Here is a 278,611-nt window from a genome sequence, read left to right on the forward strand (position 1 = left end):
TAAGGAGACACTCCAAGTTCCAGAACCCTCTTGGGGGGGGGGGTGGTGTTTGAGTTACAGCTTCTGGGCTGCAGAAAGATGAACTCCATCAGAATCCCATGGCTAAATGGCTCCCACCTCCACCCCCTAAGTTGAGTAACTGTCTTAGCGACACTGGGAGCAAGAACCAGAGGCACAGCTGAGCTACAACCGCCTGTGACCCGCGGGGGCATCGCCTATTCGATCACAGAGGTGGGGGGTGAGGGTCGAGAGCTGGGTGCGGGCTCCCGGGAACTGTGGATTGGGGCCGCAGAGCCGGGAAGGACAAGGCCCTAACTACCGCACGGGAACAGGAGGCGTGGAGCCTCCAGAGAGAACGCAGTCGCCTGGCAGCAGGATGCTGTCCGGGTTCCCGCCGAACTCCGGCAACCGCGACGAGAAATGTCTGCCGCTGGGGGCGGAGCGCGGCTGAAGGGGTGGGGCTACAACGTGGGGGCGGAGCGAGGGTGAAGGGGCGGGGTACAGATGAAGGGGGAGGGGCGGAGAGAGGACGACGGGGCGGAGCAAGACGGTAGGCGGAGCGAGAACAATGGGGTGGAGCGCTGGCGGTCGGCGGGGGGCGGGGCTGGGATGAGGAGGCGGAGCGAGCCCGGGGGCGTGTCCGGCCGTCGGGCCGCCCCCCGCCGCGCCCGCCCCGCCTTCTCGCTCCCCCCGGCGGCCGCGGCGGTCGAGTGCGGGGAGGGAGGGGAGAGCGGGTCACGACGTTGCCGGGGCGGGGATAACCCCTCACGTGGAGCAGATGAAAGGGCCGCGGCGCGACGGCCGGGGAAGCCGAGCTGAGCCTGCGACCCACAAAGCCGCCGCCGCCGCCGCCGCGATGGGGCTGTGAGGCGTCCGCCCGCGCTCGGTCCTCCGCCGGCCCGCGACTATGCCCGGCCGCGCCCGCCCTCCGCGCCCTCCCGCCGCAGGACCATGAGGCCGCGCTCGGGCGGGCGCCCAGGGGCCCCGGGCCGCCGCCGCCGCCGCCTCCGCCGCCGCCCCCGCGGCCCCCGCGGCCGCCGCCTGCCGCCGCCGCCGCCGCTGCCGCTGCTGCTCGGGCTGCTGCTGGCGGCCGCGGGGCCCGGCGCGGCGCGGGCCAAGGAGACGGCGTTTGTGGAGGTGGTGCTGTTCGAGTCGAGCCCGAGCGGCGACTACACCACCTACACCACCGGCCTCACGGGCCGCTTCTCGCGGGCCGGGGCCACGCTCAGCGCGGAGGGCGAGATCGTGCAGGTAGCTGCCCGCCGCCCGGGCCCCGCGCCGCCGCAGCCACAAGATGGCTCCGGGGGCTGCGCCCGCCGACCCCGCCGCGGGCTGGCGGGCGGGCTGGCGGGAGGGGCGGCGAGGAGGTCGGCGGCATCCCTCCCCGGCCGGCGGGCGGGACGTGGCCTCCAGGGCGCCGCAGCGGGGGGCGAGTGCACGTGGAGGCTCTGTCTCCTGTGGGTCCGGGGGGCGGGAGAGGGACCCCGGGTCCGGATACCCACGTTGGGTCGGCCCCCTTGGGCCGGTTGGGCATTTCGGTTTGCCTCAGGTGGAAGTCCTGGAACTACCTGTTGAATGGCAACTTTGGAAAGAAGAGTGATGAAGGATGGGGTGGCTTGTTTCAGGTCACAGGCTTTGCTTTCCATCCTTGCGTGTTCTTTTTGAGAGTAGTAGCCAGGTTTGTCCGCGGGCTGCACGTTAGGTTCTTTCCTGGAACCTGCCGCCAGCTTCACCTGGGCGCTGACCCCCCTGCAGGGCTCTGGACAAGCAGCAGCAGGCAGGGAAGCAGGGGGAGCTGGCCGAGGAGTGGGGATCGCTAGTGCCCTGGAGTGGCCGGAGAAGGCAGCCTTCGCTGCGTGCCTCAGATTACAGAGGGTGGGAGGGAGACTGCCTGCCCGCTCCTGGGCCAAGGACTTCTGCGGAGGGCCTGGAAATCGGGAGACAGGGTCGCTCACTGACGGGGCCTCCCCACCTTGCTCCCAAAGAGAGAGGTCTGCATTCCAAAGGGAGCTGGCGAGGCAGAGCTTTTAAGCCGTGCCTACACTTTGGAGGAGGGACTGAGTTGAAGCCTCTTGCGGTTGCTGAGCTGGGTAGATGCCTTCCCGCTTCCTTGGCTATGATTTTATCAACTTGGTAGTAGACTGCCAGCGCACTTATGGCGGTTAATATGCATGCCTCGGATGCGGGCGATTTGAAATGGTTGGCTTGATTTGGAGCCTTTTTGGAGGTGATGGGATGGCTGCAGGGCTTTGAGCTTGGGGCCTTCTGTGCTTTACTCTTGGATGACTTATGAATGAAGAGAAGGGAACTGTACGGTTGATTGCATGGCAGCCTCTTCCTTTCCCCTCCTGTGGTGCATACTCAGCCCTGCGTGGATAGGACGGGGAGCTGTGCAGCTTGGCTCCTTAGAGGTGTGTCCTTACAAAGATGGGGGAGGCACCCCTGCCAGGCATTAATCAGCAGCATTGCCTCACAGGGCTCTTAGCCCCATCTTAAACTTCTGCAGGGTAAATACAAGGGGAAACACATGTTTGAGTCCTGTGACTACATCTGTTCAAGGCTTTGGACTTTTTTCCTTGCTCATGTTATAACTATGGTCTTTAATTTATAAGCTTTAGAGAAGATGGTCTACTGAAGATTCCTACATATTTTAGTGGCGGTCTTCAAGAATAGTTTGAATCTTAAAGCTTGCTCCTTGTAGCTCCTTGTTTCTCTTTGAGGCTTTCACTGTGCCCTGATGGCTTTAGAAATGTTTGATTTACAGCTTTCTAAGAGAAAAGATGTTTTAACATGGCACTTCACTTTTTGAAGGAGACTTTTGAAGTTTGCGATTTTTATCTGCAGTGTTTTAACTTGTACTCTTTCTCCACCGTAGTTTGTCTGGCGGGCTATCCATTATGGGTAGTGCTGGGCTTTGAGATAATCCTGGGTTCACCGTTTAATACAAAATTAGCAGTTTAAACACACCATTTGTAGCTATTTTATCCTTGTGAGTAGAGCGGGAATGTATGAATTTGGCGGAAGGAATCTGTTCTCTTTTGAATCTTTTTGAAGTGCTTATCTAACTCTTTTGCAGTCCATTAGCTTAGTGCCCCCCCAAATTAAGTCAACAATTGCTAAGTAAAGAAGAATGACTTAAATGGTATTTAATAAGTTGAACTGTTAAGCAATCACTAATAGGTGTCCTTAATTCCTTTATAACTGCACATTGTGTTGGTGAGTTTATCTGAGCTGTCTGAATAGTCATTTCTTGCTGTTCTCACTCTATATCTTTAATAACTTTATTGTGGGGGCCTACTTGCTGAACCTCTTGAGTGCAGAAACGGAGCTCAGTGTGGCTCTCAGGGCCATGTGCGTACAGAGGCTGGCATGCTTTTATTAGTTCTTCGAATACTGCCCAGACTGAAGTAACTGGTGTAGCCCCTGTCAGCCCTGAAAAATGTTTGTGTAAGGGAAGCTGGTGTTTCAGGATTGCTGGGAGGGAATGTAACATTTTGTATGAAAAATGACAAAGTAGAAGAAACAAATTGATATTCAGCTTCAGATTAATCATGTTTTTTTCTAAGCACTTTATTGAACTTCTCAAACCTTTTATTTACTATCTTAAAATAGTCGTGCGTGATTTGCTGTTTAATCTTTTATGATCTTCAGAGCAGGGTTCATTTTCCGATAACTAAACCTAAACAGTGGCACTGAAGCATTGCTTGTGTTATTTCCAGCGGGGTTCGGTAGTGCTGTTGTTCCTGGTTAAGGGAAGAAAAAGACCCATTTGGCAGTTTCTTTACTTTAAGCGTTCTAAGATAGGAAATTGGTTTGCATGACTGTTTTTTTCCTCCCTCCCCATTATATACAGTGACAGAAGATACCTTATCACAGTCTGGTTTGTCCCAGATACTTCTAATTAGAGTACCTGTTGGTCATTTGCATGGATTAGGGGAAGGGAGGCCTGGTTGAGAGAGACAGAGAGAGAGCGAGCGGGCACGCAAGAGCGGGAGCGATAGTAATTCAAACCTTGGGATTAGTCACCAGGATTCTTGGTTCTCTCCTTGTGCATTTTAGGCTTAAATAACTTTTCCAAGGTCACCAGTGTGCTCTGTTAAGACGAGTGTTTTTTTTTTTTTCTTTTTTGACATCTTCATCTGTGAAAGTAGTGGAAACAGTGTGTGGATATGAAATGCTGTTAATTATCTTATCTTATTTATTCATCCAGCACTGAAGTCCATTTGCTCCTAAGTGTCAGGCATAGAGTGGGATTGCTGGAGGAATTAATTACAGCTCTGTCATTCTGAAGTGTGGAACTTTAAAGGGCTTTTAGACGTATTGATACATATTTCAGCTTTGAACCAATTTGTTGCTATTATGAGATCATTATCTGAAACTTGCAGACTTGGCTGCGCAACTCACATGGTTAGTGATGTTAAATAAAGGCCCGATTAAGCACTGGCCAGTGGTATGTGGATTGGTTAAACAAACAAAGAAAATTTGCATCGCTAGAGATGAAAGATTGTTTTAAAGTGGAAAAGCATTTTTTCCCCCTTGAAGTCAAATATTTAGAAATGCTTAAGAAATTCATTTGTAGAAGGATGCTGAATGATAGGTTTTGTGTAACTTTAAAATTGGCCTTTCTATATCCTGGGATAAGTGTTGAATGGTCTTGAAAGCAGAGGAAAGTTGAGAACATTTAAGAACTAAGCCAGTGCCTTTAGCTGTGAGGGGTTGGGGGAAGCCGGGTGGCGGGTTAGAAGGGCTGAGGGCATCCTTAAATATCCAATATTAACTAAGGGCATCACAGGGAATAATTTTAGGAAACTAATTCCTCTGCCTTGTTTTCCTGTCAGTGTGTTTTGCAGTTCAGTATTTGATCAAACACTTTTCTTTTCATCTCCGTTTTAAGTTAAGGGGCCTGCCTCTAAAAATTGACTTGGCCTCATAGAACAATGTGTGCCGGCAGCTGACCTGGATTTACACAGAAAGAGATTGCCGACTGTCTTGTCAGAAGGGCCTTCACAGGTTAAAACCAAGCGTTTGATTTGGGAGAAAACATTACGGCTGTGTTTTGTGACCTTATGAAATCTTAGGGTCTCTTATTTTCTGCCTTGTTCTCTAAGATCCCACGGGAGCTGTTAATGCAGTGCTGAATGGAGATGCAGATGGGAGTGGGAGGTTTAAGCGTGGAATCTGCAGACCGGAGGGGAGGTGGTGATGGCCTCCATTTATGGTGTACAGGGCACTGTGCCAAGCACATGTGTTTACTCATCGCCTCCTGACTTTAAATGGAATTAGCAACTACTGTTAACCCATTTTACAGATGAGGAAACTGAGGCCGAGAAAGGCAATTTGACTTATTCGAACCTCACCGAGCTAGCAAACAATAAAACCTAGGTCAAAACCCAAGTCTGTCTGCCCCCTTTGCTCCTGTTTTTACCAAATAAATAGAACTCAGCTGGTTAGGTTTGGGCATTAATTTGAGTCTAATTTCTTTTCTTTTTTTTTTTCTTTTTTTTTTTTAAAGATTATTTATTTGTCAGAGAGAGAGAAAGAGCGAGCACAGGCAGACAGAGTGGCAGAGGGAGAAGCAGGCTCCCCGCGGAGCAAGGAGCCCAACGCGGGACTCGATCCCAGGACGCCGGGACCATGACCCGAGCCGAAGGCAGCCGCCCAACCAACTGAGCCACCCAGGCGCCCCCTTTTCTTTTTTTTTTTTTTAGGATTTTATTTATTTATTTGACAGAGAGAGACACAGCTAGGGAGGGAACACAAGCAGGGGGAGTGGGAGAGGGAGATGCAGGCTTCCTGCTGAGCAGGGAGCTCGATGCCGGCCCGATCCCAGGGCCCTGGGATCATGACCTGAGCCGAAGGCAGATGCTTAACGACTGAGCCACCCAGGCGCCCGAGTCTAATTTCTAAGAATCGAGTATAGGGGTTCTTAACCTGAGGGTCACAGACTTCCAGAGAGGGCCTGTGAACCCTTGAAACTGTATACACAGTTATACACACAATGCACTTGTGAATGTGCTCTTCTGTTTTCCTGAGAAGATACACAGTTTTGCCTCTTGGGAGTTCTCTGATGCCCCTTCTCCCCAAGAGGAAAAAGAGAAGCACTGATCTAATACCCGTCATCAAAGAGTCCATAACTAAGAATCTGGAGTCACGTGGGGCTCCGGCTGGCGAGAGTTGTAGAGAAGTCTACAAGTTTGTTTGTCTCCATTGGGCATATTTATCTGATAAATGTTTACCAAAACCCTATTTCAGACACTTTATTGCTGTTTTTTAGAGTCCGCAGTCTCTTACAGAGACAGACATGTGTATGGATAAATGATAATTCTTCCCAAGAGGGTTTCTCCGTCGAACTGAGCTCTTAGTTCCCAAGACATCCATTGACTATAATGGATTAACTTCTCTCCTGGGCATCCATCTGGTACTAGTTAAATGCATTATCCTTGGGTGAAGTGAGAAGATAGCCTCTCAAAGAATTTTTGCATTTAGTGCAAGAAGGTGGCGATCTGAAGGCAGCATCTGGGAGAACAGACTGTAAATGTATTCCTTTTCATCATTTCCTGGAAAATGAAATGGAGCATCTTTGCATGTCGAAATGCCTTAAAAACAACTCCTCACACTTTCTTTTGTGGACGGTGGCCCCATGGTCATGGTCTGTTTGTTTTTGCTTTTCCCAGGATCCATCCCTGGGTCCCCAGTGTCTGCCACTTATCAGACACTTAATAGTTGGTGAATGAATGATGGATTTAGAATGGACCATCAGGCAGGCAAGGGGATTGGAGTAACTTCCTTTGACGTGGCTGATACAGTCTTTGATGATCTTTCCTTTTTGGTTGATATTTCCAGAAAGTTGCTTCGTTAGAATGGACCTCTATCTGGTTGTGGTGGCCCCATTGGAACCATAACTGCAGGCTATGTGAGAGCGACCTCTGTGTGTATATGCCAAGGGGCAGGACACCTGGCATTAATAAGGGTCTGTAGATGTCCTTTGCTTGATGAAACACGGAGTATGGGAAAGCTGTAACGTGGACAGCCATTAACAGATGGACAGAAATGCACGAAGAACAGTTTACAGCCCAGCCCCAGTGTCCGTAGAAATGACAGTCAAGGCTTGGTATTCAGAACCCTCCTTAATCTGAGTCTATGCCATATGTGAAGACTCCGCTTCCTGTTGGCGTTTCCCAAGTCTGGAGAATGTGGCTTTACAGTTCATGACCAAAATGACATTTCAGTCGATCTTGATAATCAGAAGAACAGATTCAGCCCTTTAATGTGTGAGATAAGGAGATCCAGAGAAGTGAAGTGCCTTGCCCAGGGCATGTGGTGAGTAGAGATGACCCTGATAACGGTTTGGGTCTCCAGACTCCCAGGCTTGGAGCCTTTCTGTCCTTTTCAGCGGCACTTCAGCTGAGCGCAGAGATGCAGACATGCTTCAGAATCAGGTGTATTGTTGGGGAAACCCAGGCCTTCTTACGCTGTACTTTGGGTTTAAATGGTTGCTTTTATTTTCTCCTTTTTCTTTTAAATTTTATTTATTTGAGAGTGAACACAGAAGCTGGGGGAGGGGAAAGGCAGAGGGAGAGGGAGCTGGGCTGAGCAGGGAGCTTGACCAGGACCCCGGAATCAGGACCCGAGCCGAAGGCAGACGCTTAACTGACTGGGCCACCCAGGTGCCCCTAAATGGTTGCTTTTCTCCTCTGATTTAGATGTCGTGACTTGCTCAGTCTTTCCCTCTGTCAGAGCTTTAGAAGATAGCTACTGCTATATATCTGTGCCACTCTGCTTCCCGTGTGTCAGGCTCTGGGCTCAGGGCTGTGCTCACACTTAGTGGGCGAGCTAGACAGCCTACTCCAGGTTTTCAGATGAGGAAACTAAGCTCCGGGAGTGAAGTTACTTCCGACGTCACTGAGCGCGGCTGGGGTAGGGCTGAGATGCAAACCCGAGTCTGGGTGATTCTAAGCCATTTCTGTTTTTTACAAGACTGCTTCACCTGGCACTTGCTTCTGCTTGGGATGAGGTGATGGGAACTGATGGTGCAATTTGGAGTTGGGAATACCCAGGAACACTGACCAAGAAGCGAGTCTGTAACTTCAACTGAGAAGATGCTCTACGCTTACAGAGATTTATTGCCTGCCTTCCTTCTCTTGTTCTAACTCGTTTTTCCCGTGAAGGGCCAATCTGCCAAGTTTGGGAAGAGGGACCAGTGACTTGAAGTATACAGCTGTCACTTGATGGCTCGTCCATTGTTTTTTGGGCTCTGGAGAAAGTTGGAGTGGCCGTAAATGTTTTGGCCTTTAAGGGATTTCTGGGGTGAGACACACCTCCTCCCTGTGCGGTTTTAGAGCGGTTCTGAAGTCTGTGTCGGTTTCTCCCACGTTCTGCACCTTTCTGACTTCGCACAGACTGCGCGCTCCCTGTTTGATGTGAAAGACTGCAAGAACCTAAAGGTGCGGATTCTCCCTACTCATCCCGTCCTCCTCGCTGTGAAAACTCACTGCAGGTGCTGTGCTCCTTCTGTCGACAGACATTCACTGCTGCCTTCTGTCCACCAGACCCTGGGTGAGGTGAGGTGGCAGGTGGGGGATGAGCAGGATCCGGTCCCCACCCACAGGCAGCTGAGTGTCAGGGGCAAGCCACCCAAACCACAGGTCTTCCATGGTAGGACGCATCTACAGGAGACTGAGGGAGCAGCTGGAGTGGGGGGCAAAGTTTAGGTCTGGGCAGCCCATTCTGAAGAAACGTGGATAGAAGGACAGAGTATGTGGGTTTGAGCCTTCTGGCCTTTTCCTAGGCGTTGTTACCTACCTTTGAGGTTAAAGCTGATAACCTCTTTGTGGAGACGTGCCTTTTTATACCTGTCAAACAGGATAGGGAAGAGGTAAAGAGTAGAGGTTCTTTGTTCCATTTGTAGCCTGAATGAGATGTTTTAAAGTCTGACTTCTAGCAGCTCTGTTGACTCATGATAGTACGAAGAGAATGAGGTCAGCTGCCCTATTGTGGTTCAAGGGAGAGCATTTTATTTTTATTACCCTTAAGATGTGTTTTAAGACTTGGTATTTAAAAAAAAAAAAAAAAGACTTGGTATTAATCCCCTTCTCTCTCCGGCAGCCAGTGTGATATGGTTGTTCAGAAACTCAATGTGTAGACTTAATTTGGTGGAAATAGACTTGGAGGATCCTACCAGTTTCATACAAAAGTGTATGCGGGAATGGGGATTTCTGTGGCGAGGCTGCTGCATTTTAAAAATAAGAGGGGGGGCAACCTGGGTGGCTCATTCAGTTGAACTTGGGTGGCTTTTGATTTTGTCTCTGGTCACAACCTCAGGGTTGTGAGATAAAGCCCCACCTCGGGCTTGCCCTGGGCACAGAGCCTGCTTAAGATCCGCCCCCCCCACTCTCTACGAATAAATAAATAAAAAAACAAGTAAATAAAATAAAGGGGATGCCTGGGTGGCTCAGTCAGTTAAGTGTCTGACTCTTGATCTCAGCTCAGGTCTTGCTCTTAGGGTCATGAGTTCAAGCCTGGTGCCTACTTAATAATAAATAAATAAACAAACTAAAAGTCACGCTCAGTTGGGTGTGTGTAAGGTCCTATCCAGTGCTGTAAGAATTTGATTAAAATTTGATTTTTTACTTGAATTTGAATACGGTAACTTGTCAGCAGACATTTATTGAGTTTCTCCTGTGGATGCAATGTAGAGAAGAACATAGCCTTTTTTCCACCCATGATATAGCATGTGCTTTTCAGATGTTTCTGAGATTTCTCCCTTACAAATTTGGACAGTTGAAATTTGCCCCAGAGGAAACTGAGGCTGAGAGGCAAAGTAAGCATCTTGAGGCCACAGAGCTGGAATTGAACTTGGGTCACCTAGAGCCAAAGCTCACTGACCTGCTTGCCTGAGGACTTGATGTATTCTGGTAGATAAGGCAAAGATGTTAGAATCGATTCATTTTTACATTGCTTCCAGCCAGGGCCAAATCTTCCTTAAAAAAAAAAAAAAAAGAAAGAAATCTGTAACTTATTATTTTTTTTTTTTTTTTAAGATTTTATTTTTATTTATTTGACAGAGAGAGATCACAAGTAGGCAGAGAGGCAGGCAGAGCGAGTGAGAGGGAAGCAGGTTCCCCGCTGAGCAGAGAGCCCGATGCGGGACTCGATCCCAGGACCCTGAGATCATGACCCGAGCCGAAGGCAGTGGCTTAAACCACTGAGCCACCCAGGCGCCCCAACTTATTATTTTTTTAAGGTTTTATTTTTAAGTAATCTCTCCACCCAGTATGGGGCTTGAACTCACAACTCCGAGATCAAGAGTCGCATGCTCTACCGACAGAGCCAGCCAGGTGCCCCAGTAACTTACTTTTTAGTGGTAAAAATCATACACACTTAGGGCGCCTGGGTGGCTTAGTGGGTTAGAGCCTCTGCCTTCGGCTCAGGTCATGATCCCAGGGTCCTGGGATCGAGCCCCACATCGGGCTCTCTGCTTGGCAGGGAGCCTGCTTCCTCCTTTCTCTCTCTGTCTGCTTCTCTGCCTGCTTGTGATCTCTGTCTGTCAAATAGATAAATAAAATCTTTAAAAAAAATCATACACACTTATTGCACAATACTTGGAAGATATGGAATAGTATGAATGCAAAAAATGAATCCCACTACCTAAAGATAGCCTCTGTTAACCTTGTGTGTTCTGGTGAAGCTTTCCTTTCATTTTCCTACAGTCTTGGAGGTATTCTAAAGAAAACGTGAGAGAGTATTATGTGGTGCTCATAACCCTTCATCTGCCTTGAGTATTTTCCTGTGGCTAAATGCTCTGAAACCTTTTTAGTGTCTGCTAACGTACTCCTTGTTTTCCATTACTCTAAGGAGTGGCTGTTCTCCATTTCTTGATAATTTTCTTAGGGCGAAGTTCTAGAATTAGAACTGTGGGGTCAAGCGGTATAAACATTTTGAATGCTCTGCAGAGGAGTGGTTTTAGTTTAGTTTCCGCTGCCGACTTGGCATACAAGTTTGCACCTATTCCTGCTCATAACAGGTGTAGTATCTGTTTCTAACAAAAAAATCCAGAAGGGCAACTTCATCCACATGAAAATCTGCGCATTTCTGTTAGTAAGTAGTAAAATACCGGCATTTTGCCTCTGCCACGAGGATCTGAGTTATGACGAGTGTCTGTATCAAAGGGAAGTTCCCTGGTGTGGTCTCTGGGTCCTCCCTTGTAGGTGCATCTGAGCGTGATTCAGGAGCACCAGGCTGCCCTTGTGCTCTGGGCAGGGAGGGGTGGCTGTCCTCGCAGATGGCTGTGCTCAGAGGCGGTGAGAAGCGCTCATTGTCGGCGTACCCTGCGGCCCCAGATTGTGGCCCAGGAGGGTGCTGCTCCTGCAGCCACTGTTTCGGGCCCCGCCGCTTTCCTGTGGAGCAGGCTTTCTGCTTCTGAACAGGCTAGGTTCCCTATGAATCCATCCTCTCACTCGGAGTGACGCTGTCGGTTTGCGGTAGGCAGAGATGCAAGTAGAGCCAAGAGTCAGGTCCTCAGGCATGCATTCAGACGGCAGGACCAAGGCTGAAAACGGCTTCCTGGTATTTTCTTTGATCCCTGTTAAAAATCTAGACATTTTAAATAAAAATCCAGGGCTGTGGCTCTTCTTGCAAAAGGAGAAGATCAGACAACATTGGGTCTCCTTTTCTGCACAGCAGCCGCCCAGCGTGCCCCCGTGGAGTAGCAGCCTTGCCCTTCAGATGGGACATGGGCCCTCCCGTTCACCGGGCTCTGTCGCGTTGCTTTGGTTTCCTTCACTCACTGGGAATTACATCTACCCACGCCTGGCCCCAGTGGGCCCTGGAGTTTGCCACCCTTTCTCTGAAAGTTCTGAAACTGAATTTTTTTCTTCTTAAAGATGTTATTTATTTATTTGATGGTTGGGGGGTGTAGCATGAGCATGGGGAAGGGCAGCGGGAGAAGCCGAGTCCCTGCTGAGCTGGGAGTAGATGTGGGGCTCAGTCCCAGGACCCGGCGATCATGACCTGAGCTGAAGGCAGATGTTCAACCGACTGAACCACCTAGTTGCCCCAAAGCTGAAAGCATCTATGTGGTGCTCTGAGTCTCCTTTCTCTCCCTCCTCAACCAGGCACTGTGTCTGATGCCCGTTTGAGGCAGTATGATGATGCCTCAGGGGACCCCGTGAGCCTCTAGTTACATTGCTGGGGAAGGCTCAATGGCCCTGTGTGACCAGAGTGCTCTTTTTGCCTTGGGACAGGGGCTTTCATTTTTTTCTTGTTCTTCTCCAAGGCTGATTGTTTGACCTGTGTCTGCATGAAGATCTTTGTTCCTCTTCTCTTTTTGCTCCTTGGTTTCTTTTGATCTCTAGAGTTCCTGTTTTAGCTGGAAATGCTGTGGCTCAGCTGTCCTTTTACAGTGAGGGGACTGTGGGGTTTCCAGCCTTCAGTCACAAGAGAAGCTGTGATTAGAAGTGTGGTCTTGGGGCTCCCCAGTGCTGGTCTTTCTCGGACAGCGTCCCACTCTGCTGGTTGAGTTCCAGAAAATCTTCCATGTGCCTGGTGGGTTAAGGTCTGCAGTGTACTTTGACCTGTATTATTATTTTATTTCATCTCTCAGCTGGAAGTGGCCTTCCCTGGATTCTGCCCCAGAAGGCCAACTGCCGTTCAGGTTGTCCCCGTTGCCAAGGTTTGTCCCATACTTGGACATAGACTGCATTTCTTTGTACCTAATTGTACACTTTTACTTAAGTGCCTATGACACGTGTTCAGTGCTTTTATGCAATTTTAAGAAATGACACGGGGTACCCAGAGATTTGTCATCTTTTCAGAAAGTGCCTCAGTGTTGGAGTTGGTGGTAAGTAAGACAGCCAATGGCATGTAAAAAATGTTGCAATCTTGACTTGCAAAGCCTTTTCAAAATCGTAATCAAGGTAGCCTGTGGCCAGGTCAAAGGGAAATGGTGCGCTCCAGACGATGCTTGATTTCCTCTTTCCTTGCTGACCTTCCCTCTTCATGCCTCACATTCTCGCTCTTCAAGTCAGTTCTTCCTCTCTCTACCAGATTCATTTCTCGATGGCAACCTTGGATCTCATCATAGCCTTGATCCAGATCTTTCAGTTCCGTCCCAGTGTTGACTACCTAGCTGAGCACGAAGGTGACCTGGGCCTGAAGTCTCCCTCTCATTGTTGCCTCTGGGCTGCAGACCTGGGTCCTTTGCGTTCCACCTTTGTTCCCTGAGTGGGTGCTGGGTTTTCCTTTGTGCCTCTCATCCCGAGTGCCCCTCTACTATAATACATTTTTACGCCCCCACATGCCCGACCCCGCCTTTCCCTCTCCCAGAGCTCTCACCTGCACTGGGGTCACATGTCCAGTCCTTCCTATCACACGTTTCCTGTTCCACCAGTGTGTTCCTTTGAACCAAAGTGCTCTGTCCTTCGCTTGGCAGCAGTCTTAAATTCCTCATTGTAGTTATTCTCTTGTTCATGTTTTCTTTTCCCCACGAGATCCCAGCTCCAGTAGCTAGGGATTGTATCTTACTCATCCCTTGCAATACAATTCAAATATTTACCGAATTGAAATCCTTCTTCTAGATCATAATACTTAGTGATGGGGATATCAGTGTGGCCAGAAAAAGACTGGGCTTGTTTGAGGGAGAACTTTCTATGATTATAGAAACAATTCACAAGCCACTTGCAGACATGGGTGTGTCCTAGGGCTATTCCAAATAGTTGGGATGGACCAGACTGGCACAGTAATTTCACCTTGCCCTTGCTCTCCGGGTCCGGAAAAGGAGGTGTGGGGCTGGGGATTATGCCATCCTTAATTCCTTCCAGCCTGGTGTGTGACTGCCTGGGTATGGTGTCCAAAGCGTGCTGGAGAAGAGACTGTCTCAGCCTGATGGCAGACTTCGAGGGAGTGTGTTTTATTTAAGTTTGATTAATATCTTGGTGACACTTAGAAAACGGGTACTTTTGAGGAACAGCAAAACTTATATGTAGCTCCAGTATGACCCGTCGGAAGCAGTGGTACATAGGTCTTTACTTAAATTTGTACCGTCTCGTTAAACCTCATTTCTGCCTGCTTTGGGAGGCTCTGGCATGGGCCTTAATCCTGTGTTTTAAGCGCTAGGTGGGAGGCAGAGTTTTCAAGGACTACAGTAGTATTTCTAAAGAGGCCAGCAGGCTTCGTGTGGAAGAAATTTCAATTTTAATTTCACAAACATTGGATTTGCTGCTCTTTGTGGGGCCCACTCTGAACATCTGGGAATTATTCAGTTATTGCTTGGTTATGGGCATATTGGCATGTGGAGATTATTTTTTGGTTATCGTTGCTGTTTTTGTGGGATAGTGGCTATCATCCGGGCCCTAGGACCTTCCGGAAGATTCTGGGGTCTATCTATGACGTGTTACAGTTCACTTATACGAGAGGGTTTCTTTCCATGCCTCTTCAGGGCATATTCAGGGCACGTTCCAGTGTCCATCAGTAAATGCCATCCAGGGAATTAAACAAACAGCTGATGTGTAGTTGTGGACTTTGGGTGTTATTAGGTTTACATCTCTAGGACATATATACACTCGCTTGTGGCATTAAATGTGCCGTGTGAGTGATTTCAGGTTCCAGTGGCAGTGGGAATTTTTGCATTTCCTGACTCTTGTGTTTAAATCTGCCGTCTCAACATTGCATCACCATAGGTTTTCCCATTTAATGAATATTTATGTTGAACCGAGTTCTATATGAATGCTCTGGTTTCTGCCTTGATTATAGCTTGCCGTGCACTGTGGCCAGGAGTGCCCTACAGACAACAGAGTTGGCACACGCCTCAGCATGCCAAGCCCTGGCGGATGTGGTTAGGGACCACGGTAACTGGTGCTTGGGTTGCCATGCCAGCCTTGTTTTTGGAAGGGGGAGGCTCTAAAACAGCAGTGGGATGGGGGCAGAATGGTTTTGAATGCTCTAAGGAAAATGATTCCCCGTGGGTGCCCCTGCAGGATGAGGTCATAGAAAACTCTAGAATTCTTACTACATGCTTAGAGAACCTAATTAATTTTCTTAATTTACTTTTGCCAGGCTGTTTGCATCCTCCTCTTGCGAACTTGTGGATGTTATATGACATGTATGCGTATGTATGTATATATCTATCCTATTTATAAATCTCATTGGCACATGTGCTCCCTACTTGCTGCGGGGTGAATAGGGAATCTCCTATCTCCTAATATTACCAGTCCCCTCCTCTCATGCCCTACCAACATCCCCTGCCCTCTCTGATAACTCTAACCTAGTGATAGCTGATTGGAGGAGGGGGAGGAAAAGAAGAATGAGGCAGGGAGGATGGTTGGGGGACTGTCCCTCTCCCGACTCTTTATCTTCATTCCCCTCTTTTCCCCATCCCAAGAAGGCCTATCCTCTCCCCTACTCATTCTCCTTATTCAGTCAAGACCCTGGTTGTGGGTGCCGTCACCCAGGGGTGGGACCTAGAGCTGGATGCCTCGCTCTCAAGCCTTGGCAGGCGGAGCTGGGGACAGGAGGAGGAGGAGGGTTGTGTCCCGGGCACCCCACACTAGAACGCTATTTGCCCCTTTGCAGATGGTGCCCTCCATGACTAATTCTGCGGTGCTTGGTGTTAACACAGTGACATGTCAGGAAGGGTCTAGTAAGCCAGATGGGGGCCCAGACTGGCAGAGCAGGATGGGACTGGCGGGCGCCATCAGCTGTCTTAGCATTTCCTGACAGGAGGAGGGCTGAGCTACAGGAGGCTGGGACCTTCACAGGCTCAGCAGCTCAAGCAGTCTTATGTTGGCCTTGCCTTCAAGGCTCAAAACAGAAAAACAACCCTCCTACCCCCACCCCTTTGAAAGGAAACTTACCATTTTGGAAGGGGAGGCTGATCCGCACATTGCTTGCTGACTTGGGATGAGCTGTGTGACTTCTATTAGATTGGATCCTCCTTCAGGGCAGGTCTGGTGTATATATCATGTGACATTTCCCCCTGACTCCAGCCTGAGGGGTCTTATTGTGTGAATTAGGAAGAACTTTACTTCCTCAAGATACCTGATTTCTGTTTGCTGTAAATTGGTAGTAACATGCGTCCAGCGTGACCATGGCTATGAAGGCACCCCCTGGGGTTCAGTGCACGAGGCCCTCTTGTGGGAGCTGATGTGGCACCTTTGTATAGGTCCTTCCTTCTTCTTTCTTCCTTGCTTCTTTCTCAGTAATTCTTTTTTTTAATTTAATGTTTTTATAAACATATAATGTATTTTTATCCCCAGGGGTACAGGTCTGTGAACTGCCAGGTTTACACACTTCACAGCACTCACCATAGCACATACCCTCCCCAATGTCCATAACCCCATCCCCCTCTCCCAACCCCCCCCCCCCCCAGCAACCCTCAGTTTGTTTTGTGAGATTAAGAGTCACTTATGGTTTGTCTCCCTCCCAATCTCATCTTGTTCATTTATTCTTTTCCTACCCCCCAAACCCCCCATGTTGCATCTCCACTTCCTCATATCAGGGAGATCATATGATAGTTGTCTTTCTCCGATTGACTTATTTCACTAAGCATGATACCCTCTAGTTCTATCCATGTCGTCGCCAATGGCAAGATTTCATTTCTTTTGATGGTTGCATAGTATTCCATTGTGTATATATACCACATCTTCTTTATCCATTCTTTCTCAGTCGTTCTTATATGCTGCTTCTGATTTCTGTCGTTTGTTCCTACAAAACGAGGGAACCATGTTTGTTAGAGCTGTGTGCAACATCAGGAAACAAGATACCAAGGGGACATAAGAAGTTTAGTATGCAGATTCTTTTTTATTTTTTTTTTAAGATTTTATTTATTTATTTGACAGAGGGAGAGAGATCACAAGTAGGCAGAGCAGCAGGCAGAGAGAGAGGGGGAAGCAGGCTCCCCGCTGAGCAGAGAGCCCGATGTGGGGCTCGATCCCAGGACCCTGAGATCATGACCTGGGCTGAAGGCAGAGTCATAACCCACTGAGCCACCCAGATGCCCCTAGTATGCAGATTCTTGACCTCTGCTCTGGCTTCTTTTCTGCTCTGCATTAGTTCTTAAGAGATGAGCTGACCCGAGTGGGGTCCCTAAACCTTGGGTGCCTTAGTAATTACATGGGTAGGCTTTTTGTGGAGCAGAAACGATACCACTGTTTTATGGGCAAAGATATACATGTATTCCCAGAACCAACTTATGAGTTAATTTTTGAACTCTAACCTGCTTTGGGTGTAAGTTCCCCTTAGTTCTGTGTTACAGGGACGTCCTTGGGCCAGCTGCATTTGGGAGGAGTGGAGAGGACACTTCTGTGTCATTGACCATTGACGGGGGTGTTAGGAGCAGCCGTTTTCTGCTCTGCTACCTAGGGTTCACCAGGTTCCTTAAAGCAAGTTACAGATTTTGCAGGAGTGGTCCTGGATTTCCTTTCCTGGTAGGAGAGACTGCCTTGGGTTTGAACCTAGTCACCTGCTGTGGAAATGTAACTTTGCCTCTCTGGGTCTCAGTTTCTTCATCTGTCAAATGGAGAGAACTATTTCTTCGAGTTGTGAGTATTAAATGAGCTACTCACATCATGTAGTTTTAGTGGTGGTGAGGCTGCTGACGAAGAAGTTGTTAAACATTGTTTCAGGACGTTCCTTGTGCCTAACCTGCTGTAGTTCCCAAGTGGTTGAACATTTTTATTCTAAAGTGGTAGTTTATCAAGGTTAAAAAATCCAGAGGTGCTGCTTCATTGAGGAGAAGTCATAGCACGGCTATCTTTTCTTAACATGCTCTGTGTCTCACCACTTCGACGGTAGCCCTGCTCCCCAGGTGGGGGCCCATGGGCTCCCCAGATTGGCACAGGTCAGCACTGTGCAAGAGGCTCAGGAAGCTCGTTCCTCCCTGGTCCCCACTTCCCAGTTTCACCTCTGTTTCCTGGGAGGTGCGCTTTGCTGCAGCTTCATCTCCTAAACCCCGCGCCCTATACCTAGATCATGGTCCTGACCCTGAGCTCTGTTGGTTTGGGGCCTGTGGGCGCGCACGCGTATGTGGGAGCTGCAAGGTCCATGTATAGGAGGCTGGGTTTCTAGGCTAGCCTGCCTGTTGTTCGCAGGCCACATGGCTTGCATACGGGCACGACTACTCCGAAGGAACGCTGGGTGGTTGATTGCCCCTCTGGATCCGGCCAGGGCACATGGAATGTTGTGATACGCTAAGGCTGTGCTCTGGGGGCCTAATTATGTGGGGCCTGTGGCAAGCACAAGTGACTTCAGCACTTGGTTTGATCCAGTGTGCAATTTTGCCAAAGAAAATACTTTATTAATCTTAACCCTCAAATTAGACACATTGACTTTTTCTAAAAATGGGAATGATAGGAGTGCATTGTGGGGTTTTGTGTGTGTATGTGTTTTAAACTACTCCCCCCCCCCCACCGCCCGCCAAGACTGGGCTGTGCATTCCTCTCCTTGAATGGAGAAGGTAGTTTCCATCTCTGCCTACCCCCTTCTCTCACATTCCTGAGACTGGGTGCTGGAAAGATGCCCCTTCTCCTTTTGTGCAGGTGAGCTTTTCTCTTGAGGTTCCACATTTTTCTAGGTCAAGACCCAAGAATCTTGCTCCTGAAAGGATCTGCTGTCCTGATGGAACTTTCCTAACTGAGGACTCTTCCTGGTTTCCTGAGGCTTCTGATCCAGCATGCGTGCAGGGAAATCTCTGGGTGACTTCCTGGAGTGACCTTGAGCATGTCTCAGGAGGCTCAGCCGTAAAGTCTGGTGTGGCACGCGAGCGAAGGAGCACAGCCCATAGATGAAGGGCTTCCCGCTCAACACTCTCCGAGTGTCGTGGCTAAAGGGCACACTCATAGGGTAGGATGAGTCAGGTGGTATTAAAAAGTGAGCCTGCTCTTATCTAGTCCAAGTAGGAAAAAAATTGCCTCTAAATAAGCAAGCAACCTAACCCCATCTCAGAAAACAATTCGGGATTAGCCTTCTCTTTTCTCTCCACTCAGCCTCTGCCAGCGATCTGAGGGGACCTGGTGGGACTTACTGGCTTTGAAGTCCCAAGGTGCTATTTTAATACTTTTCTTTCACATTGCAGGTTTTGAGGCCGATTTAACTAGATTCTGGAGGGAGTTTACTTTACACCGTTCTTAAGAGCCCGGACAATCTTGAAAGAGTTAAATCCTAATTAGTTCATTCCTCAGGTATTTAATGCCCTTATTAAAACTCAACTGCTCGCTCACTTTTTTCTTTAGTGAATCAGATTTCTTGAGGAGCTGAGCCCTCACTCCTCAGATCACAGGCTCACATGTTGAAGCTGGCAGTGCTAGAGGCTAGTTCCTATCTGTGTGACAGCATTTTTAATTTAACAGGACCGCCTTTGATGTTCCCAAATATTTATAGGCAGCTTTAGATCATTTCAGTGTGTGCTTTCTTTTTCTTCTCTCTCTCTCTCTCTGTCTTTTTTTTTTAAACTGGAGCAAAAGTTCTTCCTCATGCAACAGCCTTCCTTTTATCCTGTTGGTTTATTTTTGTTTCCTTTGCAGCTTTGGCGAAAGCTCTCTGGCTGCATTCACACAAGGCTGACCCTTCCTTTAGCTTCTTTGGTAAAGGCCACCTCTCTGTATCATCCTGCCTGCTTGAGATTGCTTAAGGCACTTCTGTTCGCCCCTTGACTTTCTAGAGGCTGAGTTTTTTCAGATTTGGCTCAGGAATCTGCTCTCTGGCTGACCCAAGAGCTTTCAGATCAGTGTGGAGACCCAGGCAATGTGTGTGGAGGTGTCTCTTAACGGATGACCAGGCTGCGATGTCCTACCCTGCCCGTGCGTTTTGACCGGGCCTCCACAAGTTATGATTTATAATAGAACTTCAGCAGATTTCTGTCGTCGCTGGGCAGGGACCACGGCGAGGCAGAACTCTCTCCCACTCTTTGCAGGCTTGCTTCAGTTGGCTCTGCGTGACCTGTGGGCTGAATGTAATAGAGAATCCTAGCCTTCAGTCTCGGGGATGGGAAAAACAGAGTCGCAATGCAGGTCTGTCAGACCATTAAGAAAAAGGAAAAGAAAACTTTGTACCAATCAAAACAAATTACAGAACAGAGGACGGTGGATTCTCCAGCCTGGGCTCTGGGTAAACATTCTGCTTGTGAAACAATCCAAGTTATTGAACTCTCGGCTGCTGTTACTTACCTGGGCCTGTCTGACAGAAGCCTGGAACTTTCCATGGCTGCTGCCATCGTTGCTGGCTCTGCCTCCTACTACACAGGAGCCTTTTAGGGCTGAAGGTCACGTAGGTGGTTGGTGGAACGTTCGAACGAACGAATGCGTTGTTAGACGCTGCCCTTGGGGCCTTGCACTGTGTGTCTCACTAGATCCTCAGGAGGATTCTGAGTTTCACCCCTCTTCCTTGAAACGAGGACACCAAGGAGCAGAGAGGTTTTAGCACCGCTAGCGAATGGAGGGCTGGCCCAGAGCTCAGGAGTGTGTTTATAAGCTCACTGTAAGGCATTTTGAGCCTGGCAGATCCGATGGCGTCCTGCTAACCTCTTACAGCTAAGAAAACCTCTCGAGGCTGAAATCTACAGTGTGTTGCATTCTGAGAGTTTAGAGCTGACCTGGCTGTTGCCAAGCAAGGGACACGGAGGTGGAGAGCCCTAGAGCCAGACAGGCCTACTGCCTTTGATCTTGGAGGTCACCCAACCTCCCTGAACCTGGTTCCTCATCTCTAACATGGGACATTATAGCTTGTACCTCTCCCTCCAAAGGAGTGCGAGGATCCAGTGAGATAATATATGTGAGTTACACAGTAAATGCTTCACACACGTTGGTGCTAGAGGATCGCCACCCTCGAGGACTTCCCAGTCCTGCAGGAAAGAGAGTCCAGGAAACCAGCTGCTAGACGGTCAGGTTTGGCAGGTAAACTTGGCAGCTATGGTGGAGAGCCGTGCTGCTGCTTAGCAGGGGCTCAGGGTAGAGCCACCGGCTCGGGTTTTGACTCTTTCATCTTTTCATCCACGTACTGAGGGCTTACTCAGTTTTCGGCAGTCTTGGAGTCACCCCATTGCCTTCCTATCCCCTCCCCAAAGTTCCCTTTCCCTTGGGGGAATTTGAGTTAAAATGTTAATTGCCACCTGGAGAAGGATTTCCTGAAGTCATTTTCACATAAAACCCCCCAGATGCCAAATGGCACAGCCACACTCCATTTGACAGTTTATCTTGCCTGGCTTTGTACTGTCCTTCAGCTATTATTTTAATCTTATCTAATTTTCCCCTAATTTTTCTGGTCTCTCGTACATGAGAACTTGACGGTCCTTGAGAATGTGTGAGCGACTTGCTGTGGGAGCAGGTGGTGATCTTTTGTTCTCCACAGTGCCCAGATGGTGTCCGTGCCTTCCCGTGGTCTGGTTCCATGGGGATTTGTTGATAAGATTTTGCTTTGATTTGGTTTTCAAACCCAGCGCCATGTTCAGATTTGGTTACGGACGCCGTAGGGTTTTTTGCTCTGCGGGGAAGTTTCGTTGCTCTGTCATTGGCTGTCTTGAAACATAAGTCCCATTCTCCATACCCCCCCACTCCTTTGCAAGCTGTGGGGACGATTGTATAGGACACTTTTTAACTGTCCCTAGCACATGGTCCAGAGTGGACGTTAGCATACTTGAACTTGTTGAAATGGTTGATAGGATATTTAACAAAATATGTTATTTTAACAAAAATGACATGTGAACAGAAGATCCAATGAAAGCCTGTTGGCTGCTGTCTGTCCTTATAGACTTAAGAACGCAGGTAAACTTTTCTCTCAGGTAGATTTCAGGTCCTTTTTGTGTCTCTCTTGTTGAGTTAGTGGGTATTTGGTGGAAGTGGGTATTTTTTCAATACACTGTTGATCGGAAGCTAAGACGTTGCCTTAACTACTTTTGGACCTTGAAAATAATGTTAATTTTTTTTTTATTTGGCTCTGAGGACACCATGAGAGTGGGTCATTTTATATTCAGCTTCGGTACCCACACTTTCTTTAAGCAGCATGTTTAACTTCACATTAAAAGTAGCTTATATTCAAGCCTCTGCCTTCGGCTCAGGTCATGGTTTCAGGGTCCTGGGATCGAGCCCCACATTGGGCTTTCTGCTCAGCAGGGAGCCTGCTTTCCCCTCTCTCTCTGCCTGCCTGTCTGCCTACTTGTGATCTCTGTTTATCAAATAAATAAATAAAATCTTAAAAAAAAAAAAAAAAGCTTATATTCAGGGGCACCTGGGTGGCTCAGTGGGTTAAGCCTCTGCCTTTGGCTCAGGTCATGATCTCAAAGTCCTGGGATGGAGCCCTGCATCGGGCTTGCTGCTCAGCAGGGAGCCTGCTTCTCCCCCCCCCCCCCCCCCCCCCACTTGTGATCTCTCTCTCTCTGTCAAATAAATAAATAAAATCTTAAAAAAAGGGTAGCTTATATTAAACTAAAACAATTGATTGAAAGGATAGTTCAGAAGAAGGGTAAATGAGAGAGAGAGAGAGAGAGAGAAGGCAACATGTCATTGCATTTGGCTGTAGGTCAGCTCCATAGAGTTAACTGAGAATTAATTGAAGCCCAGATTTCTTTCCTGAGACCCCTGGACAAGCTTATGTTTATTTGCCTTCTTTGGTCATCTTGGTGGCATCCTTCTGTCCCTGGGTCCACGGTGCACGCCGGCCGTACTGTGGATAAGGCAGTTGTGCCTGGGAGCACATCTTGAAATAGTATTAGGTACTGTGCAAATCACCTTTGGAGAGGGTAAGTGGGCTGTCGTTAGCTAGTGAAATTTAAATTTGGGCAGAAAGAAGTCTGAGACAGTTGAATTAGGATGCCCAAGGCCTGCACGGGGGTGATGTTTGCATTTTCCAACAATACTTATGGGGCATCAGTTTGCCCCATAAGTATGGGATGTGTCTGCCCCGCCCTCGATCAGAAGTAGGAATGGGAGCAAATCCGTTCTGCTTTCATACTTCTTCCCCAGGCTTAGCTGGATTGCTAGATGAGTGGTCAGTCGCATGCAATTTGTTTTGCTCGAGAAAGGGAAAGCCTGCATTGATAATACAGTGATAGGACCCGTGATTGCAGTTTGGGTTTTTAAAATTGGTGATTAGATCTGTCTGGGCAGGGAGCAGAGATGAAGTTAATGGTCTAGTGGAGATCACTGGTTCCCAGGCAAGGGCCTAGTGACTCCAATGGTTTCTTAGGCACACTTTGTCTGAAGAACACTTTCTGGTTTTGAATCACTTTCCAAAACTCTAAAGTTCTCCCTGATCTTAACTCTTTGTGGAAACTTGCCCTCTGGGAATGGACAGCGACCAGGAGCCAACTGCCTTTAAGTATCGGCCTGTCCCGGGGGCTTCCTGTTGGGTTTGCTAACCAACCCTACCACCGACTCTGCCATCAGACCAAGATGGTTTTCGCTGTACTAATTTTCTCAGAAAACAGTCAAACTACAATTTGCCCTTGCTGGTATAGAATGATTGTGCAAAGCAGGTCTATGTGCTTAGGTTCCTAGAAATGTAGTTTAGTGAAAAAGAGAAGCCACCTTCTTTTTGGCTCATGTACTTTCCTCATTTACGCAACAAATTTGGTGAAATCTGGTTTGTATCTGGGAGCCTCAGTTTCTCCATTACACTTTGGATCTGCAAGGTCCTGAGGAAACACAGTGAAATAACTTTGTGCTTTCTTCTCCCCTGTGGATTTGAGCTGTCCCAGTCTCTTCTTTGTGGTCCGTCATGTTCCTGAATTCTTGGTATGAAGGCTGCAATAGGCTTTGGTTGCTTAAAGGTGTGTTTGGTCAGGCTTAATGCCCTCTTTAGGTTTTGATGGATGTGGAGCATGACATCTTCTGCGTAGTGTTCACAGAATCACTGCTGGCTCTTTCCTGTAGAGGTGGGCTCAAGGGCCGCTGGGAGAGAGGGAATTTGTCCCAGAGCTGGTGGCATTGTAATGTGTATGGGCTGAGTACCCTTGTGCAGGGGCTGAGGGAAAGCGCCTCAGAATGTTAGGCAGCAGCAGCCTGGGGGTGGGCCTCCTTCTGGATTTAAAGAAGGTTGGGCTGGGATTTGCCCCTGTCTGCACTTGGGGGGAAAGCACTCCTTGCCAAGACCCAGCCTATGATGGTATCTGATGGAGCTTCCTCTAGTGGATCTGGAGGCGGCCTGGTGGGGAGTGCGCCTGTGGCACTCTGAGGAGTAAGGTGAGGCCGAAGGAGGCTGAGGCTGCAACATAGGGGACCTGACCCACTCCCTGATCTGTCTGCCACTGCAGTGGGACCAGAAGGAGCCAGCCTCTCCAGCCTCAGCCCCACATCTGTAAACTGGGTGTGGGGGCTGGGTGAGATTCCTGGAGGCCGAGGGGAGGATCGAGGGGGAGGGGAGGATCGAGGGGAGGGTCGGTATGCCTGGGGGCTTCCTGCAGGTCAGGAACAGCATGGGGGGAATCACTCAAACTGGAGAATTGGGAGGGAAGCGAACTTTAGAGGCCACTAGGGGTTGGGCTTGGGGAGGGGCCCTGCATGCCAGGCAAAGGTGTTTGCCTTTTATTATAGACACCTGGGGGCCTTACAGCCACCCGTGGTAGATGATGTCCATGTGGACGGCCAGATTTTTTTTGATGACAGAACCTCCTTGGCCCCTTGTTCCCCAGCAACATGGTTTGTAATCACAGTAGCCCAGGGGCTCAGTTGGGGGTTGTGCTCTCCTATCCCTAGAGCAGCCTGGAATGTAAGGGAGTAAGTAACGTTCTAGTGACAACCTTGAATTCACTTTATTAAAGATAAATAAATTACATGCCAACTTTGGCCTTTCACTGTTATTAGTACAAATTGCTCTCCACCCATACATTCAACCATTCATGACACCTTGGGGAAATGTGCTGCTGTGGCCTCCTCCCGCCCCCCCCCCACCCCGGATTTTTATATATCATGAGTGTGTAGAAATTTGGGGAGTGATTCCCCAGCCGCTTTTCAGGTTCTGGCCATGACCCTTCAGCTGGGGCTCCATCTGTTGACAGTCGTGGGTTTCAGAAGGGAGATTTCGAGGTCTGTTAGGATTAGGCAACAGAGTGACTGGCCGGTTTGGGCATTTTTCTGGTTATTGACAGGGCTAACTGTGGCTTCTCCTGATGAATGAGGAATATATTTTTCTAAATGCAGCCATTGAGCCAAATGAGCCACACTGGGATAAACTCTGTTTGTTTACAAATTATGTAAGAGAAAGGCCTGGCCATTAAATTCTTCTGGGCCAGACTTCTTACCCCTCTTCAAAGTTGTAATCAAACTTAACAAACCCTTTCCACAGGAACCGACTCCCTCCGGAGAAACAGGAGCAGATGCTCCTGGGAGGCCTTTAGCAACTTTGGAATGTTTAATGTAGAGATATGTAACCAAGGTGAAGTGGTTCCAGAAACATTTGCTTACTCTAGCCAGGACCAAAGCACGAGTCAGCTTTTTTATTTAGGGCAAGAGGTGCAAAACGAACTGGGCCAGGCGGGATTTTCTTTAGAATGTTCAGTTTTCTGTTTTCATCTTCCCTGCCTCTCCTACTTTCAGCCCCTTGTGACCTTTATTCCTTTCTGCTCAGTAACTTTTTTTTTTTTAAAGGCTTGATTCTTATCTCTCAGCTCTGCCAGATTACATCTGGGGATCAAGGAGCCCTCCTCTTAACCAAAGCATTCAATTACTGCTTCTCTGTCTCTAGGAAAGATGTCAGGTGCAGAGCAAACACTCCAGGGGAGGGAGGCTGAGGCTGCCTTGCCTTTGTTGTTGTTCCAGTAAGACAGTTCTTTTGGGGATTGACAAAGACGATCTAGGCTCAGAGACACAGTTTCCTAGCTCTTGCTGACTTGTCTTCACTGGTGGTTTGATTTATTTTGGCTTGGGAATGTTGTGAATTTTTAGGACCCCGGGCACCCTTGTATTACAGTTTCTAAGACCAAGTGCAGATTTCTCTGGATTTTGCCTCAAGATGAGCTTTTCTCAAGGTGTCTTCTGAAGAACTCTCACCCTACAGAATGCTTTAGAGAGGGTTCTGTGGTGAGCTGACTTTGAGAATGCTGCTTATTCCCTCTTGGAGATGTAGATGGCACAGTAGTGAATTAATGGCTCTGAGAAATCCTGCTGAAAGGAAATCCACATGAACTACTTTCCATCTGGCATTTCTCAAATATACTTGATCACAGGACCCCTTTTTTTCAAATACCTTCGAGCTGGGGAAATTCCACTCTGGCTAGCTGGTATTAGGTTGGTTAGGGTCCGTGCTGGTCCAGTTGGTGTCCTGTTGGATGATGAGCTCGGAAGGCTAAGGGTATGTTAATTCATGACTTCCCACAGGGTCCTAGCACATGGTCCTCACCACCATGGCCTGAAGGCCTTTCACTGTGATAGGGCTGCTGCTTCTGTTTTAGCTCAGCAGGTTTGTAGTCTTCTCTGTACCTGGGTAAAGGGTAGGGAGTTGTATAATAGTCTAAAAGAACCAAGGAACATTGACTTTTTACAAAAATATATATTTTATTTATTTATTTGAGAGCAAGAGAGAGTAGGAGGTTGGGGGCAGAGGGAGAAGCAGACTCCCCGCTGAGCAGGGAGCCTGACTCGGGGCTTGATCCTAGGACCTTGAGATCATGACCCGAGCCAAAGGCAGATGCTTAATCAGCTGAGCCACCCAGGATCCCAGTAACAGTGCCTTTTTTCTTTTTTTTTCCCCAAGGAATTTAGTCTACTGTGTTAGGGAGATTCATGGAGTTAAGCAGAAATACCTTGCAAGCCCAACACCTGTTCTCTGGGCATTTGTGGAGGGTCCGGGGAGGCATTTGGCAAGCTCTGGGGACCTTTTGCCATTTAGGAAGCCATGGGACCTGATGAGCAGCGGGGAGACAATATAGAGGTGTGCCCCGGCAGTCGGGAAGTCTCAAATGACTTTTCATTAAGCTTGCTCCTGTTTTTAACGCATGTTCACAAGTAACAGTCTCTTCAGCGCCCCCCACAGAGTTGGATGAAATGTGTTTTTAGACCTCTGGAAGAACTCTCTCTGGCTCATCTGCCAGTGTTGTTAAAATCCTGGGTTTGGGGACCGCTGTCCTCCCCAGCTCTGACCCTGAGGCTGTGAGGTTTGGCTGCCAGGTTTAGGGTACCTTCTGCCTTGGGGGTGTTGGGCTGAGTTGAATGGATGTGGATTTTTCAGATTTGTCTGCCTTGGTTAATGCACAAAAGACGGAATATGCTCTTCAGGCTCTAGTTGCCTGTGGGAAGAATGGGACATGACCAGGCCTGAGATAGTACCCCTGTGCGGGGCTAAGGGGAGGCTCCGAGATGTGGAGTTTACATTTTTTTCCAAATATGTGTCTTATTTTATGGAGTGTTACTTAGGGCTTTTCTTCCTTTCCTTTTTCTTTCCATTCCTTTCTTTCCTTCCCTTCCTTTCCTTCTTTCCTCCTTCCTTCCTTCCTTCTCTTTTTAAATTGGGGTTGACCCACCTGATGGCTGTTGGCAGCTGCTAAGATCTCCCTAGCCTGGGGCACCCAGTGTTTTGCCTCAGTACCTTTTTTTTTTTTTTTTAAAGATTCTATTTATTTACTTGATAGAGATCACAAGTAGGCAGAGAGGCAGGCAGAGAGAGAGAGGAGGAGGAAGCAGGCTCCCTGCTGAGCAGAGAGCCCTGTGGGGCTCGATCCCAGGACCCTGGAACCTGGGACCATGACCCGAGCCAAAGGCAGAGGCCTTAACCCACTGAGCCACTCAGGTGCCCCATCCTCAGTACCTTTTGATGAGACCCCAGGCTGTGTTGTGGGAAGTGTGGTGCTCAGCCTCTTCTCAGCCCAGTCCCCACCTCTCTTTAAAGATTTTATTTATTTATTTGATAGAGAGAGATCACAAGTATAGAGAGGCAGGCAGAGAGAGAGAGAGAGAGGGAAGCAGGCTCCCTGCCGAGCAGAGAGCCCGATGCGGGACTCAATCCCAGGACCCCGAGATCATGACCCGAGCCTAAGGCAGCGGCTTAACCCACTGAGCCACCCAGGTGCCCCAGTCCCCACCTCTCTTAAGGAGCCATCCTCTTCTTGGCATGGTGCTGTTGTCAGAAGACTCTTCCTTACACTGAACTAGACTGATGCTTCTTGCTTCCAGTTCTGCCTTCTAGAGCCTATTAGTGTCCTAGGGCTGCCAGAACAAAGTACCACCAACCAGCTGGTTTAAACAACAGGAATTTATTTCTCACAAGTCTAAGGCTAGAAGTCCGAGATCAAGGTGTCAGCAGGGTGGTTTCTTCTGAGGCCTCTCTCTTTGGCTTGTAGATGGCCATCTTCTCTGTGTATGGTCTTTCCTTTGTAACTGTCTGTGTTCAAATTGTCTCCTTATAAGGAGACATGTCAGATTAGGGCCCATCCTAATGACCTTGTTAACTTAATCACCTCTATTTTTTTTTCTTTCTTTCTTTTAAAATTAACATATATGTATCGTTAGTTTCAGAGGTAGAGGTCTGGTTCATCAGTCTTATGTAACACCCAGTGCCCATCACATCACGTGCCCTCCTTAATGTCTGTCACCCAGTTACCCCACCCTCTCCCCTCCAGCAACCCTCAGTTTGTTTCCTATGATTAAGGGTCTCTTATGGTTTGTCTCCCTTTCTGCTTTCGTCTTGTTTTATTTTCCTTCCCTTCCCCCATGATCCCCAGCTTTGTTTCTTAAATTCCACATATGTGTGAGGTCATATGATAATTGTCTTTCTCTGACTTATTTCTCTCAGCATAATCCCCTGTAGTTTGATCCACGTCATTGCAAATGGCAAGATTTCATTTTTTTTTAAAGATTTTACTTAAATCTTTAAATAAAGGGGGAAGGACAAGCAAGCACAGAAAGGAGAGCAGCAGGCAGAGAGGGAGGGAGAAGCAGACTAACTGAGCAGGGAGCCTGATGTGGGGCTCAATCCCAGGGTCCTGGGATCATGACCTGAGCCAAAGGCAGATGCTTAACGACTGAGCCACCCAGGCGCCCGAGATCATTTTTTTGATGGCTGAGTAGTATTCCATTGGTTCTCAATCCCCTCTTTAAGCCCCATCCCCAAATAGCCACACTCTGAGGTCCTGGAGGCTAGGACTTCAACATACGAATTTTGGGGTGACACCTGCCAGTCTGTAACATAGAGTCCCCACCTGAGATAGGATAGCCTTTCACATCTGTGAAGCTGGTTATCCTCTGTCACCTTCTACCTACACCAGGAAAACCAATAAAATTTGTTTTCTCCTTGCTGAGTACTCTGAGTTCTTTCTGTTCATTGTATGAGGTGGTTTTGGGGTCCCTTGTCCTCTTGTAGCCTTCTGAACATACTTTAGCTCAGGTGAGACAAAGCAGAGTATCCAGACTGCTTCTGATATTCCCAGATAGAATTCATTCTAGTATCTCTCCCAGAAAATGGTTTTGGTGATTTTCTGAAAAATTTTAAGAGGCTAAAAATAGGCCTGTAAAGTTTTAGTAGCAACTTTTATAAATCCATCTTTAACTGTGACCGTAGACATGTGCGCATGTACACGAACATGAACACTCACGTGCAACCCTTCCCCTGCCCGCCCCCCATGAAAGTGGTGCTAACCATAAGTCTTCTCTGACTCAGGCATTTTGGTTTAGAGTTAAGTGCCCAGGGTCTAAATTTATTTACCACTCTTTGCCCTTCCTCATACTTGCCCAGTTTTAGGAAAGCCAGCGGGGATAGTTATTTCAAAAGAACAAATGAACGTAGAGATGTATTTATTCTTTTGAAGTGTAATTACTGTCTGGAGAGCCTAGAAGTAACTCAGTCACTTGAATATAATTCCTTTTAGGTACACGCTCTCAAGCTGTAGTGTAATTAGATTTAAAATTATAAGGCACCCTCTTCACTTTTGGAAATTGTTTTCCTTTTTATTGTCTATCTCCTGTGCTAGAAATTGCCGAAAAGTCTTATCTGTTTTGTTCTCTGTATTTTCAGCACTTAGGAGAGCAAAGTTTAAAAAAAAATATCTGTTGAACAAGTAAACAAATCCTCCAGGTCGGTCATCTCCTGCTTAATCAGGAGGGTCCTGTTGGGTCTCAGAGGCCTAAATGTGGCAGAAATGGCATCTTGGGGTTTGGGGGTGACTCTGGTCACTTCCCCTTCTGTTGCTGAATTATGGAGCTTCGCATGAAGAGACCCCTCAGTGCTGTTCACTTTTCTGCTAATCTGTGGTGTGTGAATCCTGATGGATCGTTTTGACAGACTTTCTCCTCTCTAGATAGAGGGAGCCCCTCTCAGAGTCCTTTTGAAGATGCTTTGCCCACACCACCCAGGATTTCCAAACTGTAGCCCCGAGATGGCTTGAGCCCTGGCCCCACACAGCTGTTATGCCCCCTCTGTTCTGGAGGCCCGACATTGAAAACACCAACTATTTATAGCATACTTTTCGGTGTCTGTAAATTACAGGATGCTCTTGCCAGTGGGACGGGGCGGACACCCACCTGCCTGCCACACACTCATTGCCCAGAAGCTTGCAGCCAGGTGGTAGGAGCTGAGCCCCACCTGAGTGTTTCAGGGGCCTCACGCGGTGGAGGCCGGCTGGGACGCCGCAGTGTTTCCAGGAGAGCCTGTCTGTGGAGGACTCCAGTAGAGTCCTCTGAGGTGGAGTGGCTCAGGATTTAAAAAAAAAAAAAAACAAAAAAAACCAAAGACACGACATCTGTGTGTTCTTGAGAGAAGCCCATGCTGCTCTGACTGCCAGGTCCCCAGGTGGCTGTGCTGTCAGTGGTCTGTGCAAGGACACCTGTTGGGTTAGATCACTTGGCTGGTGGTGGTGGGGGGGCGGCAGGAGTGTCCCATGCAGTGCGCATTTCCTCTTACCTGGAAGGATCCCTCACATTTCAACAAGGTAACTGAAGAATGGTGACTCTCAATTTGGGATCCAGTTAATCTCTGCAGAGGGAAGAATTTTAGGAGTGTGGAGAAGCTCATAAAAAGCCCTAATAGAGGGGCGCCTGGGTGGCTCAGTTGGTTAAAGCCTCTGCCTTCGGCTCAGGTCATGATCCCAGGGTCCTGGGATCGAGCCCCGCATCCGGCTCTCTGCTCCGCAGGGAGCCTGCTTCCTCCTCTCTCTCTCTGCCTCTCTGCCCTTGTGGTCTCTGTCTGTCACATAGATAAATAAAATATTTAAAAAAAAAAAAAAAAAGCCCTAATAGAGTCTTGGGACTTCATTCTTCCCTCCGCCGCCCCTTGGGGGAAGATTTCCTTGTCTGCCATGCAGGCAGGGTGCGTGGGAAGGGCCCCCCTCACCCGCAGGGCGCTGTGTAGAAAGGGCTCAGCGGCTAGAATGCCCCCCCCATCGTCACCCCCCACTCTTGCCCTGGCTGCTAAGCCTGAAGGAGCTGGACTTTTGGGGGGCAGGGTTTGTTGTGTTAGCCTTTGGGCCCTCCAGTTCCTCGCTTGGTTCAGGGAGGGACAGGGAGAAAGAGGCCTGTTCTGTTAGCTGGAGTTTCCATTGAAGTGCTAAGTGCTGGATCCTTTGAACCTCCAGCCGGGGAGGTATTTATAACTGGCTGTTTGCGTGCTTAGAGGAACTGAGGCCCTGCCTTTCTGTAGTGGTTTAAGAGCCGTGCCCTTGGTGTGGGCTGAAAGGGCAGGCCTGGCTGAGTGTGGGGACTCATGCTCAGCTCCCCACGACCTTGTTCTCCTCCACCCCCCCACCCCCCCATGAGGCCAGCGGCCCTTTCAGGGTTAACGTCTCTGCTTTGGAAGCAGCTGGCCAGTTTACACTCCTCCCTGAGCTGTACAAAAATACTTCCTTTGAAGTGTTGGGAGAAGCGGTGAAGGGTAAAACCTGGTGAAGAAGGAAACCTGGAGTGGGGCTCGAATGCACGTCCCTTCTCGGAGTCTCTTCCAGGGAGCCTGCCGTGGGCCCGAGGCCCCCCCACCTCCTCTGTAAGCCACTGGGCTGGTTGGTTCTCCTCTCAGATCTCCCAGCTTCCAGCCTGGGTCGCAGCTGGCTTTCTCTGTGGATATTCAAGCCTCCACAAGAGGAGTATTTCTCAACAAGAGAGAGCTAGGATGCCGCTGCCTAGCTTGGCAGCTGGAATCCCTCCGACCACACGGCTCCCTGGGGCTGCTCTGGGGTGGGGGTGGTGGTACCCCCAGGGTACGTGTGAAGCTGAAGTGTTTCCACTTGGTCCTAAGGTGCCCAGCCCTGCTCCTTGCCCCCTGCTGGCCTAGGGAGGCTGCCACTGATCCAGTTTCTGATTCCAGATCAGAGCATTCCCGCTTTCCAGCGGAAAGTTCTGAGTTCTGACACTTGCCACTTACCGAGACCCAGCATGATGCTCTGACTTCTCTTAACCTCGGTTCCCTGGGAAAGCAGGGCTGGCTGTTCCTGCCACAAATCTGCCGTAAGGATCAGTGGAAAGAAAGGGTTGGGGGCACCTTGAGAAAGTGCAAGACACTTCTCTAATGTAGGGCTTGCTGTTGAGTAGAAATGGCATTTGGGATAAAGGGGCCAAAGAGAAGAATGCCAGAGCAGAAATGAGACGGAACAAAGCTTGAATGTCTCCTTAATCCTTGAGTATTTGCAGCCGAGGAGGGGTCGGGGTGAGATGGGAGGAGAGGCAGCTGTTAGATTCTGGAGAAGAATGCCAACCTGTTTCTCCCCACAGATGGGGCCACACAAGTTCTTTCTGAACTGAGGTTTGCAGTCCCTCTTCACTTGGAATGCCCTTATCATACGGATTTCTGACATCCTGTTCCACTCCTCCCTAGCTCTCTTCAACAAGGGTTGAGGGTCATACCGTAAAAAAATCACATACATGGTTAGCATTTCTTGCTGACTTGTGCCAGGCGTTATGTTAAGCACACAACGTGAACGATCTCCTTTATTCCTCATCACAGCCCTGTGCTGTGAAGTGCTGCGGCCCCCATTGTATTTGCTCGAAGACGTGAAATGACTTACCCAGGGTCTCACTACTTGCTGATAACAGGTATGGACATACAGACCCAGTCAGGCTGATTTTAGACCACTTACCCTTAAAGGCTGTATGTTATAGTAAGTGATGGAAGATGACATTTACCTCTCTGCCTCAACCCTGGTGAGAAACTTTTTAAGGAAGGAAGTGGATCATGGAACGAAGTTTGTTGTGAGAGTATGTTCATGAGTTGACTCTTAGCTTATCGGTTATATCTGAATAGACATCAGTGGTTTTAGCCTTGCAGTTTCTGACGAGGAACTTTTCTAATTTTGAGCTCTCTGTGTTGTCTTTATAACATAAAGCCTTTTTTCTTTCACTGGGAAGGAGGGAAGATGGTTGCAGAGCTCTGTAATCGTGGCTTTCTTGTAGTCGAAGATCTATATGTTGTTGATCAGTGGGCAGCCCGCGCCTCTAGGAATCCTTAGTTGTAGCCTTCAGTCTTTCCCCCGCCTGGATCCACACTTGGCACTTACTTCAAGGGACTTGACATCCCATCCTTGACCTTCCTCAGCCAGCAGGGGAGGGAGGGAGCAAGCTGGGAGAGCCTGAGTGGTCCCCGCCTCCCCCCTTGCACATGGGGCCAGACCCCAGGGCCACACTGGCGGTCCACTGGCCACATGCCTCTCCTTTTCACCTGAATTTCAAACAGGAGGGTAGATGAAAGGGATAGAAATGACAAGTCAGAGGAGTAGGAGGGTTCTCATTTGCAAACAGTTTCTTTTGATCTTCACCCCTTTGTTAAAACACACACACACACACACACACACACACCCCAAAAAACCCCACAACTGGTAGCCTGAGCACATGGTTTGCTCTAGTTCATCGAGGGGTAGTCATTTATCTCTTAGCAGGGAAGCGCCCCCCCACCCCCGCGCCCCCAGCAATCTGTTTCACTTAGGGCCCCACACCCTCTCTCCCATTGCTGCTCGGCTACCAGATGTCACGCTCCTCTTCACAAATCCTTAAGAGCTTTTTTTTTTTTTTAATTCTTTATAGGATGGAGTCTAAACCCTGTATGTATGTATGCAGATATGTATTTAAACCCTGTTTATCCTCATATTCTACAACCCTTGGCATTTTGCTCACGGTCCATCTTTGTAATTTGGTATCCTGCTGTACGAGCCCTCACTTCCCAGTTCCATGGCTCCTTCAAACAGGCTTTGGTCTTTATTTGCATCTTTGCCTATATTCTGTCCACCTATCAAGGCTGCCGCCTCCAGGAAGCTCTCCTGGACTGTTGAAGTGCATAGTTAACTCTGCTGCCTCTGAACTTGAAACAGCCTGGTCTGGTCACTACTCATTTGGCTCTCATAATATGTCTTTTGTTGTTGTTGTTGTTGAATCTGTAGGTGTGTCTGTCTCCTCACTAGATTGTGAGTCGACTGAGGTCAAAGGCATGCCTTCTGAACTGCTTTATATCTCACCAGCACTCCATAGGGCCCAAGTCCTGCACTATGTAAAGGATTTCGGACTGAAATCCTCCCATTTTTCTGTAAGTAGGAACGAAAGACTTGATAAATGAGTTTCCAAAATGAAATGATTAATAGGTCTGTATAGGGTCTGTTGCTATTGCTAGAATTAATGTACTTTTAAATCAGGAGTTGAATGAATCAGGAAATTTGTGTACTTTTTTTTTTAAACTATGTGTGATCTTACAGGGAAATTGTCTCTAGTCGTGATTTCTGACTTAGATCCCTTTCAAGAGGAAAGTTAACACATACATGGCTTTTAAACCTGCTATTCTTGATATTTTGTTTCCTAGTGAGCTGCCCTTTATTCTCAGGTTTTTATTTCAGTATTTAAAAACTCGCAGCTCGTTTCTCGAATCTCTACTCACATTGTTACAGCTGTTATTCTTAAGAACATCTCCAATCTTGTGAGCTATTATGATTTTGTTTCCTTGACCTCTTTTATGGTTTTGTGGTCATGCCCTCAACTCTGCTGGGTTTAGGTAGGTTGATGGTCTTCACTGGAATTTTTAGTCCTTCCCCCCTCCCCCGCCAAGGTGGATCTACCTGCACAGGAAGGATTTTTTTTCCCCTCTCTACCCTCTCCCTGTCCTTTCTTCTGCCTTCTGGCCTTGAACACACCTAGCAGTCCTGGACCATGTCTCTTTCCCAGTTAACTCTTTGGTGCCCAATTGGTGTGTGGTGTGCTAAGCTGCCTCTGGGTGGAATCATGTTTGTGTCCCCATATACCATTTCCTCCTTGGCTATTTTTCCATTTCTTGCTCCCCTGTTAAGTGTGCGGCAGAAGAGAGGTGGTGACATCACAAGGTCGCCGTTAGTAACTCTTTGTTTTTTTAAATATAGGGACAGGTGACTTATCCAAGGTCACTGGGCCCTTATGGAGCTAAATTGGCCTTGTGAGGCTGCCCAGCGATGTGCCACACGGTGGCATTGGGAGTCTAGTGGCTGTTTAGGTGCGTCTAGTAATGAGGGAATGAGTTGTTCAAATGAAGCAAGCTGGAATGCTTTTTACTCTAGCAGCCATTTCTAATCTGATTTCTGAGAGCAACAGCTTTTGAGGGTGGGATATTTCCTCCAAGCTCTGCTGTGTGTGTATTTTTCTGGAGAGATGGGCTCTCTAATATTCATCTCTCTCTTAAAGGGGTCTGAGGTCCCCAGATGATGAAGCAGCTCCTGCCGGGGGTAACACTGGATGCCCCTGCAGGGTTTGCCCTGAAGAAGCTGGCTCTTTGGGCCACAGGCCTTCTTGGTAGGTCCAGTGACAGCTCGGCGGTGGCACAGTAGGAAAGTGAGCGTGCCCTTCCTTCACCTCATCCAGTGCCAGACTTTTTTTCCTTCATAAATTAAAAGTCTTTGAGGAGTATAACCTTTAAAAATAGCAAAGGGTTCGTTTCTTTTTCAAGTTCTTCTTATAGAAAATGTTACATGTGTTCACAAGTAGAGAGAACCGCGCCGGCGGTGTGCCTCTGCAGTCCCTGTCACCCAGTCACCGTCACTCTGAAAGTTGTCAACTCCTGGCCCCTCATTTCATCTGTGCCCTCACCCCCGCCCCCCCCCATGGTATTTTGAAGGAAAGGCAGCCATATCATCCTTTTTTCCTCTGAAGATTTCAGTACCTCTAAAAGACAGATTTTTCTTTCAAAACAATTCCAGGGCTCTTCCCACAAGAGGTTAATGCGAAGTTAAGGATGTCCCCTCCAAAGGGACAACATAAGCGATGGAGTGTGTACTTGAGCACCAGGCAGGGGTAGGGGGGCAGCCTGGGCCGGGGGTTGGGTACTGGTGGAGCCGGAGCTGGTGGGGGACCCAGCGGGCCCCGGCGGGGCGATCCAGCAGTGGATGGTGGATCCCTGCGTGGGCGCCGCGCTGGTTTCGGCTTTGCCCGGGGCGGGAACCGCAGGATCAAAGGGCGCCGCACACTCGGCGCTTCAAAGCGCCCGAGCCGCCCGGATTGATGCAGAGAATGAGAGCGCTCTGCTGATGTAATCGTAGCTTGTGAGACAGGTTCTTTTTTTTTTTAATTTAAACAAAGACACCCCTGTTTGTTTAGAGAGGTGAAGCGTATGCTGCGGAGGGCACGCGGCATCTGGAGGGTTCCACTCTGGGCTGATGGGTCTTGGTAGGGCAGGAATGCTGCAAGTGGCCGGTGTTTTCCTAGATGGCCTTGCAGAGTTTCCTGGGAAAGACAGGCTGCTTCTGTTCAGAGCAGCTGATTTTCTTAGGCTGGTGGGGTGATTTTGAAAGCAGCATCCCCAGGTGGGGAGTCAGGCTGTGGAGCACATCTGGGTGAGCCAGGTGAGGAGACAAACTAAAAAGTAGACAAGGGGTCTGTAGGCTGGCTTTCGTCATTTCTGTCTCTGACTCTAGGAAGGAAGCTCATCCATCCCTTCCTCAATGGATGAGAGGGGCTTGGCTGAGGCTGGAGAGTAGGGCCGGCCCAGCTGCGGTCTCCCCAAGAGTATGGTTGAATGTGCTGCACCTCGCCTGAAGATTCCTCAGCTTTTGTAAACATCACAGACAACGGGGCACTTGCCTGCCTCAGTCAGTAGAGCATGCAAGTCTTGATCTCAGGGTTAGAAGTTCAAGCCCTATGTCGGGTATAGAGATTACTTAAAAAAAAAAAAAAATCACAGACACGTGGGAACATTCAGAAAATCGGCCAACTTAAGCCGGTGCCCTTGCCTTTAGTAGTTTTTTGTATACACATTGGTGAAATATACACCATATACGCCTCCATGAGTAAAATCGTAGCCACATTCCATTTTCTTACTTAGAACTATAGACAAACAGCTACAGACAAAACCCCCCAACCTGAGCCAGCTTGTTAGCCCCACACCAGAGTTTAGCATCAGTGGGATCTGAGGCACTTAACCAGACTAAGTCATGGTAACTAAAGTTTATTTTGGCATCTTAGGGCCATCCCAGCCAAATCCAACATGTGTAAAACCTGGTTTTTCTTTGTTCCCCAAAACCATTTCTTTTGGTTTGTCTGTTACCTGCTGTCATTCTAAACTACCTGGCCTGGCCCCATGATGCCTCTGTCCATGCACATTGAATTGTCTGCAAGTTCCTTGAGGGCAAGACTGGGAGATTTTTCCTTTTAAAAAAATTACATAATCGGGGCGCCTGGGTGGCTCAGCGGGTTAAAGCCTCTGCCTTCAGCTCGGGTCATGATCCCAGGGTCCTGGGATCGAGCCCCGCATCGGGCTCTCTGCTTGGCTGGGAGCCTGCTTCCTCCTCTCTCTCTGCCTGCCTCTCTGCCTACTTGTAATCTCTATCTGTCAAATAAATAAATCTTTAAAAAAAAAAAATTACATAATCGATTGCCCCCATTTTCTACAAAAATGCTTCCCCTGTATTTTTTTTTTTTCAAGATTTTATTTATTTATTTGACAGACAGAGATCACAGGCAGGCAGAGAGGCAGGCAGAGAGAGGGGAGAGGAAGCAGGCTCCCTGCCGAGCAGAGAGCCCCATGTAGGGCTCGATCCCAGGATGCTGGGATCATGACCTGAGCCGAAGGCCGAGGCCCCAACCTACTGAGCCACCCAGGCGCCCCTCCCCTGTATTTTTTTAAGAAAAATTTCAGACATGCAGGAGAAGTGAAGGGATTTTACAGTGAATACCTATATTCTGCCATTAATATTTTACTAACTGTATCACATATCTGTCCTCGGTGCATGTGATTGATGTGTCTTTAATATTTGAAAACCGAGCACATGTATTTCCTGCACACGATAGGCACTCAAGATGTTTCGATGGATGTGGCAGTTTTTTGAGAATCCCTTTTTATTCTGTTTCTATCACTTTTCCATCCAGCTCACTCACTGGGCTCCCTCCTGTGCTCTTGGGATCTTGTGTCTTTATTCAGGCACTCAAGGGAGAACTCAGGGGATTGCATGGCTGCTGGACCACCTGGGGCACAGAGTTTGCTTTAGAGACCCTGTTGTGTTTCAATGACTTCCTCCCTTTTATTTCCTGGAGCAGAGCCCATTGCCCTTCCTTCATCTTGTCCCTCCTTGCCTTCTGGCTGTGTGACCTGGCTGCCGTGAACGCGGCCCATTTTTGTTCACAGGCTGTAGGATTTTGTATAGTAAGGAACTGCTGATGTGTTTTAAACAAACTTGTCTGGAAGATCTGTAGTTTGAACAGTATTATGTTGTTTTTTTTTTTCCTTTTTTCCCCAATTGAATAAAACTATTAAGTCATCTTTCTTTCTTTCTTTCTTTCTTTCTTTTGAAGATTTTATTTATTTTGGAAAGAGAGAGCTGGAGGGGTAGGAGCAGAGGGAGAGGGAGAGACAGAATGTCAAGTAGACTCTGCTCAGCACCAGGCCAGACACAAGACTTGATTCTCCAACCCTGTGATCATGACCTGAGCTAAAATCAAGAGTCAGATGGTTAACTGACTGAGCCACCCAAGCATCTCAACAAGTCATCTTTCTTGAAATATCAGCAGTGAACTTGTGATTTGGGGGTTGTTTCACTGGATTTGGCGAAGTCAGCTTGTCCTCTGACCCTTTCATAGACAGGCTTTAGCTCTCTCTTGCGCATCTGCTCAAAGGATCCCAGAAACCTGTATTTTGACTTCTGTGTAAAACAAATGGGTTTTGCAAAGTTGAGATGAACCACAAATTGTTGCACTTAAGCCGGCTTCCCATGGACGACTCTTTTGCTTTGCTTTGTATATCCCCTTGTTAAGTTCATGTGTGTGTGTAAAGGCTTTTTGTTTTTAATTAGGGGTGTGTGTGTGTGTGTGTGTACACACACATATGTGTATATATGTATATTTGCATATACCTGTATACGTAAACTCTATGCTCAGTGCCCCTGAGATCAAGAGTCACATGCTCTACCTGCTGAGCCAGGCAGGCGCCCCTGTGTATAAAAACTTTTCAGAGTAGAAGCATTTTCTTCATTGTTGTAAACAGGAAATGGACAAGGCCTACAAACTTACCTGATTCTTATCTGAGTCTTTCTCTTCATAGAATAGGTGAGCTCTTCCTTCCTCAGGTGACAGTCATTCCTTCCCTGCTTAAGGGGTTTGGGCTCAGACAGGTAGGGGTGTGTGTGTGTGTGTGTGTGTGTGTGTGTGTGTGTGTGTCCCTGCTTAAGGGGTTTGGGCTCAGACAGGTGTGTGTGTGTGTGTGTGTGTGTGTGTGTCCCTGCTTAAGGGGTTTGGGCTCAGACAGGTGTGTGTGTGTGTGTGTGTGTGTGTGTGTGTGTGTGTGTGTGTATTTGCAAGAGTGATCTGTCTCTGCAGTGCTCCCGTGGTCTCCACGGTGCCAGGAGGCCTGTGATGTGAGTTGTATAGTGGGCCTGCTGACTGACTGTGCCTTTGATGCTGCTGTCCTACCTGTTTTATTTTGCTGTCGCTGTAGAAGACAGTGACATGGTTAACAGTGAAGCTAAGACTGCCATCTCCAGCCTGATTCCGTTTAGAGACCTTTTTTTTTTTTTTTTGTATAGTCTACCTTCATGACCAAATGACAATTTGACAATTGTCAGTTGGTTTGTGTCTCCCTACCCCCTTATCTTGGTCTGTATTTCGTTTCTACAGCTCTTTTATTTTGAAGTCTTTAAGCCCATAGAAAAGTTGAATGAATAGGTCGGTGTGTGGCAATATGTTAACAATTGCTCAATTTGTCCTCTCTCACACATTGTGTGTGTGTGTGTGTGTGTGTGTGTGTATTTCTCTGTTTTGGCTGACCCTTTTTTTTTTTTTAAGATTTATTTATTTGATAGAGAGAAACACTGCAAGAGAGAGAGCACAAGCAGGGGGAGTGAAAGAGGGAGAAGCAGACTTCCCACTGAGCAGGGAGCCCGATGATTCGGGGCTTGACCCCAGGACCCTGGGATCATGACCTGAGCTGAAGGCAGATGCTTAACAACTAAGCCACCCAGGTGTCCCTTGGCTGACCATTTTAAAATTGCCAGATCATGACATTCTATCCCTCAGTGCACCAGCATACATCTGCTAAGACTGAGGACATGCTTCTGACCACTATATTGTCATATCTATGAACTTGACACATTTAAATTTCACATTTTGATTGTCTCAGAAATGTCTTTTATAGCTGGCTTTTAAAAATCCAGGATCTGGGGTGTCTGGGTGGCTCAGTTGGTTAAGTGTCTGCCTTCGGCTTGGGTCACGATCCCAGGTCCTGGGATTGAGCCCCGCATCAAGCTCCCTTCTCAGAGGGGAGTCTGCTTTTCCCTCATCCTCTGCCTGCCATTTCCCTTGCTTGTGCTCTCTCTGTGTCAAATAAATAAATAAAATATTTTTTAAAATCCAAGATTTATTCTAAATTCTTCTATAGTATTTAACTTTTTTTTTTAGAAAAAAGATTTAATTTATTTGTTTTAGGGAGAGAGCATGTATGCAAGTGGGGGGAGGGGCAGAAGGAGAGGGAGAGGCAGAGAATCTCAAGCAGGCTCCCCACTGAGCACAGAGCCCAGTGTGTGGCTCAATTTCATGACCCTGAGATCATGACCTGAGCTGAAACCAAGAGTTGGACACTTAACTGACCAAGCCACCCAGGCTCCCCGATACAGTATTTAACTTTTAAAATAGTTATGTTGTGTAGATGCACAGAATGTGGTGCTTAACCAGAAGCAAAAGAAAAAAAGTCTTTTACCACAATCCTACTACCACAACAAACCAGTCTCACTCTTCCATCCCTTCTGGTGTTCTTTAAAAATGAAGCTTTGGACAAATTTTTTAGTTCATTTTTATAACCATCCATGAGGTAGTTGGAGGTATCATGAGAATGTGAAAGAAAAAAAAAACACACAAAAAACAAACCCTGACCAAGACCGTTGTGCTGTTTTACTCCATAAGCAAAAATTGTGGTCTTTGAAAATTCTTGCTTAGAGATTTGGAGTTTTATTAAGAATACCAGGAAGCCAGTGGCCTTTGAGTAATGTTTGAATCAAGAGGGAAGAAATCAGCTCTTCCTTTTGTTTGTTCAAAGGCCGACTTTTTTGAGGATGGAACAGCATCTGTAGGTCTCGGGACTCCTTTTTCCCAGGTGGTTTCTCCATCTTGGCACTATTTTCACTTGCAGCTGGGTCATTCTGGGTTGTGGGGGGCTGTCCTATGTACTGGGCGATGTAAGCAGCAGCCTAGGCCCCTGCCCACTAGATGCCAGGAGCAAATTTCCTCTCAGTTATGACAACCAGAAATGTGTCCAAACATTGTCAAATGTCCACGGGTTGAATGAGGTAAGGCAGGCTCAAAATTGCCCTTAGTTAAGAACCATTGCTCTAGAAACTCTTCAGGGTTAATTATTGAGTTGAGGTTGAATGTGCTTTCTCTGGAGGGATGGTTCCTATTCTGACAGTTAAATTATTTTAAGTCCTGGCCCAGTTTGAGAGCTCAGAAGTTTCTAGATGTTCTTGGCCAAGGGATTGAAAATCAGTTGGCAGATGACAGTTGTCAGGGTGTATGTGCCTTTCATGATTTTCACACTTTAGTGGGGGCCTTGTTATCTGATATTGTTGGGACCTGCAGGTGGTTGGGTAATTGAAAAAGGTCAGTTAAGTTGAAGCAGGGAATGATTAAAAAGGAAAGATAGTTTAAAATTATGTTTTAGTTACAGCCCGTAAATGGACATTCAAGCCCAGGCTTTTGTGAATGGGACCACTTATTTGTGCTCCATAGAGTCTTGCTGTAGCCATACCCTTGATCTATCACTTAAAAATTTGCAGTTCTCCTCCTCCTTCTTTCTCTTCTTCCCCTTCTCCTCCTTCTCCTTCTAAAGATTTTATATATTATTTGACAGAGAGAAGCACATCGAGAGAGGGAACACAAGCAGGGGGAGTGGGAGAGGGAAAAGCAGGCTTCCTGCTGAGCAGAGAGCCTGATGTGGGGTTCGAACCCAAGACTCTGGGATCATGACCTGAGCTGAAGGCAGACACTTAATCAACTGAGCCACCCAGGTGCCCCATAATTCATTGTCGTCGTCGGTTTTTGTTTTTTTTTTTTTTTTTTTTGGCAGTTCTTCTTTCTTAAGTGATGTGAAAAACTTGTATAGCTATCAGTTCTAGAATTTTGCTTCTGTCCCCCCTCATCTAGTCTTCGAAAGTTGCATTTAGTTCTTAGCCATTTTTAAAAGTCATTTGCCTTCATTGACTCTTTCTTTCCACAGCATTTGACTTAGTTTCCTAGGATAAAACTCTGTGTACTTATTTATTTATTTTTGCATCATTTTAGATTTAGTCCAGTCACATGCTTAGAGCAGATGGAGTTGGCATACACAGATCTAGAAACAGGCAGAGCTTAGCCAGTCAGAGCAGGGCTGTGTGGAGGTCCTGGACAGTGTTTTCCTGGCCAGGAGCCTTCAGTGGAAGCAGGCACCAGTTAGTGGTTCATTGGGCAGGTCTGTTCAGAACCCCAACTTTATTCTAAAGTGCACGCAGAAGCTCCCAGAGGAGAGTGGTGGGCTTTCTGAGTGTGTGCTGTGTTAGGAGTTGGAGGATCCGGGGACAGACTCCTCAATGGCCACAAACCTCAGGTTGCTCATCTGTCAAGTGGAAAATGATAGTCTTAAGTACCGGGCGGGTTATCCTGCAGGTCACACCCAGTCACATAACAGGACATGCCTATGTAAGTGTTCTACGTGACGCTGGTATGTTATTAATGAGCCAGTTACTGCTGACCCCGAGAACGGATCTCCGCTCTCTCTTGCTCTTTGATTGCAGAGCACTTGGATCTCTACCGTGAGAACTTTTGGTCAAATCAGGAAACGGTGCATTTTGCTTAGTGCAGATTCACACTCATTCCCAGGGAAATGGCTTTGGGATTCTGCTGATGGGGAAGGCAGGTGGCATGGCTAGGTGTTTGTCATGGGTCTTGTTTGAATGCAGGTTACTGGCTTCTTGGTGATGAACCCACAGAGCAGGCCAGGCTGAGGGTGGGAGGACCAGGGACTTGGCTGAAGTATTGGGGGCAGCCTGGGTTCTCAGCACTGTGTGTTTGCCCTCACTTCAGTGTGTTATGCAGAGTAAGTGATTTGTGGACTGTACCACCCTGGAGGGAGAGAAGTAATGTGCCACATGGTAGTGTCTTCTGGAAAGTAAGGCATTTTCTTTATTTTTGCCAGGATGCTCCTTTTAGTCTTTCATCAGCAGGTGGTGGAACTGTCTGCCAGGGTCTTGTGCCATCGAATGGTTAGAAATATCTAGCACCGATGTTTTTACCTTGAAGGACCCTTTGTGGTCAGACTGCCCAGACAGACTGGGCCTGTGTGACGTGGAGCTAATCCGGTTGCTTTTTCCCCTATTCCCTTGCCGCTCCTGAGGAAGCCAGAATTGGCCCAGTAGGGGAAGGTGTTTCTTTGTGAGTTCTTGTGTAACTTGAAGAAGACTGACGTGAAGGAGCAGTTTGCATCAGGGAAACCCTGGGGATCACTGCACACATTCTCTTCTTGGGCCAGCATTAATGTTTCGGCATGGGAATTGACAAGGGGGAAACAATCAGGGAGGCCACCGCTTTGTTAGGGAACCTCATCAATCCGTCCATGCCCTGCACTCTGTTAGGCAGTAGGGATACCGCAGTGGAAAAGTCAAAAATTCGTGCCCTCACGGAACCCGCACTGTACTCTGAAACCTAGCTCCCAGCACATTGCCATTCTGGAATCGGGGGGACTCTTCCTGCCCAGTTCTACAGTGCTAGACATGGGAATGTGTGGTTGAGGAACAGCTAAGCTTTGGTCAAACGGCAAAATACGGGTGAGGCTTCTGTGGTCAGAGAAAGCAGAAGGTGTGAAGGGAACACACCGAGCTTGGTGGCACATCACCGCAGACAGCCTGGGAAAACTAGGGTAAGGACAGTGCAGGTCGGTGGCCAGGCATGGGACTAGAACAAGGACCGTGAGAGGGATAGGTGTGGTGTGTGGTACCTATCGCTGGGACTCAGCTAAGAACCTTACCCTGCTTGCTTGAAATCCAGGATGAAAGCAAAGAGACCCGGATATGTGCCTGGGGCAGTGGGAGGTGGACGAGCTGATGCTTATCTTAGCTGGGAGAGGCCTGGCCCTTCTCCTGGGCTTGGTTTCCTCACCTGTAGAATGAAGCCTGCATCTTAGTGGTCTCTCCTGGTTTGAATTAAGTGTCCGCGCGTGCACATACACACACACACACCATTGTTGAGTAAGAATGTAGCCAGTTGCCTCTTTGATCAGTGAATGTCTGAGACCTGGCTCTTCCTGGTTCCTGCCACCTTTGGAGTGAATGAAGAATGTCTGTGCTGCAGATGACTGGGTCTCTACTGGCCCATGCAGACTCTCAGGCAGGGTGAGAGTGTAGTAGCCACTTGGTGACCCCGGGTCGTCGTGTGAGCACACTTGTAATTGTCTCCAGGCTGCTCTGTCCTGCTGCCACTCCAGCTGAGAGGCAGGACTGAACAGAGAAAAAGGGCTCTCGCATCTGGAACCCCTAAAGCCTGGGCAGGGCTGATGCTGTGTTTCCTTCGATCCTTGTCTTGGGTGTCGCTGGCTATGATTGGTTCTCCTTACAGAACCCTCATGGAAGAAATTCACCAGCTATCTATCTGCTCATCAGGAGCTCTGCCGCCTTCTTTTTACCTATCATAAACTTCAATATACATCCTCTCTGAGTTATGTTGTTCCTTCACCCCCCTTTCCCCCAACCTCTTTCCTGTCTCTCCCTCTGCCTTAAAGAAAGAGGCCAAAACTTTTAATTATATGGAGACAAAGATTGCCACGGTTTATTAGAATGAAGTGTGGTGGGTGTGTGTTCCACTGGTAATAGTGGCTAAATCTTCCAAAGTACGTCATCGGACAGTTTAGAATATAGACTTCCTCTTCAAAGCAAAGCTGTTTTCTCGTGGCTTGCTGCTTAAAAAATATTACTTAGTGCCCCCAAATAAATGCATTTTTCTCACCTATGCCCTAAATCTACCCTGACCTTCCCTTTCTTCCCCTTAATTTCTGAAATTTGGAACCCACTTATAAAAAAACTGGGGAGTTGTATATTATAGTTGTTCAAAAATGAATCCATTCCAGTTCAAGCAGTGGTACAATAAGTAAAAGGAGTTTTAGGTGTCTTTCAGAGTTTTTAAAAAGAGCATTCCTGAGCCTGAATGAGGCAGTCAGCATTCCGGGCAAGCTGTGGGTCCATGAGCAAATGTCCGAGGCATCTGGTGGGCATGTAACTCCGAAGGAGTTAATGTTACCCCTGCCATGTTTAAATATTAACCAGAGGGCTTCCTCTCCCCTTGTCTGTTATCAACAATTACTTGGAACATTTTCTGGCAGTTGGGCTTTGTTTTTCCTCTGAGGAGATGCTCAAACAGGATGAGAATAGACATTAGGCCTCAACAAAGGAAGATTCTTGATTATGTCCAAAGAAACTCTGGCCTTGTGGGCACATAGGGTTTGCCTTCTTAATATTAGGTAACCTCCTGTCAACAACCCCCCCCACCCGAACACACATGCACGTGTGCACGCACACACACACACAGTTACCTGGACTGGGGGAGAGAGCAGTAGTAATGAATTTATTGTGTAACAATGAATGGTACCTCTTCTGTTTGGGACACTCATTAAAGTCGCTTTGTGGAGACAGAGTAATGGCGAGGTGCAATTAAACACAGTCGAGTGCTTTCTGCCTAAGAAAACAGAGGTATTAACGCTCTCCAGGTCACTCATATTTGGGGGGACCAATAAGGAGGGTACGCTGTACTGCAGATGTGTTCCTTTGGTTATTAACAAAAGGCCGGGTGACCCAGAAACTTAAACCCCGAGAAGAACAAAAGTACTTTCAAACTTACAAATGGGAAGATCTTGGAGGCTCTTGAATAGTTTCCCTGGAGGGCTTTCTTTGCTACCTCGCCGCTTGGGAGCTGTGGCGTCTAATAGCTTCTCAGCCTAGAGGGCCCCATAAAATTTTAGCCTGTTTCTATATAGAGTGCTTTGGAGTGGCCATTTCTCTCTGCCTCTTACTTACTCTCAAATACCCTTTGGAAAAAGAGCTGATGAGATGCATTGAGACTTGGCATCAAAAGCCATTCATTGATAGCTATCACTCACCCGTTCTGTACTGTTGGCCTTAAATGTTGTTTTAAAAAAAAAAAAAATTCGTTTCTAGGAATTAGTCCTATAATGCAAGAAGACCCACAAATGAAAGTCTGACCAGTGAAAAAGTATATAAATGAAAAAAGCCCTCCCACCCTCCTCTTCTTCCTGTAGATTCCCCTGTGGCGAGCTGGGGGTCTGGCTTGTCTTTTCTGTGCATTCATCTGTGCCCACTGTTCTGGATGGGCTGATCTGGGGCTTCTCGGAGTGGAGCAGAGGACACTAGGTGCACCATAACCAAACCTCAGTACGGCTCATGATGCCGATTAGGCAGAACAGGACACACTCCTGGGTGTGAGTAGACGTGTTCAGCCCCTGGGTTTCAGGCCTAGTGCAAACTCCAGATTTTGCCCCACTTTCTGGATACGGCTGCCACGATTCTTGATTCTTCCCGTGTTGTTCTAACCGGGCTCTTCTAGAATGGGATTTGGGAATCTCTCCGTTCCTTTGGCCTTGGACATGAGCGTGCCGCCCTTGCCCACGTGCCTGCCCTTGATCCCTAGAGGAGCCGCTGTGAGAGCCCTAGTCCCATGACCTGCTCTGGCCACTCAGACGATGCCCACCTCTGCGACCTCCCATGTAACAAGGCCCTGTCATTTCCGTTTCCAATCACTATGCTTCAATCTTAGCTTTGCTTTTCCGTGGCTTTGGGTTTTGGGTGCTCTGCCTGAGTCCTTGGTTCATCTCTTTTCATTCTGAGTTCTTCCCTTGGAGTATACTCACCAGGCGCCCCTTCTTGAGGTCAAGACTGCTGTCTTCATACCGTTGGAGGCCGGCCCTGTTGAACCCCAGGATGGCTGAGGTGCTCACACCAACACCCCTAACACAGGGGTGCCTCAGGTTGGCCTGTCATTTCTGCCCATCTCCTCCAGGGTTTGTTGGATTCCAGTCTTCGCTGGCTACAGAAAATGATTTTCTCCAGTTCCACCACTATAGCTTAGGATAGAATCTGTTTTCCTGAACTTAATATAGGGTTACTTCCATCAGCAGCAAAGTATTCTCTTAGGGTCTCCAAAGAGGCCATCCTACCTGAATTCCCAGCCACCTCACCAGGGGGGTTAGAGGGAAAGGGCCATTTGATCTTTTTTGCTTCAAGAAGCACTGCTCATGGGCCCAGTTGGTTGGACGTCTGACTCTTGATTTTGGCCCAGGTCATGATCTCAGGGTCCTGGGATCCTGAGGTGGTGGGCTCCCCCCCACTCAGCAGGGAGTCTGCTTCTCTTCCTCTCCCTCTGAACCGCCCCCAACTTGTGCTCACGTGCACTTTCTCAAATAAATAAATAAAATCTTTAAAATTTTTTTTTTTTTTAAAAGCACCGCTTATACTTTTCGTCCTTCACCATTCCTGTGCATAGAACCCCTTGGTATGAGGGGAGTTGGGGGGAGGGGGCACACCAAAAGCACAGAGGTGATTTGGAAAGCCAGACTCTGTTGTCTTCGGCACAGGTGTCTGTGCATCAGGCTGTCATTCTGAAGCACTTCTTCCATTCACCATGCTGCCTTTATTGCCACTCCCTGATCACTGCTGCTCCCGAACTCACGTGGAAGTCTTTGAACCACAGGTCCCCAATCTGGGAGAATGGTCTCATGTCTGCGCTCCAGTTTCATTCTTCTTGTCCTCCAGCTGCCAAGTCCTGACCTGGCAAAGCCATGACTCAGACTGAGACCCCCAGTGATCTTTCTGGCCAGTCCGTCTCTTGTCTCTAACTGTCCATCCTGGGTTCCTGCGGCTGTCATGTTCCCCCACCTGCATGGTCTCTGCCTTAATGACATGCTGTCCCCTAGCCCAGGGGTATGTCAGCAGCGGGCCCTGATGCCTCGTCCCCTTTCTTGGGATCCTGAGGTCCATTCACCAGCCGCCCAGGCAGAGCAGTGGGCTTAGCACCTGGGAATGTGGCTCCCACTCCCTGGGCCCTGGGGGTGCTTGGAGGAGCCCCTTGGTTATGTGTGGCTGACTTCTGATTGGTTTAGTTTTGCTCCTCCTCCCCCCCTTGGCTCTAGGAGGTAGTAATTTTTTTTTTAAGATTTATTTATTTATTTGACAGTGAGAGAGAGAGAGATCACAAGTAGGCAGAGAGGCAGGCAGAGAGAGAGGAGGAAGCAGGCTCCCCGCTGAGCAGAGAGCCCCATGTAGGGCTCGATCCCAGGACCCTGAGATCATACCTGAGCTGAAGGCAGACACTTAACGACTGAGCTACCCAGGCGCCCCAAAGGTAGTAATTTTTTTTTTTAAGATTTATTTATTTATTTATTTGACAGAGATCACAAGTAGGCAGAGAGGCAGGCAGAGAGTCAGGGGGAAGCAGGCTCCCTGCCAATTAGAGAGCCCAATGTGGGTCTCGATCCCAGGACCCTGAGATCATACCTGAGCTGAAGGCAGACACTTAACGACTGAGCTACCCAGGCGCCCCAAAGGTAGTAATTTTTTTTTTAAGATTTATTTATTTATTTATTTATTTGACAGACAGATCACAAGTAGGCAGAGAGGCAGGCAGAGAGAGAGGGGGAAGCAGGCTCCCTGCCAATCAGAGAGCCGGATGTGGGTCTCGATCCCAGGACCCTGGGATCATGACCTGAGCCGAAGGCAGAGGCCTTAACCCACTGAGCCAGCCAGGCGCCCCAAAGGTAGTAATTTTTAAGGTGACTTGGGTCTCCTTGCTTTTCTTTACTGCGGTGTTCACAGAGCTCACTCAGCCGACAGGCAGCCCCTTGAGAGCTTCTGAAAGTAGAGCTGAAATGCAGACCTCATGGGTCTTCTACATGAGGTCAAAGTCCTGCCCTTGGAAGGGAGGAAGCCAGCTGGGGATTATAAATACTCCTGGACCAAGGAAGAGGATCAAAGGAAGACGCGAGGGGCCATTCCAGAGGCAGGACTGGTGACCTAGTGTGGATCTTACTCATCTGAGCTGCTACCACATACAGATTTAACCTTTTTTCTTTAATTGTGAAGATGAGTCTTTACCTCTTCGACTATTAGTTTTCATGCCCTGGCTGGTGCTATTAATGTAAAATTGAGACCGGAGGCCATAAACTTGGAAGATGAAGATGATAAACTGCTCCAACAAACTTTTCCCTTCCAATAAAATGGTGGGTTTTTTTGTTTTTTCGGTTTTTTTTTCTTTTAAAGAAAACTTGCCATGTCAGGCTTGTTTGTCTGAAGTTTGTCTCTGAAGGTATCCCAGAGGCCCCCACGGAAGCCGACTTGGGGAGCTGGGGGATGGACGGAATAGGTCAGCTTGGGCTGGGACTGGCCGGTGCCTGCATCCCAGTGCATGTACTGTGCGAGGGCTTGGGTCAGGTCCAAAAATCCTTTTCGTCCATCAGCCCGACCCCTTTCCAAGTTCCATCGTTCTGTTGTTCTGACTGTAAAAGTGACACCTGTTACAAAACCAGTTTCTGTGATCTAGAACAGTGTTCTTGAACTTGTGTGTGCATCAGCAGCATCTGACCCCACCTCTGGAGTTTCTGATTCAGAGGCTCTGGGGTGGGGCCTGAGAATTTACATTTCCAGCAAGTTCTCAGATGCTGTGGCTGCTGCTGCTGTTGATCTCGTAACCATCCTTTGAGAACCACTGATCTAGAAGGTATAAAGAAATGAGCATCAGCTTCAGTCTTTCCTGTGGGAGCCACTGTTAACCCTCTAGAGTGTAAGGAATATATAATTATATATATGGACATACCCTTTTCTTTTCGTTTTCTTTCTTTCTTTTTTTTTTTTTAAGTAGGCTCCATGCCCGGCCTGGAGCCCAACATGATGCTTGAACTCCCAACCAGGAGAGCAAGACCTGAACCAAGACCAAGAGTCAGTTGTTCAACCGACTGAGCCACCCAGGCACATGCAGATGGATATATTCTTAAGAGCAGGATCATTCTGTGCTACACATTGCTTTAAAAAAATAACCTTTTTATTTTAGAACCATTCTAGATTTATAGACAAGTTGCAAAGGCAGAACAGAGAGTTCCCTGTATATCCTGCACCCACTTTCTCTAATAGTTAATCTCTTACTTAATAAGGTACACTTGTCACAACTCAGGAACGCACACTGGTGTATTATATGAATGAAACTATATACTGTTATTACTTCTAATGAAAATGTATATTTTCATAAGAAGATTCAAGTATCAGAACTGCACAGTGGCAGAAGAGAAAGACCTTATCCCCTCCCGCCCCACTCCTTCTATATTTCGCGTATTTTTCTAGACACTTGTATAAATGTAATTATATACACATGCACACAGACACACACACACATCTTACTCCAGAACATGCTTTTTCATTTAAAAATGATGTCTTGGAAAGTTTTCCTGTGTCAGTGTATCTAGACCTGCCCCACTGTGTTTTAATGGATAGCACACGTCGTTTTGTGCCCTTCTAAAATTTAGTAATGTCTTATCAGTTTCCAGATTTTAAATCTAGTACATTAGAGGTGAAGTCTGGCATCCCTCCCTTTTATCTTCTGTTTGAGGTTAGAGACGATTTGCCCGACTTTGTGGAGGACTTAGCATGTTCCAGGTGCTGGCGTGCATTTAGCACTTATCATCTGACACAGTTATCAAAACAACCTTAGGAAATAGGTATCCTTATTATCCCTATGAACAGGTGCGGAAGCTGAGGGTCAGCTAGGTTAAGCGAGCAAAACCCCTATGATGACTTCCTGGCTGACGCAGGCTCTCTGCGGTTCTGGGGGCCGCGAGACACGCACTCAGGGTGAACATTGCTTGTTTGTTCAGCTCTCCTGGGTGCCACACCCCGTGCTAGAATCTGAAGGTGAGGATGTTCTTAAGGAACTCGATCTAGATGGGGAGACATGCATTTAAACCAATAAGTATATAAGTATTACACTGGAGGTTTTAAGTTACTGGCGGGTTTTTGATGCCTTAAAAAAAAATGCACGGGAGGAGGGGACGTGTGCCTGGAACTTCTGCAATGTGGATAGAAGTATAGCGTCAGACTTGACAATCGGACCCAAGTTCACGTTCTATGTCTTACGTGTTAGCTGAGTGACCCTCTAACCTCTCTGAGTTTTCATATTGAGTATCTTAAAAAAAAAATCCTCTTCATGGCTGTTGTTAAGGCTAAACAAATACACGTTAAGAACTAGCTATTTTTATGGCTCACAAATACATAAATATACATACGAAGTATTTTATAGATTTAATGAGCTTGATAAAAACAGATGTGGTCACGCCCACCACATGAGTTGCTGGGTGGAAGCTCAGCTTTCATAGTCCTTGGACAGTTTCTGGTAGAAATGAGGAAGGAACCAAAGCCCACAGGCTTCTTTATCTTTTTTTTTTTTTTTTTTTTTTTTTTAAAGATTTTATTTATTTATTTGACAGAGAGAGATCATAAGTAGGCAGAGAGGCAGACAGAGAGAGCGAGAGGGAAGCAGGCTCCCTGCTGAGCAGAGAGCCCGATGTGGGACTCGATCCCAGGACTCTGAGATCATGACCCGAGCTGAAGGCAGCAGCTTAAACCACTGAGCCACCCAGGCGCCCCGCTTCTTTATCTTTTAAGACCAAGTCCTCCTGGATTCCCTGAGAGCCGCCATCTTTGCCGCTCGCTCAGATTCTCTTGATGGGCTTCGCTCTTGGCACTTAACCCTCCCTACCGTCTACACTTTATTCTGTTCGCGCCTTCTGTCTTCTGTGTAGCTACAGTCTCAAGTCCTCCTGGATTCCCTGAGAGCCGCCATCTTTGCCGCTCGCTCAGATTCTCTTGATGGGCTTCGCTCTTGGCACTTAACCCTCCCTACCGTCTACACTTTATTCTGTTCGCGCCTTCTGTCTTCTGTGTAGCTACAGTCTCTCTGGAGGGCAGAATCTGTGCTTTTCATCCTCGTGTCCCCTGCGGTTTAATGGAAACACATTAAATATGAGTTGCAGAACCAGATGCTAGAGAAGGGGCTCACATGCTACGTGCCAAGACGGGCTGAGCTTGAACATTATGGTTTTGGAAGAATTTTTTTACCCTCCCAGCCACCTCCCCCCACAAGGTTTTTAAAACCTTAGTCTTTTACACCCAAACTTGAATTTTTAACATAGAAGGGTCACTGAACATTTTGTTCAATGAGATTTTTAATGAGTTGTATCATGATATATGAGTAGTCTGCTTTATGAATTAACTTAATCCTCTGCTCTTTGACTTGGAGGAAAGATTTATGTTGATATTTCCCCCCACTTAGAAGAGCAGAACAAAACCTCAGCAGGCCTACAGCTTGTGTAGCCAGAACAATCCTGACCAGGCTGCCACAGGTTGGATAAAACGCTGTTTGCTCTTTTCCTTCCCTCCATATGCTTGGGGTGGAGAGCATCCTGGCAAGGATTCTGGGCCAGTGAAGCTGGAATAATACCGTAAAGAAGATTCGGTTGAGGATGAGACTAAGTGAGTTCAAGGAAAGACCCGTTTCTCTGCTGTGTAATGGCTTGGAGAAGTTTCTAAGTTTGTCCCGGGGGACTCGTAGTTAAAAAATGTTCCATGTCAACCTGAGCTGTCTAAGTAGTCTGGAAAAGACGTATGGCAGTGTAATTTTTTTCTCTCCTTTCCCTGGAACATCAGCTGAATGCCACACATTGGTCAGAAAGTAGGCTTGACCTGTCGAGTATGTGAAACTCCACTCTCTTAGATCCAAATAGCAGGATTCCCGTTTCTGAGGGGCAGTAACAGCCACACTAGGTCTCTGCCCATCTTTTTCTCCTTCCCTCCCTCTGTTTCTTTCTTTCTCTTTCTTTCGGAGTTTGCTCCCCCTAAGAGAGCCAACTATTCAGAAAACTTAATCATAGGTTCTTCTCCATTCAGACTTAATCTGGTCATTCAGAGGCCCTTGCCCTCCCCTTCAGAGGCTGCTGGCCATCTGACCTGGGGCCATGGAGGCCTTCCTCTCAGCCTTAGGACGGCTCAGAGGGCAGGAGCGAGTCTGAGTCGATGGGAAGGGGGTTGGATTGGGTCTCTTAAACTTAATCTCTGGTTGTGAACTGGAAAGGACGCCATCCAGTAGCCACTGTACTGTCCTCCTTCATTCACCATGGCCGCCAGAAGCTTCTAATGGTTTCAGCCAAAACAAATTTATAAATGATGATATACAACAGAAATTTATTTCACAGAGGTTGTTCATTTTATGGGTAGTTGTTCCTTTCCAGGCATTTGAATCACCCTCGTGAATTCCCACCCCCTTTTTTTGGTCTTCAGTTCCCTCACGTGTTTTAGTGACAGAAGTGTCTTCAAGTAAATAAGTGCCTACATCGGTCCTCGCACTTTTGTTCTTCCTGTGACACTAATGGAACAAGTGGAGGTTGGGTTCTCAGAAACCTTGTCACCTCAAAAAAGCTTAGTTTGAGGTGGTGGCGGTGGGATGAGGAGGCCCTGGCCCGCGGCTTCGGTGTACCCTCTTGTCTATTAGCTATGTGGCAAAAACATGTCTGGAGGAGAGCAAGTGTGTATTTTATTTATTTATTTATTTATTTTATTTTATTTATTTGACAGAGAGAAATCACAACTAGGCAGAGAGGCAGGCAGAGAGAGAGGAGGAAGCAGGCTCCCTATGGAGCAGAGAGCCCGATGTGGGGCTCGATCCCAGGACCCTGGGATCATGACCTGAGCCGAAGGCAGAGGCTTTAACCCACTGAGCCACCCAGGTGCCCCAAGTGTGTATTTTATTGATTTGAATTTAGGAGACTTTTTTATTTTTATTGTTTCAGTTTCATGTTTACTCTTTCCCCCTTGGCTGTGGACGTGTGCCGAGACAGTCTTGGCGTAGCGAAAGCGCCATTTAAATCTTGTTTGATTTTTGGTTTTCACCTGGTGCATTTTACAGCTGCAAAATATGGTGAGGACAGATCCATTGAGAAAAACAGATTGCGCAAGTCAGCAAACTTGTGCGAGTGTTTAAGTGGGAAGAAATCACCCGTCCCGTTTTCAGCTTTGCCTTTCCCGTGAGATATGGTTCTGCTACACAGCTTCATGCCTGAGCCTTTCGTGTGTGTACACCAAGCCCCACAGGACCTCTCACCTGTTTCAGGAAGTCATTTTGAGGGAACCGTACCTTCTTTGACGGCCTGAGCACTTTCTCACCAGTGATACAGAGCTAGCAAGCTGGGGAGGAAATACTGGTGTGTCCACCTGCTTGGGGGCCTGACTCCTGTGATGAAGATCCACAGACACCGACAGACAGACAGCTCATTGGAAGAGAATAGAGACCCAGCGCTTTGATGGAGTGTGCCAAGCCATTTGGTAGCAGCCAGAACCTAAGTTAGGAATGAAGACCAAGCTTTTAGCCTCCTCCTTCCTGGCCCTGGACCATGATGGTTGTCGCCCATCAGAGGAAGGAGCCTCAGGCTGGGATTTGGGCCACGGGGCTCTAGATAAGCTAGGTGACTTGGGCAAGTCTCTTAATGTCCCAAGTTCTTTCTTCAGAGTGAGGGAATGGGACTTGATTCTCTAGCCATCTCTTTCCTCTGAGTCCTATGTGATTCCCAGGGCCAGTGCTTCCCGTGGGGTTGGAGATCACAGATATGAAAGGGACTATTTGAGATGTCCGTTAGAGGCTGTGAAGTCTGTTAGCTCTCGTGTCTTTCACCTGGAAAAATGAGGGCAGCTTCTACCCAAATTAAGGGGTGCCCTCAGGTTCTTCTGTTCAGATTCCATGGACAAATGGTAAGTTCTCTCTCCTGTATGGTCGCTGTTGCCCTGTTGGGAAAGAGGCATTTTAGACTAAATATTTAGAGATTTTTCTACCAGGAGGTGATCATATTTGTATTGAGATGGTGCTTCCTGCTGGTACTTGCCATTTTACTACTAATGGCTAGGTTTCTCTTTCCATAGATGTGGCCTTTATCTGGCCATCTCTCAGGCATGCCAGGAGATTTGACTAGTGCTTAAAAAGGCAAGTTCAAGAAATGCTATTTTCTGTATCATTTCTGTATCTTTCTCCCCCCTGCTTTTCTCCTTGGTGAACAACAGAAAACTACCAGATTTTCTGTTCCACTGGGCAGCTGCCGCCGGTCTGATGTTTTTCTCTTCCCGTCCTCCTCCTCCTGTCCCCCCTCTCCCGGAGGCCCCCCTCCCGGCCATTCTTGCTCGGCTCGGAGGGGAGCTGTACCTTTGTGGTTCTTCTGCAGCTGCTGAACTTTGATGGGGACATGCTTGCTGCCTCTACACTTGCTTCCCGTAGCAACCGGTTCTTTGAAGATGACCTCTTGCTGTTTGCCTGTTGTCTCTCATGTTGGATTATAGATGAGAGATTTACCAGGCTGGGGGTAGGGGCCTGCTGTTAGCACATTTCTTTTAGGGGTCCCAGCATCCCTCAGCCTGTGTTTTTCCCTTTCCAGGATATGAGGTTGGGGGGATGGTTTGTATGTGAAGGGGATACTTGTGCTGAATCAAAGCAGTTTTAAGTTTGTAGGATGGTGCTGTTTGTGGGATAATTTGGAAATACATGCTGAAGTGATTCCTTACTGAAGCGGTGTGATGTATCTCTCCTTTTTAGTCTAATGTGATTATACACATAGGAGGGGGAGAAGGACCATTTGTTCCTCTCTGTGCCCCCCAAGTGTTTGTGTGTTGGCATTAAACTTGCTTCCTGACGTAATCTGAGCTCTGGGAATTGCCAGATTGCCTAAATCTCCGCATATTTGCACACCCCAATTATCCCCCAAAGCATCAAGTTTTCTTTCTCTTTAAAGTAGCAAAATCCCCCCGATGTGTGGCTCATACCCTGCGGGACAGTTCCTGGGGCGCCGTGCACAGCTAGCATGTGGATTTTCGTTTCCCTCAGTGCACTTGCCTTGGACAGGATGGGGACAAGGAGGGAATGAACGTTGTGGGACAGCAAGGATTCTGAAAGAACCCTTAATCAGAACAAAAACTAGCTATTTTTTTTAACCTATCCCAAGTGGCAAAGGCTAAAATAATACCAGCAACCTTTGTAATAAAAAGGTAAAAGAAAATAGACACTTTTATGGACTGTTGGTGGAAGTGTTATTTGTAGTCATACATGTGTCAAGGGCTTTAAAATATTTATGTGTTTAAAAGAATTTTTTTAAAGTTTTTTTTTTTTAAGATTTTATTTGTTTATTTGACAGACAGAGATCACAAGTAGGCAGAGAGGCAGGCAGAGAGAGAGGGGAAAGCAGGCCCCCTGCTGAGCAACGAGCCCGATGTGGGGCTTGATCCCAGGACCCTGAGATCATGACCTGAGCTGAAGACAGAGGCTTAACCCACTGAGCCACCCAGGCACCCCAAGATTTTGTTTATTTGTTTTAGAGAGCATAGCAGGAGGGGCAGAGGGAGAGAGAGAGAGAATCTCAAGCAGACTCTGTGCTGAGTGCAGATTCTGACACAGGGCTCGATCCCACAACCCCAAGGTTATGACTTGAGCCAAAACCAAGAGTCAGATGCTCAACCAGCTGTGCCATCTAGGCACCCCAAGAGCCTTAAAATATTTATACTGCTTGACTCAACAGTATTTCTTCTGGAATTTATCCTAAAAAAATATTTAGAGGTACATATCAAGATTCATGTGTGAAGATATTCACTAACAAGTTACTTATGATAGAAAATTGCCAACAGGGCACCTGGGTGGCTCAGTCAATAAGTGTCTGCCTCCATCTCGGGCTGTGATCGATCGGTCATGGGATCGAGCCCTGTGTTGGGCTCCCTGCTCGGCAGGGAGTCTGCTTCTCCCTGTCCCGCTCCCCCTGCTTGTGCTCTCTCTCTCTCGCTCTCTCTTGCTGTGTCTCTATCAAATAAATAAATAAATAAATAAATAAATAAATAAATAAATCTTTAGGGGGAAAAAAAGAAAATTGCCAACAATGAGAATATTTAACAATTAAAGGCTGACTGAGCAACAGTACTTTGGTCATATAACTAAGTACTATGCAAACATTAATATTGTTTGAGAGTATTTAATGTCAAGGAAAAATGGTCATAAGTGAAAAAAGCAGAATATAAGGTAATATGTCATATTCTACTTTTGTTTAATTAGAAAAATTAAGAAAAGTTGTATGGCATGCATTGGAAAAAGACTATAATGAAATCCGCCCCTCCCTGCCATTTTTTTCTCTAGTAATGAGATATTGGGGTATGTTATATTCCAAATTCTTCAATGATCAGGTACTACTTTTATCAGCTGGGAAATTTTTTAAAAATGGATTCTTCACCCCCTCAAAGTACATTGAGAATATTTCACTTCCTTTATTTATTTTAAAAAGATTTTATGAGTGAGAGAGATCACGAGCAGGGGGAAGGGTAGAGGAAGAAGCAGACTTCTGCTGAGCAGGGAGCCCGATGCGGGGCTCAATCCCAGGACACTGGGATCATGACCAGAGCCGAAGGCAGATGTTTAATAGACTGAGCCACCCAGGCGCCCCTGTATGTGTGTGTGTTTAATGCTATCGTCACTTTTTGGTAGGAGAAATGGCTTTGTACCTTTAAGAAGGTGCAGTTTTATCCAAAAGGAAGTTATATCCCTTAGCAGGAACTCAGTAAAACAATGTATCGTCTTTTTGATGTGATGTGATGATGTCTCAAAAAGACTTAATGTGTATGGCCATTGATATTTGGATCAGTGGACTGTCCTATTTGCTAAAGGTGGATGAATGGCAGTAGGCTTTGGGAGCCCTTCTGTTTGCTATGTTCAAAGCACTAGTTTGAGTTTTGGACCCTATCTTTATTTGGAAATGTTCATGGTTTGGGAAGAATGAGAAGCGTTAGAAGATGATGGTTCTAATGAGCAGGATGTCCAGGGGTATCAGAGTGGTGGAAGAGGATTTTGGTTTCATTTGTCTTTGGTAGGAGCGAGTGATGGCTGCTGAGGGTAGAAAAGTCTCTGCTGTCTGTTGAGGTGAACTTGAACCATGGAGATTGATTGCCTTAGTGGATAAGTAGCAATGAAATCATGGGCTGTCAAGCCTTCTGCTTCCTCAGTCCTCACTATCACCAATTACTTGGGAAACGCATAGGCTGGGTGGAAGATGAATACAGCGGCCATTCCCTGAGAAGGCTTTGAGAAGCCAGTCCAGAATGTTGGCATGTGGGTTAAACTAGCTTCTCTTGGGCTCATTAGGGCTGGGAGATCGTGACATGGGCCAAAGGCAGATGCTTAACCAACTGAGCTGTCCAGGCGCCCAGGATCACAAAGAGGTTTTCTTCATGTGGGTTATGTCTATTGACATTTGCCATGAAATGAAAACAGAAACTTTAAAAATATTTAATTTTTGGGGGGTGCCTAGGTGACGCCATCAGTTGAGTGGACAGCTCTTGGTTTCAGCTCAGGTCGTCATCTTGGGGTTCCCAGGATCTAGCCTTATGTCGGGCTCCGTACTCGGTAGAGAGTCTGCTTATGGATTCTCCCTCTGCCTCTGCTTCTACCCCACCCGTGTTTTCTCCCTCTTTCTCTCTCTAAAACAAGTAAATAAATCTTTAAAAATATTTAATTCTTAAATTAATTTTTATAATTTTTAGAAAGATTTATTTACAAAAGTAAATAAGAGAGATCTTGAAAGCGCAGGAGCGAGTAGGGGAGGAGCAGAGGGCGAGAATCCTCCAGCAGACACACCACTTAGCACAGAGCCTGACAACCCATGAGATCTCAGAACTCACAACCCATGAGATCATGACCTGAACCAAAACCAAGAGTCAGATGCTTAACTGACTGAGCCACCCAGGTGCCCCAGCTTTTAAATTAATTTTTAAAAATAATTATTACATATTAATTAAAATTTGTATACACAACAATATTGTTTTGGATGATACGTTGAAAAGAGTGGCCCTGTTTTAAATTTTTGTAAATCTCTTTAATGTCTGGCTTAATAAGACAGTTGGATTCTCATATCTACTTCCTCACACTGACTGTTGTAATATGCTTTAGTTGAAGTATATGAAGAAAATCTGGCCTTGCACAGATATGTAGTTGAAAAAGGGAGGAGTATTTTATTGGTTCTTAAGATAATTTTGGATATTCTTTGATACTATATCAAAACTTGACAGGAGGTAGTTTTTTTTTTTTTTTAGGATTTTATTTATTTATTTGACAGAGAGAGAGAGGGAGAGAGGAAACACAAGCAGGGGGAGTGGGAGGGGCAGAAGCAGACTTCCTGCTCAATTCAGGGCTTGACCTCACGATCTCTGGGCTCATGACCTGAGCTGAACGCAGATGCTTTTTTTTTTTTTTTTAAAGATTTTATTTATTTATTTGACAGACAGAGATCACAAGTAGGCAGAGAGGCAGGCAGAGAGAGAGGGGGAAGCAGGCTCCCTGTTGAGCAGAGAGCCCAATGCGGGGCTCCATCCCAGGACCCTGAGACCATGACCTGAGCTGAACGAAGGCAGAGGCTTAGCCTACTTAGCCACTCAGGCAGACGCTTAATGACTAAGCCACCCAGGCACCCCCAGGAGGTAGTTTCATAAAGGTTAGATGCAATGTGAAACCTGAAGCCATATCAGTGACCTCTTCGTATTCTTTTACATTGAAATCCCTTGGTCTCTCCTGCACTTTAAATGGACTTTTACTAATGAAGTGATTTTGTTTTCTTGGTCATTGGTCATTTGGGAGATACTCATTCCCTGAGTCATGCGGGTCTTCCAAATGCTGACATATTGTGTTGTATTTAAAAAATTGCATTTGTTGATATCTCACCTATCTCGTTAGGAAAGTTTTTAAGTTGGTTTTTTCAAGCTCATGATGATAGATACAAAGTTCTCAAAACCCTAATTTTGTTTGATAATTCAAATGTTATCATTGTCAACAAATACTATGAGTTGTTTTCCTTGAAACAACAGACTTACTCATTTTTGAAAAAATGTCTGCCCTGTACTCATCTATATAACGGTACTTTTTCAGCTGTCTCTTAAGTAAAAACGCTCTTTTAATAAAGTGGCTAGTTTAGCTTGCAACTCCCAATTGCACAAATGATTTTTCTTGAGGCAGCTGTCGTCATATTGATATACAGCAGAAGAGCTTTATGCCTGTTTCCCATTTTGTCACCCAGAATATTAAAAAGCATGTGCTTAGGAGTTGAGAGCTAATAAAATGAATAATTATTACTTCATCAGTGTTCTTCATGGACTTTTTTTTTTTTTTTTAAGATTTTATTGGTTTATCTGACGGAGACAGAGAGTACAAGCAGGGGGAGCAGAAGGCAGATGAAGAAGCAGACTCCCTGCTGAGCAGGGAGCCTGATGCAGGGCTCGATCCTGGGATCATGTCCTGAGTTGAAGGCAGACGATTAACCAGCTGAGCTACCCAGACGCCCCTTCATGGACATTCTTTAGGAAACTTTTTTTTTTTTAATTACCAGTGTATAATAATCAAGAGTGAATTTTGATACCACTGCTTTGATTCATGCAACAATAGCTCTTCCCATGTGGCTTTCACACAATTAGGGCAAATGTCGGCACAACTCTAAAAGGCAGATAATGTCTTTTGTATTTTTTTTTTTTAAGATTTATTTATTTTAGAGGGAGAGCTTGTGAGCAGGCAGAGGGAGAGGGAGAGAGACTCTCAAGAAGACTCCCCACAGAGTGTGGAGCCCAATGCAGGGCTCAGTCTCACAACCCTGAGATCATGACCTGAGCCAAATTCAAGGGTTGGATGCTTAACCTGCTGAGTCGCCCTGATCCCCAGTATCTTAGTATTATTACAAAAATGGTTTTGTCCTCATAAGGTCTCTGAAAAGATATAAAGATCTCCCCAGGGGCTTTCAGACTGGACTTTGGGTACCGCTGGCCTAGGTGGCATTTAATAGAAATTGGGATGAAATAGTTTTGCAGGTGCTTGCCTCTGTTATCTGAGAACATTAGCACAGACCATTGTGATGGTGGCAATATATATTTTTAAAGTATTATACACCCGTGATTGCATCCCGAGGCTTTAACAATATTTGGAATCACAAAGCCATTACCATTGAGACACCTTTGAAAATAAAACGCCTCCCCATTTTCTTCTTCCCTTTCTTTTTTTTGTCTATCATCACCCACCTTTGCCAAACACTGGTGTTCCTTATTCCATGGTTTGGGTTTGAAAGGCTGTGGCTCTTGAGGGCCCTTGTCCATGTGTCTCTTTCTCAGGACCCTGCTTACTCTGAAAACCCGAGCCTGGTGCCTAGTTCAAGCCCAGGCCAGGGGCAGGCAGTGACCTGATCCTTGCCATGTAAATCCTCACTGAATGGCATGAGACTCAAACTTAGCAGCTCACAGAACTGTGAGGTGAGCCCCATTTCCCGGCCAGTTATGACTCGCTCTAAAGCCATAGCCGGGCCATTAATGTATTTTGGGCCTTGTCCTCTTTTATATCTTGCCAGACTCTGAGAGTCTACCATATAGCTACTGGCAACAGGCCTCTGCCAAAATGTTCTATGAATGTATCATTTTACACCTCATTTTTCCTTGTTTCCCTCTGTGATGGCGCCTTGCCTGTGTTTCTCTCCCACCTCTTTCCACCCACTTAAAGAAAAATTATTCATTTAACTTACTCCTGCATTGTGATATGGACTTGCAGCTTCTGTGGTTACTCACTGTAAAAGAGATGCCGAGGAATGAAAATGCTCATATCTCCTTGTAGGGCCCTTCCTTTCTCAACCCCCAGGAGTTCTCTTTAGGGCCCTTTTATGGGTTGAATTGTGTCATCTCCAAAATTCATATGTTGGAAGTCCTAACCCCTGGCACCCGGGGGGAGGGTGGGAATGTGATCTTATTTGGCAGTAAGGTCTTTATGGAGGTAGTCAAGTTAGAATGAGATTATCGTGGGACCTGATCCAGTATGACCCGTGTCTTTATAAAATGGGGAAATCTGGACACAGACACATACACAGGGAGGACGCTATGTGTCCTGGGATCCTGGGATCATGTCCTGAGCTGAAGGGAGGTAGTGGGAGGCAGTGATAGTCGTGATGATTCTACAAGCCAAGGAAGCCCCGAGATTGCCAGCAAGCCACTGGAAGCTAGGGGAGAGGCCCCTCTCCTAGCGGAGAGGAACAGGTTTTTCCCTCAGCCCTGAGACACCTTGATCCCCAACGTCTAGCCTTCCTGAACTATGAGACAATCAGTTTCTGTTGCTTAAGCCTCCCAGTGTGTGGTACTTTGTTCGGGCAGTGCTAGGAGACCAACATTGGCCCCAAGGCTGACTGCTTTCTCTCAAGGCCCCACAGTCCTGTTATTCACCTTGGACCTTTGTTCTCCAGATCACAGCACAGACATCCTCCCAGAGTTACATGTGCCCCCTGCCTGCTCAGAGCAAGGGTCCCTTAGGCTCCCATGAATGAGGAACACAGGGTTGAGGGTGGCGTCTTCTGGAAGGATGGACGGAGGTGGTGTGGGACTCCGCAGCCATCCCTTCTGCTCATTCCTCTTCCCCCGGCATCAATTCGAGATGTTGAAATCTAACTGGCCTCCACTTGCTCCTCAGTCCTGTGGCGCAAGGAGCGTTGAGCCAGCATGGGGACAGTTGGCTTTGTTTTATCCAAGTGCTTTCTCCACGGGACCCTCCCGTGGGTTCCCAGCTGACCGCTTCTTTGCACCGCACAGCTGGGAAAGGTGGCCAAGAAAAGCGAGCTGCTGGAATGCTCGGGGCCCCAAAACATTGCCCTTCGTGGTAGTTTGGCTCTTGCCAGGATGTCCTTGTAAAACTTTTATGAAGATGTTGTTGTACTTGCATCGGAGGTTGGAAATTGCTGTTAACTCTGCTAAGTCCCGTGTCCCCCAGGAATGCGGGACGCTGAGGAAATGCCTCTGGCCCTCCCTTCTGGACGGGCGCTCGACTGCAGCAGCTGCCTGCCCAGAAAGTTGAGCTGGATGGATGGATTAGGGGACATCAGCTAGGCCTTTGTTTAAAAATATTTAAAATATGTTTGAACCTCCCTTTTATCAACAAAGAACAGTTCCTTTCAGCAGAGAGAAGTTTTTCATTTCCACATTTTTTTGCGATTTTGTTTGGTTCTTTTGTATACTCACGACTTCGGAAAAGTGTCCCCATTCACATTTTGAAAACCGAGTACAAAGGGCGTGCATAGTTATGTGCTATTTTGCTTAAGGGAAAAGAGCAGTTTACTTCTATTAAGAACATAATGTTTATGAAGATAATCTTCTCTGGCTTGCGTTAACTTTTTCTGGTGCTGAGTTTTGACATTTGAGAAAAAAACGTGTTTGAGAAGGTATGTATTTCAAACTTCTTTGGGATTAGGTGTTCATGGGGATTAATTAGTACTAAGAGTGAGCTTTGGAAGTTATCAAGAAATAAACAGAAAATAGGTTCCTATGTCCGAGTCTGCTGGGTCTTAGAGCCAGGAGTGTTAACCCACTCGGAGCCCTTGACGAGTAGGCATTTTGAGTTACGTGTCAGAATAAGGTAGCATTTTCCTAAAATAAGATCCAGGTTTTCCCCCTTGCCTTCTTCTGTGATGATCACAGGTCTGTGTATCAGATTTCTGCTTCACTTCAGATCTTCTCTGGGCATTTGCCCAGTGTTATTAGAAACCTGAGATGCTTCTCTGCATACATGCAGAAAGGGCCAGCATGTTGCACAATTCCAGGGGCCCCATTCATCTGGAGAGTGCGTGGATTAGCCCAGGGTGTGAAGGGCGCCGGCTGGAGCCTGGCCCGGTGCAGGTCCACTCACTGGTGCCACCGACAGGAAAGGCCTGGTGGGTGGAGGTCCCTGCTTCTCGGGTCAGTTAATATACAGTTGTTTTTAGAAGTGGACCCCAACCGTAACCCCTGATAGTCTGTGTCCTTAAACCAAATCATTCATCTCAAGGAGGATTTGGCCAACTCTGGGTTATGGCTTTGCCCTCCAGCCACTGGATCAGCCACAGCTTGACAGGACCGAGGCCACAGCCCATGAAAGATCAATCTGGAGAATTATTAGTTGTCTCTTAAGGTTGCCTTAGACTGGCTAGAGGGCCAACCCTCACGTTTAGAGGAGTGTGCTTGCATTTCTTCATTTTATACCCTTCTCCTACAAGTCATCCTGTCCTTCCGTTGATTCTGGAGGCTGTCATCCGAGTGAAGACAGTGAGGGAGGCTTGAGATAAGCATTCTAAAACATTTCTGAAGTTTCAGGACTTCGGATTGAGGTTAGTGATATGTCAGCAGTGACCGAAGTTCCACTCTGTCCGGAAAGGATATTTCTCCCCAGCTAGTCGCATGTCCTCTGATGATCAGACGTTGGACATGTGGCACCTCCGTCTGGAATCCAGTGAACTTGCCATATTTGTAAGTCAGAAGTTTTGGGCGAATAATGGTGATTTCCCAGAGTCCTCCTCTGGAGAGGCTTAAGAATCAGGGAGCTGGGATCCACTTGCCTTGTGCTGGAATTCTTGCCTTGGCACTTCCTGGTGTGTGACCTTGGGCAGGTCACCCACCCTCATCAGGCCGCAGTTTGCTGCTCTGAAAATGGGGTGATGTGGGACCATGCAGCAGGGTTGGTTTAAAGATCAAATATGTTCAGTGATATAATGCACCTAGAACAGGGCCTGGTGCTCTGTGTGCTTGTGTTACGTAATGTCCTTTGAACACCTTCACACTCTCTGCCATGTCTATGTTGTCATTTATGTTGTATATGTGTATATATATTTAAAGATTTTATTTATTTATTTATTTGACACAGAGAGACAGCAAGAGAGGGAACACACACAAGCAGGGGGAGTGTGAGGGAGAAGCAGGCTTCCCGCTAAGTAGGGAGCCTGATGTGGGGCTTGATTCTAGGACCCTGGGATCATGACCTGAGTCAAAGGCAGATGCTTAACCAGGTGCCCTTATGTTTTATATATATATATATATACCGCAATTCTAAAAACCAAAGAAAGTGACTTATTTTGGTGATCCTTAGATTGTCTTTTTTTATATCCTATTATCTCTCAAATTGGAATGTCTTAAAATTCATGGCTTGTTCTGGGTTAATTTTTTTTTTTTTCTTGTTCACTAAAAGATGTTGTGATTGATGGTGTCTTAGATTTGGCGAGAAAGGTATTTTTTTAAAGGAAACTGTAGCAAGAGTTTGTGCTGGTTATCTTTTCTAATTCATGATAACACAAATAGATGTCTGTTGCTTCTAAAAGTCCACCTGTCTGCCACCTAGAATCTTCTGTGGGTCAGTAGTGGCTCACGGCCTATCCTTTGGGAAACATCAAGTGCCATGAGTGAATGCCGTGAGCACGGTTTTCAGCTCACGTTCTGTGGAACAGCTTGGAGGCTCCTGCCAGGAGCAAAGAGCCACAAGAAGTTGCTTCAGATTCTCTTCACCTGGCATTGGCCCTGCTTTTGCCCATCTTAGAAATTGGAGTTTTGGTTATGCGTTCGTTTTCAGAAAGGGCTTCCATTACTGAACATGGTTTGAAACCCAGCAATAAGCCATCCTTCCATTTGCCTCGTGCTCAGTCTGCCCAGGTCCCACAGGCTGAACAGGATGGGGGTAAAAAGGATTCTCTCCATCCCTAGGAGAGGAAGAGCACATTGCCCACCCTGGCCGAGGGGAGGCAGCTTTGTCCACCGCTAGAGCTGGTATTGAGTACCACAGAGATGGCTAGGGACGAGGATGTCTGGCCGCCAAACATCGCCCTCAAGGAGGAAGTTTGTGTTTTGCAGGCTGATTTCTGGGATGGAAGTGAGCTGGCAGACTGACGTGTGAGGCCTATCCGGACATAGAAGGGATGGGACTGGAATGTAGTACAGAAAAGGGGAGGAGTGATAGACAGTTCTTGCTAATACCTATAGAACGTACATCATCTTGGTAGACGGAAGTGTCTGATGGCACTTTTTAGATTTTTCTGAGCAGTCTTTTATTTCCATTTTCTTGATTTTCCTTCCTTCCTTCCTTCCTTGCTTTCTTCCACAGCTTCTTGCATGGGATGAAACGAGAACTTCCCTAGAAACAAAGGGATCTCTGGACTCTTCTTCTCTTCCCTTTTCCAATGGCTGGTGTTTGTTTCCTTCCTTCCTTCCTTCCTTCCTTCCCCCCACCTCCGCTTCTTCTTCTTCTTCTTCTTTTTTTTTTAGATTTATGTATTTATTAGAGCACCAGTAGAGGGAAAAGGGAGTGGGAGAAGCAGGCTCCCTGGTGAGCAGGGAGCCTGATGTTGGGCTGGATGGCAGGACCCTGGAATCAGACCTGAGCCGAAGGCAGACACTCAACTGACTGAACCACCCAAGTGCCCCAAGGGCTGTTGCTGTCTATGTAAGCCAGAGTGCAGAGTGGAGAGTTTGGGGAAGCTAGTTTTTGCCTTTTCTCCCATAGGAAGAGAGTCTTGTCTACAAAGTTTGTCTCTCAGTCCTTTATTATTTTTTTCAGTTTTTAAAAAAAGATGTTATTTGTTATTACTTATTTATTTGAGAGAAAGGAGCATGAGTGGGAGAGGGGGATTGGGTAAAGGGAGAGGGAGAGGCAGGCTTCCTGCTGAGCAGGGATCCTGGGACCATGACCTGAGCCAAATGCTTAACAGACTGAGCCACCCAGGCACCCCTCTCTCAGTCCTTTAAAGTCACCTGGTCTGTCAGAGACAATTTCCCTGCTAGCTTCTTGAACCTTGAGCTGAGCAAAAAATTACTTAATTGCCCAAAGCAAATATACAAAGTTACTATGGAGGCTTGCCCATATTCCCGCTTAAATTTTATCTGCGAGAGAGCTGGGAATGAAGCGAGGCATTCCTGCTTCTTGATCCTCTTTGGGCATTCTGTGGCATCCTGTGGGGGCTCCGCTGCTTCAGGCCTAGGTTGTAAGCCGTCTTAGGGGACGTTGGGAATCAAGCTAGTCAGTTCTGGAGGGAAGATAGGGCCCAACAGCCATCACCCCTTTCCACCCTAAAATGTGTTTAGCCATAAGGGTCTTGGCAGCCAAGTGGGATCGTAGAGCACCAGAACCCTTGACTGGCTACTTCCTGCCTCCTGGCACATCTTGATTTATTGCGAAGGTGGGTTTGAATTAGATCTAGAAGACAGAGTGTGCATAGAGCAGTGTAGATTAACATGGAGCATCTTTGGGCTGTATGTTTTGGACCCAGGAGAGTGCTTTCCAAATTCTGTCTTTGCTGAGGGTCTTTGCAGTTTTAAGACTGTGCTTTGGTGGCACTGGTTACAAGGTAAGACTCCCAGTTACAAAATTACAAGCTGAGGATTATCATCTGCAGCCATTCCGCAGTGGGGTCCTTGGTGTGACTCCTCACTGTGTCGCTCACAGCTCTGGTCACAGTGCATGTCGCTCAGAGGGTACCCAGTAAATGAACTGGTTCATAAACTTACAAGTGGCTTGCTGGTTAGGCTATAATGCTTTCTGAGACCTTGTCTGTTACATTGCGTCGGTAGCATTGAACCCCGCACCCCCCTGAAATGGTGTCATGTGTAGCAGTGGGAAGCAAGTGTTTGTTGTACTCAGTTTAGCAGTCTGGACAACTTTGGGGGCAGGAGGGACAGTCAAGAAGGATGCCTTGAGAAGCAAATGGCTCTTCTCCCCAGTTAATTAGAGCTGAGGTTACAATTCCTTGTGGTGAGTTTTGTTGTTGATGAAACATAATAACCAGATGACCTGTCAGCCACTCTCTGAGGGCTTAGGGGCTGGCAGTAAGGAATAAGGGCTGGCAGCAGGGAATAAATCAGTGATTGATACATTTAGAGATGGATAAAACAGTTTTACTTTTCGTCTTCCTGAAATCCAGAGAAGGAGGAAAAAGTCATTTATTTTTCCTCTTGGGAAAGACAGGTATATGACACAGTGGTTAAGACTGACAAGTTGGGGTGGGGGTGGGGGGACGTGGTGGGGAGGAGGGGAGTCCCAGTGACTTGTTTGAATGTGGGTCCAGCAGACGCTCTGTTTCTTTGGGTATGTCACCCCCCTGAGCCCGGCTCCTCCTCACGGCATGAGGGGCAGTAATCTCTGCCCAGCCCACTTCACAGCAGGGAAGCAGATGGGACAGTGTGATGAGTTGCAAGGGCTGTACCCCCGAAAGTGCTCACCGCTGCCAGGGCAGAGGATGTAAGAGTGGCCCACAGGAGGCTGCAAGGACACAAGGAGCCCTAGGCTTGTGACTGGCCCCATTCGCTTCTCCTACCCTCCTTGGGTATTGATTCACCCAGTTCCCTTCGTTTGGCGTATTTCCCAGTTTGGCTTCTCTCTTAGTTCAAGGTAAACAAGTTACTGTGTTCAAAACTGAATGGATTGTATCTGGTACATTCTGTCCTTGGATCTTATAGCAAGGACTAAATGGTACTCTGGGAGCTTGGCAAAGTGAGTACGGGCTTCATCACCAGAGAAGAACGTATTCGCGTGGGAAGGCGAAGCCCTGGGGGAGAGTGCTGCTTTCTGGTCCCCAGTATCACGCTGATCACAAGCGCTAGTGAAAATTACCTTCTGGTACTCACTCTGCCATCCTTCCCAAGGGAAGGCTGAGTTGCTTCTCAAATTTCTCTTCTAACCACTGGGATGAGAATTCTGGTTTGGTTGGTGGAGTTGGGGGGGGACAACTTGAGCTCCGAACCAAGAAAATACAAGCTGATCTTTTCAGAGGAAGAAGGAAGCTCCGTTTACATGAGCCTCTGGTCCAGCAGCTCGTGGCTCCCCACAGGGGAAGTGAGCCCCTAGCAGTGGACCAGGGTGGTGAATGAACGCTTTGCTTTGCCCCCTGACTGCCACGCCCCTTAGCTGCTGCCCTGTTTCCCTGTCCTGGAAGAGCAGTGGGGCACTTCAGGATGGAGATACATCTCTGACCTGCGTCGACCTCTTTCAAATAGGATTACACTCTTCTATGGATAAGAAGTACCCATTCTTCAAGGGGCGTACTTACATCTAGAAATAATGTCATCTTATTACCATAGTAATATTAGAGCCATATGCAAATGCCATTTCTGTAAATAAAAATAAGCAAATAGTGTCCATTTCATGCTGTTCCAGCATTTCTTGAGAGTTATGATTTCCATCATACAATGAATTGCAGATAGTGGGAATCCTAATTTGACTATGTTCCTTGTGTATACCTGTTTTTATTTTTTTGGTCTAGGCAAGTAATTTTCATAGAGTTCTCGGAGGCTTGCCTTCATCAGAAGCACCTGGAAAACATGTTACAAAACCAGAGTCTGTGTCCCAGTCCCAGAGGTTCTGATTGGGGTTATGTGTGTGGCTGGACTGCACGTTTTCTCTGTGAGGTAAAATTTATATGGAGTGAAATGTACCAGTCTGAAGTATATTCCTGCAGGTTTGGATAAATGAGTCCCCTTGTGTAATCCAACCTTATCTTTTTTGTGAAAATGAAAAACAGCATGACCATCACCCCAGAAATTTCCATCGTGTCCCTTCAAAGCCAATCTCCATTAGAGTGCAGTTTTTAAAAAAGATTTTATTTATTTATTTGAGAGAGAATGAGCAGTGGGGAGGGGCAGAGGGAGAGAGACAGACAGACAGACTCCCCGCTGAAGAGGGAGCCCGATGCGGGGCTCGAGCCTAGGACCCTGAGATCACGACCTGAGCTGAAGGCAGATGCTTAACCGACCGAGCCACAAAGCCACCCCTAGACTGCATTTTTTTTTTTTTTAGACTGCATTTTTAACACTGCTCCAGGGCTTCTAATAAGCTAAAGCCAGAGGGCCACTATTAATTAATGAACAACAGCACAGCTTGGATGTTAACCCTTAGCAGAAAGGGTTAGGGATTGGGGTTGCCATCCTGAATTTAAGGTTATTGAACTCTATAGCTCTTGGATTGTACTGATAGGGACTATATTTTATTTATTTATTTATTTATTTATTTATTTATTTATTTATTTATTTATTTATTTATTTCTGAAGTAAGCTCCACACTTACTTGTGGAGCCCAATGTGGGGCTTGAAGTCACAACCCTCAGATCAAAACCTGAGCCAAGGGGCACCTGGGTGGGTCAGTGGGTTGGGCTTCTGCCTTTGGCTCAGGCTATGATCCCAGGATCCTGGGATTGAGCCCCGCAGCAGGCTCTCTGCTCGGCGGGGAACCTGCTTCCCCCCTTCTCTGCCTGCCTCTCTGCCTACTTCTGATCTCTGTCAAATAAAATCTTTAAAAAAACAAAACAAGGGGCGCCTGGGTGGCTCAGTGGTTTAGGCCACTGCCTTCGGCTCAGGTCATGATCTCAGGGTTCTGGGATCGAGTCCCGCATCGGGCTCTCTGCTCGGCAGGGAGCCTGCTTCCCTCTCACTCTCTCTGCTTGCCTCTCTGCCTACTTGTGATCTCTCTCTGTCAAATAAATAAATAAAATCTTTAAAAAAAAAACAACAAAAAACAAAACAAAACCTGAGCCAAGATCAAGATTTGGATGCTTAACTGTCTGAGCCACCCAGGCACCCTATGGGGACTGTTTTTTTGTTTTTGTTTTTTTTTTAAGACTTTATTTATTTGAGAGAGAGCATGAGCATGAGACGGGGGAGGATCAGAGAGAGAAGCAGACTCCCTGATAAGCAGGGAGTCAGATGCAGGACTTGAACACGGGACTCCAGGATCACGACCTGAGCCAAAGGCAGTCGCCCAACCAACTGAGCCATGCAGGCACCTGGGACTGTATTTTTAAAAGAGACCATTTGAGGGTTGGTTAAGCTTCTGCCTTTAGCTCAGATCATGATCCCAGGGTCCTGGGATCGAGACCCACGCTGGGCTCCCTGCCCAGCTGCGAGTCTGCTTCTCCCTCTCCCTTTGCCCTCCTCCTGCTCCCCTCTCTCTTACTTACTTTCTTTCAAATAAATAAATAAAATTTTTAAAAAAGAGAGAGTTTGGTGACTTGGTTAGAAGGAAACTGCATAACAAAAATAACCACAGCCTGGGTAGCTTATAAACAACAGAAATCAATTCCTCACAGCTCTGGAGGCTGGACGGCTGAGATCAGGGTGCCACCATGGTCTGGTGCGCATCTTCAGGGTCACAGACTTCTGGTTGTTTCCTCACGTGGCAGAAGAGGCTAGGAAGCTCTCTGGAACCTTGTTCCTAAGGTTCTAAGCCTGTTCATGAGGGTTCCACTCTCATGACCTGAGATCTGAGTGCTCCCCTGGGAGGATTTTGGGGGTGAGCACCTACTACTAATGCTGTCATCTTTGGAGGTGAGGAATACGACATTAAGAATGCTGGAGGGGCACAAACATTCAGACCACAGCAGAGGCCATCGCCTGCCAGGCTCTTGCTTGCTCTGCCCCCCTCTTGGAGGGGGTCCCCTGCAGTTCCGTGGTTAGGGTTTCCCAACTGCCCATTCTTCTGTGACTGTTCCAGTCATTCTAAGTGTGGGTGACCTCTCCATCCTTGGCTTCTGCCCGGTGACTCATGTGAGTGCACTGTCTCCCTTTATGATGCTGCCATTTATTTTTCGTAACTAAAGGTCTGTCCTCTGACATGCATGAACTCATTTGATCTAGGGCCAGTGGTTGACTCCTCCGCCTCCCCTGGGGAGAGAAGGCACATGCCATAGTTCAGCCTAGAAGAGTCTGAATGGAGTGGGCATTCACGAGGTAGGTGTTCAGAAGTGGGCATGGTGGTAGTGAGCTGAGGGATTCTGAGGAGAACGGAAGGGGGTAGTGGGGCTAGAGCCGGTCCAGGAAGATTGCGTGGGGCCAGGAAAGGGGTACAAGGACCTCCAAAGGACTTAGGGGAATTTATGATCACACCTTGCTTTTATTTTAAGTAGTATTGGATACTCTTTGACAGTCTTTTGCCTTTTCGTTTTGTTTCTAGAAATTCTGTGTATTAGATGGGACAGGTGGTTCAGTCCAGCTTCTTGCTGAAAATTGAGGTCCAGAGAGAAAAAGTGATTTGCTCACTAGTACATAGCAAGATGAGTGGCAGCCTGAGTTTCTGACCCAAGCAGTCTCAAGTTTCCCGTGTCACCTGACCACCCACCGGCCTCTGACCCCAGAACACCTTCATAGCTGGTTCCCTGCTGTGTTTGGTTTTGTTCTGCCCTGCATGATGCTACTTAAACAAAATCTTTTTAAAACAACATTTTCCCTGTAACTGGTAGCATCAAACGTGTTTCTTTATCTTCTAGATTCAAGCTGGTCTTAACTTTTAATTTGGTACTTTTAAGATAACTGGAGGAGGACAGGGGAAGAGGTTGCTTGAACTTTTGTTTTCTTTTTCTTTCTTGAGATTGTAGGGGAGCATTCAGATCTCAGAGTCTGAAGTTAACAAAGTAGTCACTAGCCAGACTAAATTAAAATTAACTAAAATTAAATAAAACTTAAAATTCATTTCTCCCCTTGCACTAGACACATTTCAGCTGCCCAGGGGTCACATGAAGCTCGTGGCTCCTACGTCAGTGCAGGACTAGAACGTTGCCATCATTCTAGAAGGTTCTTTCGGACAACGCTGGTCTCAAGCGGCAGTCTCAACTGAGTGACTTCTCCATAACCTCCTAATCTCCAAACCTCCAACTCTGACTTCTCCATCACCTCTGACATGAGTGCAGGGAGAGGGGATGAAGTTGTCTGTGGAACTGACACATGACTCAGGCCATGTTCTAACATTCTCTGGTTCATCTCCTGAAAAGACATGAGCAGTCTCTTGTTTTCCACAGAGATGGAAAACCTCTGACTTTAGCTGTTACTCTGACTTTTTATAGAGGTGCTCGAGGTGCTCCTGTGTCTGGGCAGCGTGCCGTGGTAGGATCTAGAACCAGTTGGTATCATCTGTTGCATAGTTACAGTTATGTGTGGCAAAAAATCCACTCATTTCCAGTGTGGCCATAGCTGCTGGTGTTTGGGGAGGCCCAGCCGGGGAGGACAGCAGCAGAAAAGACCTCGTACAGGGAGTGAGCTGTTGATGCCTCTGCCTTTAGGAATGTTCTCTGTAGGAGCGCCAGGGTGGCTCAGTGGGTTAAGCCTCTGCCTTCGGCTTAGGTCATGATCTCAGGGTCCTGGGATCAAGCCCCGAATCAGGCTCTCTGCTCAGCAGGGAGCCTGCTTCCCCACCCCCACCCCTACCACCTCCCCGCCTCCCCCATCCCCCTCCCCGCCTGCCTCTCTGCCTACTTATGATCTCTGTCTGTCAAATAAATAAATCTTTAAAAGGAATGTTCTTTGTGGCAGCTGCTGGTCTCTGACTGGAATTGGGTGCGTGGGTTCTGTGAGTCTGCAAGAATAAAGCCCTCAGTGTGGAGTTACAGGAAAGGTACTACTCTTCGCGGAGACGTGTTGAGCTAAGCTGTTTTATGTGAAGTTGGCTTATGCTGTGACTATCCTTTAGGAGGAGCGAGCCAAGGAAGGTTCTTGTATACCTGAGTGTGCACGCTGCCTCTGACTGGATGGCAAGACATCCCAAGGGCTCTGCTCTAGGTTTTCGTCTTTTTTTTGCCAAGATCCGGGTTTACAAAGCGTGGAAATGAACCACTTTCATCCTAGCTGTCAAGACAAGGCACTCTCTCTTCCTGGGGTTTCCATGGCCCAGTTCTGAGCTAGACTAGAAGCAGCAGAAGAGAGGTCCCTTTTCTCTCCACTAGGTCATCATGTATTTGGGAATTACAAGCCGTTCTTCCTGACTGCGGCTGTTGAATGTATTTACGTAGAATACTAACCGTTTAGAGACACAGAGCATTTTCATCGCCTCTGAATGTGTCTTGTCCCAGCTTTCCATCCCTTCCTCCACGTCAGCCCTGCACAGTCACTGATCTGCTTTCTGTCACAGCAGATGGGCTTACACCCTCTGGAGTTCCAGTATGAATGGAACCATGTATTATGTACCCTTTGGGGAGGAAAGGGGGGAATTCTAGGTGAGTTTATTCAGCATGATGATTTGGAGGTTCCTGCGTTGTGGCATGTGTCCAGGTTTTTGTTGCTGAGTCGTAGTCCGTTCTCTGGATGTCCCCCGTTCCATTTATTCATTTACTTGTTGGTAGACCTTGGGTTGTTTCCATTTTGGGGACATTACAGATAAAGTTGCTGGGACTATTTGAGTACAAGATGTGCATGGGCAGATGTTTCCATTGCTCTTGTGTGTAAATATCTAGGAGTAGAATGGCCGGGGCAGCTGGGAGGTCTGTGTTTTACTACGTAAGAAACTGCCAGACTGTTTTCCAGAGTGACTATGCCACTTTGCATTCTCAGAAGCCGTGTATGAGGGTCCCCATTGCTGACGTCCTCGCCAACACTGTCTTACTAGTGCTGAAATTTTAGCCATTCTAGGCAGTGTGTAGTAGTATCTCTCTGTGGTTTTATTTTGCATTTCTCTGATGACTGGTGGCGTTGAACATTTTTTCATGGACTTACTTGCCATCCCTCTTTCTTCTTTGTGAAATCTCTATGTAAATCTTTTACCCATTTTTAATTGTTAAGCTTTAAGAGTTCTTTATATATTCTGGGTGTTAGTCCTCATGCTTCTTTTGAGCTGTATAGTAATTTCTGTATCTTTGCAGTCAGGTAAGAGGGCTTAATCTTTTTTTTGAGGGCTTAATCTTCATATTAGTGTTTAAAACTGAACTCCCTCCTAAACAACCCTATTCTGTCATTCTTCCTTGTCTCGGGTAATGGCATTTCTTTTTTCTTTCTTCTTTTTTTTTTTTAAATTTTATTTATTTATTTGACAGAGAGAGATCATGAGTAGGCAGAGAGGCAGTCAGAGAGAGGGGGTTAGCAGGCTCCCTGCTGAGCAGAGAGCCCGATGTGGAGCTGGTTCCCAGCTCCTAGGATCATGACCTGAGCCTACGGCAGAGGCTTAACCCACTGAGCCACCCAGTCGCCCTGGTAATGGCAGTTCTCTTCCTTGCAGTCATCCTTGATTCCTCGCTTTCTCCCCCACCTGCCTTCAGTTCGTCAGCCAGTTCTGCTGGCTCTGCGTTCAGATTCCAGCCCCTTTCTGTTCCTTGTACTTCTCTACCCAGCCCACTATCATTTATCCTCCCGATCACTGAGAGAGGCTCCTAACAACATTCCAGCCACCCTTCCACTTCCTGCCCCTGTCCCCATTCCATCTTTTCCCAAATGTAGCAGGTAGAACAGTCCCGTGAAAGCCTAAGTCAGACCTTGTGGCTACTCTGTTTAGAATTTACCACTAACTTATGAAGGCCTATGGAGTCCTTTGTGGTTTGGCTTGCTGCAACCTCTCCCCTCTTCTCCTGCCTCTCTCCACTTGCCTTTGCTCACTCTGTTCCAGCCATGCTGGCCTTCTTACTGCTCTTCAGGCACGCCAGGCCTGCCTTGGGTTTTTGCACTTGCTGGTCCCTCTGTGGGGGAGAATTTCCTGCCCCCCAGGCGTGACCCTCCCCTTTACCTCTTTCAGTCTTGGTTTAAATATCGCCTTCTGCTCAGTGTATAAATTTAATTTTGGATCCCTTCCCTTTACCCCCTTGGCTCCAAACACCAAATATAAAAAGAAAATTAAAGATGTAATTATGCTCAGAAACCTATCTGTGAAAAGAAATAGAACAGAAATACAAAGCAAAGATTGATGCTGAAGGCTCAGTCCTGCTCACTGTGAGTCTGGTAGTAGGCGGTGATGTGCAGAGCGCCACTCTGGTGGGGCATTGGGAACTAAAAGTAGCCCATGTGGGGAGGGGACCGGAGCCAGACTCACTGCTTCAAACCAAGGTCTGGGCTGGCCTGCTCCAGCTTGAAAGGAGGCTAAAAATATCTAAGACAATTACTGCTCAGAATGAAGCCTAGGGCGGTGGGAAGAAACAGATACAGATACAACCTTGAGCCTGCTCATGGGCAAGGTCACCTGGAGTCCTGATGACTGAAGCTTCCTAGTGTCTTCATATCCTGGGGGTCCTACTCTGTCAATGTAAGACCTGTTCCAGGCTTAGGGATCCTGGGAGATCCCTAACTTTCCCCTAACCACAAAACCTTGGGAGAGGGTGGTACAGAGAGTGCCCCCTCACTCCCACTGTACCCCAGCCCATCCAGTGGACTGCTGTATGGGTTGCAAACCAGAATTCCAAAACATCTAAGGAAAACCAGCGCTGCTAAAGATAGCCAACACAATCAACAATGAGATTAATTTGTTCAGGATTAAATGAAAAGAGCGTTCTGACAACGACAATAAAATGCATGTTTTGAATTGTCAGAGATGAAAGAAGGAATTCCAGCTATAAGAAAATATGAAACACAACGGGCAGAAAGAAAGTATTAATAGGTGGATAGAAAGTGAATAATGCATGGGGCGCCTGGGTGGCTCAGTGGGTTAAGCCGCTGCCTTCGGCTCAGGTCATGATCTCAGGGTCCTGGGATTGAGTCCAGCATAGGACTCTCTGCTCAGCAGGGAGCCTGCTTCCCTCTCTCTCTCTCTGCCTCTCCATCTACTTGTGATCTCTCTCTGTCAAATAAATACATAAAATCTTAAAAAAAGAAAGTGAATAATGCACAAATGATGGAAATGAAAAATAGGCATCGAAATGTAAATCTTAATAAAATGAAACCCACACTCCACAAAGATACAGGTAGGATTAGTGAATTGGACCAAGGATTCTACCCAGGATGCCGTGAGGAAGATGAAAATTATTTTGACAGAGTAGTTGGGTGACCCTGAGCCTCCAACCCAGATCTGATAGGTGTTCGAGAGGAGGAGAGTCGGGGCATTGGCAGACAAGGACTATTCAGAGAGAGGCAGCCTGAGAACTTTCCAGAAGCAAAATAATCATTAGTTTTCAGATTGAAAACACACAGAAAATTGCTTTGCTTAACAAGGTGAATTAAAATAAATCCACAGATCCACTCCCAGACACGTTGCAAAATAGCCAGACTTAGGGATAAAGCAAAAATCTCCAGAATAACCCGAAAAGAGAAGACAGACAACCTATGAAGGAATAACAGTTTTAAGATAGTCTTCGTCCTGTCTAATGTTCTACTTTTACTTTACCACAAGCCTTAATTCTAAATACTAAGGCAGCGGGTTATTGTTTACACCTCAATTAAAAGGTTTGCTCTTGGGGCACCTGGGTGACTCAGTTAAGTGTCTGCCTTTGGCTCAGGTTATGGTCCTGGGGTCCTGGGAGCAAGCTTCGGGGCTCCCTGCTTGGCAGGGACCTGCTTCTCCCTCCCCTTTTGCCCCTCCCCTACTACTTGGGCTCGTGTGTGCGTGCACTCTCTCTTTCTCAAATAAATAAATAAAATATTTAAAATAAGCTAAAGGGCTCTTAGGCATCCCAAATTTAGTCTCAGCAAGTGGCAAAGGGACCTGAGTTTGAGTGGCCACCGTCTGTAACACATGGTGTTGGAAATCTACAAGTTGGGGTGTTTCCTCCGTGTCTTATAGATGAAGCACCTTGAGGTTCAGAGGGGCTAAATGACATGCTCAGGGCCACAGCTGAGAGGGACCAAGGTCAGGCTGTGACCCAGAGCCCGTGCGTACTCTGTCCCCCTCTCCTCAGGGTGCTAAGTCAACTCAGCCAGCACTGAGTGACCTGGGGTTCGTTCTTTAAGCTAAGGTGTAAGTTAAGGATCTCTTGCTGGGGGGCTTCTGTTGTGGCAGCTGTTCTTTTTTTGCTAGGACTGTGAGTGGTCCCCTAGCTTCTGGCTGTGGGTCAGCTGCATCCTGATGGAGATGGAGAGACTGTATGGTTGTTCTCCTCTCCCCACAGACTAATCACCTGCTATACTCCCTAATTCTTTGGCCACCTTCCAGGGTTTTTGTTTGTTTGTTTTTTTAAGTGACCAATTTCCTTGTTGTTAACATGTTGCTAGACCAAGTTCGTGGTCTTACAGATTGCTATTACGTATTCATTTTTTCTTCAGGTTAGGAAAATCCGCAGGGATTGGTAATTTTCTTCCTGTCAGGATGCCTTTTGGAACCTTGTTGAATTGCAAACATTTACTTTTTTATATCTTTTCCCATCAGTTAGACAAGGACCTGAGAGCTCTGCAGAGGTAGGAACCACGCTTTTGCTAGTCAGGAGGTTGCGAAAATATCGGAAAGTAGAGAGGCAACATATTAGAAGGATCATTGATTGATAGGGTGGGTAGACTGTGCTCCCGATGGGGATGCTGTGGGTGGATTGATTATGTAATAAAGTCATCAAGCTTTCTTAAGAAATCAAGGGATGGGGTGCTTGAGTGGCTCAGTGGGTTAAGCCTCTGCCTTCCGCTCAGGTCATGATCCCAAGGTCCAGGGAATCTCTGCTCAGCAGGGAGCCTGCTTCACCATACCCCCCCCCCCCCCCCCCCCGCCTCTCTGCCTACTTGTGATCTCTCTCTCTCTCTCTCTCTCTGTCAAATAAATGAAAGCTTAAAAAAAAAAGAAAAAAGAAATCAAGGGATGGAGATACAGAGCAATAATATATCTGATACTTGAGCATTTGCAAACTCGCCTAAGAAATAGCTGTTTTCCTTTCCTTTCCTGCGAGCTGTAACCACCACCCCTGACTTTGAAATTCCCTCCTTTCCTTCCTTCTCTCCTTTCCCCTCCCTCCCTTCCTTCCTTCCTTTCCACTTCCTTCTTTCCTTCCTTCCTTCCTTCCTTCCTCCCTCGCTCCCTCCCTCACTTTCTTCCCCTCCTTCTTCCTTCCCTTCCTCCCTCCCTTCTTCCTTCGTTCCTTTCCTTCTTTCCTTTTTTAAAGATTTATCCATCTATTCTAGAGAAAGAGAGCAAGTGGGGAGGGGCAGAAGAAGAGAATCTTCAGGCAGGCTCCCCGCTAAGTACAGAGGCCCACACGGGGCTCCATCTCAGGACCCTGAGATCATGGCCCCAGCTGAAACCAAGAGTCAGATGCCCAACCGACTGAGCCACCCAGGAGCCCCTGAATTTGTTATTTTTGTTTCATTTCTGTTGTCACATGTGTCTCAGTTGGTCTAGCTTTTGGCTGAACGTGTTACTTATGCTTGAATATTCCTGAATTTGGGCCTTTGCCCTGTGGAGGCAGGGTGTCCTGAAACTCAGTTTGTCCTCCTTAACTGTGAACTTGGTGTGTCTATACTCCGAAGGCTGGGTCCCCCATTACTTCTGCTGGCCCTTGTTCTCTGGATAGCTGCCAGCTCCTTCTCTTTGTCTCAGTTTTATTTTTGTTTTCTTTTTTTCTTTCTTTTTTTTTTTTTTAACTCAAGCTCAGCCAAGTAACTAAGGCACTGTTAGGACAGGAACCGTTCTTAGCATTTGGATTGGATGAAACATCTTCCTTTCATTTCAGTGGCATGAAAGTGATGGGACTGTATTTGCGGGGCGCCCTGGCTCATAGACTGCCTGGGTTTAGATCCCAGCTCTGCCACTTTACTTGTGTGTGACCTTGCACAGATCGCGGAATCTGACTTGAGTCCCTCATCTGTAAAATGAGAGTTCTAAGAATGTGTGCCTCCGAGGTCGTTAGGATCGAATGAGTTCACACCCATGCAACTAGGATAACAGTGCCTAACCCAGAACGGGGCAAGCGCCCGACACATGTCAGCGGCCATTATTCTGACTGCCAATGTTTAGGTGCTAGGCACTGCTCTGGGAATTAAATGTGTCATCTTGAATCTTCACAACAGCTTATAATGTCAGTATTGGTATCCTTAGTGCGTGGATGACAAATGGAGGCGGAAAGCATAGGAAGTTCCCTCCGGAGGCCTCGGTCTGTGTGGGGGACCAGCGTTTGCTTTATTGCCCTGGACCCTGCTGCCTTGTCTTCTGACAGGCCCTGGAAAGCAACCCTGTCCTCTTGACTTAAAGCTCCGGTGCAGTCAAAGTGAGAGTCAGGTGCACACTCTTGTCAAGCACACAAGACAAGACAAGGCCAAGGCCTGACTGATGCATTAGGTAAAGGTACAAGGAGCCACTTTTAGATTCAAACAATGTATCACTTGAACAGCAAAAGGGAGGTAGCTGAAAGTGCCAGTTCCCTGTGCTCTTGGTCCCACACCAAAAAAGTACTACCGTGAAACAGAAGGAACCGATGATCTCTCTGCTGTGGGAGGCAGGGCAAAAATCTCGTCCCCATCAGAACCCAGGAGGTGATGAGAAACTGTCTCCTGACAGCCTCCCAGGGGAGACAGGAGACGAGGAGAGATGGCCTTGAAGTGCACCTCACATTCCCCCACTCTCCGTGTCCTCTCTTGTTCATCGAGAATAATGGGTGTTCAGGCCTTTGTCTGTGGCCATGTCTGCAAGAGAGGCTTGGCCGAGCTGTTCCCCTCTCCCGTCTGGCCCAGAGGCCCCCAGTCTCTCCTCCTCTGACCTGAAGTGTCTCAGCCCCCTTTTCTGCCTTCTCTCCCGGCACATACCAAGGCTAGTGAGCTTTCTAGGAATAAGTGTCAAGTTCACCTAACTGGATAAAGACCGTTGAAGATGGAGACCCACCTCAAGTATAGTTTTTTTGTATCTGTTATAGGCATTCATGCAACATAGCCTTGCCCTCACTTAGAGATACCATAGATACAGGTTTCTTTATTGTGAATGAAAACCCACCTGGTTTCTTTAGTTGGTAGCCTTGAAATTAGACACTGCAAAAGTCTGTCCATCAGTCAGACACCTAAGCACTTAGTAGTGGAAGACTCCAGAAGCCTGTCCCCACTGCCCCCCCCCCCCCCCCCCCCGCCAATCTGGCAGTCACTTCCCTAGAGCCCTAGAATGTTGGGGTGGGGAGGTAGTAACCCAAAGCAAAGGATCTTGATTAAAAACAAAAAGTCCAGAGAGCCCTTTTCATCATCCATCTCTGGTATCAAATGCCCAGCACTGTACTAAACTTTCAAGGTGTCCTGAGTGTGGGTTTAGGGAGTGACTTTAACAAGATCAGCTAAGGGCAGACCCAGCCTGGGTTATGACCTCCCTAGTCCACTCTTCCTTGAGCAAGAACTTTTATAGCAGGCTTAAAAGAGCATGGGTAGCTTAATGAGGTGAGGAATGGGCAAGAAACTGTCCTAGCTTGTGCTGATAATGCCTGATCTCCAAGGAGCCTGAAGCACAGCTTAGACATTATCTCCTGAATCCTCCCTAAACCCCCATGGGGATAGGCAAGTGGCAGGCATTCCTCTTGCTCTGGGACCAGAGAGAATGGAGCCCTTATGCGACTTGCCCAAAGTCATACAGGGTGTTAGAGCCCAGCATATAATTTATTGCTTTTAACTCATGAGCCTGTGGTTTCCTCTGCTCCCTATCCCCACCTCCTCTGCTATTAACAGGCTACACAGAGATATTTAATCAGGTGTTTTCACCAAGTGGCCCTTCCTGGCTTGGAAACTCACCAGGGCAACTGGAGAGCAGCAGGGATGGAGTGGGGTGAATCTGCGGCCTATGGGTTTTGCTAGTGAGTCCTCAGGGAACCCAAGGCACTCTTCCCCTCCCTGGGGGTTCTTGCCCACTCACTGGTGTCCTGCTTTCATGCATTCCTTTGATGGGTTTCTTGCTTCATTACATGGCCTTAGGGACGTCGAATGGACTGGTTCCGTTTTCCACCCACTCCCCTTGAGGGAGTTCTTACTCTGTTTTTACTCTGTTCATGGTGGCCTTGGGTCCCTGGTGAGGACCCTAATTTACCTTTGACCTTGGAATCCTAATTTATTAAATGTGTTCGCTTATCCCATCTCTCTCAAGTGATGCAGGTACACCCCTGCTTTATGGATGAGGAAACTGAACCTCAAGGCTGTGTTCTCATCAAACCATGCCACCGATGGTAATTAGAGCTTTGCTGTACCTTTTTTTTTTTTTGACTTGTCCTTTATTTGCATAACTCTTTAATAACTGCTTTTATTGAAATAGAATTCATACACCGTACAATTCATTGTGGAAAGTGTACATTTCAGTGTTTTCCCGTATATTTGCACAGTCGTACACCATCACCACAATCCGCTTGAGAACATTTCCATCATCTCTGAAAGAAACCCTGTACCTTCTAGCTTCTGCCTCTCTGGCCTCTCATTCCCTTACCCTTAAGCAGCCACTAATCTATTTTCTGTCTTTATGGATTTCCCTGTTCTGGACTTTCATATGAACAGAGTAGAAGGTGTGGACTTTTTGACTGGTTTCTCTCACTGAGTGTGGTGTGTTCAGGGTTCCTCCCATATCGTAACACACATCAGTACTCTATTTCTCTTTTTGTGGCCAAATATCCCATCATATAGGTGGACCACATTTTGTTTACCCATTCATCTGTTGATGGGCATTCAGGTTATTTCCACCTTTAGGCTCTTATAAATAATGTGACTATAAACACTCGTGCAAGTTTTTGTGTGGGCTTAGGTTTTCCATTTCTCATGGGTATACAGCTAGGAGTGGAATTGCGGGGTCAGGTGGTAACTTTATAGGTAATCATTTGAGGAACTGCCTGACTGTTTTAAACTCAGCTTTACCGTTTTATCTTCTTTCTTTCTTTTTTTTTTTTTTAAGATTTATTTATTTATTTGACAGAGATCACAAGTAGGCAGAGAGAGAGGGGGAAGCAGGCTCCCTGCCGAGCAGAGACCCCCGATGCGGGGCTCGATCCCAGGACCATGGGACCATGACCTGAGCCGAAGGCAGAGGCTTTAACCCACTGAGCCACCCAGGCGCCCCTTGTCTTTTTATTCTTGAGTTGTAAGAGAGTTCCTTCAGTACTCTAGTCCCTTCTCAGACATATGATCTGCATGTGTTTTCTTCCACTCCGTGAGTTGTCTTCCCATGTTCTTGATGGTGTCTCTTACGGTATAAAGAGTATTTTGTGGGAAGTTCAGTTGGTCCGTCTCTTTGGCTGCTTTTGCTTTTGATGTCCTTTCGGCCCACTTCCCACTTGCCAGGCACATAGGCCTGCTTAGCGTGTAATACGCATGTATACATGCATGGGGGCCATGATCAGCAATGGCCTTCACATGGGGAAACCAGGCTCAGGGGTTACATAACTCTTCCACGGCCGCACAGAAATTAAGTGGCAGTGGTCGGATCCACCCTGGCCAGTGGCTTTAAGCTGATGTCTGACGCCACGCTTCTCTTCCATGGTGGCGTCAACACTGAATGACAGGCTCCCCTCTAGGCTAGACAGTGGAGGGCCGGCCTGCTCTTAAAAAATGGGTTAAGAATCTTCTCAAAACAGTTGCTTGGTGAGTGTTGAATTATTCCTCCCATTTTATTTTCTATGTTTTTTCAATTAAAGAGACCTTCTGAATAAAACTGAACTTAGGATCTTGATTGGGAAGTAACGGGCCTGCCTTTCTTTGCATTCAGAAAACGACTCAAGATTACTGCAAGCTGGGCTTATTCCCTCTACTGGTTCCTCGCAAGGAATTCCTCAAATCTCAGGAGTCACTGTCTTTATTTTATAAAGAACCCCCCTTCCCCGGACTGACACTTTATTGTAAAATTTGGGGATGTATATTTTTGGGTGTGAGGTGAAAGGATTTTTTTGCCTTGGTTTTGGTTCGAGTCTTTTTGTCCACCTGTTTTGTGTGCGCTGAAGAAAGGAAAAGGATTATTCCGGCGTAACTTTGTAAAGTTTTTATGATCAGGTGTTCCCGTTGAGCAAGCTTGAAGTATTGGGATGATCAGAGCTAAGCTGCTATGTTTAGACGGATTAGAACAGTGCTTTTTATCGATTTCACCCTATGGACCGGTTTACAATAGGTTTCCCTTGTGTTTTCTTGCTGAGCCCTTGTAGGCACTCATGGTGCCTGGCTTCCCAGCTCACGCAGAGAACTTTCTCCAGAGCGCTCTCGCTTCTGCTGGACCAGCCCACTGGAGGCACGTCGTTGTGGGAAAGCAGCACATCTGTCTGAGCGCCCATTTCCGCCCAGCCCTGCTGTGTGTTACTTTGAAACTGTTGCACATAGAGCTGATTTAGTGGAAAAACCCTGGTGAGCTTCGGATTTCACTCACCTGTTGTGTCAGTGTTTGTACATACATTTTCAATTTTTTTTTTTCAAACTGCTGATCAGACAACACTACAGCAAGGGAGGGCTCCAATCTTAATTGCCTTTTCCTGCCCCGTGTCCAGCCCAGGGTCAGTGCTCAGCAGATGTTGGTTTAGATGAATACTGTTCCGGAATCTAAACAAGGAAAACCTCCCACTAGCCTTACTCTCTAATAACCCACCAACTTTTCAACTCTGTTTCCTTTCAGTTTCTGCCCATTGGCAGGTGGTGCTTTCAATAGGCTTCCTTTTGCACACAAACTTTTCTTAAAATCTCACACGGATGCTTTTCATACTACGTTCTTGTCATCATCATCTTCTTGTGATTATGTAATTGCCCCATAAATTATGCACGTCGTTTTGCTTGATTATATAGTATGGTCAGTTAAGGTGCAATTGTTCTTCGAAGTGTTCACAGCTTGGAAGAGGACTGCTTTAAGATCTTATTGTGTAAAGTTTCTTCTTTGGTTTAGAATACAGCCTCAGGATCTATTCTAAAAAGGCGTTTCTGGGGAAAGAAGAACCTAAGGAGCTTGGGCTGTCTTGCATATTGCTACACCGATGGGTGCCCTTTTTTGGGGGGGGTGTCTTTTTAAAAAAATTTTATGATTTTTAAAAAAGATTTTATTTATTTATTTGACAGAGAGAGAGAGGGATCACAAGTAGGCAGAGAGGCAGGCAGAAGGAGAGGGGGAAGCAGATTCCCTGCTGAGCAGAGAGTCTGATGCGGGGCTCGATCCCAAAACCCTGAGATCATGACCTGAGCTGAAAGCAGAGGCTTAACCCACAGAGCGACCCAGGTGCCCCAGCATCATGTAGTCTTAATGATTTGTTGTTTTCTAGTATTCTCTTCTATTTATTTATTTAAGTAGCCTCCACACCAACGTGGTGCTTGAACTGATGACCCTGAGATCAAGAGTCGCACGTATGACTGAGCCCACCAGGCGCTTGTATGGTATTCTGTTTCAGTCTGGAAGAATGAGAATTCCACTTTTACCCTTTCCTCTCCAACATCTTTCCTCTTGATTGGGTAACTGTTGTGTGTAAGCACCTAATCCTTACCTTTTTATAATAACAATAAACAAGGGGGCCCCTGGCGGCTCAGTCAGTAAAGCATGAGACTCTTGATATTGGGTTGTGAGTTCGAGTCCTGTGTTGGGTGTAGAGAATATTAAAAATAAAATCTTTAAAAAATATAGTCTTTTTTAAAAAAAAGCACACAAAAAAAAACAAGGAGTGCCTGGATGGTGTTGTTGGCTGGGTGTCCAACTCTTGGTTTCTGCTCAGGTTGTGATCTCGGAGTCATGAGATCAAGCCCCATGTTGGGCTCCACACTAAGCATGGAGTCTGCTTAGGACTCTCTCCCTCTCCCTTTGTCCCTCCCTCTCCCCGACCCCATTCTCTATCTCTTTAAAATCAATCAATCAATCCATCAATCTATCTTTTAAAAAGCCAGTCAAGTATCCTTTATTATGTTGCCTTGCAATTTAAAGTAAAACTATGTCCATGGATTTCTGTGTAGAGATTAATACCTGTCATCTGGTAACCCTTTGGTGAGTAACCACAAGTTACTTTAAGAATGGATGTAGAGAGGCTCCTGGCTGGCTCAGTCAGTAGAACACGGGACTCTTGACCTTTGGGTTGTGAGCTCGAGCCCCACATTGGGTGTAGAGATTACTTAAAAAAAAAAAATGAAAAAACATGAAAACCACACAAAAAGAGTGGATGTAGAATTAATTTTTCCTTAATGTTTTCAAATGCTTTCCTATAGTCTCTCGGATATTTTTTTAAAACTTTAACTTGCAAAACATCTCTATCTATTTGAAATTGGAAATGAAGTTCTAAGTGGAGGTTTGTAAAGTCAGACGGGAGATACACACAGAGCCATACCTACATTTCAACATAATTCTCCAGTAGGGGGAAATTCTAGGGGGATACAGGATAGTCAAGTGAGAAAGGGACTTGAAATCCTTGCTGCTTTACCTGACTTCTTTTTTTTTTTTTTTTAATATTTTATTTATTTGACAGAGAGAAATCACAACTAGGCAGAGAGGCAGGCAGAGAGAGAGGAGGAAGCAGGCTCCCTGTGGAGCAGAGAGCCCGATGCGGGGCTCGATTCCAGGACCCTGGGATCATGACCTGAGCCGAAGGCAGAGGCTTTAACCCACTGAGCCACCCAGGCGCCCCAACTTACCTGACTTTTTTTTTTTTTTTAAAGATTTTATTTATTTATTTGACAGAGGATCACAAGTAGGCAGAGAGGCAGGCAGAGAGAGAGGGGGAAGCAGGCTTCCCGTTGAGCAGAGAGCCCGATGCGGGACTCGATCCCAGGACCCTGAGATCATGACCCGAGCTGAAGGCAGCGACCCAACCCACTGAGCCACCCAGGCGCCCCCTTACCTGACTTCTTAAAGCAACTTCTCGGTTGTTCTTTTGGTACTACAGAACCTGATAGGATAGAAGCTGTTCTTGGTTTTTCCCTACAAAGGACACCCACTGCAAAAGACTTGAGCTCAGTGATTTGAAAGCCAGAGCCCTCAGTGGAGACGTGGGAGAAGGGCTCATTTAATCCTCAGGCAGTTAGTTCCCAGTTGGAAAGTTCCAGCAAACAGCAATAGCCAGCTCCTTTTTGGGTCTGGACAGGTTTCTGTCCCCATTGCTATGACCACATTGGGGCAGGGGGCATGCTGTATTCAGGTACTTCTGGATTCTAGATCCAGAAAAAAAGGTTTAAACTGGGTTTGTGCAGAAAGCAAAGAGAGTTGTCTCTTTGCACATAGAGCAGAAGAAATCGTCCCTTTGATTCAAGAGAGAAAAATAGGTGGGGCTGTCCTTTTCCACTCCCTCACATACATTCGAAGTCCTGATTCTAGCCACCACACCTTTTATGAAAAGGTCCAGGGGCTGTTGTATCAGGTAAACCTCTGTCCCACAGTGACACCCTACCCTGGCTGGCAGTGGCCAAAGGACAAAAGGAAGTAAGTTTCCCTTTTAAATCCCCAGGAATTTTTTTGATGAGATAATATTACAGAGTGAAATGTCTCTCCTGCTGTTAGTTCAGTGTTTGGCTCCTGTGTAACAGTAACCCACTTAGAAGCAGGCAGCCCTTTGGAAGTTATTTTAAACTTCGAGCGGAGTAGAGAGATATTGTAACCCTGGCTAAGAGCACCCCCCAGCCCAGGTTTCAGTTTTGTCCTTTCAGACGCGTGGAAAGTGCACCAGTATATCTCAAGGATTTTGTACTGAAAGCTTCTTAAAGAGCTGGTCTTGGTTTCAAAGCTTGGCTTGGTGTCCTGTACTCAAGGGAACATAGTTCTCTTCCTCCAGATATTTAACCTTGCCTGGCATGGTGTTTTGGCTTTGAAGTTCCCGTAGATCCTTTGTCCATTAACAAAACCGGGAAACCACGATAGTCAGCCTCGTCGGGCTCTTGAGAAATTTGAAGATCAGTCCATCTTCATATTTCAACATAAAACCAGATGTTTGCTATCCGGCCCCGATGATGGTCAGGTACAGGCATTGTTTCTTGATAGTCATTCTGATTTAGCGGCTCCTTCTTTGGAAACACAAGTAGGCTATTCATTGCCTCTTTTAAAGGTTATAGGATCTCTGTGTGTCTGGGGGAAGATCGGGGCTTCTCAGAACAGTCACCCTGGTTACTGTGTCTGCCATCTCTAGAACACCCAGATCCACGTCACACTCTGGTGCCACCTGGGAGTTATTTTTGGTTGCGGGGGTGGTGATGGCTGCTGGTTCTTTCTGCACCATGTCTCCCTGAGTCATCCCTGTGCTGCGTTCCCGGCATCCTCAGCCCAGGCCCTGGATAGCTCCCAGAGCAGCCGTCCCAGTCCGAGTCTCCCTCCGAGGACGCTCTGTCTTGTACAGGATGCTCCTGGGGTCTCTTTTCGGCCTGGTGGAATGCTTCCCTACCAGGACCCACAGAATCTGCTGGAACACGTGGAGGAAGGGTCTTCTGTCCAGCAGTGCATAAAGGTTTTTAATCAAAGTGCGTGTGTGTTTATAAAAAGGCAAAGAGTCCTTCATGACTTACTATAAAAAAAGAACATTGCTCTGTTCCACCCTTTGCCATCCCTGACTGCTCTTCTCAGGGGCAACTATTTTCAATTATTTAGTGGTTTCTTCTGCTAGTTGTCTCTGTGAGCATTTCTAAAATTCTGTGAATTATTTCTAAATAATGTGCTTATAACTGCTGCCTCATACTTGGAGCCCATTAAACAACAACAACAACAACATGTTTTTTACTTCCTACTATGGAAAGTGGGAGATTTTGTCCTCTTATCCCCTTCCTCTGTTCCCTTCCCTTCTCCTTTCCCCTTCCCCCCACATCCCATCTGTACATTTTTCCAACGTAGCTGCATCACAATTATGGTTTAGATCAGGGTTTCTATTATTATGGCCGTCACTCTCTTCATCCAGGCCACGCAGACCATCCCTTGCTTAAGGTTTACAGTTCTGGTGTAACTCTTAACATTTTTTTTCTGGAGTTAATAATTGTCCCTCCGCGTGCCATTACTTTAGTTTGCTGTATGATTATCACTTTTTATTCTCTTATGCAAAATTGTAAAACTCTTGTCAGTATCATCAAGCCCATTGCGCAATGACTCAGGTTGTTGTTTGCTTTCTCTTTTGGGTGTGTGTGGGGGAGGGAGGCTCTCCTACAGCTGGTCTATGGTGGTCATCCTGGGAACATCATCATTCTCCATTTCTCTTCTCTGTTGGAGTCCCCGTGCCCTGGACCCCATGTCTGGCTGGAGCTTGGTTTATTCTCTTGTTTTGTTGGAGCGGACAGCAGCTTCTGAGATCAGATGCGGTTGGAAAAATTTAAGGTTTTACTTTTGGGTAGGGGGGGTACATCCTCTCTTCTTTCTTCTCCTCCGCTGCCCTTACGAAGCACTGTCAAGAGCCTGCCTGGGTGAAGGACGGAAGCGTTATATTCTGTTTGTAGAAAGCCTTAGCCACCTCTCCATGCTCAGCTGCTGTCCATTGCCCAGAAATCTTTTTTTTTTTTTTTTTGTCCCGAGGATGTCTTTGGTGACCTGGTAATCAGCGGCTGTGAAGAGTCAGATTGTTTAAAGTTCATGCAGCATTTGATTAAATCCTGACCCGTTTGCCCTGATCCCTCACTTAGCTGAGCACAGACCCAAGTGGCATACCAAAAACAAAGCATGAGGCATGGCATCAGGCCTGCCTCCAGCCAAAGGCTGTTCTGCCAGCCGTCTTTTATTGAGGACCTTGTTGGGGTGGAAGGAGACCCCTGTAAGACTCTCCTTCTAGAAGCAGGTGCCTGTCTTAGAGGGGACACTGAAAGAACTGTGGCAAGCACCAGACAAAGCATTTGGGGAGACGTGGTATTGGAAGCAGCGACCTGTATTGGTGCATTCAAGAAAGCTGAATGGAAGGGGTAGAGTGAAGCCAGCCTCTAGAGTATTCTAGGCAAAGGCATAAAGTGTGAGCAAATGTGACAAGCTAGAGGAAGTGAAGAATATAAGGGCTTTTCTACTGATGGAGTATTTACTCTGTTACTCTGGTTATATGTTTTATCTCCTTTAATCCTCTTAGCACCCTGTTAAGGCAGACAATACTGTCCCCATTTGACAGGTGAGGAAATCGAGGTTTATAGAAATTGAGTCATCTGCCCAAGTTGATGTGCCTCCAGAGAGGCAGGAGTGAGATTTAAACACAAGGTTGCCTAATTCCAAAGCTCTCATTCTTTCCACCCCAAAACACCTTTTGGAACAAAATCAGGAGTAAGAGAGCAAGAGCCATAACAACGCAATGTTCCTGATAATGTCAGACCTCGTGTAAGGGAGTAACTGGGCATTTTCCTTCAACTTACTTAAGCAAAAACATTGAGCATCCCAGAGTTATTGTACTGAAGGCACGAAGCTACAGTTACAATGCAGGACACGTTTTCTTTTATTGTCTCACGCTTTAATTGTAGCTGATTGGTTGTTTGATTGGTCTGTTCTTCCGTCGATCCATCCCAGGGATTTTGCCTATCTTCTCATTCCAGGCTGTTCTTCCCTTTCTACAGCATTCTCTGCCCAGTAGGGTCTTGGTCAAGTCCACTCTGGGTTTCCGAGTCTAGTCGATTGTTTCTTTATATTTTCATTAAGAGTTCTTTGTGACATCCCTGAGTTCTTACAAGGCAGCCATTTTTTTTTTTTAAGATTTTTATTTATTTATTTGACAGAGAGAGATCACAAGTAGATAAAGAGGCAGGTAGAGAGAGGGAGAGAGGAGGAAGCAGGTTCCCTGCTGAGCAGAGAGCCTGATGCGGGACTCGATCCCAGGACCCTGAGATCATGACCTGAGCTGAAGGCAGCGGCTTAACCCACTGAGCCACCCAGGCTCCCAAGGCAGCCATTTTTTACTTTCTTAAAAATATTAAGGGGAAAACTTCTTACATTTCAAGCACCCGATGAGGTAAACCTCACACATCCAAATATTTCAAGAAAATAAACTCAGAGGGGCACCTGGGTGTCTCAGTTGATTAAGTGTCCGACTCTTGGTTTCAGCTCTGGTCGTGATCTCAGGATCACCAGATCAAGCCCCATGTTCAGGCTCTGTACTCAGTGAAGGAGTCTGCTTGAGATTCTCTCTGTCTCTGTCTCTCTCTCTCTCTCTTTCCCCCCTCCTACCGCTCCCCCCTCTAAAAAAAAAATACATCTTTTAAAAAAGAGAAAAACTCAAAAATCCCCAGAATTTTTTAATGCTTGCGTGCCACGTTAAGTTCAAAGTTAAATGCTCAGACATCATTCACTGAAGTATCCTTAGATTGATCTTGAATGATTAACGTTCAGGAGGGCACACAGGTTTCATATGTAGTCGCTGCCTATGTGTCACTGGCTGGCGTCAACACGTGCGAATTCACAAGCCTGGTTTTTACATGACGGGTGTCTGGAGTGACAGTGTGGAAGCCGCATCTGTCTAAATCTTCAGGAGAATATGTGCATTTCATATGTAGGACGCCCTCGTTCTCTGTATAGGATTGTTACCCGACACAGGACAAGGATCTTGTTAAATCAGGGTCTGATATTTCTTAGTAAATAGTGGAAAGAAATTGTTTGGGGCTTTTTCTTGAAAAATGAAATGGAAAATAATAATTTATCTTTTGACTTTGTAAGTTAAATTATAATGGCAGCTATGTATATTGATTTTTGGGCATAGTCAGAGCGAATCCCGGGTGGGCAGTGTTGGGATATTTTCAGCAAAATTGTATGAGAGTCTGGATGTAGCTTCTTTCTCTTACGTTTGACTTCAGCAACAGGATCATCAAAAGTAATTTTGATTGAGCCTGGGTGGCTCAGTGGGTTAAAGCCTCTGCCTTCGGCTCAGGTCATGATCCCGGTGTCCTGGGATTGAGCCCCGCATTGGGTTCTCTGCTCAGCAGGGAGCCTGCCCCGCCCCCACCTGTCTCTCTGCCTACTTGTGATCTGTCAAATAAATAAATAAAATCTTTTTTTTAAAGTAATTTTTCCAATATTAGAGGACTCTCTTGCTTTTTCCAAAGTTCTGTCTTAATTCTTTGATCGTATTCTGTGGATCGTCTCTCTTGTGGATTTCTTCTTTAATCCTTCACTAGATTGTTGGGCTTTGAGTGGAACCCTGTTATTGACCAATACGACTTTTATGGGCTCCATTATACTCTGCCTCAGCTGCCGGTTTGCACTTCTAGTTTGCAACTCACCGTTTCTGGTCACAATTGTTATTCCAACAGTTAGCAAGTGGTGGCCAAAAGGATTAAACGAAACATATAAACATAATAGTCTAGCAAATACTTAATTATGAGAAAACCCTCTCCTTGCTACCCTTAGACATGGCATATTTGTTTGCATTTTATGCCTTTGCCTAGAATACTCCATCCTTAGAGACGGGTCGGTTCACAGAGGAGTATTTTCATGTTACGGCTGCTTGTGCTTCACTAGACATTCTGCCGAGCTCCTAAGTTTGAGCCCTTGGGAAAAGGGGACCCTGGGGTATAAATGGTTGGAGGCCTGGGGTGGGACATTTCTAGAAGCTGCTACTGTCATCAGGGATGGGCTGACAGAGACCCCAATCATAACAGTATTTAGCAGATGGTTCGAGTAGGCCAGTTTTACAGATGACGTCGCTGAGGTTGAGTTCATAGGACCAGCAGTTGGGCACCTGGAGTAAAGACCTCAGAGGGAAAGCACAGAGGGTGGAGGTGGGAAGACAGCCGAGATAGGGAGGGAGGCCTTCAGCCCTCTGAGATGTGACTTTGGTGGCCTCTTTACCCTCCACAGGGAAATAAACAAGCCACGCCAACAGATTGCACCCACTGGCGCTTCAGAAAAATTCCTTTTGGTTTTTGAGTCTTTGATCGACGTTCAGAAGTCAACACCCTTGACAGGGGCTGCCATTTGGAGCTAACAGTCCCTGCAGTGTCAGTGGAAGATTTGATTGGGGCTTCTTAGAGGAGAACAGGAGGGTGTGTCCGCAGAGGAGGCAGAGAGTGCCTGGCACGACGTGTGGCCCAGGGCGCAGGGCCTGACCGCCTCCGGGGACCCGGACCAGCGGGTGTGTTTGAGGCTTACATAGTTCAGATTTCTGCATGCCTGCGGACGCACTCTTGACATGCCTCTCCTGGCACGTGGTTCCTTCGCAGCCTAAACCCCCAGTCTGGTCGTGGCCGCTTCCTCTCACCAGGGCTGCGAAGGGCCAGGCTTGGACATCTCCTCCTCCTGCCGTTCTCCGTCCCCTCCCTCTTCCTATATCCCACCCGCCCTCCCAGGACACCTCTTCTCTCCAGCTGCCTGTGACTGTCCCTCCATTCTTTTCCACCGTACTCTGCACCCTAAATGTATCCCTGTGAAACAGCGCGATCAGAGTATACACAACAGGCTTATCATCAAAGGGTTGGAAATGCTGGTGTTTGCAAAGTTTGAAAACCTTTTGTTGTCTAGACCTTATGCCTCTGCAGAGCTCTAATTTCCGAAAGCAAATCCTGAATCCCTACGCAGTGTTCCTCAGTGTTAGTTACTTGTCCAAGAACCTGTCGGTAATCTCTCCGAGCTAGCGTCCTGCAGGACACGGTTTCCCGAAGGGCGGCTATAATTGGGTGAGGCTCCAGGAGGGTGGGAGGGGGACCACATGGTCCTCCACTGTTGAGCCCCACGTTAGCTGAGTGCAGTTGTATCTGAGTAAGCTCTTGGGACATTTTTTAGAACTTTTTTACTATTGGAAAAATTTATATAAAATTAACCATTTAAATCATTTTTTAAAATTTATTTATTTGTCAGAGAGAGAGAGTGCACACAAGCAGGCAGAGTGGCAGGCAGAGGCAGAGAGAGAAGCAGGCTCCCTGCCAAGCAAGGAGCCTGATGCGGGACTCGATCCCAGGACCTAGGATCGTGACCTGAGCCGAAGGCAGCGACTTAACCCGCTAAGCCACTCAGGCGTCCCTTAAATAATTTTTTAAAAGATTTTATTTGACAGAGAGAGAGATTACAAGTAGGCAGAGAGGTGGGCAGAGACAGGCTCCCTGCCAAGCAGAGAGCCCGATGCAGGGCTCAATCTCAAGACCCTGAGATCATGACCTGAGCTGAACGCAGAGGCCCAACCTACTGGGCTACCCAGGCGCCCCATCCATTTAAATCATTTTAAGGTACACAATTCACAGGAATTTAGTATATTCACGATGCGCATCCATCACCATCCTCTGATTCCAGAACATTTTCGTTACCCTGAAAGGAAACCCTGGACCCATTGAGCAGTCACTCCCCACACAACCACAAATCTGTCTTGTTCCCACGGATTTGCCTATTCTGGATGATCTCCTGTCAGTGGAACCACAGATCCAAGGTCTTAGACCTGCACCATACTTCAGCTCCCCCAGTGTAGCTCTCCTCCACTGGCCAAACCTCATTCATGTGTAAGTAACAAAAAGCAGCTCTCCACCTGGAAACCTCTAAGTCATGTAGCCAGGTTAAAAATACCACGGAACAAATACTGTGGAAAACGGTCAGTGGTGCGGTTGCCATGGCCGTGGCCATGCCTTGAATTTCAGGAAACCAACCTGAGCTGGGCAGGAAGCCCCTTCCGGGTGGTGGAGGTAATGACCTGTTGGCACAATTGGCTTAGCACCCTCACCCAGACCCTGTCCAGTCAGAGGTCTGCATTTCAGGCCACTTGTCATTTAATAAACCACCAGATCTGTTAGAGTGGCCTGGGTTCTTGAGGGGCAGAATCTTCCATTTGTCCTTTGGGCACGATCATCGAGCCCAAGGACTCAGGCAAACATTGGATGTCCCAGGGTTCTCGGTCTCATGCATTGGAATTCGCAGGGGATGAGTTATTCCTCACCCACTGGGGAGAGCTGCTGGCCGCCCCCTTCTAGCACCCTGTGCCCACGTGCCTCACGGATTTGTGTAGTCCCCTTCTGTTGGTCCATTGAATTCCCAAGATTCTCTCATCTCTGGGCTGCACCCTTCCTCGCCCCTCCACTCGATGCCTCTCAAGGCTGGGCACGCCGCCACCAGGAGCTGTGCAGTCCATCTCCCTCAAGGAACTGTTTTCAGTGTGACACTCTTCCGCCCAAGAACCCGTGGTATTGTCTTAGTGTCCAAACACCTTTCTCGTTTTAGCCTGTGTCTCTCCCTCTCGATGTAGACTGCTCCTTCATACTTACCAGACTGGTCTTGTTCCTCTTCCCTCTCCAGCCTTTAGCTCCTGCTCCCCAGGCTTGGAACCACTGCCCGCTCTCTCTCCTTTTCCCTAGACCGACGTGACTCTTCCTGAGAGCTCATCGCACAGCTCAGCACTTGCGCAGGCTTCCCTGAACATTCCGGCACTCTTGCTGCCCACACCACATTCGCATTGCAACTCTAGTACTGCAGAATTTAGAGCTGGCAACATTTTTTCCTGAAGATTTAATCACTTGGTCTTTCCCTCCCAGACGACTGGGTCTTGGAGGAAATAGGGTAAAGTTAAGCAAGTGGAGTGGGAAGACACTAGACTGTGAACACGAGGGCCAGGTTACCTGTGGGTGCAGCCACTCGCTGGCTCTGTTGTCTTGGAAAAGCTAGTTCTCTTGAACTTCAGTTCTCATCTATAAAATGAATGGGGAAGAAGGAGAGCACTTTAGTTTTGTGTTTGCTGCCCTAAGAAGTTATAGTAGGGTGCCTGGGTGGCTCAGTGAGTTAGGCCTCTGCCTTCGGCTCAGGTCGTAGTCTCGGGTCGTGGGATTGAGCTCCGCATCGGGCTCTCTGCTCGGCAGGGAGCCTGCTTCCCCGCCGCCCCCCCCCCCCCCCCCCCCCGCCGGCCTCTCTGCCTACTTGTGATCTCTCTCTGTCAGGTAAATTAATAAAATCTTTGAAAAAAAAAAAGTTATAGTAAACTCAGTGGCTTAAAGCCTCCCAGATTTATTCTCTTACCGTTCTGGAGGTCAGAAGTTAAAAATGGATCTGTAGGTGACGTTCCTTCTGGAGGCTCTAGAGAGGACCTGTTTCTTGTCTTCTCCAGCTTTTGGAGGCCAGCCTTGGAAGATATTTTTCCATCAGCCACAATGGGTTCTTAGATCTCTTGTGTCTTCACGCATTTCTTCCAGTCATGTAAAGAGTTCGGCACTGTGATGGACTCATTAATTTCTTGATAAGTTCAGTTATCTGTGAGGATTTCCTCTTCTCAGACTGTTGCTGGGGATTCCAGGGCCTGATAAGACTCAACGATAGAACTGTGAGCTAGAACTGTGAGCGCAGACTTTAGGATTGGTCTTAGGCTTCCGATGACTGCACTTTCACTGGCAAACATTTGATGATGCTCTTCTTCCCTTTTTTTGATTTTCTGCTTTGCCCATTTCGAAAAAATCCTCAAAGAATTTCACCTGTTCCCCAGTAGCCCGGGGTGGCCTTTTGAACAGCTTGTTAATTTTACTGGTGATTTTGTCGTATGTCCGGTGGTCTTTCCATAAGTTCCTGAATGTGTTTTTAGGTCCTCCTGCATAACTTGCCATACATGTGTTGTTAAGGTTTAGAAGGCAAATTGTCTAGGATAACTAACCTAGCTAGTTTCATCTGTAATTGCTACTAAATATTATGGTATTTCATGGGAATTTAGATAGGCATTTATATGGGAGTTAGGCAATTTTTCTTGCCCTGCATCCTATCGGCTGGTGTCCCCCTTGGGTGACCACCACTTAGAAGGCAGTGAGAAAGTGGGGAGCTCAGCCGGCTCAGAGGAGCGTGCGCCCCTTGATCTCAGGGTCATGGGTTTGTGCCCCATGTTCGGTGTAGAGATTACTTAATAAGTAAATAAACTTTTTTTTAAAAAAGGCAGTGAGAAGATATTTGTAAAATCCACCCCCCCATTTAATTTTAAGTTTGAACTTATTTTTTTTTTTTTTTAAGATTTTATTCATTTATCAGAATGAGAGCGCACAAGCTGGGGGAATGGCAGGCAGAGGGAGAAGCAGGTCCCCACTGAGCAGGGAGCCCAATGCAGGGTCGATCCCAGGACCCTGTGATCATGACCTGAGTTGAAGGCAGACGCTCAACCGACTGAGCCACCCAGGCGTCCCTAATTTCAAGTTTTGAGATTACTTTTCACTACTGAGGCTAAGACACACTTACAGGGTGGTTCTAGAACGTCTGTGGCCTGTGTGTTGAAGCTTTCTTTCTTTCTGCCTCCTAGATGCACCCACTGGGCCTGTGTAATAACAACGATGAAGAGGACTTGTATGAATACGGCTGGGTAGGCGTGGTGAAGCTGGAACAGCCAGAACTGGACCCGAAACCATGCCTCACTGTCCTGGGCAAGGTAAGTGCCAGGCCCTCTGAATCGCTCTGCTTCCGACTGGTGTTCTCTGGTTTCCCATTTCATCAGTTCCTCACGTAGCTGGTGAGCCACGCAGGCACAGCACTCCTTCCCAGCTGAATCGTGTGGGATGAGGATGGAGACATGTCTTGTGACGGCCCCACTGTGCTGCTCCCGACCTTGGACTCTGGCAGAGCCTGCCGGCCTCAGGGTCGGCTCCCCTTCTTGGCACTCTGTGACTCTAGGCAAGTCACTTCCCCTCATGGAGTCTCAGTTTCTTACCTGTGAAATGGGTTGATGATAGAGATGCACAGTACCTCCTACCCTTGGGGACAGAGCTTTCAGAAAGCTGAGATTTGGGGAGTTTAGAAAGATATTAAGACTATACCTATTTTATATTAAGTGACCCCCCCCCCCCAGGAGGTCTAGGGCCCTTCTCAGTAACTAAACATACTCACACTTGTATAGCGAAGTATATGGATATTCACATTAAGTGGGATGACTAAAAGCTAAATAGCCTCATGCTAGTTCCCTGAACTAACTTTGCCTTCAGGTCTGTTGAGTTTTGCTGCCAAGTAAGTTATGGAAAAACTTCTGGGTTTTAGAGCTTTTTTGGTTTCAGAATGGCAGACAGCAATTATGGTCCTATATTAGAACTTACCTCATAGGATGGTTAGGAGGTGAGATGAGATGCAAACAGCCAGCAGAGTAAGCTCTCAAAAAACGTGTGCTGCCGTTGGCTGCTGTCATCCCATTTAGAAGTACTAAAAAAGACTTGTGAGCCAAAGAGGGGTCAGCATTATCTGTGGCTGCAGTGTTAAGATAGAAATAAATTTATTTTGGGAAACTATCCATCAATGATCTTAAAATATGACAGGTGACAGTCTGTTTTAAACTGGATCATTTTGTTAAAGGGAAAGGTGTGGAGAAAGGTATTAGGATTTTAGTTGGGAGAAAAGGTGGTATCTCCTAAGGATAGTGTTATTGCCTAGATATATGTATATACTTTTTTATAATCTCAGAAGCCGCTGCCTAGGTACCATGGGGAGACAGCTGGGGAAAAAACAGAGGTGGGTTTGATGCAGGATGCTTGCCAGGGAGTCTTTCTCAGACTTGAAGATGTCCCAGTGAGTTTCCTGAAAGACTTTTGGTCCGGGAGACCAGATTAGACCGGGTCTAATCTGAGTTTTTTTTTTTTTTTTTTTTAAGATTTTGTTTATTTGACAGAGACACAGCTCGACAGAGAACACAAGCAGGGGAAGTGGGAGAGGGAGAATCAGGCTTCCCACTGAGCAGGGAGCCCAATGTGAGGCTCAATCCTGGGACCCTGGTATTATGACCCGAGCCGAAGGCAGATGCTTAACGACTGAGCCACCCAGGTGCTCCCTAATCTGTGGTTTTCATGTCCCACTTGTCTTCTGAAGCTTCTGAGTGCTTGTCAAGTTCTCCTGCTCTTTTATAGGCGAGGGGAAAAAAACCAACCCAGGAATTATTACCTGTTTGATTTACAGTTCAGGAAGTCAAATCAAGGTGTTTTAGGTGACCCAGGCCCTGATACTTCATCGTTTAGTCGGCCAGACCTGCTTAATGATGCTATGAGAGCAGCGACCCCTTTGAGAATACTTTAGTGTTTTCCTAGGAGAAATGCCAGCTACATCCAAAGGTTAGGAACACTGCTTTCCTTGTGGGTAGTACACTCCTTTTTTAATATTTTCTCCTCTACTTAAGTTGCTGTTATGCGAGGCTCAGCAGTTTGCTTTGCCCCCCGCCCAGTGGAGTTCCGCCTCTGCATCTGTTGTGTCTGTAAGCGGGTTGGAACAGGGCTCCCAGGGACACCCCATTGTTCTTCGATGGCTTAGTGGTGTTGAGGTCACTCAGAGAACTCTATTGTTTCTTCCTCCACCTGGAACAACCATGGAGTGGTTTTACTTGAGGAGTTCTGTATGGTTTGGCCTGCCAGCCTGCAAAGCCAGGTGGTATAAAAACCCTAGACGTATCTTGAATCATTAAGTACTTCTTGGGTTTATTCATTCACCAAGTATTTATTGAATGCAGAAGCTAAGCGTGTGGTTCTACCTGCTTGTAAGCAACAGCCCGCTCCCTCCACCACGTTTCTTATTTGGAAAGGCTCTGTCGTGGCCAGGCGGTATTTACCTGTGGTTAGTTACTGAAATTTGGCTTCACACTTGAAAAAAATCATTAGCAAAACTGCTTGGGCCAGACAAAGCAAGATAGTTCCACATTTGTTTAGAGCCTGGGTCTGTACAGGAGGTGTGGTGACTCATGCATCTCTCTCTCTCTCTCTCTCTCTCCCTCCCTCCCCCTTTCCTTTTTTCCTTTCTCCCTTCCTTCCTTCTTCTTCCTTTTCCTTTCTCATTCTAAAGTGTAACCGTTCTCAGCTTTGATTTTTTTTTTTAAGATTTTATTTATTTATTTGACAGAGATCACAAGTAGGCAGAGAGGCAGGCAGAGAGAGAAGAGGAAGCAGGCTTCCTGCCAAGCAGAGAGCCCAATGCGGGGCCTGATCCCAGGACCCTGGGATCATGACCTGAACTGAAGGCAGAGGCTTTAACCCACTGAGCCACCCAGGCACTCCTCAGCTTTGATTTTATTAAATTTGCTAACTGCACTTTTCCCCACCTTTTTTTTAGTCCTTTTTTTTTTGAGAGACTAGGGTAAAGGAAAGCAAACTGAGCCATGTGGGCAGCCCTGTCTCCGGCAGATAGCATGCTTTTCTCTCATTTCTTTGCTTTCGGTGGCTATGGCAAGAAGGTGGTGGGCAGTGGAGAGAAGCACAAAAGGAAGAAACTGCAGCCAAGTCACTGTGGGGGTGGGAGGAGGGACTACTCCATATAGATGTTGAGACTTGCTGAAAACCCTAGAAGGGAGGACTCTGTCAGGCATTCGAAAAGCCTGTGGGGGAATGGGGTGGGGGCAGGGCCAGACACAGACCCCTCTCCCTCCCCCACCCACCATGCTCTGTCACCTACCCGCCCACAGAAAATGCCATGGGGCGAAATGTTGAAACAAGAGAGGAATGTCCTAAATTAAAAAACTGTAAATGCCTCTCCAGGAGTTCAAATAAAGTTTCATTTTAAAAGCAAAAGACATAAACTCATCACCTTAGTTTATTACTGAATTCTTTTGAACTCCTCAGAAGGGAACACTATAAACTCATGAGAGAAAAATGATTTATGATCCCCTCCTTATAATCTTTTCGATTCTGCAGGAGGCAGGGCAGACGGTAGGATCAGCTGGGGAGGCAGAGTTGGGGCGAGAGGGAGTCCCCCACAGGGACACAGCCAGCCAGGGCACCGGGCCAGGCCCTGCATCATACCAGGCGCGGAACCAATGTCTCGGCTTTCTGGGCCTCTCTTTTTCACTTCATGTCAAGAGACTGTTACGGCCTCCTTACTCTTCCACTATTTTCAGCTTCTGTGTCATTTAAGATCTTTTGAGATTCTAGTTTGGGGAGATTCTCTCTGCAGCTTTGAAAGGCAGCCTTGGTTGCCTGTGACAATTGAAGTGCTGGGAAATTAAAATAGAATAAAATTGCCATTTCTGAAGCGCTTGCTCCTGAAGAGCAAGGGTCGTTTTTAAACCATCCCCAAAGTGCAGGAATCTGTATTTATGCTCTGGGCATCTTAACCCTTCAGTTCAAAGTGTTTATTAAGCATCTTATGGGACAGGAAAGACGTTTGAAGGTCGACTTTTCTAGCTTCGGTTCCTCTGGCCCGTCCATGTAATGGAGGATCTCATGGTGAGAACACTCGGGATGTGCTGGAGTTTCTAACAAAGCCTGCCTGGCCCAGATTCCATAAATGAAGGCAGAATACACCTCCTCTCCTCTTCTTCCCACATTGGAGTGGAACCTTCAGAAGGGTTTGGAAAGACAGGCCGGCGAACAGGCATGGACTGGCTCTTTCTGGTACTTAGGAGGACAGCGTGAGGAAATTCATGGAAAGACAAGAAAGGCAAGATCAAAGAGACCCAGCTCTGGCGGAGTGACCTCAGAAAGGTCCCTTCAGTTCAGGGACCCTTGGGCTCCTCCGTGGGCCTTGTGCTGCCCTTGTCATTGTGTTGGGGGTCCTGCGAGATGTTTGTGGAGAACTTTCCACAGATCCTGGCTAGTGGTAAAATGCCTAATGGGAACATAAAAGCAGCCATCATGTGTTGGGTCCTCATTGAGTGCTAGGAGCTTTCCAGGCGGCATCTTTGATTGTCAGACTGACTCTGAGATCGTGTCCCGATTCCCGTTTTACAGTGAGGAAATTGAGTCCCGGAGAGACATTCTCTACGTGACCTAAGACCAGACGGCTCCCAAGTAGCTGACCTGAGATTGGAGATAAAGACCAGTCTATTGCCTCATCTGTGTTAGTTTCTTCCCTTTGCCCCCTTTAGTCTTCCCCAGTTTGTCGATAAAAATCAGATGCTTTTTTAGTAGCCACTGGCTTGGTTAGGACTGTTGGTTCCTCTTAACGGAGACCCAGCTTGAACCACATTGAGCCAAAAGGGGATTTGCTCTCGAGGCTCCCGAGTGGCATCAGGGAACCCGTGAGAGGTGCTGCTGCTCTTCTAGAACACCCGACTCTGGGGTTCCACGCCAGCGGCTCTTCCCCAAGTCTTCTGTATATCTGCTTTCACTATTCTCTCTCCACCTGCTTGGTAGGACACACAGCCCCCCAGTATCCCTGGGCTTGACACTCCCTTGGTTTTGAGCCTGAAGGATTCCAGAAAAGGTTTTGCTGGCCCATCTTGGATCTGGTGGTCACTTTTAGTTTGGAACTGTGATAGAGGGCTGGGAACACACAGAACTTAGCCTCCTGCCCAGCCATGTATAGGGAGTGGGAAGAGGATGTACTCTCCAGAGGAAAGCTGGTGGGGGGCAGTGCTGGGCTACCCCCTTGCAGTCACCAACTCCTAGATGGGATCGTTAGCCGATGGGTGATGTCCTCAGTTTATCCTGAGTCATTCAGATAGGCACTGATGGGAGGGTACTCTGAGGTGTTCGTTCCTCCCATTGCCCTGAGCTGAGGCCCAGTCCCTGGCACAGACCATAATTGTGAGGAGAGGTGAGTCCATGGGGAGTCCATGGGGCTGGAGGGGTCTGATGGGTTTTACAGAGAGGGGATCTACGTATGAGTCTGGGAGAGGTAGGGGAGTAAGCTCCAGGAACGGGGTAGAAAGAAAGGAAGCAAGAAGTTCTTCAAGGGGCATTGAAAGTTGCTGGGGAAGGAAGAGGCTTTTCAGGTTAAGGAGTGTAGTCTTTATTCCCTAGGCTGGTTGGAGAGGGAAGGATTGGGTTACTCTTTGCTGTTGGGTGTTTCTGGGAAGTGAGTGGTGCCCAGACGTCAATTCTCTTCAATGGCTTGGAGACTTTCAAGCCAGTAGCATTGCTGAGGACACCTCGTGTTTGCCTTCGTATTTCCTGTCTGGTCACCTGCTCTTCTTCTGTTTTCACATTTAGGTAAATGTGATGTGTAGAGACAGTGTGGCCAATAATGTGTATCAGGGTGGAAAACTGCTCTGGCCTATAATCCCGGCTCTTCCCATAGGCAGTGGGACACCCAGAAGAGACATTGGCAGAGGGCTGAACCCGTAAGATGGCTCCGCCAGCCCACATCCAGCCCTCAGAGTATCTTGGAAACTGCTTCACAAAGAATGAATAAAGACCCTAGAAGCCAAAATGACTGGAAAGTAGAAGAAAGATTCAAAGGATCTTCATTTTCTCAGGATGTTTGGGAGGAGAGGGAGCCTAGAATGGTTAAGACTTGGGTTTAGAGATCAGATGAACTTGAATTTAAGCCCCAGTTCCAACCCTTTAATCCGTGTGACCTGGAACCGTCCGTGGGCCCCTCGGCACGCTTCCACGTCTTCTGTGGGAACAGCACCTAAAGGAGACAGTGCGTGTCAAGTGCTGGTCATGGTACAACTAGAAACACCAAGTAAAGTGTAAGCCGTCGTGGCCCAGCCTCTCCCTCCTGTGTTCCCCTTCAGTTTCTTTTCGTGCTCAAATTCCTGTTACTTGAGTAGTCCACAGTGGTTGCCAGGAGCTATGGAGAGGGGTGGATGGGGAGTTCGGTGGGGACAGAGTTTCATGAAGAAGATGAGAAAGCGCTAGAGATGGACGGTGGTGATGGTTGTGCAGATCCGTGAATGTACTTCCTGCCCCTAAACTGCATGCTTACGAAGAGTTAAAATGGTAAGTTTCGTGTTATTTACATTTTCCCACAGTAACGAAGAAGTGGTATTACTTAATTACCTCCATAATAAGTGAAGTTTGATGGCAGTGGGTGTAGAGAAAGGAAGCATTTGGTTCCTGAAGCGATGGCGTGTAATCCCACCGTGAGTGATGCTTCCTTCTGCTGGGTCCCGGGGAAAGCAAACCCTGCAGTCCTGTAAGGGGCATTCTAGAGAGGTTCCAGGAGCAGTGAGGACAGAGACCAAACCCCCTTTGTCCATCAGGCTACCCCCAGGAAAATGTCCTTCATGGAGTGACTCCCACAATAGGGAGTTCGGGAAAAACAGAATTCTTTGTATTCTCTTTTCACGCCATAGCAGAAAACGGGAAAGTGACAGTAACTGCCACCCACATAGGTTTGAGTTTCTTCACCTAATACTAAGCAGAACCTGATGTATAATACAGTGATAGGCAGTAGCTGGTGCTTAATGGACAAGGAATCATCCTGAAAGGGGACTGTCACTCCATGATGATGAATGGCCAAGCCTTTCTGCACCAGGGCTTTACTTTTCTGGCCATTGTATCTCTGGGTTCTCTGATAAAAGTCAAAGCCTGTAAAATCATGGTATAAGTGTTGATCTAGCACAGAAGTTCTCACAGTATGGTCAGGGGACCCTTAGGTATTCCCACCAATGGTCTCAGAAGACCGGAGCTGTTTCATAACGCTATGATATCACCTGCTGAATCACTCATTCCTTCACAACTGTATGGTGGGCTTCTCCAGAGGCATCATTTTGTGTGGTGACTTCATTGTTCTGTTCGCTAAGGGAACGTGTGCTCGAATATTCTGTGTTTTAAAGATTTCTCAGTTTTGGGGTGCCTGGCGGTCTTAGTTTGTAGAGCATGTGACTCTTGATCTCAGGGTGGTGAGTTTGAGTCCCACGTTGGGTATCTAGTTTCCTTAAAAATAAATAAATATTTCTTAGTTTTAATTCTTAATATGGCAAATATCAGTAGATATAACCTGCAGAAACAGAAGTTCTTTGGGGTTCTTAGTTTTCGAGACTTTAAGAGGAGATCAGAGATTTGAGTGCACTGAACTAGCATGACGTCCCCACGGAAAGATCATCTCCTAGAGCTTGGCTGAGGGAAAAGCCCTGTTGGAAGGTTAGGAGAAGGGCACTTGGGTGGCTCAGTCGGGTCAGCCTCTGACTCTTTTTTCTTTTTTTTTAAGATTTTGTTTATTTCTTTGACAGACAGAGATCACAAGTAGGCGGAGAGGCAGGCAGAGAGAGAGAGAGGGAAGCCGGCTCCCCGCTGAGCAGAGAGCCCGATGTGGGGCTTGATCCCAGGACACTGAGATTGTGACCTGAGCTGAAGGCAGAGGCTTTAACCCACTGAGCCACCCAGGCGCCCCAGCCTCTGACTCTTGATTTCAGCTCAGGTCATGATCTCAGGGTCCTGGGACCGATACCCTCACCGAGGTTGAAATTGAAATTGCTGCTTGAAATTCTGTCTTTCCTTTCCCTCTGCCTGTCCCCCACGGCACTCACTCTCTCAAAAAAATAAAAAAACAAAGTTAGCAGAAATGAGCAGAAACTAGGGGACGGTCGATGCAGGAACTAGAGGTGAACGTGTTGTCATGAAATTATTCTGTTCTGTGATATCAGAGTCAAAGAGTGTTGGTTCTGAAGTTTAAATAATTGGAATAAAACCAATGGGTTGCTGTTTGCCATATTTAATAACAAATAACTGAACAATGAACTTGAAGAACTTAAGTAAAGAAGATCTTACTATTTTGAGACTTGCGTGGGGATATGACCTTCAGCCTTGACCTTCGATAACAGGGCTTAACTAGATAGGCCTTTCCTTAAGGCAAAAACGGGTGGCAACTTGATTAGACTGCAGAGTTGTTTAAGAGCCTGTAGGTGTGGGGGGGGGGTTGGTGTGGGGGGTTTCTTATCTTCCAGCCTCATTGGGGTTTTGATCACAGAGTGCATTTCCTTGGGTACCTGAGTGCCCTGTCCAAGACCCAGTTAGCACTCTTGAGTATGAGATTCCCGTCTCCACCGGGACGGTGGGACTGGGGTCTGACTCGCTGTGGGAGAGGGGAGAAGCAGCCGACTTAGCAGGGTCTCAGAGGCAGCTGCTGCCCATCACAGGCATTGGCCTCCTCCATTCAGGGAAACATGGGGCACTGTGACTACACTGTGTTGCCAGGGTATTGCCTGGAGCACCATGTGCTTGCTTCTGTCAGACCTCTCTAAGCATGTTATCTGAGTACCATTTGCTGTGGTTCTCACCTGGAGGTGTGCCCTCCCTCCCAGCCCTGGGGACATTTGGCCACATCCGGAGACATTTTGGTCTCCCTCCCTCCCGGGAGGGATTGGGGATAGTGATTGGGGGTCCCACTGGTACCTAGTGGTTAGAAGCCAGGGATCCTACCCAACATCCTAACAGTGCCCAGGACAGCCCCCCACAACAAAGAACCATCTGGCCCCAGATATCAGTGGCACCCTGTCTTCTGATGGACAGATTTTCTCTCCCGAAGAAGACCTTAAATTCTACTTATTTCTCTTTCCTTCTCTTCCCTGCCCCACTGCCCTCCAGTATAATGCCATGGTAGCCTTTGAGGTATGTTGTGGTGAAGTGCGTGTTCAGTGTTCAAGCACATTCGTGTTTCCATGTGAGCAGTGAAGAGAGCCTGGATCTTGAAGCAAGCCGTGTGGTCTAAGAGTGAAGGGACTGTGGCTTCCACTCCGGTAGTAGCTGGGTAACTTTGGGCCAGTTAATCTCTCTTTGCTTCCATATCTGTGTCAAGATAGTTGTGATGATTAAAAAAAAAATGACGTATGTCAAGTTTTTGGAATGTGTGAATTCTCCACAAATATCCGTTTCCTTCCTTCTCTAAACTTGCTCCTACCAAGCGGATGAAAGTCCTTTTTCTAAGGTGAGCTGAGGTGGGTTTGTTGTTGGAGAGGAAGTTTGGAAGGCTCTTTGGATTTATTTTTAGGGAACACTTGGGTAAATACCTCCCATATTTGGTTAAAAAGGAAAGCAGGAAAGGAACTTAGTAAAAGAAATCAGATCAGGAGGAAAAGATTGGCATGATATGAATGGAAAAAGGAAGAAACTCAGGGAATACCAACTTTTCTCCTAAGGTCACGTGTCTGATGTGAAAATCACAAACTCTTAATTTGATGCTTTTCTTCTCTACCTAAATCTTCCAGGAACCTCTTGGTTAAAAGGCTATATTAAGCACAATACCTTTTTTTTTTTTTTTTAAAGTAGATCCACAACATTTTTAGCTATAAAAGGCTAACCAAAACCATCATTTGAAATCCACTGAGAGGCTTAAGGGAATTTTGAAGATAGAGTGAGCGACGAGAACAAATGATGTGTCTGCCAATGCAAGGAGCACAGGCTGCTGGCCACCTCCCCGGACTAGGGGAAGCCTGGCTTGTGGACACTCCTTCTGGCCGTTGTCCCCTCCAGTTGAACCAGGCTCTCACAAATGAGGCTGTCCTAGGAAACTAGGAGTGGTGTTACAGGCTGGTGGAAAAGCCCATCGAAAATAGCTCATGTTCTCGTCAACATTTGAGAGGCCATTTTGAAGTATGAAGAACTTAGAACCCAGCATAAGTCATTATAATATGTCTAATACATTTCCCATGTTGGATGACCTGAATCCCTCATACCTGGAGATACGCCCCAAAGTCCCATCTGTCCTCTATTCTCAGAGGGGTCTTGCACATGCCCGGTCACGTGTGTGAGTTAGCCCAAATAAGCAACAGTGGGCTGTCAGTCACTCAAAAGTATTTATGGCCATGGCCATGGCCATGGGCATCTCACATTTTGGGGGCTGTCTCGATAGTGGTTCCATGTAATCGGCTTACAGTCTACCAGGCCCCTGGAAAACCTGCACACATGGTTGGACCATTGCACATTTTAGAACATTTACGTTGCACCTGTGCAGGAGAGCACCCCACTGGGTCTGGAAGCGGGAGGAATGGGGACATTGATGAGATCCCGGCTGCTAATCTTGGTCATGAGACCATGGTAGACTGCAGACAAAAGCAGTTTCTTTTCCTTAATCCGTCTTTTGTGTTTTTGTTTTCTTTCCAAAAAGTACCATGTTTTATTTGTTGAAAGGTACCATTTCTGTCTTGGTGCTCTGGTTTTCCAAATCAGACATTGGGTTGGGTGTTCTGACTAATGCTTTTTGTGCTTGGTTTGAAGCTGGAGGCAGTCTAAACAGTTCCTTTGGGATACTGAAATACTTTAAATTCTGCATCATTTTGCTAGTTATAAAAATAATAAGTGTTCCGACACATTCCAGTAGTCCTAAGCCCTGTTGGATAAAGTAAAAATCTAGTTAGTCTGAAGAACCTAAGACTATTTCTTGGGATGTATAAAGGCCCCAGGCTTCCACTATTACACATTAACCTAATGCTGATGGATTTTCACAAATATATCAACTCTTAAATGAATCTCAGAGAAAAGAATGTGAAATATGCAAGGAACTTTTGCTACCTTGGCTTGATTTTTAGAAACCAAATTTTAAAGTTTTGAGCTTGAAAAGCTTTCTTTCTCATCTCTTTATAAACATAGTAGTTTGGTTTTCAGAAGTGAGTTATTTTCTTAGTGTTTTTCCATTTCCTCAGAGTTTCAGTTGATAGGATTTTAACAGTTTTTACTGCCTCTAATATTAAAAGCACATCCAAAGTTATAGCACTCATTCATTTTACTATTTCTGTAACAGAATTTTCTGGTCCCTTTGTTCTTTTTTTTTTTTTTTTTTTAAGTATGTAAGCAGTATAATAATTTTGACCACCATTTTTATGTTCCTGGTGCCAAGAATAGTGCAAAGCACATATAGTAAGCAGTCAGTAAATATTTGTTGCATGAAATCATTAATTGTGGGGAATTTGAAAATAAAAGGGGGGAAAAGCCCTTTGATTATCTACTCTAACACAGGTACTCTCACTTTTAGTTTATGCCCTTCCAGTGTTCTCCTCTGAGCCTGATTTCTAATGTGATTATTATGAAGGCACACATCTATTTGGCCTTTCGAACTTAATGATATAGTCATTTTACCAATTTGCTATTATTTTCATAACCTATCATTTTAATGGCTGCTTACTATGACAGACCATGATTTAGTTGACCATTTACCCCAGGATTCAATATTTAAATACCTTCTGTTTTATTTTTAATCCTTACAAATAAACCACACTGAAACCTTTCTTTATGTAGGGTTGGCTCTTTTCCCCCCATCTCCTTGAATTAGTCCCTTATGGTAGTATTTGAGGAGGAGATTACAGATCAAGGGATATGAACATTGTTTATGACTCTTGAGGCAAACTCTTACAAAGTGCTCTCCAGGAAAGTTCCTCAGTTTATCCTACCAAAAAAAAAAAAATAAAATAAAATAAAATCATTTTTCGCATAAACAATGCTAATAACATTGACCATTATCATTAATACATTTTTTTTAGTAATTTAAAAGGTAAAAATAGTACTTTATTGTTTTTATTGGCATGTCCTTGATTATTGGCAAATGTTAAACTCTAAGTAAGCTTTTTTCCATCTACTAATTAAATTTCCTGTCTTGTGAATTTTCTGTTCAGGTCCCTTGCTCATTTATAAGGATGGATTTTAATGTAGATTTTTTTTAGTATTATTATTTTTTTTTAAAGATTTTATTTATTTATTTGAGAGAGAGACAGGGACAGAACATGAGCAGGAGGGAAGAGGGAGAGGAAGAAGCAGGTTCCCCACCAAGCAGGGAGCCTGGTATGGGACTCAGTCCCAGAACCCTGGGATAAGGGCCCGAGCGGAAGGTAGACACTTAAACAACTGAGCCACCCAGCCACCCTGATTTTTTTTTTTTTTTTTTGGGTTCCTTGTCTTTTGGAGTTTTTCTTATCTGTCCATTTTATCTTTGTTTATTTGCTTAGCTTTCTTGGTATGCAGGAGTTTAAAAATTTTTTTTTAATATTTTATTTATTTGGCAGAGAGAAATCACAACTAGGCAGAGAGAGAGGAGGAAGCAGGCTCCCCGCGGAGCAGAGAGCCCCATGCGGGGCTCGATCCCAGGACCCTGGGATCATGACCTGAGCCGAAGGCAGAGGCTTTAACCCACTGAGCCACCCAGGCGCCCCAGGAGTTTAAAATTTTTATGTGATCGTGATTCCTTAATGATTTCTTCTGCTGCTAAACTTAATTATTCTGTTCCCTCTCTTGCAAACTTAGAGTTATTTTTGCCTTTTCTACTTTTTCTGTGATCACTGTTTTCCTTTTAAGGTACTACATCTTTAAATCACTCAAAATTTATTTCGATGTGTAATATCAGGAAGTGTCTGAGTCTCTCAAAGTTCTTCCAACCCCTTTTCAGTCATTTCCTTCATTTTATGTATCTTCCTTCTTGAAAAAAGTAATAGACTTGGGGCGCCTGGGTGGCTCAGTGGGTTAAAGCACTCTGCCTTCTGCTCAGGTCATGATCTCAGGATCCTGGGATCGAGCCCCATATCGGGTTCTCTGCTCGCAGGGAGCCCGCTTCCTCCTCTCTCTCTCTCTCTCTCTCAGCCTGCCTCTCTGCCCACTTGTGATCTCTGTCTCTGTCAAATGAATAATACAATCTTAAAGAAAAAAAAAAAAGAAAAAAGTAATAGACTCTGTTCTCCTGAATTCTAGAGTAGGGTCATATTCTGTATTACCTCCTGTCAAATAAACTCTGTGTCCCTTTTTGGGCCTGTACCGTACTGTTTCCATTTTTGTTGTTTTATTTTTATTTTTTTAAGATTTTAGCATTTTTGTTGTTTTCAAACGTATTTCCAGAGCTAAGTGGAATATGCTTGTGTGAACTCACTGGAAAGAATTCGCTGGTAAATCAACAAAGCAGATGCCTTTTTGTGCTGTTTAGACCAGGGAATCCTAATTAATCCTCGTCCGCTCTCACCTAGTGCATCATATCCCTGCCCCAACTCTGTCAGCCTGGGGAGTTGCTTTCACGACCCATGTTCATTGTCACGATTGCCATAACCAAGTTTCACTCCATTTCAGCTTGCACACATAATTCTTTTTTTTAAGTAGGCTCCACACCCAATGCAGGGCTCGAACTCAGGATCCCGAGATAAGGAGTTGCATGCTCTATAGATTGAGCCAGCCGGGCGCCCCAGTGCACACATAATTTTTTATTAGGAAATGAACGCTGTGGTTAAAACCAACTACACAGCCTATTTCAACTTCAGGTTGCCCATGATTGTTTCACCACCAAAACTTTCCTACCCAGTTCTGTCCTGGAAATACGCATTCAGATGGACTCTGTACAGAAACAGAACAGAAATGGCTAATCGGGTTGTTGTCATGTGAAGACTTACTCGTTTTTTTTTTAAGTGTACAGTTGTTTTTAGTGTATTCATGGAATTGTGCAGCCGTCACCCCCATCAGTTTTAGTATTTTCCTGTTCTTTGTCTCTCACAGATACAAGTCTATTATCAAATACATGATTTTCCCTCATCTCCAGAAGAAACCCCTTATCCTTTCACAGTCATTTCCCTTTCCTTCTGGACATTTCTTACCAGAGGAATCATTCAATATGTGCTCTTTGGTGTCTAGACATTCTTTTCTCAGGGTCCTTCCATGCTGTGGCATGCATCAGTATGTCATTTTTTAAAAAACGATTTTATTTAGTTATTTAGAGAGAACGCGCACAGGTGGGGCTAAGGGCATTGGGAGAGGGCGGAGCAGACTCCCTGCTGAGAAGGGAGCCCCAAGTGGGGTGATCCCAGGACCTGCTCAGATCATGACCCAAGCCAAAAGCAGACACTCAACTGACTGAGCCACCCAAGCGCCCCACTGTGTCATTTTTTTAATTGCCAAATAATATTCCATTGTATGTTGTTTATTGCTTGCTTATTTACCAGTGAATGGACATTTAGATTATTTCAACATTTCAGTTATTAAGGATAATACGTTTGTGACCATTTGTTTACCAGAGTTTCTGTAGACATAGGTTTTCATTTCTCTGGGGGTAAACAACTAAGAGTGGAATTGCTGGGTCATGTGGTAACTATGTTTAACCTTTTGAGGAACCGCCAGACTGTTTCCCAAAGTGGCCACACATTCTACATTACCACCAGCAGTGTATGATTTCTCCACATCCTAGCCAAGCCTTGTTATTATCTGTCTTTTTGATTACAGGCATCCTAGTGGGTATGAAGCGGTATCTCATTGTGGTTTTGACTTGCATTTACCCGGTGGTGAATGATGTTGAGCGTCTTTTCATGTACTTATTGGAAGTTTGTATATCTTCCTTGCAACTGTGTCTATTCAGCTCCCTTGTCCATTTTTTTAAAAATTCGTGATTATCTACCACTGAGTCATAAGAGTTCCTTATATGTCCTTATATATAAGGGATACACATCCCTTATCAGATATATGATTTGTAAATAAAACTCATTCTGTGAGTTTTCTTTTTACTATCTTGATGATGGCCTTTACTGCACAAAATTTTTAAATTCTGATGGAGTCCAGCTGATCCATTTTTTTTCTTTGGTTGCTTGTGCTTTTGTTATCGTATCTTAGATATGAGACCTCATAGTTGTCCTTACTGTGGTATTTTACATGGTCATATACTGAAGGACCTTCTAGGGTTTGTAATAAAGAGTTAGCAGAGGGCCGGGAAGCATTGATCTCTCTATGTTGCTGGTCCTGCTTTCCTGGATACTTTGATTTCACCTGGGACATCTGACCACAACAGTCTCCACACATCCTATGGCAGGAGGATGAGAGACCACTAGGCATGCCAGTGGTCAGGACTTCAGTTCCAACTTAGTAGCTGAAATGGCTGGGTTGAAAATATGGAAATATGGAAAGACAGCAGAGCTACTGCCCAGCCTCCTCTTTTTTTTTTTTAGCTAATGGTTCTGGAAGACACTGGCCTGCCACTTCCTAAAATCCTAGCAAGTGCCCATGAATGCAGATGGTCCTGCTGACCAGCCCTAGGGATCCCATTTCTTATGGCTTTAAGATTATATTCCATCAGGTCTAAGTGGAGAAGACTGAGACAGTCTGTCAAAATAAAGGTAAGAGAGGTGTGGTTTTTGAAATGCGACAGAAAGGATGTAGGTGAGTGACAGCTGTCAGTAAGATTCCCACCCCCGCTGTGCTTTTCAGTGCCTTTGAAAAGATAACAGCTCAAAGGGCCCATTTTAGAATGTTCAACATCTAGCAAGTGTTTCCAAAATAATTTTTCTCTCCAAAGTCTGCTGATGAGCACCAGACTGAAAATAATTCCTCTCACTAACGGCTGGTCTCTTGTTCTCAGAAGGGGGTGTAGGTGCGTTGGGGCTGGGGGCTGGTCATCGACCAGGATTCTGTGCTCCTAAAAACAGCACCCACGGGCACGCAACCCATGCAACTCAACCTTCTGTCGAGTTCTACTCAGAAACGGCAGCCTGTCTGGAAGGGCTGACTTCAGGCCACGCAGCCTTCAGCAAGTGCGTGCTTCAGACAGTGCCTGGCAGGAGTGGGAGCGGATAGACAGGCGCACGTGGCAAGGGAGACCGTTGCACAGCGACTTCACACTTACTGGAACCGAGACTAGTTTCCCAAGTTCTTTTTCATGATGCCAGAGGCACCAAGAAAAGACAAAAAAAAAAAAAAAAAGGAGTTATTCTGGGTCATTCATATCATCCGAAATACTCTTTGTTTGAGCACGGTGTGTTTCCTGTCATACAGTCTTCAGTCCTTCTGCTGGTATTACAGTGCTGTTGGCTTTTATAACATGATTGTGATTTAAAAAAAAAAAAAATAAAATGTAGTTGGCTACCATAGAGAATTTTTACTTGGCATGGAAATGGACTCTTCCCTAAAGGTCAAAATAGAATCAGTTTGTTTTGCAAAAGGATTACCTGTGGAATTGCTTTCAACTGTTCACGCTGCCCCACAAACTCCACCCGGCCCGCCCCCCACACTCCGCTGTACACCCGTCTCTTCAGAAGCAGTTCTGTTGTTCAAAGCTACATCTCTGACCAGGCCCCGCGCTCGTCGTCTGTGCTGAGGTTGGGCTCTCTTCTGTGCAAAAGAGAAAATAAGAAAATTGCCTGTTTTAGGCAATGCAGGTGTGTTTCAGAGATTTAGAGTTAAGAAGTCAAGTAAATATTTTGGCAGCCCAACAAAGGTAAGAAAAGGAGAATGCACCTAATGGGCTTCTCAAATTACAGGCCTGTCCAAACACTTGCCTTCCTCCAGAGACCCTGGTCAGGGCCGGGAGGCCGCCTTGCAGGGTGCCGACTGCAAGGCCCAACTGAGAGAAGCCGCTTGCTTCTGTCTCTGGTCCTGCCTGGCCCTGTGCCAGGTGGGACACTTGGGCTTTGATCCAGTCCCACCCGAGAGAAAGATATTTATCAGTAAGTGGGAGATCTGTCCTCCACAGATTCTAATCCTAACGCTTCCTCTTCCGGGCGGAAAAAATTCCCAGAGAGCTTTTTCTCACCCTTTTTAAAAATCAGAACCATGAAGAAACGGGGCACAGAGTCTCAGAAACCAGCCTCAGTGTGACTTCGTCCGCCTCTGGGCCTGGGAGGCTGACAGCTGTGGCAAGAGGGCTGGGACCCAGCATGGCTCCGGGCCGCTGGTCTTCTGGGCTCGGGATCTGGGCATCCAAGCACGGCCCATGCCTGCCTGTCTAGGTGGCTTTCCTGTTGCCTGGTTTAAGAACAGAGACATCCCAGAAGGAGGGAGCTCTGACCTGCTAGTGGCGTGTCTCCGTCAAGCTGTGCTTTGTGTCTCTTCTAACAGAAGGGCAGACATAAAAGCTGCCTCTCTTCCTTGCCCTCCCCCAGTGGCTTCTACCGGATCACCTTGGCAGGGCCTCATCCGAGGAGGCCGAGGGGGGGGGCAGGGAGGAGGGAGGAGGGTGGTGGCTGCACTGGCGGCTCCTTTGATCACCTCCCGCCTGGTTCCAGGCCCTGCCGCCAGCAGGCCAGCCAAAGGCCTGGCTCTACTGATCTGATGAGGTGCTGAATAGGACCCGAGGGGCAATGATGGGAGCGGGAGCGAGAAGAAAGCCTCGAATGAAAAGGAAACCCCGTGAACCTGCTCGGCTTCATTGGCCAGATTTTCCTACCAGGGAGCCGCTCAGTTCCTGCCAGCCCGGGCTGCCCGCCCCTCGCCCCGGCCCCTCCTGTCTCTGCTTTTCAGACCCTGTGTGTGTTTTGTGTTTGAATCACGGCTGCTCTCCCTGGTTCTCAGGCTGGGAACCCACTGTGCCTGTTTCCATGGTCACTGGGAAGCTCTTAGCGCCATGTGCTTCAAAGGGAACCTTTCCCCTCCCAGCGCTTGCTGCTGCCTGCCCCAGGCGGCCACACAATGAGCTGCTCCTCCGAGCCAGGCCTCTGACCCTTGCATGCCAGGAGGAAAACCTTGCCTTCGCCAACTGAGGCCGTGTTACCTCCCAGAAGTCCCCCTCAGCAGACCATGTGCTTGTGCACGCACCACGGCCCATGGGCCTCACGTGCACCCTCATAGGTTTAGATGGGATGTGGAGATTAGAGGTGAGAGTTTGGGAGTCTTTCTGAAATTAAAGAAGAGTGCAGAGCCTAAGCCCCTGCGAGGAGAAGAGGCGGCCTCCATTGGGATAGGAGAGGGGAAAGAAGAGGGAGATTTGAATTGGGACAGGTAGTGGACCCCAGACACCATGTGGAACTTTCTCAGCTGGCCCCGGGGCCTTCGGGGTCTTCGGGGTCTGTGCTCACTCCTCCTGGGCCGCAGATGCCCACCAGGTTTGAACTTGGTTTTTGTTCATTTATTGAACGGTGCAGAGGAATGAAGCCTCTCACATCTGAGTGGAGAGAATCAGTGGTTTCGTGGTCTTGGGGGGCTGCTACATGTTGATGCTGGAATTAAAAGGTCAGTGACCCGTGAAGAGCTGGTGTTTTAGATGCCAAGCCAGCCCCCCTCGCTTGGAGCTCAGGATGTTCACTTCTGCCTTGGGCTTATGGAGCTACAGAGAGCATTGTGGGAAATCGGAGGTTTCTTGAGCTGTCAGTTTCCTACCAATCTTTACCTTTTGTAATATTTTGGTCATATCTCCTCTTTTTCTTTTGCTCCTTTTGCCCTTCTACAAAAACTCTCTTTCTTTCCTTTTTTACAAAACTATCTGAAATTGTACCTCACTCACTTGTATGCTCAGACAATGCAGAAGGGCCTGTGAGGATGACACAGTTTCTCTATATTAAAAAAATGTCCTCACCACCATGTCCCGTTTGGTGGGCGGAGTCCATGCTCCAAATTGTATTCTTACTCATGGGAGTTGAAGATCCCTGGACATGGAATCTGGAGTTTGCTGATCACGCGTGGTCTCCGTGGAGATGACTCCCCCTCACTCCATGTTCTGAGCTAACTCCTTCCAGATTCTTTCCCTGACTTGACATGCAGAAATTAACAGTAGCATGATTAACTTTAGCTCTTTGAGGTGACAGGCACGTCTATTGAAGAAACTAGGAAAGAGGGATTAGGGTTCAGATTCACTTGAACCTTCTGGGTTTTATATATTTAATTTTTCTCCACTGTCAAGCCCGTCTAACTTGGACATGGCTCTTCAAGGCTTAAAGAATGAGTCCCCTTTTCTTTCTTTCTTTTTTTAAAAACATTTTATTTATTTATTTGACAGACAGAGATCAGAAGTAGGCAGAGAGGTAGTTGAGGGGTGGGGGAGAAGCAGGCTCCCTGCTGAGCAGAGAGCCTGATGCGGGGCTCAATCCCAGGATCCTGGGATCATGACCTGAGCCAAAGGCAGAGGCTTTAACCCACTGAGCCACCGAGGCGCCCCTGCCTTTTTCTTTCTGTGTGTCCTCGGGACAGAGCTAAATGGTGGAGGGCCGTGGGATGGACTGGGTACCACTGGGATACGTGCAGGTGAAGAGTGCATCGGTGATGACCCTTGGCTTGAATGTCCTGGCTCTTCAGAAGATTATTGGTTTTTCATCAGTCACACCAATGACTGTTCTTGTTGGCAGCTTTACTAGAAGGATTAAGAAGTTGGATGTCTCTCACCACTCGCAATTGATTCTCCAGTCGAGTTCTGTGGCAGTGATAATCTAGGTGGCCGGTTGATCTGTTTTGTTAACCAAGAAGGTTTATTCAGCTGTGGGACCAGGGTATGTAGTTTAAGGTATGCATGTGTACAGGATGTTGAATTTTTGCTACCCAAACCCTTCTTTGCCCTGGTTGCCCTGGTCCCTTGAGTTTCAGCATGCAGCTCTGGAGTGTCCAGTGGGGCTCCAACCACCCTTTTAGGCATGGCAAGGCCATCATGGGGAGAGAACTGGGAGGGACTCCTTCAGGTCTGGTCTTAGTCTGGAATTTTCTCTGGACCAGTAGCGTGTTTGCAAGGAAGGCTTCACCGAAGAGATGAAACTCAGCTTTCAAGAATGGGTGGGCTTGGGGTAAGGAAGGGATGGAGGGGGAAGTCAGAGGAGCAGGGCCAGCAGGAGCGGAAATAATGCATGATGTATCCCAGGGCCAGTCAGAGAGAGTGACTCAACGGGGCCTCCTGTTTTTATCAGAAGATCCCCTTGGCAGAGAAGGCATTTCCAGGGAATCTTTCAAGAGGTGTGCAGAATAGGAGCATGCCGTGGAGGGGAGGGGAGCGTGTTCCCAGCAGAGGGAACAGGACGTGCTTAAGTCTAGAAATAGATTGCCAGTTTGGGCACTTCTGTGATGTTGCCGTAGATTGCTGTTCTATGGCAATTTAAGTAAAAGAGAGGGATACAACTTAGCGTATTAGAGACCTTAAAATGTAAAATCCAAGAGAATTTTTACAGGAATGAGCTAAAGTGGTACTTGGTGGTACTTGGTGGAACTTGCCCAGTCAACATAAAACATAAACAGGACTCCAATTTTCCTTCTCTGTGCGCGAATTCTTTTCATCCTGAATCCACTCCCTCCCCTCAATTGCCGTTCACTGTAAGTAACTAAAGTGACCGTTTTAACCATTTTTTAAAAGATTTTATTTATTTATTTGACAGAGCGAGAGAGATCACAAGTAGGCAGAGAGGCAGGCAGAGAGAGAGAGGGGAAGCAGGCTCCCCGCTGAGCAGAGAGCCTGATGCAGGGCTTGATCCCAGGACCCTGAGATCATGACCTGAGTCGAAGGCAGAGGCTTTAACCCACTGAGCCACCCCCCCCCCCCGTTTTAACCATTTTTAAATGTACATTTATTTCTGTGGCATTAAGTACATTCACACTGTTGTGCAACTATCCCCACCGTCCATCTCCTGGATCTTTCATCTTCTCCAGCTGAAACTCATTAAACACTAACTCCCCATTCCCCCTCCCCCAGCGCCTGGCACCCACCATTCTCCTTTCCATCTCTATGAATTTGACTCCTCTAGGTATGTTATATAGGTTGGAATCATTTAAAAGTTGTCCTTTTGTAAGCTTTCCATTTAGCATGGTGTCTTCAAGATCCATCCCTGTTATAGCATGTATCAGAATTTCCTTTTTGTGGTTGAATAATAATCCATTGTATGTATATACCGCATTTGTTTATGCATTCCATTTGTTGATGGACATGTAGGTATTTTCCACTTTTTGGCTGTTGTGATGGTGGACACAGGTATACAGATGTCTCTTTAAGACTCTACTTTCCTGGGCGCCTGGGTGGCTCAGTAGGTTAAGCCTCTGCCTTTGGCTCAGGTCATGATCTCAGGGTCCTAGGATCAAGCCCCACATCGGCTCTCTGCTCGGCGGGGAGCCTGCTTCCCCCTCTCTCTCTGCCTGCTGCTCTGCCTACCTGTGAACTCTGCCTGTCAAATAAATACATAAAATATTTTTTTTTAAAAAAGACTCTACTTTCCTCTCTCTCTCTCTCTCTTTTTTTTTTTAAAGATTTTATTTATTTATTTGACAGACAGAGGTCACAAGTAGGCAGAGAGGCAGGCAGAGAGAGGGGGGAAGCAGGCTCCCTGCTGAGCAGAGAGCCCGATGTGGGGCTCTATCCCAGGACCTTGAGATCATGACCTGAGCCGAAGGCAGAGGCTTTAACCCACTGAGCCACCCAGGCGCCCCTCTCTCTCTCTTTTTTTTAAAGAATTATTTTAGAGAGAGGGCATGGGTTGGGGGAGGGGGAGAAAGAGTCCTCAGGCAGACTCCCTGCTGAGCGTGAAATCATCACAGGGGCTCCTTCCCATGACCCATGAGATCGTGACCTGAGCCGAAACCAAGGTTTCGGGTGTCACCCAGGCACCCCAAGGATTTCAATTCCTTTGGATCTATATACCCAGAAATGGAATTGCTGGATCATACGGTATTCCATGCTTAATTCTTTGAGGAATCACCATAACATTTTCCACAATAGTTGCACCATTTCACATTCTCACCAGTAATATACCAAGATTTCAGTTTCTCCACATCCTGTCTGCACTTCTTGGTGTCTGATAGGGTTGTTTTTCGGTTTGGGTTTTGTTTTTAATAATAGCCATCTTAAGAGGGGTATGAGGAGGTTTGTCATTGCAGTTTGATTTGCATATTCCTAATGACTAATGATGCTGAACATCTTTTCATGTGCTTGTTGGCTGTTTGTGTATCTTCTTCAGAGGCCTGTTCAAGCCCTTTGCTCAGTTTTTAATCAAGTTGGGTTTGTTGTTGTTGAGTTGTAGGGGTTCTTTCTATATTCTAGCTGCTAACCCCATCTCTGGTGTACATGGTTTGCAGGTATTTTCTCCTATTCTTTGTGTCCCTTTTCACTCTGTTGATAGTATCCTTTGATTAAAAGAAAAGTTTTTAATCTTGATCAAATACACTTTTTTCTTTCTTTTTTTTTTTCCCTTTTGCTGCCTGTGCCTTTGGTGTTTTCTCTCTTTGTTTGTTTGTTTGAACACGTAGAAGGTTATACAGACATGACTCACTACTCACCCTTGGTCTGTGCTGTACTCTTGTCCTGAGAATTCCAGAAAGGGCGAGAAATCTTGCTTCTTGGGCCAGACCCTCGATATGTTAGAAGATGTGCTGTTGTAGATACAGAGAATAATAGGAACTGCCCAGAAGGTGCCCTAGGCTGGCCACAGGGGTCCAGCAAGCTGACTACACTATTCTGTGGTGAACCTCTTACAAATGGGGATCTCCTGTCCGCCTCCATGGCCAGCTGCCACCAGCCCCACGGTGTGAATGGCAAGGAAGTGGGGGCTGGCGGCTGGCTGGACTCCAGGATGCAGCCTTTGCTGGCGGAGAACCAAGGCGGAGGGGGAAAAACACTCTTGTGTATGAGAGAAATAATGCTAGCTCCAAAACCTATAATTCCCAAGTTTTTTTTTAAAAAAAAAAAAAAGGAAAAAAGAAAAAAGATTTTTCGACCAAACTGTGCTTTTATCTTTGGATTCTGAATGGGAGATTGTTCACACAGCTAAGCTGGCTGCAGAAGCCAGGCCAGTTAAAACAATATGCAGGCAGCTCTACTCCAAGTAACTAGAAACTGTTGGCTCAAAGGAGCCCGAACCGAGGAACCAACCTGCTGGGAGAGGTTTTCCAAGTAACTCCAAGCAACGGCCTGAATGTAAATCCTCCTGCTGGGGAATGGCACTTTGGCAAATGAAGACCCTAATTAGAGATGGAAGGGTTTCTATTTTGTTTTTCTTTAATCCTTACCCTGGGGCCTTTGCAGGGCCGCCATGTCTCTGCTTGTGTGCAAAGAAATTTCCAGCTTCTCTTTGTAACAAGATCCTCTTTGGGGAAAGAAGCAACAAGCCGACAATGTGGGCCCACCACAGCCGGGGGACCCTGCCACCAGCTTAACCCAAAACAAAGAGCTTGGTCTGGGCCCGAGAGGCTGGGTCACCTGGATTGGCCGGTCGTTTGAAGTTCTTGGCCAAGTTGGATCTTATACCACCCCCCACCCTGTGAGACACTTAAATCCATGCTTAGACTGCACATGATGTTTCGTAAAGTCCCAAACAGAACAGAAGTGAGAACAAAATGCAAAGCAATTAAGGGAGAACTGCCGCTCTGAGGCGCCAAGGCCAAGGTCAGATTTGAAATGGGTGGTGGGTCCCTCTTACCTCTTCAGCCTTCCACATGCTTCTTTGCCTGTTTGATCTGGGTGGAGGGGCTGTGCTCTTTTTCAAATTGATCGCCTGTTAGTCCCCCAGATGCGCACGGATATCATGTAGAGAAGCTGCACATGCCTGTTCTGTTTAGTTTAGGTCTGTGGTGGCTATATCGTTGACCCACCCAGGTCCCCTCAAGGGCTTAGAACTGATGGTCTCGCTCTTTTTTTAATGTCTCTTTGGTCCTAGAAAGGCAAATGAGCAGTGTTCTCTGGGTCCAGAATATCAGGCTGTCTGTAAATTATAGAACTGGTTTTAGACAATTGTGGATAAAAAAGTGAGTACGACCGAAGGGCCTTTTCACCCTTTCAGGATAGTCGATCGTGGAGATAGCTATCATCCTTCACGTTGCTAAGTGTGGGAAGGGCGCATGAGAATTTCATGCACCCGCGAATTGTATGCATTCCCAGAGGGCTGCTAACTTCGTAGTTCAGTTCGCTGCTGCTTACAGGATGCTTGTGCCCAAGTGACTTCAGGAATTGATGAGGGGAAGTTACACTTGTTTGAGTCACATGTAGGAACGGTGCTTCTCCTGAGCTTCTGCTCCGTGCTGAGCCCCATGCTGGGCTCATCCACAAAGAGTCTTCTTTCTTCTTCTTTACTCTTCCCAAGTCTGTGAGCTGCTCCATACTCCATGTTAGATAAACGCACTGAGTCTCTGGAGGGGAAGAGACTTGGCTGTAGCCACCACACACAGAGCTCTGTCCAGGCCCCAAGCTAACTTCAGACCAGCTCGCTCTGGGCCACCTCGGTTCTTTACACATCAGTTCTGTCCTTTGAACTTTGAAGTTGAGCCTCCAGATGGTGGTTATGCCGCTTCTGCATAGGTAAAACAACAGACTGACAGATTCCTAACCGATAGTCTGTATCCACCCCTGCCCATCCCCTCCACGACCACCCCCCATTGATGGGGAGCCCAGTGCTGCCGGAGAGCCCATTGCTGCCGGAGAGCCACCCATTCCTGATTGGCACGTGCTGGACGGATGTGTCCATTGCATTTAATTCCCAGAAGTCCCCAGCTTGCTCACACTGTCTAAAGTTAGGTTTCAGGGAATCCCAAGATGTTTCTTTTTCAACTCTATGCTTGTGGTTAGGCCACTGCAGCTCTTTGGAGATAAATGGCCCGGTCCTTTTGCTGCCTGGCAAAACCAGGGCCGTGAAGTTCTGTGACCTCGTGCTAGTCACTGTCCCTGTTCCAGCTTTTCCTTCTTGGTTTAATTTTCAGTGGTGTTTGTAGAAACTACAGAAAGTCATTGGGAAACAGGTAGATGGAGAAATAAAAAGAAAACTGAGGTTTTAGATGCCACCTCGATCCTTCTGAAAAGACAAGACAAAAGAAAATCTTATTTTGTGTCCATGATTTATTCTGTTGCTCTTTGGGAAGCATGGCGCTTAAATGGCAGAATGAGATAGCAACTCTACCCTTGTCATTGTGGAAAATCTTCACTACGTTATACTGATAGCTAATTTAAAGCTGTATCAAACTAAAAGATGGGGTCGGGGGGAAAGCTGGTCATTTCCATGTCACCTTTTAATTGTACATGTGGCTCAGTGGGTTAAGCCTCTGCCCTCAGCTCAGGTCATGATCTCAGGGTCCTGGGATCTCTGCTGGGAAGTCAGGCTCTCTGCTCAGCAGGGAGCCTGTTTCCTCTTCTCTCTCTCTGCTTGCCTCTCTGCCTACTTGTGATCTCTCTCTCTGTCAAATAAATAAATAAAATCTTTAAAAAAAAGAATCTACTAAACTTGTAATGATGATGGGTTTGAAAAGGGACTCAGATGTCAAGAACTGAAATCTGTTGCAGATTATTAGATTGCTTATGTAGACCATAAGCATGATGATATAGAGTAAACTTAATAATACTAGATGTGTGACAATACTTTTTTATTACATTAGCATGAGGACGAGGAGGTTGGGGGAGAGGAATTGGGCCTAGGGGGCCCGGGTTAGAGCACACACCATTCTCTTCCATAAGCAACCATGGGCGTCGTGGAATATTGGTGGTAGTCTTCACCAGGACAGCCTAGCATTGTTAATAATGCCAAGAATCTCTCCGTGCTCTGAAAAAGACCGTGCAAAAGTCTTAATTTTTTTGTTCCCTAAATATTGCTGCCCTGCATTTTTCCTTCTGCGGTCATTTCCATGTTGCTGTAAAGTCAGTGAGGATCCTAGCCCAGATCTTCCCTAGGAAGAGCTGAGAAATGTCACTCTAATTATCAGGTGTTTTCCTTGCTTTTGGATTCTGCTCCCTTCTTTTTAATATCCTTTGTTTTCATTTTTTTGAACAAGACAATTAGTAGTAGTAGCATCTTTGTTGCTCCTCAGTTATCTGAAGTCATTCGCTACTGCTCTGCATGCCCTCAGCAGCTTTCCTCCGCAGCAGTAGCCCCTGGGCTGCTTGAACTGTAAGGCCAGCTGGGGTGATGTGATTGCTGTTGGGTATGGGATGCCCAGAACAGCCCAGGGTGGGGATGGGAGCTCGCAGGCCATCTTACTGCACCCCTGTCACTTGACAAGAAATGAAGATGCCCCAGGCTCCCACTTATGCTGAAAACAAACTTGAGTCTAAGCAGCCCCCTTTTGTAGCTCAGTGTAGAAGAACAGACTGCTTCTCTGGAATCCACTAGAATGTTCATTAGTACCTCCTGTATCCCACGCTGTGTGCTAGATGCTGCTGATACAGTGGTGACACTAGTAGATAGGTCTATGGCCTTGTGGGGCTCACGGTCAGTCGTGGGGATGCAGAGGCAACCAGCAAGTACACACACACACCCCCCACCCCACTCCACCCCACCCCACCCCCCAGGCTAGCTGCAGACTGTGATGTGCATCTTGAGACAAATAAACACAAGTGAGAGGCTGAGTTGGGGAGTCTCTCTTTTTCTCTGCGTGGGCTGTCCAGAATCTAGGTTCCTAGAAGAAAAAAAGAGAGATATCCCCGCACCCCTCATCACATAGGAACTGGCCTGCCTCCGCACATCTACCAGCTTCCTCATCTGGTCTTCGGCTCATCTACTTCAGGGGGTGTGCTCTCTCATTTCCTGTTACACCTGTCATTTTCCAACCATCAGACAGCACTTTGCTACCATATAAGTCTTATCTGTTAAGTGATGAAGTGGGGACATTCGAGTCTTACAGAAAGTTAAGTGCTTATTTTAGGTATCTTATTAAATATTATCTACTTGACTATTTTGTGACAAATGCTTTTAAACCCTCTTCTGAAAGTTATGTAATATGCTGTGTGATGTAAAAAGGTGTATATGCAAAACTTTTATTCTAATAATTGCCTAAAACTTACCATTTGGTGGTTTTTTTTTTTTAAATGTTCAGTTATAGCCTAAGAAATCCGGAGGGAGGGAGGGAGGGAGGGAAAGAAGGAAGGAAAGGAAGGAAGGGAGGGAGGAAAGTATAATCACAATTGGATTGTATTGCTTTCAGTTGATACTCTTCTTTCCAGAATGCCTTCCCTCTTCCAGTGACTTTAAGAAGGGAAGGAAGGAAGGAGGGGGGAAAACTGATTAAAACTAAAACTGGCTTGGCTGATAAGCATTGTATCTTATACTCCGAACTAAATAATGTTGCAAGAGGTCAACTGATCATTACTAAATGATGTTTCTGTACTGGTAAAGGTCATTGTCACGGTTCATGCAGAGCTTCCCAGTGCATTGACCTCATGTTTGTGTGAGAACTGAGAGACTAGACCGGAGAAGTGTCCTCCCAGCCTTTGACAGGTGCATTTGGGCCCGTGAGGTGGTATTTGACCACCTAAGGAAGATGAACACGTGGAGGGAGACAGGTTGCAATGTGTTAAAGAACTTTCTCTTTAGAAAAAAGTGAATGAGAAAGAGGTGGGAGCTCTAGCAAATAAAAGGTTATACCAGAACCCACTTCCTTTGTTTGTTCTACTAAGTAAAGTCTCGGTAACACTGAATAATTACAGTAGGAAAAGCCTGAATGAGGCCATCCTTTCACTTGTTCAATGAAGGTTAATTTAAGGGACTTAAATTTAAGAGTTAACTTAATGAGACTTGAGACAGAGCTTGAATTTAGGGATTTTTGCAAATTACCTGTTAGAGGCGATAGAAACAGAAGTGCATTTGTTCTTTAAAATGAGAGTGACCTCTTAGTATTTAAGAGTGATTACTGATTAACCAGGGAGTTTCAAATGAGATGTTTACATATTCTGATTTAAAGAACTTGTCCCAGCTGAGTGAGTGCTGGCTTTGGTTGGGATGAGCTATGAGTAGAGGGGGGCTGTTGTATCAGACAGAGCATTGTGACTTCAGCTGGAACAACAGCTTCCCACGTGAATCTCTCCAGAGCATCCTAGAGGGTTGTGCTCAGTGGGGGGCAGTAAAGTCACCTCTGCCACATGTTTTCCTCTAAGAGACTGCGAGGGGAAAGAAAGCTAACACCTAGAAAGAAAGGTTGTCTGACCTATGTATTCTAAAAAAACCCAGACAGTGATACTTTCCCCCACAAGTGATCTTTGTAGCCGAGCTAATGAGTGGCAGAAACAGACATAGCCCACCTCTGGAGCCCACTCCTTTATTTCTGTTCCTGAAGGTGGGGTGTTTTCCATGCAGAGATCTGAGGACTTGCTGAAGGCCAAAGATGTGAGCCATTGGCCTCTCAGGGTACACCTACTCAGGGCTGTGGTCAACACTTGAGTTAGCAGATTTAAAAAATCCGCATGTCCACCCTCTCTTGGAAAATTATCTGGCAATATTGGTGCCCCGCCCCTCTGGTAAAGGTAGCGTGGGTGGTGGAAGCTTCCATCAGACAGGTGTCTACTGTCTCATCTGCCACAGACCCCCTCCCCATTCTGCTGTTTTCCTCACACTGTGGCAATACATCCATTGCCAAAAGTCTCATACCTGGCCACTGTGGGCAGAGTTTGTGATCTCCGTTGCGTGATCTTAAACTGCTGGGGGAATACCATCGAGCTTATCTGTAGAAGGTTGAGTGAATCAAGTGTGAACACAGATCAGTGTTTTCTGACAGTCAATAAATATGAAGAATGATCCAAGATGGGTTGGATTAGTGGACTTTTATGCCTCTAATTTGTGTCAGCCGCTGTAAGACCAATGTAGGGTAGCCCTATTATTTGTCATTCAAGCTAGGGCATGTTTGAGAATGGGAGGGGGTTGCCATTATTATTCATTATGGTGGAAAAACAAGTATAGGGTGGGGATGCCCTCGCCATGCTAGGAGCAGGACAGATGGCCATCCTAGGCCTATGGGACATGAAAACAGTCTGCTTACATTCCATTAACCAGGATGAGTGAAGTAAAGGTTCATAAGGGGGGCTCACATGGAGGCTACAGTGGTATAGAGATGGTTCTGGAAAAATTGGGCAAGGCTTTGCAGAGAGAGGCTTTTAGGTGGGTCCTTGAGTATGAGAATGACTTTGAAAGGTAAAGAAGGCTCCAGGAGAGCAATTAAGGTAAAAAGCATAACCTAAAGTAAGAAAGTTATTTGTGTGTCTTAATTGTTCAGAGGTGGGCAACTGTGTGGCTGCAGCAGATGGTGCTTGGAGGCCGACAGTGGGAGAGGGGTAGGCCAGGTAGACCTCATCCAAACGATGTTGAGTCTCGAACATCAACTGTAAGGAGTTGGGACTTGACTCGGAAAAGGACAAGAAGATAACTCTTGGCATTACGTATGAGATGGACTAGAAAAAAGAGTGGAGATAGGGAGGCGAAAGGAGAGATCCACTATGGAGAGATGTGGAACTGAGCAACCTGGGTGCGGAGAGAGGAAGAGGGGTCTGGGCTGCCACCAAGACCGCTCTATTAATCCGAGGCAAGAGGTGTGGGTTTGAGACAAACTTGGTGACTGGTTTTGGCTGTGCTGAGTTGGAGCCCTGGAATTCAAGAAAAGGGTCAGGACTGGAGTAAAGTTTGGGAAATCATTAAGTGGGAGCGTGGGTTCAAACCAAGAGTCTGAATGGGCTTATTAGAAAGAGAAAAGGGACCGGCACATGACTTCAAAGAAAACTTGGAACAAGGGATGAGGAGAGGGGGAAGTCGGTAAAAGAAAGTGAGGAGGAACTGAGGGGAGAGGTGTCTATATAAACAGGATATTAGTGTCTGGAAATTTCCAGAGGCAAGCGGAGACCTTGTAAGAGTCAGCAAAGGAAACCTGAATTTAGAGAAGAGAAGCAGGCTCATGAGTAGGGTGGTGGAACAGCGCAGAGGACATCCCAGGTAAGGGGCGTGACCTCGTGCTGTTTTCATTTAGCACAGGTGTGTGGTTCGGGTTTTGCCGCCTAACAAACTGCCCTGAAACTTAGTTCTTTTTTTTTTTTTTTTTTTAAGATTTATTTATTTGACAGATAGAGATTACAAGTAGGCAGAGAGGCAGGCAGAGAGAGAGAGAGGAGGAAGCAGACTCCCAGCCAAGCAGAGAGCCCGACGCGGGGCTCGATCCCAGGACCCTGGGATCATGACCTGAGCTGAAGGCAGAGGCTTTAACCCGCCGAGCCACCCAGGCGCCCCCCTGAAACTTAGTTCTTAAATCATTGTCATTTGTTCTCGATTCTGTGGGTCAGCTGAGCAGTTCTGGGCAGAGGCAGCATGGTTGGTCTCTGGTCTGATAGTGGTTCCTTGGGGCCTCAGTTGGAACAGCTGTGCCCTCTTTTTTTTTTTTAAGATTTTATTTATTTATTTGACAGAGAGAGATCACAAGTAGATAGAGAGGGAAGCAGGCTCCCTGCTGAGCAGAGAGCCGGATGCGGGACTCGATCCCAGGACCCTGAGATTGTGACCTGAGCCGAAGGCAGCGGCTTAACCCACTGAGCCACCCAGGCGCCCCCAGCTGTGCCCTCTTGACATGTAGTCTCTCCGCACCCAGGAGGCTAGCCTGGGCTTCTTCACATGGTCGTCTCAGAGTTTCCAGCAACAAAAGAGAGCCAGCCCCGCGCAAGGCACTTACCAAGCCTCTGCGTGGAGTGTTTGCTAATGAACCCATGGCAAGAGCAGATCACATCACCAAACCCCGATTCAAGGGCCATCGAAATAAGCTCTCGCATAGGAGAAGTATTGTGGCCATTTTTTTTCAGTCTACCGGGACAGGGGTGAGTTTCTTGTAATGCTTGGTGGGAGGAGCTCTTTGATACTTGGGGTCAATCATGTAACTCTCCATCGAGCTCAGAAGGATTGAAGATCACAGTGGAGCACTTTAAATTCTGATGACCTATCTGATTGTAGAGAAGATTGTTTCCGTTCTGCCCCAAATGAGAGCCCAGGTACAGGGGACGACAATGACACTCGTGTTCCTGACAATTCAGATTCATTCAAGCTAAAGCATTTACTGAAAGCATCGATATGCCCAGTTCAAACTCAGATGTGAGTTCCCAGTCTCAGAGCAGCTTTGTCTGACTTGCAACAGTCAACACCTCTTGGTGCCATCACTCATCTAGGTCTGGATCAATGAATAGTAATCACAGCTGCCATTAATTGGTGCCTACCTTGTGCCCAAACTATGCCAAGCAACCTAACAAAGCCCTATCACTGTCTCAGTTCTACAGATGAGGAGATGGAGGACCAGAGATGAAGAGGTTTGCCTAAGGGCCTCCATTTAGTAAGGGAACCAGGAATTAAAACAAAACAAAACCAAAAAAAAACAAAAAACCATCAGGCCACTGGCTCTCCTGACTGTGAGTAGTAGTAGCAAGTGCAGAGACAGCCACGTGGACGTGCGCGTGCATACACACACACACACACACGCACACCGGCCCCTCCACAGTCCTCATCATCTTTGTGTTGAGGACATACTCTTTCATGCCTGCGGACCTGGGATCTGCCTGCTTCCCAGAGTCCACACAGGCACTGTGCTACTGGCCTCCGTTTGCCATTCACCCAGATGCACTGAGTGCATTTGTTTTAGGATATCAAAGACTGTTTTAGAGCATCAGGAGGAGATATTATCTGGCTCAACCTGGATAACTTTTTTTTTTAAGATTTTATTTCTTTATTTGAGAGAACGAGTTGGAGAGAGAGCACACAAGCAAGGAAAGGGTAGAGAGAAGAGGAGAAGCAGACACCCTGCTGAGCAGGGAGCCAGACACAGGGCTGGAAACCAGGACCCTGACATCATGACCTGAGCCAAAGGCAGATGCTTAACTGACTGAGCCACCCAGGCACCCCCTGGATAATTTTTTTAGACTGGCTTTAGAATTTACCTATCTTAGCTAAAAGTACCAGCATAACGTGATAAAGCGTTCTTTGTGTCAAAATTTCCTTTTAAGAAATTAGAGAAATAACAGGAAAAGAATATTTGTAGATTCTTCACCCCGCCCGCCCCCATTTAAGTTCTATATTGAGTATAATAGACATAGAATAAGCAGGACATATTTGAAGTGTACAGTGTGGTAAGTTTTCACACACACTCACACCCCTCATGAAACCATCACCATAATCCATGAACCTCCTATCATTCCAGAAAGCTCCTTCGTGGCCCTTTGAGGCCCCTCCCATCCCTCCCCTCTCTTCCTTACCAATCCCCAGATGACCGTTATTTGCTTACACCTACTATAGATTAGTTTGAATTTTATAGTTTTATATGAATGAAATTATACACACATGTACTCTTTAACCTCACTTCTTTCACTCAGCATAATCACCTTGAGATTTATCTGTGTTGGTTGGATATGTGGCTTATTCCTTTTTATCATTTTTAAAATTTTAAATAAGAAAAGGGAACGCTGCTTTTTTCTTTTTTCTTTTTTTTTTTTTAAAGATTTTATTTATTTATTTGACAGAGAGAGATCACAAGTAGGCAGAGAGGCAGGCAGAGAGAGAGGAAGGGAAGCAGGCTCTCCGCTGAGCAGAGAGCCCGACGCGGGGCTCGATCCCAGGACCCTGAGATCATGACCTGAGCCGAAGGCAGCGGCTTAACCCACTGAGCCACCCAGCCGCCCTTCTTTTTTTTTTTAACTCTGAACTTGGGCCAGGACTATTGAAGTTACCTACCAAATTGTACATTAACCAACCAGTGCTAGTGATGAGTTAATCTTTAACTTCATCTGTTAGCTGTTAATGTGACACCCCCCACCCCCAACCTAATGTCCTCTTGACTGTCAGGCCCTGATCCTGGCTACCACTTTCTCTCCAGGCTAGAACCCCAAGTGGGGTTGGGGGCTCAGGGAGCCCGATATTTCTGAGTCTTACTTGGGCCCTGCCCATCATCAGACCATAAGGTAGCCTGTCTCCATGCCATCAGGAGAATGGGGGGCTGTGGATGTGATGGCTGGGCCCCACATGGTAGAGGGGGGTGGGGCTCTTTGTGCAACTCTGTGTTTCAGAAGTTTGAGTTATGCAAATGTCCTAATCCCAGCATATGCAGTAACGCTGGGGGCCTTCTGTTATTATGCAAAAGACTCACTTATTTATTATTTTTTAAGATTTTATTTATTTATTTGACACAGAGAGAGCACAAGATGGGGAGTAGCAGGCAGAAGGAGAGGGAGAAGCGGGCTCCCCACAGAGGAGGGGGAGCCTGATGTGGGACTCGATCCCAGGACCCCGGAATCATGACCTGAGCCTAAGGTAGTCGCTTAACCTACTGAGCCACCCAGGTGGCCAAAAGACTCACTTTAATAGTGAACTCAGTACATTTGAAATTATCTCAATTTTCACTTCTTTTCAAGACTCCACCTCCTTTCTGAACTAATGTACACCTGTCTGCTAGCAAGTCCATTATAGTCTGCCTCCTTCCTTTCATGGGTCAGTTGTTCAAAAATTCTCTCCTTAAGCGCCGGGCATCAGATCTCCCGTCCAGGAATGTTCTAGTAACAACTGCTTAAAATAATATGCAAAATATTTATGTTCTTAATAATGGGTGCTGGTTAAATATATCTTTCCGTTATTTTTGGAAAACTAACATTGGATTCCCCTCAGTTTTGATTTTTGCCCCCAAAGAAAAACTTGGACATGACAAAACCTAAAGGACTCAAAAAGTATGGGCCAGGGTTGCCAGGATGCAGTCAGCTCTGAACTGAACGCCCTCTGCTGCTGCCAGCATTCTCTGACCTCGGGAAGTCACTGTATCCTTTGCAAGTCTAGGATGTGGGACTAGGTGCTCTTTAATCCCATTCCAGGACTGAGAGGCACTTAATCGATTCAGCTGGACCGTAGTCAAGGTCACTGTTGCCTAACAGGCCCCCTCTGTCCCTCTACATGAGGACCGCAGGCACTCTTTGGGTGGACCTCATCGGCCTCTGGGGCTAAGAAACAGGCTCTGTCTCTGGATTTGGTTCACTGGCCCTTTCAGATGTCCCAGGCACCTGGAGGGTACGCACTTGGACTTGGTTAGCCTCAGAACGGTGCCAGCCAGTGCCCCCGTGCCTGCCATAGCTGGGTGCCTGTCGAGCCAACACTGGCATATTCTGCAACTATCTGCTTGTTTGGGGTGGGGTGGGGGGGGCGGTTTACCCAGCACTTGCTGTTCCAGCTCTCTCTACTTACCCACAAACCAGACTGCCAGACTCCTGGATCATAAAACAAAGCGTAAGCACCTGGATCGTGACCCAGCTCTTTTCCTGTTCTTCTTTTGAGACTTCCCCAACAGGAAAGGCTCTGGGTAATTGATAGAGATTATCCCTGATTCCCTTAATGTAACCTTTTTACTCTTTCCTTTTCCTGGGATTAAGCTGTTCCTTTGCAAGAAGTCCTTTTCTTAATGACACAGTCACAGACCTGTTACTGACCGAAGGAAGTGATCTGGCAGCCCCACCTTCTGTGACTCCTGATCCTTTCGGTTTCTTTCATCCTAAGGACTTTTAAAGTCATTAACTGGGTTTTCCAATTTTCTGCCCTGTTAGAGGTTATCAGACTATACTTTAAAATTAATCTGCCTTCTTGAAACAATAATTGCCCATACATTTGTAGTTGGATGTGCACGTCCGTATGGAGTGGGTGTGCTGGCATTTGCTGAGCGAGCTCGGAGGCAGCGCGCCCGCCCTGCTGAGGGCGTGATGAGTGGGGTCTGACATAAAGGGGAGACCCGAGGATTCTGTCAGCAGGCACTTTTTTCCCCTCCTCCTCCCTCTGTCTTCCTTCATTCAAGGAGTATTTCTTGCCGTGTGTGCAGGTCCCCTGCTCCCTGAGAAGAAGGACTAGATCTTTTAGGATGGGTCTTTTCAGCCTACGATTGTACCATCATGGTAGATGTGCAGCAAATACGTGTTATGTTCATAAACCCTAGGAAAGACAGTCACCTGAGGTGTTTTGTCCAGAAGTACGTAGCCACCCGAATGAACCTTATTTGCAGGTGTCAGAGAAAATGAAATTTTGGTCGGTGATCCAAAAATGTCAGTAAACCATAGGGGCTGTTGTGTGGATGCTGTGTTGAGTCCCAGAAACTAACCTGTGGCCTTGCTGACTGCCACTGAGAGAAAGACTAGTTAATAAATGTGGTCAGGGTTTATACAGTGTTTATACAATGGCCTTTGTAATGCATGGTCTCCATGGAATCACGCATCGCCTTTTGTGAACCTCTTCCCTTGCTGGTGCTGGTGTGTCTGCAGGCTCAGCCCAGCCCCTCCTGGGCCCAGCTCCCGGCCAGCCTTGCCTTCTCCCTCATTTGGGCAGCTCAGTCTCCGTGAAGCCCTTCCTGACGGCAGCAGCCTGCAACATACACACCCCCACCCAAGCTCGTCTATCCCAGACTTGATTCGAGCACCCTTCAAGGCAGCCCCACACAGCTGAGCTCCGGGTTCATTTGTTTCCCTTGCTAGAAATGGTCTAGCTCCGTTTCTCTAAGTCAGTCAAGTGCCACTCTGCGCAAGCAAGGATGCACCCCCCAACACACATGCACTCTCGCGCGCGCGCACACACAGCCATATTGCTCTGCAGCCCAAACAGAGGGACATGGATAGGACTGCAAACCGTGAGCAGGAAGGGCTTAGCTGCAGCCCCTGGTAGGGATGCCCGTGAGCATCTTTTCCTGCACCTCTTGTCCTTTCTTGGCCTGGTGCCTAGTCACCCTTTCTCTTTCCCCTTCCATCGTCACCACCATTGTGAAGACTGCTGAGCGCCAGGACTAGAAAACATTTGGGAGAAATGAGAGTTTTAACGTGGCTTTCAACTTGTTGGCCTATAGAAATGGGATTATAGGACTCGTTCTTTTATTTAGACGTTAAAACAAGGCCTTTCTGGGTTTAACTTATGTTTTACAGCCTAAGCCATGACCTCAGCTGCTACATCTGATGTCTCTTCACCACCAAACCCGCAGGCCCCGTCACTAGAATTGTTCCCGATGGCAGAAGCTGTCAGGATTTCTTGGCAGAGAAGGGGACGTTAGTTGGCAATTGGCATCCAAGTTCTGTGACTCGGTTAACTCTGTTCACAGTGTGTTTCAGGGCTTACTTCAAGAAAGCGTGTGTTCTGTGAAGAAAAATGGGACTTTAAGTTGAAAATGGCATCCTTGGGAATCAATCTTTCAGAACTTGTATCATCCTGTTATCGCAGAAGACATTTCTGGAACTTGTGTTTTGTTGCCTTGTCCTGCTGGTGGGTAGAGGCCCCTGTCTGAGGCCCCAGGACCCATGTAGAGTAGTCCCCAAAGACCTGGACCCAGGGAGCTAGGAGGATTACCTCTACGGTGAACCCCAAAAGCTTGGCCCCCCCATAGGATAGAGAATTGCTCTTGTGCCCACAGCCCCCTCCCCAACATCTGTGTCCTACAGCATTTGCTGCCTCTGGGTTCCAGGTGCCAGTGTAGGGGCCAGCGACCAAGGATGCTTGCCATAGTCACAGCCCCCAAGACCTTTGACTGTGAAGTACCCTGGTTTCTGCTCTGAGGGAGGGAGGTGTCAGTCTCATAGCCAGAAATCACAAGAAGCTCAATTGCGTGTTGCCTTGAAGTGCATTCTTCTTCTTAGTGAGGACTTTCCTTAAGTCTGAGTTAAAATAGCCGAAGTGGGTTTCTAGAAACCAAATAGTGTAACCGAGAAAGGAATCTGGCAGTTCTGGGAGGGGAGGAACAAGGAAATCATGAGTTGGAATGAAGAAGCCCACTCCCTGCTCCCTGCTCCCCTCTCTCCTCTGACCTCCTTAGGGTCTGGGTCTCTGTGATCAACCCAGAGAGCTTTCAAGCCTCTAGTGGCCAGGTCCACCTCCAGCCCAGTGACCCTCAGTCTCTAGGCAGGGGTCTGCCCCTGTAATTTTAAAAAGCTCCCCAGGACGTTCCAGGCTGGGCTGACAGACGCTGACCGCCTTCTGCTGTTTTGTGCCGTGCCATCATTTCTGGCCCTGAACTCTGATGTTCCCGTGTGTGTGATATGCAGCAGAGTCACATCAGCTTCCAGAACCCTTCAGAAGGCAGGGTCACCGTGACTCTCGCATGCCTGCTGCTCTGTGTGGGCACTGGGCCTGGAGGAGGCTCGGGCAGGGCACCCAGGAAACAGGAGAAGAATCCTGTTTGGAAGCAGTCAAGGGAAGGGCCAGGTGCCCAAAGGAGACACACACAGCGGATGTGTCCTGTCCAAGGAGGGAGCTGGGGCCTGAGCATCTACCATGTGCCAGGCATGTTCTCATCTAGGCTCCCAACATCTTGCAACAACTGTGAGAATATGTCCTACTAGCATTGTCCCCATTGAACAGATGGAAGCATGGAAAGGCTGTTAAGTCTGCTCACAGTCACAGAGCTGGTAAGGTGAGCCAGGATTTCAGCCCAGGCTGCATGAAGTGACAGTGCCTCCCCCTGCCCCTGAGCAGTGCTAAAAAGAACTGGTTGGCAGGTCCCCTACAGGCTGGGTTCTTCCTCAAGGCCCCCTTGGCTGGGGGTGTCATCAAACTGCACCCAGATAAGAATAGTGTGTGTGGGGGGGGATGTGCTTGGGACTCTGCCCTTCTCTAGAGAAAGGGAGAGATTTGGTTCTCTTGCTATTGTAAATGATTCTGCTGTGAAGTTAAGAGATAATGAAACTACATCATTCTGAAATGCTAATATAAAGTCACCGATTAAAGGACATGATACAACAGGGCCCATGGGGGGCCATTTGAAACCACCTTGGTAGATCCTTAGGAAGTATACGCAGTGAAAGTTGTATTGTTGGTGAACTTGGCATTGGCTAGAATGGCAGTAGACAGAACTCCCTTGAATGAACTTGTGCCTCTGACAAAAACAAACGTGAACTTTCAAGCAAGAAACCCCGTGCCAGGGTAGGATTGTACACCCTGCCACCCCTCTTTATGTTGACTGTAGGAGCCACATGACATTTTGTAAAGGGAGTTTCAAAAATGAGGGAGTCCGCGTGGGTTAGGATAAGAGCTATCTGGAATTCCTTGTGGGACGGGGAAGTGCAACACATAAGCTGTTAATGCAGTCCTGGGAGTTTCAGCATTCCTGCTGATACGTGCACCCCACAGCTCTCTCACTCTTGATGAAGGAAACCCCCAGCATAACCAGAGTATTTCTGTAGCCTGGGATTACCAAGAGAGGGTGAGGTCACATGTCAGCTCTTGACTTTGTGACTTTAGGAGGTAGCCTCTGAGCCTCCAGCTGTAAAATGGGAGCCAACAGCCCCCTGGTTGTGGAGTTGCTGGGCAGACTCAGTGGGCCACTTGAAAGCACCTGCTGGCCCTTGTCTGGTGCATAATAGGAACTTTGCTTCCTTTGCCACGTTGGAGTATGATACTTTGGGCCAGTGCTGTCCTGAGACCAGGCAAGAAAGACCCTGCTTCTGAAGCTTCTGGGCCCTGGGTGAGGAGTCCAAGGGGAAGCCCCTTTTGAGCCATTCTCGGGATCCTGAATTCCCCCTGCATGAGCCAATGCTGGCTTCCAGACCTCTTCTCCAAGACCGTACTCCTGGGAGCAGACTGCCCTGGGAGCACACCCCTCTTTCCAAGGAGGGGAGATGGACCTTGGCCATAAGGCTGGGGCGTTTACTCACATGTGTGCAAGACCCCTCAAAAGGCAGGGTGGTTCAGGAGTCAGCGTTCTCCACAATGACACATTCGGATGAGGAACTCTCGGGAGTTAGAGAAATCGCAGTTGAACATGACCCTTCAGGTCTTTATGGAGGCGTACATAAAGATAGAAGGGTAGCATATAATTTATCTCATGGTTTGTTGGCTCTTGTCCCAAGTCCCACAAATGTTAGGAGCAAGTCTGCCTCAGACATGCAAGAAATCTTTCATCCGGATTCTCTTCCTCCTAATACAAGTAAGAAAAGCTTATAATCAGAATAATCTCAGTTGTTCAGTTTATCACCTAACACAGGAATTCTCAGACACTTTTCCTTTACCCCATCGTAAGCATTGCCCCCAAGCCCATGTGAAAGCTTCTGGACCTTCACCAGTCCACCCAAACCAGGAGAGGGGCCCCAGAATGTGTGTTTGACTGTCATCCCAGAGGCTTCCTGAGCTTGGGCTCCGTGGTTCTCAGCCCTACCTGGATTTTAAGACTAACTGGGAAACTTTTAGAAAAATATTGCTGCCAGGGTTCCATTCCACAGAGATGAAGTCATCATCTCTAAGGGGCGGGGCTGAGGCATATGGGTATTTTTTCAGTCTCCCCTGTTGCCTCCTCAGTGGGCCACGGGTGGGAACCGAGTCTCCGTGGCTTGACGGCTGCAGTGGCCAGGAGCTCAGCCCTCATCCTGAGAGCCTGTACTCCACCTCTCATGGTGGAAGGGAGGCTGTAGGGTCTTTAGACTTTGTAGGCACTGTTGTTTCTGGTGCAGCCCAAGAACGCCACCCAATTAACACTTGTTTTGATTATAAAACAAGTGTTAACCTGTCCTATGCAGAGAAGGGGGAGGTCCCTTTTAAAATTTCTAGTTGCTGACTTTGGCCCTGAAGTGGGACTTCTGGAAACTCAACCCAAGATAGCAGCTAACAACTTCTTCCAAAAGTTTCTGCGCCAGCCAGAGACATCTCATGAAATGACCCAACTGTGGACGTTTTTCCATAACATCCCTTAACCCAGTGTGGCCAGGGGAAGGAGGGTGTGGACAGGCTTCCTGGGTTTTTGGTGCTCCTTGTCAGGTGTTAAAACAAAGAAGATCAGGGGCGCCTGGGTGGCTCAGTGGGTTAAAGCCTCTGCCTTCGGCTCAGGTCATGATCCCGGGGTCCTGGGATCGAGCCCCGTGTGGGGCTCTCTGCTCCGCAGGGAGCCTGCTTCCTCCTCTCTCTCTGCCTGCCTCTCTGCCTAGTTGTGATTTCTCTCTGTCAAATAAATAAAATATTTAAAAAAAAAAACAAAAAAACAAAGAAGATCATTGTGTTTCTTGGAACTGGTCTAAATGTCTATGTTTAAGATTAAGATCTGGGGAAATGCATTTCCGTTTGAACCCAGTATTTTCTGATTGTGAAAAGGGTACCAACCTGTGCAATGGCGCCGTGACACGGCCACTGACTCCAGCCTCTTCTGTCGGTTCCTTTAATTAGGAGAAATTAAGTGGGGCTGCTACATATTTTGAGAATAAATAACACTATTTAAACTTAGGCAGCCTTAACCACTAACTTAACCGCTGAGTTCTCGCTGCTACATGCCTCCTAAATAGATCAGCATAATCTTAACTAGGACTTAAAATGCATCATCTTCGTTCTGGAGCTCAAAACCAGCAGCAGACGGGAGGCTTTGGAGGCTTAATGACTTTAATTATGGCAAGAAATACCTTCTCCTGGTGGGGAGGGGCGCGGCCGGGCCGGGTAGGGTCAGCGAAGGCCGGATGGGAGCCCGCCCCCCTAAGGCCAGCCCCACTGGGTGGGGAGAGGGACTGGAGTGGGGCGTGGGGAAGCGGAGAGGGAGGGACCCTGAGGGAGGGCGTGGACAGGCAGGGCTGGAGGGGGGTGGTTGAAGCTCTAGGGTGGAAGGGGAGGAGGGACCCTGGGGGGAGGCCGCGGGGGCCTCGGAGTTCTGAGCTGTGTTTGTGGTTTCGGCACTTTGATCTCCTGCCAGCGAAACCTGGAAGGTCAGGCCGGGCTGCAGCCAAGCCCTGGAGCGAGGAGCCGGGTGGAGCGGGCAGAGCTGCGCCACCCACCCGCACCCCCACCCCCACCCCCCTCCTCTCCCACTCCCCGAGAGTGAGTCTGCGTGGCTGCCCAGGCGCCCCCACCCCCGCCCGTTGGGCCGTTTTGTGTGCCGATCTCCTTCAGGCTGCGGATCAGGAGCTCCCAATCATGGAAATTAGCTAAACGCTCCACAAGTTTGGTTTGGTAGAATTGTTTATGTTGCGTATGCCCTAAAGAAAGCAGGTTATTTTTTAAGCTAGGTGCACCCCTTCCTCTCTGCCCTGTCCCAGAGCAGCAGGCGATTGGTCTGGTGGTTTTGCGGGTGTTGGGGTCGTTTCTTTCGACACTTCTGACACCCGCCCCCTTCTTGGCACCAGCATTTTCTCACCGGTTACCCATGTGCTCTGGTGTGTGACCTCATTTCCTATGGAATGAAAGGTTTCTGTAGGAAAACAGGGCGCTGGTGAGATCGGCCTTGCCAGCCCCCTTGCCTGGCAAGAGTCTCCCCTGTCGGAGCAGTGACTCATGCTTCAGGGAACAGCAGCTGACCAGAGTGATCAAGAGCCCGGTGCCTGGGTGGTCACTACTCAGGGAAGAACACGGGGTGGAGGAAAGGAAAAAGTGAGGAGGGTGGGTTTGAAAGCCACTCTCCAGCCTCCAGAGGGCGGGGCCTAAAGGGACCCAGTGGGTGGTGCCTGTTTGAACTACCCCAGGCCTGGCCAAGAGAGACTGGTGCATGTCTGGTGTGTGGGGGAACTAGTGGTGTGGGGTGGGTCTCCATCCACACTCACAGTCCCTGTCCCTCCCCGACCACAGAGCAGGCCCTGTGGCAGTGGTGACAGACTCAGGGCTTATTCCTGGCAATGATATGCCCGAGGCTCAAGCCTGAGGCAGATGTGCCTCTCAAGCCTGTGTTTTGGTCTTATTGCCCCAACCAAGGCTAAGGCTATCACTGAGTTTGGGAATTTGGACTCTGCCACTGGTTCCCCGGGGAAGGCCAAGCTTCTGGTCTTCGCACCAGCTGAGGAAGGCCCACTGGTGTCCACTCGCTTTCCGGGGACAGGCCCCTGTGGGTTGCAGGCCCACTTTCTCCACAGTTTTCAAGGTCTTCCGTGGCCCCACCAGTCTCTGAGGCTGAGGTCCCCAAGTGATAATGGGAGGAAACTAAAAATCAGCATCTCGTGCCATCCGTTCTGTGGATTTGCTCAAGGGTAGTCATTTGGTGAGAGTTTGCCTTTGGTCAGAGTTCTAAAAGGAGCTTGCATTCCTCCAGAGAGTGGAAGGAACAAACACTGCAGGTGCATGGTCTTGTTTTCTAAGGGCTTTGGTATCAGAGATGTGCTCACACAGAGGCCTGGGGCCTCATGAGGATCCCCAGTGGGGCAGAGCCACTCGGAGTGCCTGGGGTCGGGGTTGCCCAGAGACAGCATGGCGGCAGTAGAACCAACCACCGAGAGGAGGGCCTGTCAGCAAAGCCGCCGCTGCAGATGGGCCTGCGGTTAAGACACCAAATCCCGAAAGCCTCAGATCAGCAGAATCTTGAGTTCCAAGAAGATCTGGTAGAGAACAGACCTTTCTCAATGTAAGAGTCAAAGGGAACAGATCAGGTGGCCAGGAACAAGCTATAGTCTGCACTTAGAGTAGCAGGGGCCCAAGTGTTTGATGCTAACCCCGAGGGCAAAAGCTGATCTTTTTGGGTTAATGAACAAACATTTCTTGGCCATTTACCCTGTGCCAGGCCCTTGGCTGGATTCTGGGAACTGGGCAGGAAAGAAGTCTGAGACCTGGGCCGCCCTCTAGTGAGGAGGCACCTTGAGTAAACAATGACAGTGTGATGTCATAAGAGCTGCGATGGTGGGGCAGAGTCGGCCCAGGGGTGGGGGGTGGGGGGACAGTGTGGAGGCCGCTAACATCTAAGTCAACCAGAGTTAGAAGAGGTCAAGGCTAGCGGGTGTGGGGGAGATAGTGTGTTCCTCAGCAGCAAGGCTGCAGGCCATCAGGGAACTAGTAGAAGGTCAGCCCCGTTAGACTCAGGTTGGAGGGTTGGAGTGTGGAGTTTGCCGTAAGCAGCAGCGACGTCACGGCTTATGCCAAGAGCAGCACAGTTGTTCGAGGACAGTGGTGCAGGTCAGAGCTGTGATTCAGAAAGGTCCCTCTGCTGCAGAGTAGAGACCCCACTGGGGGGCAGCTGGGATGGGGGCTAGGAAATGCCCAAGGGAAAATGTTACTGTGACTGACGTTGGGTGTCCCGGACAGAGGGGGCAGCAGTGGGGAAGAAAAAACAGTGGCTGGATTTGGAAGATGGAATCAGCAAATCTTGGTGAGCAGTTGAGCGTAGGGCTGAAGGCAAAAGTTTAGCTCCACCCCTGTGAGCCTTGGTTATAGGAGGGTAAGGACTGGATGAAGGGTAGGCCCATGGCAAGACCCCATGCATCCATATCAGCCTGAGCAAGAAAGGACCCACAGATGCCCAGGACAGTGTGCCCTGCTTTGGGCATGGCCACAGAAGGAATTTGGGGACCCAAGTTGAAGCAGAATGCTGATACCAGGGCGCCTGGGTGGCTCAGTGGGTTAAAGCCTCTGCCTTTGCTCAGGTCATGATCCCAGGTCCCTGGGATCGAGCCCCACATCGGGCTCTGTGCTCAGTGGGGAGCCTGCTTCCTCCTTTCTCTGCCTGCCTCTCTGTCCACTTGTGATCTCTGTCAAATAAAATCTTTAAAAAAAAAAAATGCTGATACCAAGTCATAGGAACCAAGTGCTGGTGCCATTTTGGATTCTCTGCAATAATGGTTTCTGCCATTATTCTACACTGCTCTATAAGTGTATCAGAGGAGAGCTATAAGTGAACACTCTTCTTGGGTAAAAACAGATCTCCACACCCTCACCCTGCTCCTTTCTAAGCAAGATCTCTTTGGCCAGGACTGCAGCAAGTGTGTAATGCATGATAGGCACTTCTAGAAGGTCCCAGATTGTATCTTTCTTGGGATGTCTGGCACAGCTGGACCTCTTGAGTAGCTGTCAAATTGAACTACATAAAGGAATGTTTTCATACCAAAAACCGTCTCATTTAGGTCACAGTGCATGCAACCAGCTCAAAATTTTCCAGCTCAAAATGTAGATCTCTGTCATATCCCTCAGCCTTCTCCCTATACCTTAGAGCAGGGCAATGAACGAGGGGTTGCCATACCACACACCGTGGAGCAGTGGGTTCCAAAACATCTTCCAGAGAAGGGAGGAGGATATTGACAGGAGTTGCTGCAGAAAGTTTCTGTGTCTCCCAAAATGGGGGATCCCGGGTAGATAAGAGCCTCTAGCATTTTACCAGTGTGCTCTGTAGATGTCAGGGGTCACTCTAGAATGTGCAGCGTTTCTCAAAGGACACAAACCAAGACCATCTCATCCTGTGATACGTACTTGGGGGAAAACTGCAGTAGAGTAACACGAAATAACTGAGCCCATATTCATCATTTCTTACCCATTTGCCCTTGGAATAACCATTCCTTGTGACTCTCCTGCCCTCTTCAGAGAGGGCCATGCCTGCATTGCTTGCAGAATGTATGCTTCATGCTGTAGGTATCCCCAGGGCCTAGCACACACCGGAACTGGTTAAATTACTACTGTTAACAAATAAATGAATAAATGACACTGCAAATAGAAATTAAACTCTGTTCCCACCTACTGTGTTCATTTTGTTGAGCGTGGACCATGCCCAGGGCAATCTGCTTTGTTAGGCTCTATGGGGCACACAGACTGGTCAGTAAGATCTACCTCCTGGCTCCTTTAGTCTCTGAGGGCAGGTTAGCCCAGCACCCAGGCCAGCCATTTACATCTAAGATGTCTCTGCCCTCTGACTAGGCAGGACCCACTTGTAGCTGTTTATTTCACAATAAATGCTGCCAGGATGTGAGTATGAGAATAGAAATATGGCACTGTTTATAATAGAGAAAATGTAGAAAACTGCTAAATGCCTGTCAGGGGGACAGTCTTAAGCTCAGGTACAACCATATAATGGAGTAATATGTGTAGCTGATAAGAAGAATGACTTTTTTTAAATATAAATGCATATAGTATTGTTCAGTAAATGGTTGCATTAAGGTGGGGGAGGTACAGAATAGTGTATAAACACTATTTGTGTTTTTTTTGTAAGTGTATTTTGATATGTGAGTGTATACGTGCATTTTATTCCTGCTAATACATGGGTTTTAAAAAGCAACATGGAGAGATATTAACCACACTGTTGATGTTCTAAAGCCTGGGACATAAGGGGTAAGAGGTGAGTTATTTTTTGCTTTCAGTTTCTAAATTATTTCAAAGTATTCACATTAAGCACATGTTATTTTTATAAATAGCAAAAACACAAAAGATGGTTATACTTGAGGGGAAAATGCATCGTTAGAAAGTGGTAAGCAACAGAAGAGAAATCTTAGAAAGATTAGAGCCCAGAGAGGGATAAGAACTGCTTTAGGCTGTAGAGAAGAACTTGTCAAATTATGGGAGGCGAGGCACATGAACTTGACCTTGAAGAACCAGTAGGTACGATCAGCACATGGTAGTTCACACTGGAGTATCTTTCTGCATATGAAGAATATGCAAAGAGTTGCTCTCACACTGATTTCCTTCTCCTAGCCAGCTCACCACAGGCCACTTTACCCAGAAGTTGTGTTTTCAAATCTGTCTTGTAATATCTGCGCCATCCTATTTTGTCATTACAGAGAAAAGTCGAGTGGGTTTATAAGGAGGGGATTAGATTATGACTCTTACAATAATCTTCCTATCCTTTGGCCCTGGGCCTCCCTTCTAAGGAAATTGGAAATGTAAGCCACAATTTGTTCAATGTAGCATTAATTATTATAATAAAAAACTGGAATTAAGTCTAATAACAAAAATACATGAGTGAGTAGAGTATGCGACTGGATATTTCACAGCCTTAAAGGTGTCTACAAGGACTTTTTAATGCCTTGTTGGAAGCTTATGATAAGTGTAAAAAAGAAAAAAACACAGCTTGTTAGGAAAAAAAAACCAAAATGGGGGGGAAAAAAAGTCTGCTTGGAGCCTCCATATGCCAGAACTTCCTGTAAGAGGTTGAAGACATAGATCTTCGTATCAGCACTAACAGTCCAGCTTCCTTGGTTATTGTATGATCAGGGGTTTGGGACAGAGGAGATTTTTAGTCATCTTTTGGGCCATCTCTGATTAAGATGGTGTTCTGTCAAAAGATTTCCTGAAACAAATACTGGACACTGGGGCCACCACCTCTAGCGCCAGAAAGACAGATAAACAACGGGGAAAGATGGAGTGCCCAGGGGCTGCTGGGAGCAACCAAGTCTGGGTGTCACTGCACACACTGGGGAGAGTGCCAGACCCGTTCCCGAGCGGAGTTCCAGAATTTAATGGAAACTAAAGCAACCTGGAGGCGTTGAGTTCTCCCACCCACGAGGTGGTAGTGGGACTCATCAGAACGCTTCATTCCCATCCGGAAATTCAGGACTCAGACACACTGATAGAAAGAAGCACTTTCCTTCAGGGAAAACCACGTCCATATTCAGGGAGCAGCAACCCAAGAGTATGGTCCCAGGCAGACCACAGAGTAAACGTTTATGGAATAACAAAGGAGACTTGCATCATACCCAGTGCCAACCTCATAAGACCCTGCCCCCTGGGGCTTGAAATTTTGTACTTTGCACTACAGAAGTGTGCAGATGTTTGCGTCTTTGATACCTGTCAGTGGTTATGGATATCGCCTAGCCTTGGGTCTTAAAGCCCTGGGAAGGTGAATAAAGGACCATGACAGCCTTTCATTCCACATTTTTACTGCTGGGCTTCCTGCTGGTTGACCTGCCCACCTGCCCTTGCGGGACGAAGGCCCCAAAGGTGATGAAGGTTGTGTGGGAGGGCTGGAGGTGGGGGCGTGCAGAGGGCAGTAAAGGCAGGGAGGGCCTTTCGCTGCTTTGAGGAGGTCTTCCCAAGACTTCCCACCTGTTTCCTCCTCTTCACACCCTTCTCATGTCCTTCTTTCCATGACAGTCTGTGCATAGTTCAAGGGCAACTGCGCTCTGCAGCCGTGGCCCAGTTTACCTGTGACCTTCACTGAGCCACATCCACCAGGCTGCATCTTTCTTTGAAACAGCCCTATCTTGAGAGTTTTGTGACTTTATAAAGGTAGGGTTTCTGACGATCACAAGACCACTCATCTCCCACCTGCGTCATCTCCCAATCTATGGTTTAGATTTGTTTTGAAACAGTATTCGGCCCGGGTTGGGGGTTGGTGTTCCTGGGTATCTCAGTCGGTTAAGCATTGGACTCTTGATCTCAGCTCAGGTCTTGATCTCAGAGTTTTGAGTTCAAGTCCCACATTGGGCTCCATGCTGGGCGTGGAGCCTACTTAAGAAAAACAAAAGAAAGAAACAATATTTGGGCCCAAGCTTGACTGGGTAAAACGACGAAATGATCTCAGATGTGGAGATTGGTTCAGGACTATGCCTGGTCTATTTTTTTAAACTGAAAATGTGAGGTGAGGGGGAAAGTGTGACCAAGCAGTGTTCTGTGTTTTTTAATTTGCTTTGGGAATAGTATAATAAATGTGTCATTTTCTAAATCTGGATTATTCATGGCCTATTTTAAATCCCGGTCTGGCTCCTGACAGTCCAGTTCTCAGCAAGACCCTGGGTTGACTCCCCTCCTGTCTCATCCTGGTATGGGCAGAAAATACAACCTTATTTAATAGCAGCTTCCATTGATTTTTAAATTTTAAATTTTAATTCCATTGATTTTTAAAGTAAGTCAGCTGTGAGAATTCTCATTTTCTCAAACAATTTGTACTTAGATCCTGTGTATTAGCCGGGTTGTGTCTGAGTCCATTAAATGGGAGCGGTAAATGGGTTTTAAGCACCTTATTCTTGGCCTGCTGTTTTTACTATGGAAACCAGGAGAAACTCTTCAACTGTCCTGGATTTTAAAATGCCTTTTAAAAAGTGCCTCTTCCGAGTGGGTCATGCCTCATCTCCAGATCCTGGTTACCTCCGCATTCCTGTGGAGACGCGAAGCCTGGAAGCGTGAACAGCCACATGGCTGAAGAACCCATGACCCCAGGTCCTGCGACCTTTCATCTGGGGCCATCAGGCTCTCCAGGTGCGCCAGCCCCGAAGCGGGAGGCTCCAGGTGCTCCTAATAGGGTCTGGTGTGAATGCACAGTTCCCTTGAGGTGCTGGGTGATGGTAGAATAAAAGCCAAATAAAGGAACAAGAGGTCCTGTTGATTCCCTCATATTCAGTGCTATTCCTGAGGGATCTAGGGAGGATTTGGGAAGACTGCGTATCACTTGAGAAGACACAGCCCCTACTTCCTGTTAACTCTGGGCCCACAGACTGTTGGCCTCCGGCAAGGGAGTCTGTGCCCCTAAGGGCCTTTTGGAGCAAGGCACGCCACCTGGCCTCAAGCTTCCTCCCTGGGCCATTGTGTCCTCTCCCCTGGAGGTGGGTAATAGGGCTACCATGGCCCTTTCTTCATTGCTCCGGACAGCCCCCTGCCTCTCCATTGAGGGGCCAGGATTGGAAACTGGAAGGGACCCGAGTGGTAATAACATAGGCTTCCTCCTCCTCTCAGGTGGGGAAACTGAGACTGGAACTCAGATTCGGTGACTTGCCCACCCTTGGCAGCTTGTCCCTCCCGACTGCAGCTTGCTGGTGAGGCAGTGGAGTGGGATGGACAAGCGGTAGAAGGGGCTTGAAATTGAGTCTCAGTTCAACAAGCAAAGAATCCCAGGGGAAGGAGAGCTTCTGCAGCACAGCACCCTGGGTTCCCCGGGCTCATTAAATTGCTGGGGACTTTGTAGCACCCCTCAGGATTTCTCAGTCCTGCTTCTTCGGTACACGGCGCTGGGAATGGTCTGGTACAAGCTGTGGGATAAGACTGCCCTCTAGTGGGCGCGTGAAGCCATTGGTCCAGCCACTTTCAGGTCTCTCTAGGCTCAGTGCTGCCTTCTTTTGCAGAAGCCCCATAGTGATTATTCCCTCAGTAGGAATGCCTTCAATTCAGATTTTATTCTTTGTCAAACATTCTGGCTCACAGAGTTGATCTCTGAACACCAGCCATTGTTTTCTCACCTTATAGGAGGTTCGGGGTTTTATTTTTGTCGTCGTTGTTTTCCTCCCACTGTAGAGGTATCATACTTCTCTAATAAGATTCAGGTTCCTAAAAGCAAGGGTGATGTTTTATGTCTTGTTCTTCCCCAGCTGCCATCCCGTTGTCTGCTTAGCTGGACATGAAATTAGAAGTTTCGCTGGGATAGAAAAGAATCCTCCCTCAAAAAAGAATTCCACCCCTTCCCATTTGTTCCTAAAACATTCTCATCTCAGCTCTCTGATCCATAGTTCCCCAAGTGGTTGAATCATCTGAATCCCTCAGAAAACTTCCAGAACTCAGTTTCCTGGGCCTTCCTCCAGCCCCGCTGAATCAGTCTCTGTGGTTTGAGCCAGGAAATCTTCTTTACAAACTTCCCAAGTGGTTTTGGAAGTTGAGCCAGGTTTGGCAGCCAACTGCTCTAAATCCCCATTTACGATTTTTTTTTCATGGCTTTTTCCCTCTGACAGCATCTCTAAAGGTCTTCAGCTTATGTCAGTTATTAAAATTGACCATTCTGGGACTCCTTTGGAAATACTTGGTGTGCTGTTCTAACTACAGTCCTGGCTGACATGGAAGAAGGACCACAAGAGAAGGACCAAAGGTGTTTACTTTGGTTGCCAGTGGCTCTGTGTTCATAGCAGAAAATACCGAAACCAATACCTTCATGCTGACTGGGCAGGTCACTGATGTGCTTTTCATGTTTGGCCGGACAGGGAGACAAAGGTTAACCGAGTACCCAGTTTAAAACGTTCACTGGTTCTAACTCCTCTGGTTCTCAGATCAGCCGTACGATGTAGGTGGCATTGTCCCATTTTTGACAGATGGAAAAGTTGAGGCTTTGGGAAGTTAGTAAGTTGCCCCAAGTCTCGGAAGTTGGTGACTGTCAGATTCTGCATTCAAATACAGGTCTGATTGCCAAGACCAGCTTTGGAAAGGTAAGAGGACCGAGAGTGCCAACCTGTTCTTTTTAACTCTGCCAGGCCAAGCGGGCAGTGCAGCGAGGAGCCACTGCGGTCATCTTTGATGTGTCAGAAAACCCAGAAGCTATTGATCAGGTAAACTCCGTGGGCCACGGGGCATGGCTATCTCCCTGAGAGAGGTGCTTTTAGTTAGCTGGGCTTGTCGCGGGGGCGTCCCCCTCACTTCAGGGCTCCGCACTTGTCTGCTGACACTAGAAACCCGTGTTTAGACGTCATTCCTACTGGGAGGCGAGGGTATTGAGTAGGCGTGAAAAGCCAGGAAGTTGGTGGTTAGGGGGCATTTTCAAAGACCCTTCTGGGCCTTCAGCCTGCCCAGTCTGTCCTAAAACAAAGCATCATTCTGCGCCTTGTCCTTCAGAAGCTCCAAGGCTGTAACGCTTGAGGTCTTTGAGGATTTTCAGATGGTTTTTGCTGTTCTTTTCCTTCAACCTCTCTCCCTCTCTTGCTTCTTAAAGCAAGAGCGTCTTTTAACCAGACCTGTCTTTTCTTCCTCAGCTAAACCAGGGCTCAGAAGACCCGCTCAAGAGGCCAGTGGTGTACGTGAAGGGTGCAGATGCCATCAAGTTGATGAACATTGTCAACAAGCAGAAAGTAGCTCGAGCAAGGATTCAGCACCGCCCCCCTCGAGTGAGCGTCCGTCGGCTGCGGCCAGCCGCGCCCTATGCCCCCTCTGCTGCTCCCCGAGCCTTTATTCCCTTCGGGCTTCGGGTTTTGTTCCAGTCTTCTTTCCATGTAAAATGCTAACACAGCCTAAGTTCCTACAGTTTAGATCAGACTTTGGGTTGGAGGCCAAGGAGAAATATTACTCCTGTATCTTTATTATTACTATTTTTTTAAAGATTTTATTTATTTGAGAGAGAGCACGAGCGAGCATGCGACTGTGCACAGGAATGGGAGGTGGCGGTCAGGGGGGGAGAGAGAGAGAGTCTCAAGCAGACTCCGCACGGAGCGCTCAGCCCCATGCAGAGCTCAGTGTCACCAACTGAGCCAAAATCAAGAGTCAGACGTTTAACGGACTGAGCCTGCCACGCACTCCCCCCACAACCCGTGTTCCTTTAAAGAGGATTCAAGAAGACCTTCCAGAAACAGATTTTGTGCTAAGGGGTCTCTGGTATCTTCCACCCATCACTCCCTCTTAGTAGCTCCTGCCCTTCTTTCTCTCCCATCCCACCTCCCTCTGAAAGGCTGGGGAGGGGTGAAGGAAGGAGTACCTGGCTTCCTGCTTCCCCCGCCTTCCATTTGGCTCAGACTAGAGAAAAAGGCTGGTACGGTAGTTCCTTCTTCCTAGAGGGTAAATTGCATTATTAAAAAGCTCTAACTTGTATTTGAGTGTGGATCCCTTAGCTTTCAACTGGTATTGAAGTTTATGCCTTCTAGGCAGTTGTTGAATAGCATGGTGGCTTCTCTGGAGCGTGTCAAAGGGACACTGCTGTCCAGTGACTCTTAAAAGGCATCTTCTGCCCAAACCTCAGGCTGAAGGTTCTGGGAACCTGGGACAGGATATAGAGAGATAGAGAGATACGTGTATACACACACACATACATATATATGGCTTATTTCTTTGTCACAAATATTCACATATAGGATGACTCTTTTTGTACACACAAAACATCTGGATACCCATAGCATTCGATTAGCAAAACTCTAATCCTCTTGGCTAACTGCGTGTCCTAGACAAGGTGGTTTCGAGGTTTTTGGAGGCAGTGTGCCCTGAGGAAAAGGTAAGGACTCAAAGTGGAAGGGATTTGCAGAAGAACCGCCTTTGGTGGCTTTTTTTTAAAGGAAAAACGAGCGCTTTGCTGAATGTGACTCACCGTAGTGGAAGCTGATATTGTGGAAGCAGCATACAATTTTCTGAGTTGTTGTAAACCGTTAATTATATGGTTAGTAATCACTGTTCCCTCAAAACATGACACTCACTCCTTTGTCCCATAAATATGATATTTGTGTTTATTTGGATGGGCCTCTCCTACCGGTTACGGCGAACTTTGCGCTCTTCCACGGGGAGCTGGGCATTCCAATGGGCGTGCTCTTGGCCGGGACTGCAGCAGGCTGCCCCCGCCACACCAAGGGGGGCTGTCTGGGTCCGGGGAGCACAGCACATGTGCAGGTTAGCAGAACCCCAGGTGTTGCTTGCAAACGAGGGGAGAGACACACCTTAGTCACCCAAGCCTTATCCCAACCGGGGCTGACCTGACCCATGCGCCGATCCCCAGACTGAAGAGACCTGTGACTCATCGGGTGTGTATTCTGTTCCAGCAACCCACAGAGTACTTCGACATGGGGATTTTCCTGGCGTTCTTCGTCGTGGTCTCCTTGGTCTGCCTCATCCTTCTCGTCAAAATCAAGCTGAAACAGCGGCGCAGTCAGGTAAGAGCTCCAGGCAGCCCGTGAGCCCAGGTGCCTGCTGCCCTGTCCCAGGTGGGAGCCAGGGCGATGGGGGCCTGAGGTCCACAGCCTGGTCCCAGCGCCCTGGGAGCGGCAGAGGTGGAGCAAAATGAGAGCAAAGCTTATCACCCTGTGTCTTCTGTATTCCAGAAGGGCCAGAACCACAAAGGCCAAGCACTGGGAGGGCTTCCAGCTGGGAGGTTTTCTCACGAAATGCCTAAGTGTTCACACGGAGCCCTAGAGCCTTGCTTCTCAGACAGGATCTGGGCACCAGCAGCATCGCCTGGGAGCTTGGCAGAAATGCAGACTCTCAGGCCGTATCCCAGACCTGCTGAGCTGGAAGCTGTATCTTCCAAGCCCTCCAGACGATTCCCAGTGAACAGAGTAGCCACTTTCGTGCTCCACCCGGCACATCACCGTGCTTGTAGAAAGGCAGGATTTGGGGGCAGAGGTTGATGGAGAGGGTAAGCGGGAATCTAGACCATCCCCTGTGTAGTATGACCTCTCAGGAGATGCTGGACCTCTCAGGAGTGGGTGCCGGCAGGCACTCTGTGTGAGACTCACTGACTGCTCACCAAGCGAGAGTGGTTATCAGCCCAACAGAACAGTGGCTGTGTTTGCCCAGCAACTGCCTCATTTGCCCTCGGAACTTTCTTCAGTGTAAAGAGGGGGAACCCGAGGCATCAAGCAGGTGAATGACTCAAGGTCTTGCAGAGTTGACCAACTAATTGAAGTCGACCTCTGCTAGGACTGCCACTTGGGAGAAGCCTGGCTTCAAGTCATTGACCCTCAGGAGTCTGGAAATTCCATGTCACGGCAGTCTGAATTTTTCGCGCCCCCTCAGAAGCCTGTAGCGTTGTGCCCGTCCCCGGGCACTGGGTGCCATGGCTCCAGGGGTGACTACCACTGTTAGTACATCCCGGACCCTAACACGGACCATGTTCCGCCACACAGAATTCCATGAACAGGCTGGCTGTGCAGGCTCTGGAGAAGATGGAAACCAGGAAGTTCAACTCCAAGAGCAAGGGGCGCCGGGAGGGGAGCTGTGGGGCCCTGGACACTCTCAGCAGCAGCTCGACGTCTGACTGCGCCATCTGCCTGGAGAAATATATCGACGGGGAGGTAAGGACAGAGGCAGGGCCCATCCTAGCTGGGGACAAGGTAGGCAGGTCAGCAGAGGCGAACGCGACCTGGAAGGATGGGGCCCTAGGTCTTTGCCCACAGTTTTGCAGGAGCAGAAGGGTGATGCCTAGGCCCCAGGGGCGTGGCCGGAGGCATCCTAATTGCTCTTCACCCTGGGAAATGGGTGGCCACAACTCAGAGACACTCTCTCCAGAGACCAAGCTTCCACCCATGGCATTTCAGAAGTTGATCAGAAACATATGGTAGGCCAGAAAAGATCTGGTGTTAAGAACATTGACACATATTGACTTAATTTTAGAATCACTCTTCTGAAAACGGACACTTCACTCAAAGCAAACCTGTGCAAACTCTGTGCAAAGCCACATGGAACGCTGGTGTTTTTACTTAGGAGGCAAGGGGATGTGATGGCCCCCTTTTTTCTTCTAGCCTTTTTTTTTTAAAGATTTTTACTTATCTATTTGACAGAGAGAGACACTGAGAGAGGGAACACAAGCAGGGGGAGTGGGAGAGGGAGAAGCAAGCTTCCCACAGAGCGGGGAGCCCAATGTGAGGCTTGATCCCAGGATCCTGGGATCATGACCTGAGTCAAAGGCAGACGCTTAACGACTGAGCCATCCAGTCGTTAAAGTCTCTAGCTTTTTATCCTGAAAATGTCAGACCTTCCGGAAAGCTGCAGGAGTCCTACAGTGAATGATGTGTCATTCGCCCACAGTCACCCTTTGCTAACATCGTGCCACGCTTGTTTAATCTCCTCACAGGCAGAGGCGTGCATCCACACACATTTTGGGTAGCGGGGAGCAAACCACTTCAGAATCAGCTGCAGGCATCTGATGCATTCCATTCCCGTATAGCCTGTGGGGTGAAAATGAGTTTTTGCAGAGGCCTTGAAATTAAGAGAGTCTTGAATGGCCTTTAGGTGCAGACTTCCCGTATTCCAGTCCTGGCCCAGGCAGGTTCTAGCTTGGTGATCTTGGGCAAGTGATTTCATTCTCTGTGCCCACGCTTGGGATGTGGACCCGCGAGTGACATGGACTTCAGGTGATCATGGAGGTTACATGAGAAAATACAGGTAGAACTCTCCCACGGTCAGGAACAACGTTAGGTATTAGGTTGAGCGTTATTCTGTTGAGCTGGTCAGAGCATGAAAAAGCAGAGTCACGTTCGCAAACTTGGGCGAGGGGTGCTTTGGCTCAGGAACTCCATAGCTAGTTATGCCTCAGAAAACCCCATCACCTTCTTTCTACATAGGCTGCTATGTTATAAACCATGTTCTCTTGGATGAGTACTCAGGGTCCAGCAAAGGAGAGCTTTGCCCCTTTGCTGCCGCATCTGTCAATTCCAAGTCCTGGGCATCTTTCTTTCTACTCACCCCCAGTTGGAGGGCCCGGGATCCACCATCCCAGAGATGCATAAGGTCTTGGGGGCCCGAGGCTGCAGAAGCCATTGGCTTTGATCTTCCCTCGTGTGTGGCATGAATGTGAATGCCTTCCTTGGGCAACAAGAAAGGACCCTGCTTCCGTGTGCTCCCTTCCTGAATGCTGAGGACTGTGGATGGGGCTTCCTCTTAGAAGCCAGACACGGGTGCTGACTCTGGGGCATGGTGTCCACCTGCAGCTAGAGACCGGGAGGGGCCTGAAGAGGAAGACTTTGGTACTGGCTTCTCGGGCCATGCTGGACTCCTCAAGAGGAAGCACGCATGGGGCTGAAGGCAGGACCGCTGTCCACCTGGGCCCCACCTTCAGGCTGCGTGTCCTCTCTCCCTTCCCAGGAGCTGCGGGTTATCCCCTGTACTCACCGCTTTCACAGGAAGTGCGTGGACCCGTGGCTGCTGCAGCACCACACCTGCCCCCACTGTCGGCACAACATCATAGGTAATTGTCACCGTCTCCACTCTTGTGGCACAGTCGCTGTCCCTACCAAGTGCTCATCAGGAGGCTGCCATTTGCTACAGACAGTGAGCGAGCATTGCCCTCCAGACCTGGAGGTGGGGTAGGAGAGCCTAGGGTGTTAGAGCTCACCTGGCCCCAAACCCTCAGGAGAGCCTGATCTGAAGAATCGCCCCACATTCACATTTTGGCTTTCACATGCGCCAGCTTCCTGACCTTGAGCAAGGCGGCTGGCCTCTGCAGGCCCGAGGCCCATAGTCTCTCCAGCAGGAAATGCAGTGATGGCACTCTCATGCCCAGTACCGTGGCGCTGTTTCCGCGCCACAGGAGGTGAGCGTGAGGGGCCGGGGTAGTGGTGTTGCTCCTGCCCGCTGGTGGTAGCAGCAGACCAGGCCCAGAATGCAAGCTGTATTCAGGGTAGCTGTTGTCCCCCAGAGGGAAAGTGCCTTTTGTTTTGGTGTCTTTATGGCTGTCTGCACGCTCTGTGAGTGTCTTCCTCATTCCTAGCCAAGGGCAGGCTGGAGATGGGCCCTCGCAGGTGTGACCATCCTGCAGACGGAGGCATGGGCCAGCCTCTGCCTGTGTGGCCAGGTCTAGAGACAGCCGGCAGGGGCCCGAGTCCTGACCCCAGCCATGTGGGTGCGGGATTGAGCCCGCTGCCTCGTGCCCCACCCTCACTGATCCCTCCAGCCCATGGCACGAGGGTCCCCGGCTGCGCTGACTTTGTGTCCCCCGCCTTTCCCCAGAGCAAAAGGGCAACCCGACCGCGGTGTGCATGGAGACCCCCGGCCTCACACGTGGCCGGCAGCAGAGGGTGATCCTGCCGGTGCACTACCCCGGCCGCGTGCACAGGACCAACGCCATCCCGGCCTACCCTACCCGCACGAGCATGGACTCCCACGGGAACCCCGTCACGCTGCTGACTGTGGACCGGCACGGGGAGCAGAGCCTCTACTCCCCACAGACCCCCACCTACATCCGTGGCTACCCGCCCCTCCACCTGGACCCCAGCCTGGCCCCTCACCGCTGTGGCCTGGAGCACCGGGCCTACTCCCCAGCCCACCCCTTCCGCAGGCCCAAGTTCGGCAGCCGCGGCTTCTCCAAGGCAGCTTGCTTTTCCCAATATGAGACCATGTACCAGCACTACTACTTCCGGGGCCTCAGCTACCCGGAGCAGGAGGGCCAGGCGCCGGCCGGCCTCGCACCCCGGGGCCCGGCCCGTGCCTTTGCGGCGAGCAGCGGTGGCAGCCTGCTCTTCCCCACTGTGGTGCACATGGCCCCGCCGTCGCACCTGGAGAGCGGCAGCACGTCCAGCTTCAGCTGCTACCACGGCCACCGCTCGGTGTGCAGCGGCTACCTGGCCGACGGCCCGGGCAGCGACAGCAGCAGCAGCAGCAGCAGCAGCAGCACCTCCGGCCAGTGCCACTGCTCCTCCAGCGACTCGGTGGTGGACTGCACCGAGGTTAGCAACCAGGGCGTGTATGGGAGCTGCTCCACCTTCCGCAGCTCCCTTAGCAGCGACTACGACCCCTTCATCTACCGCAGCCGGAGCCCCTGCCGCGCCAGCGAGGTGGGGGCCGTAGGCGGCTCGGCCCGGGGGCCTGTGCTGGGCCTCGAGGGCTCCCCGCCACCTGAGGACCTCCCGGCGGCCCACAGTCAAGGTGCTGGGCGAGGAGAGCCTTGGCCCGGCCCCTCCTCACCCTCGGGGGACCAGCTGTCCACCTGCAGTCTGGAGATGAACTACAGCAGCAACTCCTCCCTGGAGCCCAGGGGGCCCGCCAGCTCTACCTCAGAAGTGGGGCTCGAGTCTTCTCCTGGGGCGGCCCCAGACCTCAGGAGGACCTGGAAGGGGGCCCGCGAGGGGCTGTCATGTGCCTGCTGCTGCGAGCCCCAGCCCTCTGCCCTGGAGCCCAGTGGCGGAGTGGCCGGGGGCAGCACGTTGTTCCTGGGCCCCCCGCTCTGTGAGGCCTGTGGCCCCACGGGCAGAGAGGCACAGCCGGGAAGCTCCCAGGGCCTGTACGGCCTTCACCCGGACCATTTGCCCAGGACAGACGGAGTGAAGTACGAGGGCCTTCCCTGCTGCTTCTATGAAGAGAACCAGGTGGCCCGTGGCAGCGGTGGGGGCCGCGGCTGCTGCCCGGAGGACTGCTCGGTCAGTGTGCAGTACACGCTCGCCCAGGAGCCCCCTCCCGGCTGCCCCCCGGGAACCTGGGACCTGAGCCAGCGCATCCCCATCATTCCGGAGGATGTGGACTGCGACTCAGGCCTGCCCTCGGACTGCCAAGGGACCCATGGCCTTGGCCCCTGGGGTGGGACACTGGGCCCGGATGCCCTGCGACCCCACTACAGCCTAGGAGCCACCCAGGAAGAAGAGCCGATTCTGTGCCACCAGGCCAGGGCTCCACTCTCGCCCGGCTACCTTCTGGAAGGTGCAGAGGCCCCCGGGGCCAGCTTCCCTGGTGCCCCCCAGGACACTCAGGAGTCCAGCACCACCGCCCCTGAGGCTGCAGGTGAGAGCAGGAGGGGACCGGAGGCCAGAGTTGGGGGCCTCCTCTTTCCGCTGCTTGTTTTCTAAGTGACTTCTCTGTGCCCTTGACCTCAGAGGCTGTCTGTACCTGATGACTTCCAAAGTAGTTCGTCCCCACCCCAGCCCTCCTCTGCGTTCCAGACCCATTAGGCATCCTGTTCCCCTGGTCCTCACAAGCATCCCGCCCGATCTTGTCCACTGCCGCCCTCTCAAATTCCTCCCTCTTCGTGCTCCCCCTTCCTCCAGGCTCCCCACCCAGATGCTCGGGGTCCAAACCCACACTCTCCCAGAGCACCCCCTGTCCTCCATACTCCAGTGTCCTGGGCTTCTCAGCCTGCTGTGGGGACCCTGTGGGCTGGTTTTTCACCACCACCCCCACCCCGTTCAGAAAATCAAATCCCCAGAAAAATGAAACTTAGCAAAGGACGTGCAGAATCCAACTCCAGGATTTTCATTCCATTCAGCAGACCTCATCCAGTTGCTATAAAGTTTCCAAACATTTGTGTCAGTCATAAACAGTCCGGCACCTTGGAGTAGCACCACGACACATTCCCCTTCCAAAGCATATCCCTAATTTCTCACTTCTGTGTCCCCCACCTACCGTCTCCTGGGGTAGGCCCGTCTCCTCTCTCTGCGGCCAAAGCAGTGGCCTAACTGATCTCTCACTGCTCTTGGCCTTCTGTTCTGCATAGGAGCCATGGGGGTCTTTTTTGAAATGTGTCTTTACACTGGAAAACCCTTCAGTGACTTGCCACTACCTCTAAATTTTAAAAAGGGGAACTCCTCACCCCATTCTGTATGATCTGCCCCTCGGACCACCACCTGCTTCACTTACCTCCTTGCCCCTTGAACCTTCTGTGGCCGCTGACCTGCTTCCCCAACAAGCCAAACTCATCCCAGCTTCCAGACTTCTCAGCCGCTTCTCCAGATCTGGGCTGAAATCGTGCCCTCGACCCCTGTCCAGGGTCACTGTCACGGGCCCTGTTCACTTCCCAGGCTATGGCAGTCTGAGGTTACTTTGTTCTGAGGTCTGTGGGCTCTGGGAAGGGGTCTTGTCCTCTTCTTTCCACGTGCCTGATGGCGCATCTTCAGTATGTTGTAAGTTCATGCTACCTAAGGGCTTCCAGAAATCTCTGCCCATCCAGATGAGGGAGACTGGCTGTCTGGGAGGCACCCGTGCCTTCCTGCCTTTGCCATATACGCGGTCCGTCTGGTGTTCTGCGCTGTTGCTCCCTAAGAGCCTGTGACACCAGGGATGGGCACCCAAGTCCCCCACCTGGACCCCTGTGTGTTGTGCCCAGGGCTTCCAGTGCCAGTTCTGTCCCCTTGATGATTTATTTGTGTGTGTGTCTCTCTCTAGGACAGAGATCTCGCCCAGCAGACAGTGGCACAGAAGCCTGAGCTCAGAAGGAACTCTTACGTGGAAATGGGGACTATATGGAGACTCCAAGCTCTGACTTCCTTCAGGAAAAAAAAAAAAGATTTTTTTTTTTTTTAGCTTTGACAAACACACAAAAGTGGTAATAAAGAGAGCCCTCCTTCTCAACCCAAAATGTGAGCCGCCTGTGGCAAACTGCCCCCCCACCCCCCATTAACAAACCAACAGACAAAATTCTCTGAGTCTTTTGCCTCTTTTGATAACATGGTATATTCTGTTTTGTAAAGTGTGTGTGCTTGGGGTCCCAAGGTGTGTGGGATTGAGTTCTCTGCTTTGTTTTTTAAGATATTATATGTAAATGTAAAAAGTTATTTAAATATATATTTTAAAGAACCCTAACCGCCAACTTTTGCTGAAAAAAAAAAAAAAAGAAATCACTGCTGCATTAATTGAACCATATCATGTGTAGATACTGTTGTCTCCCTGGAGGGAACTCAGGCCTTTGAAAAGCTCAGGGCTACACCTGCCTTAGAAAATGAACCAGAAACTTGAAGTAAAGCTAGTTGATATGGGTACAAACTCTGAGGAACAATGCAATGCTGCCTCTTTCTTTCTTGTGGCAAATCCCAGTGTACAAAGTTTCGGGTCTTCTCAGAAGCCGTGCCCTCTCCAGCCCACACCTATAGGCAGCTGATGGAAACAGCTAGGGATAGGGCAGAAGGTCTGCAGTTCTGAGGAGCTGGGACAAGCCATCACCACGCCAGCCCCAGGATGACAGGGGCAGTTCAGCCCAGTGTTCTTCCGTCTGTCCCTTTGGGTCATTGTCTTAGGTCAGAGGACAAGAGTTCACAATCCTGAACTCGGGCTTCCTGCCCCTGGCTGCAGAAATGGTTTGAAGGGGTGTGTGGGGACAGACACCCAGAAGGAATGTAGTTTTGCGACCTTAGTGTCTAGGGGGTGGAAAGTGTTCTCAGTAACCCAGAAGAGGGACAGAGGGCGCTAGAGCGTGCCTGCGCCCAGGCGTCTGTGTGGGTGCACCGGTGTCCTTGGGCTGCCTTCCTGGGGACCCCGTAGGGTCAGCACCGAGCTGTTTGAATGATACGTTTCCCATCCCATTTCCCTCTGGAAGCACTGCTTCGGGGTTATTCATGGCCGAAATGGCCGAAATGGCTCATCTCGCCTGCAAATGTCTACTATCCTTTCTACCTAATGCACTATTATGTATTGATTCTCCAGGAGACAGAGAAAGAGACTATCAGATAGTTTAGCTCCAAAGGGTAGGTTTTTGTGTTTTTTCCCAGCGGTTCTCGCTGTTCTTGTTTTCAAGAGAGAGGGAGAGTTTTAAAACCCAAACCATTAAAAAAAAAAAAAAAAAAAGGTTTCCATTGTAAAAGGGAGAATCTATTTAAAGCTATTTCAGATCAGGGACTGTCATCTTTTTTGTCCAATGTACTTCTTGTTCTTCCAAGTCTTTTTTAGAAGAAACCAATCCCATTAGCCCTTGTGTCCACTAACTCCTCCGGTCACTTTTATTCATTTTTATTCAGTTATCGTCATCTGATATGCTCATCTGCAGAACAGGAACCTCGCGGCCTCGTGCCCCCCCAACCCCACCCCCCAAGTATAGTGGGGAAGTAAGAAACCTCCCAGGGTTGCCATCGACGACAGTGATGACCCCTTCTCCAGTCAGGCCAGGGTCCAGACAAGAATACTTTTGACTGAGAATCTCACTGTATCCCAATCTTTTGTGCCTTTTTTTTTTTTTTTTTTAATCTAGCCAGGCTATGACACAAAGAAATTCCAGCCAGTTGCCATTTAGGAGCTCAGTACAGTGAGCTTTGTCCTCCAGCCTCTGAGGTACAGTCCCCTGGGGGCTGCTTCCCGCCCCCCACCCCCACCCCCGGGTCTATGCCCAGCACACCTGTTGGCTAGGGTGTGAGAAGGGCCTAAGCTGTTGACATGTGATCCGGCCCGCCTTGATTTCTCAGGCCAGGAGTAGCAGCTGCTGAGGACAACGGCTCGGCTCGCATTCCGTGGTTGGGGGTGGGGGGGCAGGGGGCGGGGATGGCTTCTAACAGGAACTGCAAAAAAAAAAAAAAAATACAGCTTCTCATTGTTGAGATTTTTGTTGTTGTTCGTGGTTTTGTGTTTTTTGTTTTGTTTTGTTTTGTTTTTAATGCCTTTGAGTGCATATTCTCTCCTTTGTCTGAAACCATACCCCCAAAGTGGCTTACTTTAGCCTGGTCTGGGAAACTACTCCTCAACAGCCTTAAGCAATAAATAGAGGAGTAGGTAATGTGGCTTCCACGGGGCTTATTAAAATAAATGTGTCCAATTTTTGTTGGAAAGAGCAATAATTACGGATGGCAAAAAGAAACACATTTTTCTTTCGTTTACAGGGCAGTAGAAGCAGAAAAATGAAAATGTTAAAATTTTAAATATCAGCCACTGTTTCGAGTTTGTATTGGCCCACCAGACAGGGAGGTCACCGGAGTATAGTGACCAGCTATATTCCTGCCTCACCGTTCAAATCAAAAGAAATGTCTTCTTTGAAGTTGCAAGACTCCAGTAATGGCCTCTCAGGGGTGTGTTGGGGTCATATAGTCTTGGAAACTGGGAGCATCACATTTTCCATGGAGAATTATCGCCCCGCGCCCCGACCCCAAGCCAGAGTGTGACTGTAGGCCTGGTCCCATGGCCCAGCCCTGGATATAGGACAGCCATGTAAACTAAAGAGTACTGGAACCAGTTAAAAAACGGGGGTTTGGGAGTTCTGATCAACAAGGTACCTCTTTACGCTGGCTCTCTCTCAATCTCCCGCCTCTCTTGAACCCAAGCCATTTTTATAAAACCCGATCTGCTGTCCCACCACTCAGACCCTCCCTTATGTGCTGCTAGTTTCTACTCAAAGCTCATGCAGGACTAATGCTTTTAATAAAAAATGAGGTCTAAAAAATAATTACTAATCGGAGTATTATTTTTTAAACAGACCTGCCTTTTTCTATTCTTTATATAAACTCTATTGTGTTGGTCTAACAAGACACTATTTTGAAATGTTTTTTTTTAATTGCTCCCATAGCACTTAAAAGATATTTTGTAAAGACTTTGCTGTAAAGATTTTGTAATAAAATGGTCTAAGGGCTCCTTCTCCAACATTACCATTTTTTTAATGTTTTAAAGGCTAGAAACAACTTATGTATATTCTGTATATGTATAGCAGCACATTTCATTTATGGAAATATGTTCTCAGAATATTTATTTACTAATATATTTATCTTAAGCCATGTCTTATGTTGAGAGTGTGACATTGTTGGAATAATCATTGAAAATGACTAACATGAGGCCATGTAAATACATGATAATTGCACACAGATTTTGCATATTTGCCGACCAAAAATGATTTCAAACAAGTTGTAGTCTTCTATGGTTTTGTAACAAATTGTACAAATGACTGTAAAAAAAATACAATTTTATCAAGTATGTGTTACATGTTGTCATTGCTCTGTTTGCGTCTACAGATCCCACCAAGGAGAGAGTGCCTTTAACTTCCTCCTTGTTCACGTATGCGTCTGTAGGATCTCTTCTCTTGGTAACATAGAGTTCATGTTGTTGGGGCCCGGGATGGTTTCATGAGAGAGCCTCTGATAGAGAGCATGTGGGGTAATGTCCTTGGGGTGGTGGTGGTGGTTTTGCTAAGCCCTATGTGGAAGCAATGAGGGAAACGATAGTCCACTTTTAAAAATAAGGAACATGGGTTGTTGACTTCGTCTGCCTGGCCTTTTCCTACCTCGGAAGGCCAAGAGACCCCCAAGCACTGAGCCCTCGACATGACCTAGTTATGAGAGTGGAGAAGGGCCATCAGTATGAAATGAATCTCGTACCCATTTGTCTTACCTCCCAGGGCGGGAGTTACTAATTTGTAAAGCACTCTGAGATTATGTGGAAGGTGCAAAGTGGTGTTTATTTTTCAGACATCTAGCAGAGAATAGCAATATCCTAAGCCCGTGAGCTCCTGTTCCTATTTCTCTCTCTTGAATTTGGGCCACTTCTTGGGCACAGGCTCCTCGTGGACCCCCAGCAGCTTCCGGCCAGGCAGCAGGTCCTGAGCCCCTGGAGGAGCGGCAGCCTGGCTGTACAGAGCCTCCCAGAGCTTTTGTTTGATGGCCTTGCCCAGCTCCAAGCTGTACCTCTTGGGGGTCCCGGAAGGATTCCACAGCATCGGCTCCACCACCGAGTGGTACAGAGCCCTGTAACCCTCAGTGGGGAGGCCATGGATGGTTAGCTTGTCCTCCAACAACTGCTGTCTCTCTCTGGTTTCGGGAAGCAACGCCTGGCCCTTCCAGGCGGCTGTCCCAGTGTCCCCGGGCCGTGCTTGGGTGACAGCCACATGTTCAGCATATCTGCTCTCAAGATCTTGGCGGGCGGTTACTTTTTTCTCCTTTGAACTTTCTTTACTCTAGCCAGGAAGAAAGCAGAGAAGTCAAAGCTAAAACTTGAGAAGGGAGCTCAGAATAATTATCTGGGATTTGTGTCCCCGAGTCTTGGTTCCAGCCACCACCAACATTTGTCTAGCGTGGTCTGGTTTCCCGAATTCCTTCATGTACACCACTGCATGCATTGCCCATAATCCCATAAGGTCAGCAGGAGACCAATCTAAAGGCAAGGAAACTGAAATTGGTTGGCCGAAGCTGGCACGGTGAGAAGGTTCCTAACCACAGTGTCCTTTGCTGAATGCCACGCAGGATATGAAGCATTTACTCTGTGCCAGGCGCCGTTCAAAAACTTTGTGCATTATTATATTACCTCAGTCCTCATGAAACCCTATGGGAGGGGGTGTGTTTTCTACATTTTGTAGGTGACAGAGACCAGAGGCTAAACCCACAGTTGTCCTCAATTATAGTTAGAGCTGGGATTTGAGGCGGGGCAGCCTCGCTCTGAGGTGCCCTCTGAGCTCTGCTGGCCCCGTGGAGTGATGGGCCTCTCTGGACACCAGGTTCCCCAGGTGGAAGTTCATGGCAAGATCTATTGCTCTCCTCTGATGTTTGGGTGTGTGTACCTAAGGGCACCACCCATCTCCGGGCCTTTCCCTCCCTTCTTTCCCCTTCATGTCAAGTGTTTACAAAAGCCACGCCATCCTCCTATAGAACTAGGCAGAGCGTAAAAGGCAGAAGCCCAGATCTGGTACTCTCTCCACTGTCTCATGCCGCTGCCCCCAGCCACAATCCTGTCTTTAACTTTAGGATTCCCCCGCCCACCCCCGGGATAAATCATGTAAGCATTAAGCACTCTCTCACTTGCATTTCCATGTTCCCAGGCCATCAGTTTCTGTCCACCCCCAGCCATCCTAACAGGTACCTTGTTGATGCCTCCTGCTGGCTTCCTGAGCCTTGAGGAGCCGGGACGCTGCCGTACTGGCCGCCTGCCCTTGGAACCGATGGAGTGTCTTATTCTGCCCCGCGGCGTGGCTCTTACTGCCGAATTGTCCTTGGACTTTAATCTCCTTGAAGGCTTTGCTTCTCCAACCCTGCTTGGTCCTGGGCAACACTTATCCTTCAGTTGTCGCCTGAGCACCAACTTAATCAGGGAGAAGGAACTGGCCACCAAGGGAGTCTTCACAACTTCCCAAGAGGAGGTGGTCCCGGCTGCTGGGGTATTGATGTTCTGCTTTGCACACATTCTGGCCGTCCAGATGTTGGTGAGGGCTGGTGAGTCCACATAGCAGTCCTGAAGCCTGGTGTTCAGTAGGATAGACTGACGGAGCCCATAGGCAGGGATCCCGGAGTCTCGTCTCACATAGATGGGATGCTAGAATCGTAAGGGGAGAGAAAAGAATAAGAAAAAGGACCAATTCTCAAGCAAAGACTAGCAGGCCTAATATGAACCGCATTTTACGCATGGTTCCTTCTACACAGCTCTCAGAAATCTATCCATCAGATCTCCTGCTCACCAGAGCCTTTTGTACCAAGTAGGGAAACCAGGTCACGATGATATTCAGGCTCTCAAAGAACTTGGCAATGCTTGGGCTGGAAGCAGAGGTTTGGGGAGCATTTACAGGGAATCAAAGACAATTCCTGTCTGCTACAGGGCTTAGGGAATGGTAGCAGGAAAGGAATGGGGATGAGATCACTTGAGATTCCTATACGTGCTGCAGTCACCCCTTGACCAGGCTGCAAACAGAAATGACACCACATAAAAGTTCTGCCGAGCCCTGAACACACTTCCTAGCCAGACCACCATGAGCCAAGAAAGGCTGCTCCACGGGGAAATACGGGGATCCTTAAAGGCAAAAGTCCAACGTAAGTGATACGGACCTCCATTTCCTGGGAGCAGCAGAGAACAAGAGAACAATTTGGACAGAATGAGAATCACACCCTTAAAGAGACCTGACCTTCTAAGAAATGTCATCTATAAAAAAAATAAAATTACCTTACCATATTTCAGTTGCCTTAAATTTTATTTTAGCTAGCTTAGTAGGGGGAAGAAATATGTATTTTCTTTTCCCTTTTTCTCTTTTGCTTTTTTTGGTTGTTGCTGTTGTTTTGCTTTTTTTTTTTTTTTTAATATTTCTAGTCACCTGTCTTTCTCTGCCTCAGTCATGTATGAGCAAATTGCAGTTTGTTTAGATTTTTGGCTCACAGGGAGGCAGTTTTGAACCATGGTCTCTAGTATTTGTGATGTCACTTTGGTTTGTGATGTGGGGGTGGGTGGGTGTTACATCATCAGATTTTATAGTTAAATTAGGCCAGAAGAAGTTCTATTTTGTGGTGCTTGCAGCCTCAGGAGCTGGTGAAGCGCTCATTTCCTCCCAGAAGGGCTTGGGTGAATTAGGAAGGTCCTAACGTTCTTAAGAAGCATTGCTTTGCACGCAAGGGGAGTCAAAGACCAAAACTGTATTTGTGGATACAAGTAGTGAGATAGAGCCTTACATGTGCAAAAGTGGCCTTCTCCGTGCACATAAAGAAGGTACTGTTACTCTCTCAGAAGAGCTGCCAAGGTTAGGGACCAGAAATGAAAGAACACGTTCCTGCTGCCCTGGGCACCTCTCCCTCCATGTCTCTCCCCGGGAGAACTACATGGTTTCTGGAATGCGGTTTTATTTTACATCCCATGGCAAATTCAGTAATTAGAACTGTTAGCAGTGTCAAGGGCTTGAAACAGGAACAAAGACGCTTCTTCCTGGTAACTCTTGGGCAATGCCTCCCTCCTTATCAGGGGCTTTGGTCCTGTTGGTGGTTTTGAGTTTTTAGACACAAAATGCCAAGGGAGGCTCCCTCCTGAGGGGGAGGAGAGGGAAGGGATGGAAAAACAGAGTATGAGTCTGGCAGGAGCTCCTGGAATCGTATGTGTTGCCTGTTTGATTTTTTTCTGAGTGTTGTCCCAGGAGTGAATCAAAGTCTGCAGGCCGACCGCACGGCAGGCCGACCGCACGGCAGGCCACGGTGGAACCACCTCCAGGCCAAAGGCATCTGGATCCACAGACGCTCGGGAGGACAATGGGGCCCATTCAGTGGGGAGCCCGGGCCTCACCTCCTGAGAGGTGGGTCGATTTTAGAGCAGGGTGTTGGAAAAGCGTTTGTCTCTGGGAAGACTTTGTTAATGTCTGGAGACGGGGCAGGCAAGCATCCTTTCAGAGCTGCTGAATCCCGGAGAGGTAGCACCAGGCTCTTGGGCCACTGTCTGCCTTGGCTCTGCAGGAGCAGGGACAGAAGGGAACTGTCAGGCAAAAAAGGAATTCTGGGAGTAGCTCTTTGGTTTCTCTTCTCTCCTTCCCTGTCTCAAGGTTGGCCTTCCCACACCTCCTCTTTCCAGATACTCATCTGTTGTATTTACTTTCCTAGGCCTTTACTCAATGCCTGGCCAGGTGACCACGCTCAGACTCAGAGGAACGTGCTGCCTCTCCCTCTTCTAGCTACAGTTTACCCTCTAACTTCAATCAAAATCTGCCTCCTCTCCCTGCAGGGTAAGTCACGCCCAGTAGGTAACCCTCATGCTCCTTGGAACTAACCCAAGGATAACATGGCTTGTGCTATTATTCTTCCTACATTGGTAAAATTTGTATTTATCAGATGTTTGCCATAGGCCAGGCACTGTCCCAGGCACTTCCCAAGCATCATCTCATGAAATGCCACCAACAGTCATGAGTTTGGGCACTGTTGCCAGTCCTACTTTACAAATGAAGAAACCGAGGCACAAGCTGCTCGAGAACCATGCCCCAGATCCCAAAGCCAGTAAACCAACAAAGGTCGGTCTCAACCAAGGTCTACACCACCCTTGCTCTTCACCACTCAGAGCTATCTGATGCTTTGCGTGTTATCGGTTCAGCCCATCCCCATACCATCCATGGGTCCAGTTCTAGTCCTATCCTTGACAGGAGACCTTCTCTGGGTGTACAAGTTGATCAGCCCGAGGTGACATCCCAGATCCATCTCTCGATGGGCAAGCGAGTTCACGTATCTGAACCTTACTCTCCTCATCTGTGAAATGGGGATAGTAACAGTGCCTTCCCCAGGATCTGTGAAGACAAAATAGGACAGAGCATGGGAGGCACTTGGTATGGCTCCTGGCACATAGGAAGCACTCAATAAATAATGTTCTTATTAATATTATTATTACTGTGGCCCAGTCAATCATCTGACCCTTTCTTGAACCCTTATTGCCCACAGTCTGAGTGACGTAACTCAACATTTGGTATGAGCTTTGTCTCGGGGCTTTCAAGGAGACTCTTGAAGCGGGGAATGATTCCGGTCTGAACTGGGGAGCATGACATTTCTTTTCCCAGGATCCACCTCCCCTAAACATATGTCAGTTTCCTCGATCTCACAGAACTGCACTATTTACAGGAGACAAATTTTCCCGTGGTCATGGGAGTTGCCCGGAATATCTCGCTCTTTCTGAGATGCCAAGGAAAGGGTACCTGAGGGTAGACTAAGGAAAGTGACTGGTCTTGGACAGAGATTGTTCAGAATTATAAAGTCAAGATAAAAAGACTCTACTTGGTCCAGGGTCCTGAAACTATTGTAAGAGTTCCCACCGTTGGTGTGAACACCTGGTCCAGTGCATCTGGGGTTGACGCTGTAGAGCTTCTGTGTAGTGGAAATGCCTATTCCTCCGTTGGATTCTCCAATGAGCCTTTTCATTCTGCTGAGCTCAGTCTAAATAGCCTTTATTTTCCACCGATCCTTTGGAGTCGTACTTCCCGACATATCTAAACCACCACATCTGCCCTTCTTTGATGCTTGACCAAGCTCTCCTCACCATATTTTTAGCTCCGATAATCTTTCTTCTTTCTTTCTTTCCTTGACTACTACCTTTCTTCTCTTTGATTCCTCTTTGCTCCCATCCTCTTTCTGGAAGGTCCATTGATAAAAAGGAAATTGAGCCAATTCATAATCATTCTTGTCTTCCCCCTTCATGCCCCGCCTCCAAATCTAGTGGCGTATAGTTGTTTTTAATTTCCTCGGAAGATGTTTTCATTTTAACACCCAAGCAGCAAACTGCCACGCCCAGATAGGAACATATCTGAGGTTCGTGATGTAGAAGGTTTAGGAAAGAAGAGAAAAACTTTGGATGAGAGAATTTGAGAAGATTCCTGAACCATGATGCAAACTCAGAGGACCAGTGATTTAAACCACATGTGCTGGACACGGACCTATCATGGGCCAAGTATGCAAAATAAGGGTGCCCTGGCCACACCGGCACCCCTTCCCCACCCCAGACTCAGTTCTCAGACGGGGCCACCTGGATGGCCCACAGACACCTCTAATACATTATGTTCAAAGCCAGATTGCTTCATTGCCCTTATCCCCATCAGAACAAGCCAAACCACTACTTCTCCTGAGTTTCCCATCACTAGCTTTTGGTCTCATAAATCTGAACAGGATTGGTAACAGTACAGTGTTGAGCCGAGCCGGAGGCTGGAGATCCTCTTTTCATTTAAAATTTTGATATTTCGTGCGGTGTGAATTTTGGAGGACAAGCCTTTATCTTCTTAAAGCTATTACACTGAGGGGCACCTGGATGGCTCCGTTGTTTAAGCTTGTGCCTTCCACTCTGGTCATGATCCCAGGGTGCTGGGATTGAGCCCCACATCCAGCTCCCTGCTCAGTGGGAAGCCTGCTTCTCCCTCTCCCTCTGCCCCTCCCCCTGCTTGTGCTCCCTCTCTCTCTGCCTCGCTCCCTGTCAAAAAAGAAAAAAAAAAAGCTATTGCATTGAATCATGTTTATGAAATATGTTTTAAATATTTTTACAACTTATTTAAATAATATTTATTTTTTTATCTTGATTACCAAGTTTTTTGGGCCTAAAGTCGTGTGCCTGGCATGAATGTCTCTCTTGCCTCACCCTAATTGTGCCCCTGGACCACTCGGTAAATATTTGTTGCCAGAACCTCAGAAGGACAGGCAGGCAATTCACCTACCTAAGGTAGGTATTTTCCATCCAAGGTGTAATTCCCCCTAGGTAGGCGGAATTCCACCTAAGGTAGGAATCTAGTCCTGGAGTTCAGCTGCCTGGGTTCAAAGCCCAGCTCTACCACTGGGCCACGTTTGGGCAAGCCATTCAACCTCTCTGTCTGAGGCGGGTAGTGAGGGTGCCTCTCTCACAGCGCTACTGGAAACATTGTGTGAAGTGTGATGTCAGGCACCCTACCCTGCCTAGAGTTTAGGAAAGTCCTTGTAAATGTTTGCTCTCATTGTTATTAGAATCGGGCTCCGTATCTAGGGCTCTCTCCACAACATGGTGCCTTCTGAGCACAAATTATTCCAACTGGAGTTTCAAAGATAACAGGAGCCCCTCAACTCCACCCACTGAGCTCTCCCAGCTTCTTGGCAATTCCTGCTGTCCTCAGAGGAATTGAAGGGCTCGACTGCACAGCACAAGCAGGCAAACAGGCAGACACCAGCATTTTCCTGGAGGCCCAGGGACTGCAGTCAATGTCCTCACTCTTTCCATGAAATAAATCTGCTAAGCGATTGAGGCATGTGAAGCATTGAAATGAGTATCTTAGGCTTCTTCTTGCCAGGGGCGGGGACCACGTAACTGAGCAAAAGACCTTGAGCTGTTAAGTGCCCTGACCTAGACCTGCTGGGCTGTATTTTTAGCCTCTGTGCACTGTTTCCGTCACCTGTGCTAGGCTTTAAGCTAGAAGAGAGGGGAGGGAGGCCTAGGGAAGGCTCTAGAGGGATGTTTCTCATAGCAGCCAGTGGGGGCGGGGGCTTGCACGCTCTATCTGAGTTCTGTTGTACAAGCCAGCTTCATGGGGTACGTCACCTGTGTAGTGTCCCCAAACTTAGAAGGGCCCCACACTTGATTTAACGCTCTCTCATAGCCACCTTGAAATTCTTAATCATTTTGACCAAGGGACCCCACAGCTTCGTTTCTCACCGGGCCCTGCAAATTACATAGCCCATTCTGGTTGTACACAAGGTGGAGAGAACCAACCCATGGGAGGGGCTGGCACCCACTCAGCAGGAATGATTTCCTGCAGCGGAGCCCAACAGGCTGAGGCTACTATCATGAGGCCCAAACCCCCAGACTTGGCCACATAAACCCTGTTTTGAACCTCTTGTCTGCGCCTTCCTATCTCCTCCTCAGAAACCAGGATGAGATGCCAAAGGACCTTGTAAACTGTAGAGAGCTGTGTCCTGCTTTGCAAAAGTGTTTCCCTGCACTCCACTTTAAAACAGTTCACAGACCATTCTCTGCGAACACCATTTCTTGTCTCTGTAGAACTTTTTGCTCTCTGAAATTCGCATGATTTCTAGGAGGAAAGGACCAGCTTGTCTTGTTGGTGCTCTGGGTATATTCCTCACTGAATATTTGTTGAATGGAGGAAGTTTTGCCTTTATTGAGTGTATGCTTTGGGCTGATGGTTTCACCTGCTGTTCTCATTTCATTCTCCTTCAAGGTGCTCCTGCTGCCTCCATCTTCAAGGACCCATGTTACCTCATGTTACAGGTGAGGAGTTCATGGGTCCTACTGGAAGAAGCTGGTTTTGGAGATGGGAAGGGTCCTGGATGGTGGAGAGGAGAGGATAAGTTGGATACACCGGGTGTATTGTAGAGGGGAGGCACTGGGTGAGGGGTGTCCTCTTGAACCAATAAGGTGCCCAGAGGATCCCTGAACTCGGGAAAGACTGAAAACAATGAGAGAACAAGATTCTTCTTGCCGCGGCTCTGGGTCGTGTGGGTGGAGAGGGACCAAGATTGGGAAGCCTCGTGGGAGGTATCTGCACCTTTGGGGCCCGGCCCTGGAAACAGCTGGGGAGCAGGTTGTGCAGAGGCAGACCTTGGGAGTGGGCAAGGGGGCGCAAGGGGCGGCTTACCTAAGGCGGGCCCCAGAGCCTGCCGAGGGGAGGCGGGACGGCCCCAGCCCGGCTTTGGGCGCGGCGAGTCTGCACACGAGGGCAGAATCTCCCGCCGCCACGCAGGGCACAGGCCCGCACTTGCAAGCCCGGGACCAGGGACTTGAAAGCGGCCGGCGCGCCGCCCAGACGTGCCCCGAGGGGCGTCACCGCGGCGCTTTAGGCGGGAGCAGAGGGAAAATCTCCTCTGCCTGGGGGAGTGCGGGGGAAGAGGGAGGCCCGGGACAGACCCAGAGTGCAGCCAGGGAAGACCTTGGGGGCGGGGGCAAAAGACGTGCCACGCGGGGGCCCAAGAGTTTCAGTCACGCGCGCTCTGAGCCTCGGTATCCCAGTCTGCAAGAAAGCATCATTGCCCGGTCCATCTCGGGCTCTGTGTTGGGCGCTTTACTTTCTTCTATCTCATCTAATCTTGACGGTTGTATTAATTCCCATTTTGCAGATGACTGAGGCCCAGACAGAGGAGGAAACTTGCCCCAGTTGACAAAGGATGTGCGACAGGATTCGGAACCAGGGTTCAGTATGCTGCCTTTGTGGGTGCCAGAACTGGGATGGTGGAAGGAAACAGTTTTAGGAGTATGCTATCAACGCTCCCATCTAACAGATGAAGAAACTGAGGTAAGAGAGCTATTTTTTCTTAGACCTGCTCAAGGTCTTACAGGTGACTGAACTCAGACATTCTGATTCCAGAGTGCCCTTTTTTTAAACTGCTACGTTGATCAAAGCAGGGAAAAGCGGTTTGCAAACTGCTGTTTTGATTATTACCGCTGCGGCTGAGCACGCCTTGTGGGTCACGACCTGAGTGAAGGTGGAGCAAGAGTCATTGAGGCGCTCGGCGGGCTCCAACGTAGCCAAAGCTCTGCGGGGGAACTCGGAGGCGGAGCCCCGGACCCCACCCATCACCTGCTGGCCCCGCCCCGTCGCTCGGACCAATAAAGTGCCCCGTGGGGGCGGGCCCAGGTGAGGAAGGGGATGTGGGCGGAGTCTGGAGCTTGAGCGGCAGGCGCGGCGCGCGCACCGGGAGGGGAGGGCGTGCGCAGTCGGCTCCGCCCCTCGGGTCTAGCGGGCGGAGCCGGGCGGGCCCCGCACGGCCGGGGCGGTGGCAGCGCTGAGGAGGGCGGGCCGGGGCGGGGCCACGCCCGAGCCCCGCGTCCCGCTCCCATGGCCGCCCCCGGCTCCCCGCGCTGCCCCCTCTCCCCCGGGCCGCGCCCCGGGGCCCCGCACTGACGGCCCATGGCGCCGCCCGCCGCCCGCCTCGCCCTGCTCTCCGCCGCCGCGCTCACCCTGGCAGCCCGGCCCGCGCCCAGCCCCGGCCTCGGCCCGGGACCCGGTGAGTGAGCGAGTCCCCGCGCCCGCCCTGCGCCGAGCTCTCCCGAGGGGCAGCGAGGGCCGGCCCGCCTGGGGGGGCCCAACCCCCTAGCTCCTATTTCCCGGGACTCCTCCTTCCAGCCCCTCAGCGACATCCCCCAGCCGGGGCAGCCCCCCGCCTCAGAACCCGGGGCTTCCCCCCACCCTCACTCCCGGCCCCCAGTGACGCCCCCCGGGCGCCCTCTTTGCCTCAGGACCTACTCCAGGGATCCCTTAGCCAAGCTTCTCAGCGATGCCCCCTGGGCTAGGACGTCTCTTCCGCCTCAGGACCCAGGACCCCGGACCCCCTGCTCAAGTTCCTCAGCGAACTCTCCCTGGGCCGGGATGCCCCCTCTGCCCCAGCACCTCCCGGGATCCTGTCCTGTCTCTTAGCGACGCACCCCGTCTCGAGACGCTACACCCCCTCCCCAAGCCCCTCAGCGGCTCTCCCGGGCCAGAATCCCCTCCGCAAGCCCCGCGGCGACGCCCCCGCGCCCCCGGGCTCAGGAGCGGGTGCGGAGGCGAGCGCAGCGGGCGCCCAGCCTCTCTGCCGGGTTCCCGGCTGCGCCTGCTTGGAATTTCTGCCTCGTGATGAGTCGAGCTGACTAGCCCGCCTTGCAAGAGGCAGGTCCGGGTCGAGGAACGACCCGCTGTACCCAGCCGGGACAACCAGTCTTTACCTCCGGGGATGTTTTGAGCCTCCCAAAACTCAGGTGCGGGCCTAGCTTGGAGAGAGGAAGGAAGGGGTGATGGAAAACCTCCCCTACAGATCTTAGGGTGCTTATCCCGAAGGTGGAATGCAGAGCCCCATTTCCCAGGTAATCCCACCCTTTAAACAGGGTCACCCACTCCCCGGGTCAAGGCCAAGGCCAGGTCTTCCCGGGGTGGAGCCCGGGACTAGGATGGAAGCTGGGACTTTGCTTAGCTTCCATACACACCCTTCTTTGCAGCAGAACTTTTTTCCAAGTTGAAGAGCAGGCACGAGGGCGTTGTCTGGCCCAGTTACATTTCTCTGCAGGTTGTTTGGGTGTTGAGAATTGGGCGTTCGTGAAAGGGACGGGAAGGGTTCATTACCGGTTTGCCGGAGTAGGAAAACCGGCTGAGGGTTCTCCACCCAAAGTCGCTGTGATGTTGGAAAGACAGGATTTCGTTGCCGAAAGAAAACTTTGTTGCTTTGTTTACTTACCAGCTTGGATGAGTGAAAAAGATAGGACTGGGTGTTGTCACTTACTGTGTGATTTTGGGGCCATGACTCAGCTGTCTAAGCCTCAGTTTCCTCATCTGTAAAGGAGGGATAATGAGAACTCCCTTGGCCTGGTGTTGGTAAAGATAAAATGATATACTGCAGGTAACGCCCACATATAGAAGGCAGTCAATAAACATATTTTAATAATACTTTTTATAGTGCTTCACAGTTCACCAAGTGCTAGACACCTCATTTGCCCTGAGAATGCTGTGAGCTTCCAGTCTGATTAAGCCCTATAAAAGGCAAAGCTTGGCTTTAGATCAGTAGAAGGGGGTCTCCAAGTCCTGTAAACCTTAGACTCAGGAAGTGGTTTCTGAGAGATCGGCAGCTTTCAAGGGGACTTCTGCAAAAACTGCTACAGAAGTGTGATCACTTGTGCTATTTGCTGTATGTGAGGAATGAAGGAGAAACTTTCTGAGAGCCAGGATATGTCAACATAACTGTAACCTAGTAACCCCTCAGCTCCACTTTGCCATCTGTGTGGTCAGGATTTAATGTCCTCTACGGGGAGAGAGAGGTATGGGTGGAAATAAACTTGTTCTCCTTCTGGAAAGGGCAGAGTAGTAGTCAAGTGCGCCAGCTCTGCTTATGTTTGTTAGAAGGTGGCATCCTCTCCTCAGGCACCTTTGCTTTGCTAGGAGGGGTCAAATACAGCAACTCAAACTCAGGCAGTTTGAACCTCAAACCGTGGTACACTTTTATTTAGGAGTCTGAGTTAGGGACAAATAAATAACCATTGTGAGGTGATTTGTGGTAAGTGGCTCAAGTTCCTGCCTCAGTAATCCTCACCAGCAATTTTTCCTACCATCCAGGTACACCAGGGCTTTCCTTGGCTTTTCCTTTTTAGTTCCAGAAGCAGTTTTAGGGAGATACCACATGGTCTGAAGCATCACATCCTGTCCCAAGACTGTCTACTAGTTTTTTAAATCCTTGAGGATATGCCAAACTTGCCGTTTTATATTTTTTGATACTGTAATTTTCTCTAAAATTTTGTGGATGGAAAAATTTATTTCAATACTTGTATTCTGCACAATTTTGTAATATTTAAATTACTGGTGGTTTGCATTTTTGAATGCTGACTTTATAAAAACAGTTAGCTCATTCCCCATCAATGCTAGTTCTAATTACAGTGTATAACTGACCCCAAATGATCTCCCTTCTCCTCTCCATTCTTCCTTTGAGATTCTCTCCCTTTCTTCACAGCTGATAAGGAGGAAGACAGAGGTTGATGGTGGAATCTAGACTCCCTTTTCAAGGAGGAAGGCAACCAGAGCCATAGGGCTGATGGGCTCCCATCTGGAATTTACTGACCTGGAGGGGAAAGCCTAGAGGTAGAAAGAGCAGGGAAGGTTGGGTAGAATTGTGCTATTTGAGTTTTGCTCCTGAGGCAAGCTCCCTGCTTGGGTGTTTCTCTGCATTAGGGGGCTGTCAGGTGTGCATCTACAGAGCTGCTCGATTCAGGTTAGATTTGCTGTGAACACCTTTTTTGATACTCATTCTCCTCTAAACCCTCATCTAGTGTTTATCCTCTTAGCCAGTAGTATGTCTTGCCATGAAACCCATGAGTTCAGTGAACAGTGAGAGCTTCATGCTGTATAGAGCACTGATCCTCTTAGAGATATCATTAACGGTTTACCTGAATGCAGCACAGGGGCTGATAGGAGTAAAGTGGCCGAACATGCTTTTGTACTTTTATGTCGACCCATTATTTTAATGCTCTGAGTATTTTAAGAAACACAAAACTGTCAAAACTGACCTGATAACCAGAGAACTCTGATGTTTTTATGAAAATTTGTTTTGGTCTCTAGACAAATCTGTTTAAATGTTTGAGATATACAATGAGACCTTTTATAAACCTGAAAGCAAAAAAGAAGTTCCAGGGACGCCTGGGTGGCTCAGTGGGTTAAGGCCTCTGTCTTCAGCTCAGGTGGTGATCCCAGGGTCCTGGGATCGAGCTCCGCATCGAGCTCTGCATCGGGCTCTCTGCTCAGCGGGGAGCCTGCTTCCCCCCCGCCACTCCCCCACCTGCCTCTCTGCCTACTTGTGTCTACTCTCTCTGTCAAATAAATAAATAAAATCTTTAAAAAAATAATAAAAAGAAAGAAGTTCCATTTAGGCTCCCTCCTAATAAATAGCAAGTTGGCATGCTTAATATAGATATTATTGATAATATCACTATTTAGCATAGTTAAAGCAGCAGCAATAAATGATGAAGATAAAATGAATTGCTTTAAATACCTTCACAATATGCAGATTAGGGATTTTTGGTGATGGGCACTATAACATTAGTTTAGAATTTGGGGTCCTGGAGTGAGGCTCTAGGTCAGGTGTTGGCAGACATTTTTTGTAAAGGGCCAAACAGTAAATAATTTCGACTTTGTAGGCTCTGTACTGTCTCTGTTGTAGTTATTCCACTCTGACTTTGTAGGGCAAAAGCAGCCAGAGACAAATATAAATGAATGGGCGTGGCTATGTTCTAATAAAACTTTATGGACACTGAAATTTTAAAATTTCATAAAATTTTCCTAGGTCACAAAATATTCTTTTGATTGTTTTCAGTCATTTAAAAATTTTAAAACTAATGCTAGCTCAGGGGCTATACAAAATCAGGGAGTGGGCCAGATTGGGCCTGAGGTGTACTTTGCCAAGTCGTGCTTTAAGTTCCTGTGTATTGATTTCTTTCCAGTGCTCAGTGGTCTGGAAAGGTGAAAAGGAGACTTGGTTTTGGTGACTAAATGGACCCTTCACATTTTACTATTAACCATTTTTAAGAGACATATAGGAAAAATGGTTAAAATGGTGAATTTTATGTGTATTTTACCATAATTTTTTTCTAAAGATACATGAGGGGAAGTTCATGCACATATATTTGGATCTTTAATAATACTTTTTAAAATGCCTTAAAAAAAATTCAGTGTGGTTCAGTGTGTACTACATATAGAAAGTAGTGTCTGCCTTGGAACTGGCCCATGGTTTGCTCAACTATGCAGATGTTGCTTGGAGCAAGCAGTTGAGAGATCTGTTTGTCAGAGGAAAGCCCAGGCAGCAGGTGGCACCAGCCTGAGACACAGAAAAATCAGCCGGGGGTGGGGGGCGGGGGGCGGGGGAGAGAAGAAGAAAACAAATTTCTATCATTTTACTAAACAGTTCAATTTTATTTCCATGGTACTGTCGTCATTTTTAAAGTGGCCTTTAAAAAACAACAATGTGCTTAGCATGGCTGATTATTTTGTTTTAATTAAAACATTTTTGAAAAAACAAAATGAAACATTCAAACATACCAAGTTGATTGTGTTTGTACTGTGGAACAGTTAATGCAAAACACTTGAGAGAGGCCGGAAGTTTGGATCTGTAGTCTTTGCCTGAGTTTTTGCCTCCTGAAGAAGGACAGCAGAGGAAGATACGAATGTGTCCTTTAGAAAACTACCTGTGGAGTTTTTAAGATGAGGTCTCAAGCCCCCTGATGTCATTTGGCAGGTTGGCTTCTTACTGTCTCACTGTGCAGCCCCTCAATGGGGCAGAACAATAACTGACATTCCTTCCATATTCAGTTTGACCTGGAGAGTCTGGCTGGAACCCAAAAGTATTAGACCCATAGGAGCAGCCCTCGTTCACTCTGTTTTTCCCCCTCTCTGTTGTCTTCAGTGTCTTCCTCTCAAGATGGCAGTGGCTTCTTCCCCAGACCTCATCTCTGAGACATTATTCTGGGTTCAGACTGAACAGAGAAAGGAAAGAGGCCATTGTGGATATGTCAAAAGGGTGCCCATACTTCCCCAAAATAACCACTCTACAGAAATTTGCCTTCTCCTGTAAGGAAATTCCCTGCTCCCTGACCTCTGCCCACCCCGCCCCACCCCCTTTTGGTCTTCTTTCTAGGGAAACACCTCCGTAGCCTGGACTTGCAACAGTTGTTCTTTCTTTTTTTCTTTTTTAATTTTATTTTTTATGATTTTATTTTTAAGAAATCTCTACACCCAGTGTGGGGCTTGAACTTACACCCCCAAGATCAAGAGTCGCATGCTCTGCCTACTGAGCCAGCCAGGCACCCCAGACTTGCAACAGTTTGAAGAGAAATGAAGTGAGGTGCTACGAAGCACCTGGCAGACAGAAGATTTTAGGCCACCTAACATGCAAGGTTGCCTTTATTCCTCCCCATTATAGCAGGACCCTCTAGGGGCTGCCCCTCTGCTAGGCCCGCTTCTAGTTTCTCTTGCCACTGATTTAATCCTTGGCAAGTCGCCAAAGCATTAAACTTTTATTGTTCAATTTACCACAAGGGCGGGCCCTGCTTCTAGTGGGCTGAGGAGGCTGCAGCCGCTTCCAAACCCGAGTGTCACACCACATTAGCAACTTTAGACTTTGAGGGCTGGATTTCTTTCAGTTTGGTTAGATTCTTGGTTAGTACCAGAACAGTATACTCAACACTCAAAGTTTGGAAGCTAGGAAAAAGTAAAAACAGCATAAGCAACTTTTCAAGATGATTCAAAATGGTTGCAGCATCAGCATGTAGGACTCATTCTACATGATTTCTTTGTGCCTTCCGAACAGATATGTTAAATGGCTGTCCATGCTCCTTGGTGGCCTGAAGTTGCTTGTAAACATGGTGACCAAGTGGTCCTCTTCCACAGTGGTAGCGGTCATTAACCAGTGCCATCACAGTATGTAAATTGCTTGCTGCTGTTCAATCTATAAAAATTCATCTTCAAAGAAGATTATTGGGCTGGTGAAAATATTTTTAATAATGACCACAGAAGCCATATTTGTTTTTCTTTGATGTTCTTCTGAAGACTCTTCTGGTTTTAATCAGATTGTTCCCACATAAAATACAGTGGAAATCTACAATAATAAAATCCCTATTCCTATGTCTATGGGGGAAATAAACAGGATGGGGACTGTCCTTTTAAGGGGCTTTCCCCTTCCCTTGCCCCAGACTCAAAGCCTCTATTACTGGTGGGTGTTTTGGCATCAGTTAAGGGCCTTCAATCCTTCCCTCCCTCCATGTTTTGCTCTTTCATTAAAGTGTTTCTGTTGTCTAATTATATCCTTTCAATCAAATTAGAGACTGCAGCATCTGGTGAGGGCCGTAACTGCCGCCATCTGCACCTCGTATATACAGGCCTTTTCAGCTGAGAATCACTCAACTTCCAAATGGCAGGAAGAGATTTGGAAAAAGTTTAGTTGGAAGGGAGGTTAACTTAAAAGCAACGTCTTCAAAGGCTGGATACGACACCCTGCTTGCTGTGATGTGTGTGTAGCCATGCAGAGCTCCAATGGCTTGACTCACCAAAGATTCTTCTCTAGCACTTGCGGCAGATGAAGGGTTTTTGATTGTCTTAGCTGAAATGACTAGGCCTCTCATCCTTATTATGGGCTTAAGGGGGCCCAGGGAGAGCTGAGACTTTCTCCCTTAAGAAGAATCTTTTGTTATATGACCACTGGTTAATAGATATAACACTTTCTGTTTATTTGACCATTTCGTCTCTTTAGTGGTTTCAACTGGAGGAGATTTTGCCCCCAGGGGACATTTGGCAATATCTGGAAACTCCCCCCCCCCTTTTTTTTTAAAGAGAGAGCGAGCAGGGGAGGGCCAGAGGGAGACAGAATCTTGAGCAGGCCCCACACCCAGCATGGAGCCCGACTCGGAGCTCAGTCTCACAGTCCCGAAAACTTGACCTGAGCTGAAATCAAGAGTCAGATGCTTAACCAACCACGGCACCCAAGCTCCCCTAAAGATTTATTTTACTTGAGAGAGAGAGAGAGTGCACATGAGAGAAATCATGAGTCGGGGGAGGGAGAGAATCCCAAGCAGACTCCCCACTGAGTGCAGAGCCTGAGGCAAAATCATGAGTGGGACACTTAACCAACTGAACCACCCAGGTGCCTCTTATTATCTGGAAACATTTTTGACTGTCACAACTCAGAGTGGGGTGGGGTGGGGTAGGATACGCTCCTGGCATCTAGGGGGTAGAGGCCAGGAATGCTGCTAAACATCTTTCAGTATGCAGGACAGTCCCCCCACCAAGGACCTGTTTGACTCCAAATGTTAATAGTGCTAGGGTTGAGCAACCCCATTCCTAACTGTATTATTCTTTTGTCCTTCCTTTCACTGTGACCTAGGAAAAGGCATCTCTGATCAACATCTTGTTTCACTCTTAAGAAAGTAGATTCTTCATTATCCATATCTGAGTTCTCAAGTAAGCATTTCTGTGGATGGTGATTTGGAAACCTAAGTGGCTTAAGGACATTTGAGATTCAACGTGTTTCTGCTCTCCCTGGAGTATGATCGCCAGATTAAATACCAGATAGTTGGTTAAATTCAAATGTCAGATAATGAGTAATTTTTGTGTGTGTGAGTCTGTCTTATGTAGTATTTAGGAATACTTACCTTAAAAAAGTATTTGTTGTTATCTGACGTTCAAATTTAACTGACATCCTATATTTTCATTTGCTAAATCTGGCAACCCTACTCTAGATCTGGGAAAGTTTATACCTTTGACTATGAAATCAATCTGTTGGTCACCATCTATTCTTATTGCCCTGGCTGGTTAGACATGACAGCTTCTGCTTGTTTTTATTTATAAGTTAGTACTACACTGAGTCTTTCCTTCCGCCCAAAACTGTCTCCTTGGCCAGAACTTCTGAAACTTGTCACTTGAATCATGTTTTCTTATCTTGGGACCAAGTAACAAGTGTCTATCATACACCTACTGTATGCCCAGCATCCCTGACTAGGACTCGTCCTTGTGCCAATTCATAAAAGACTACAACTTTGTTGCTTTAGGTTTTACTTTAAAGATGTGCTCTAGGGATATGCTGTTGACCTACTAGTCAGCTCCCATCTCAAGAATTCTGGTATTTTTTGGCCATCCCATATCAACCAAGGGAAGCTAAATAGCCCACAGCCTGGCTTCCATGGAGTGTTGGCTGCCCTCCAAGGCTCCATTGTATGGGAACTTTCTTGCTATCTGAAATTAACAGTAGGGCACAGGCAATACTGATGAAACTTGTCCAGAAGCTGGATTATATAGAAGTTTGTTGCATCTCCTTTTATACTGACTGAGAACTTCAGACAGTGTGAAATAGGGTTGGTCAAGGGATGGTGAAGAAAAGTACAGATTTGTGCCAGGTGTCTCCTGCTTAAAGCAAACTCAGAATAAAAAATGTGTATTTTCATTATAAAGGAGGTTGATTATTCCCTATTACAAATGGCTTCACCATAAATTTCCTTTTAATAGCGGTTGCTCTGGTTTAAATAGCAAGCATTTGATTTTCAAGTACGTGATTTACCAGTTTCTGGAACTTCTCATATTCTCATAGGTCATTCCTAGGTAAGTCATGATTGCTAGCCTAGAGGCATCAATTGGTGAGGAAACCAGGGCATTCTGAATATGTCTGTAGTACATTTTCACCTCAGTTCCCCCATATACCTACTTCCCTCGTCTGCTAACATTCGCCAGTCACGTTCTGAGTGGCCTGTGCTTGGTGCAGATGCGAAGATGAGTGAGATGCTCAAGAAACTCATGGGCTAGGGGCGCCTGGGTGGCTCAGTGGGTTAAAGCCTCTGCCTTCGGCTCAGGTCATGGTCCCAGGGTCCTGGGATCGAGCCCCACATCGGGCTGTCTGCTCAGCCAGGAGTCTGCTTCTTCCCCTCTCTCTCTCTCTCTCTCTCTCTTCCTGCCTCTCTGCCTACTTGTGATCTCTCTCTCACTGTCAAATAAATAAATAAACTCTTAAAAAAAAAATCAAGACAGGTGCCATCACCAAAGTGTGATGGAATATGTTCTGGTGGCATTGGCAGTAAAATCCATGGTTAATTACAAAACTAGAGTTCTTCTGAGCTGGTGACCTCTGTCTGAGTGTGTCCATTCTTTCACTGAAGATTGGCCTCATCTCTCTGTATATGTTGTAGAGCTAGGTTCTTTATCGGAAGCTATCTCTCGGTCTTCAATTTGATGATTGTATGTTTTTTTAATATCCTAAAGCACTACTGCATATTTGATTTAAATTCCTCAAGCACTACTGTGTGTTCATGGTGACTGTTCTGGCAGAAACACATGTCCTCCACAGAGGCGACCATGGCGTGTTTTCCAGTGGGTCCTGCCTAGGGAGGAGTGGAGCATATTCAGGATGAGACCCAGATGGGAAAAGAGTGGTCGGGACCCAAGCAGCACTGCATTCTGGGTTGTTTTTATATAACAAATAATAAGGAATCCTCTCTGAAGTGTTTTCACGGGTCTTCTGAACTGAAATCTCTGGTCTTATGCTTACAGTGGGTTCCGTTTTCTTGGGATAGTGTTTTAAGTAATTAAATATTTTATCTATCAATAGGGACAAATTAAAAAAATTGAGATTGAAACAGAAGACCTCAAGCTCCCTTCTAAAAGTATAAATTCTTTAGTTAAAATAACTTTGAGAGGCATATCCTTTTCTTTCATTACTGTGGTTTTTTTTTTTTAAGATTTTATGTATTTATTTGACAGAGAGAGATCATAAGTAGGCAGAGAGGCAGGCAGAGAGAGTGAGAGGGAAGCAGGCTCCCTGCCGAGCAGAGAGCCCGATGCGGGACTCAATCCCAGGACCCTGAGATCATGACCTGAGCCGAAGGCAGCGGCTTAAACCACTGAGCCACCCAGGCGCCCTTTCATTACTGTTTTTAAGGATGCTATTTCCTTGAATAAAAAGAAAGACCTAAAGGATTTTTTTAATTGAAAAACTGAGAATTTAAAGAAAAAACTTAGAGTGATTCTTTTTTTTTTTTTTTTAAGATTTTATTCATTTATTCGGGAGAGAGAGATCACAAGTAGGCAGAGAGGCAGGCAGAGAGAGAGAGAGGGAAGCAGGCTCCCTGCTGAGCAGAGAGCCTGATGTGGGGCTCGATCCCAGGACCCTGAGATCGTGACCTGAGCCGAAGGCAGCGGCTTAACCCACTGAGCCACCCACGCGCCCCCCTAGAGTGATTCTTTTTATGGTAATTCTACTTTGGGCAAAAGTACAGCTTGTTCTACGATCATTTCAACTGTTAATACATAGCCCAAGAACATGATATGTGACTAACTATCTTGAATTTAGATGACGGAATTTGCAACTGATTGAGTTTGTTTATAGTTTTTGAAAAGAAACTAAGGTAAATTAATTATAAAACAACATGTTTTCTCCTATCCTTTAACACATTTTATTATGGGAAATTTAGAATACATGCAAAAATAGAAGAACATAAGGAAGTCCCGTGTATCCATCTCCCAGCTTCCAAGATTATCAACCAAGGCCAATATTATTTCATTTGTAGCTGCTTCATCTCCCCAACTAGATTATTTTGTAACAGCTCTCAGATAAATCATCTCATCTATAAGTATTTCAGTATCTCTCTCTAAATGTTAAGAACTCTTCTCAAATGCATAGTCACAGTACCATTACCGTCAACACACTTAGCAAAACTAACAATAACCCTAATGTTATCAAATATCCAATCAGTAATCAGTGTTCAGATTCTCTGAGTTGACTCATGGGTTCTTTCACAGTTTTTTTTTTTTTTTTTAAAGATTTTATTTATTTATTTATTTGACAGACAGACATCACAAGTAGGCAGAGAGGCAGGCAGAGAGAGAGAGGAAAAAGCAGGCTCCCCGCGGAACACAGAGCCCGATGCGGGGCTCGATCCCAGGACCCTGGGATCATGACCTGAGCCAAAGGCAGAGGCTTTAACCCACTGAGCTGCCCAGGTGCCCCTTGTAGCCTGATAACTTTATTGTTTTTGTTTTTAAGGATTTTACTTATTTATTTGACAGAGATCACAAGTAGGCAGAGAGAGAGGAAGGGACCAGGCTCCCTGATGAGCAGAGAGCCCGATGCGGGGCTTGATCCCAGGACCCTGAGATCATGACCTGAGCTGAAGGCAGAGACTTTAACCCACTGAGCCACCCAGGCACCCCAGCCTGATAACTTTAAAGAATTATAAGGATGGCTGGGTGGCTCAGTCGGTTAAGCATCTGCCTTCTGCTCAGGTCATGATCCCAGGATCCTAGGATAGAGTCCCATGTCACACTCCCTGATCAGCATGGAGTCTGCCTCTGCCTGCCATTCTCTCTATTTTTCTGACCAACAAATAAATAAAGTCATAAAAAATATATATGATTAAAACAGGATGATATGCCTATCTATTCATGTTATATTGCCTTTCATAGATAACTATTTTTATGGACCAGAATGAAATACATGATCATGATAATCTCAAATTTATAATAAATTTGATTATTTAAAAAACTTTATAATTATATAGTAATAGTTTATTGGGGACCTACTGTGTGCTAGGGCATTTTACTTGCACATCCTCCAATTCTTCCAGTTGCTCTGAGCTGTAGTTAACCTAACCCCCATTTTACAAGTGAGAAAATAGGCTCAAAGAGGTTAGCTGAGTGCCTATTGCTTGTAAACCACAGGCCAAGCCTGAGTCCAGCTCCTAACTGTATTTTCCATGCTCTACCACATTGCTGCTAGAAGCTTTTCAGGCAGAACAGTATTCAATTTAAACTATTTCATAACCCTTGAGATTAAATATTCAATCCTATACATTTCTGTGTGTGTGTGTGTGTGTGTGTGTATTCTGTAGATATCACTCATTTAGGGGGCACTTAGGCTAAATGGATCTTGGGGCTGCAGAGAAGGGCTTAAGGGGTTCCATGAGCACTTCTGAAATTGTAACTGTTGTGTGTGTGGTATTTGTCTGGGGAGTAGGTCCCTATTTTTCAAGTGATTCTCCAAGAAGTAGACTGACTTTGAGAATTATAATGTGGGAAATATTTTTTGGAAGTATTTCTAGGTCCTCTACAGTTCATGCCTCTAAATTACTGAAATCTTCAAATACTTTTACATATAGCATGTGAATATGTGAGATCCTCTGGATTTGAAGGCATAAATATTGAAGTTTAGAATATAGCATCAGGGCTTTTCTTTATACCCAACCCTTCGAAATTCTAAGCATAACGAACAATCACAGCTTTATGAGAGAAAGCTCCAGCTAGCTTTTCTTAAGATGAAAGTACCGAGCTTTCACCCAAAGGCGGAGTCTTTACCTGCACATCTTACTACCACGGAAATGACTGCCAGGCCTTCATGGGGGTACCGGTTTCCTACAGAAAATAGTTGGTTGGCACAAAACCATTTCCTCAAGATTCTCAACCAGGGATTTGATTTACCCTAATGTGATTCCACTTATCGGCAAAGGAATTTCAATAAAATTAGCATCTCCAATTTTGAAAATAAATGTCATATGCCATACTTTGGAGGATTTTGGTGACGGGGGAAAAGATAAGGAGTTACTAACTTAGAAGGGTGGAATTAGTGCTCTCGGTGCTTTGATGCCAGCTTCATTGAGGAAATTTTCTGCTGCATTACTAAATTTCTGTCAGGCTTATGTTTAACGCAAGGACTGTTTTCATTAAGTCCCCACAACAAAACATTTGGAGTTTTCCGATGGAGAGATAGGGTCAGACAGATGACTTCTATGAGGTAATTGGGATCGGGCCAGAGAAAATGAGGAAATGAAGTTTCCTCGGTGTTCACAGTTTATTATTCCTTCCTGCTGAGTACACCTTCTCCCTTGACTTCCAAGATGCACACACTTTCTTAGCTTTTCTCCCACCTCCCAGGGCACACTTTCTCACTCATCAGTGCCAGGCCCTCCTCTTTCCTTGCCTGAAATGTTGCAGGGTCCCGGGACTCAGGCCCAGATGTCTTCTCTCTCCACCCGCGGTAACCCTGTTCTCTCCACACATCTGCGCCGTTACTGCCACACTTCTAGCTCCAGCCAGCCTCGCTCTGCCCCTTTCCTCAGCTCCAGGCTCATCAAGCCATCTGCTTCCTGTGTATCTCCACCCAGTGTTCTGAAAGGTGTCTCAGATTTAACCCATCCACAGCCAAAGCCTGGTTCCACCCAACGTACTCTGCCCCTCTTGGGGCCTCCCCATTGTAGTAAATGGAGTCTCCTGTCAGGCCCATGTCCTTGGGGTGGGCCTCAACTCCTCTTTCTCTCAGTAAATACTTTTGACTCTGCCTTCAAAGCATATCCAGAATGTGGCTACTTCTCACCACCTTTCGGCTGCCAGCCTGGTCCAGGGCATCTTTTCTAGCTCATCTTTCTGCTGTAATCACCTGACTGATGTCCCTGATGAGTTCCTGCCTCTCCAGAAGTCTTTCTCCACCCAGCAGGTAGACAGTTGTTTTTGTTTTTGTTTTTGTTTCGTTTGTTTGGCTTTTTTTTTTTAAAGATTATATTTATTTGACAGACAGAAATCACAAGTAGGCAGAGAGGCAGGCACAGAGAGGGAGGGGGAGGCAGGCTCCCTAGCCCAGGACCCCGGGATCATGACCCGAGCTGAAGGCAGAGGCTTTAACCCACTGAGCCACCCAGGCACCCTAGACAGTGGTTTTATTTTTTATTTTTATTTTTTTTTAAGATTTATTTATTTATTTATTTGACAGAGAGAGATCACAAGTAGGCAGAGAGGCAGGCAGAGAGAGTGAGAGGGAAGCAGGCTCCCCGCCAAGCAGAGAGCCCGATGCGGGACTCGATCCCAGGACCCTGAGATCATGACCTGAGCCGAAGGCAGCGGCCTAAACCACTGAGCCACCCAGGCGCCCCTAGACAGTGGTTTTAAAAGATAAGTCAGATCATGTCATTTCTCGGCTCAGAACCCTCCACTGGCTTCCCCTCACACTCAGAACAAAAGCCAAAATCTGATTTATATAATGCTCTAGACCCTGTGTGTCTTTGGCCTTGCCTCTCTCCTCCCCCTCCTCTTCGCTTCTCACCCACTCCTGCTTCGAGGAGCTGTCTTTTAGTTCCCCAGACCTGCCAAGCACACTGGGGCCCGCAGGGGTCTCCTCTTCACTGTGCCCCTTGCCAATACTGCTCTCCCCACGTGTTTAAGATGGTTTTGTTTCCTCCCTTTGACCATATCTCTGCTCAAATGCCCCCTCCCCTCCAGGCCTTTTCTGGCCCACCCCCCTAAAATAGAACCCCCACCATTCAGTCTCCATCCCCTTACTCCGTTTTTCCTTTCAGCACTCCTCACTACCTGACGTGAATTTGATTGGTTTGTTATGAGCGTGGCCCCCCTGTTACTATGTAAGCTCCGTGACTGCCGAGTGTTCACCAATGTAGCCCCAGTGCTGTGAACAGTGCCAGACACATAGTATGTACTGAATAAATATTTGTCGAATGGGTTAATTAAGAATATGCTAGACATGAGATCTATCACCTTTGCTCATTCCCTTTCACTGAATGCCCAAGTATACAGCTGGCCATGTGATATTTTATTTCTTACTGGTTTAAGCCATTTCTTGTTTATCTAGCCAAAGCTTACGTCAGTTTTTTAGCAGTAGACAATAAGGGAGAAGGGGTCCTTATTACCCGCTGTAGTCTTCTGATGAAATCAAGATGCTCACATCACTTTAATCCAGAATGTTCAAGTTTGTTTTTCTTGTTTTTGTCCATAATTGATATGCATAAATGATAATCCATTTTAAAAAATCATAAAATGTGGTATGCTGCCTCAGTTTCCCTAATGCAATGAGAGTAAGATTTGGGTCTAGGAGAAACAGACTGAAGCACAGAAGCCTGCCTTTTGCCATTCGCTCTCTCAGATGTCTCCTCATCCCCATTCACAACTAACAGGTGTGGATGGCCACCACATTCTTTTGTGTTACAAATCAAGTCATCTGAGCCTCTGGGAACACTGACCCCACTGTCCTGCAAATTGCTGTTTATGGCTAAGCCTTCCATTGGTTGGCCAGCATTTCTGGCTCCTGGGCCACTCCCCAACCACTTGTGGTAGGAGGAAAAGATGTATCAGCAAACAGCAATTAAAATTCTAGCAATCGGCAAAAGGTTGGCTTGATGCTCTTAGAATCATCTAGTCTAGTGGTTCCCAAGACAAATTACTCAACAGAAGCACCAAGGCAGATTTTTAGAAATATGGTTTCCAGGTCCCACTCTAACCCTTGAGTCAGGATAGGGTTTGGTACACACACACACACACACACACACACACACACACACACACTCACGCACGCACAGAGTCTCTCTCTCTCTCTCTCTCTCTCTCCCTCCCTGTCTAGCGGATCATATATATTTCTAGTGATAGTAAATGCTATGAAGCAAACAGACCAAAGGTAGAAAACTTGGAGTGGAGATGGTAGGGATAGGTTTTCTGAGGAGTGAACATTTAGTCTGCATGGGAGGTATTAGAGGAAGAACATTTTGGGCAGGAAATAGCATGGTGTGTTTACGGAATTAGAAGCAGGCCAGTGTGGCAGGAGCACGGGCGAGTGACTAGGGGAAGAGCTCAGGGTGCGGTGAGAGGGAAGGCCTGGGGCTTAGCAGGCAAGGATGAAGGGTTTGGGTTTTGTACCCGGCACTCATATTTTCCTGGGAAGTTTGAGCACTGTGCAGAGAATGAGTTGCAAGAGGATGGAAGTGAGGCTGTGAATCCTGAACGAGGCCGAACTGTCCTCTGAATGTGAATGGGACTAAAGTGGGGGCACCCAAGATGGAGGGGAGAGGTCAGTTTCGGAGTATATATTTTAAGAAAGTCAACAGGACTTGCTGATGAAGGGGAAGTGTGGTGAGGGAGGTGACAGGGAAAGCAAGGATGATCTGAAGAGGTCCTCTAGGGGCACTGAAAGGTGGTTGGTTGAGTGACCCAGAGGCCACATTTGTAAAATGGGATACTGAGACCTCCGCTTCAGGTTGTTGGGGAGTTGATATTTGTGAAGCATTTAGAGCAGAGCTTGGCATACGGTGAAATACTATGTGTTAGTGGTGCCATGGGTGATGGTGACTCGTCCAAGGTCGCGCAGCTGGCCCACAGCAGGTCCAGGACAAGAAACCAGAGCTTAGCCTCTCCGTTCAGTGTATTTTATGTTACGCTGAGCTGCCTCCTTGAATGACCTTTAACGTTTTGTACTTATGCACACTCTGGGCAGAGTGGTTGTTTCAGAATCTGATGAATCGTACTGGCTGTGGCATATGGATGTCACACCAAACATGATGAGTTGCTGTGATGTTCTGTGCAGCCTGAAATTCCAGGTTATTTTGGCTGTCCATAAAACTGTGCTCTTCCAGGCAAAGAAAAGCCCAGATAGTGGGAAGAAGGGGGTATAGGAAGCAAGATGGTCTATGGGTAGATTTTAAATATTAGAAGACATAGCTCCTAGAATGTAGATGCACTCATGTTGTTTGCATGCGTAGGCTGGAACAGGCACATGCCTTGCAACAGGAGACAGCGCTGAGAGTCCTTCATACCGGAAGTTAGAGGTCAGTGCGTGCCAGGGGCAGGGGAGCAAGCAAGCCGAGAATGTCAGTGTAACTCCCCCAGATCATCAGGTTCCGAGGGATACATCTTAAAGAAGTGTTTGAAGTACTTCTATCTGTCAGTTTCAACTAAGCTAATTTTTAAAAATTGCTCTTTGTACTGTGCCTTTCTCATGAACCTCTGTGAATTTAATGCATGCAATATGTGGGGGGAAATCCTATCAGCCTCAGTTCCCATCCCCCCAAAGTCTGAGAAGCAGATTTTAGAAGCACAGTGCTGCACCTGCAAGGATTTTGTCATTTTATTAAATGGACCTGAGACGACGTTCAGTGTGTCTTGTAGGGAGGAATTTCGGAAAGAGGTGAGACAAAATGCCAACTTGGCCCCTGCTCCCTCCTGTTGACTGTCTCTTCCATTGCATCTCTATCTCAAACAGCATGGGGAGGACTGTTCTTCATTACCAGGGAATGTGAGTCATTCCCAGACTTGTGTGATTGGGATTCCAAAGCGTTGCTGTATCCGATGGGCTTATTAAATCCAAGTGTCAGTGCAGCCTTTCAGACTGTAGGGGAGAACTCACGTACAGCTGGTGACCTGGTTCTAGTTACCACACAGAGACACTGGTGAGACCAGTGACCCCCTCCGAGCACCCAGAATTCCTTGTGATGGCTGTTACCGACTGTTCCCAGATTTGGGGGTTTCCTGGTTCACTTCATGGGCTTCAGTACATTTCAGCTCCCTGTTTATATCCGAGTTGGGATCTGTATACTCTCGGGGGAAAGTATCTGTAAAAGTGTCTGTAGGCAAGCTAGTGCCAAGACAAGCCTTGCATTTGAAGGGGACTGCGTTTCAGATTTACTCAGCCCGAGCAATGTTAACTTCATGGTGTCCAGGATCTAGCAAGACACTATCCATTTCCAGCTGGGTCCAAACAAAATAAATAAAACATCAACCAGAGAGGGAGGAGACTATGGATGTTGCCAGAAAATTAGTTTGCTCTGTCTTTTCTTTCTCCTAGAATGTTTCACGGCCAATGGTGCAGATTATAGGGGAACGCAGAACTGGACGGCACTACAAGGCGGGAAGCCATGCCTGTTCTGGAACGAAACTTTCCAGCATCCATACAACACTCTGAAATACCCCAATGGGGAGGGGGGCCTCGGCGAGCATAACTACTGCAGGTAAGATGGGGCCACACAGTGCTTTAAAAAAAAAAAAAAAAAAAAATCTTTGGCCTTCTTTTCCAGTCTCTTCCAGCCTTGCTCACAACTATGGAAAGCTTCTTTGTCTCCTTTTGACCAACTTAGAAGGCCTTTCTTGTTACTGTTTTAAAAATCTTCCTCCCACACCTTGCTTGTGTGTGTGTGGCGTGTGTGCCTGCCTGCGCACGCGCACATACACACACACACACATTCTACACTCTTTTTTCAGCTCTGATTGCTTTGATGCAGGTTTTCAGAGCTCTGCTTTCCTGTCTGATCACTTACACATCTCTTGGGAAGGGCTTTCTTAGTTGACCCTGCCGCCAGTGGACAATACACAGATGGCAAAGCTTTTTAAGCTCCTGTGAATGTGGTGGTCAAACAGAGCGCCGCCTGTGGCCCAAGCCTCCCTCTGCTTCTGAGTAAAGGAAGCTGTCCTACATTATCCCACCTCCCGCCAGCCCAGGAGAGCCTTGCCCTAGGAGCGGCTGCAACCATCAGATTTGTGCTGTTTCCTTCCTCTCCATAGAATAAGGTGTTTCTTTGGTGTTTACCTCCTGTCTGACTCTGACAGGGGCTCTTCACCCGAGATCCAAGACGCTTCAGCTAGAGATTTTCTACAGAGATGATCCATAACTTTGATCAGAGTCGCAAAGTTATTAGTGATCCAAAGCAAGTTAAGACGCTGGTCTATAGGGACAAGAGCAAAGAAAGTTCCTAAGCACTTTTGGTGATAGCTACATTTAAGCTGTTTATACTGAAGATCCTGATAATGTGACTCATGGTTCAGCACTGTATCGAATTAATTAGTATTAAGGACAGGTGCAAAGGCAGCCTCTTGAGCCATCAGGACAGGGAGAACTGTTCACCGAGCTACTCTTCAAGTCTCAAGCTGTGTCCCTGGTTCTACCAGATGTTGGAATCTCAGCTGTGGCATTGTCAACACTGCTGAGCCGACATATTCACACCTGCCTTGCATGGACCACACGGTTTACCTTCTGCTCTCCCTACGTAACTTTCCTAACACTGCAGGACCCTTGTGAGTGTCTTGAAGTACCAGGCCTGTCGTCCAGGTTATCCCTGTGCCTGCAGTTCTTTCCTTCACCTCTGCTCTAACTTGTTCCAACTGGCCATTCCCCTGCAGTCACCATTACATTATTTTTTAGTTGTTATTATAAAAATGTTAAAAGCTTTTACAAAATAAAAAAAAAAAATAAAAAAAAAGCTTTTACAAAATCTCAAAAACTACAGATAAATATTGCTTAAATAAGGTCATCTTTTGACATCTTTTCCCCTAAAATCCTCAGCAAGCCCCAGTTCCCAGAGGTAACAGTTCGTGTTACTTCACATTTTGCTATCTGTTGCATTTTATTGTTAAAGTTACACATGCTCATGAAGTCATTCTTTTACATTTTGTTTTCAGAGGTTTACATATTCATTAAGATTTTTTTGCATGATTAAAGAAATTAACCCCACTCATTCTGTTTCTGGTTTATTTTCTTTCTTTTTGCTACTCACAGAAAGAGTTGGGTTGGGAAGAATATTTAGGAAGAGAAACCAGTGTTTGGAGTTTTTTGTTTGTTTGTTTTTACAATAGTTACTTATAGTCTTGTTCTAAAACGCCTCTTGATAGAGGGTTACTAGTTTATGCATTATTCTGTTGCTTTCTCTCAAGCATGGCTTCTCAGAAGAGCTCCTAGGTTTAAGTCTGACTTTAAGGTAAATTTTAAATTTCCAAAGAGGTTTAATTTATATGAAAAAGAAAGTCTTTTCTCATACATGGATTAGCACCCAGCCCTACACAGACTCCCACAAGTGCACATGATTCTCCACTGGGAGAGCAGTGGGGGTTGGGGTGGGGGGAGGGAGGGCGGTACACAACATGACTGCCTTCCTCCTCAGTCCCCGCCAGAGGCAGCCTCTCCTTTGACTTGATGGAATGTACCAGACCTGAACTACCAGTTTTTACTTCAGAAAAAAGGGAGTCCGAAATGTTGATTATCATCACATCAGCGGGTCTAGGCCTTCTGTTTTAGCGTGGCAGCGAAATCCAAGATGAATTTGCTTATTCTTTATTAAGCTATACGGATGCTTTTCAGAATGGTTTTGACATTGATAATAAACAGTTGTTTTCTAACGTCTTCACCAAATACTACATCAAAGCTGGAAAGTGAATAGAGGGAGGAAGATGACAGTGAAATTCTGTTTAAAGAAGGGCTTTGTACAAGTTCTCCTGCTTTGATTTCTCAGCTGACATCCGACACCATGTTTGTCTTGTGCTCGGGTGCCAGACCCATCACAGTGGAGATGTCTGTGAGACGGCGAGTGATGGGAATGCACTTCTCTGGGCTCGACGGATCTGGATTAGAGGCAAAGGCAGACGGACAGGGAAGAGCAGAGTTGGCACTGGCACCTGCCTTTGGGCACAGAAAATGAAAGGACCCTTTGTGCTTCGGGCGGCTTATCTTCTGGGCCCCACAATAGGCTTATCCCTCGCGGGCCTGATAGGGGTGGCTCCAGAGCTCCCGCTGCAGGGTCTTTATGCCCATTTCCGGCCTAACCGGCGTGTCGGGTTTCCAGTGTTCTGAGTCGAAAGAAAGGGAGCTTGGAGGCAAGGCTTTTCTGTGTGTATGTGCGTGTGTGGTAACCCTTGCTCTTTGGGGTCTGTTACAGCAGGATGGCCCATTATTGTCATGGTGCCCTTGAGTTGAAAAGACCTTCAAGGGCATTTTGGAAATGTGAAATAAGCCTTTAAAAAATATTAGTGCTGCACCAGAAGTTGGTACCAGGATCACAGGATTGCATGTTCTGACTGAAACTCTTAGGCTTAGCTTTCCTCATAATTTTCTGAGAAGTTAGTATTTTGAGGGAGGAATAGGACCCATTTCTGTCAAACATGTACCAACTAGCCTGATGTTGGTGAAAGCTTGTCAGTGGACTCTGTAGCATGTGAATTTTATTTTATTGTTTAAAAATTACACAATCAGTGTTCATTATAGAAGAAATAGAAAAATAAAGAGAATCAGAAAAGAAAATTTTTTTTTAAATTACTGATAGTCCCTTTCTCCAGAGATACTTTCAGGGGTTTGATGTGTATCCTTTCCTGAATGCCTCTTTTCAAATGATGGGACTGTGTCACCCACCGTGTTTTCAAACTACCTTTAAAAAAAAACCCAACAAGGGGCGCCTGGGTGGCTCAGTGGGTTAAAGCCTCTGTCTTCAGCTCAGGTCATGATCCCAGGGTCCTGGGATCAAGCCCCTCATCGGGCTCTCTGCTTGGTGGGAAGCCTGCTTCTCCCTCTCTCTCTGCCTGCCTCTCTGCCTACTTGTGATCTCTGTCTGTCAAATAAATAAATAAAATCTTAAAAAAAAACAAAGCTAACAAGACATGTGGATGTCTTTTTGTATTAATAAATGTGTCTCTACACCTCATTTTTACTAGCTGCTTAGCATTCCCTTATATGGACATAACATTTATTTAACCAATCCTTAAGTGTTGTTTCTAACTTGTTTGTATTATAAAAATGCTACGATGAACATCTTTGTAAGTGGAGATTTACTTAAAGTACTAAAAGAGAAAAAAGAAAAGAGAAAAAAAGAAAAGAGAAATTGCCTGGTAAAGAGGCTTTGCATATGTTTTGGTTTTAATTGCCAAATTGCCATCCTGATCATGGGTGTCTGTTCGCATTCTTTTTTTTTTTTAAGATTTTATTTATTTGTCAGAGGGAGAGAGGTACAAGCAGGGGGAGCAGCAGGCAGAGGGAAAAGCAGGCTCCCTGCTGAGCAATGAGCCCCTTGTGGGACTTGATCCGAGGACCCTGGGATCATGACCTGAGCCAAAGGCAGACGCTTAACCCACTGAGCCACCCAGGCATCGCGCATCCTTTTTTTTTTTTTAATGTAAAGTTTTTTTTATTTATATGAGAGAGAGAGAACACAAGCAGGGGGAGGGGTAGAGGAAGAGGGAGAAGGAGGCTTCCCCACCTCACAGAGGCTTGGCACAGAACTGGCCAAGTCTCCGATGCGAGGCTCCATCCCAGGATCCTGAGGTCAGGGGATCACTACCTGAGCCAAAGTCAGATGCTTAACTGACTGAGCCATCCAGGTGCCCCGGGGCTCACTCACATTCTTATCCACAGTATTGAGAGCACCTGTGCACTCCGCCGTGGGCGTCACTGTGTGTACACTTAAGGTGCCAGTGCTGCTTGACATGATTTGTTCTGTGGTCGGTTGCCCTGGTTACACTATCATGAATCTTTATAAAATTATATAACCTTTGCTCACCACACACACCCCCACCCCCAAATTCTGAATTGTATGTCAGAGTGCATGAGTTTGTTCTTGTAGCATTACCATTCTTCTCTTCCTCTTTATTTTTTTTTAAGTAATCTCTACACCCAATGTGGGGCTTCATCTCATGACCCCGAGATCCAGAGCCACATGCTCTTCAGTCTGAGCCAGCCAGGCACACCCCCTCACCGCATTTTTCCCTTTGTAAGAGGCAGTACCTACCAATACCAATACATACCAATTATTAGAAATAACACAGACGCTGACGCATTCCTTTTTGGTAAACCTGAAAAGTGAGTTGACTTAACATGACAGAAATGTTACTTGTGTGTCCTTTCCCCGACAGAAATCCAGATGGAGATGTGAGCCCCTGGTGCTATGTGGCAGAGCATGAGGACGGAGTCTACTGGAAGTACTGCGAGATCCCCGCTTGTCAGAGTAAGGCTCTAACGCACCCACTGACGGTTTCAGGACACTAGCACTGAGGGTACAGAACAGAAGGCCACTGCCAGAGGGCAGGTTGTTCAGGCAGGTGGATTTCATAAAGCAGGTGAAAGGAGAAGCCATCCTGGGCTGGGGATTTTCCCTTTCTCTTGTTGAGACTTTTCAGAAATAGAGGGCCTGGTTGCCTCAGGACCCCCATTCCCTTGATGGATAAGCCCACCCAGGATGATATCTACTTGTACTTAATTTCCTCGTGCTGATTCGTTCATGGATAGAGAGATGGCAAGAGCTCAGGAGCAGGCCTGGGAAACAAAACTCCCTCACGGTTTTGGGAAAGAATTGTCTAGAGCGAATGATGAGTCCCTTTATGACAGTGAAACTAAGCTACGACATTACTTATTATTTACATTTGATGCACTGTCTCTCCTGAAAAATGGTATTCAGGAAATACCTCATTGATCCCCTCCAAAGCCAATGTGATTGTCCTTTTCCTCATATCAGCGTAAAGATGTTTTGTTGTTTTCTTGTGGTAACTCATACCTTATTCCTCTCTACTACTGAAACACCTGGTTTCTTCAGCCTTTTACTCCAAGGCCTGTTTTGTAGCTGTTTCCTCCATTCATTTCTATATTCATTCAGTGTTTATTATATGCAAGACACAGAGGCAGAAGGATACCCTGACCCTCAGGGAACATGCAGTGTGCTGGGGACTCTTAGGAAGACACTTGAAAACAAGGTAGAATATATTGTAGTTTTAAAGTACAGAAGCCCAAACGAGAATGGCCCTGGAAGACGGGTACTAATGTAGTGTTTGTCCGATCTTTTCTTCTTTCTTTTTTTGAGAGAGAGGGATGGGAGGGGCAGAGGGAGAGAAACTTAAGCAGCCTCCCACCCGATGCAGGGCTCGATCTAACCACCCTGAGATCGTGACCTGAGCCAAAATCAAGAATCGGACACTTAACCGACAGCCACCCAGGTGCCCCGTAATATCTTTTTAAATATGCCAAGGGAGCAGGTTTTCTCAGTTACTAGAGCTGAGGAAAAGGACAGCTCATTCATAATAATTCTACCTGGGTTGGTTTTTTTTTTGTTTTTTGTTTTTATTTATTTTCAGCGTAACAGTATTCATTGTTTTTGCACCACACCCAGTGCTCCATGCAATACGTGCCCTCCCTATTACCCACCACCTGGTTCCCCCAACCTCCCACCCCCCGCCCCTTCAAAACCCTCAGGTTGTTTTTCAGAGTTCATAGTCTCTCATGGTTCATCTCCCCTTCCACGTTCCCTCAACTCCCTTCTCCTCTCCATCTCCCCATGTCCTCCATGTTCTTTGTTATGCTGCACAAATAAGTGAAACCGTATGATATTTGACTCTCTCTGCTTGACTTATTTCACTCAGCATAATCTCCAGTCCCGTCCATGTTGCTACAAAAGTTGCGTATTCATCCTTTCTGATGGAGGCATAATACTCCATAGTGTATATGGACCACATCTTCCTTATCCATTCGTCTGTTGAAGGGCATCTTGGTTCTTTCCACAGTTTGGTGACCGTGCCATTGCTGCTATAAACATTGGGGTACAGATGGCTCTTCTTTTCACTACATCTGTATCTTTGGGGTAAATACCCAGCAGTGCAATTGCAGGGTCATAGGGAAGCTCTATTTTTAATTTCTTGAGGAATCTCCACACTGTGCTCCAAAGTGGCTGCACCAACTTGCATTCCCACCAACAGTGTAAGAGGGTTCCCCTTTCTCCACATCTTCTCCAACACACGTTGTTTCCTGTCTTGCTAATTTTGGCCATTCTAACTGGTGTAAGGTGATATCTCAATGTGGTTTTAATTTGAATCTCCCTGATAGCTAGTGATGATGAGCATTTTTTCATGTGTCTGATAGCCATTTGTATGTCTTCATTGGAGAAGTGTCTGTTCCTATCTTCTGCCCATTTTTTGATATGATTATCTGTTTTGTGTGTGTGGAGTTTGAGGAGTTCTTTATAGATCCTGGATATCAACCTTTTGTCTGTACTGTCATTTGCAAATATCTTCTCCCATTCTGTGGGTTGCCTTTTTGTTTTGTTGACTGTTTCCTCTGCTGTGCAGAAGCTTTTGATCTTGATGAAGTTACCTGGGTTGTTTTTTACCATACTATTTCCCCTTACTCTTTACCCTGCCACCTTCCTCACACCTCAGTCCCAGAGGCTGTTATATAGAGTGATATGGAGGTTTGTGGGGGACCTGGGACCTCTCACTCATGCCCACCACAGCAGTCTGAATTCTGCTGCCTCATGGGGAAGGGGTGCTGCAGGCCCCACCTCTCACCTTCCAAAAGTTACAAATTTCCAAATGAGACCATTGCCTGGCAGTGAGGGCCTGGCTTCACTCTCCCAACCCGAGTATGCCTTGATTCAGTCCCAAAATTGAGAACACAGTAAAGACCAGCAGAATGGGCTTTTGCTCAGTCTGCTTAATCAAATTTTTAAAATGAAAAACATCTCATTTGGCTCTAGTTATGTAAAGAAGAAAGGGGCAGGGGGAGAGGAAAGCAGATTTTCCTCGGTCCATTTGTTCTACACAAAGATAGTCTTTTAGTACTAGCCTGTGTCATTCTCTCAGGAATGGTGAGGAGGGGATTTCAATCTGGCCGCTTTTATTTGGAAAGATAATCCTCAGCTTGCATTTATAAAATATAATTTGGCCAATGGGAGCGGACTCATGTGGTCACTGAAACTAAGTTCCAGAAGAGAGAATTACCAAAAAATGATACAACCCATGTAGTACCCCTCTCATTCCTAATATCTGCAGGATGTGCCTTTCTCTTCCAGAAAAGGAAAATTAAATATCATTTCCTTTTTTTATGGCCCTTTAGTAGCCTTCTCGAAATGTCTAAAGTTGGCTTTGAAATGGTCCAGGCAGGGAGGCATACAGAGGTTGGGAATGAGAGCTGGGGAGTACCTGATTTAGGGGGGTGCTGGGGAGGGAACAGTATCTGGCTTTGGTTCTTTAGAAAACCCTTCCGTTCACCCTGTGGGCACCGGGGCTCCCCATCTAGCTGAGCCTCAGACTTTGAGAGTCTGGCAGAACATTGTGCTCCTTGAGTGTCTGATTCATGTAGTTGAGAAAAACTCCTGTGCTGGTTGAAGGAAGAGGCCTTGGTAATTGCCTAGTGGACTCAACGGAGATACAACCAGCCTATTTTAGGCTAGTTTTGCCCTATTTCTGGATGTGGAGTCATAATTTTCATGAATAATACTAACCCTCTGTGCGAAGCCCACTATTCATGATTAGCATTGAACTTGTCATACAGGAAAAGGCCTGTGACATGATCAGATTCCTGGAAAGTTCATATCTGAATATAACAGACCCAGCAGGAGCCGGGGGAGTGGATGTTTAGGGACAAAACAGAATGTGGTTGAATGGCAGGCCATTGTGTGGCGACCGGAATCTCTGCCTGGCGGCATGTTTCGGACAGAGCTAACTAAGACAGGCAGGGAGGCAGCGATGAAGTCTGATTCACACAGGGGAAAAGAGAAACTTGAACTGTGCTCTTGACCTGTGGAGCATGGATCAGAACATAACCATTATTTTTTTTTAATTTATTTTTTTTTAAGATTTTATTTTTATTTTTTTCAGTGTTCCAAAATTCATTGTTTATGCACCACACCCAGTGCTCCATGCAATACATGCCCTCCTTAATACCCACCACAGACTCACCCCACCCCCGACCCAGAACATAACTGTTAAAAAGAGAACAACTCTGAGGTAATTGGATATGCTCTTCAAACCACATGGGCCAGTATGTTTCTCAGAAACCCCAAGTTTCTATTGTGGACAGAAGAAATACAGATCGTTAAAAGCAAATTTCCTCAAAAAGTCCTCAAGGTCCCCATCCCTCTAGATCCCATCCTCTACAACTCAGTCCCGTTGGTTTGGCTACTGAGGCGGAAACCATTTGGCTTAGTATCTGTTCTTTGCATATCTCTTGTTAAATTATCATCCCCTCCATTCTAATTCCCATTTATTTCATTGCTTGCAAAGGATGTGATGGGCCTCAGCGTGGCTTTTGATTTGTTCTGTTTTACCTAGATTCTTTTTAAAAGATTTGGGACGGTTTTGTAAAAGTTTAAGTAATCTAGTTGTGAGGTAGAGGGAACCTGCAAATGGCATTTAAAGGCAAATATAATTTCCTCCACATAGCTGACGTGGGCCTGAAACTACGGGCATGAGAAATATACTTTATCATTGCTAAGAGCCATTCTTTGTTTGCTATAAAACATTCACTTGATTTCTACAAACTCAACTATACAAATTCATCTTTTTTTTTTTTTAAGATTTTATTTATTTATTTGACAGAGATCACAAGTAGGCAGAGAGGCAGGCAGAGAGAGAGGAGGAAGAAGGCTCCCCGCTGAGCAGAGAGCCTGATGCGGGGCTCGATCCCAGGACCCTGGGATCACAACCTGAGCTGAAGGCAGAGGCTTTAACCCACTGAGCCACCCAGGCGCCCCCAAATTCATCTTTGAAATAAGGAAATTGGAACACAGACTATTAGATTATATTAAGAAACCACTGTTAATTTTATTAGGTACAATAATGGCATGGCGGAGAAATACAAATAATTGTTTAAGTCATTTGAAATTATAGATACATACTGAAATATTTGTGGTTGAAGTTGATAATATGTCTGGAATTTATTTTAAAATTACCTCATCTCCCAAAGAGTGAATGGGTCAGATGAGGGAAATAGATGAAACTAGAATGGTTTAAAAAAAAAAGTAGATATTTTTTGATGCTGCATGACAATGGGCTCATTATTCCTTCCTGCTTTTTTGTATGTTTGAAAGTTTCCATTATAAAAAGTTAATTCTGTGATATCTTAAAATTGTATAATATTTTAAATATTTCAAAATAAATATATAAATACAGCTTTCAAAGTATCTGGGTTCAGATGTATAACATGATTAACCTAATTAACCTGAATTGAGATAATTTGCATATAGCTCACAGGTATCTGAGTGAGTTATTAAAGTTAGTGATTAGGGACACCTGGGTGGTTCAGTCACTTAAGTGTCCAAATCTTGATTTCAGCTCAGGTCATGATCTCAGGGTTATGAGATTGAGCCTCATGTCAGGCTTTGCGCTGGGCATGGAGCCCGCTTGGGATTCTCTCTCTCCCTCTCCCTCACCCCCTCCCTCTCTAAAAAAATAAATAAAAATAAAGTTAGTGATTAAAATTTTAGTTATTAAACTTAATAAACTTCTGGTTATTTAAAGTTATTATTATTAAAGTTAAAGCTAGTTATAAAAGTTATTTAAAGTTGGTTATTAAAGTTGAGAATCACAAGGAGTTTATTACTAGCTGTGACAAGTGTCATTTGTTAAGCTCCAGTCATATGCCATACCTTGGTACAGCACAGAGGACACAAGGATGGTGTAGTCTGTGGGGACCCCCTAGTCTAGAGCAAAAGACAGACAGACAGATAAGCATATGCAAGATACTCTGTAATAAATGAGATGAGCAAAAGGTTGGGAGCACTGAAGGAGGGGCACCTTCCCTGGCATGGTGGGAGGCAGGGGCTACTGGTTATCAAGGAGGGCTTCTGGAAGAGGTGGGATCTTGGCAACAGGGCTTCTCCAACTTTAAGTTTCCTCATGAAAATATAGTAGTAGTACAGTCGTGGGGATCTTATTAAAATGCAGATTCTGATTCAGTAGGTCTAGGGCAGGCTAGAGACTCTGCAGTTCTAACCAGTCCCTGGGATGCAGAGTCATAGGATCACACTTAAAGCAGCCAGGTTCTAGATGTTAGGGTTGGGTGCAATAGGGAGGGCAGCGGGGGTAGAAGGAATAGTGTGCATGCACTCACACACTAGTGAATTCCCAGGCAAAATCAATGTTGCTGAGATAGAAATATAAGAAGGAAAGGCAACTCTTCCTCTCGGTCCCATATTGAGGTCGAGTTAGAAGAGGCAAGTCCTGTCATAAAATGGAGGTAAAATCGCTGCCCAGTCACACCCAGCCCAGCTGCGGCCACCGCCACGGGGGGAGGAGGGCCATGGTCCAAAGGAACCAGAGCAGTTGAGAAAACTGTTCATTGGTGGTTTGAGCTTTGGAACTACAGATGATAGTTTAAGAGAACATTTTGGAAAATGGGGTGCACTTACAGATTATGTGGAGATGAGAGACCTCCAAACAAAACATTCCAGGGGTTTTTGGTTTTGTGACTTACTCTTGTGTTGAAGAGGTGGATACAGCAATGTGTGCTCGAGCACACAAGTTTGATGGGCATGTATTGGAACCAAAGAGAACTGTTTCTAGAAAGGATTCCGTAAAGCCTGGTGCCCATCTTAACAGTGAAGAAAATTTTTGTTGGTGATATTAAAGAAGATACAGAAGAATATAATTTGAGAGACTACTTTGAAAAGTATGGCAAGATTGAAACCATAGAAGTTATGGAAGACAGACGGAATGGAAAAAAGAGAAGATTTCCTTTTGTAACTTTTTTTTTTTTTTTTAAGATTTTATTTACTTATTTGACAGACAAGTAGGAAGAGAGGCAGGCAGAGACAGAAGAGGAAGCAGGCTCCCCGCTGAGCAGAGAGCCCGATGCGGGGCTCCATCCCAGGACTCTGGGATCATGACCTGAGCTGAAGGCAGAGGCTTTAACCCACTGAGCCACCCAGGCGCCCCCCTTTTGTAACTTTTGATGATCATGATACAGTTATTAAAATTGTTGTTCAGAAATACCACACTATTAATGGGCATAATTGTGAAATGAAAAAGGCCCTTTCTGAAGAAGAAATGCAGTCTGCTGGCTCACAAAGAGGTCGTGGGGGAAACTTTGGTGGAAGAGGAGGCTATGGTGGTGGGGGTGGTGGCAGCAGAGGTAGTTACGGAGGAGGTGATGGTGGGTAGAATGGATTTGGAGGTGATGGTGGCAACTATGGTGGTGGTCCTGGTTACAGGAGTAGAGGAGGCTATGGGGGTGGTGGACCAGGATATGAAAACCAAGAAGGTGGATATGGAGGTGGTGGTAGAGGATATGGTGGTTACAACGAAGGAGGAAATTTTGGAGCTAACTATGGTGGTGGGAACTATAATGATTGTGGAAATTATAGTGGACAACAGCGATCCAATTATGGACCCATGAAGGGGGGCAGTTTTGGTGGAAGAAGCTCGGGCAGTCCCTATGGTGGTGGTTGTGGATCCAGTGGTGGAAGTGGTGGATATGGTAGCAGAAGGTTCTAAAAAATTTTCAGAAGAAAAGGGCTGCAGTTCTTAGCAGGAAAGAGAGCGAGGAGTTGTCAGGAAAGTTGCAGGTTACTCTGAGACAGTCGTCCGAAATGCATTAGAGGAACTGTAAAAATCTGCCACAGAAGGAACAAGGATCCGTAGTCAGAAAAGTTACTGCAGCTTAAAGAGGAAAGCCTTCTTGCTCAGGACTGTCATAGCCACAGTTTACAACACAGTGCAGCTACTGGTTGATGCAATGTAGTGTCAATCGGATGTACATTCCTGCAGTCTTTTATCCGTTGTAGCTTTGTCTGTCTTTTTCTTTTCATTACGTCAGGTATATTGCCCTGTAAATTGTGGTAGTGGTACAGGAATAAAAAATTAAGGAATTTTAACTTTAAAAAAAAGGAAGGGAGGGCAAGAGATGAGGTCTGAGAAGAATGAGGTGGGGCCAGATAATGGACGACCGTCTTGTGGGTCGGAGCTTGGACTTGACCTGGGAAGATGGTGATGAGGCCGAAGAGTGTGGAGTGTCAGAAGATGTTTCTCCATAGCTCCTCAAACTTCTGTGTTAGGGATTTGGGGTGAAGTGTCCCCCTCTTAATCCGTGAGAAGTTCTCCAGAGATTGCATCATTTGCACAGGGGAGTCCTAAGGGGATGCCAGCCATGGCATCTCTGCAAAATGGGGCCTTTGGTGACTTCACTGGCTCAAGTTCCTTTTAATTAAATGACACCATGGTCTTGTTAAAACAGATTTGTTCCTTACAAATATGCTTCCAAGCGTGACCCCTAATAAGAGTTTTTAAAGCTATGTTCAGAGCTTGAGTAAAAAGCCAAGGGCACTTTGGCAGGGGTGGTCAAGGCAGTCTCTGAATTACAGAAAATATTTTGTCTCTATTAGCACTTTTTGCATGTTAATGTCATCACTGATGTTTAGTATGTTTCAGCTTTTATTTCAACCATTATTGAGTACCGACTGTGTATAAAACACTTCTCTTCATTCACATTACCTCATTTAACCTTTCCGGCAGTGTTGTGAAGCAGGTGGTGTGTCCACTCCCCACCCTCCATTGTTTAGATGAGACAATGAGCCTAGAGTAGAGGCGACCTGATGAGGATTATACCCTGAGCCAAACTGGATTTGAATCTAGGGCTCCTCGTGGCAAGACCAGGGCCTTTTCCCTCCAGTTCTTGAGACAGCTCCATTTCCTTTATTTCCTTGGAAAGCAGGGGCCCTGGGATGGATCCAGGCTACTATTGAGGTCATTCTTGAGAGTTTTCTTGGTGGATTGTTTGGGAATTAGAGTTTGAAATTCTGATAGTATGCCGAATTATTAAGAGTGCCTTTTTGACATTGTGGAAACCAAAGGATTAAGTCAGTGGCGACAGAGGGTCTGCAGTTCAAGCTCTTAGCTCTAAGTCATTTTCTTGTCTTCTTTGAGTTTGGGAAATCCCAAGCCCCAGGAGGACAGCAGGCTGCGATGGTATCCAGGAAGCATTCGCCGCACAGCAGAATCGCTCTGTAGGATGTTGGGCCGTCTCCGCGGGTGTTCCCTGCCCAGCTGTTCTCAGCTGGGAAGAGGCTCCCTGGACTTGGACCCTTGGCATGAAACACTACATCAGCAGTCTTGTCCAGGCCTGGGCAGGGGGGTGGGGGGGTGGGGGGGGTGTTCTCCCAACACCGAATCTTCACAGCATGGTTTGAACTTCACCCCGAAAAGGGCACATCTGAGGGCGCCTGGGTGGCTCAGTGGGTTAAGCCTCTGCCTTCGGCTCAGGTCATGATCTCAGAGTCCTGGGATCGAGCCCCGCATCAGGCTCTCTGCTCAGCAGGAAGCCTGCTTCCCCCCCCCTGCCCGCCCCGCCTACTTGTGATCTCTGTCTGTCAAATAAATGAAATCTTAAAAAATAATAATAAAAATAAAAGGCACATCTGGGGCACCTGGGTGGCTCAGCCATTAAGTGTCTGTCCGCCTTCAGCTCAGTATCCTGGGATTGACCCCCACATCGGGCTCCCTGCTCAGCAGGGAGCCTGCTCTCCCTCTCCAGCTCTCCCATGCTGCATTCTCTCTCGCACTCTCTCTCTCATAAATAAATAAAATCTTAAAAAAAAAAAAAAAGACACATCTGGGAGCATCATTCGCACTTCACAGCTAAAAGGAAACCTGAAACTTTAGCTGACCACCAAAGCAATATTGAAATGAATAGTAATAATATAAATGATGCAGACTCGTTTTTTGCACCTCCTCTCTTTGGCCATTACAGTTACCTAACGTTTTTGTTGCATCGAGGCCTTTTAGATTAGCATTAAATTAGCATATGTCAGAATCCTGCTTCGTACTGTTCATTCTTGCTTCATGTGAGCAGTTTTGTTTTCCCAGCCAGACTAAGCCGTTCAAAGACAGGAGCAGGGGTAACTCTGGAATTTCTGTGAAGGAGAGGCTTAAGGTGGAACGGGGCACTCCTCTGGAAGCTGGATTTGCCAAGCACATGCTCTCTTTTTACATGGGTGGTATGTTGATTTGTGGAGGGTGCTGATGGAATCTAGGGGGACTTCCCGTCCCCCCAAGCCATGTATTGTGACAGTCTCCCTCAACACCTAGCACAGGGCAGGCCATAACGGTGCTCATTAAATATTCCTGATAATGTGTTATCATGTCTCTTCCAGTAAGAAAGACAACACAAATTAGTGGAAAGAATGTAGATGTCAGAGTCACATGGCCTTAGGTTTGAATCTTAATTGTTTAGTGGCTTTCGGCAAAATGACTCTGCTCTGAGCCTTGGTCTCCTCACTTGTGCCTTCTAGTGTTCTTTTGAAGATCCAGTGCATAAAGTACACACAACCCTAAGTCCAGGGCCCAGCATGTGGTGGGCATGGAAGTTCTAGCAGGCACAATGGTGGCCTGTGCTTTCCTCAGGGAATGGACTGCTGATGGCATGTTCCCGCCATACAATTCCTAAATAGGTTATTCCTAACCTGTGTGTTATTTCTGCCCATTCCTTCTTTATCTGACTAGCCATGGGGCTCGGTGGCGTGCCTCAGCTGCTGCGGTGGCCACTCCCCTGGGGCCTGATGTGGCGCTGCAGTCAGAGAACACAAGAGGCCCTGAGTTCGTTCTCACAGCACAGTTTTATGGTCTCAGATCTGGCGGATACTCGATTGTTCTTGGTTTTTGGCAGTAGATATTATTTAATTTTCCATGAGGGGAAAAAAAGGACTTTCTGAACCAAATGGCCATTTTCCTCAATGACAGATATATACTATATTTCCAAAGTGTTCTGAAACATGATTGGACAAGTCATACTACTAACTGAAAAATGGAAAATCGCTCAGGTCAACACGGTTGAGTTTCCTGAACACCTTTACAGTAGTTCTTGCCTGGGAGGAATATACATAAACATAAGAGAGAGTTCCTACCGTCAATCTTAAAACGTAATTAGGAATCGGAGTTATAAACATGGGAGGAAATTGGAGACCAGCCTACCAGGTATATAAATACGATTGAATTAGGAGGTGGAGAGCTGTGAGTTTTTGCAGATGAGAGGGCTCTCGGTACGGTTGTGGAGGTTGGAGTCATTACAAAGAGAGGCAGATGCGGCTGGATGGATCAGAGCATACCAGGTCAGGTAACAGCCCGACAGGGACTTGGAGGAAGGGCCTGGGGTTGTTATGTGCATGGGCTGGGGACGACATTGCCCAAGTAGAGGAGTGGACAAGGAGGGACCAGATGAGGCCTTGAAACCTCAAAAGCCAGAGTTGGCCAGATGGGGACTGACATACTGAAAGCCCTAGTTTAGGAAGATGAGCCCAGGGCCCACTTCCAGAATGGGTCCAAGGAAGGAAGTCCAGGAGGAGAGGATGGATGCAGAGTTCTAAATCCAGTGGATCAGGGTCTAAGCTGTGATGGCAGCAGTGAGATAAGACAGAAAGGGTTAAATCCAAGATACGTTTAGGAAGAAGACAGAACTTGATGACAAGTAGAATATATAAGGGATGAAACAGCGGGAAGAGTCAAAGACGACTCTGTGGTTCCTTGCCTGGGATATTTGTGGTGTCCCTGAAAAACAAAAGTTCAAGTCAATAAACTGAGCTCTTCTTCCCAGAGACCCAGCTGTATCATTCCTCCTGAACTTGGACTGACCTTTTGACGAGTAAGGTGTTTCAGTTCTCTGTTGCTGTATAACAAGCCACCCCAAACCCTGTGGCCTAAGGCAAAAACGGCTTACCATTTCTCCTACTCTTGTGGGTTGGCTGAGGTTCAGCTCGGCAGTTCTTCTGCTGCTCTCATCAGGGCTCAGTCAGGTGGCTGCATTCCCCTGGGGGCTCTGCTAGGGCTAGGACATCCAGCACGGCTTCAGGCCTCTACTTGGGTAACCGCTCTTTCTAACAGTGTACTCAGGCCACTCACATAGTGGCTGGCTGGCTTCCAAGAGAGAGGAAGCAGAAGCTGCCAGTCCTCTGAAGGCATGAACTCAAAAGTCCACCACGTTCTGTTGATCAAAGCAAGTCACAAGGCCAGCCCAGATTCAAGGGCAAAGGAAATTGATGCCAACTCTTAAAGTAGGTGGCGGCCCACATGTATGGGGAGGGGCAAGATTATTAGAGCCTCCTTTGGAGACTAACACATTAAATCACCAGAAATTAAGTTTTGGAGAAGGAACTCCCACCAAAAGAAAACTACCACTGTGATACGTCAGGGCTGTACGGGGGTCAGGATCCTTAGGAACTCTTACTACCTTCCCCTAAAGGTAAAATTTCACAGGGGAAGAAAAGTCTGTGTTCACTTATTTATATGGACAAGCTCATAGGGGATTCAGACATGAGTAGTGCTGCTTGTAGAATCAGTGCGACTGACAAAGGAAAGTTGATGTTTAGAAATAAAGTTAAAGAAGTATGGTGGGGCCATGTTGGGATAGGACTTGGACCAAGATGGCAGCTGCCAATCCGGAATGGAAGTTGTAGGTGGCTAGGATGGAGGGCAATGTGCTTGTGGTCACAGCTCGTGGCTGAGAGAATAGATGAGTCTACACTTAACCCACTGATTCTCTGAAGGACATATTTGAAATGATTGGTCCTCGGTAGGACACCAGTGGCATCATCTCAGGTGAGCTCTGTTATTGCTCCCATGGAGGGAAGAAATCAGCTCCTGAGACACCAGCTTGAGGTCCCAGGGGCAGAAGATGGTCTCCACACAAGGTTAAATGACTTAAAATAAGCAGAGTCACTGCATTTCATTTCTTCATGTCTGAAGGAGTCCTGCAGAGCCAGGGAAGTTTTCCAAAATGCAAGATAAGAACTTTGCTTCTGGTTTTTTAAACAGATATCCCCGATCTGGTCAGAGCACTGGAACAGAAAACATAGTAACAGTCAGGACTTCTTAAATAAATTGCCATCTGAAGATTTGTATTCAAATTGAGCTTTTGCCACAATGGGCATGCTGTCTATCTTTGTCAGGAGTTGTCTGATTGCCAGGAATGGAATTCACTCAAATTAACTTGAATGAAAAGAATTTATTGGAAGGGCATTAGGACTATATTGCAGAACATCCTGTTCCTGTGTCCCAAGAACCTGGGAAGAAAGTACCTACTCTTGCCATCTCTCCCTGGGGCCACATGGTCTCCCACCTCTGCCTCTGTCTCAGGATGGCATCCATTCTTCTTCCTCTTCGTGGAGCAGAAGAATCAGCTCACTTCTCAATTCAGGTGGCCCAAATATGGCTGGTTGCCTTAACCCCCACTTGACAAGACCCCTGTAAGTCCAGCACTCATAATTCATTAACTGAAGTCCCAGTTCCAGCTTCCTGGGAGACAGAATCTCATGGGCCTCACAGAAGTCAGTCAGAGAATGGAGTCCTTTGCCTGTTCCCAACCAGCAGTTGTTCTGAGAAGGTGGTGGCCCTTAGAAAAGGGTTGTTGGCCTTGGGGGCTCCCATGGAGGTATACACAGCACCTTCACAGTAAACTACAGTTTTGTCCAAATGTAAAGGGTGGCTAGTCAGCTGCCTGGATGCTTCCCAGCTGTTCCTTGTGATGCAGAAGAACTGTAGTTCCCAGATTAATCTGAATAGAGGACCATCTCCCCTCAGCCACCTCTGAAACTTTTATCTCTGGCAAGACCTCTGAACATCTGAAGAGAATGTTGCTAATTAACTGTCACGCGTCTTAAAGCACCAACTATGATAAACAAGGGGTCTGCTTGTATTTTAAGAGGATTTTTAAAGAATTGAAAGTGATGAAGCCTCTTTGGTAAGAGGAAAAATGCATGACCAAGCCACAGGACTTTAAAGTGGTCTTGAAAGTAAAAAGGAATTTGAGAACAAATATCCTTTTTCAAATTGACTCTTCCTCCCCACTTCTGGGAAGAGCAAAGGGTGGGACACGGTCTGGAAATGCACTCAGTTGGCCAGTAACGCTTTTGAAGACTGTATGACGTGTCTTCTCCGGCGAGACTTCGAGCCACACTTTCCAGCGCGAGTCAGAGGGCAGTGTCACCCTCAGAGGCTGGCCACTGTCTCAGGGGCTGGCCTCGTGGCACACCGAGCGTGGAGGGGCTGGTGTGTTTGAGAAGTCAGTCTGTAATCTGACTTCTATTCAGTTCACCAGACCGGCCCCGTGAGCAAAAGGAACAAAACCACAGAGTGAGTCTCTACCACCCCAGAGCTTGCTCGTGCCCTCTGGTTCCATCTTCTCTGCCCCCATGGAAGGCCCACAACCTCACCAGTCCGTGATTTCTTCTCTGTCACATAGAATAACCCCGTCCTACCGCCTCCCTCAGAGGGCTTTGATTTCCACGTGAGATGCTTATGGGAAAGTGTACTGTGTGCTCACCAGCTGTAAGAGATCGATGTTTTCATATCTGGAATGAAACCCAGTTTGTTGAGGTGGCTGCCTTTGATTTTGCCTTTTAACTCAATGCTATTTTAGTTTTCTGTTACTGAGCAAGTGGTTTCTGTTTGTGTGGTGAACGATGAAAGCCCTATTTATATATACACTTGGCCCTTCAACAACGCAGGGGTTAGGGGCCCTGACCCCCTGCCCAGTCAGACATCTGCACATAACTGTTGACTCTCCAAGAACTTAACTACTAAGAGGCTGGTGTCGACCAGAAGCCTTACTGATCACATGAGCGGTCAGTTAACTCAGACTTTGTACGTTACATGTATTATATACTGTATTCTTACAATAGAGTAAGCTGGAGAAAAGACAGTGTTATTACGAAAATCGTAAGGAAGAGGAAATACATGCACAGTCCTATCCTGTAAAAAATCCACACATAAATAGACACGTGCGTTTCAAGCCTGCGTTGTTCAAGGGTCAACTGTAATGAGAATAAACACTGTTTATTCGGCACATGTTATCCCCTCAGGCCTTGTGGTCTTTACTTTATTTACATTATCTCATTTCAATTCTCCAAAGAACGCTTTGGGGCCCTGTTGCTCTGCATTCCACTGTTGATGAAGCCAGGGCCAGAACTCACGCTGCAGTCTGTCGGACTCGGGAGTGCACGTTCGGGGCTATTGTAGGGCGCTCGCTGCTCCTGAACCGATGGCAGTAGTGCCAGCGCCCGTCCGCGGAGCGCCGTGTCCTGGGATGGAAGCGTGTAAAACAACGCTTGAGCTGTGGCATGATTGCTGGAAAGTGGGGAGCCTAGGTCCCCCTTTAGAAACTGTTTCTGTTTTTCATACAACTCTAATAAGTGTGGCAGTATTGTTGTAAACCCAAGCAGCGACAAATAAAGACGAGGGTACACACACAGACAGGAGCACAAAGTAGAGGTTCCCTGAGACTCCTTCCAGTTCCAATGTTCTGAGCGGTCAGCAGCCTCGGCGGTAACCACGGGGACAGATTTGACTATTGAAGCCAGACAGGAGCATGCAAAAAAAGCACACCAGCTTGGGTGAAGCACATTTGACAACCTCAGGCCACCAAGAGGAACATAAAGTAGGTTAAACTGAGGGGCGTCTGGGTGGCTCAGTCAGTTAAGTGTTGGCCTTCGGCTCAGGTCATGATCCCGGGTCCTGGGATCGAGCCTCATATCGGGCTGCCTGCTCAGCGGGGAGTCTGTTTCTCCCTCCCTCTCTCTCAAACAAATAAATAAATAAAATCTTTTTTAAAAATTAAAAAGTAAAGTAGGTTAAACTGGGTTAAGTTTTTTAAAAAAAAGAAATAGCTAATATGTTTTAAAAAGGTTCTGTCCTAAATGATGAGGATAAAACTTTAAGTTTTCAAATTAACCTCTCTGGAAAACTCAGTTATCCTGAGTGGTGATTCGAAGAGTCAGATAGGACAGTGTGCAGGCAGGAGTCAGAACCTGCACTCACTAGCGTTAAGTGGGTGTTGTCACGCAGGTCAGCTCTGCCTTTTACTTCCCCCCCTGCTCTGTTCCTTCACTGCTGCTGAAGAATTGCCTTCACCCACTCACTCCGTGATTCCAGCAGGTGGTGCAGAATAGGCCTGGGCATCTGGAATTCAGTTTTAAGGCACCGGCTCTGCGACTGAGACCGTACCAGGCCCTGGGAATACAACAGTATGTGGAAGATACAGTCTTACCCTTAAGTCATACATGGTTCGTTGGGGAGAGAGACATATGAGCAGGTGTTTAGAATTGAGGCTGCTACAGGCCCACAACAGGGGCAAATGACTTTATTTGGCGGGCGGGGTGCTTCCCCAGGGGAAATAGTGCTTAAGCTACAATGTTAAGCAGAGAGTGTATTCCAAGCAAAGTAAAGAGTATGTGCAGAAGTCCAGAGAGCAATGTGCCATGGGCAAACTCGCAAATACACTATCACTTAATTTGGCTTTCACCTAGAACATGAGCTGAGCTATAGAGAGAGAGGTCGTGCTGAAGCGGGAGGGGAAGTGGAGCGAGCAGAACAGATCAGGCAGGGCCTTGTGTACCATGTGAGAGTTGGGACTTCATCCTGAGGGACTTGGAAGGTTGCAAGCAGGGCCCCTGCCTACCCCTCCAGCTCCTATTACTTTCCCCTCTCTATCGTTGGTTATCCTCACTTCTTTTTGTTCCTGCAAAGGCCAACCTCGTTTCAGCCTTAGGCCTTTGCCCTTGCCCTTCCTTCTGCCTGGAATATACAGTAAAGATTATTCTGGTTACAGTGGACTAACTAGATTAGGGTAGCGTGCACCTGGAACTAGGGAGATGGACTAGCAGGCCAGGGCAGTAGTCTCAGTGGGAAGGGACATGGCAGTGTGGAGACAGAGACACGGACAAACATCTGCAGTATCTTGGGAGGTAGACTTGATGGTGTCTGGCAAGCAACTGACTCAGGCCAGACAGGCATGATACCTCAGGCCACTGATATCAGATGAATGGAGCTGCAACACCGGAGGGGCTGACTTCCAGAGATCTGCCCCACTACCCACTGGAACATGAGCTTCCTGGATTTGCTCACCAAATTGTGAATAACGCTTATAAGTTCCAGCTGCATTAGTACAACCCATAACCTTGTTGATATCTAATCTTAACATTTATGATTATGTGCCCTGGGCTCTCTGTAAACTAATCCACAATAACATGCTTACTTCTGATCATAATAGGATAAATGAGACAAAAATCAGAGTAAATGACCAGGGTGATAATGATCGAGTAGTTCTCATTAAGAACCATTGAATGCATGGTTCGGGTTTCCATGTGTAAAGTCCCTTTAACAAACTCGGCTTGTGGGATGTGCCCCTGACTAGAGATGCTTAACTCACTGCATTTGTTTAAACTCTAAAACCCAGCCATTCCCAAGCCGGGCTCCCACTGAACACCAGCCTCCTACTGCCTAGAGTTTTTCTGTTTACATTCGCCACTATAGAGATCTGGTTTGTTTCCAAAAGATGCATTTTAACATTTGTGTGGTGAGCCACATTTGTTATATTTGAACCATGTGTGACGCAAGGGAGAAGGGTAACCACTTGGCTGGAGGGGGAAGGGTGACTCTTTGGGTTAGCAGTGGTACTTCCTGCTGATTTAACAGGAACTGGTTAGATGTTAGATGGTGGCAACAATTACACACAGAGACACACATATATTTTTACCTGCCAACAGGCTAATGTAAAGTTTGCTAAATTGGACCATGCTGTTTTCTAGTCTTCTTTTTTAAAATTTTATTTTTAAGTAATCACTACACCCAGTGTGGAGCTCGAACTCCCAACCCTGAGATCAAGAGTCACGCATTCAACTGACCGAGCCAGCCAGGCACCCCTGTTTCCCAGTTTTGTTTTGTTTTGTTTTTTTTAAGATTTTATTCATTTATTTGAGAGAGAGAGAGTGAGCAAATGAGAGAGAGAGAAACCACAAGCTGGGGGAGAGGCAGATGGAGAGAGAGAAGCTGACTCCCCACTGAGCAGGGACCCTAAAGCCGGGCTGAATCCCAGAACCCTGGGATCACGACCCAAGCTGAAGGCAGGCGCTTAACCCAACTGAGCCACCTGGTGCCCCTCTGTTTTCTAGTCTTAAACACAAAGGAGAAATGCTTTCTGGGGGTCTGTATGGCTCACTTGGAATTGAATAACGTATAATTCTTAGCTGACCTAGAAGTGCTTCTAGGAAAAGCCTCATTCATGTCTTATTAATAATATCTTCAGTTACATAAACTGTGAGGAACCAAACAGATAAAGTAGGGGAAAGGGCTTCATCTGATAGTGAAGTGATTCATAAATTAATAACAGAGATGGAAAACTAAGGTCCAGAGAGGTTGATTTGTTCATGGCCTACAATCAGCTCATTCCTTCATTCAACATGTATGTAGTATATATTATGTAGATGTAGTAATTCTCCATTACTGTACCACAGATGACCCTAGAACTTGGTTACTTAAAATGACACCCACTTACTATCTTATTACATCTACGTCTCCCTCTCCCTTTGCCCCTCCTGCCACGCACACACTCTCTCCCCCTCTCTTTCTCTAAACTAAATAAATAAATCTTAAAAACAATAACAACTAGTGGGGGGGGGGGGCCACAAGGCATGGGATGAAAGGCTTCCTAGGGCTTTTCCTGCCCTCCAGCAACTCTGAAACATAATTTACATATTGCACCTTCTCAATTTTGAGGAAATTATTCCTAGTTCTCTTTAATGCTCAATTCTATCAATACTGAACAGATTAGTTAAAGGTGGACCTTGGGCCACACATCCTCTTCAGAAGAAAACAGAAATATGGCATTTGCCAGAGGACTTCCATTTTTAAAGCTTGTTGCTTCTTATTGATGTTTACCTTAAGAGTAGAAATATTAGCTGAGATGAAAGTACCTGGCACAAATCACTGTTTCTTCTTGGTGTTTCACAGCCAGATGTTGTGAAATTCTTTTGTTTTTCTTTTTCCTCCAGTGCCTGGAAACCTTGGCTGCTACAAGGATCATGGAAACCCACCTCCTCTAACGGGTGCCAGTAAAACGTCTAACAAACTTACTATACAAACCTGCATCAGTTTTTGTCGGAGTCAGAGGTTCAAGGTAATGATTCTATGGCTCTATCTATATCTATAGAAAAGCATGAAGATGTAAATGCAATCTGCTGAGATAACTTAAAAATATATATGCTTTTTTTAAACCTGTCAAACCATGGAACTGTTTTTCTGCCAAGGAGGAACTGGAAGAAGAGCAGGGCTTGGCATTCAGGAGTGTGAGGCAGTGTTCTTGTCTAAAGATGGGGAGAGAGAAGAGGAAAATCCCCCAATATCTGTATCCCTATTTGACCTCTGACAGAATTATGTATTTCCTTGTGCCCTTGAACGTTATGAGCAGGGACATCTCTGGCTTCCCAGGGGATCTGGGAGTAGGCCAAGGCAGTGGTTATTTCCTTACCACATTAGGGGCCCTAGCCTGGACAAAATACTTTCTTTTCTTTCTGTCCTTTCCTCTATTTGCAATTTACTCCTTGGTTATTAAGGTTCAATAATCCTATTGTTTGCTCTATCCTTCCTTCCTTCCCTCCTTCCTTTTTCCTTCCTTTCTTTTGTCCTTCCTTAATAATTCAGTGAAAAAGCCATTAATCAGGCCCAAGCAAGGAGAGTAGCCTGCAAGGTCTGGGGCTTTGTGAGGCCAGTGGCCCAACCCGATGGACTGATTGGTTGCTTGCAGAGCATATAAGTAAATATACTGAGGATAATGGAAGCCAGATTTCTCACTGTAGGAGAAGTGAAGCCTATAGTATCAGGCAGGGATTGAAGTTATTAGTATAGTATATGGTTTTGATATATAGAGAGACAGATATGGAAATAAGTATAAACATGTTTATAGGTCCGTGTGTGTATTTGTATATACATATATATTTCTTATATCTGTCCACTGAGAGGACCTGGGAACAGTGACACAGTGGTTCCACAGAGCACACTTAGTGCTCAGATCTTGGTTTCTAGGTATTGTTCTTTTTTTACTTTTTTTTTAAGATTGTATTTGTTTATTTGACAGAGAGAGACAGTGAGAGAGAGAGCACAAGCAAGGGGAGGGGCAGAGGGAGAAGCAGACTCCGTGCTCAGCAAGGGAGGGAATCTGACCCTGGACTCGATCCCAGGACCCTGGGATCATGACCTAAACCGAAGGCAGATGCCTAACTGACTGAGCCCCCCAGGCACCCCTAGATATTGTTTTTCATTAAATAAGAATTAGGGCTCTGTCCTGAGAAAGTGCAAGAAGAGCCTGAAGCATGTTGTACAATAAAGTAAGGAATGGTGAGGGCTGTCAAAAGGACACAGGAACCAACTGGAAGGGTCTCCACTGTCCAACTCTAACATAATTTGAGCTTTAAAACAAAAATGGTAGCAATAGGGGCACCTGGGTGTCTCTGATGGTTAAGCGTCTCCCTTTGGCTCAGATCATGGTCCCAGGGTCCTGAGATTGAGCTCAAAAGGGAGCCTTCTTCTCCATTCCCCTCTACCCCTTCCCACTGCTCATATACACACCTGCGTGGGATTCTGTCTATCTCCCTCTGTCCCTCTCCCCCTCTAAAATAAATAAATCTTTAAAAAGAAAGAGCAGCTATCAAAAAATCTAAAGCTAATGTTATATTCCATAGTGGAAGGTTCAGTTCTTTCTGCTTAAAATTCAGCACAAACAATGATGCCCAATCTCACCTCTTCTATTCAGCACTGTACTTGAGATCCTCGCTAATGAAATAAAGCAAGAAAAAGAAAGGCATGTAGGTTGGAAAGGAGGAAATTTTTTTCTTAATTTATGGACAACATGGTCAAGTATGTAGACAGTTCTACACAAAGGCTATTGAAAATAATAAGTAAATTTATCAGGGTTGCATGTTATAAGGTCATATACAAAAATCAGTTGCGTTTCTATGTACTAGCAGTGAACAGTTGGAAAATAAAATTTTTAAATTCCATTTACAGCAGCATAAATAATCTCAGAATTAACAAAGGATATTAAAGACCTATATCCCAAATAGTGTATAACATTGCAAGAGAAAATTAAGTTCTAAATAAATAGAAATACAGACATTGTGGGGCGCCTGGGTGGCTCAGTCAATTAAGTGTCCAACTCTTGATTTCGGTTCAGGTCTTCTGGCTCCTCACTCAGCAGGGAGTCTGCTGGAGATTTTTCTCTCTTTCTCTCTGTCCCTCCCCACCACTCTCTCTCTCTCTCTCTTTCACTCTCAAATAAATAAATCTTTTTTTTTTTTAATACAGACATTGTTCACGGATTGGAAGACTTAATATTGTTAAAATGTCAGCTTTTCCCAGATTGATGTATGGATTCAATGCAATCCCAATCAAAAATGATAGTTTTTTTTTAATTGTTAAGCTAATCCTTAAATGTTATATGGAAAGGCAGAGAACCTAGAATAACCAAAATAATTCTGAAAAAGATCAAGTCTAGAGGACTCATTCTGCCTGATCTCAAGACTTTCCGTAAAGCTATAGTAATCAAGAGAGTGGTATTGGCATAAGAATAATTGCATATATCAGGGTTAGCAAACAGTGGTACATGGGCCAAAACTTACTACCCGTCAACCCAGTAAATAAATTTTCAACTTTTGTGTGTCAGGGACACTATGAAGAAAATGAAAAAATAACTCACAGAATAGGAGAAAATATTTATGAATCCTATATCTGAATAAGGATTTAATGTCCAGAATCTATAAAGATCTCTTACAACTTGACAATAAAAGGACAACTGAATTAAAAAATAGGCAAATGGGTTGAATAGACATTTCTCTATAGAAGACGTACAAATGGCCAATAAGCACATGGAAATATGCTCATATTATTAGTCTTGAGGGAAATGCAAATCAAAACCATAATGAGATATTGCAACAATAAATAACCCATGGCTATAAGTAAAAAAAAAAATTTTTTTAAAGATAAAACAAGCATCAGTGAAGATGTGGAGAAATTGGAATCCTCATACTTTGCTGGTGGAAATGTAAACTAGTGCTGTGGAGCAGCTAAGACCGCTGCCGTGGAAAACAGTTTGGCAGTTTCTCAAAAAGTTAAACGTAACCTTTTAAACCAGCAATTCCACTCTTGCGTATATACCTAAGAGAGTTGAAAATGTATGTTCACACAAAAATGTATGCATATGTGTTCATAGCAGCATTATTCAGAATAGTCCCAAACTGTAAATAACTCAGTGTCCATTAACTGATGAAGAAATAAATACAGTGTGCTATAGCCACGCTTTTTTTTTTTTTAAGATTTTATTTATTTATTTGACAGAGAGAGCGTGAGCATAAGTAGGGGTTGCTGGAGAGGGAGAAGCAGACTCCCGCTGAGCAGGGAGCCTGATGTGGGGCTTGATCCCAGGACCCCAGGATCATGACCTGAGCTGAAGCCACCCAGGTGCCCCACATCCATACTTTTGAACACAACTCAGCAACAGAAAGAAGATACAGTAAAACGTACTGATACACACAACAACATGGATGAATGGCCAAAACATTATGCTAATTGGAAGAAATCAAACACAAAAGACTACACGCACAACTCAAAATGGATCTTGGGTCTAACTAGAATGTAAAACTATAAAACTTTTAGGGGAAAAGAGGGGAGAAAATCTTCGTGACCGAGGTTTACCTGGGTTTACATAGAAAGTACTTAGGTGTAAGTAATATCAAAAGCATGATCCGTAAAAGAAATAATTGGTAAATGAACTTCACCAAAATTTAAAACTTTTGCTCTGTGAAAGACATTTTTTAAAGAATGAAAAGACAGGCCATAGCCTAGAAGAGGATATTTGCGAATCGCATATGCAGCAGAGGACTTACATGTAGGTTGCATACAAAAACTAAAAACTCAGTAGTTAAAAAAAAATTTTTTTTTTTTTTAATTTGAAAAATGGGGCGCCTGGGTGGCTCAGTTGGTTAAGGACTGCCTTCGGCTCAGGTCACGATCCCAGAGTCCCCGATCAAGTCTGCATCAGGCTTCCAGCTCTGCAGGGAGTCTGTTTCTCCCCTCTCATGCTCTCTCTCACTCACTCTCTAATAAACAAATAAAGTCTTTTAAAAAATACCTCTAAAATTTAAAAAATGGGCAAATGACTTGATACTTCACCAGAGAGGTTATACAGATGACAAACGAGCACATGAGAAGACATTCGGTATCATTAACCACTAGGGTAATGCAAATGAAACCTATGATGAGATACCACTACATACCTCTTAGAATGGCTAAAATAAAATATACTGACAATAATGTGTGTTGACAAGGATATGGAGCAACTGGAACTCATACGTTGTTTTGAATGTAAAATGGTGCAGTCACTGGAAAACAGTTTGGTGGTTTCTTATAACCATAAACTTACCTTATAACCCAGCATCCCCATTCCCAGTTACTTACTCTGGAGAAATGAAAGCTATGTACACACAAAACTATACACAGATGTTTTTAACAACTCTATCCATAATCATAAATAACTAGAAACAACCCAATGGATTAACAAACAGTGGTATATCTGTGCAATGGACTTACTACTCAGCCATAAAAAGGAGTGAACTATTGATCTATGCACCATTTTGGATGAATCTCAAAGACATTGCGCTAAGTGGAAAGCCAGTCTTAAAAGCTTACATACTATATCATTCCATTTATATGATGCCTTCGTCCATTCTGCCTGCAGTAATAAAATTACCATAGATCAGGTCAATAAACATTTATTTCTCATAGTTCCGGAGGCTAGAAGTATAAGATCAAGGTTGTTGGCAGATTGGGTATTTAATGAGAGCATGTCTCCTAGTTCATAGATGGCCATCTTGCTGTGTTCCTCACATGACAGAAGGACCCAGGGAGCTCTCTGGGGTCTCCTCTATAAGAGCACTAACCCCATGCACGAAGGCTCTGTTCTTGTGCCCTAATTTACCAGAGGCTCCGTGTCCACATGCCCTCACACTGGGAGTTAAGATTTCAACATACGGCTTTTGAGGGCACATAAACATTCTGTCTTAACATGTGATATTCTTGAAAAAACAAAACCATAGTAACAGCAAACCAATAGGTAGTTGTGAAGGTTTATTTATGGAGGGGGAACTATAAAGCAGGTTCAGGATAGGAAGGTTTTTGGGGCCATGTGCCTGTGCTGCATGCTGATGGTAGGGGTGGTTGTCAACATGGGTTGAAGTGCTAGAACTATATACCATATAAATAGTTCTACCGTATGGTAATAAATAAAATGAAAAGTTTTAACAGGGCCTGTAATAAGTTTGTGGTGGGGACTAGCCATAAAGCACCTACTGCCTGGAACACAGTAAACGTTCAATAAAATGCAGAGCTGCTGTTATTAATGTTTCAAGTTAGTGGGTTCCCCCCCCCCAGTGCCTGCCTTCAAACTCACTTAAACACAGTAGAGGTGCAGGCAGTAAAAGGGATGCTCGCCCGAAGGGGAAACATGGTAACTGATAGTGTGTAACGAGTGTCCAGGGAGGGGAGCAAGGGTGAGACCCCAGGAAGAGGGACCCAGCTGGGGGCTGACCCTGCCAAGCTCCTTTTGGGCAGCTGACACTCCAGACTGACACTTACCCAGTGCTGTTTCTCTGCTATGACAGTTTGCTGGGATGGAGTCGGGCTATGCTTGCTTCTGTGGAAATAATCCTAATTACTGGAAGTACGGGGAGGCAGCCAGCACTGAGTGCAACAGCGTCTGTTTCGGGGATCACACCCAGCCCTGTGGCGGCGACGGCAGGATCATCCTCTTTGACAGTGAGTACGCCCTGTGCCCATTGCTGCCCAAGACCCAGGAACACTTGTGCCAGAGAAACAACTGGACCAGCCTTCCTCTCTTCCATTCATTCATTCATGTAGCAATACTTATCAAGCACCTCCTGCAGGCCAGGCCCTGACCAACCCTGGGGATGCAACACTGACCTAGCAGACTCGGCCCCTGTCCTCCAGAAGGAAGGACAGACATTTAGTTGTGCCATGTGCTCTGAAGAGATGAGGCCTGTCACAGGATACTTAGGCAGCTTAGAAAAGACGACCTTTGCAGCTTAACACAGACACTGGTATAGCTCTTCAGTATTAGCCTTAAGGTCCTCTTGTTTGTTTGTTTGTTTGTTTTTTAAAGATTTTATTTATTTCTTTGACAGAGAGAGAGATCACAAGCAGGCAGAGAGGCAGGCAGAGAGAAAGGAGGAAGCAGGCTCCCTGCTGAGCAGCGAGCCCGATGCGGGGCTCGATCCCAGGACCCTGAGATCATGACCTGAGCCGAAGGCAGCAGCTTAATCCACTGAGCCACCCAGGCGCCCCAGGTCCTCTTGTTTTAATCGACTTCCAAGCACTTTAAAGTTTTGGCATTGGTGTTGCAGCAGTTTTGCAGCTGAGAAGAGAGCATATGCTTCCAGCCTCCTCTCTTGACCCACCATATCTGTGAGATGCTGGCTAGGGGCAGGGTGCACTGCAGATGGGGTATGGATCTGGGGCCTTGACCTCTCCTGCACTGTGTTCTTATCACTGGCCTACCTGATCCCTCCTCATAACCACCATCCCCTGTATCCCACTCAGTGATGCTAAGACTTTGGGAGAGCCATAGTACCAGTATAGCACCAGATTTTGGTAGAAAGGGTAGAAAGTAGATTGTCACAAGTGAGACAGACAAAAGGAAAGACTTGAGGTTACTAAGATATACTACAGAGTCCATAGGTCTTTGCTAGGCACTGGGATACAGTAGATACACTCTTGACATCTCAACCTGACCGAGTGGCCCAGTTTCAAGCAGAAATGTCATATGCTCTGTTAGTTTCCTAGGGCTCTCATAACAAATGATCGCAAGCCAGGAGCATTAAAGCAACAGAAATGTATTCTGTCATAGTTTGGGAGGCTAGAAGTTCAAAATCATGGTGTTGTCAATGCTCTATTGAAGCATCCATCCATGCTCCTTCTGAAGGCCCCAGGGAAGAATCCTTTGCTTCGTTCGAGCCTCTGGCCATTGCTGGCAGTCCTTGGCATCCCTTGGCTTGGAGTTGCATCACTGCAATCTCTGCCTCCTCCTTCACATGGCCATTGTCCCTCTGTCCATCAGTGCCTCTGTGTCTCTCTGTATCTTCTTGTAAGGGCATCTAGTCTCTAGATGAGCCCACTCTCATCTAGTGTGGGCTCATTTAACTTGTTCACATCTATAAGGACACTATTTCTAAATAAGGTCACATTCACAACTACCAGGCATGGAACATGTCTCCTTTGGAGGACACACTTCGGCTACTACATACGGTGGCTGTAAAGCCTAAGCCTTTTGCAGGTTATGGCTTAGACGTCGTCAGAAGTGTGTGTTTGGACAGAGGACAGGGGAACGCTTGGCAAGCAGAACTCATGTGGTCAACTATTGGTCTTTTTAGGTGAGTGTGCCTGCTGGAGACTGCCAGTGGCTCCCTGTACATTCTGTTATGTCAAGACAAATGCTCAGTTGAGTACCTCTGTTAAAACTAAAGACTGAGACTTGCCTGATGTTTAAGAAAGGTTGGCAGATGGGGCGCCTGGGTGGCTCAGTGGGTTAAGCCGCTGCCTTCGGCTCAGGTCATGATCTCGGGGTCCTGGGATCGAGTCCCGCGTCGGGCTCTCTGCTCGGCAGGGAGCCTGCTTCCCCCCTCTCTCTATCTACTTGTGATCTCTCTCTGTCAAATAAATAAATAATCTTTTTAAAAAAAAAAAAAAAAGAAAGGTTGGCAGATAATACGCCCTGCACTTCTATTTAAGTTTTCGCTTCCAAAGTCTATTATTATAAGATCCTCTGCCTTGACACCCTACCCCTGGAGAGTATATTTGCAGAGCTTACAATTTGCCTGGTCTACTCCTAAGTGAAAAAAAGAAAGGAATAAAACATTGAGTGTGTAGGGGCGCCTGGGTGGCTCAGTGGATTAAGCCGCTGCCTTGGGCTCGGGTCATGATCTCGGGGTCCTGGGATCGAGCCCCACGTCGGGCTCTCTGCTCATCAGGGAGCCTGCTTCCTCCTCTCTCTCTGCCTGCCTCTCTGCCTACTTGTGATCTCTCTCTCTGTCAAATAAATAAAATAAAAAATCTTAAAAAAAAAAACATTGAGTGTATATTAAGTGTATTAAGGTTTTATATAAATTATCAATCTATATAAATTAGGCCCTGTTGGCAGCCATCTGAGGAAGGCATTATTATCATCACTGTCATTGTACAGAAGAGAGTTCTAGGACATGAAGAGGATAGATATCTTGCCAGGGCTCACACGGCCAATAAGCCATGGGATTAGACAGTAAAGAAAAGAAAAGCAGGGTGTGTGGGTTCGCTACCTGTTTTTCTACTTTAAACAGAACATAGTGTTAATTTTTTTTTACTGGAGAGTAGATGTTGGTGAGCATATGGAGAAATTGGATCCCTCATACATTTGCTAGTGGAAATGTTAAATGGTACAGCTGCTCTGGAAAACAGTCTGGCAGTTTCTCAAACATGAAGCAGAATTACCTTATGACCCAGCAATTCCACTCCTAGATATAGACCCAAGAAGGCTGAAAACATATGTTCCCACAGAAACTTGTATAGGAACCTTCACAGCAACACTGTTTGTAATAGCCCCCAAAGTGGCACCAACCCAAAAGTCCATCAATGGAAGAAAGGATCGACAAAATGTGTTATATCTGTGCAATGGAATATTATTCAGCCACAAAAAGGAACGAAATAATGATGCAGACTACAACAAGGTTGAACCTTGAAAACATGACGCTAAGTGACAGAAACCAGACTCAGGCCACATATTTTATGAGTCCATATACGGGAAATGTCCAGAATAGCCAAATCCATTCAGACAGAAAACAGATTAATGATCGTCAAGGGCTGAGGAGAAAGGAGGGATGGGAAGTGATTGCTTAGTGGGTACGGGTTTTCTTGTTGGGGTGATAAATATAGGCCAGAACGAGATGTCCGTGGTTATACCTCATGGAGCCTATAACACATACCACTGAACTATACGTTTTTAAAATTGTTAAAATGGTAGATTTTATATGGTTAAAAAATAGAATACTTTTATATGGTAAGCACTCATTTAGCACATTTTTATGGAGTGTCTGCTGTGTGGCAGATAAAATGATGGTTTTTTTAGTGCAGTGCCTATACCAGGGATATCAGATGGAAATAATTTGCTTTAAAGTCAGTCCCGTACCAAGCATCATCTTTGGTACTGGAAATATATCTAGAAGATAGCACTGGGGGGCACCTGGGTGGCTCAGTGGGTTAAGCCTCTGCCTTCGGCTCAGGTCATGATCTCGGGGTCCTGGGATCGAGTCCCGCATCAGGCTCTCTGCTGGGTGGGGAGCCTGCTTCCCCCTCTCTCTCTGCCTGCCTCTCTGCCTACTTGTAATCTCTGTCTGTCAAATAAATAAATAAAAACCTTAAAAAAAAAAAAAAGATAGCACTGGGCCTCACACAAAGGTGCAGTATGATGAATTAATTATAATGAAAATAGGGGCGCCTGGGTGGCTCAGTGGTTTAAAGCCTCTGCCTTCGGCTCAGGTCATGATCTCAGGGTCCTGGGATCGAGTCCCGCATCGGGCTCTCTGCTCGGCAGGGAGCCTGCTTCCTCCTCTCTCCCTCTCTGCCTGCCTCTCTGCCTACTTGTGATCTCTGTCTGTCAAATAAATAAATAAAATCTTTAAAAAGAAAAAAAAATTATAATGAAAATAACTGCTGTTTGTTGAGTGCTTGCTGTGTGCTAGCCTGAAGCTGGGTGCTTTTGTTTATGTTATTTGATACTTGCAACAGCCCTGTTGATAAGAAAACTGTGTGGATCAAAAGAGAAAGTGATTTGTCCAAGTAAATAAGAGCCAAATCGAGAACTCAAACCCAGGTTTGCCACAATTTTTATTTCTCTGTTTTCAGCAGCCAGAATCCCTTTCATTAAGAATAATAAGACAGGGGTCTTATTGATATGATAAATCAATATGATAAATGTGATAAATGATAAGGGGTCCCATTTAATGCTCTAAAAGCATGTGAACAGGGTGGGCCCAGTGGCTCTGATTATCATGAAACTGGCCCCTTCTGCAGCCATCCAGAAGCTGCCTTCTCTGGCTCCCCTTCCTTTAGGAGGAATGAGGAGGTTGGCATTCGGAGAAGCTCCAGCCTCCAGAGGCCCTGGTCGTGCTGACCGGCAGAGGCCCCTGACAGTAGCCCACTCCAGTGACCCCCCACTCCCCAGCCCTGCACAGGAAGGTACACTGCAGTCCTGCAGAGATCGTCCGTGCCGTTTCCCGGCCAGAGGGGAAGATCGTCTAAGTAGCACAAGTTCTGCCTCCTGGAAGTCTTTATGATCCATTGGACAAAGCAGAGCACTTTGCACATGGTGACTACAGACTGTCCCATAATTGGGGAGGACAAAAATGTCTCTTTGAGGAGACTAGAGAAGTTAGATGGTGAGAAAAGGGCCAGGTGACGGTTTCCCAGAATATCAGACTCCGCTGCCAGTGTGGCTGGACCCCAGGTCCTGGTCAGGACGTCAGTGAGTTCCTGCTCCTTGCAGAAGGGCGCTCCAGGCTCCTCAGCTCCAGTGGCTCTCAGGCTGCCTTTGTCCCTCAGCAGAGAGACTGGGGAGACAGCCGTCTGCTCAGTCATTATTGCCACATTAAGTTATTTGTCGTAGGCCGTGTGGCTGGTTTTCCAGCAAGCTCTCACGAGCTCCAGGAGGATGTAAAGTGGGCCGTGTGCTGTGTGTCAGGGCGGCATGTGCTGTCCCCAGAATTCAGTGTATTGAATTAACAGAACCAAATAAATGATCAGAGAGGCTGGAATCAATAGTAGATTAGAGACTGCCTAGCGGGCCTCTGGGACCCCTTTTAGCTTCTAGGCATGGAAAGGAGAAATGAGATGTGGGATTGGTCCTTCCTCTGCAACATCAGTTGAGCCCGTACATGTTTTTAGGGCATTGTGCTATTTACTTTCCGTGCGTTCCCTCCCTTTATTATAATACCATGAAGCAGATACTGTTTCCTTATTTGCCTGAGGACAGCAGAGGTTCATAAAAGCTCAGGAGCTTGCCCAAGGTCCCACAGATGGAAATTCTTCCCCCATGGAACTTCTATTTTAGTGGGAAGAGAGAAGATTAATGGTAAAAATATATATATACACACATGGAGGGCCTGGGGTCCAGTAGGACCTGACTGCTAGGATTGCCTTAGTAATTGTACCTCCTAGACTTCCAGACGCCATCAGTCATGTGATGGAACATCACTGCATGTATCACTGAGGAGAAAAATACTTCCAACTAAACAGTGACATGCACTGATGGACAGACACAGTCCAGTCTGAAAGATTAAAATGTTCCCCTTAGAACTAATGAAATATGGTAATCTCTTCTGCTTTTCTGGGTGCCAGTCCAGTGGAATCTGATTCAAGGCTGGGACCCATTTGTTTGTTTGTTTGCTGAGACATGCCAGTACCGTTCACGTCTGGAAGCAGAGCACTCAGCTGCATCCGGGGGAGGCTAGCTGTTCCCGCTGATGCCTGAAGTCCTTCCTGAAGAAACTGACTGAGCTAATATTGAGACAGGATGGACATGCTAAATCCAAGAAGGCAGGAGAACACTGGCTTTCTGCCACCAGAGGTTTCGCCCAGGGCTGTTTAGGGCCCCCGGCTGCCAAGGTTGTATGTGGCAAGCTACTCTCCCCTTCAAAAATAAGATCTTGCATGTATTCCTAAATTTCAGGTTTCCTGTTGAATTATCACTAAATTTTAATAATCTATCTTAGATGTCATGAGTTTGCTTTCAAAATTGCCATGGCACACAAAATCTGCATGGCACACATCTGGAAATTGAAAGCTCTAAGTTGAAGGTCGGCCTTCACTGGTGAAATACCAGTTTAACCTGAACACTTGATCCTTTACAAATAATAATAATAGTATAGCTAATACTTACTGAGCTTACACTATGTGCCAGATCCTATCCTACACACTTTATGTAGATTAACTCCTTTTAGTTCTTGTAAAACCCCTAAGGAAGAAACTTACTATTTTCATCTCATGGATGAGGAACCGAGGTGTATGGAAATTATCTTGTTCAAATTCACACTTAGGATGTGGGAAAGTCAGGTTGATTATGTAGGGAATCTTTCTTTACAGCTTTCCTTTTTATAAAAAATGTAGGTTTGGGGCGCCTGGGTGGCTCAGTTGGTTGGGCAGCTGCCTTCAGCTCGGGTCATGATTCCAGGGTCCTGCTCAGCAGAGAGCCTGTTTCTCTCCCTCTGCCTGCCGCTCTGCTTGCTTGTGTTCTCTCTGTATCTCTCTGTCAAATAAATAAATGATCTTTTAAAAAATTTAAAATGTTGGTTTTTCAAGGTCTAATTTAGATTAAGTAAAAACCACCCTTCTGGTTGAACACTTTGACAACATTTGATGAATGCCTACACGCTCAAGATACAGAATGTTTTCATCTCCTCAGAAAGATCTCTTGTCCCCTCTGCGGTCAGTCCTCTCTCTACCCCCAGCCCTGAGCAACCACTCATCTGTCTTCCATCTGTATAGTTTTGTCTTTGGAATAAGGTCATATAAATGGAATCATGGAGTACTTAACCATTTATTTCTGGGTCCTTTCACTTCAAGTAGTGCTCTTGAGATTCACCCATGATTGTTTCCGAAGCTCCTTTTTAGTGCTGAGAAGCACGTCTTTGTACAGATATGTCACAATTTGTTCATCCATTTATCCGCTGATAAGCATTGATCTGTCTGTGGTCAAGATGCTCCGAACCTGCCCTTAGCCTGTACACACAGGCGTATGTGTGAACATGTGCTTTCATTTCTCCTGGGATTTCAGGGTCATGTGCTAAGTGCGTTTTTGTCATCGTAGGACACTGCCAGCTGTTTTCCAAAGTGGCTCCCCAATTTTCCATTCTGACAGACAATACGTGAGACTTCCAGTTGCCCCACATCCTCTCCTGCCCTTTGTATAATCTGTTTTCTTTTAGCATTAGCCATTCTAGCAGGTGCACTGTGGCAACTCATTGTGGTTTTAATTTGCATGGCCATAATTACCAGTGATGTTGAACACCCTTTCATGTTCTTATTTGCCATCATCTTCTCTCAGCTTTTGTATGAGAAAGCCTTTTTTCAGCTTCATTGTAGAAAATCGTTTTTGCTGGATATTGAATCCTATGCCGAAAGTTGTTTTGTTTTGTTTTTTTAATTTCAGTCTCTCAAAGTGCTTCTTTGACTTACGGCTTGTACAGTGTCTAGAGATGTCTGCTCTGTCTTTGTTCCCTGTATATCATCTTTCCCATCTGCCTGCTTTCAGGATTTCATGTTTGTTTTTGGTTTTCAACATTTGACTCTGATGTGTCTGGGTGTTTTTTTGTTTGCTTTTTAATTTTTGTTTTTATTTATTTTTTTTTTATTTTCTTAGATTCTATTTATTTGACAGAGAGAGAGGGAGAGAGATCACAAGTAGGCAGAGAAGCAGGCCGAGAGAGGAAGGGAAGCAGGCTCCCTGCTGAGCAGAAAGCCCGATGTGGGGCTTAATCCCAAGACCCTGGGATCATGACCTGAGCCAAAGGCAGAGCCTTAACCCACTGAGCCACCCAGGCACCCCTAATTTTTGTTTTTAAACTTATTTGCTTACTATTTGCTGAGATTCTTAAACCACGTTTCATTAACTTGAGAGCATTCTTACCCATTATCTCTTCAAATATTTCTTCTGCCCCCTTCTCTTCTCTTTCTTGAACTCCAGTGGTTAGATCACTTGATATCGTCCCACAGCTACTGGATGTTCTGTTCTTAGCTTTTTTTTTTTTTTTACTCTTTTTTTTTCTTTTTTTCATTTTGCATGATTTCTATTGACCTATTTTCAAATTTATTGATTCTTTCCTCAGCTCTGTGTAGTCCACTTATAAGCCCATCAGAGAAATTCTTCATCTGATAGTTTTATTTTATTTTATTTTTTTAAGATTTTATTTATTTATTTGTCAGAGAGAGAGCGCGAGAGTGAGCACAGGCAGACAGAGTGGCAGGCAGAGACAGAGAGAGAAGCAGGCTTCCCGCTGAGCACGGAGCCCGCCGTGGGACTCGATCCCAGGACGCTGGGATCATGACCTGAGCCGAAGGCAGCCGCTTAACCAACTGAGCCACCCAGGCGTCCCTCTGATAGTTTTATTTCTAGCATTTATATTTGACTCTTTTTTGTCTCCATCTCTCTGCTGGAATTTCTTTTTTTTTTTTTTTAATAAGATTGCATTTATTTATTTGACACACAGAGATCATAAGTAAACAGAGAGGGAGGCAGAGAAAGAGGGAGAAGCAGACTCTCCACTGAGCAGAGAGCCCGATGCGGGGCTCGATCCCAGGACCCTGAGATCATGACCTGAGCTGAAGGCAGAGGCTTAACCCACTGAGCCACCCAGGCGCCCGCCCCTCTGCTGGAATTTCTAATCTGTTCAGGCATGTTGTACATCTTTTCCATTATGTCGTTATTGTAGTAACCATGTGGCACCTGTCTAATAGCTCTAACATCTGTGTCATTATTGAGTCTGATCCTACAGATTGTCTTATCACTTGACAATGAGTCCTTTTTTTTTTGCTGCTTTTTTTTTCTTTTCTTTTTTTGCCGCTTCCTTGCTTGCTTGTTCTATGTGTGTGTTTTAATATTTTGTTGAATGCCATACATTTTGTATAAAAGAACAGTGCAGACTGAGTAAATAGAATTTATACCTGGAAATGGGCAGGTCTGTTCAGTGTGGGGACTGAGCCATTATATCAGATGAGCTGGGTTTGGGTATTATTGTTTCTGTCTTTACCCTCGGTGCTTTCAAATTCTTCCAGCAATAGGCTGCTGTTACCTTGTGCTTAGTGTGGAGCCTGGGATGCCCGTGGTTTTTTCCTTTTCTTTTGTTCTATTCCACCGTCAGCTTTGAGTAGCTCCTGTGTGCCTTTGCCAAAGAGGGGATCTTTCTCTGCACTCTTTCCCCTCCCTCAGTGGTAGACGACTGTTGTTGTTACTTGGTGCTGTGCTCCAGGCCAGCTAAGGGGGCTCCTTGGGCCTCCTGCCTCATCCTCCGTGTTAGGACGTTACTGGGCCTCAGACGTGGGGCCTTTACAGCATTCCCACAGACCCCCTTCTTCTCCTACAGTCAAACACTGCCTTGTATCTCCAGAAAGAGAATTTCCCGCCCCTCCCAGCGGGCGGCAGACCTCTGTTTTGCATTGATACAGGACCTGGGGGCTCAGGGCAACCAGGGGCTGATGGCTTTTGCCTCTGCTTTTCCCTAAGAAGCAGTGGCTACTCTGGCAGGAAGGTGAGAGTCTCCTGCTCCCTCCGCAGAGGCAAACAGATTTTACTTCTACCCTCCAACAGCCCTGAGAACAAGAGCATTTACTGTTCCTCCACTTGAGGCCTTTGGCTCTTTTGAGAGGAAGGTCCAGAAGCAGGCGGTGTTTCACACTTGTCCCCCAACAGCCGTGTCCTGTACAAGTGCCACCCAGGGGGTCTCTATGTCTCCTTCCCTATCCCAGTCATTCCATTTTTTTTTTTTTTTTTTTACGATTTTATTTATTCATTAGAAAGAGAGAGAGCACAAGCAGGGGGAAGAGGCAGAGAGAGGGAGAAGCAGACTCTCCGCTGAGCTGGGAGTCTGACATGGGGCTCATCCCAGGACCCTGGGATCACAACCTGAGCCGAAGGCAGACGCTTAACCGACGACGGAGCCTCCCAGGCGCCCTAGATCCCAGTCATTCTTGTGGGCACTGGGTGGAGGTCCTCACAGAACTGCTTGCAAGTGGGTGTAGACTCCTGCTGTGTCTGGGGCCCCTGCTCATTCTAGACTGAGAGGCTGGCCCACACTGAACCTCTTAGCTCCTTTCTTCTTCCTGTCTTTTTTGGTGGCCACCTCTTCCTCTCATGCTCTGTGGAAGATGAAACGTCTTGTGTGGCCTGACTCTCCTCTGAGGGGCTTCTTCACTTTTTAGAGTTAAATACGCTTGGTTGTCTTGACACTTCAGCCTTCTGATGGGTTGAGGAAGAGTTTTGAGCTTTTTCCCATTGTTCAGATGGAAGCAGCATTCTCTTAACTGCTTTCTACATACCAAAGGGAAGTGGAAGTCCACCCAAAGCCTCCTTTTTATTTTTTTTATTTTTATTTTTTAGATTTTATTTATTTATTTGACAGAGAGAGCGATCACAAGCAGGCAGAGAGACAGGCAGAGAGAGGTGGGGGGGAAGCAGGCTCCCTGCTGAGCAGAGAGCCCGATGCAGGGCTCGATCCCAGGAACCGGAGACCATGACCCGAGCTGAAGGCAGAGACTTAACCCACTGAGCCACCCAGGCACCCCCAAAGCCTGCTTTTTAAACCCCAGTCCTGCACTCCCCCTCAAGGACTTTCATTTCCAGGATCTTGTTCACACTTCGCTAAGATGCAGGGAAGGGGTTGTATCCCCGTCCTAGAAACCCCCAATCCAAAAGGGGAGTCCACAGCAGCCAAATGTGCTTTATGCAGAGTGAGCGGAACCAAGCATTTCCCCCAGGCAGAGTCACTGCTTGTGCCACAGTGTGTGGGGGGACCCTCACGTAAGCACTGTGCCCCAGGTATCGGGGATGCCCGAGCAGCTGCAAAGCCCTTCTCTTTTTTATGACTTCACCTCATCAAGTGTCTCCCTGCAAAGAGGCCCCTGTGTTTACATGTGCTTCATCTCATCTGTCCTCACGTGTCCGTGTGATACAGGAACAAGTGGCGGCCTGTCCATCCTCCCAACTGAGAGAGGCAAGAGTTCTGGAAGTGAGGTGCAGCCCTTGGGGTCACAGAGCCCAGCTGGTTCCGAACCCAGACTCTCTGACTCCAGCCCGGCCCCCGTGGAGGGAGCCCCATGTCAGGCTCCCAGCTCAGCGGAGAGTCTGCCCCCCTGCCCCCCAGCACAGCCACTGCGCGGTGTGCTAATTCTGAGGTTGCCTGGGCAAAAAAAAAAAACCTCCACAGTCATTTGTTCAGGGTTTAAGCTATTCATTCTGTGATTTGATCCTGAAACATAAGACAGTCTGGTTTTGTAGACGAAAAACATACCAAACTGGATCATGTTCGTTAGGAAGAGTTTTGTTCGTAGCAGGTTGGAAAGTGAGCCGTGTGGCTGTGCCCCAGGCTGAGGGCCGGTGTCCTTTTGTCTCCCACAGCTCTCGTTGGCGCCTGCGGAGGGAACTACTCGGCTACGACCTCCGTGGTGTATTCCCCTGACTTTCCCGACACCTACGCCACGGGCAGGGTCTGCTACTGGACCATCCGGGTGCCGGGAGCCTCTCACATCCGCTTCAGCTTCACCTTGTTTGACATCAGGGATTCTGCCGACATGGTGGAGCTGCTGGACGGCTACACCCACCGCGTCCTGGTCCGTTTCAATGGGAGGAACCGCCCACCTCTGTCCTTTAACGTCTCTCTGGATTTTGTCATTTTGTACTTCTTCTCTGATCGCATCAATCAGGCCCAGGGATTTGCTGTCTTATACCAAGGTAACCTTTCCCAGCCTCCTTGAGGGCCCTCCAGGCTGCACCTCGGGCTCCACCGGGACCCTGTGGTGACCCGCAGGTGCCAGGGCGGGTCTTGATGGATGTGAGGCAGGGGCTACGGGCTCAGCTTGCGGATCTTCCCACCTCCCGTTTCAAGACTTGCATACCTTCACAGAAAAGAGCAGCACCTCTCAGTTTCGCTCTGTTAGTTGTTCTGAGGACAGTTTTCATGGCAGGGTTGAAAGAAGAATTGAAAGGAAGAGCTGAGACTGGTAGAATTAGAAGGCTTTAAAAAAGGTCCTTTGGTCGATCCTTCTGCCTCTCGACATCCCAGCCAATCCCAAAAGACTACTTCCCCATCTTTCTTCGGACCCTCCTCAGGGACGCCTGGGTGGCTCAGTTGGAACAGCATGAGGCTCTTCATATCGGGGCCATGAGTTAGAGCTGCATGTGAGGTGTAGAGATTACTTTAAAAAAAATAAACTTTAAAGAAGAAAACAAACAACAAAAAAACCCAATATACCTTAAAAAAACAACAACAACAAAAAACACCCCTTGGTGGAACCCCGCTCTCTGCCCTCTGGTGTGCTCACACACATGCCCGGCACAGCTCTCTGCCAGCACATGAGAAACAGGGGCGTCTGAGACTTGGTCTTTGCTGCGGGCCTTGGGAAGAGCTCAGTCAGCCTGGGCTACAGGAAGTCAGAGGGAGGAGGCCTTCCCGCAGGTGGGAGGGACAGTCTTGAGAACAGGTAGGATTTAGGTCAGTAGATAGGAAGGAAGGAGGCATTCTGGGCAGGGGGCACCATAACTGAAAAGGCACAAGGAAAATAAGAATGCAGGCTCAGGTGTCCTCGAAGAGACCAGTCAAACGGTTAGAAGTTGACAGGTCCTGCCTTCTGGGGCTTTCTGGGCCAGAGCCTGACGGGTTCTGCTCTGGGGCCAGTGGGGTCAGTGGAGAGAACTACACACAGAAACGAATCAGAAAAATGCCTCCTCTTCCTAGCCAGTGCCGCCGCCTCTGAACTTCTCCGTTGTCGGCATCAGCTCTCCCCCATCCTAATTTCTTTGATCTTCCAGCCATCAAGGAAGAGGCGCCACAGGAGAGGCCCACTGCCAACCAGACACTGGCCGAGGTGATCACGGAGCAGGCCAACCTCAGCGTCAGCGCGGCCCGGTCCTCTAAAGTCCTCTACGTCATCACCACCAGCCCCAGCCACCCACCCCAGACCGTCCCAGGTAGCAGTTCCCAGACTCCAACAAAGGGGGTGGAAGCCATGGGGCTCGAGGGCAGCGCTCTTGGCAGTTAGAGAAGGAACTCTCTTCCCAGGCAGGTTGTGGGTACTGGCTCTGTGACTGTCCTGGTCGTTGAAGGACATTTTCTCACTAGCTTGATTCCTTAGTCTTTAGGAGAAGGTGCTCACGTCCAAAGATCCAGCACATGTGCCTTTTGTAAGTTGTGATTAATCAGCTAAGCCAGGGTTTTCCCACTCTGAGGACGTCTTTCTAGAGCGAGTTCAGCTCCCTCAATTCACTGGCAGATACAAGAGCTCGGTCCTTCATTCCTCCATTCAGAAGACCTGTGAGCAGGTCAGTGGTGTCAGGGGCTACCGTAGGCACCAGACTGTGGAATGACCCAAACAAGCGACACCCCTTTCCTCCCGTGGCTTGGAAGTGGGAGGAGACAGACAAGAAGCAAAACAACAGGTCAGACAGTGACAAGAGCTAGAAGAAAAGTCATGTGGGAGAGGGATGAGGTGTCTATGGTTGAAGCTGGCTAACTTGGTGGGTTACGTACTTCCATATTCTCTTTCCTGCCTTGGAAGATCTAGCCGAGGGTTTTCCCCTGCAGGACCCACTTAGGTCAGGGAGGAGAGTCCCTCCAGTGCTTGCTCTGTGTTGTTTGTTTTTGTATCCTGGTAGGATTTCACAGATAAGGAAGCTGAGGCCCAGAGAGTTTATGTAACTCATCTGTGATCGCTCAGTGATTGCACTGGTAAAGACGGAGTATATAGCACTCCTCTCACCTCCCAAGTTGAATGCACTTTGGACCACACTGCCTGCTCCTCTCCGGGAGGGAGCTCTAGAGCAAGGCGAGGAGGTCAGAAGGCCTGGGCTCCTTGCCCACCCAGCTCTCAGCTGCGTTTGGTGGCGGCCCTCACCTGCAGGGGGCTTGTTAGCCACACCTGCGTTTCTGAGCTTCCAGTGGTCACTCAGGGCTTCCAATAGACCCCCTTCTGAGAACGGAGCTCAGACAGGTCCTGTCTTCTGTGCTTGCAGGATGGACAGTGTACGGCCTGGCAACTCTCCTCATCCTTACAGTCACAGCCGTTGTAGCAAAGATACTTCTGCACGTCACATTCAAGTGAGTATGAAAGCTGCCCGGTGCCATGAGGGGAAGGCTCAGAACTCCTTTATCACTGCACTTCCTTCGTCTGGGTACGACTGTGGTATCAGAACGTGATGCCAAAGCCCTTAGTTCTGGGCAGCACAAGGCAGTACGCATTCCTCATTCTCCGTAGAGTGAAATGTACGACTGGACAAATCTCACTGAGGTCTGCGTTCGCTCCTGGCTCACAGGATATGATTTCAAGGAGGATTGAAACAGTCTGGGCATAAAAAGCAACAATTTCCATTTTTTGACTTGTGCTGTCCCCTTAAAGGGATCGTCATGTTAGAGCAGATTTCTGAGACACTACCATGGCTATTTCCTAATGCCTTCTAGAAACTGGGAAACATTCTTAGGAAGAGAATCCTAACATTTTATTAGTGATTGCTTAACAATTATGCAAGAACAATGAAGAAGCTTCATCCTCCAATTCTGACTGATGAGGGAAAACAGATATTTCCTTCCCTTGCTTTGCTGCTCAGGTGGAACAGTTCCACCTTCCAGGAGCGGAAGCAGTTTTCTGTGCTCCTGGTGTTCGTGACCTTCCAGAGAAGAGCTGTGATTTTTTTTGCAACCCCTACTCTGTCTTTCCTATGGCTCCCAGTCCAGGCTCTCCACTCCTTTTGCCCGCCACCACCACCCCCCGCCGCCCAGTTTTACTGGGCTATAATTGATAGACAGGCTTTCAGTATTTCAAGGCCTTTCCTGAACGTTGCTGTCTTATAATACACCTTTTCCTGACCTTCTCACTTGCCCTCTGCCATAGAACTTTTCATATGTGAAAAGCCTACCCCTCCATTGCTTTGTGAAGGCCACCCTTGTAGGCCCTTCTACACTGCACTTTGCATTTTTCAGTGGAAACAGGGTCTTTTTTAATGATTCCTGAGCTCATGCCTGAGCTTCATATGTATATCTGTCTATCGAAGTCACAATCACACCATCTGGGGAACCTCTCAGATGCAGCAAGAGAGCAGGAGTCTGTCTGTGGGGTCCGGCGCCTCGCTGCCCACCAGGGCCCCACAGTGCATGTCTGATGCCCCTGTGACATCGGAGTCCCTCTGCAGCTTCCCTGCCAGGCAGACCTGGTGGGGGGCGACATGGGGGAGCGGGGACATGTGTTGGCAGTAAGGCAGGCCCTGCTTCAAGCAGAGAGACTTTGGCTCTATATTGTTTTAATCAGGGGGACTTCCAGGTACATGACATTTGAAGAAAGTTCTTCTATTTTAAAAAAAGGGGGTGGGGGATTTGAAAACTCATCATCTCTAGGCCAGCCCCTTGAAGATTTGAATAACTCTTCCAGCAAGAAAATTCTTTGTTATACTAAAGCTGGAATCTGTGCCACATTTCCCTCCCACAGACACATTTCATTCCCACAATAGCCCTTCAGACCTCCAGGGGCGTCTATTAGGCCTTTCCGGAGGCTTCGCCTCACTGAATGCCCCGTGTTGTAGGAACAGGTGTCTCAGGAGACGGAAGGTTGTTGGGAGACCTTTGTTGTACCCTACTTGAAATACTAAGTTGTTTTTGTTTGACAGATCCCATCGTGTTCCTGCCTCAGGGGACCTTAGGGATTGTCATCAACCAGGGACGTCGGGGGAAATCTGGAGCATTTTTTATAAACCCTCTACTTCGATTTCCATCTTTAAGAAGAAGCTCAAGGGTCAGAGTCAACAAGATGACCGTAATCCGCTTGTGAGTGACTAAAAGCTGCCCCCTCCGTGCCCAAGACACAAGGTCCCTCCGAGCTCAAGGCCACTGGGGACCTGTGGTTTCCTCAGACCGACTCTCCCTGACTCTCCCTCAGCCTCTGGCAGCCTCTGCAAGAGCGCCGTCCTACGGGCTGGGAAGGGACGTCCTGCTGCAGAGGCAGGCCTAGCCTGGACTCCTCCTGCTTCATCGCTGCACTTAGGAGAGAGAGACCCAAAGTCCCAGGGTCTGGGCCCTCCCTGTGCTGCTCTCTCTCTCTCTCATCTAGAATGGGGGTGTCGGGGCAGGGGCTGAGAATGCAGAGATGGTTGTGTCTGGCACTGGGCTCAGGTACCTTCTAGACGACTGTAGGGTGGTGGGTAGTTGTAGTATATGCTGAGTCTTGCTCGCTTGTTTTCTATTTTGTCCACATAGATCACTTTCTCCCGGTCTTTATGGGAGGATTCTGAGGTTCTCTTGGGGGGGAGTTGGCCTGGTCCTAGATTCCTGGGCATTAGCACCCAAAAGCATAAAGAGGGCCCATGCTCTGTGCTGACTCTGGGGCTTTGCTCTCTGGGTGCTGGATAAGGGTGGGCCTCCTCCAACCTGGGAGAGCATGGGAATTGACTTGCCAACATATCAAGCCTGCACCCTGCCACACATGGGCTTCTTTCCAAAGCTTGGTGATCGCAGAGCAAGCCACACAACAGACTTTCCTGAAAGTTTCTATAGGCTCAGTGACTCCTCGTTCTATGGGGTTGCCCTGCCTTGCCCCTGCGCAGCTCATGTTCCTATGGAACCTGAGCTGGGCCTGTCTTTCCGTGATTCTCCAACTCCCCGTTCCGAACAGGGAGTATAAAGGTTGTGGCTTAGCCGTGAGGCAACATTAGGTGAGACACAGGTATCAGCAGTCCCTCCTGCAGGCGTCACTCATTTTAAAAGATGACAAACCACCCCGCGGCCTGTGCTCTCTGCGGTCACCTCCTTCCCTTTGTCGTGGGGACCCAATGTGGTCTGGAATAGCTCAGTGGGGAGGGAGAGGGCCCCTTTCCCTAGCGCCACACTTCCCTGCCCTTCAGATGGGGAAGAGAGTCTCAGAGAGTGGCATGAGGGCAGAGAGGGAGGTTTTGGGAACTGGAGACCCTCAAGTTTAGGCCTCCCAAGATGGAGAAGTGCAGCCACAGTGGCTGCTGGTAGGGAGGAAGAGCTGTCCCCCGTTTAGAAGTCCCCATCAGCCAAAGTAGGCTTTGTCAACAGCAGCTGAGAAGAGCTGCCGGGGCCTCTGAAGGCCAGTCCTGGGCCTTCATCAGAGCACGACTTTCCCAGAGTTACCTGGGCACTCGGGCCTGGAGCACTTTGCCTACCTCCCCCAGATCCCTCAGCTACTGCCTGCTGCGGTTTTCTCTGGGGTTCTACCATGCTGGCCACCTGTGTGCACCTGGCTGCTCCCAGAAACACAGAGGACCGTGTGGGGCCAGTGGGGAGGGGTCTGCTGTGAGGGGTGACATGTGGCAACCAGGGGAGATGCTGGGAGCTGGCAGGCAGAGGGGCACAAGAGAGGGGAAATGGGACAGCGTGTCCATGGGAGGGCAGGGGCGCTGCCCGAGCCACCGTGTGAGGCCTGCTTCGGGCTCAGAGCCGCTCGGTGCCGTCTTCACGCTTTGATCTGGAAAGGGTGATTACCCTGGAGCAGCTGTCCACGGGCCGCGGGTCTGCATATAGAGGCCTGTCCCACACGACTGGAAATACGCTGACATGTGCTGTCTCCCCTTCAAGCTATTCCCGGCTGTTGCGGAATCTCCTCTGAACCAAGTGTCAGGTGCGTGCAGTCACAAAGGGCCCTGTGCCCTGAATAGATCCATTCACAGCACAAAAGGAATATGGAATTTAGCCCCGGAGGGGGTCGCCTGGCCCAGGAGCAGTTGTTCAGCCGCTTAGGGCTTCCTGTGGCCATTGGCCTTTGGGGCATCCCGTGGTCCCAACCCCCCCCCCCCCCACCTCACACAGGCAGGGTGTTGTCTGAGTCTGCAGCTGGAGCAACCTGTTCTGAGACCCGGAAGTGCTGGTGACACCCGTGCCCTCCTTCCTGCTGGCCCTGGCACAGCCCACTGCCCCCAGGATCAACTTACTGTCCAGGGAGCAGCCCCAGGAAACCAGACCGGCCTCAGGACAGACCTGGAGGAGAGGCCATAAATTGTCCCACGCCCAACCCCCTCAGACACCTTGGCCTCGGTGTTGCCCCGGCCCTGCTCGGAACCTGTCATCGACACCCCCCAGAGGGTGCCCTGTGGCTAAGTAAACATCTGAGGGATACATTTGAGGTATCTGAGGGATACCTCACCCAGAGAAGGTGAGGTGTCCTCCCGGGAGCACCATAGGAGGCCCACACTTGGTCTTTCAAGAAACTCCTTTAGAGAGAAGTGAGGTTTGGAGAGGCTGGAAAGCCTGAAAGGACATCACAGATCACATAGATTAGGAAAGAAGAAGGAGAGGGACTCTGGGGACAACTATGGCCTGCCACTTTGAAAGCATCCTGCCCATGGCCTTCACCTTGAGGTAATGGAAGGAACCAAGGTTGCAGCAAGTGATGCCTCTGGGCCTGGGTGCCCTCCTCACCCCTTCTCTGCAGAATCTAGGCCCTTGCCTTCTCAGCCTGTGCCGCCAGGGAAGGGAGGGCTGCGGGCAGCTGATGGTGTTCCCTCTATGGTAAATGCCTGCAGCCAGCTGGGACCGTGATCTTAGTGGCGTTTCACAGTGTCTTTGGGCCCTCTGGAAGGTGCATGGCACCCTGTGTTCTTTCCCGAGCACCAAGTCACTTGCAGAACAGAGAAGGTGTGGGACCCCAGGGGTCCTCCACGTCTCCCTCCCTTGTCAGGACAGGGTCAAGGCCTCTCTATGGGTGTGAGCGAGGTGACCAGGCTGCTGTAACTTCTGAAGTGTGGGCTCTGGCTCAAGACTCCAATCATCCAGAAACCCACAAAGATCAAAGCACTAGCGAGTACGGCTGTTCTGGCCTTCAGGCCAAGCCCATACGGCCCCACCCACTCATCCCATTGCCAGCCCAAGGCAAGAGCTGGCCTGACCTTGCCACCCGGCTGCCCTGACACGCCAGCGGGCACAGAGGCCATCACCAAGCCCTGGGCGTCCTGGGCACTTACCTTCACGAGCACTTAGCAGTGGACGGCCTCCGAGATCCTGTCTCCCTTGTCTGATGAGGCCACCCCGGGTCTTGAACCGAGGCCGGCCAGCTCCCCACCCCATAGCCCAGGCAACTGCCACCCTCTTGGGTTTTGGATCTCCTGTTTGATGTTCGATGTCTGCTTTTGTTACTACCTTGGGAACTTTTAACCTTTTGATTGTTTCCTCTGGTGGCTTTGTTTACCTTCCTCACTGTTCTACCTCCCGGCCGGGTCTCTCAGCCTAGCAGCCCTGGCACAGGGTATTTCTCAAACCTTCCAGCGGCAGCTGTCTCCGCCTCCGGTGGGACAGCTTAGGGGTGACGATGAGGCTTCACCCCGCTACCTGCAGACCCCAGGGGAGCCCATCTCACAGGCTTCTGTGTTGCCAAGTCGAATATACTCGACAAGGCAGAAGTGGGGTATGGAGGAAGGTCCGAGGTAAATCGGCATCAGAAAGGTTGTGTCTTCAGGAGCACATAGTGGGGGACCCTTTCTCTTCGTGCACAGCTGCCGTCTTGGGGTTCACACAGCGTCAAGACCTGCCACGTCCAGATTCACCTGCCCGCAGGGATCTTGACTTTGGATGACAAGGCTTTATTTGTAAATATGCTCTTAATATGCAACTTTGAGAATAAAATAGAAACATCATGTATTTTAAAATATAAGATGAAGTGTGACGCACTGTATACAATTTAATATATATTTTTAGGATTTTGTTATTTAAGAAAATGGAATGTAATGGTACTTAACTTTTACAAAAGAGAGAAAAATATTATTTTTACTGTCTGGAGAAAATAAATATTCTCACTGTTGTAGAAACAGAGACGGGCCCTAGCATGTCGTTTTTGTAGGGGTGCTCCCAGGACCCCGTGACGAGGAGGGGTGTCACGTGCTGGCCGACCGAGCGCGCTTCTGAAATCTGTGCAAAATGTCCAGGCCTCACCGTTTGCACAGTTTCTCCTCTTAGTGTCCCCAGCTTTCCTCAGGTCTCCTCATAGCTTTGACCCATGGTGGATCTTCAGGCAGGTCAGGTCAGAGGAGTTGAAATTCCAAATGAACACCTCGGAACCAGGGGCGGGTCATGGCAAGAGGAAGGCACTCTGTGCTCAGAAAGACCCAGGTCTCAACTGACCTTGAGTGGGTCAGTCCGCTTCTTGGCCTCAGCTTCCCCTCCTGTGGAACGGCATCGTGTCTGTGCCTCAAAAAGATTCTGAGGATTCGGTGCAGGATGTATGTAAATGCTTCTGTCAGCATGATCCCACGTGGATTTCTTCCTGCCTCTCGGGGCACCCGTTCCTCCCACCCCTCCTCGTCCGCAGCACTGCTGGCCGCACACACCCTGATGACCAACCGGGGACTCCCATCACCCCTGTCCTGCCGATGGGGAGACAGGCTCCGAGGGGAGCCGGGGCCACCGCTGAGGGCACAGACCCGGAGCCGGCCCGCTGGGACTCAGCTCCCACCATTCATCCGCCGAGGCCCGGGAGTGTACAACAGGCAGCCTTTGAAGGGTTTTGGCAGAGGAGTGACATCAGATTCCCAGTTTAGAACGATTTCCTACTTGAGTTAGGAAAAACAGTTGGAGTGGGGGAAGGCCGAGCGGGGGAGGAGGCGAATTGGGAGCTACGCAGGTCCAGGGAGGGATGCAGAGGGCCTGGCTGTGGAGGGAGGCAAGGCCCTGAGTGAGAGACAGCGCAGCTCTTACCACATGGCCTCGGGCGGCTGACCCAGCCCTGTGTGCCTCCTTCCTCATCTGTCAGCCGGGGACACTTGCAGTGTGTACCTCGTCGAACTGGGATGGGTTACCTGTAGTCTGTTGTCAGAAAAGGGCAGCTGTTCCTTGTTATTCCAGAATGGAGGTTGGGGGAGTTTCTTACCTGGGGGCTGAGGGGAGGAGAGAAGGTTCAGTTTTCGAAGTAAAGATTGCACATGGCTCCAGGTGTGAGAGAAAACATGCTGAGTTCTGTCCGGACTAAGTCGAGTGAGGGCCCTGTGGGACACCAAGGCAGCGTGAGACCCACAGAGGGTCAGGCTCAAGGAGCACAGTCCACGGCAACGTGGGCACAGACAACATCTTGGGATGTGTCTGACGCCATTCCAGAACACAGTGTCTCGGGACACAGGCAGGTGAGCAGGAGCCTGGGCAGGTCCTGGGGTGGGGGGCCGGGGGGTGGGCAGAAGCGGGGGCAGCTGCAGATGCCAAGCTTCCAACCCATCTGGTGCAGGCACACACACACTGCTGGTTCTGTGAGCCCCAATTCCAAATTCTCAGGAGGTGATTCGCCAGGTAAGTTCCCTGCCCCAGCAGGGCTAAGAGAAAAGGAGGCTCAGGCCCCAACAAAAGAACATTACACGGGCGTGTCTCTCAAAACCTGCTGGGAACACTTCCCTCAGAATCCCTAATGCGCCTGTCCAAAATGCAGGTTCCTGCCCCCACCCCAGCCCCGCTGAGTCAGAATCCCCAGGAAGCTCCCTGAACAATGCCAGTGCTCACTGAAGTTTTGCAGCCATTTTAATCTGAGAAGTGGGGTCAGTAGTCACCTCCTCTTTGGGGAAGTGAACTGCCCACACACAGCTGTGCAAGTCCCACTGGCTGCCTCCTTTGCCGTAGGGACATACTGGTTATTCAGGTGCAAAGTCTATCAGTCAGGACAGAGAGGGGTAGAGGATACAAGGCACGCACAGCAGGTATTCCAGATCCTTCTCCAGAAGGATGACATGGAGCCCGAGCCCTCCTTTCCCGGCATCCTCCCCCACTGGCTGGGGTGGGCCAGCACCGCCAACTGCCCGCCGGGACACAGCCGCGGCTGTCACAGCGCGAGGGCTCCAGAAAGGCCAGCTTCACTTGAGTGTTTATGTTCTCTCTGTTCCTGGAAGCTCTTTCCTGAAGGAAAATATTGTTGATGGCGGGTGGCAAACAAATGGGGTGGCCTTGCTGGTGAATTTCTTAGAGACAGATCAGCCTGCACCAGAAAAATGGAGGCAGCCGGAGTGTGCAGCTGTCCTGCCTAAAGCAGGACCATCCGAGTGGGCTTTGGGTACAAGCGACCGGGACCGCATCCCGTCGTTCTTCCAAACCTGAGAGACGCTGACATTGGACAACCCGCCCACCGGGAGCCAGCACCAGGGCGGCCTCTCCCTCCTTTGTCAGACGATCAAAGGCTCTTCTTCCTGCAGAGACGCAAAGGGCTGGACAAGAATGACCTTGTCTCCCGGCTTGGAAGTCACATGATGGTCGCCTCTCCCTACTGGGCTGTGTGTGCCTGAAACTGCAGACAGTCTCTGGGACTCAGAACTGGGAAGCTTTTGTTCCTCCATGGAGGGGTCGGGTCCCCGTAGGGGATTGTTTGTGCTTGGCTGAAAGGGACACTTTGGGGATAGAATATTTCAACCTCAAGAAGCAGCAACATTTGCTTGTAGCTGGAAGTCTTCATTTCTGGTCTCCAGCTGTCGTCTGGAGCTACCAGGCCCCAGCAGAATGGAACTCTGCCTGGCAACCGGGGGCAGGCGGCACCGGGCTGGGCTGGCCGACGACCAGCCCGTGTCCAGGACAGCCCGTCTCCAGGACAGCCCGGCAGGCAGCAAGGACGCCGGCTGTCCTCCTCCCGGAGGCAGTCACTGAGGTCCGGAATCAACCTGCTAGCGGCAGACGCCTGGGCCAGGGAAGGGCTTCACAGAGAAGCCTTTTAGGGCGAAAGCAGATCCAAGCCTTGTGTCCAGAATAACTCCTCAGGGGAAGATCAGAAAGGACTGAAACAGCTAAGGCTTTTGCAACTGAGAAACTTCAGATTTCATGAATTTCACTCTCAGGAATGTTTATCATTGTCCCCATTCAAATGAGGCCACCGAACTTTTAAAAACTTAATAAGGGGCCTGCTACCTTGCACGCTGGTGGTGTGAATATGTCTAACGAACATGCCTTACTTGCCAGCACCAAACATAAAGTCGGATCAAGAGCACTCAAGGGGCTTTCCAACCTGCTATTTGGCCCATTATGCTATTTTAGCAACTGTTTGATAGGCTTGGGGTGAGATGAGGAAAGAGCTTTTCAATGTGCAAGGATAAGAATAATGATGACAGTGATGAGCATCATAGTAATAGCCAGGCACTGTGCCTAGCACTCGGCAGACAAGACGGAATTCATCTTTGGGACAACCCAGCCTGTGAACCAGAAGGGGCTTGGTGCAGTGGACGGCAGAGCCAGGACTCAGTCCACGTCTGCTGGCTCCAAAGCCAGGCCACCTTACTCCCAGTGGCCCTGCACGCCTCTTCCACCCAGGCAGGGGCCTGGGCTCTGAGGGAGGCCCCACAGCCCCGGAGAGTCTCTCCATTGTGAGTGTCTCCTCCAGACAGCCCAGGGATGGTACGGATCAATTTGCCTGGAGCGGGGAAGGCATCAGACCTACACTTCCTGACCTGTTTAAGGACACAGACCTCCTTGAGAATCAGATGAATGTTATCAAGTCCCCCCGCCAAAGATTCACACCTACAAAAAAAATCTGCGTAGAAATTCTGGAGATTCCAGGGACCACCCCCCCCCAACCCCCTACCACCTCCACACGAAACCCTTCCATGAACGTTAGGTTCAGAATTTCTCCATGAAGCCATAAGCAAAGTTATCTAAAAACTAAACTTAGGGGGGTGCCTGGGTGGCTCAGTGAGTTAAAGCCTCTGCCTTTGGCTCAGGTCATGATCTCAGGGTCCTGGGATAGAGCCCCGCATCGGGCTCTCTGCTCAGCAGGGAGCCTGCTTCCTCCTCTCTCTCTCTGCCTGCCTCTGCCTACTTGTGATCTCCATCTGTCAAATAAATAAAATCTTAAAAAAAAAAAACTAACTAAAATTAGGCCAAAAGAGGACACACAACCAGAGTAATAATAACAACCATAGATATGCTTTCCTGATCTCTAAGTGTCCAGCAACTTTTTCTGCTAAGTAATCCACTAGTGGTAGTAGTAATCTACTACTTTAGGCTTTGCAGGCCACAGCGTCTCTGCTCTCTGGCACAACTGCTCAACTCTGCGTGCACTGGTGGGGACGCATCCACTTGCTAGAAGCCCAGCCCATCCACTGGGATCCTTAAGGATCCCATCACGGCCCAGCCTGGAGCCGTCCACACAGTCCCGAGAGGGGTGGGGGATTGGTGGGAGAGTGGGGAAAGGTCACCAAGGCCCACCAGGAAGCAGCCTTGAGTTCTGATGAGACCTAATTTATGGACACGAAACTTGAATTGGTGACACTTGCACGCGTCACCAAATATTCTTTTAATTTCCCCCCAAATTAAAAAACAGAAAAGCCAGTCTCAGCTCAGGGGCCCTACAAAACAGGTGGCGAGCCCACAGGCGGTAGTTTGCTGACCCCTGCGCTCTGCGGAGCCCTTTCCATGCATCTGATTTCATGCTCGCAACTGCACGGATTAGGCACTGTTATTACCCACCTTTGTCACGTGAGGCCACTGAGGCTCAGGGAGGTCATATAGCACAGGAGGCGGGCCTTGAACCCACCCCCAAACTACTCACTTGCCTGAACGGCTGAGTTTAAACTGTGGAGAAAGGGAAGGGAAAGTGGCTAGCGGAGCAGAAAGGGGGGTCCTCGTGCATGGCAGCGCTCTGTGCCCTGGCAGTCGAAGGGAGGGCCCGAGAGGGGCTCTTCCTCCCTGGTCTCTGCTTGAACGCTCCACACCGCAGGGGACAGCGGCTGGTTTCCTGAGCTGCTCCTCCAGGGAAGGAGGCCTCAGACCCAGGGCAGCTGGTAGCTCTCACGTTGTTTCGCGACTCCCAGGTTCTCTTAATTATAACCAATTTGCCACCCTCAGCAATTCCTTGTTCTCCTTTGCTAATACCCGTGAGTTGGAACCATCAGTGGGACTCGCAGCCAAAAGCTTGGCTAAAATCACTTCCCCTTCCCATGCAGGGAGCCCTGGTCTCTTACAGGATTGCCTTTCTTCTCCATCCTGTGAGGCGGGCAAGGCCAGCCCTTCTGCCTGCCACCTTGCTTGGCTGGGATTTAACATCCAAATCTCTTAGCAAAGGGGGAGACAGAATTTGTTTAACTTTCTCCGTCTCCCCGCGTTCCCAGCTGACTGTCAGGCTCAGGAAGACTGACTGCCAAGGGCAGCCTTCCTTCCCTGGTCCTCGTCACCCGTTTTCCACTATAGCCTCAGTTATTTGCAACCTGGGCCCAAGGCTTTGCAACTCACTGTTCCAGAAACACACGCCGGGGGGTGTGGGGGTGGCAGGCACCCGAGGCTGGGGCTGAGGAGGGTGGCAGCAGCAGAGTGGGAAAAGGACATGAGTTTGTTGTCACACCCTGTGTAGGTAACCTTGGCCAAGAGACCAGGCTTCACTTTGGAAACCTCGATTCCTCGCTGGAGGAACGCTGAGACCATGAGCTCCAGACCCAGTGGGTTCAATTTGGGCTCTGCGGTCACGAGTTCCCACGCCTCATGTAAGTTACTTTACTTTTCTAACCTCAGTTTACTCATCTGTAAAATAGGTATGGCTGGTTTTTCGTAGGGTTTTATGAAGCGGTCATAAAATAATAAAGGTAAAACATAGCTCTGCCACCGGCATTCTAATGATTACGGGTGATGGCCCTCCTACCCACAAAGGTCTGGCAAGGAGCTGACAGGTCAAGGGCCTGGCTTGTAGTCCTGACCCTGCAAATGGGAGCTAAATTACATGGTTCTCATGGCCGATCTCAAGGAGACCACCAAGAGCACTTGGGATGCACCCTGCCTTAGGAGTTGAGAACCCCCTGTATCAAACTCCAAACACACAATGCCCGCCAAGTAAGCCAGTTTTCTCTTCAGATAATTCCTGACTTGTTTTGTTTGAAGAGCTAGTTTTCCCCCAATCCATTCAATAGGTAGGTGACCCTGTTTCGTATCTGACCTTCACCTTCTCAGGGGCATATCAGTGGGGGTGAAAATACTCTTCTCTGCTGGCTTCATGCCTGGAGTGGATTTCCTTATCTGTTGCTTCAGGTCAGGAACAAATACTGAATTTGGATGTACTCCTATTTCCCTCCTGGCCCCAGGTGGGCAAACAGTCAGGTGGAGCCCCCAGGCCCAGCTCGCCAGAGGGTGGCGGGAGGCGCCCGCCCGCGCGCTTTGTCTGCGGGAGCCTGCCCAGCGCAGCCTTGCTCGCCAGCGCCGCCCCGTGGTAAGACCGGAGAGCTGCCGAAGAAGGTCGGCCCTGAACCGCGGCTTCCACGCAACCCTCCTGGTCATCAGCCAGGGACTCTCACTCTTACCGTGACACCTAGAAGATTTGCGATTTGCTGACTGTGCCAGAAGGGGAGTCCTCTGGGCCTTGACCCACAGAACCCCCAACAGGAAGATCTTTATTTAAAAGCATCCTCCCCCCCGCCCCCGCTTATAAAAGGAACCAATTACATCAGGTAGGAGTGAAGCCCAGAGACACCTGCTGGGGCGGGGGGCCTCCCAAAGCCTCCCCCCAAACCCCCTCCCGGTCAGGAGGACACTCGGCCCCCAAGCCAAAAGGTCCTTCTCTTTGTTAAGTACAAAATAAACACCCCCAACCCCCCTGGGCTACTTGCAGTACAAATGTTTATGCCTTTGGAAAGAGAAAAAAGAAAGACTCTTGCAAGTTCTCCCTGAGCAGATGGGCGCCAAGGCAGTAATTAACCCTCAGCAATTGGGGTGTCTGATCTTCTGCCAATGGGTCTGCAGCCAATGGGTGGCTGATGTGGGCTTCTACTATAACTGTGTTTGATGGGCCTTTGAGGCCTTGAAATGCTCTCTGGAAAGGACTGGCTACATCTTTAAAACTCTGAATTAGGCACTAGGAACCCACCCCCAGAAAGCCCCTAGCTCCAGCTCTAGGTGAAGGGTTGTGAGCAGCCACAGCGTTCCACAGGGCGAGACCCCTGGTGGTGAGTGTGCACACAGAGCCTGAGGAGGGAGGGCCACCACTGGGTTAGCGTTTGCTGAATTCACATCAGTGGTGAGCATTTATTAAATTAAGCCTAAGGATCAGGCCCTCTGCTAAACTTTACACACAGCATATTGTTTCATTATTTCATGTGATCTTCCCAACAACCTCGTGGAGTGGGTATGGTCATATTCACATTTTACAGATGAGAAAATTATTTCATGTGATCTTCCCAACAACCTCGTGGAGTGGGTATGGTCATATTCACATTTTACAGATGATAAAATTAAAATAAAGTCTGTCACTGACATCATTTAATCCCAGCTGAATAGACTCTCTTCTTCGTAAAATGTGTCCTTTGCCCAAGGTCATCAAGCTTGTGAGTGGAGGCAAAGCTGGGACGGAAGCCCCAGGCTTTATAACTTCAAAGTCACATCCACCCATCCTGTCAATTTGTGTCCTCAAACACAATGACAATGATCACTTTTCAGACTTCCAGAAGCGGTGCCCAGCTCAAAGGAGCTAACCTGTGATGGCTCGGTATAAAGATTATGGTCAGGGCTTCCCCCTGGTGTAGACAGAGAGAGTGAGGGGGCAGTTGTCAGACTCCCATCATGAGAGGCTAGGGAAACTGAGAGGATCAGACCCCTGCACCTTTCCAATAAGGGAACTGTGGCCCACAGGGGAATTCGCACCCAGGATGACATTGTGACTTTGCCGCCACAGTCAGCATCCTTTCCATGACTTCATGGAGCTTCCGGGAAAAAATGGAGCCAGTGGCAAGAACTGGACTGGGAATATGGGTAGAAAGCTGATCTTCCCAGTATGTTTCCCTAGGCCCTCAGTCCGAAGGGAGGCCAAGGGCACCTGTGTGGCTCAGTTGGTTAAGCTACTGCCTTTGGCTCAGGTCATGATCCTGGAGCCCCAGGATCGAGTCCTACGCCAGGCTCCCTGCTCCATGGGGAGTCTGTGTCTCCCTCTGACCTCCCCTCTCATGCTCTCACTCTCTCTCTCAAATAAATAAATAAATAAAATATTTTTTTTTTAAAAATGAAGGCAGGACAAGGTACAGTTTGTTTTTTGCTTGTGCAAAGTCATTCATGGACTGCTTCCATCTTTAGTTCCACCATCTTGTGGATTCAAGTCACCCTTGATTCATGAACAGGTAGAGGAGGGAATGGAGTATGGGTAGAGGCTCTCCTGGAAATTTTAGGGGTGAGACCCCTAGGAGTGTACTCCTTCACTGTATTTCACTTCCTCCCACATCCCATTGGAATATCCAGTCACATGGGCTCACCCAGATGCAAAGGCCTCTGGGAAACGTAGTCTTCCTGGGCGAAGAGGTATGGGAAATGATGTTAGTAGGTAAATCCATGGCATTGTCTCTGATACAGTTTTCAAACGTTCGTAACCATCAGGGGCCTGGTTGGCTCAGTCAGTAGAACAGGCAACTCTTGATCTCAGCGTTGTGAGTTCAAACCTCGTAGTGGGCCTGGAGCCTACTTTAAAAAAAAAAAAAGTTTATAGTAATGTCAGGGCCTGAAATACCTCAAGATCCGAGGGAAGTCCAGTGTGTATGCTGCTCAGCACGTGGAAGGAGCCACAGAAGGTGAGGCTGGAGATGTTGGCTGACCCAGTGTGAGAAACTCTGGTGAAAAGGTGGAAGGGACGAGGGTACTGATTTGCAGTCAAGCCCCATGTGGCTCAAGTCCCTAATATCAGTCCAGCCATGGCAAGAGAAGGACAAGATGGTGCCAGAGCAAGACACGGGATCTTCCAGACCAGCGTGGAGGGAAACCCAATACCCCTGAAAACATTAATGGGAGGCCAAGCCAGGAGTCCTCACCAGCTCTTCAGAAAAGAAGAGGATGTAAACTGGGAAGCACAAAGAAAGAACAGAAGAGAAGCACACAGGGGCACTGGCGCATTCTAAGGCACAGGGACAGGTGCCTGCAATCACAGAGAGCCCTGTGTGCAGAAGGCGCCCATGCTTGGCTCTGCGCTCACCATCTGGAAATTCTTTTTTTGTCTTTCCCAGAACAATCTCAAGTTATTTAAATGTTAATTCCAATACAGTACACATACAGTGCTACGATAGTTTCAGGCCTACAGCGTCGTGATTCTACAGTTCTATACGTCACTCACTCGGTGCTGGTCATGGTGAGTGACCTCTTAATCCCCATCACCCAGTCCACCCATCCCCCCACCCCTCTCCCCTCTGCTAAGCATCAGTTTGTTCGCTGCAGTTAAGAGTCTGCTTTCTGGTTTGTCTCTTTTTTCATTTTGTTTGTTTTGCTTCTTAAATTCCACATGTGAGTAGAATATGGTATTTGTCTCTCTGACTGACTTGTTTCACTTAGCATTATGCTCTCTAGACCCAGCCATGTTGTTGCAAATGGCAGACGGCAAGATTTCATTCTTTTTCTATGGATGAATAATATGCCATTATATGTATCTTATTCACTCACCTACTGATGGACACTGGGGTTGCTTCTATATCTTGGCTATAGTAAATAAAGCTGAACTAAACTTAGGGGTGTGTGTATCTTTTCAAATTAGTGTTTTCACATTCTCTGGGTAAATAGGAGTATTGCTGGATCATAGGGTCGTTCTGTTTTTAATTTTTTGAGGATCGTCCCTACTGTTTTCCACGATGGCTGCACCAGTTTGCATTCCCACCAGTAGTGCACAAGGGTCCCTTTTTCTCCACATCCTCCTCATTTATTGTTTCTTGTGGTGCAGATTTTAGCCATTGTGACAGGTGTGAGGTGATAGCTCATTGTAGTACCATCTTGAAATTTTTTTTTTAAGATTCTATTTATTTATTTGACAGAGAGAGAGCACAAGTAAGCAGCGCAGCAGGCAGAGGGAGAGAGAGAAGCAGGCTCTCTGCTGAGCAGGGAGCCCGATGCGGGGCTCGATCCCAGGACCCTGGAATCATGACCTGAGCCGAAGGCAGCCGCTTAACCAACTGAGCCACGCAGGTGCCCCCCATCTTGAAATTCTTAATAATTTCCAAGGAAGGACCCCCGCATTTTCATTTTGAACTGGGCACCGTAATTTGCATAGGCAACCCTGTGTCCAGAGATAACAGCTCTGTTCTAGGTGACTCTGCCTCCAAGGCATGAGATAACTGCTGACAGGGGCTGATTTCTAGCCCGATGGGACAGCAAGGCAACAGGAACCGATCTGAGGTAAGATGGCGGGGGGTGGGGGGGGCGCTGCTCCAGAGTGTCTTGCTCCTTAATGTTCCCTGTTATAAGCATTCAGAAGGGACCGGTTTCAGATTCCACTTGCTCAAGAGCCAGATTGGGAGGAAACCGGTACTTGCTGGTAAGAGATTTGTCAAAACCAGAGTGATGTGCTCTAAGGTGTCATGTTAAGAATGACAGATGAGCAGATGAGGTCCAGGAGCCCAAAAGGGAAAAATCAGATCAAAGTGAGAGGGAGGGGGAGACATGAGGTTTCTCCAAATCTTAGGAGTCTTTACTTTCCTATATAGACATTCAAGGAGGCCTGTGCATTTTTTTAAATAGTCCTGATGTTGGAGACATTACCAAAGCAGGAAATAAGATGGAAATGGCTATGGATGGTGGTGGTGGGGAGCGTCTTCAAGTCAAAGGATTCAGGCAGAGCTGGCAAGCTGATGGGAGTAGCCCTCCATTGCATTAGCTAGAATAGGCCACGCCTAAGGGAAGAAAGAAATGGGCAGAGTGAGCTGAACCTCATTACAAGGAAGAGGAGTGATTGGTAATAACACCTGCTATCATTTGTTCAGCACATACTGTGTTGGGCGCTGTACCACACGCATATGCGGCGTAACAAATTGTCCCAAAATTTAACGGCTCAAAACAATGATAATTTATTATCTACTGTTTCTCTGGGTCAAGATTCAGGAACAGTTTAGCTAAGTGGTTCTGGCTTAGGGCCTCCTGTGAAGTTATAATCAAGATGTCACGCAGGGAGGCACTTATCCGAAGGCTTGACTGGGGCTAGATGAACAATGTCCAAGTTGGCTCACTCCTGTGGCTGGCAAGTTGATGCTGACTGCTGAGGCCTCAGTTCCTTGCCACTTGAACTGCTCTGTGGGGCTCCTCAACACGTGGTAGGTGGCTATCCCTGGACCAAGTGATGCAAGAGAGTGGAAGATGGAAGTTTCAATGTCTTTTATGATGGAGTCTCAGAAATCACACTCCATCATTTCCACCATATTCTGTTGGCACAGAGGTCAGCTCCATCCCGTGTGGGAGACAACTACACGAGGGTATAAATACAAGGAGTTGGCAATCATTGGTGGCCACGAGAGGAAAATCATGCCAGGCGCCACAGCAGTTTACTTGCATGATCTCGTTTAATCATCACAACAGGATTTGTAATATTTTCCCCTACTCAGAGGGAAAGAGCATATTTAATATCAAACAACTAATAAATAGGAGAGTTAGGATTTGAACCCAGTTGTCCCTTGGATATGTCTGAACTCTGTGGTGAGCAGCAGTGATGCAAGCAAGGATGGACAGAAATGTTAACAAAACCCAATTAGACACTGGACCCCAAGTAGGAAGATGTGTTTCTCTCCTCTGGAGAGTCCCAAGGTATCTTCTCCCCAAATGCCTCACAGGTCATGAGGAGCTTTGGTCTTGGGAGGACAAAAAGCAGGAGACAGAGAAAGGGGCTGCCTCACTCCAGTCCCTCTTCATTTCTCTCCATGAGGAAGGACTGCTACTCCAAATGAGTCTGATTCTAGAACAGTGACAGAGTTGAATTTACTAGTGGTCAGGGTCACTCTTAGATGATCTTTCATACACACACACGCACACACACACACACTATCCTCACACATACATGCACAAACATGTGCACACACACACTGTCATGCGCACGTGCATACCACACACATGCACATACGTGCACACACGCACACACACGCCACACACTCTCCTCTTAGGCTTTCTCCTCCTGAGTGACCAAATGATTCCTTTTTTTCCCATAAATATTTAGTGAGCATCTACTGTATGCCTGGCATGGTGCTGGGTGCAAGAGATACAGTGGCATTAAAAATAGACATGATTGGGGCCCCTGGGTGGCTCAGCGGGTTAAAGCCTCTGCCTTTGGCTCGGGTCATGATCCCGGGGTCCTGGGATGGAGCCCCACATTGGAATCTCTGCTCTGCGGGGAGCCTGCTTCCTCCTCTCTCTCTGCCTGCCTCAATGCCTACTTGTGATCTCTGTCTGTCAAATAAATAAATAAACTCTTTAAAAAAAATAGACATGATCTCTCCTAGCCAATGCAATAAGACAAGAAAAGGAAGTGTGTGTTTGGGTGGCTCAGTCAGTTAAGCATCTGCCTGTGGCTCAGGCCATGATCTCAGGGTCCTAGGATCAAGCCCTGCATCAGGCTCTCTGCTTCTCCCACTGTCCCTCCCCCTTATTTATGCTCTCTCTCAAATTAGTAAATAATATCTCAAAAGAAAAAAAAAAAACAAGAAAAGGAGATAAAAAGTATTCAGAGTAGGAGGGAAGAAATAAAACTGTCTTTGTTTACTGATGACATGATTATCTATGAAAAAAAAACCCTCCCAGAAATAATAAGTGATTTTAAAAATTTGCAGAACAAGATTAATATACAAAGTTAATCCTTTTCCTATATACCAGCAATAAACAAGTGGAATTTGAAATTTAAAAAATATATACCATTTATATTAACACCCCCTAAAATGAAATACTTAAATATAAATCTTTAAAAAAAAATGTACAAGATCTGCATGAAGAAAACTACAAAAGTCGGATGAGTGAAATTAAAGAAAAACTAAATAAATGGAGAGCTATTCCATGTTCATGGACAGGAAGACTCAGTGTTGTCAATACATTGATTCTTCCCAACTTGATCTATAGATCCAATGCAATCCCAACCAAAATCTTAGCAAGTTATTCTGTGGATATGGACAAACAGAGTCTTAAGTTTATACGGAGAGGCAAAGACCCTCCGAATAGCCAACATAATATTGGGTCTCCGAATAGACCCAAAGAATAGCCAACATAATATTGAAAAAGAAGAATAAAGTGGAGGACTGACACTATCCAATCTCAAGATTTATTATAAAACTATAGTAATCAAGACAGTGTGGTATTGGTAAAAGAATAGACAAATAGATCAATGGAACAGAATAGAAGGCCCAGAAATAGACTCCCATAAATATAGCCAACAGATCTTTGACAAGGGAGTGAAGGCCCAATAGAGCAAAGATAGTCTTGTCAACAAATGGTGTTGGGACAACTGGACATCCATATTGTTTAAAAATCTAGACCCAGATCTTACACCCTTCACAAAAATTAACTCAAAATGGATCACAGATCTAAATGTAAAATGAAAAACTATACTAAGAAAAACCTATAAAATTCCTAAAAGATAACTTAAGAGAAAACCTACATGGCCTTGTGTATGGAGATGATTGTTTTTGGTATGCCAACAACAAAGACAGAATGAAAGAAGTCCTTGACAGACCACAGTTCGTTAAAATTAAAAACTTCTGCTCTGCAAAGACAATGTCAAGGGAATGAGAAGACAAGCTACAGACTGGGAAAAAAAAATATTTGCCAAAGATACATGTGATAAAGGTCTATTATCAAAACTATACAAAGAACTCTTAAAACAACAACAAGCTTAAAAAGTAGCCCAAAGAGCTTAACATACAACTCACCAAGAAGATATGCAAATTGCATATAAGCATTTGAGAAAATGCTCCACATCCTGTGTCCTCAGAGAAATGCAAATTAAAACAACATTGAGATACCACTATACGCCTATTAGAATGACCCAAACCCGGAACACTGACAACACCAAATGCCGGTGAGGATGTGGAACAATAGGAACTTTCATTCATTGCTGGTGGGAACGCAAAACAGTACAACCGCTTTGGAGATAGTTTGGTGGTTTCATACAAAATTAAACATACTCTTACTATATGATCCAGCAATCATTCTCCTTGGTATTTACCAAAAGGAGTTGAAAATGTACGACCACATAAACCCCTGAACATGGATTTTTATAGCAGCTTTACTCATAAATTGTCAAATTTTAGACACAACCAAGATATCCTTCAGTGGATGAATGGATAGGTAAACTGTGGTATACCCAGACAGTGGAATATTATTCAGCACTAAAAAAGGAATAAGCTATGAAACCACGAAAAGAGGTGGAGGTAACTTAAATGCGTATTACTAAGTGAAAGAAGCAAATTTGAAAAGGCTACATGCTGTATGATTCCAAGGATATGACATTCTGAAGAAGGCAAAACTGTGGAGATGGCAAAAGTCAGTGGTTGGCAGGAGATTAGGGGGAAGGAGGAATGAATAGGCGGAGCAAAGAGGAAAGGAAAAATACTCTGTATGATACTATGATGGTAGATACATGTCATTACACATTTGGCCAAACCCACAGAATGTACCACACCTAGAGTGAACCTTACTGTGAACCATGGACTTTGGGGAATACTGATGTGCCAATAGAGGTTCACTGATTGTAACAAATGTCTCGCTCTGAAGGATGGTGCCGATGGGGAAGGCAATGCATGTTGATGATGCGGCAGGGGATATATGGGAAATCTCTGTAGCTTTCTTTCAATTTTGCTGTGAACTTGAAACCGTACTTGAACTTCATCACGTGATCATGCACCCCGAGTAGAGCGGCCTTCTGGGTGTCCCTGCTCTTCTGATCACATCCGCTGCACTCCCTCACCCCTTCCATTCAGCACTGGGCACAAGCGTGGGGGAGGCCTCCTAGACCTAGAGCCTGAGCCTTGGACTCTGCCCAGTTTGCCAGAGGTCCACATTATGGAATTGATCATTAGCTTAGATAATGATAACATGTATTGTAGATCCTGCCAAAGTTACAGATGCCATCCCTTCATGACTCTTTGAGTCACAGTGAAATGGAACTTTCCAGAAATCAAGAGACCAAGATCAAAGGTTTTTTACTGTTCTTTCCTTCTCTGCCCAAGACTGTGCTAAGCAGTTTATAGATATGGCTCGTTTCTGCTTCCTGCCTTCTGTTGGTGGTGGGATTTCTTTGTCCAGGCAATACAGGGCTCTGCAGTGGTGAAACTCAGCATGGCCTAGCTCTGCGGGCACAGCTCATGATGACTTCAAAGGACAGAGGGGACGTTTTCATGGCCCCTCCTCAGACAGAAACAGGGGGCTCAGCAGAACCCTCTGACTCGCTTGAGGCAGGTCACACCTCTCTTAGCTCATCTGGGACCCCTGGCGGTGAGTCCCCCTTTGCTCTCTCATCAAACAGTTCACAGCAAGCCCCAAACGCTGGGGCGGAAGGGGGGATTTCCCACAGGAATTTGGCCCTGGTTGCAATATGTTTTATCATCTGGAAGGCCACATAAAGCCTTGTGTGGCTTCCTCAGGATCAGTGGTCACAGTTCTTTAATCCCAAAGAAGGCTTCACCTGGTGACGTCACCCGGTGACGTCAAAGGGCAGTGCAGGCTTTTCTGAGAGTGTCCCAGAACCAAGTTGTATATTGATTTCCTTTTTGTCAGTGTCTGTGCATTTCACTAACTGGGGACCTCCCTGGAAGCAGGATCTGAGCGTTCCTGGGGCTCCCAGCCAGACACCGGGTCTGAGAACTACAATCCCACGATGACTTCAGCCATACGTCTATGGGCAGCAGGGGCACCCAGCAGAAGGCAAGGGTGGTGGACGATGCCAGGTGGAGTGTGTATTTGGTGGGTGGGCCCATAAGTGCATGTGAGAGAGTCTTGGGACCCTCAGATAGCATGCTGGGAGCACCCCATCTATAGACCAGGCCTACCTAAGTTACCTCTGGTTCCAGATGTAAATATCGGGGCCAAGAAATTTAAAGCCCCGATCCAGAAAGTCTGCCCATCAAAGCTGGACCACAACCCTCTGTCCCCGTGCAGGCACTCCTGTAGCATCCTGGGCAAGTGGCCCTCTACCTCTTCTTGCATGTTCCTAGAGGAGAAAGCTCATACCTCTCCAGGCAGCTGGTCCTGCATTCAACAGGTAGGACTTGTGTCTGTCCAGCCCTTTGACTCCTGTTGGCTCAGAAATATGGGCCTTGTCCTCACCCGTCTCCCAATCCCATCTATTACCCTTTATCCCTCTGCCACCACTGAGGTCAAGACGCAATCATCCCTTGCTGTGTGGCCATAAGAGCATCCTCAGTGGTCTTCCTCCTCCTACCCATTCTCCTCCCTCCCCCACAGGGGGGTCCTTCTTAAACCTAGGGCTGACCAGCCCTCTCCTGCCTAAAGCTTTCCATGGCTCCCCAGTGCTCCCAGAATAAGAGGGCTTCCAGGGCTTTCATGAACTTGCCTCAACTGATCTCTCCAACTTCAGTGATACTACTACTACTAATAATAAAGATAATAATAATAAGATGATGATGATGATGATTGTCAATAGGTACACAGCACCTATCAAGCTCTAGGCACTGTTAAATGCCCCAAAGGCATCAACTCACTTCATCTTCTCACTAGCTAGAAGGGTGGGCTCTCCCGCATCCCTAGCTCATGCCCAGCTTCCATTCTGTACAGCCCACACTCTCTCTGTCCCTCACACACTCTTTCCTCAGCCCCGAACACACCTCCACCGCCTTTTTGCCAGGCTAAAACCATCCCTTCCTCTGTCCCCCATAAGGTCATCCCTGGGCATCTGTCTATCCCTACTGAAGCCCTGGGACCAGCTACATAATCTGCAAGGCTCAGTATGAAATGAAAATAAGGGGCCCTTATTCAAAAATCATGAAGAATTTCCAAACAGTGACAGAGCATTAAACCAAGTACAGGGCCGTTCTGAGCTCAGGGTCTTACGTGACTATGCAGGTCACACACCCATGACATCTGCCCATGGGTCCCTGCCACACTTTGATAAGAGCTCTGCATTATATCCTGTGCCGTTGGCCCTTCAAAGAGTCCGGCCCTGACTGATAGCGGTGTCCTTTCTATGCTACCAAGGTCTCCTGGCTGAACCACTAGATGGAGAGCGTTGCTGGCTTGACTCTCCAGGAGACCAATGGATTCCCATGCCTGTCCCAGTGCCAGCTACACATTAGAGGCCCCCTGGTCCTGGTTGGGGGCATGAAGGGGTCCACACAGCGATCCCAGGAATCATGAGCAGATCCACTCTGGGTCCTTGCACTCGGCATGGTGTGCAATGCCTATGGCAGAGGCCAGCCCTCCTGAGACGCCCCACTACCCTGCACCCTGGGCTCCTCAAGCCAACAGGGGAGACTGGCTGAGCTGGGTGGGGAGACTGGGTTTTCTGGCAAGTATGGAAGGGAAGAGGTCAGAAGAAGAGGCCCTTCCCAGAGGAGCGGTAGTGAGGGGTGAGGGAAAAGGAGTGGGCATAGGGGTGTGCAGAAATCTCAGAGGTCCAGGCAGCAGGAGCTTTAGAAACACACATGTATGTGACAGGCACATCCAATTATCCAAGGAGAACCTTCTGAGGATACCCAGGACCCCAGGGAGTATTTTGCTAAGCCCAGAAGGAAGGACATGAGATTGACTACAAGAACCCACCCCAACCCTGTGGCTGTGTCCCTAGATATGACCTCCTCAGGGTTGTATCCCCTTGGCTGTATTCCTGTGACCGTGTCATATGGCTGTGACTCTGTGACAGACAGCCTTCTAGAAACAGAGAAGCCAGGACACAAACATACAGTGCCTGTATCCCTCCTAAGTGGGCACAGAATCCAGTGTGACTCTGTGGCCAGAGGTTCATTAACTGGCCCAGTCACCATCTCAAAGCTCAGGTCCCTCAAGAGGGTGGAAACTGACATTTGGGCACCAGCCCGGCCCAGTAGAGAGGACCTGTGATGAGAACAATCAGGGAGGCAGCCACTGGCACCAAAATGTAGACAGGCCCAGGGCCAAGGTGACATTGAACCTGCACCTCCCTCTTGAACCTCTCCTTGCTTACAGGCCCTGGACAGGCCATCCCTGCACAGCCTGAGTTTTCACCACGGCTGAGAAATACTCCTGAAATCTCTCTAACAACCCCTGACCTTCTCTTCATTGCTTGGACTGGCTCAGGGTTTCTCCACATTCAACCTAATTCGCATTTATACGGCTCCCTACCCAACAGCAACAAAATGCACATCTTTGCAAGCACATGGAACATTGACCAAGATAAGACTGTATGCTGGGCCGTAACACTAATCTCAGCGAATTTTTAAAAAAACGAAGAGAACTTCCACCTTAAGAAACTAGAGGAAGAAGGAAGAGGAGGAGGAAGATGAGGAGAAGATTAGTGAGACCCAAAGTAAGTAGAAAAAAGGCATAAAAATCAAAGTGAAAATCAAATAAAGGGAAAACAGAAAAACAGTAGAGAAAATCACCGAACCAAATCTGATTCTTGGAGAATAACAATAAACTGATTAACCTCTAGCCAGACTGACCAGTAAAAGAAAAAAAAAAAAAAGAAAGACACACTACAAAAGTGATATCACTATAGATTCTACACATATTTAAAAGACAAAAAGGTAAAATTTTGAACAACTTTATGCCAGTTAAATTGGCAATTTAGGTGAAATGGACAAGTTCCCAGAAAGACATGATTTACCAAAGTAGATTCAAGAACCAAGAGAAACCAGAATACCTATCTATTAAAGACTAGGAATTTGTAGCCGAAAATTTTTCTACAAACAAAACTTTAAGTCTAAGCGGCTTCTGGGCCCGGGATTCTACCAAATATTTAAGGAAGAAATACTACCCATTCTATACAAACTTCCATAAAATTGACTAGGAAGACATGTTTCCCAATTCATTCCATGAGGCCATTATTTCCTTGATACCAAACCGGACAAGAGTATTACAAGAATAGAAAAAGTATAGTCCAATATCACTCACGAACAGCAAAACAAAAACTCTTAACACGGTTTTAGCAAGTTGAATCCACTATATATAGCAAATTCTCTCCATTCTTATTTTTCTGGGACAGTCTTTATTCTACCTTCAGTTTTGAAAGATAGCTTTTGCTGGATATAAGATTCTGGGCTGACTTATTTTTTCCTTCATTGCTTCATCTTTCAGGGTTGTTTCTTTTTTTTTTTTTTAAGATTTATTTATCTATTTGAGAGAGAGGGAGAGAGAGTGGGGGAGGAACAGAGGGAGAGGGAGAGAGAGAATCCCAAGCAGACTCCCCACCAAGGGCAGAACCTAATGCTGGGCTCAATCCCAGGACCCCAGGATCATGAGGCGAGCTGAAATCAAGAGTCGGACACTTAACTAACTGAGCCACTCAGGCACCCCTCTAACATTGTTTCTGATAAGAAGTCAGCCTTACTGAGGCTATCTTGTTGATGGTGACTCATTTTTCTTTCTGCTGTCAAGAATTTGTCTTTGAACATTTTACTCTGTGTTTGGGTGTGGATCTATTCACATTTTCCCTACTTGGAGTCCATGAAGCTTTTTGGATATGTAAATGTTTTTATCAAATTCGGGGATGTTTTCAGCCATTATTTCTCTAAATAGTTTTTCTTCTCCTTTCATCATCTCCTCTCCTCTAGGGCTCTCATTATGCATGTGTTGGTATGTTTAATGGTGTTTCACATTTCTCTAAGGCTCTGTTCATTTTTCTGCATTCTTTTCTCTCTGTGTTCATCAGACTGCATAATCTCCATCAGTCTCTCCAAAAGTTTGCCGATTCTTTCTGAGTTGAGGTGGGGAGGGGAGGGAGGATGGGCTCAAATGCTACACACTCTTGCTGTTCTGAGATTTAGTAGATTTTCTTGAATAAACGTTTCTTTGTTTGCTATATAACCTTATGGGCATTTTTCAGAGATTTTAAATGGTTGGTTTTTTCAAATAGATTTTTACCAATTATGATTGTTTCTCTGGGGAGTGGGGCCACAGAGTTCCTCTCACCACTATTCCAGGAGCCATCTCTGAACATATAATCAATGTATATAATGTATAAAAAGAGTAATACATCAGGACGCCTGGGTGGCTCAGTCAGTTAAACGTCCGCCTTTGACTCAGGTCATGATCCCAGGGTCCTGGGGTAGAGTCCTGCATCGGGCTCCTTGCTCAGCAAGGAGTCTGCTTCTCCCTCTTCCTGCTGCTCCCCCTGCTTGGGCTCTCTCTGTCTCTGGCAAATCAATAAATAAAATCTTCAAAAAATATTTTTATTTTTTATTAATTTTTTAAAAGATTTTATTTATTTGACAGAGACACAGCGAGAGAGAGAACACAAGCAGGGGGAGTGGGAGAGGGAGAAACAGACTTCTCGTGGAACAGGAAGCCCAGTGCATGGCTTGATCTCAGGACCCCAGGATCATGACCTGAGCCGAAGGTAGATGCTTAATGATGGAGCCACCCAGGCACCCCTAAAAAATATTTTTAAATAGTATTTACAATAGCATAAAATATGAAATATTTAGAAATAAAAACAATACAAAATGTTAAACATTGTACAGAACATTCTTGTGAGAAATTTTGAAAGTCTAAATAAGTGGAGAGGTATATCACGTCCGTGGGTGGAAAGACGCACTGTTGTCAAGATGTCAACTCCCCCTAGATCGTTCTATAGATTTCAACATAAACTTAGTCTAAATTCCAGCAGGCTTTTTGTGGAAATCAATGAGCTGATTCTAGAATTTATATGGAAATGCAAAGGACTTAGAATAGTCAAAATAACCTTTAAAAAAAAAAAAAAGAACAGGGATGCCTAGGTGGCTCAGTCATTTGGGCATCTGCCTTCAGCTCGGTTATATCCTGGGGTCCTGGGATTGAATCATGCATTGGACTCCCTGCTCAGCAGGGAACCTGCTTCTCCCTCTGCCTGCCACTCCCCCTGCTTGTGCTCTCTCTCTCCCTGACAAATGGATAAAATCTTCCTTAAAAATTTAAAATTAAAAAATGAAAAAGAACAAAGTTGGAGGACTTAAATCCCTGGTCTCAAGACCTAATTTAAAGCCATAGCAATTAAGACAGTGTAGTATTGGTATAAAAATAGACAAGTAGCTTACTGGAACAGAAAAAAGGGTCCAGAAAAAGACCCATATATGCCTAGGTCCACTGATTTTTTAAAAGATACAAAGGCATTTTTGTGGGGCGCCTGGGTGGCTCAGTGGTTTAAGCCACTGACTTCGGCTCAGGTCATGATCTCAAGGTCCTGGGATCGAGTCCCACGTCAGGCTCTCTGCACTGAAGGGAGCCTGCTTCCCTCTCACTCTCTCTGCCTGCCTTTCTGCCTACTTGTGATCTCTCTCTGTCAAAATTAATAAATAAAATCTTTTAAAAAAAAGGCATTTTTGTAGAGAAAGGGTAGTATTTTCAACAAATAGGTGCTGAAACAATTATAGTGTGCTGAATGGTACTCCTTTTCGGAAGATATGTCCACATCTTAATTCCTGGAACCTGTGGATATTAACTTATCTGGGGAAAAAAACCAAATAAGTTAATATGCAGATGTAATTAAGTTAAGGGTCTTGAAATGAGAAGATTTTCTTGGATTGTATGTGTGGGCCCTACATCTAACAACAAATATTTTTATAAGAGGCACACAAAGGGAAGATGGTGTGAACTCAGAGGCACAGCTGGGAGCAAGGTGCCCACAAGCCAACGAATGCTGAGCAGCCACCTATAGCCAGAAGACATGACCAACAGATCTTCCTACGGAGTTCCCAGAAGGAGCATGACTCTGACAACACCTTGATTGCAGAATTCTAGCCTCCAGAACTGTTACACAGTAAGTTTCTACTGCTTTAAGCCACAAAGTATGTGGTCACTTGTCTTGGCATCCTCAAGAGATGAATACAGACATCCATATGTAATTTTTTATTTTTATTTATTTTTAAGGGTTTTATTTATTTGACACAGAGACACACAGCAAGAGAGGGAACAGAAGCAGAGGGAGTGAGAGAGGGAGAAGCAGGCTTCCCGCCTAACAGGGAGCGCAATGGCGCAATGTAGGGCTTGATCCCAGGACCCAGAGATGGCGACCTGAGCCGAAAGCAGATGCTTAAGGACTGACCCACCCAGGCTCCTCTTCACATGCAATTTTTTAAAAAAGAGTTTTGGGGGGGCGCCTGGGTGCTCAGTGGGTTAAGTCTCTGCCTTCAGCTCAGGTCATGATCTCAGGGTCTCATGATATCTCTGCTCAGCAGGGAGCCTGCTTCCCTCTCTCTCTCTGCCTGCCTCTCTGCCTACTTGTGATCTCTCTCTCTCTCTGTCAAATAAACAAATAAAATCTTTTTAAAAATAAATAAAAATAAAAAAGAGTTTTGATCCACACCATGCACTATCTATTAAAATTAACTCAACATAGATCATAAGCCTAGATAGAAAACCTAAAACTATAAAGCTTCTAAAGAAAACATCAGGGGGAAAATGTTTGCAACCTTGGGTTAGGCAAAGGTTTTTGAGATATGACGCCAAAAACAAATCCACAAATCAAGTATCAATAAACTGAACTTCACCAAAATTTAGAACATCTGCTTCTTGAAAGGCAATGTCGAGAGAATGAAAAGACAAGTCACAGAATAAAAGAAAACATTTGAAAATCACCGATCTTATAAAAGACTTGTATCCAGAATATATAAATGTCAAAATATGACAATATGAAAATAAACAACTCAGTTTAAAAATGTGGGGGAGGGGGCAAACAATGTGAACAAACATTTTAGCAAAAAAAAAATCCATTTATGAATGGCAAATATGAAAAGGACCTCAATATCATCAGTCACTAGGAAAATGCAAATTAAAACCACATGAGGCCACTGCACACATGTTAGAATAGGCCAAAAAAATTTTTTAAACTTTTATTTAAAGATTTTTATTTTTTTTAAGATTTTATTTATTTATTAGAGTGAGAGAGAGCACAAATGGGGGGGGGCGAGAGAAGGGCAGAGGGAGAAACAGGCTCCCCACTGAGCAGGGAGCCTGATGCGGGGCTCGATCCCAAGACCCTGAGATCATGACCTGAGCAGAAGGCAGATGCTCAACCAACTGAGCCACCCAGATGCCCCTAAAGATTTTTTATTTTTATATTTAGAAAATCTCTACACTCAACATGGGGCTCAAACCCACAACCTCGAGACCAAGAGTCATGTGCTTCACCAACAGAGCCAGCCCGGCGCCCCTAGAATGGCTGAAATTAATGAATGACTATACCAGCAGTTGGTGAGAATGAGGGGCAACTGTCGTTCTTGTACAGACTGTTTTATAACAGTTCTGGAAACCAGTTTGGCAGTTTCTCTACAAGTTCACATAGTCCTTCTCTATGACCCAGCAATTCCCCTCCCAGGTCTCTCTGCCCAAGAGAAATGAAAATTCATGTCCACATAAACACTTGTATGCAAATGCCCTGAGCAGCTTTATTCATGAAAGCCCCAGTCTGGAAACCCCCATCTGGATCATCAACAAGTGGATAGATAAAAAAGCTGTGAAGTAGCTTTAGCAGTGAGAGGGATTGAACTATTGATGTACATTTCTTTTTTTTTTTCTATAGTAGATATTTAATAATAGATTTTTTAAATTAACATATAATGTATTATTTGCCCCAGGGGTACAGGTCTGTGAATCATCGGGCTTACACATTTCACGGCACTCACCATGGCACGTACCCTCTCCCATGTCCATTACCCACTGATGTACGTTTCAATGGAGGAAACATATAATAATTATGTAGAGTGAAAGACGCTAGAAAAAAAACAACAGTAGATAATGCCAAATAATCTATAGTGACAGAAAGCAGATCAGTGGTTGCCTGGGGAACAGGGAAAGGTGGAGGAAGGAAGGGAATACAGAGAGCACTAGGTAGCTTTGGGGGGTCCTGGGGGACAAGTGGGGGGATGGTTAGGTTCATTATCTTGATTGTGAGGAAGGTTTTCCAGATTTAGACATATGTCACATCTGATCAAATTGTACACTTTAAGTGTGTACAGTTTATAGTAGTCAATTTTACCCTCATTAACACTGCTTAAAATAACGTCATATGATATATGACATAATATAATATAATTTTTTTAAATAAAGAGGCTGCTGTGCTGAGGGTTGGAGGCCTCCTCTTCTCTCTTCAAAGGGGCATCAGGAAGCAAAGTCAGGTCATCCGACCAGAGCTTGTGCCCTTAACTGTCTCCTGCCTCTGGCTATTCACCAAGGATGGTCCTTTTGGGGGCCAAAATGTAATCCAGATTCCCTAGAATAGCATAGCACCCAGAGCACATAAGCCCACATGAAGCTTTCATATGTCACTTTCATCTGTGATAATAATGATGCTGACGATTATGATTTTGCTTTTCTTGTCCCATGTTCCTCAGTCCCCATAAGCCCCTTGAAAATAGCTCCTAGTTCCCAGAACAGTATATTCCTACCTCAGGGCCTTTGCACAGGGTGTCTCCTCACCCAGTGGAACCAATCTCTTCCCTCTCCACAATTTAATTTTCCTCATCCTTCAGCTGTCAACTTACAAAGATTTTCTCTGACCTGCACCCGCACGCCCAAGCCCTGCCATCCAAACTAGGTCCTCATTACTCGCTACACAAACCTTGCCTCACTCCCAGCCATTCTTTCCTTATCGCCACGTAGAGTTAGGCTTATCTGACTAGGGGTTCGCCTCTGGTCTGTTTTCTGGGCCAGTCGTGCCTGTTTCTGCGTGTTTCTTTACAAGCTGAGCTCGGGCTCTGAGTGGGCGCTCGCAAACGTGTGTAGGGCGAGTGAGGACATTCCCCACACAACGCCCGGTAGGCCCAGGCCACAGAGCCCGCATTGACTCTCCCGGGGATTCAGTCTGCCACGTTCCACCCAGCAGGCAAATTTCAGAGCTGACATTAATTCAGACCCCACATACATGATTCTTACTGAGTAAGACATCAAGACAATCTCGCCCTTTGTCAGAACTGTGGGAGTTGCTCGTACGCGCAGAGAGAAGCCAGTCTAAAATCAGTCGCTTTTTGAAAGCATCAGCTCAAGAAATTAAGGATTCTGTCAGCGTGCCCTGAATTTCTGGGCGCAGCAATTAATTCCTCCGAGATTAAAGGATTGTTGTGTTGCTGATACATTATTATGCGGAGTGGGCTTGCTGTGAATTTTAAAACTTTAACCAGAATCCTCATTAACTGGGACCTTTTATCTGTGTGCAACTTCTAGAAGAGGCCGTGGCCAGAAAGTGAACTGACACAACCAAAAAAAAAAAAAAAAGCAAAACCCACCCTTCCAGGGGGGGTGTCCCCATGCACCTTCAGTGTGGGCAGCTGTTGTCCCTCCTCCTGATGGTAACATTTATTCATAACACTCTGGGCCCAGGCCGTACACCATCCTACTGAATCCTCGGCCACCCTATCAGGAGGCCAGGTTGTTACAATCTCCAGTTTACAGAGCTACAGGCTACGCTGATGAAGGCGGTGGGATGCCCCGCTCAGGCCTGTGAGGGGCCCAGGCCTGTTTGACCTCCAGGCCCCATGCTCGGCCCCATCTTCCACTGCATCCCCTTCTCCCTGGACGCTGAAGATTACAATACAGAAGGATGACTCCAAGGCCTTTTGAGTATACCTTCCTTCCAAGAAGCACCCCATCTCACTTGTGTGCTGAAAGGAAGGCTCTGCTGAGCACTGGGACCCGGGAGGCTGGAGGGAGCAGTGGAAGCCTGGCCACGTGTGAGGCTAAGGGTGACCCAGGGGCCAGGAGCTCTATCCTATGTCTGGAAATTTGGGGCTTCTCTCAGGTAGGGTCCAGCCTGCCTGCACTTATGGCAGAACTTGGATTCAGAGGCATCCCTGGAGGGGAGATTTCTAGGACCTCAGTCAGACGCTGGCTGAGACACCCCAAATTAAACTGGGTCCCCCAGCATTCTAGCCACTCCCTCTTTTTAGTCCACACAAATTTATACACATAGCCTTCAAGCGCACACGGCCACGTCCTCACCAACCCCCATGCCAAGGCAGACTAGGAACCAGGGCCCCACCCCCGCTCCCGCGCCCGTGTGGCTTCCCAGAGCCCTAGGACCTCCCTTTAGAAACTCTAGAAACTCAAAAGGAAACAGGTAAGGAGCTCTGGCATCCCCAAGAATATGCCCCCTTCCAGCTCCCCAAACGAGACTTAGGGAGACTGGCGGCCCCGAGAGCAGACACCGTCCCAGGAAGCAAGCTTCTTCCAAAACCAGAGCACCCGCTTGTCCCTCAGCCACGTAAGCGGAGGCGCTGCTGAGCGCCTCCACACAGCACAAAGCACTGATATTTTTCTCATTAAAAAAGAAAAAAAAAAGGAAATTCTGACACACACTACAACATGGGTGAACCTTGAGGACATTCTAAGTGAAGTTAGTCACAAAAGGATTGTATGTTTACTGTAGGCTCTGTGATCCCACTGATGCCTAGAATAGTCAAATCCACAGACAGAAGAATGACAGGTGCCAGGGGCTGGGGGACGAGGGGGAATGGGGCGTGAGCCTTTAACGGAGACACAGTTTCAATCTTGCAAGACAAAAAGCGTTCTAGAGGCAGGCGGCGGTGGCTGCACAATGGTAGAAGATTAGTAACTGCCACCAAACCCCTCACAAATGGTTAAAATGGTAAATTTTATATTATGTATATTTACCCCCATTTTTTTTTAAAGAATAAAAAAAAATCTCAAATTTCGCCTCCTCAAGCATCTTGCTGTTGGCGTTACCCATTGAACCCAGGCAACATCTGGAGGTAAGTTCTACTATTGCCCTTATTTTACAGGCGAGAAAACCAAGACTGGGGAGGCGCTGTGAGTGACCTGAGGTCACCCAGCAAGTAAGTGGCAGCCCGGGTTAATGCCCAGGGTCTGATTGCAAGGCCTGCTGTCTCCCCACCCGGGGCCCTGGCCACAAAGGGAGCCACCCCCTCCCTGACCACGTTCCACAGTTCTGCTCAGATTCCCCTGCCAGGGGACAGCAAACAGGATCCAGATGGCAGATCCCCCGCTGACCGGGATGGGGCCGAACTTGAAACCCCTCTGCCAGGGTTTCCAAATGCATCCCAGACTTCTGTCCTGGAAGCGTTTGGTGCCCTCCTGCTGGGGTGGCGGGGAGCAGAGAGGCAGCCAAACCTGGCCACAGGCCTTGTCAGTGACTGTTGGGGGACAAGGGCCTGGCACTGGCCCCTAGGTATTTCCACAGGCCCTGGAATGCCCAGTTCCCCCCTGATGGTGAGACTCATCTTAGTCTCACCGGCATTTGTGCCCCGGGGCGGCCATGACAAAGTACCCACAGATTGGGTGCATTGTCTCACGAGTCTGGGGCTGGAAGACTGAAACTGAGGTGTCAGCAGGGTTGGTTTCTTCTGAGGGCTGTGACGGAGAATTGGCTCCATGCCCTCTCCTGGCTTCAGTTGGCCTCAGGCTTTCCCCAGCCCCAAGATGGCCTCCCTGTGTCTTCACGTCATCTCCCTGCCATGCACGCCTGTCTGTTTCCGAATTCCCCCTTTGATAAGGACATGGTCATTATCATGGTGGTTTAGGGCCACCCTAGTGACCTCATCTTTGGTCTTCTGCAAAGACTATTTTACATCAGGTCCCATCCATAGGTTCCATGGAATTGGACTACAATGTCTTTTAATGGAGACATAATTCAACCCATAACTCCCTCCCCTGATGCCATTACTCCACTAGGTGCCCAGGAGGCCAGAAGGGAAGGTTCTGAGGCTCGGGGAAAACTGGCAAAGCCAAATACCATTTCACATACTCTCTAAGGTTTCAGGACTTTATAACCATCACAGTCACAAACTGAACGCTTGTGGTGTGGCGGATGCTAGGCCTTTGCACTCCTGGGTCCTCAGTGGCCGGGAGGCCGTTCCCAGCTATCTCATTTTGCAGGTGAGTGGCGTAGCTCTTTTTATTTATTTATTTATTTATTTTGAGTGACGTAGCTCTTAGTTGGAGGAATGAGGCTCAAATCATGGCCCCCCTGGAGTCAAAGGCTATCCTGGGAGGTTCAGGAGAGGAGGTATGTGAAAGGCGGTCATTTCAACCTCCTAAAAATATCTTTAGATTCTGGTGACTTCTCTCTACCCCCCATTGTGACCTCCTGTATCAGGGTCCAGATGCTGCTGTAACAAATTACCTCAAAGTGGGTGACTTGAGACATCAGAAATGTATTCCCTCACAGTTCTGGAGGCCAGAAGTCTGAAGTCAAGATGTCGGCAGCGCCTCCCTCCCTCCCAAGGCTCTGGGTGGCAGCGCCTCCCTCCCTCCCAAGGCTCTGGGTGGGGTCGGGGCTGGGCCGTTGGGGGCGGGGTGCCTCCATGCCGCTTGCAGCTTCTGGTGGCTCCAGGCATTCATTACTCTCTGTCTTCCCGAGGCCTCCTCTTCTCTGTCTCCCCTCTGGGTGTCTCTAATTAGGATATTTGTCATTGGATTTAGGATGAGCTGATCTCACCATCCTTAATTTAATTATATCTGCAAAAACACTTTGTCCCCAAAAGATCACATTCAGAGGTTCTAGGATCTGGACTTATCTTTTTTTTGGCGGGGGGGGTGGTCACCCTTCAACCCCCGTGTGTAGCTCTGGACACCATCATCCAAGCTGGGCCCGTCTCCTGACCTCCAGCCCTTACAGCCAGAGGGGTCTTACAAAAGCAGAGGCCAGCCCCCTATCCCTCCCGACTTAAGTCTCACAGTGGCTCCCAGGGCCTCGGCAAGCAGCCCAGACCCAGGACTTGGCCCTGCTGACCTCTCAGGCATCCGTCCCTCTGCTCCCCTCCCCCAACCCCATTCCCACCATACTGCCCTGCCCGTGGCCCCCATGGGACATCTGAGCCATCTCTTGCCTTCAGGCCCCCTCCATACTTCCACCACTGCTCCCACAACCTGGGACGCTTCCCTGGGTTCCACCTGGTTGACTCACTCATCACCATCAGCCAAGTCTCAGTTCCGATGCCCCTCCCTTGGCAACCTGGGCTGAGAGGCGCCTCCTCTGAGCTCCCACAGCCCCTGGGCTACCGCCGTCTTGAGCTACGGTGATGGTTTAGAGCATGGGCTCAGCCCTGCTCGGGGAGCTCGGCCGGAGAAGGCCCACATCGCCCACGCCCATCTCGCTCACTGCAGATGGTCGCCGTCCACCATCCAGCTGGTGTCCTGCCGTGCCCCTGGGGGGCATGAATGTCCCCCGTGCCTGAACCTTTCCCTCCACCTCCCACGCCTGCTGGTCTTCCTTCCTCAGAGTCTTGAAGAAATACTTCTTTCTTGCCTTTAAAACCTTAAGTTCCATTTGAATGTGTGTGTTTTATATAGAACAGCTTTATTGCAATATAATTTACATTCACAATTCAGCTATTTAAAGTGTACAAGTCCATGGTCTTTGGTATATTCAGAGTTGGGCCACCATCCCTGCAATCAAATTCAGAATATTTTCATTGTCCCCAAAGTAAATCTTATACATATTAGCAGTCACTCCTCATTTCCTTCCAACTGCTCCCCCCCCGCCCTTGGCAACCACTCACCTGCTTTCTATCTCTATAGAGTTCCCTATTCTGGACATTCCATGGCAATGGAATCCTACAATCTGTGGCCTTTTGTGACTGGTTTCTTTCACTTGGCGGGACCTCATTCTTTTTGATTATCTGACTAATATTCCTTTGCAGGGATAAACCACTGTTAACCCAGACACTAGTGATGGGCACCGGGTTGTTTCCACTTTTTGATTATGAAAAAATGCTGCAGCCAAGCTTTTGTGTGGTTGCTGTGTTTTCACTTCTCCAGCATATATACCTAGGAGTGGTGAATGTGCTTTTTTTTCCTTTTTTCTTTTTCAAGTAGGCTACACACCCAACGTAGGGCTTGAACTCACAACTTTGAGACCAAGAATTGGTTGCTTTACCAACTGAGCCAGGCAGATGCCCCTGGTTGTGGTTTTTTTGTTTTCTTGTTTTTTAAATTAAAAATAATTTTTTAGGGGCGCCTGGGTGGCTCAGTGGGTTAAAGCCTCTGCCTTCGGCTCAGGTCATGATCCCAGGGTCCTGGGATCGAGCCCCGCATCGGGCTCTCTGCTCTACAGGGAGCCTGCTTCCTCCTGTCTCTCTCTGCCTGCCTCTCAGCCTACTTGTGATCCTGTCAAGTAAATAAATAAAATCTTTAAAAAATAATAATAATAATAATTTTTAAAGATTTTATTTATTTATTTATTTATTTTGACAGAGAAACAGAGAGAGAGAGCACAAGCAGGGGGACAGAGAGGCAGAGGGGAGAGGGAGAAGCAGGGTCCCTGCCTAGCAGGGATCCCAACATGGGGCTCAATCCCAGGACCCTGAGATCATGACCTGAGCCGAAGGCAGCCGCTTAACCCACTGAGCCACCCAGGCGTCCCTAAAAATAACCTCTATTTTAAATTGCAAACACAATACATTAGGGATCATCCAAATGACCAATTAGAAATGAGAAAATATAGACACAGCCTATAATTCCCACAAACAAAGATATCTGGTGTCCGGCCCTGCAGACACCGTCTTTGCTCGCGTTTACTCACATGGTGCCTGAACAGGCCACCGTGTGTGTGGAAACCAACAACTCCCGGCCCGTGCAGAAGACAGCCTCTGTCTGTCTCTGCCTGATCCTTCCTGTGACTCTCCGTAAAGAGCCATTCAGTACAGATGAGAAATGAAACCAGATTTGACTTCAAAGGACAAACAGCTAGGAGAATGGAGGATTTTCAGCTGTCTAAGACAGCTTTTCAGGGGGCTAAAACCTCTCTTTAGGGAAAAAGAAAAAAGGCCCTAAAAACAAAGGAGGCCAAATCCCAACAAAAACCTGGAGAATCATTATATCAAGGTGGATGGATTACAAGCGATTTATTTTCTTTTAAGAAATGTTAATGATACGAGATTGTCATTATAATGTTTTACCACTAAAAAAGATTCTAAGAGCCTTTGAGGGTTTACTGATGAAAAAGAATGATTTTACAAAACTCAGCAACTCTTAAGAAGGGTGCAGCCAAAAAGGCTCTCTTGATCCTTTATGGTTTCTTCCAAGAACTGGCTCACAGAGACAGGGGCCGAGCTAGCAGACAGCCACAGACCTGTGGGAAGCTGTAAAGATCTCAGCTCCAAAACAGAGCTCCTCATGAGCATGGAGGGAAAGGCAGGTAAGAAGAGGCATTAAAGCTTTCTCCCTTTAAAACTACCGTGGGGAAAAATCTGGAAATTCTTAGCCACTCATGATGAGTAAGAAGGGCTGTACCTACATATTTGGGTTTTTTTTTTTTTTTAGAATACCTTGCTGTGGGGGTGCCTGGGTGGCTCAGTGGGTTAATGCCTCTGCCTTCGGCTCAGGTCATGATCCCAGGGTCCTGAGATCGAGCCCCGCATCGGGCCCTCTGCTCAGCAGGGAGCCTGCTTCCTCTCTCTCTCTCTCTCTCTCTCTCTCTCTCTGCCTCTCTGCCTACTTGTGATCTCTCTTTCTCTAACAAATAAATAAATAAAATCTTAAAAAAAAAAAAAGAATACCTTGCTGTGTAAGTATCCATTCCCAAACTGTATGTTCTTCACTATAAAAATGTTTATGAGCATCCCTTCTTAAACGCTGATGAGCAATTGTAATATTTACACCCAAGTGTTTGAAAAAGAGTCCCACTTGGGTGCCAGGTGCCTCCGTGGGTTAAGGGTCTAATTCTTGATTTCAACTCAGGTCACGATCTGCTGGTTGTGGGATTGAGCCCAACGCCGAGCTCATGCACAGGTGTGGAGCCCGCTTAAGATTCTTTCTCTTCATAGATCAATGGAACAGAATAGAGAGCCCAGAAATAGACCCTCAACTCTATGGTCAACTAATCTTTGACAAAGCAGGAAAGAATGTCCAATGGAAAAAAGACAGCCTCTTCAATAAATGGTGCTGGGAAAATTGGACAGCCACATGCAGAAAAATGAAATTGGACCATTTCCTTACACCACACATGAAAATAGACTCAAAATGGATGAAGGACCTCAATGTGAGAAAGGAATCCATCAAAATCCTTGAGGAGAACACAGGCAGCAACCTCTTCGACCTCAGCCGCAGCAACATCTTCCTAGGAACATCGCCAAAGGCAAGGGAAGCAGGGCAAAAATGAACTATTGGGATTTCATCAAGATCAAAAGCTTTTGTACAGCAAAGGAAACCAAAAGACAACTGACAGAATGGGAGAAGATATTTGCAAACGACATATCAGATAAAGGGCTAGTGTCCAAAATCTGTAAGGAACTTAGCAAACTCAACACCCAAAGAACAAATAATCCAATCAAGAAATGGGCAGAAGAGGGCGCCTGGGTGGCTCAGTGGTTTAAGTCGCTGCCTTTGGCTCAGGTCATGATCTCAGGGTCCTGGGATCAAGTCCCGCATCGGGCTCTCTGCTCGGCAGGGAGCCTGTTTCCCTCTCACTCTCTCTGCCTGCCTCTCTGCCTACTTGTGATCTCTCTCTGTCAAATAAATAAGTAAAATCTTAAAAAAAAAAAAAAGAAATGGGCAGAAGAAATGAACAGACATTTCTGCAAAGAAGACATCCAGATGGCCAACAGACACATGAAAAAGTGCTCCACATCACTCGGCATCAGGGAAATACGAATCAAAACCACAAAGAGATACCACCTCACACCAGTCAGAATGGCTAAAATTAACAAGTCAGGAAATGACAGATGCTGGTGAGGATGCGGAGAAAGGGGAACCCTCCTACACTGTTGGTGGGAATGCAAACTGGTGCAACCACTCTGGAAAACAGCATGGAGGTTCTTCAAAATGTTGAAAATAGAACTACCCTATGACCCAGCAATTGCACTACTGGGTATTTACCCTAAAGATACAAACGTAGTGATCCGAAGGGGCGCGTGCACCCGAATGTTTATAGCAGCAATGTCCATAATAGCCAAACTATGGAAAGAACCTAGATGTCCATCAACAGATGAATGGATAAAGAAGATGTGGTATATATACACAATGGAATACTCTGCAGCCATCAAAAGAAATGAAATCTTGCCATTTGCGACGACGTGGATGGAACTAGAGGGTATCATGCTTAGTGAAATAAGTCAATCGGAGAAAGACAACTATCATATGATCTCCCTGATATGAGGACGTGGAGATGCAACATGGGGGGTTAGGGGGGTAGGAGAATAATAAATGAAACAAGATGGGATTGGGAGGGAGACAAACCATAAATGACTCTTAATCTCACAAAACAAACTGAGGGTTGCTGGGGGGAGGGGGGGTTGGGAGAGGGGGAGTGGGGTTATGGACATTGGGGAGAGTATGTGCAAAAAAAAAGAAAAAAAAAGATTCTCTCTCTTCCTCTCCCTCTGCCCCTCTAAGTATATAAATTTATATATGTATATCTAAACATACATGTGTATATGTAAATATATATATGAATATATATATATATATAATAAAAGGAGTCCCTCTTATTCTAAAAAGCACCATTAAATAGAAAAACATGCTTATTTATTCAATTGCACAATGTAAAGGTGGTAGGATGCCTGGCAGAGAAGCTACTACCTTCCCCAGCTTCGCCCAGGACACACATTGTTAAGTGATGACAGCACTCTTTCCCACAAATCTGGAGAAAGTCGCCCTAGTCCTGTCCAGTCTTCTCAAAAGGCGGCTTCTAGGAGTGGATGGGTGTGGGTGTAAACTCAGGACGCCACCTACTGGCAACGCTTCCTAATTGCAGGCAGAGTACCCAGCCAGGGCGGGTTCTGAGCCGGCAAAGCCAGGCAAAATGACAGGACGTGAATTCTTCAGCCTATTCCTGCATCAATACGATAGCCCTCCTAGAGAAGAGCTTTGAATTTCAACACGAAGTTTCCTTGCTTTAGGAAAGCAAGAGATTGGCCAAGAGAAGCATCTCAAGCAACAATGAGTAGTAACAAAGAGCCTTTAGGAAACCCTAGATTTTTCCCTGAGGTTCTCTTTTCCAAAGGCTGACCCTTCTGTCTGTCCCAGGCATCAGGTCCCCAGGTTGCTCAGATGTTTCATTCTGCAAACTATGTGTGTCACATGCTTCAGATTCAAAGTGGGTACTTCTTCCTGAGCAGGGGTGCCAGCCACCGGGCAAGGAGCCCGCTTAAAAGCTCCTCGTAGGAATCTACCCAGAGAGGTAGCTGCTGCTATCCCCATCTTCCAAGCAAGAGCACTGAGGCTCAGGGAGGGGAAGCAACAGTGGCCAAGGTCACACGATGAGGAAGACAGAGGTAGGACTGAAAACACCCTCCTGGTCAATGGGGGCTACAGACCTCACAATGTTAGCCCCATATTGGGCCCCTTCCTGATAACAGGCTGCCCTTCTTGATGGAGGACTCCAAGGCAGGTAGCTGTGCCCCTGGGACTGTCCCACTGGGACAGGGCACAAGCAGCACAGAGGGGCCAGCAGGCCCCTCTCAGGAGGGAGATGGCCACAGGGTAGGGTCCAGGGCTGTTTCTGGACCTGGACAGCCCTGACCACGTGTTGCAGGGGTCTGCAGCCAGACATTGGGTCCCACTCTGCTACTGCTAGCTGTGCAGTTCATCACCCTCCCTGGCCTCACTTGCTTAGGCAGAGCACCTCAGCATGGGCAGCTGTGATCATTCGTGCGGGGTGCAGTCACACAGATAATAGCCTGGGGTTGACCCAGGAGGAAGCAGGTTAATGCTGAGTCTATTTCCCCACCCCCACGCTCCTCTCCATCATCCTGTCCTCCTTCCGACTCTCTGTTCTTTTCTCTCCCTGTCTCTGCCTGTGTGACTCTATGCTGATCTGCCCTGTCTCCGTGCCAAGCTCAGGTTCCTCTGTGGGGACATGCTGGCTCTCTCCATCGCTGACCCTCCTCTTCTGTTTCCCTCTTCTCTCCCCCCTCTCTCCCTCCTCCTCCCTCCCTGGGATCAGGGGGACGGCACAGCCAATTTCAGGGCCTGCAGACATGGGGGCAGCCCTGGCTGTCCGACATCCCAATTCCAGGGACCGGCCTTTCCCTCTGGCCCTTCCCACTTCTTTGTTACGTCCCTGAACAACCTCCATTCGGGTGTGACCTGAGCAACCGGAAGTCCTGGGCCAGGCCTGCTGAGATCAGGAGCTTGGGGTCCTCCTAGGGAGAGCAGGATGGGGCCGTGCTCCCGCTCAGAGGTACAATTCCTGATGCAGCCTTGATGCTAGTAGACCTCTGCCTGCCCAGAGGTACGAATGTGCGGAGAAACCTCACACCAGCACCCAGGGGCCCTCCCAGGCTGCAGGCAATAGCCACCAGGGCTGGAATCTTAAGAGCCGCCATTTTACATGACGCGCATGCGCGCGCACACACGAATTTCATTCTTCAGGCAGAGGACTATGGCATGTGTACTTTGGGGTATTAATTTTTTTTTTTTTCCAAACCATGTAAAGGGATTCACAATGAAAACAAACACTCCCAATCCCACAGTTCACTTCCCAAAGGCAGATGGTTACCAGTTTCTCGTGAATCCTTCTTGAGAGGTGAGTGCGAAATTCAAGTGTTTATGGGTATATATTCCTGTAATTTCCCCGCAAATGGCAGTAGCCTTTCCACAGTTGTACTTACTTTTTTCACTTCACAACTGGTCTTGGAAAGTGTTCCCTAATCTGCCTCATCTCTATATATGTATTTCACATATTACAAAATTCATCTTTTAACATGTTCAATTCAGTGGTTTCTAGTGTATTCAGAATTGTGGGGCCACTATTTCTATCTAATTCTAGAACATTTTCATCACCTAAAAAACCCCGCTGGCTAGGAGCAGTCCTTCCCCATCCCCTGTCCCTATCCCCCCTGCTTTCTGTCTCTGTGGATTTGCCCATTCTGGGCATTACCTATGAATACAGTATGTGGTCTTTTGCCTCTGGTTTCTTTAACCCAGCCCAATGTGTTTTGTTTTGTTTTGTTTAAGATTTTATTTATTTATTTGACAGACAGAGATCACAAGTAGGCAGAGGCAAGCAGAGAAGGGGGGCGGGGGGGAAGCAGGCTCCCCGCAGAGCAGAGAGCCGGATGCGGGACCTGATCCCAGGACGCTGGGATCATGACCTGAGCCAAAGGAAGAGGCTTTAACCCACTGAGCCACCCAGGTACCCCCAGCCTAATGTTTTCAAGGTTTATCCATTATCCCAGCTGTGGCACATGTCAGGACTCTGTTTCTTTTTTTTTTTTTTTTAAGATTTTATTTATTTGTTTGACAGAGAGAGATCACAAGTAGGCAGAGAGGCAGGCAGAGAGAGAGGAGGAAGCAGGCTCCCTGCGGAGCAGAGAGCCCGATGCGGGGCTCGAACCCAGGACCCTGGGATCACGACCTGAGCCGAAGGCAGCGGCTTAATCCACTGAGCCACCCAGGCGCCCCAGGACTCTGTTTCTTTAATGCCTGACTAATATTCCGCCGTAACAGTGTACCACAGTTTGTTTCTGTCCTCATTCTGTTAAGTAGCAACGCAGCATTCTCCTGGTGGAGATGCCATAACCAGTCTCCCTCAATGGAGGTTTAGATTGTTTTCAGTCTTTTACTACTACAAATAGCGCTGCGGTCAATTCCTTGGGTTCTTTGCAAATATATGTGTAAGAGGCCTTCTCAGTGTGGAACTGCTAGGTCAAAGGAGTATACATGTTACCTTTTCTTACATATTACCAACTGCTCCAAAGAAGGCATTGTGAAGTGACATTTTTCCCGCACCCTTGCCAACCCATCTTATCAAAAATGATTTAAGTCTGTAGCATTAGTTTTGAAGGTTTATTGCAGTTTTCATTTGCATTGCTTTTCTTTTGAGTGAAAGTGAATGCCTTTTCACTCTGAGTTGTCTGTTCATACCTTTTGCTCATTACTGGGTCATTGATGTTATTGATTTGTAAGAGCTTTTTATATGTAGAGGAAATTAACCTTTTTTTTCTGACTGATATGTTGTAAAATTTCCCACAGTTAATCACATTACTTTTTTCTATGAGGAAATTTTAAAGTACCTGAATGTATCTTTGATGGGGCCTGAGGTATGTATCTTTCCTAAAACTCTTGGAAAAATTACAAAAAGGGCCCAGCATCTATGCGTATTTATGGATCTATCAAGGGAAGTAGACAAATGAACAGATGGCTCCAGCACAGAATGCTGTGAGTGGGGAAGCCCATTGGACACGTGACCCAGTCTTGACGGGTATAGGACATCTTCCTAGAGGCAAAGGGTGTGATAGCTGAGCTGAGACTGAAAGGTGAGTGGGAATTGGCAGGCCAAGGGGACAGGATAGGAAAGTCGTGTGGCTGGCTGGAGAACACAGTGTGGTTGGGACACCTGAGACACATTTAGTGTCCCAGGGTCTGGGTCAGAGGGAGGATGAGCAGGCCAGACCATGTTCAGTTCTCAACCTGAGGGCAGCAGGGAGGCTTGAGGTTTCCCCACGTGGTGAACTGGCTTCATTTGCCCTTAGGAAGATCCTGAAGTACTAGAAGGTTCAGAGAGGAGGTAAGGCCACCAAGGAGACTGAGGTCACATCCCACAAAGGGGGAAGGCTGGATGGGACAAAGCCAAGGGGTGAGCAGATGGACAAGGGATCCAGGCTTAGTGCCATAGGGCTGGACCAGAGGATGGGGCAGGAAGAGCTGGGGTGCACGTGCCCAAGGAACATACATCCCCCATGTGGCCATCCATCCCCTAAAGACTCTGCAGGCCAAGCAGGAGGCTGGGGAATCCATTTACCTTGGGCCCAAGAGCTCTGTTACATAGCTGATACCAGCCCAGGTCAGCCAGGGCCAGGCATGGGGTAGGGAAGACTGGCTCCCACCCTTGGGGGCAGAGGGGCAGGGTGCTGAGGGAGGCCAGAGTCTGTGGGGTGCAGAGAAATGGATGAAGCTCCGGAATGGTGCTGGGCTGGCACACTGGTCCTGCCCCCCTCTGCCCAACTCCTGCGAACCTGGGGACCTCTTCCCAAAGCACTCTTTCCTCTGTGCCTTTCTATCTCTTTTTCTGCCTCTCTGTCCATCTACTTGCTACATCTCCCTGGCTCACCTGTCTTCTTCTATCACTGGCTGGCCGGCTCCCTCTCCCTCTCTCTCTGAGTACCTCTGTCTCCCTCGGGCTCTTTCTCTCTCCCATCCCTCTCATTTTCCTCTTCCCCCTTTGCAGTACTTCCGCTGATGGAAACCATTCATGTCAGGGGTATCACGTGCTCATGGCTGAGCAGGTGCCACCTAGGACCAGCAGGGTCCTGGGGCCTCTGCTCTGAGTGGCTCCTCTTGCCTGCCCTTGACACCTGCTACGCCCATCTAACCACAGAGACTTATGGCCACCCCTCCACACGTATCCAGCGGTGGGGTGCTGGGGGCCTCACTTCACTGGGGCTGGCAGATAGACACCTTCCCACTCAGAAGCCCCTCTCACTTGGCAGACCTCGTTCCTAGACCATTGGTCGCCACACATCTCCCTTATTAGTCTAGAAGTTCTACTACCAGTGATTTAGGACTTAAGTGAGGAAGAATCTCTGTTTACTGTCCTCCAACATATAAAAACATTCAACATATTAGTCATTGACACTCTAGTGTGAAGGAGCTCACAACTCCCCCCCTCTATCCGCCCCTCCCTCCCCCAGCTAGGTGGATGCTGCCTAAGGAGACTTCATTAACCCATTGTTGTAGGAGGACAGGTGTGAAAAGAGAATAGAGTAAGGGACTCCATAGGAGGCAGATGGGACAGAGGTGGGAGGCAGAAAAGTGAAAGGAGGGAGGATTTGGGGGGAGGGAACAGAAGATGGGAAATGGGACAAGTGTTAAGCAGAAGGCCTCTCATGTGTCCATCCCTTCACTGTCAACAAAGCACAGTCACAGGAGAGTCCCCAAGTCTTGTATCACCCCCACTTTCCGGATGCGAGGCCTGAGGCCCAGAGAGAAGGGACCAGTTCTAGATCACACAGAACATCCAGGTCTCCTGACTCCAGATCCAGGTACCCAGTCCTGTCATGCCAGCTTGTGCCCCATCCCGCCACTCTGTTATCTTCCCCCACTCCCAAAGGTGCAGGCCTCTCCTCCCGAGGATTCCTGAGGATGGCAGAAGGCTCTCTTGCAGCCCTAATTTAGGATTTTCTGACAGCTTCCTTCCTACCGTTCTCTTCTAGCCTCAGACCCAGCTCTGTGAGGAAGGAGTGAGCTGGGTGGGAACAGCAGCTCTGTGGAGCATAAATAACTTGGCCAGGCAGCTGCAGGCTCTTGGGGGGTGGACCGGGTGGGGGCCGCACCCCTCACTCTGGCCCCATGGGATGTCCTAGGCTCTGGGACAGAGGGGCAACAGGGCCAGGCCTCCAGATCAAAGGCACAGAAACCGGGCATTGTTCCCCAACCTGGAAACTCTTGGGGAAGGCCTAGCCCTCTGGGCCTGCCCTTTGTCTGGGCAGAAGCTTTGAAAGCCACTGACATTTCCCCGGGCCCCTTCCCTTTCATGACACCCCAGGCAGTGTCGGGGCTGGAGGCCCGGCCTCTCAGAGGCTGCTACACAGTTCTGTGGGTACCCCTTAGCCCCCAGCCCACTGGAGCTCCTTCCTCACCTCCAGAATTTGGACAAGGTGGGTACAGACCCGGTGGGGTTCCCGGTCTCAGCCCAGCTGGTATGCAAACGGAGCTGATAATCATGCCCCCCGCCCCGGAGCCAGGGAGGCTATCGTGTAAGACACCAGCACAGGAAAGGGGCCCTTAGCACAGGCTCCAAGTGGGGGTTCACAGGGAAGGGAGCCTGCGGTCCAGATTTATTTGCTATGAGAATAGCATTTCCTGTTTGGACCAGGCCGAGTGGACGTGTCGGTGAATCCACACCAGAAGGGCTGCGTTTCCCGGACCCCATGGCCTGCTCCAAGAGGGTGTGTGTGTGTGTGTCCCCGTGTCCCTGTGTGTTCCACACATGTGTGCCCACGTGTTTTCTCTCACCTCACCAGCTCCCAGACAGGCATCGAATCTGAGCCAAGTCCTCTTTTTCCCTAAAGCCCCACTGTGGGGCTCGACTGGCATGCGCGCATGACCCGGCACCCCGCACTCCCTGGTCCTCCTCAGGTGAGCCGCACACCTGGGGATACCAAGGCGGCTTCCGTGGGGACCGAGAGGAGGGCAGGAGACAATGCGAGCAAAATGCTTAGCACAGCACCTGGCACGCAGTCAGCGCTCGGTAACGGAAGCCGCGCTCTTCCTGGCGGTCGTGGTCTGGTCTTGGCAGCAGATAGGACCAGGCCCTGAGGGAGGAGGCCCCGCCCACAGGGACAGGCCCCCGAGACCTCGAGCCAGCAGGCCCCTCTCCTCTCTGCCTCAGCAAACACTGAAACCTCAAATGACCAAGCCCCAGGTCCCCGCAGCATTTCCTGCCCTCCCTGCGCAGGGAGGAAAGAGGACCAGAAAACAGGATGACATTTCCCAGGAAAGTGTGTGCTTAAAGCGGGGGCTTTCAGAAGACCATGCCCCCAGGACCTCCACGCAGAGACCCAGATCTTTCACACTTGCCCAGAAGCTAACTCCTGAGCCAGAGGGGTCTCAAAAATCTCCAACAGCTTGTTCTTTCAGGCCGGGAAGTGAGATTCAGAGAGGGGAGGTGGCTTATCCCAGTGGTTACTCTGGAATTGGGGGTGGGGGGAGGGTTTGACACTAGGCAGGAACCCCCAGACAGCACCACCAGAAGCTTATAGGAGACCCCAGGAGATCCCAGCCTCAGCCAGGACAGGACCAAATGTGGATAACACCTTCTCCTGGGAGGATCCCTTGTTCGAAGTTCCCTTTTTTTTTTTTTTTTTTTAAGATTTTATGTATTTATTTGACAGACAGAGATCACAAGTAGGCAGAGAGGCAGGCAGAGAGAGAAAGAGGAGGAAGCAGGCTCCCTGCAAAGCAGAGAGCCCGATGCGGGGCTCGATCCCAGGACCCTGGGATCATGACCTGAGCTGAAGGTAGAGGCTTTAACACACTGAGCCACCCAGGTGCCCCCGAAGTTCCCTTTTTAGAGAGGGTTCTCTTGCTGGAGAAGTCCTGTGGTGCCTGCAGCTCCCATGAGCTTGGTGGCAGTGATCGAGGACTGTGTATGCCAGTAATCACCGGACCAAATCTCTGGCAGTCTCCTCTTCCTGTGGCACCCAGCGGGGGTCCAGCCGGCTCACATGCCCTCCCAGGCACTCTGTCGAACAGAAGCCAGTGCCCATCCCTTCTCCTTCCTTCAGAGCTGCCCTCCAAAGGGCCATTCAGGGAGATGGTTTTTCATCCTCCTCACTTATCCAGGGCTTGGTGATGCTGGGATCCTCTCAGGAGGTGGCCCCTGGTAGTGACCAGTCATCCGGGGGATGAAGTCTCTGATCTCATGGCAAAACCAAGGGCTAACCGGGGAGGCATGAAGCTGTGTTTTGGGAGGTCCCACAGCCAGCACAAAGTAGGTGTCCCAAAATTGCACACGGAAGGGAGGGAGGCAGCTCCCCAAGGGAGCAAAGTTGATGCTGTGATGATGTCTTTAGAGGAAGTGCCCTAAATGTCTTTAGAGGAAGTGCCCCCCTTGGGGGGGCCATGTGAAGCGGAGGACAGTGGATGCCCCGGCATGGCCATGACGTCGAATGGCCCACCACATGAGGAAGGTGCAGCTGTCCTTACAAAGAGAAATTGAGGCTGGAGAGGGGCAGGACTTGCCCAAGCTAACTGGGGCAAAGACAGCAGAGCAGGGTTTGAACCTAGTTCTCACTACCTGTCCCCTTGAGTAGGGGGGGCAGCTCCCTCTATATTGGCACCACCCTGCTTAGGCACAGAATCTGTGCTGCCCAGCCCTGGTGAGTCCCAGGGGGGCCGTCCCAGGGAGGCAGGGGCTGGCAGATCCTTCCTGCTGGAGTGTTTCTAGTAGAGATCCTGGGTCTGGGTCTGGACAAGCCACAGCAGGATCCTGAAGGGCAGGCCCCTGGTGTGCTGCCAAGCTGGGCAGGGGGTTCCCAGCCCAGAACTGCCTGCTGCATGTCAATCCAGGCAGAACAGAAGGTTAGAGACTGTCCTGAGATTTTGGAAAGGTCATCTCTAATGACAGCTGTGGTTCCTCCCTAGAAGCACTCACACCTACCACAGACATCCATCACACACCTGCACACAGGCATCACACACATACCACAAACACCCATCAAACTAGCACATGCACACATCACACATATACACACTCCTCCATCACATGCGCACACATCGTGCACACACACACACTTGCATACACCTTTGAGGGATTCACACCTGTCTCCCCAGAAGCTCATCCATGTACCCCAGATAAAGAAACTCCACTCTAAGCCAGTCCTTATCTTGTTACAGATGGGGAACTGAGGCCCAGACCAACAAGCTACCTGCCCTCTTCCGTAATTGTGGTTAAGAGCTAACCCCGCTTTGGCACACCTGGCTGGCTCAGGTCATGATCCAAGGTTATGAGATCAAGTCCTACTACAGGATCTGAGCTGGGTGTGGAGCTTGCTTAAGATTCTCTCTCTCTCTCTCCCTCTGCTTCCCCACCCTCCCGCACCCCGGTCCAAAAAAGAGCTGACCTCTCTGAAGTCAGATGGTATGAGTTCAAACCCTGGCTCTTCCAACCACTGGCAGACTGCGCCTCTCTGTGCCTCAG

The 278,611-nt window shown here is 47.5% G+C and overlaps 3 protein-coding genes, 1 long non-coding RNA gene and 1 pseudogene across 6 annotated transcripts; 3 read left to right on the forward strand and 2 right to left on the reverse strand.

Annotated features, from left to right (window-relative positions):
* Nucleotides 1-734: 734 nt before the first annotated feature.
* Nucleotides 735-156,114, forward strand: ZNRF3 (zinc and ring finger 3). 2 transcript variants are annotated; one of them, XM_046025717.1, is made up of 9 exons: nucleotides 735-1,251; nucleotides 96,856-96,981; nucleotides 146,334-146,408; nucleotides 146,829-146,960; nucleotides 148,593-148,703; nucleotides 149,676-149,843; nucleotides 151,633-151,735; nucleotides 152,497-154,260; nucleotides 155,638-156,114. In XM_046025717.1, the coding sequence occupies exons 1-9, from the start codon at nucleotides 952-954 to the stop codon at nucleotides 155,676-155,678; spliced, it is 2,820 nt and encodes a 939-aa protein (XP_045881673.1). In that variant the 5' UTR covers nucleotides 735-951; the 3' UTR covers nucleotides 155,679-156,114. The 2 variants fall into 2 exon arrangements, with proteins under 2 accessions (XP_045881673.1, XP_045881674.1); XM_046025718.1 differs by lacking the exon at nucleotides 735-1,251 and adding an exon at nucleotides 69,496-69,607.
* LOC123954494 lies at nucleotides 132,419-136,844 on the reverse strand. Its single transcript, XR_006821087.1, has 3 exons — nucleotides 136,603-136,844; nucleotides 135,168-135,430; nucleotides 132,419-132,657 (listed from the first exon to the last, which is right to left on the reverse strand). It is a non-coding gene; the product is annotated as an uncharacterized LOC123954494 (long non-coding RNA).
* Nucleotides 156,115-159,673: 3,559 nt separating the features above from the next.
* C12H22orf31 (chromosome 12 C22orf31 homolog) lies at nucleotides 159,674-168,913 on the reverse strand. Its single transcript, XM_046024335.1, has 6 exons — nucleotides 168,779-168,913; nucleotides 167,978-168,173; nucleotides 167,599-167,665; nucleotides 161,603-161,678; nucleotides 161,011-161,460; nucleotides 159,674-160,111 (listed from the first exon to the last, which is right to left on the reverse strand). The coding sequence occupies exons 1-6, from the start codon at nucleotides 168,911-168,913 to the stop codon at nucleotides 159,674-159,676; spliced, it is 1,362 nt and encodes a 453-aa protein (XP_045880291.1).
* A 267-nt stretch (nucleotides 168,914-169,180) lies between these two features.
* Nucleotides 169,181-236,031, forward strand: KREMEN1 (kringle containing transmembrane protein 1). Of its 2 annotated transcripts, none has more exons than XM_046025633.1 (9): nucleotides 169,181-169,343; nucleotides 186,936-187,098; nucleotides 191,756-191,847; nucleotides 210,418-210,542; nucleotides 216,076-216,229; nucleotides 227,625-227,957; nucleotides 229,035-229,196; nucleotides 230,235-230,319; nucleotides 231,879-236,031. In XM_046025633.1, exons 1-9 carry the CDS (start codon nucleotides 169,247-169,249, stop codon nucleotides 232,045-232,047), a joined length of 1,380 nt encoding a protein of 459 aa, XP_045881589.1. In that variant the 5' UTR covers nucleotides 169,181-169,246; the 3' UTR covers nucleotides 232,048-236,031. The 2 variants fall into 2 exon arrangements, with proteins under 2 accessions (XP_045881589.1, XP_045881590.1); XM_046025634.1 differs by having other exon boundaries at nucleotides 169,183-169,343; nucleotides 229,035-229,193.
* LOC123954341 lies at nucleotides 194,071-199,182 on the forward strand (annotated as a pseudogene).
* Nucleotides 236,032-278,611: the final 42,580 nt, after the last annotated feature.

The sequence above is a fragment of the Meles meles genome, chromosome 12 (assembly GCF_922984935.1).
Source record: "Meles meles chromosome 12, mMelMel3.1 paternal haplotype, whole genome shotgun sequence".
NCBI lineage: Eukaryota > Metazoa > Chordata > Mammalia > Carnivora > Mustelidae > Meles > Meles meles.

Bases quoted from the DNA above. Each gene is read 5' to 3' on its own strand.
- ZNRF3 (XM_046025717.1), top strand. From the start codon at position 952: ATGAGGCCGCGCTCGGGCGGGCGCCCAGGGGCCCCGGGCCGCCGCCGC. The intron at 1,252-96,855 runs GTAGCTGCCCGC...TCTGCCTCCTAG, and splicing joins CGGAGGGCGAGATCGTGCAG to ATGCACCCACTGGGCCTGTG. The intron at 146,961-148,592 runs GTGAGCGTCCGT...ATTCTGTTCCAG, and splicing joins TTCAGCACCGCCCCCCTCGA to CAACCCACAGAGTACTTCGA.
- KREMEN1 (XM_046025633.1), top strand. From the start codon at position 169,247: ATGGCGCCGCCCGCCGCCCGCCTCGCCCTGCTCTCCGCCGCCGCGCTC. The intron at 216,230-227,624 runs GTGAGTACGCCC...TGTCTCCCACAG, and splicing joins CAGGATCATCCTCTTTGACA to CTCTCGTTGGCGCCTGCGGA. The intron at 229,197-230,234 runs GCAGTTCCCAGA...CTGTGCTTGCAG, and splicing joins ACCCCAGACCGTCCCAGGTA to GATGGACAGTGTACGGCCTG.
- C12H22orf31 (XM_046024335.1), bottom strand. From the start codon at position 168,913: ATGGGTGGGGTCCGGGGCTCCGCCTCCGAGTTCCCCCGCAGAGCTTTG. The intron at 167,666-167,977 runs GTAAGCCGCCCC...TCCACCATCCAG, and splicing joins GGCTCTGGGGCCCGCCTTAG to GACCCTTCCCATCTCCAAAA. The intron at 160,112-161,010 runs GTACCTGTTAGG...CTTCCTGGCTAG, and splicing joins CAGCAGGAGGCATCAACAAG to AGTAAAGAAAGTTCAAAGGA.